Raw genomic sequence first — 261,924 nt, forward strand, 5'->3', positions numbered from 1 at the left:
CTGGGCGAGGTGGCGGGCGCCTGTAGTCCCAGCTACTCAGGAGGCTGAGGCAGGAGAATGGCATAAACCCGGGAGGCAGAGCTTGCAGTGAGCTGAGATCCGGCCACTGCACTCCAACCCGGGCGACAGAGCGAGACTCCATCTCAAAAAAAAAAAAAAAAAAATATATATATATATATATATATATATGCATCTTTAACTTATCAATTTGACTTGAAGCTATAATATACCACTTCACATCTAGTGTTAGGATCTTACAGCAGTATATCTTCATTTTCTCCCTCCTAGCCTTTGTTGTCATACATTTTATTTCCGTTCATTACAAACCTCACAGTACATAAGGCAAAAATAATACACATTGTTTATTAAAAATTGGCTGGGTGTGGTGGCTCATGCCTGTAATCTTAGCACTTTGGGAGGCCGAGGTCGGTGGATTGCCTGAGCTCAAGAGTTCGAGACCAGCCTGAGCAACATGGTGAAACCCTATCTTTACTAAAAATACTGTAAAAAAAAATATTAGCAGGGCATGGTGGCCCACACCTGTAGTCCCAGCTACTCGGGAGGCCAAGGCACGAGAATCACTTGAATCCGGGAGGCAGAGGTTGTAGTGAGCCAACATCGCGCCACTGCACTCCAGCCTGAGCAACAGAGCGAGACTCTGTCTCAAAAATAAATAAATAAATACATAATGTCTTTTATGTTTACCCCCGTATTTACCATTTTCCATTTTCTTCATCCCTTTGTATATATCCTGATATCCATCTGGTACAATTTTCCTTCTATCTGAAGAACTTCCTTTAACAATTTTGGTAATACTGGCATTCTGCTTATGAATCCTTTTAGCTTTTGTATGTCTTTAAAAATCTCGGCCAAGTATGATGGTTCACACCTGTAATTCCAGCACTTCGGGAGGCCAAGGTTGGAGGATCACTTGAGCCCAGGAGTTCAAGACCAGTCTGGGCAATATAATGAGAACTTGTTTCTACAAATTGTTTTTAAAAAAATCAGCTAGGTGTAGTAACAGTACTTGGAAGGCTGAGGTGGGAGGATCAATTGAGCCCGGGAGGCAGAGGTTGCAGTGGGTCAAGATTGCACCACTGCACTCCAGCCTGGGCTGTGGAGCAAGAAAGATCCTGTCTCAAAAATAAATAAATAAATAAATTAAATTAAATAAAAAATAAAGCAAAAACTAAAAATATTTCCCATAGCTCACTGGTGCTCTGTCCAATTTTTTTGGTCTTTTTCTCTGTGTGTTTCATTCTGGATACTATGCCTTCAAATTCACCTCCAGATGTTTTTCTTCTTCAGGGCATAATTTGCAGTAATCCCATTTAGTGTATTTTTTATCTTAAATATGGTATTTTTCCATTTCCAGAAGTTTGATTTGAGTCTTTTTAATATTTTCCATGTTTCTAATTAATATTCTCATACTTTCTTCTACCATTTTGAACATATAGAGTATATGATAGCTGTTTCAATGTCCTTGTTTAATATTATAATTCTCTTGTTTGTTCAATTTATGGATTTATATTGGTTTATTTTTCTCTTCAGTATTGGTTATATTTTCCTTCTTCTTTTAATAGTCGATTGGATGTCAGACATTTTAAATTTTACCTTATTGAATGCTGGATTTTTTTTTTTGTATTTCGATACTCCTTTAAGTATTTTTTAGCTTTGTTTTTGTTTTGGTACACACCTTTCTTCAAATCTTCAGCTTTCTCTCTCTTCCTCCGGCTCTCTCCCCAGGGCTCGGCTCTATAAGTTCCAGATGCCTTACTTTTTTCAAATTCTCAGTTCTGGCTCCTTAACTCAGGGAGACCTTGGGGCTTCGAGACTCTGCTGGGGTTCTCTGCTCTGTGCTGCTACCTGGAAACTCCAGACAGTAAGACAACTGTGAGGCTCATCTCTTTTGTTCCCTTTCAGGGACCACTGTCCCCTGCTCCTGTTGTCCAATGTCTGAAATTGTTGTTTCAGATATTTCTTTCAGTTTAAAATTTTTTTTTTTTTTTTTTGAGACCTAGTCTCTCTCACCCTGTCGTCCAGGCTGGAGTGCAGTGGCGCGATCTCGGCTCACTGCAAGCTCTGCCTCCCGGGTTCACGCCATTCTCCTGCCTCAGCCTCCTGAGTAGCTGGGACTACAGGCGCCTGCCACCTCGCCTGGCTAATTTTTTGTATTTTTAGTAGAGACGGGGTTTCACCTTGTTAGCCAGGATGGTCTCGATCTCCTGACCTCATGATCCTCCCACCTCGGCCTCCCAAAGTGCTGGGATTACAGGCGTGAGCCATCACACCTGGCCCAGTCTAAAAAATTTAAAGGCAAGATAGCAAATTTTTCTTTTCTTCTTCTTCTTTTTCTTTTTCTTTTCTTTTTTTTTTTTTTTTTGAGATGGAGTCTTGCTCTATTGCCCAGGCTGGAGTGCAGTGGTACAATCTTGGCTCCCTGCAACCTCCACCTCACGGGTTCAAGTGATTCTCCCACCTCAGCTGCCCTAGTAGCTGGGATTATAGGCGCCCACTACCATGCCCGGCTAATTTGTGTATGGTTAGTAGAGACGGGTTTTGCCATGTTGACCAGGCTGGTCTCAAACTCCTGACCTCAGGTGATTGGCCCACCTTGGCCAAAGTGTTAGGATTACAGGTGTGAGACACCGCACCCAGCCAAGATGGCAAATTTCATTTCTCTTGCTCCCTTGTGGCAGAAAGCAGAAGTCCCAGGAGCCATATTCCAGTTACCAGATATGTTACTTTTTCCCTGAGCAAGTCAGTTAATCTCTCAGACCTTACTTCCTCAAATGATTTTAAATTATATTTATACATGTGTAATACATATGTTAGCTTCATAGAGGTTCCCAAGTCCTTTGGAACTCAAATAACATTTGGTTCAAATACCCGTCCCATTTTCTCAGAGGATACTCTGGGGTTTAGTTTCCTCTGGGCATTCTCTGTTTCTGAAATCTTGCTTCCAGCAATGCTAGAGCTCCGGTGCTCCGTGTCTCTCCTCTCTTTTCCTCACCTTGTCCTCTCACTGGCACTGGAGACTGCCTCAATCTCTTCTCTGTGAAGCACCACTTATCCAGACTATATTATTATTGAAGGAAGAGAGCCTCAGAAGGGGATGACATTCTGGGGCAGGCTGACCTAATTTGGATTTTAACATTTCTTAACTTAAAAATTCCTGGTCCATTCCCATTTATGGAGAAATCATTCTGTGTCTCTTCCATTCAGGCTGTAGCCTCTAGGCATCGTGCTGGGTCTCTCTTAGGGTCACTACTGGTCTTTATAGTGCCTTTGTGCACATTTAGAAAAAGGCACCCTAGGCCGGGCACTATGACTCATGCCTGTAATCCCAGTACTTTAGGAGGCCGAGTCGAACGGATCACCTGAGGTCAGGAGTTCGAGACCAGCCTGGGCAACATGGCGAAACAGTCTCTACTAAAAATGCAAATATTAGTCTGGCGTGGTGGCAGGCGCCTGTAATCTCAGCTACTGGAGGCAGGAGAATTGCTTGAACCCGGGAGGCGGAGGTTGCAGTGGCTGGGCGACAGAGCAAGGTTCTGTCACAAAAGAAAAAAAAAATGGGCACTACATTTGGGAGGCCTCACAACACATGGCCGGATTGCAGCCCCAGTGCCTCCTCACCTGGCTAACTTACTTGTCTCAATCCCTCAGATTCTAATTTATTTCTTATAGAGTAGCTTAGCTCTTTCTTTACTTGCCCTGAGCCATCAAACTTATTCCCAAAGAGCCTCATTTTTATAATTAATTTTTAAAATGTGCTCCTAAACGAAAATAGTTCTAACTAGCACGGGGATCAGTTTTGATTTTTTTCTTCCCCTGCTAAGTGTACACCATGATGATGGCAGTGGTGAGGAAGACAATGACAACAATCCTTAAGCTAATATGTTTAAGTTATTACATGAAGAGAAAAAATACCCCTTTCCAGGAAAATAAATGGTATTTTCTTTGACATGTAAGAGATTTCTTGTTATACCCCTATTCACTACAGAATAGAAACTAGAGTTTCTTTTTTTTTTTTTTTTTTGAGACGGAGTCTCGCTCTGTCGCCCAGGCTGGAGTGCAGTGGCGCGATCTCAGCTCACTGCAAGCTCCGCCTCCCGGGTTCACGCCATTCTCCCGCCTCAGCCTCCGAGTAGCTGGGACTACAGGCGCCCGCCACCACGCCCGGCTAGTTTTTTGTATTTTTAGTAGAGACGGGGTTTCACCATGTTAGCCAGGATGGTCTCAATCTCCTGACCTCGTGATCCACCCGCCTCGGCCTCCCAAAGTGCTGGGATTACAGGCTTGAGCCACCGCGCCCGGCCTAGAGTTTCTAAAGTACTTTAAGCTCTCAAAAATAAAAATGCTTAACTCTGCAGATGCATTTGATAAATGTATCTGTATGGCAGCAAGCCAGCAAGTTCCTGAATGACAACAGGATGTAAGCCCAGCTTTATGAAGCATATTTATTGTCAGAGTCATCATATTCTCTAACAGACCATGGGGAAGTAAGAGACATGGGCCACAATTTTGACATCACATGTTTCTGCAATTTAAAAATGCATCAACAGCATTTGGGAGAAACAAAAAAGGCAGGATGTTAAATGTTCACACCAACCATAAGTTACATACTCATTTCAGAATTTTAAAATGAGAACAATAAAAGCATATCACGGAAGCAGAGAGTGTGTCTACTTTTTGTTTAGGTCCTCTACAGCACATTTCTCTGTATCTTGAAGAAAAAGTCATTTTGCTAATATTGTTGCTAAATAACTGCACAGTAGTCTTTAAAATAGAAATGACATTGAGCCACTGCACTCCAGCCTGGGCAACAGAGCAAGACTCTGTCTCAAAAAAATAAATAAAATAAAAAATTTAAAAATCAAAGCCTTCATTTTAGAGATGAGAAAAATGAGGCCCTGGGGTAAACTACTGATCTGGAATTCAAACTGAAATCTCCCAGTTTCAAACCCCCGTCCTCTCTTTGTTGCATTGTGTTGTTTCTCTTTAACTCTGTGAAGATTTATTTGGTTTACTTTTGTAATCCCAGCACTTTGGGAGGCCAAGGCAGGCGGATCACCTGAGGTCAGGAGTTCAAGACCAGCCTAGTCAACATGGCGAAACCCCATCTCTACTAAAAATACAAAAAAATTAGGTGGGTGTGGTAGTGGGTGCCTGTAATCCCAGCTACTCAGGAGGCTGACGCAAGAGAATCACTTGAACCAGGAGATGGAGGTTGCAGTGAGCTGAGATCATGCCACCGCACTCCAGCCTGAGCAAAAGAGCAAAACTCCATCTGTCTTAAAAAAAATTTTTTTTTAATTAATTAAAAAATAAATTTCAGTTTAGTAAATCAATTGTCTCTTTAGAATCAGATTATGAGCTGGAGCAGTGGCTCACACCTGTAATCCCTAGCACTTTGGGAGGCCAAGGCAGGAGGATAACTTTAGGCCAGAATCAAGATCAGCCTGGGCGACATAGCAAGATCCTGTCTCTGTATGAAAAAATATATAATAAAGAAATAAATAAATAAGTAAAATCAGTCAATGTTGCCAATGTCTTATATATACATATATATGTATATATATACATATATATATACACACACACTTTTATATAAGACACTTTTTTTTTTTTTTTGAGGCGGAGTCTCGCTCTGTCGCCCAGACTGGAGTGCAGTGGCGCAATCTCGGCTCACTGCAAGCTCCGCCTCCCGGGTTCACGCCATTCTCCTGCCTCAGCCTCCCGAGTAGCTGGGACTACAGGCGCTCGCCACTGCGCCCGGCTAATTTTTTTCTATTTTTAGTAGAGACGGGGTTTCACCATGGTCTCGATCTCCTGACCTTGTGATCCGCCCGCCTCGGCCTCCCAAAGTGCTGGGATTACAGGCGTGAGCCACCGCGCCCGGCACTTTTTTTTTTTTTTTTTTTTTTTGAGACAGAGTCTCGCTCTGTCACCCCAGCTGGAGTGTAGTGGCACGATCTTGGCACACTGCAAGCTCTGCCTCCCGGGTTCACGCCATTCTACTGCCTCAGCCTCCCCAGCAGCTGGGACTACAGGCGCCCGCCACCACGCCCGGCTAATTTTTTTGTATTTTTAGTAGAGACAGGGTTTCACCGTGTTAGCCAGGATGGTCTCAATCTCCTGATCTCATGATCCGCCCACCTTGGCCTCCCAAAGTGCTAGGATTACAGGCATGAGCCACCGTGCCCGGCCATATATATATACTTTTATATATATATACTTTTTTTTTGTTTTGAGATGGGAGTCTTGCTCTGTCACTCAGGCTGGAGTACAGTGATTTGATCTTGGCTCACTGCGACCTCTACCTCCTGGGTTCAAGCAATTCTCCTGCCTCAGCCTCCTGAGTAGCTGGGACTACAGGTATGAACAACCACGCGCAGCTAATTTTTGTGTTTTCAGTAGAAACAGAGTTTTACCACGCTGGCCAGGCTGGTCTTGAACTCCCAACCTCAAGTGATCCTCTCGCTTCATCCTCCCAGAGTGCTGGGATTACAGGCGTGAGCCATCATGCCTGGCCTCGGGTAGAGTTGTTTCTAAATGCAGGTCTATGGCTGGTTGCAGTGTCTCACGTCTGTAATCCCAGCACTTTGGGAGGCCATGGCAGGAGGATCACTGGAGCCCAGGAGGTCGAGACCAGCCCTGGCAACATAACAAGATTCCATCTCTACAAAAAATTAAAAATTAGCTGAGGGTAGTTGTGTGCACCTGTGCTTTCAGCTACTTGAGAGGCAGACGTGGCAGAATCACCTGAGCCCAGGAAGTCAAGGTTGCAGTGAGCCATAATTGCACCACTGCACTCCAGCCTGGGCGACAGGAGTGAGACCCTGTCAAAAAAATAATAATAATAATAAATAAAATAAGCAATTAAAAAAACCCAAAAACAAAACAAAACAAAAATTTCTTGAATGAGTCACATCACTCATTCCCATGTCCCATGAGCTGTGAGACATGTGTATGTGTGTGTGTGTGTGTGTGTGTTTAATTTTTTAGAGATGGGGGTCTTGCTATATTGCCCAGGCTGACCTTGAACTAGCTTCAAGCAATCCTCCTGCCTTGGCCTCCCAAGTAGCTGAGATTACAGGGGCAAGCCACTGTGCCTGGCTAATGTGTGCATGTACTAGTCTGTTTTCACACTGCTATAAAGATAGTACCCAAGGCTGGGTAATTTATAAAGGAAGGAAGTTTAATTTACTCAGAGTTCTGCATGGCTGGGGAAGCCTCGAGAAACTTATAAGCATGGCAGAAGGTGAAGGGGAAATAAGATACCTTCTTCAAAATGTGGCAGGAGAGAGAAGGAAGAGGAACTTCCAAACACTTAGAAAATCATCAGGTCTCTTGAGAACTCACTATCACAAGAAGAGCATGGGGGAAACCGCCCCTTTGATCCAATCCCCTCCCTTCCTCGACACATGGAGATTACACATGGGGATAAGATTTGGGTGAGGACACAGAGCCAAACCGGTTAATTTTTAAATTTTTAGTAGACACGAGGTATCACTATGTTGCCCAGGCTGGTCTTGGACTCCTGGGCTCAAGCGATCCTCCTACCTCTGCCTTCCAAAGCACTGGGATTACAGGTGTGAGCCACCATGCCTGGGCTAGGCTACTTTAATTTATTCTTCTAAAATGCTAATTACTTTAGATTTTGGGAACCAACAGACATATTTATCACATTTCAAATGGTATCTGGCCAGGCACAGTGGCTCACACCTGTATTCCCAGGATTTTGGGAGGGTTAGGTGGGAGGATACCTTTAGTCCAGGAGATGGAGGCTGTAGTGAGCTATGATTGCACCACTGCATACCATCCTGGGCAACAAAGCAAGTCTCTGTCTCTAAAAAGTAAATAAAATAAAATAAGATAAAATGTATCTTAGACACACTTAAAAAAATTCTACACATGCTGCAGATGTAGCAGACACACTTTTCTTTCTTTTTCTTTTTCCACAGGCTGGTGGGGTGGAATAAGACACACTTCTGACTAAGGAATCAAGTTGTAACTAAAGAATAGTCATTTTTCGGCCGGGCGCGGTGGCTCACGCCTGTAATCCCAGCACTTTGGGAGGCCGAGACAGGCGGATCACGAGGTCAGGCGATCGAGACCATCCTGGCTAACACGGTGAAACCCCGTCTCTACTAAAATACAAGTAAATAAATAAATAAATAAATAAATAAATAAATAAATAAATAAAATAAAAAAATTAGCCGGGCATGGTTGCGGGCGCCTGTAGTCCCAGCTACTCGGGAGGCTGAGGCAGGAGAATGGCGTGAACCTGGGAGGTGGAGCTTGCAGTGAGCCGAGATCGCGCCACTGCACTCCAGTCTGTGCGACAGAGCGAGACTCCGTCTCAAAACAAAAACAAACAAACAAAAAAGAATAGTCATTTTTCTCTCTTTGAGATAAGCCTTCAGAAGGTCACTTGATAAAGAAATCACAGGAGATTAAGGGTTATTATTTATGATGTTATTTCAAAAATAAATGAGTTGAAACCATCGACTGCCTGGTTTTCAGAAGGTAACCAGCAGAGGGCACTCTAGGCTTTATAGACTGCAGAAAATGCAAGTTGATCCCTCCAGAAGTCGGGGGTCAGTGCCTGAATCTTTATCTCCAGAAAGGTACTTTCAGCTTCTGCTTCTTCTTCTTTCTTCTTCTTCTTTCTTCTTCTTCCTTCTTCTTCTTCCTTCTTTTTCTTCTTCTTCCTCCTCCTCCTCCTCCTCCTCCTCCTCCTCCTCCTCCTCCTCCTTCTTCTTCTTCTTCTTCTTCTTCTTCTTCTTCTTCTCCTTCCTCTTCTTCTCCTTCCTCTTCTTCTCCTTCCTCCTCTTCTTCTTCTTCTTCTTCTTCCTCCTCCTCCTCCTCCTCCTCCTCCTCCTCCTCCTCCTCCTCCTCCTCCTCCTCTTCTTCTTCTTCTTCTTCTTCTTCTTCTTCTTCTTCTTCTTCTTCTTCTTCTTCTTCTTCTTCTTCTTCTTCTTCTTCTTCTTCTTCTTCTTCTTCCTTCTTTCTTCTTCTTCTTCTTCTTCTTATTAGACTGAGTCTCGCTCTGTCGCCCAGGCTGGAGTGCCACCTCCGCCTCCCAGGTTCAAGCAATTCTCCTGCCTCAGCCTCCCGAGCAGCTGGCATTACCGGCGCCCGCCCCCACGCCCAGCTAATTTTTGTATTCTTAGTAGAGACCGGGTTTATCCATGTTGGCCAGGCTGGTTTCGGACTCCTGACCTCAAGTGATCCACCCGCCTCGGCCTCCCAAAGTGCGGGGATTAACAGGTGTAAGCCACCCTGCCCGGCCGATACTTTCAGCTTATTATGAGCTCACCTGTTGAATGACTGTAGAACATTTTCTTGGTAATGAAAACTGAGGCTTCTGAACTCCCCAATAGCCATGTTAATCAACATTTACAAATTATTTTAAAATAATTTCAAGAGAATGAGAAGATGAGCCACAGACTGGGAAAAAAATATTTGCAAAAGACTTATCTAATAAATGACTGTTATTCAAAATATATAAAGACCTCTTAAAACACAAGAATAGGCCGGGCGCGGTGGCTCACGCCTGTAATCCCAGCACTTTGGGAGGCCGAGACGGGCGGATCACGAGGTCAGGAGATCGAGACCATCCTGGCTAACACGGTGAAACCCCGTCTCTACTAAAAATACAAAAAACTAGCCGGGCGTGGTGGCGGCGCCTGTAGTCCCAGCTACTCGGGAGGCTGAGGCAGGAGAATGGCGTGAACCCGGGAGGCGGAGCTTGCAGTGAGCTGAGATCGCGCCACTGCACTCCAGCCTGGGCCACAGAGCGAGACTCCGTCTCAAAAACAAACAAACAAACAAACAAACAAAAAAAAACCAAAAAAAACACAAGAATAAGAAAAATAACCTGATTAAATAATGGGCAAAAGATCAGAACAAACTCACCAAAGAAAATATACAGATGGCAAATAAGCATATGAAAAGATTTTCATATATCACTAGGGATATGCAAATTAAAACAACAATGAGATAGGACCATATACCTATTAGAATGACAAAAATTCACAACACTGACAACACCAAATGCTGGTGAGGATGTGGAACAACAGGAACTCTCATTCATTGCTGTTGGGAATGCCAAGTGATACAGTCCCTTTGGAAAACAGTTTGGCTGTTTCTTACAAAACTAAACATCTTACCACAAGATACAGCAATTGTGTTTTTAGGTATTTACCAAATAAGTTGAACACTTATGTCTCCACAAAAACCTGCACATCAATGTTTATAGCAGCTTTGTCCATAATGATCAAAACATGGAAGCAATATGAAAATGTCCTCAGTAGGTGAATGGATAAACTGTGGTACATCCAGATAATGGAATACTATTCAGCGCTGAAAATAAATGAGTTATCAAGCCATGAAAAGACATGGAGGCACCTTAAATACATATTACTAAGTGAAAGAAGCCAATCTGAAAAGGCTACCTATTGTATGTTTCCAATTATATGACATTCTAGAAAAGGCGGCCAGGCATAGTAGTGTGTGCCTATAGTCCCAGCTACTTGGTAGGCTGAGGCAGGATGATCACTTAGGCCCAGGAGTTTGAGATCAGCCTGGGCAACCTAGTGAGACTGTCTCTAAAAAAAACAAAAGAAAGAAAGAAAGAAAAAAAAATTTTTTTTTTTTTTCAGATGGAGTTTCACTCTTGTTGCCCAGGCTGGAGTGCAATGGCACGGTCTCAGCTCACTGCAACCTCCGCCTCCCGGGTTCAAGGGATTCTCTTGCCTCAGACTCCCAAGTAGCTGGGATTACAGGTGCCAGAGACCATGCCTGGCTAATGTTTCTAATTTTGTATTCTTAGTAGAGACAGTGTTTCACCATGTTGGTCAGGCTGGTCTTGAACTCCTGACCTCAGGTGATCCACCCATCTCAGCCTCCCAAAGTGTTGTGATTATAGGCGTGAGCCACTGCGCCCGGCCGAAAATGTTTCAATACTAAAAATAAATAAAAATTAAAAAAAAAAATTAAAAAGACAAAAGGAAAAACCAGACATACAGGGGTTGGGGAAAAATAAGGGATGAAGAGTCAGAGCCTAGAGGGTTTTAGGGCAGTGAAACTACACTGTATGATACTATGATGATGAATACATGAATACATGTCATTATACATTTGTTAAAACCTATAGAATGTACAAAACTAAGAGTTAATTTTTTTTTTTTTTTTGAGACAGAGTCTTGCTCTGTCACCCAGGCTGGAGCGCAGTGGTGCGATCTCGGCTCATTGCAACCTCCACCTCCCAGGTTCAAGTGATTCTCCTAGTGATACGCAAGTTAAAACAACATTGAGATAGGACCACATACCTATTACCTCTTAGTCTCCCAAGTACTTGGGATTACAGGCACCTGCCACCACAATGGGCTAATTTATTTATTTATTTATTTATTTATTTTAGTAGAGACAGGGTTTCACCATGTTGGCCAGGCTGGTCTCAAACTCCTGACCTCAGGTGATCCACCCCCATCCGCCTACCAAAGTGCTGGAATTACAGGCATGAACCACTGTACCTGGCCTAAATCCTAATGTAAACTATGCACTTTCATAGTTTATGATAATGACTTGTCAATATAGGTTCATCAATTGTAACAAAGGTACTGCTTTGGTGCAGGATGTTGCTAGTGGGGAGGGCTATGCATGTATGTCTAGGAAAGGAGTATATGGGTTATCTCTGTAGTTCTTTGTGTGTGTGTGTGACAGGGTCTCACTTTGTTGTCCAGGCTGGGGTGCAATGGCACAATCTCAGCTCACTGCAACTTCCACATCCTGGGTTCAACTGATTCTCCTGCTTCAGCCTCCTGAGTAGCTGGGATTACAGGCGTGAACCACCACAGCTGGCTAATTTTTGTATTTTTAGTAGAGATGGGGTTTCACTGTGTTGGCCAGACTGGTCTCGAACTCCTGACCTTAAGTGATCTACCAGCCGAGGCATGAGCCACCTCACCTGGCCATCTCTATACTTTCAACTTAATATTGCTATGAACCTAGAACTGCTCCAGACAATAGTCTATTAATGGTAGCTCACATCTGTAATCCCAGAACTTTGGGAGGACAAGGCAGGCAGATTTGCTTTGAGTTCAGGAGTTAGGAATCAGCCTGGGTAACACAGCAAAACCCTGTCCTTACTAAAAAAATATACAAAAATTAGCCAAGCATGGTGTCTTGTGCCTGTAGTCCGAGCTACTCAGGAGGGTGAGGCTGGAAGATCACTTGAGCCCAGGAGGCAGAGGTTGCAGCGAGTCAAGATCGTGCCACTGCATGCCAGTCTGGGTGATAGAGTGAAACTCTGCCTCAGAAAAAAAGAAAAACGAAAAGAAAAGAAAATAGTTTATTAAAAGCAATAATCCATGCTCACTTTAACAGCATGTATACTAAAAATTGGAACAATACAGAGATTAGCACTGACCCTGCCCAGGCTGACATGCACATTTGTGAAATGTTCCGTATTTAAAATAATAATGAGAATCTGATGTTCTTGTATCAGTGTTCCCCATTATTATATTTGTTCTTTTAATGAGTCACCTAGTGATACAGGTTTCTGGGAGATAATATACCCATGATTATCAGGATTTCTTTCTTTCTTTCTTTTTTTTTTTTTTTTAGTTTTCTCTGTTGCCCAGGCTGGAGTGCAGTGGTGTGATCTTGGCTCACTGCAGCTTCTGCCTCCCAAGTCAAGCGCTTCTCCTGCCTCAGCCTCCCGAATAGCTGGGACTACAAGCGCATGCCACCACACCCAGCTGATTTTTGTATTTTTAGTAGAGACAGGGTTTCACCATATTAGCCAGGCTGGTCTTGAACTCCTGACCTCAGGTGGTCTGCCCACTTTGGCCTCCCAAAGTGCTGGGATTACAGGTATGAGCCACGGTGCCTGGCCAGGATTTCTTTTATTAATTTTTATTTTTGAGACAGGGCCTTGCTCTGTTACCCAGGTTCGAGTGCAGTGGCACAATAATAGCTCACTGCAACCCCAGGCAATCCTCCCACCTCAGCCTCCTGAGTAGCTGGGAATACAGGTGCACGCTAGCGCACCTGGCTAATTTTTTTAAAAATTGTAGACTGGGCAGGGGAGTGGTTTCCCTATGTTACCCAGGCTGGTCTTGAACTCCTGGGCTCAAGCGATCCACCCACCTTGGCTTCCCAAAGCATGGGATTACAGGCGTGAGCTACCACATCTGGCCTACCAGGATTTCTTTTCTTTTCTTTTCTTTTTTTTTTTTGAGGTGGAGTCTCACTTTGTTGCCCAGGCTGGAGTGCAGTGGCGTGATCTCAGCTCACTGCAAGCTCCGCCTCCCAGGTTCACGTCATTCTCCTGCCTCAGCCTCCCGAGTAGCTGGAACTTCAGGCGCCCACCACTGCACCCGGATAATTTTTAGTATTTTTAGTGGAGACGTGGTTTCACTGTGTTAGCCAGGATGGTCTAGATCTCCTGACCTCGTGATCCTCCCACCTCGGCCTCCCAAAGTGCAGGGATTACAGGCGTGAGCCACTGCGCCCGGCCACCAGGATTTCTTAATCCTCAACACTCTTGTCTGAATCCACATTCATTGCCTGAACTCAAATGCAGTGGAGACCTATTTTCACATCAGCCTTTAATTAACCCTGCAAAACACTGACATGCTCTGTGCAGTCTGGCAGGACAGCAAACCATGCTCTTTTTCACCTTTTATAACCAGTATACAAAATAGGATTATCATTTCCCCACAAACATCCAGAAATAACTAGAACTTTACCAGGAATAAACTGTTAGGTGCCTTACATGCAGCAAAGTTCTTCTGAGGTCAGGAAAAGTAATATTTGCTGAAGACCTAGTATTCAGGCATTTGACAGGTGTTTTGCACACACAATCTCATTTCATGCCTCTGTGACCATGTCTACCTTATGGCTAGGGAAACTAAAGTTGCCCAAGGATACTTGGCTAGCTAGTGGCAGAGGCAGAAAGAAGCAAACCCAGATATTTTTGGCTCCACGTGCCTTTTCTTCAGAGGAGCTACCTCGACCTGCATTCAAACACTGCCACAATTTTCCCTGGCACTTGCCTGGGGTATGCTCCACAGTGGGGTCCATTTGCAGTGATTTCTGATTTTCCATATTTTAGAATTTTCCTGTTACTTGCAATATGTCTTCTGTTCTTATGAAACTGCCCAAAACCACGGCAATGGAGGTTTTATTTTCTTGAAAAAAGGATCTTTTTTGTAGGGCCTGGATGGTGGGGGTGGAGGTTGGGTGAAGGCAATGAAGGGAGACTGGTTTTTTATTCTGCGTACTTCCATAATGTTTTATTATTTTATGGTTAGAATGTATTCATGCATTACTTTTTTTTTGAAAAACAGAGAAGGGGCCAGGTGCGGTGGCCGACGCCTATAATCCCAGCACTTTGGAAGGCCGAGGCGGGTGGATCACAAGGTCAGGAGTTCAAGACCAGCCTGATCAACGTGGGGAAACCCCGTCTCTATTAAAAATCCAAAAATTAGTCGGGCATGGTGGCGCGCACCTATAATCCCAGCTACTCAGCAGGCTGAGGCAGGAGAATTTCTTGAACCCAGGAGGCGGAGGTTGCAGTGAGCCTAGATCACACCACTACACTCCAGCCTGGGCAACAGAGCAAGAGAGACTCCGTCTCAAAAAAAATTAATTAAAAAAAAAAAAAAAAGAGAGAGAGAGAAGGAAAAAAAGCAGCTTTCTAGGCAAATACATGAAAACAATGTAGAAAGAGCCACAAAGGAGTATATATTCCATTTTTACGTTATATTTATAGTAATTTGAAGATAAAGACCTCTATTGAGAGGAAAAAAAGAGGACCAGAGTTTCATTATATGAATATTTGCTTCTCTTTGTCCCTCACACCCTACACACAGAAACACAAACAAAAGCCTCTCATTGTTTCCCCTGACGGAACAACGATGACTAAGTGGCTGCATAAATCATCCATAGTTACCAAAACTTCATTCCCAGTCATTTGACACCATTTAGGGAGGACTGTGTTGGAAATGTGCAGCTGTTAAAGTCCCCACAATTCCCACTTAAGAATTAGGAGGCGTAAGAACAGGAAAGTGGTCAATGCTACAGTTTCTAAGTGGAATATGGGTGTTTCATTTAAACAGTTATTCCATCAGTTTGAGGATGAAAATACACTTCTCCCTTCCTTTGTCATAACTCGGGAACAGACTGTTTTCAAACTAAATTCAAGGCAAAAACATTGAAAATTGTAGAGTTTGACTTGCAAATTAGAACCCGATGAATTTATTCACAATCCTGTAAACAACTCTACAGTAAGCTTTGTACTGGTAAACTGCAGTGCTGTGGGGTTAATTTCACAGAGATGAAGAAGGGGTTAATAATCTCACCCTGATTATTCAGTATCTACTGAGAAGAGTTTACCACAGAGACACGAGACAATAGAGACCGCATGCCACGTCCCCCACTGCTATGACGTACTCACACTGCTTTCAAACCACATTAATACCATGTATTGTGAATGCACTACTCATTCTAGTTATTCGGGCAAAAAATATCTTGTTAGTTGGCAAGAGCACCTCAAACCTCTTTTCAACCATCAGCAGTTAGTACTCTACTTTCCCTTGCTCACACCACCTGAATAATCAGGAATGCCTCCGTATTCATCCTTCATGGGGCAAATTGTGTATACTATACATATACACATACATATATACACACATATGCCCATATATGTGTATATACATATATAGAGCTATATACTTATATGTGCATGTGTGTGTGCGTGCGTGCACGTGTGTGTGCGTGTGTGTGTGTGTGTGTGCGCGCGCATATAGTGGCATGCACCATATAACAACATTTCCGTGAACCACAAACCACATATACAACAGTGGTCCCATAAGATTATAACACCATAGGCTGGGCGCAGTGCCTCACGCCTGTAATCCCAGCACTTTGGGAGGCCGAGGTGGGCGGATCACCTGAGGTCAGAAGTTTGAGACCAGCCTGGCCAACATGGTGAAACCCCATCTCTACTAAAAATACAAAAATTAGCTTGGTGTGGTGGCGCACGCCTATAATCCCAGCTACTCGGGAGGTTGAGGCAGGAGAATCGCTTGAACCTGGGAGGCGGAGGTTGCAGTGAGCCGAGATTACGCCACTGCACTCCAGCCTGGGCAGCAGAGTGAGACTCCGTCTCAAAAATAAATAAATAAATAGATTATAACACCATATTTTTACTGCACTTTTTCTGTTTTTAGATATGTTTAGATATGCAAATACCATTGTGTGACCACTGCCTACAGTATTTAGTACAGTAACATGGTGCACAGGTTTGCGGCCTAGGAGCAATCAGCTGCACCATATACCCTAGGTGTGTAGTAGCCATACCATCTAGGTTTGTGGTAAGTACACTTGATGATGCACACACAATGATGAAATTGCCTAATGCTTTACTCGGAACGTATTCTCCATGGTTAAGTAATACATGACTGTGTGTGTGTGTGTGTGTGTGTATATATATATATATTCATGTATCTTAAGAAACTGAGAGTTATATACATTTTCTCTCTTTTTTTTGAGATAGTCTTGCTCTGTTGCCCAGGCTGGAGTGCAGTGGTAGGATCTCAGCTCACTGCAACCTCCGCCTCCAGGTTCAAGTGATTCTCCTGCGTCAACCTCCCAAGTAGCTGGTAGTACAGACACCTGCCACCATGCCTGGCTTATTTTTGTGTTTTTAGTAGAGACAGGGTTTCACCATGTTGGCCAATCTGGTCTCGAACTCCTGATCTCAGGTGATCTGCCTGCCTTGGCTTCCCAAAGTGTTGGGATTACAGACGTGAGCCACTGTGCCCAGCCAGATTTTCCTTTTGCCTGCCTTTCTGTTTTTTTATCTGATCTTTTAAAAATCAAATTATTCCGTGACAGCCTTGTTCTTTATAAACATTTAAATCTAATTATACGTTTAAGATCTGCTCAACAAGTTGAGTAGATTTGCTATAATTATTGTAACTACATTATGTTTACCTATTTGATATTTTTACTTCATTTTCTTGGCTCTTAAGACTTTTTTTTAAAAACTGTGCTTTTTAGGGAGTTTCTTAATTTATTGATTTAGTTTGCCTTTTTTTAAACAATACAGAAATTTATTATTTTACATAACAAGAAGTAGTACAGCAGTGGGGCGGCTTTGCAGTTGGTTAACTCAGTGGTTCAGTGTTGTCAAGGACACAAATTCTTTCCATTTGTTCCCTGGTCATCCCAACCGAATTGGCTTTTGTCCTCCAGTTTGTCCCTTCATGTGCTCCTCGGCAACTTCTCTTCCTGACAATTAGGCTTGGGTTTCTCCCTCTCCGCAGTTCCCAGTGCCTACTCCTGTTTGCTTACCTAAAGGAGTCTTGCCTCAGGAGATCTGAGGTCTGGGGCTTGGAGCTTCTGGCCTGGCCTCCACCCTGCCTCTCCAGAAGGTTATCTGATCTGACTCCAGCTGGCATAGCTCTGGGCCCCAATGCCCCTCTCCTGGCCTCGTCTTGAGAATTAATTCACATCTTTTTTTTCTTTCTTTCTTTCTTTTTTTTGGTCAGAGTTTCGCTCTTGTTGCCCAGGCTGGAGTGCAGTGGTACAATCTTGGCTCACTGGCTCATTGCAACCTCCGTCTCCTGGGTTCAAGCAATTCTCCTACATGAGCCTCCCAAGTAGCTGAGATTACAGGCATATACCATGGGGTTTCACCATGTTGGCCAGGCTGGTCTTGAACTCCTGACCTCATGTGATCCACCCACCTCAGCCTCCCAAAGTGTTGGGATTACAGGCGTGAGCCATGGCACCTGACCTAATTCACATCTTGAATTAAAAACCATAAGCAGCTCAGGGATGAAATTCATTGTCTATTCCTCATTATCTGTGCACTCCATTCCTTCCTTGCCTCTGAGGACACCCCACTCCCCTGGTTTTTCTGGATCTCCAGCATACCCTGCTGCTTCTCTTCTGGCCTGGAAGTCTCCCAACATTCAGACGGGTTCTCGCAAAATACTCTCTCCCCTGGGAAAAGTTACCCTTTTGTGGCTTCTCCTCTCACTCTTTGTAGATCCTTCTTTACCTTACCTAGGGATTGATTCAGGCCTCATCTCCAACCACAGTTTGTCACCTGAATATTCAGTCATTACTGTGAGTTGAATGTGCCCTTAGCTGAATGCCCCCAGCTTCCCTGCCCAGATCTGTCATTGTGCACATGCTGTTAACATTACAATTCTATTCAAATATTGTTTAAAGCTAAGAACTGAGAAATGGTGGGATTATATTCAATACAAGTCACTTTTTTTAAGTACATGGATCAAAAGTGAAGAAGTAAAATTACTGGGGCTTGCATTTAGTTATAAGACCCACTGAAGTGGATAAAATTAATGGGAAAACAACAGCTCTAGCTCCAAAAAGGAAAGGGCTGAATTTCAGAGATCGACTGGATAAGACATGACAATTAAATGAAATGTGTGATTTTTTTTTCCTTTTTTCTTCTGGATCCTGTATATTAAAAACCTACAAAGGGTATTATTGGAATAACTGGGAAATTCTGAATATGAACTGTGTTTTCAATACTACTATTGTATTAATGTAAAATTTCCTGAGTGAGATACTTATTTTATAGTTACATAGGATGAATATTTTTATTCTTAGGAGATACATGCCAAAGTATTTTTGGATGAAGTGTCACAGTGTCTATAGTTAACTCTTTTTTTTTTTTTTTTTTTTTTGAGACGGAGTCTCGTTCTGTCGCCCAGGCTGGAGTGCAGTGGCCGGATCTCAGCTCACTGCAAGCTCCGCCTCCCGGGTTCACGCCATTCTCCTGCCTCAGCCTCCCGAGTAGCTGGGACTACAGGCGCCCGCCACATCGCCCGGCTAGTTTTTTGTATTTTTTTTTGTAGAGACAGGGTTTCACCGTGTTAGCCAGGATGGTCTCGATCTCCTGACCTCGTGATCCGCCCGTCTCGGCCTCCCAAAGTGCTGGGATTACAGGCTTGAGCCACCGCGCCCGGCCTATAGTTAACTCTTAAATGGTTCAGCAAACGATTTTTAAAAAATAGAACGTAAATGCAGTAAAATTTAATTCATAAATCTGAGTGAACATCTGGTGACATATGGTGTCCATTGTACTACTTACAGCTTTTCTATCTTTGAAATTTTTCAAAATAAAAAGTTGTGAAAAAGCCGTGACAGGTGGACAGTCACCACTCTGACATAAGGACTGTGTGTGTGTGTATGTAGGGGGTATCATAGTTTAAGTTTATATTTAGAAACTTTAGCAGTATAATCATTCAAGAAAGAAGATCACATCATTTTCTATTTAAAACCTCCATTAACAGTCTAGTGGGTGAAAGGGCTGGTGAGTGATGCTGCTTCCTGAAGGCAGAGGCTGCCTCTATCCCCTCTCTGAAGCCTCCACCACTTGCACAGAACCTTGTTTGCAGGGTACAGGCCCGACAGATGAAGTTGGTCATGACTCTCACTGCCGTAACTGCTCAGGTACAGGCACAGTTCAGTTGCCTGTATCTCTTGGGTTGGGTCATCCTAGGAGGTGGGGAGTAACATGTCAGTCCTGCCAGTTGTCAGGCTCTGGTCTAGACTCTCACATATGTTATCACATTCCATCTGCACAGCCTCCTGGTGAGGGAGGAATTATCATCCCCATCTACAAATGAGAAAACGAAGCCCAGGAGTGGTTTTCAGCCAAAGTCACAAAGCTGGTAAGTGGTGGAGCTGGGATTCCAGTGGAATCTTTCCACCAGAGAAAACCTAACAAATACAGTAACAAAGCTGGTCTGTCTCACTCCACATGTCCTAATTGGAACACGACATGTCAATTCCAGATAATTTACAAAGTCATCAACTGGGTTTCAGAACAAATTTGCCCGTTTGCTATGGAGAAGCTGAAGTCCTCTAAGCCTGTGTTCATCAACTAGAGGGTTGTCCAGATCCCACTGCTGCCCACTGTGTTTTTGACACAAGTCAAATCAGTTTGGCTACATTGTTTGCTGCTCGCTATCACCGTATTGAAGATTTGTGAGGGGCTCTGCTATTGCAGCTGTACTTTAGGGTATGAATCCATTCAGTGTTTGCTTTCTCACCTCTCTCTAGGTTGGCAATGCTAGGTGTTCATTGTGGTGGTTGTTTGGGTTTATTTTTAGAAAGTGACTCAGGAATTAATTTTCTGAATTTCAATTACCTTGCTTCTTACAGTTGGTCCTTCAGGTCCAGTAATTTCAACATTCTGGATATTTTTTCTTTGTGAAAATGTAACTGAAACTAGATACGAACTTTATTTTCATTTTTTTTCTTTCTCAAAGAAAGGCTATTTTAAAAATTTAAAGTAATACATTTATTTATTTGTTTTATTTAGTTAGTTTATTATTGTTATTATTTTTTGAGATGGACTCTCGCTCTGTGGCCCAGCCTGCAGTGCAGTGCAGTGGCGCAATCTCGGCTCATTGCAATCTCCGCCTCCTGAGTTCAAGCAATTCTCCTGCCTCAGCCTCCCAAGTAAATGAGATTACAGGCACCCGCCACAACGCCTAGCTAATTTTTGTATTTTCAGTAGAGATGGGGTTTCACCATGTTGGCCAGGCTGGTCTCGAACTCCTGACCTCAAGTGATCCACCCACCTTGGCTTCCCAAAGTGCTGGGATTATAGGCGTGAGCCACTGCACCCGGCCTATTTATTTGTTTTAATTTTGATTGATTGATTTTTTTTTTAGATTGACTGCTCCTTGTGGAGCAGGGCTAACCCATAGGCAGTGAGCCCAGAGTTGCCTAAAAGTAACATTATTTTAAGGCCGGGCGCGGTGGCTCAAGCCTGTAATCCCAGCACTTTGGGAGGCCGAGACGGGCGGATCACAAGGTCAGGAGATCGAGACCATCCTGGCTAACATGGTGAAACCCCGTCTCTACTAAAAATACAAAAAACTAGCCGGGCGAGGTGGCGGGCGCCTGTAGTCCCAGCTACTCGGGAGGCTGAGGCAGGAGAATGGCGTAAACCCGGGAGGCGGAGCTTGCAGTGAGCTGAGATCCGGCCACTGCACTCCAGCCTGGGCAACAGAGCGAGACTCCGTCTCAAAAAAAAAAAAACAAAACATTATTTTAATCAGATCAAAATCTATAATAAGAGCTACTACTAATGATATGCCAGAAATTGTGCTAAGTGATTTCTATGTATTATGTCATTTGCTTCTTGCAACAACCTTGTGGGTAGGTATTCCTCTGAGCCTTAGGGGAGGTTAAGTAACTTGCCCAGGTCAGTCAGCTAATACACAGCTGAGGTAGAGCTGAGACTGGAATTCAAATCTAGCTAACACCAAAGTGTAAGTTCTTAATCATAGCTGTCTCCTAATTATAAAAACATATGTGCTCATTGTAAAAATATTTGGAAAATATGGAAAGTCTGAAGAAGAAATAAAATTCCTCTGAAATCCTATCTACCAAAAGCAATCACCAGTAACATTGTCGTTCAACCTTTTTCTCTGCACATATATCTTTTGCCTATATATGATATACATTTTTGCATATAATGTTCAGTCAAAAGCAGGAAACAAGACAACACTGAATAATCCTGCTTCTTAAAAATATGTGGAAATGATATATAAATAAGAATTTTACTCCACATTAATATTTATTTATTTATTTATTTGAGATGGAGTCTCACTCTGTCACCCAGGCTGGAGTGCAGTGGCGTGATCTTGGCTCACTGCAACCTCTACCTCTTGGGTTCAAGTGATTCTCCTGCCTCAGCCTCCTGAGTAGCTGGGATTACAGGTGCCCACCACCACACCCAGCTATTTTTTATATTTCTAGTAGAGATAGGGTTTCACCATCTTGGCCAGGCTGGTCTGGAACTCCTGACCTCAAGTGATCTGCCTGTTTTGGCCTCCCAAAGTGCTGGGCTTACAGGCATGAGCTATCACACCCGGCCCTTCATCATGTTTTTTAAACTTAACATTTAACATAACATTTAAATTATATATATAATATATTAATTTATTTTTATATATATATATATAGAGAGAGAGAGCGCTCCTACTACATGCCAGCTGAAGTGCTAGGCACAAGGAGAGTGGTGAGCAAAAGAGGCACAGTCGCATCCTTCAGTGGGTGAGCAATCTAGTGGGGGAGATAAGCATTAATCCACTGATCACAAAAAATTTAATCCATACTGTGATTAGAAGGGAAGACACATCATGCTGACAGCACACACCACTGGAGAGACCTGTCCTGGTCTGAGGGATTAAGGACAATATCTCTGAGAAAATGATTCTGGGTTTGAGAGCTGAGTGAAATGTAGAAGCTAGCTGAGCAAAGAGGCTGCATAAGAGCATTGGCAGCAGTGGGAACAATGAGTGCAAAGGTCCTGTGCCAGGAAAGAGCACAAGGCATTTGAGGAACAGTCAGTGTTGCTATAGCAGCTGTAGCACAGAAAGCAAGAGGGTATAGGAGCTGGGAGGCAGGAGTTCTGGATTAGCCCCTGCAGACTTCATTGAAGATCTTGATCTTTATGCTAAAATGCAAAGCAATTGAAGGATTGTACACAGGATGAGCTCTGAGCTTGGCAAAGATTTCTCTGCCTACAATGTGGAGAACAAGCAGGAGGTGGGCAAGACTATAAGAACTGTAATAACCCTGGTGAGAGATGACAGCAGCCCGGACCAAGGAGATAAAAAAAGTGAACAAGTCTGATATGCTAGAGGATAAAATTTTGAGGACTGGTGATCAATTGGCTAAGGAAGGGTGAGAGTGAAGAAGAAGGAGGTGGCAGGATGCTGCCTGGTTTCTGGCTTGCAGGACTAGAGATCCAGTCTCTGCATCAGGAATACTGGTGGAGAAGCAAGTTTGGAGGAAAGAGTCCAATCATAAAGCTGGGCTAGAAAATCTTTTTTTTTTTTTTTTTTTAGACAGTCTTGCTCTGTTGCCCAGGTGGGAGTGCAGTGGTGCGATCTCCACTTACTGCAACCTCTGCCTACTGAGTTCAAGTGATTCTAATGCCTCAGCCTCTCAAGTAGCTGGGATTACAGGCATGTGCTAACATGCCTGGCTAATTTTTAGTAGAGACAGGGTTTTGCCATGTTGGCCAGGCTGGTCTCAAACTCCTGGCCTTAAGCCTTCCCAAAGTACTGGGATTACAAGTGTGAGCCACCATGCCTCGTCCAATTTTTACAATCTTGTTTATTTGTCTGTTTGTTTTGAAATGGAGTCTTGCTCTGTCCCCCAGGCTAGAGTGCAGTGGTGCAATCTTGGGTCATTGTAACCTCTGCCTCCCAAGTTCAAGTGTTTCTCCTGCCTCAGCCTCCTGAGTAGCTAGGACTACAGGCATGTGCCATGTGCCACTACACCCAGCTAATTTTTGTATTTTTAGTAGAGATGGAGTTTTATCATGTTGGTCAGGCTGGTCCTGAACTCCTGACCTCAGGTGATTCACCCACCTTGGCCTCCCAAAATGCTGGAATTACAGGTGTGAGCCACTGCGCCTGGCCTCAATCTTGGCTTAATTAAAAATTAGAAATGTAGGAGTTAGGCCAGGAGCGGAGGCTCACGCCTGTAATCCCAGCACTTTGGGAGGCTGAGGCAGGTGGATCACCTGAGGTCAGGAGTTCGAGGCCAGCCTGGCCAACATGGTGAAACTCGGTTTCTACTAAAACTAACAGAATTAGCCGGGTGTGGTGGCGGGAGCTTGTAGTCCCAGCTACTCGGGAGGTTGAGGCAGGAGAATCTCTTGAATCCAGGAGGCGGAGGTTGCGGTGAGCCGAGATTGCGCCATTGCACTCCAGCCTGGTCAACAAGAGCAAAACGCCGTCTAAAAAAAAAAAAAGTAGGAGTTAATTTCCAAATATTTGTGAATTTCCTAAATTTCATTCTATTACTCTAATTTCACTCCAGTCAATCAGAGAACATTGTATGATTTCAATCTACTGATTCAAACCAGAAAAGAAAAGAAAATTATTTATTTAGTTAGTTTTCCCTTTTATCTTCCAGGTTGTAAGCATGGCACATGGTGGTGGTAAATAAAAGGACCAAAGGGCAGTCCACAGATTAATTTACTGGTCAAAGAGGGAAACACAACTTTGTAATGGGAGACATCAGACTGTGACCATTTGACTGCACTGATCAATCTTGGCCTCACCATCAGTGGAGCAACCAGATATTTTGTGCACCTGATGTAATTCAGTAAGAAGGATACAGCATAACCTATAAAATTTCTTACCAAAATTGTGTAACCTGAATCTAAGCAACTGTTTAGATCCAACTACCAGCTTACAGGAAATACAAGAAATAGAGGAACAGGGGCAGGTCATCACAAGGAAACCATCAGACAAATCCAGAATGTAGGACATTCTACAGGACAAACTGACTTAGTTTCTTCATCAAGTCAATGGCATTAAGAAAAAGTAGAGGGGCTGGGGGTATTTAAAATTGTTCTAGATTTATATAAGAGACTTAAGAATAAAAAACAAACAGTGCGTGGACTTTGTTGGACTCTAGTTTGAACATAGAAGCTGTAAAATCACATTATGGACACAATTGGGAAAATCTGAATACAGATTAGGTATTAGATTATATTAAGAAATTGTTAATTTGGGCCGGGCGCGGTGGCTCACGCCTGTAATCCCAGCACTTTGGGAGGCCGAGACGGGCGGATCACGAGGTCAGGAGATCGAGACCATCCTGGCTAACACGGTGAAACCCCGTCTCTACTAAAAAGTACAAAAAACTAGCCGGGCGAGGTGGCGAGCGCCTGTAGTCCCAGCTACTCGGGAGGCTGAGGCGGGAGAATGGCGTAAACCCGGGAGGCGGAGCTTGCAGTGAGCCGAGATCCGGCCACTGCACTCCAGCCTGGGCGACAGAGCGAGACTCCGTCTCAAAAAAAAAAAAAAAAAAAGAAATTGTTAATTTAGCTAGAAGTGATAATGGTCTCTCTCGATGCACAGCCAGGGTTCAGAATCTCTGGACTGAATCTAGTAGGACTCAGGCAGCAGAACTGGGTGTTTGCAAGACCAAAAGTATTCATAATCTCGCTAGATTGATCTCAGCAATGGGGAGAAAAACTCCGCTACAGGAATATCTCTGGATAAGAAGTGGCTGCTAGCCGGGCGCGGTGGCTCACGCCTGTAATTCCAGCACTTTGGGAGGCTGAGGCGGGCAGATCACGAGGTCAGGAGATCGAGACCATCCTGGCTAACCTGGCGAAACCTTGTCTCGACTAAAAATACAAAAACAATTAGCTGGGTGTGGTGGCAGGCGCCTGTAGTCCCAGCTACTCGGGAGGCTGAGGCAGGAGAATGGCGTGAACCTGGGAGGTGGAGCTAGCAGTGAGCTGAGATGGCGCCACTGCACTCCAGCCTGGGTGACAGAGTGAGACTCCGTCTCAAAAAAAAAAAGAGGTGGCTGCTGAAGTTAATGATGCCTGAAAATTAGGATTGGCAAGTTTGGAATTCATAAAATTTCCAGTAAGCCCAACAGCTTCTTGTAAGCATGTGGATTTCATGGCAGTGAAAGTTGTTCTGGGGACCCCAAGGATCTAAAGTTACGGTTCTTTTAAAAAATCAGTGAATGAGCTGCCATACTTTTCACCTGCTCAATATCACTGTCCAGAAAGAAACTGACCCTTTCTGTTGGTGTTTTGGTAAAACTTCAGCACTGGTCAGTTCACTTATACAGTTCCTTCCTTATGTCCAGGCACTCAGTGGGAGGAATGTGAAAAAGTCTGCATTAGTACATGAGGTTTTAAATTTTGCTTTAGAATAGGTGTGTTTGTATATGTGTGAGCTGAAGTTCCTGCCACCTTGAAATAAAACACAGTTGTGATGGTTTGGACTCCTTTTTCTTTCCCCTGCTAATTTAACTATTCATAAAATATATTTTGCCCTTCCTAATTATCTCACCCTAGTAAAATCAACCAGCAATTGAACTGCTGGATCATCACAGTTTGGATGGCCACTTTCCTAGTTCCACTGACCTTGGTCCAGGAACACTGCGGACAGTGAGGTTAATGAATCTAATTCAGTTTTCACTTCTCTTATCTTGATGTAGAGCTTGCAGCCCCAGATCCTACATTTCTAAGTATTGAGGAAAGGAGAGGAGGGAATTTATATTATTGAGTAGCCATTATTGGTCAAGCATTATACTATTTTACCTATGTTCACTCATTTAATTGGGGACAAATGTAATTCAGTAGTTAAGAGTACTGGCTCTAAAAAATGAAATCAGAGAGAGAAATGGGGATGTGAATCTGGAAAAATGTCAATAATTATTGACTTTAAATGGAGAGATACAGGTACTGTGTACCATTCTTTCAACTTTTGAAAATTTTCATAATAAACATAATGTCCTCAAACAGTTAAACCAGCCAGGCATGGTGGCTCACACCTGTAATCCCAGCACTTGGGGAGGTCAAGGATTCCCCAAGGTGGGAATCTGCAGGGAGCTATGACTGTACCTTTGCACTCCAGTCTGGGTGACACAGCAAGACCCTGTCTCTTAAAAAAAAAAAGTTAAACATAATTGTCATATTACTAGCATATGACAACTAGGAACATATATTTTTAAGAAAAATGAAAACATACAACCACACATACAAACTTGTACACAAAGATTCATAACAGCATTGTTTATGTATTTATTTATTTATTTTGAGACGGACTCTCCTTACCTTGTGATCTGCCCTCCTCGGCCTCCCAAAGTGCTGGGATTACAGGTGTAATCGTGCCACTGCGCCCAGCCGTATTTATTTTTTAACATTTAAAAGAGACAACAGGTTGGGTGCAGTGGCTCATGCCTGTAATGCCAGCATTTTGGGAGGCTGAGGTGGGTGGATCACCTGAGGTCAGGAGTTTGAGACCAGCCTGGCCAACATGGTGAAACCCCATCTTTACTAAAAATACTAAAATTAGCCGGGCATGGTGGGGCACACCTGTAGTCCCAGCTACTTGGGAGGCTGAGGCATGGAGAATTGCTTGAACCCCAGAGGCAGAGGTTGCAGTGAGCCGACATCATGCCACTGCACTCCAGCTTGGGCAACAGAGCGAGAATTCATCTCCAAAAACAAAAAACAAAACAAAACAAAACAAAAAACCAAAAAAACAGTTGATCAAAACAAACAAACAAACAAACAAAAAACAGTGGCACCATCTCAGCTCACTACAGCCTCAACCTCCTGGCCTCAAGCAATCCTCCCACCTCAGCCTCTCCAAGTAGCTTGGACGACAGGTGCATGCCACCATCCCCAGCTAACTTTTTAACTTTTTGTAGAGATGGGGTCTCTCTATGTTCCCCAGACTGGTCTCCAACTCCTGGGATCAAGTGATCCTCTAGAGTCCGCCTCTTGAATTGCTGGGATTACAGGTGTAAGCCATGATACTCAGCCAATGTGTCAATTTTTTTAAAAAGTTAGCTATTATTGATTATCCAACAACCCTAGAGGTAGTACTATTTCTGTTTTCAGATGAGGACTCTGACACCCAGAAAAGTTGACACTTTGTCCAAGGTCATGAACCTAGTACAAAGCAGGAGCAAGCATTTTTTTTTTTAATTTTTTAGACGGAGTCTGACTCTGTTGCCCAGGCTAGAGTGCAGTGGCGTGATCTCAGCTCACTGCAAGCTCCACCTCCCGGGTTGACACCATTCTCCTGCCTCAGCCTCCTGAGTAGCTGGGACTACAGGCGCCCAACACCATGCCCAGCTAATTTTTTTTTGCATTTTTAGTAGAGACGGGGTTTCACGGTGTTAGCCAGAATGGTCTTGATCTCCTGACCTTGTGATCCGCCCGTTTCAGCTTCCCAAAGTGCTGGGATTACAGGCGTGAGCCACCACACCCGGCCAAGCAGGAGCAAGCATTCTAATAACATATCTAACTGCAAAAGCCAGGCTTCTCTACCATGTGATTTTGCCTGCTGGTGTAGACATGTCTTTTGTGGTATAATAAGCCTTCATAGAAGGTGCTCTAAGAATTAAGTAACTGCATGCAAAAAATCAATATGCTACAAAAATACACTTCTAATGTGACATAGCCTTTTATGCCAAAGTGATATTTATTTAATATTCCCCCAGTTTCTCTAGCTTGATCATTTGCTACAAAGGGGATCAATAAGATCCCAATTTGTCTTTGTGAAAAATAAGTGAAGTGGACTTTCCCTCTATTCATGTGGTATTTCTAAATGGCCTTGAGCTATTTATAGTCAAGTTAATGGAATTAATACTATACCGTCAAAAACATATAGCATATTATCTAAAGTGCAGCACAAACACTTTCCTCTTTGTGTTACAGTCATTGACATATACAGATGCTGCTCCATTTACGATGGTGTTATGTTCGGATAAACCCATCATATTGAAAATATCATAAGTCAAAAACTTTCAATTTATGATGGATTTATCTGAATGCAATACTATCATAAATCTAGAAAGGTTCTGAATGCATGTCACTTTCATCATCGTAAAAGTTGAAAAATCCACTTTGGGAGGCCGAGGCAGGCAGATCACAAGGTCAGGAGATCGAGACCATCCTGGTTAACACGGTGAAACCCCGTCTCTACTAAAAAAAATACAAAGAATTAGCCGGGCGTGGTGGCGGGCACCTGTAGTCCCAGCTACTCGGGAGGCTGAGGCAGGAGAATGGCATGAACCGGGGAGGCAGAGCTTGCAGTGAGCTGAGATCGTGCCACTGCACCTCCAGCCTGGGCGGCAGAGCGAGACTCCGTCTCAAAAAAGAAAAAAAAAAAAGGTTGAAAAATTGTTTAGTCAAACCAGGTTAAATTGGGACCATCTGCATTTCTTTTCTTTTCTGAAAGCTCTTTTAGGGCAGTTGAGGATGCTACACAGAGAATGTATTCACCAAATTGTTTTTAAATGAATGGACAAATACATGCACACCACACACTTCAACAATCATCACCTCTAATATGGCAATACATTTTTCTACAGATTAAGTACTTTGTTTTTTTCCTTCCGAGAAGGAGTCTTGCTCTGTCACCCAGGCTAGAGTGCAGTGGCGCAATCTCAGCTCACTGCAATCTCCGCCTCCCAGGTTTAAGAGATTCTCCTGCCTTAGCCTCCGAAGTAGCTGGGATTACAGGCGTGCACCACCATGCCCGGATATTTTTTGTATTTTTAGTAGAGACTGGGTTTCGCCATGTTGGCCAGGCTGGTCTCGAACTCCTGACCTCATGATCTGCCTGCCTCAGCCTCCCAAAGTACTGGGGTTACAGGCGTGAGCCACTGTGCAGGGCCCAGAGTAAGTACTTTATGCTAAGGACCAGATGCAGAGTAAGGGTTGAGGTCTTCCTTACCCCAAAACAGGGCAAAAAAGCCAAAATAACCCTTATTGATTAAGCCATAAATTCAACCACCAGTTATTTCCAAAAGGTATGAAAGCATTTAATCACCTTCCCCCACCCCTTTCCCAAACCAGACACACACACACACACACACACACACACACACACATATCCCGCTGGGATTTTCCTGTTTTCCTGCTTCTTCTTTAAACCTGTTAAACAATGTCTGTTTAAGGTTCACAATCTACTATAGGATGTGCTTTAGCTATGTAAGTGGTGCATGCTGCAAAAAGTCTTCCAGTTGCTTTGGTTGAAAAAGTCCCTCTGAACACTTAAACACAGAAACCAGTCCTGGCACATCTGACTGGATTTGAGTTTTATGTGTCCCTGGAGGGAAACTACACACTTGGGAGTCAGTGCCGTGTTTGGTACATACTAAGTATTCAACAAATGTTTGCCGAATCAATGACTGAAATTGCCCACTTTTCTTTGACTCTTGATCATGTTGCCCACACTGTATGTATGTATGTATGTATTTACTTGAGACAGGGTCTCACTCTGTTGGCCCAATTTTCATATTTATTGTAGAGGTGGAGTTTCACCATGATGCCCAGGCTGGTTTCGAACTTGAGCTCAAGAGATCCACCGCTTCAGCCTCCCAAAGTGCTAGGATTGCAGGCATGAACCACCACGTCCAGCCATTGCTCACATTTTATATTACCATTCTCATTTTTTCCAGGGACAGATTTGAGTTCCACTGTTTGGGCTAGGGGCAATGCTTTAGATGAGAAAAGAAGAGGTATGTTTGAAAATCAGTCCAGTTAGAGAAAGAAGAAAGTGAAGAGATTTATGAACCACTAGAGTCTTTTTATGCTAAAGTATTATCTGAAGGTTTGAGCTCTATGGCGGTCAATTCTCTTTCTTCTGTGGTTACAGTGATATGGAAGGGGAGTGCTGGGAAGGGAAGAGCATGGTCCCTTTAAATGACACAGAAGAAGGGAAGGGAAGTGCTGCGGGGGAGGAGGGCGTGGTCCCTGGCTAGGGCTCCACCCCCAGGGACCTAGGTGAGGACAGGCATTTCCTGCCCAAATGTTGCATTTCTTAAGACCACCCAGGCCTGCCACGCCCCCATTCTGTGCCTGTAAAAACCCGAGACCCTAGCAAGGCAGAGACAGAAGCAGCTGGACCTGGAGAAGAGTACCTCAGTGGAGAAATACACAGGCAGCTGGACATCTAGAGGAAGGCACGACAGGCACCAGCATGGGGGCAGGACACTGGCCAGCAAAATAAGGTGGAGTTTGGCTGGAGTAGTAGGAGGAGCATGCGCCAGACTCCAGGGGAAAACCATCTCCCTTCTGGCTCCCCCATCTGCTGAGAGCTACTTCCACTCAATAAAACCTTGCACTCATTCTCCAGGCCCACTTGTGATCCGATTCTTCCCGTACACCAAGGCAAGAACCTGGGATACAGAAAGTCCTCTGTCCTTGCGACAAAGTAGAGGGTCTAATTGAGCTGGTTAACACAAGCTGCCTAGAGATAGCAAAACTAAAAGAGCATCCTGTAACACACGCCCACTAGGGCTTCAGGAGCTGTAAATATTCATCTCTAGACACTGCTGTGGGATCGGAGCCCCACAGCTTGCCCGTTTGTATGCTCCCCGAGAAGTCTGAGCATGGGGGCACTGAAGAAGCGAGTCACACCCCCATTGCACGCCCTGCGAGGGGGACAAGGGAACTTTTCCCGTTTCAATGGCCTGGTCCCAAACTGATAGTCCTTTGTTAATGTATGCCCTTGAAGAGGGAAAGGAAGGTAAACCAAGAGGCAAATTCATTACCAGTTTTGAAAGAAAATCCTCAAAGTACAGTTCCTATTGAGCAAAGGTCAGTGATATAATTTTTGAAAACAGGAACCTTTTCACAAGATGGCGCCGAAAGCGAAGAAGGAAGCGCCTGCCCCTCCTAAAGCTGAAGCCAAAGCGAAGGCTTTAAAGGCCAAGAAGACAGTGTTGAAAGGTGTTCACATCCACACAAAAAAAGAAGACTCGCACGTCACCCACCTTCCAGAGGCCCAAGACACTGTGACTCTGGAGGCAGCCCAAATATCCCCGGAAGAGCGCCCCCAGGAGAAACAAGCTTGACCACCATGCCATCATCAAGTTTCTGCAGACCACTGAGTCCGCCGTAAAGAAGATAGAAGACAACACCACACTTGTGTTCACGGTGGATGTTAAAGCCAACAAGCACCAGATCAAACAGGCTGTGAAGAAGGTCTGTGACATTGGTGTGGCCAACGTCAACACCCTGATTCGGCCTGATGGAGAGAAGAAGGCATATGTTTGACTGGCTCCTGATTACAATGTTTTGGATGTTGCCAAAAAATTGGGATCATCTAAATTGAGTCCAGCTGGCTAATTCTAAAATATATGTATATCTTTTCACCCTAAAAACAATTTTTTTTTTTAAACAGAGGGGAACACTTTAATGCACTCAAAGACTGTGAAAAAATGATGGGCCTCCCAGATGATTTCTCCCTGAGAAATCTCTGCCTAGAGGCAAAATACAGAGGCTAAGTGAGGCAGGATTATCTACTGTAAAATCTAGAAACACAGGACCTCTTCCTCCATAGTTCACATGAAACTTCACTCATTTCTTCAAAAACCTTTTAATTTGAATACCTTCTATTTACCAAAAACTATTTTAGGTGCTGGAGATCCAAATTAAGGGTTGAAAAGGATGCAAAGCATGAAGAACATCAGGAGATACTCAGAGAAAGTAGCCACCTGGCGTGGTGGCTCATGTCTGTAATCCCAGCACTTTGGAAGGCCGAGGTGGGAGAATCACCTGAGGTCAGGAGTTCGAGACCAGCCTGGCCAACATGGTGAAACCCCCATCTCAAGGCTGGGTGCAGTGGCTCATGCCTGTAATCACAGAACTTTGAGAGGCTGAGGCGGGTGGATCACCTGAAGTCAGGAGTTCAAGACCAGCCTTGCCAACATGGTGAAACAGCATCTCAAGGCTGGGCACAGTGGCTCATGCCTGTAATCCCAACACTTTGAGAGGCCAAGGTGGGTGGATCGCCTGAGGTCAGGAGTTCGAGACCAGCCTGGCCAACATGGTGAAAACCCATCTCTACTGAAAATACAAAAATTCTTCAGGAGGCCAAGGCAGGCGGATCACCTGAGGTCAGGAGTTCGAGACCAGCCTGACCAACATGGAGAAACCCGTCTCTACTAAAAATACAAAATTAGTCGCGTGTGGTGGCGTGTGCCTGTAATCCCAGCTACCCAGGAGGCTGAGGCAGGAGAATCGCTTGAACCCAGGAGGTAGAGGTTGCAGTGAGCTGAGATTGCACCACTGCACTCCAGTCTGGGTGACAGCGAGACTCCCTCTCAAAACAAAACAAAAAAACCCCCACCAGATAAACTTCTTAAAATAAAACCTCTGCTACTGTACAGAGTTGACAATAAGCATTTAGAAAGTTTTACAGCCATTTGACATGGCCATAACATCCAAACCTGAAACCAGTGGACTTGTCAGGTTGAACAGACTATAGACCAATTTGGTTGTTGCCCAGCTCTAGGGATACGTTGCATCTGGTGCAAGCTGCATACTAGTCATGAACAGTAGGACCCTGTTGTCAATCTATGACAGATTGAAAATTAAAGATGTGCTTCATCATAGACATTTGGAAAGCACTGGTCTATACCACACTGTTCTGCTTCATCTCTTATTCAGTCTTCAAGTCATTTCAATCTGGTATCTGCCCTTCACCTGCTGAAAATACCACAGGAAAGGTCACTGACCTTCGTAGGGCTAAATTCAGTGTATTATTTTTTTGTCCCCATTGTATATGACATCTCTGCAGCATTTGGCACCCTCTGCTTTATAACATCACAGAAGGTATGTTCTCCTCCTACCTCTTTGACAATTCTTTCTTTTTTCTAGGCTTCTCTTCCTTTGCCCACTATTGGACTGTTTCTTTTCTTCTATGATACAGATTTTTTCTGGGTCTTATTCATGCTCCACGGTTTTAACTATATACTGTTGATTTCCAGTCTCTATTTCCAGGGTTATAAACTTGATGGTACACTAATGTGCTTAAGACATTTACAAAAGAAATCAGTTTAAAGGTGTTTTTTTTTTGTTTGTTTGTTTTTGCAAGATAAGCAGAGAATCAGGTTGTTGTTGTTTTTTTTTTTTCATTTATCTTTTTAAAAAGTGCTTACTTATTTTTTAAGAGAAGGGGTCTCACTCTGTCACCAAGGCTGCAGAATAGTGATGCAATACTAGCTCACTGCCGCCTCTGACTCCTGGGCTCAAGTGATCCTCCCACCTCAGCCTTCCAAGTAGCTAGGACTACAGCTGGATGTGACCACATTGGCTAATTTTTTAGTGTTTGTGGAAACAGGGACTCATTATGTTGCCCAGGTTGGTCTTGAGGAGGATTACCTGAGCCCAGGAATATAATCCTCCCACCTCAGCCTCCCAAAGTGTTGGGATTATAGGCATGAGCCACTGATCCTGGCCTATGATTGTTTTCAAAATTATACATTATTTAGATCCAGAAATCATTTTTATTCCAAATAAAATCATATATTGAATTCTATATATTAAATGTAATAAAAGCAATTTTTAAAAACTGGAGTGGATTTGAGAGGTCCTGAGCTCTATCCACTCAGTCTTTTACTTTCTGGGGCTTCTCAGGTAATTGCTAAGTCACAGATATTCTTAACTTAGGGTCTCTGGACCACCAAGGAATCCATGGAAATAATTACATCAAAAACTCCATCTTGCTGGGCATGGTGGCTCATGCCTGTAATCCCAACACTTTAGGAAGCCAAGGCAGGAGGATTGCTGAAGCCCAGCAGTTTGAGACCAGCCTGGGCAACAGTGAGACCCCTGTCTCTACACATAATTTAAAAAATTAGACAGGCGTGGCACCGCACTCCAGCCTGGGTGACAGAATGAGACCCTGTCTCAAACAGACAAAAAACCCCACAAAAATTCCATCTTTATTTTAATTACTGGCCAAAACCTAGCTTTCCTTAAATTATGTGTATAGACAATAAGCCACAGCTATCAGTAGTACCTATGGTTCCCTCATGGATAGAAATCCCTGACACAGGCCAGGTGCAGTGGCTCACACCTGTAATGCTAGCACTTTGGGAGGCTGAGGTGGGTGAACTGCTTGAGCCTAGGAGTTCAAAACCAGCCTAGGCAACATAGTGAAACCCCATCTCCACCAAAATAATAAAATAAAATAAAATAAAATAAAAATAAAAATTAGCTAGGTGTGGTAGCGCACACCTGCAGTCCTAGCTACTCGGGAGGCTGAGGTGGCAAGATCACTTGAGCCCAGGAGGTGGAGGCTGCAGTGGGCTATGATTATGCCACTATACTCCAGCCTGGGTGACAGGCAAGATCCTATCTCAAACAAAAAAAGAAAAAAATGAAATCTCTGACATATTCATGTCATGTTGTTGCAAAGTATCTCCAAGTATCATTTATGTTCATCCACATATTAATGGTAGTTATCAGACTGCCACTAAATATTATGTAATTTGTTAAAGAAACATACGTATTGTGGTATCACAAGTTTTATACATTAATATAAAAATGTATATTATTCAAAAACATTATTCTGAAGAGGAGTTCATAGTCTTTATCAGATGGCCAAAGGATCTTTGGAAAAAGGTTAGGAAGGCTTGTAGAAACTCATGCCTCCTTGACAATACCCATGTGGAACACAGAGCTCCCAATTGGTTTTTACTGTGGCCCTAGGCCTTCTCCCAAATGATTCAATGGAAGTGGTGGTAAAAAGGTCCTTTTTGTTCTTGATATAAGGAGATTCTTAGTGAAGAAAGCCTGTTGGAACATTTCAAATAATTCTAGGCTGGGCTCAGTGGCTCATGCCTATAATTCCAGCACTTTGGGAGGCCAAGGTGGGTGGATCACTTGAGGCCAGGAGTTCGAGACCAGCCTGGCCAACATGGCAAAACTTTGTCTCTACTAAAAATACAAAAATCAGCTGGGCATGGCGGTGCTCACCTGTGGTCCCAGCTATTTGGGACGGTGAGGCGTGAGAATCGCTTGAACCTGGGGGGCGGAGTTTGCAATGAACCAAGATGTAGCCACTGCACTCCAGCCTGGGGGACAGAGTGAGACTCTGTCTCAATAAATAAATAAGTAAATAAATAAATATTTGATATTTGAAGGGAAATGTCATTTATTTCCTCTAAGTGCTGTTTAACACTAACTTCTAGGCTGGGTGCGGTGGCTCAAGCCTATAATCCCAGCACTTTGGGAGGCTGAGGTAGGAGGATTGCTTGAGCCCAGGAGTTCAAGACCAGCCTGGGCAACAAAGTGAGACCCCATCTCTTTTTTTTTTTTTTTTTTTTGAGACGGAGTCTCGCTCTGTCGCCCAGGCTGGAGTGCAGTGGCCGGATCTCAGCTCACTGCAAGCTCCGCCTCCTGGGTTCACGCCATTCTCCCGCCTCAGCCTCCCAAGTAGCTGGGACCACAGGCGCCCGCCACGTCGCCCGGCTAATTTTTTGTATTTTTTAGTAGAGACGGGGTTTCACCGTGTTAGCCAGCATGGGTGAGACCCCATCTCTAAAAAAATTAAATATAAAATTAGCCAGGCATAGTGGTGGACTTATAGTCCCAGCTACTCAGGAGGCTGAGGTGGGAGGATCGCTTGAGCCCAGTTTTAGGTTGCAGTGAGCTGTGATGGCACAATCACACTTTAGCCTGAGTGATAGAGCAAGACCCTGTTTCAAAAAATTAAAAAAAATTAATACAATAAAACTCACTTCTAGAAAATCATTTCTCTTTTGGATCCTTCTTTTTTTTTTCTTGCATTCCATTGCTGCTTATTCAATTGCTTATCACGGTATACTTATTAGTTTACAGGTCTATTTTGTCTCTGGAACTGGATTATAAAACTGCCCTTGAGAAGTTTATTTCTCAGGATGACCAGGACAGTGTTCTACAAATAGACACTCAATAAATGCTTCCTGATGAGTGCAAGGCCTCTCAGAAAAGTGAACTTATTTATCATAAAAGCAAGATGAAAAAACAATAAGGTTAATTACAAGGAGGTAAAAAAGAGGAACCTTTGATTCTGGATGGTACTTGTGAAAGGAATTGTGTATTTATAAACATTGTGTTTATAAATAGCTTCTATTTACTAGTGAGGATTAAAAATCTTCTTTAATAGAAAGTGATCTTTTAAATGACCTGAAAATTCCATTTTCTGTCACCGAGCAGATTGTATGATGAAAGAACATTGCTAAATTCAGTTCTTTCTAAAATATTTGATACAGGGGCTGGGCGCGGTGGCTCGTGCCTGTAATCCCAGCACTTTGGGAGGCCAAGGCGGGTGGATTACTTGAGGTCAGAGTTCGAGACCAGCCTGGTCAATATGGTGAAACACTGTCTCTACTAAAAATACAAAAATTAGCTGGGCATCGTGGTGGGTGCCTGTAATCCTACCTACTTGGAAGGTTGAGGGAGGAGAACCACTTGCATCTGGGAGATGGAGGTTGCAGTGAGCCGATAGCAGGCCACTGCACTCCAGCCTGGGTGACAGAGCGAGTCGTCTCAAAAAAAAAAAAAAAAAAAAAATCAAGTTTCTGAAAATTTCACCAGATGGGGAAATGCTGACAATATGCTAGTTAAATTTAGTATTCATCTCAATGTAAAATCTGTATTAATCTCCATGATGTTAAAAATGCATAAAAAAATTTGATAGAGGAATTCGGCCATGGCTTATATGTGGGCAGACAAATTTTACAGTAAAAGCAAAAGCACAGAATAACAGAAAATATAACCATGACTTTTTAAACTATAGGATATTCCATTTCAAAGATGCTATAGCTATGGTAGTTTTAAAAATTTCTTATCTATTGAAACCATTGTTACATGTTGCTGCAAAGCAGGCTTACCAATCTCCAATCTAAATTCAGATACAACACATGATTTTCCTAGTCAGTGATTTATTTCATGCTATCAAAATGTTATCTTCATTAAAAATGTTTTTAGGCCGGGCGCGGTGGCTCACGCCTGTAATCCCAGCACTTTGGGAGGCTGAGACGGGCGGATCATGAGGTCAGGAGATCGAGACCATCCTGGCTAACACGGTGAAATCCCATCTCTACTAAAAATACAAAAATTAGCCGGGCGCGGTGGCGGGCGCCTGTAGTCCCAGCTACACGGGAGGCTGAGGCAGGAGAATGGCGTGAACCCGGGAGATGGAGCTTGCAGTGAGTGGAGATCACGCCACTGCACTCCAGCCTGGGCGACAGAGCCAAACCCTGTCTCAAAAAAAAAAAAAAAAGTTTTTAATACATTTTTCTTTCACATTTATAAATTTCCTGAGCCAATTCTGAAGCTTAATTGATCCTAAATGTCAACAATACTAAAAATATAGTCAATATTTTCCAAATAATTATTAAAGCTCTGCATCGTTTCATTTAATTATGAAATTAATCAAGTCCTATCATTTCTCCTACATACCTCTCAAATCCACCTACCCCAAATGTATTTGCCACTGCCTTGATTCGGGCTTCTTAATCGCCTCCAATTTCTTTCTCCTTACATGTATTCTTATCATGATCATAAAACAATCAGGTTTGTATTTCAGAAAGATCATACCACTCCTTTGCTTATAACCCTGCACCAGCTCTTTAGCCCACAATTTTACATGGTATCCATGGCCCTCAATGATCCAACTCATACCCACCTCTCCTGCACTTCTGTCATCACGGTGCCTCACGCTTGACTCAGCAGCTGTAATGAAACATTTGCAAGGCATCTGTGGTTTTTTTTTCTCTAGGACAATCCTTTCATACTGATTTCTGGTGAACTCTATCATCCTTTTCAACCCAGCTCAAACATTACTTCTGGAAGGCCTTCTCCAAGCCCATCTCAACTCCACAGTTAAGCACTCCCTCTTCTAAATCTAGTAGGAATATATGGTTGTACTTATCACATTGTATTATATCATAATTATTTGTTTATATGCTTACTTGCCTTCCCTATATCATGGAAAGCTTTTTGAGACCAAGAAAGGTGCTTCATGTTTGTTGAACTGAACTGAATCTGATCTAATGATCTGAGCTGAGTAACTGGGAAACAGATGGGATGTTTCCAGAGTGATTCATAGTAGCCAGGATGATCATGTTTCTCCACAGCAAACATAAACCATGTTTCCTTAATCACAAGGATTACCAGACTTTGTTGGAATAGCACACAACACGCAAACTCTCTCTTAGTTAAATGAAGACTGAATATCCACGAGCCAATTAGTCAATGTACGATCTGCATAATTTGAGCCAAATTAGTAAATATCACTTTTTCATCAAATATAGATTGAGTGCTTCTGGCTTAGTGCAAAATATATACATTTTATCTTACATTTTTATATGAAAGGGCAAAGTAGATTAGAGGATGGATTATTTACACTGTGCACCAGGAACTAGCAACTATTAAACTTTATCATACAAATACAAGTGAAAAAGTAGAAACCTGATATATTGGAAACTATTTATTTTGTAAAATAATTCCTTTGGGAAACAGTAAAAATAATGTATATTATCAATTCCCAATGTAACAAAAGCAGGTGGCACAAGAAACAGAAGAAAATTTTGTGGTTTCAGATATTAATGGTAGATGGCACTAAGTCATGCATCGAGCATTCAGGTAGATGCAATGCATAATTTTCAAGATTCAAATCTGTTGTGACTAGAGCCACAACAGTTCTTTCTGGGATGAAAAACACTAAGGAATCTGCACAAAGAATATTTGAGTAAAGTTTCTCTCTTACCAGCATATACTGATAACTTAAAACCAGTTTTAATTACAGGAATCTTCCTATTAGTCATAATAGCTTAACACAAGTAATTTATAGTGTTTAAAGCTAACTTATGATTTAGCTTTCTTATTTGTTCTTTTCTATATTTTGCAGAGGTTCCCTACCAAACATGTTATTTTTGAAATAAAAATAAATACAATTTTCTGAGAGTTAGTCAGAAGAATATCATTCATATTACTTAATGATAGTAATCATATCAATCAGCCCATTTTTAGGATGTTATGAGAATGTCATTAGGCTGTGTTTTTAACTCAAGGGTCATTTTCTTTTTTTTTCTTTTTTTGAGACGGAGGTCTCGCTTTGTCGCCCAGGCTGGAGTGCAATGACGCAGGATCTCGGCTCACTGCAACCTCTGCCTCCTGGGTTCAAGCGATTCTTCCACCTCAGCCTCCTGAGTAGCTGGAATTACAGGCATTCACCACCATGCCTGGCTAATTTTTGTATTTTTAGTAGAGATGGGGTTTCACCATGTTGGCCAGGCTGGTCTCAAACTCCTGGCCTCAGGTGATCTGCCTGCCTTGGCCTTCCAAAGTGCTGGGATTACAGGCGTGAGACACCACGCCCGGCCCATTTTCTAGAATTCTATTTACTTATTTCATATATTGCAAAGAGGAAATCAGAAAGAAATAAAACATCCAGCTCAGAACAGGAAGCTGTTTTGTTTGTAGTGGCAATGATACTGAATGACACTTGAATTAACTCCAAAACATTTTCTTACAACCAGAGCACAAGACACCTATCTAAATCAGTCACATGGTATTTCTTAAGAACTGCTATACTGTGATAAATATAAAACATTTTCCTTTAGCAGGTAGATTAAAACAAGTATTTAAATGCTTTCAAAATAAAAATAAACAGAATCTGTGTTGAAGTTAAAAAAATAAGGAGAGGGCCAAGCGCCGTGGCTCATGCCTGTAATCCCAGCATTTTGGGAGGCCGAGGTTGGCGAATCACTTGAGGTCAGGAGTTTGAGACCAGCCTGGCCAACATAGTGAAACCCTGTCTCTACTAAAAAATACAAAAAATTAGCTGGGCATGGTGGTGCGCACCTGTAATCCCAGCTACTCAGGAAGGCTGAGGCAGGAGAATTGCTTGAACCTGGGAGATGGAGGTTGCAGTGAGCTGAGATCATGCGACTGCACTCCAGCAAGGCTCCATCTCAAAATGATAATAATAATAATAATAATGAGATGGCCGGGTGTGGTGGATCATGCCTGTAATCCCAGCACTTTGGGAGCCCCAGGTGGGTGGATCACTTGAGGTCAGGAGTTCAAGACCAGCCTGGCCAACATGGTGAAACCCTGTCTCTACCAAAAAACACAAAAAGTAGGCAGGCATGGTGGCGTGTGCCTGTAGTCCCACCTACTCGGGAAGCTGAAGTGGGAGAATCTTCTGGCCCTTGGAAGCGAAGGTTGCAGTGAGCTGAGATCACACCATTTTACTCCAGCAGCCTGGATCACAGGGTCACAGAGTAAGACTCTGTCTCAGAAAAAAAAAAAAAAAGAAGGCTGGGCACAGTGGTTCATGCCTGTAATCCCAGCACTTTGGGAGGCTGAGGCAGGCAAATCATGAGGTCAGGAGTTCGAGACAAGCCTGGTCAACATGGTGAAACCCCATCTCTACTAAAAATACAAAAAAATAGCTGGGCGTAGTGGTGGGCTCCTGTAATCCCAGCTACTCGGGAGGCTGAGGCAGCAGAATTGCTGAAACCCAGAAGGCAGAGGTTGCAGTGAGCCAAGATGATGCCACTGTACTCCAGCCAGGGGGACAGAGTTAGACTCCGTCTAAAATAATAATAATAATAATAATAATAATAATAATAATGAGAGAAGTATTGCAGTCAACTTCGTAATAATAAATAATTCTACTATGGCAAATATTGAAAGTAGACACATTACTCAATACGTGATAGTATTTTTTAAAATTATTAATCAACAATTTTGTTTTCCTTTTCTTTTAAGCCAAAAAAAAAGGAAACCCACGTACTTTTTTTGCTTTTTAATTTTTTTTTTCTTTTTTAAGACAATCTCACTCTGTTGCCCAGGCTGGAGTGCAGTGGGGCCAACTCAGCTCATGACAACCTCCGCCTCCTGGGTTCCAGTGATTCTTGTGCCTCAGTCTCCCGAGTAGCTAGGATTACAGGTGAGCACCACCGTGCCTAGCTAATTTTTGTATTTTTAGTAGAGATGGAGTTTCGCCATGTTGGTCAGGCTGGTCTCAAACTCCTGGCCTCAAGTGATCTGCCTGCCTTGGCCTCCCAAAATGCTGGGATTACAGGCGTGAGCCACCGCGCCTGGTCCCCAGGTACATTTTTAAACCTTTTTTTTTTTTTTTTTTGAGACGGAGTCTCACTCTATTGCCCAGGCTGGAGTGCAGTGGCATGATCTCAGGTAACTGCAACCTCCGCCGCCTGGTTTCAAGGGAGTCTCATGCCTCAGCCTCCCGAGTAGCTACGATTACAGGCATGTGCCACCATACCCAGCTAATTTTTGTATTTTCAGTAGAGATGGTGTTTCACCATGTTGGCCAGGCTGGTCTTGAACTCCTGACCTCATGTGATCCGCCCACCTAGGCCTCCCAAAGTGCTGGGATTGCAGGCCTGAGCCACTGTACCCGGCCACATTTTAAAATCTAAATATAACCAGGCACGGTGGCTCATGCCTATAATCCCAGCACTTTGGGAGGCCTAGGCGGGTGTGTTGCTTGAGCTCGGGAGTATAAGACCAGCCTAGGCAGTATGGTGAAACCCTATCTCTATTAAAAAACAAAAAAAACAAAAATAATAAAATCTGAATATATTTCAAATTAGGAAAATTGTTAACACCAGTTTTGTTAGTTTATTATTCCTTTCCCTCTCACGTGTCTTTATATTCCTTCATAACACAATTGTCATCAATAAGCAGCCATGAATAAAGGGAATCTCACTTTTTCTCTCCATGTTTGATCTATTACTATTTTACACATAAAAGGTTAAAACATTAATCTTCACATAAAACTCTATTCCACTTATTTCATGAGTCAGGACATAAAACACCTTTCATATCTTCTTATTTCTTGTGTGGTATAGTAAAGTTTTATGATTTCTGGAACAAAATACTCTGTTGCCATTTCTACCTTTTATATTTATTTATTTTATTTATTTATTTATTTTGAGATGGAATCTCACTCTGTGGCCCAGGCTGGAGTGCAGTGGTGCGATCTTGGCTCCCTGCAACCTCCACCTCCCAGGTTTAAGCTATTCTCCTGCCTCAGCCTCCCGAGTAGCTGGGATTACAGGCACAGGACACCACACCCAGCTAATTTTTGTATTTTTAGTAGAGACAGGGTTTTGCCATGTTCCCCAGGCTGGTCTCAAACTTCTGACCTCAGGAGATCCACCCGTCTCCTGAGTAGCTGGAATTACAGGCATGAGCCACCATGCCTGGCCCATTTCTACCTTTTGTAAAACTAGGTCTAGGCCGGGCATGGTGGCTCACGCCTGTAACCCCAGCACTTTGGGAGGCCAAGGCAGGCGGATCACCTGAGGTCAGGAGTGGTGGCGTGCACCTGTCATCCCAGCTACTCGGGAGGCTGAGGCAGAAGAATCGCTTGAACCCAGGAGGCAGAGGTTGCAGTGAGCCGAGATCGAGCCATTGCACTCTAACTTGGGTGACCAACAAGAGCGAAACTCCGTCTCAAATAAATAAATAAAAATTAAAAAAATAAAAATTAGAACTAAAACTAGGTCTAATTATGCCAATTTGAGAACTGCCTTTCTCTTTGCCTGGTGATTTAGTTTGCAGTTTAAAAAAAATAAAGTCCCCATCAGCTCACAGGAACACATATTAAGGAGGCTTTGGGTTACATGCCCAAGATTTTTGTAATTCACTCTGTAACTATCAAGTTTCCAAGGGAAATATTTGAAATTCTACTATTAAGAACACATAAAATGAGAGAAAATGTGCCCCAATAATATACCATTAACATAAGTGCTTTTTTGTATGTAAGGGAAAAATGGCTACTCATTTGAATGAAAATCTATTTCAAATTTTTCTGTAATGCCAGATAAACTACTAAATTGCTCTGTATGCATAATCAAATTAGCTGTCAGAAGTCAAGAGTAAATGAAAAATGTCTAGATAAAGGGTAATCAAAACTACTTCCTGGTGAACACGTCCAGAGTACATGTAAGAAAATCTAGGCCTGGTGAGGTGGTTAATGCCTGTAATCCCAGCACTTTGGGAGGCTGAGGTGGGTGGATCACTTGAGGTCAGGAGTTTGAGACCAGCTTGGCCAACATGGTGAAACCCCGTCTCTACTAAAAATACAAAAATTAGCTGGGCGTGTTGGCGGGTTCCTGTAATCCCAGCGACCTGGGAGGCTGAGGCAGAAGAATTGCTTGAACCTGGGAGGTGGAGATTGCAGTGAGCCGAGATCGCGCCACTGCACTCCAGCCTGGACAATAGAGCGAGACTCAGTCTCAAAATAAATAAATAAAATTAATAAATAAAAATACAAAAATTGGCCAGGCACGATGGCTCACGCCTGTAATCCCAGCACTTTGGGAGGCCCAGGCGGGTGGATCACAAGGTCAGGAGATTGAGACCATCCTAGCTAACATGATGAAACCCCATCTCTACTAAAAATATAAAAAATTAGCTGGGCATGGTGGTGGGCACCTGTAGTCCCAGCTACTCAGGAGGCTGAGGAAGGAGAATGGCGTGAACCCAGGAGTTGGAGCTTGCAGTGAGCAGAGATCATGCCACTGCACTCCAGCCTGGGCAACACAGCGAGACTCTGTCTAAAAAAAAAAAAAAAAAAAAATTAACCAGGCGTGGTGGCGCAGGCTTGTAATCCCAGCTACTCCAGAGGCTGAGGCATGAGAGATGCTTCAACCCAGAGGCGGAGGTTGCAGTGGGCCGAGATCACACCACTGCACTCCAGCCTGGGCAACATGGCGAGACTCTGTCTCAAAAAAAAGAAAAGAAAATCTAATAAACTAAACTAAAAAAATAAGTCAACTGGCTTTTTTTTTTTTTTTTTTCTGAAACAGGGTCTCGCTCTGTCGCCCAGGCTAGAGTGCAGTGGCACAATCTGGCTCCCCTGGGCTCAAGTGATCCTCCTGGCTTAGCCTCCCAAGTAGCTGGGACCATAAGTGTGTGCCACCTCACCCAGCTAATTTCTGTATTTTTTGTAGAGATGGGGTTTTGCCATGTTGCCTATGCTGTTCTTGAACTCCTGAACTCAAGCAATCCACCCACCTCGGCTTCCCAAAGTGCTGGGATTACAGTTGTTAGCCATCGTGCCCAGCTGGCATTTAATTGTTTTTAGAGTACTTTGCCTATCAAATTCTTGTTCTTACAACTTATTACTTGTTTCAATAATGTAAAAAAAATAGTTTGGGAGGCCGAGGCGGGCAGATTACAAGGTCAGGAGATCGAGACCATCCTGGCTAACACAGTGAAACCCCATCTCTACTAGAAATACAAAAATATTAGCCGGGCGTGGTGGTGGGCACCTGTAGTCCCAGCTACTCGGGAGGCTGAGGCAGGAAAATGTCATGAACCTGGGAGGCGGAGCTTGCAGTGACCCGAGATTGTGCCACTGCACTCCAGCCTGGGAGACAGAGTGAGACTCCGTCTCAAAAAAAAAAAAAAAAAAAAAAAATTAGCTGGGTGTGGTGGTGGGTACCTGTAATCCCAGCTACTCAGCTACTCACGAGGCTGAGGCAGGAGAATCGCTTGAACTCGGGAGGTGGAGGTTGCATGAGGTGAGATCACACCACTGCACTCCAGTCTGGGTGACACAGCGAGACTTCCATCTCAAAAAAAAAAAAGGAACAAATTTCTTTGTGAGCCTTTAATGATACAGGTACTGTCAATGGCAAGTATGATTTCCTTAAATATTAATAATACTGCAGACACCTCCCTGAGATACAGTAATGCCTAGTTACAGTTCAGCTCTTTTACATACCTTTTATTTAAAACAAAAACAAAAACCAAATCCTGAAAGTACACCACAAAGTTATTTAAACAGCCCCAAAAAATAAGGTTCATGTGTTCAGGCATTTTGCTCTCAAGCTTTCACTCTGGGCCTATTTATTTGCTTATGCACAATTATAACAAACCTCGTTTTCCAAATCCACATGAGACGAAAAGCAACTATTAGCAGAAGCTGCTATAGACAAAGCATACTGATAGTAGCAAAATATAATATCTGACAGTTTACAATTATGAAAGTCAAAAGGAGGCTCACGCCTGTAATCCCAGCACTCTGGGAAGCCAAGGCGGGCGGATCATGAGGTCAGGAGATCGAGATCATCCTGGCTAACACGGTGAAACCCTATCTCTACTAAAAATACAAAAAATTATCCGGGCATGGTGGCGGGCACCTGTATAGTCCCAGCTACTCGAGAGACTGAGGCAGGAGAATGGTGTGAACCCAGGAGGTGGAGCTTGCAGTGAGCCGAGATTGCGCCACTGCACTCCAGCCTGGGCGACAGAGCGAGACTCCATCTCAAAAAAAAAAAAAAAAAAAAAAAAGTCAAAAGGAAAACTATTAAAAAGGCTTAAAAAGCCAAATTCAATCTTTCTGAGGTTTACTTAAGACCTCATATACTGGCCGGGCGCGGTGGCTCAAGCCTGTAATCCCAGCACTTTGGGAGGCCGAGGCGGGTGGATCACGAGGTCAGGAGATCGAGATCATCCTGGCTAACATGGTGAAACCCCGTCTCTACTAAAAATACAAAAAACTAGCCGGGCGTGGTGGCGGGCGCCTGTAGTCCCAGCTACTCGGAGGCTGAGGCGGGAGAATGGCCTGAACCCGGGAGGTGGAGCTTGCAGTGAGCCGAGATCATGCCACTGCACTCCAGCCTGGGCGACACAGTGAGACTCCGTCTCAAAAAAAAAAAAAAAAAAAAAAAAAAAAAAAAAAAAAAAAAAAAGACCTCATATACTTCGTGAGATCCTCAAGTCAGTATGCTAATACATTATATAATTAAAATTAATAAATGATCTTTAGTCTTTAATATAATTCATTCTATTTAAGTATTACATTTTAATATTAGCCTATACTTCTAGATGACACTCCTGGTTTACTTGGGATTGGCCTATCTCAAGCCTGTTGTCTTGGCATAATTAATAGCTCCCCCTTTCGTTTTCAAAAAGTGTTCTGGTTTGGACTGTAAATCTTAGGATCATCCTACTGAGCCCTTATTATGTGCTAGGAACTATTCCAAGTGCTTTCAGTTATGCTCACAATCTTATGAGATGTAGTACAATTATCCCCATTTTATAGATGTAGTAACTAAGCTTCCAAGAGGTTATATGATTTGTCAAATCTATCCAATTACTAAGTGTTAAAGGGCTCTATGTAAACAACCAGGCAATCGAATACCAAAGTCCTAGGACTTAACCACTATAACATAAAGTACTATGTCTTCTTAGAAAGATGGGTGGGGGAGGGAGATATCCAAGTTTCTGGAAAAGGATTAAGAGACACCAGATTTCTGTGTCTATACAATCCTTGTTTCCCACAGATTCCATAAGTTTACAATACTGAAACATTTCAGAACATCTTTGAAATAAAAAACTTTTTAGATTTTTATGAGCATAAGCTTTTTTAGAAAACAATCTTAGGATTATTTTTCAAATATTCTTGAAAGATGCTACTTTTAAAATATACTAAATGGGGCTGGTACAGTGGCTCAAGCCTGTAATTCCAGCACTTTGGGAGGCCAAGGTGGGCAGATCTCCTGAGGTCAGGAGTTCAAGACCAGCCTGGCCAACATGGTGAAACTCCATCTCTATATATACACTAAATAGGCTCTGCTCAGTGGTTCACACCTATAATCCCAGTGCTTTGGGAGGTTGAGATGGGTGGATTGCTTAAGGCCAGGAATTCAAGACCAATCTAGACAACACAGTGAGGCTCCATCTCAATAAATTAAAAAAAAGAAAATTAGTTGGGCAGGCCGGGCATGGTGGCTCATGCCTGTAATCGCAGCACTTTGGGAGGCTAAGGCAGGCAGATCACCTGAGGTCAGGAGTTTGAGACCAGCCTGGCCAACATGGTGGAACCCTATCTTTACTAAAAATACAAAAATTAGCTAGGTGTGGTGGCATATGCCTGTAGTCCCAGCTATTTGGGAGGCTGAGGCAGAATTGCTTGAACCCAGGAGGCAGAGGTTGCAGTGAGCCGAGATCATACCACTGCACTCCAGCCTGAGTGATAGAGTGAGACTCTGTCTCAAAAAAAAAAAAAAAAAAAAAAATTAGCTGGGCATAGTGGTGCATGTCTATAATCCCAGCTGCTCAGGAGGTTGAGGTGGGAGGATCACTTGAGCCCAGGAGTTCAAGGTTATAGTGAGCTATGATTGTGCCACTGCACAGCAGCCTGGGCAATAGAGTGAAATCCTGTCCAAAAAAAGAAAAAAAAATGTGTGTGTATATATATGTATATATGTGTGTGTGTGTGCATATATATGTACACACACAGAAGTTATAAAAATAGAGTTCAATGATTTATAATACATCTTACTTTTAACGAAAACATTTAATATCTACTTACATAGTTATTAACAATGAATAAACATTACATTTACATGGCATTTTCCTGTTTTCAAAAACCATTTCCATATTTAGTGCTCAGGAAACATATGGTAAACAGATATTATCGTTCCCATACTGTGGGTTAAAAAACTGAGGCTTAGAGATTTAATCTGCCCAATTGCATTATGAGAGGAAAATTAAGTGGAGAGATGAGTCCTCTAATTCTACATGGAAATAAAGCAATTAGTTGGATGCTCCAGAGCAAAAGAAAAGCCTCAGACTTCTTTATGGGCTAAGAGGAGACAGAACATCCATAAACTCATGCTGTCTTCAAAAGCAGTATTTGAGCAGGGCGTGGGAGCTCACGCATGCAATCCCAGCACTTTTGGGAGGCGGAGATCAGAGGACAGCTTGAGCCCAGGAGTTGGAGATCAGCCTGGGCAACATGGTGAAACTCAGTCTCTACAAAAGAGATACCAAAAAAAAAAAAAAAAAATTAGGCCTGGTGGTGCATGCCTGTAGTCCCAGCTACTTGCGAGGCTGAGGTGGGAGGATTATCTGAGCCGAGAAGGTTGAGTTTGAAGTGAGTTGAAATTTTGCCACTGCACTCCAGCCTGGGCAATAGAGTGAGACCCTGTCTCAAAAAAAAAAGGGCAACATTTACTGGGACCTGCCTGCACATCTCTAGTAGCTTTAATACTATTCATAGAAAAATGAACATTCACTTTGTTTTGCATCTCCACTTACTATTAAATTTGCAAGCAAAAACAGGAACTATGAAGAGCAAAATGAGATTGTTTTTTCTGAGTGGCAAACCTAATGGAGTGTTCTTAACCTCTTGATGATTTACCATTGTTGAGATTATTCCTTAACAAGAAAATACTTTTAAAAGAATTTCCTCTCAAAGCTTATTTGCCAGATTCCATAAATTAGCTGCTACAAATGTTCTGTATCAAAGAAACTCAAACCCAGTAAGAGGCTTCTCTTCCAATGTACGAAAAAGGCACATTTCAATACACAATGCTGGCCACACTATTTTAGATAATGATGGAAAATGACAGCTGATAGCCAGTTTGGGACACATGCCAACTGTTCCCATTTGTCTGAAAATGCTAAAATTAATTGCTGTAATACTCAGTTTTTAAAGAAAATTGGTATTGATGAGAAATTATCAACTAAAATCCTTAAAAACAGAATATAGATGATGCCTCTTTGATCTGAAACACCAGTTTTTAAACTTTTAATGTTCTGAAGTGTAAGTAAACACATCTCAACAGCTTTAAATATTTTCATATATTTTATTTTTTAAACTCTTCATATATTTTATTTTTTAAACTCTCATAACTTTGCAAGCTAGCAGTAAAATATTGCCTTCAATATTTTACTAATTAGCACCGTATACCTTTTAAAGCTAACTGGAACATTGATTCATTATAAATGATTGTAAAATAAAATGATCATTTCAAATGCCAAATTAATCTCAAACAACAAGGGAACTATTATTAATTTTATCTTTTTTTTTGGCTCTACGCACAAAGATGTATTTCAAAGATGAACTTAACTATATTAGTATCAGTTTTGCCAATCTAGCAAATCAAAGTATCACAGTTTAAAGCAATAGTTAATCTCTGAAATTACTAAAGAGGCATACAAGAAAGATAAGGAATCAGCTACAAAAACAAAAGATACTACGTAACTGATTTATAGTCCCTTATTTTTTGAAAGAATGAGGAAATAACTCAATGAAAAATTCCATTGTGCAAGTATCAGTTACAGATATGGTTAAGTATACATCAGTATTCTCTGTTTTGCTTATTAGAGTTTGGCCTTACCAAAAACCATCGAAATGTCCAGGATAACTCACAGGGACAACTGGAAGCCTGAAATAAAATTGCTCAGTGCAAAAAGATCCCAAACCATTCATATAATTTTAAATGAAAGCCTATTTTTAATGTTCACATCTGAAAAATCTTTCAAAAATATGGGAAAAAATCTTATTATACTAAAATTACTTCCACACATTCAAAAAAGCTTTTTAAGGGACATTTTCTTTCCTGTTTTCTGATAAAAGCATTCCTCTGAGCTATGGCGTTAAGTTCTGAGCCACGACTGACTGCTTACTAGCATGCCTGTTTTGCATACCAGTAGAATCAAGTCCAGTTTTGCCATTTGTGGATAACTATGACAAGATACAAAAGCATGTGTTTGCCATAAATAGCCCTGGCTAACAGCAAACCGCTCACACTGAGCAGATCAAATTCTCTATAAGGAGCACAGTCTGGATCATAGCCAAATCCCACTACTAATGTTTAAGACTGCTATATCAATTCCTATTCCAATTCAATTTGCAAAATATATTCAGAAATAGTAGGTGAAATGACTGTTCCGAAACATCAGAAGTATCATTAAACTTTTAAAGGAATTTTACAAATTATTTTCATTATGATCAAATAAGCAATAAGAGCTTCCTGCTTCTACTACACAACTACTTAGAAATGTAAATGTGAATAAAAAAATAACTATGCTAATTTATCCAGAGAACAAATCAGATATTGAAAAGTATTTATGCCAAAGTGCAAAAAATAATTTCTGATCTTCATATTAACTCATAGGAAATAAATAATGTTTATAAAAGTACCATTCTTTAACAATGGTATTTTATATTAGTTGGCTTTAAGACAGAATATTTTTTAAACCAAATAAATCCAACAAATCTGGAAAATATCACACATGAATGTTGTACAAAGAAAATTCTCAAATGACCAGTGCAGAGATTAATAATATTACCCTAGAAGTTGTGTCACATAACATTTTGCAAAATTTCCAAGGAAAACAAGGCAACGTTCTCTAATATGCCACAATTTTTATTGCAACGTGGCCATGTTTGTAAGGGTGGGGAGTTTGATCTCAAAACAATGTTCCATTTAAGGCTCTTTTATACAGAAATTGCCATCATGACTGATATTCAAAATATCTTTAGTGTTGCAGGACTCACATGGTAAACATAAAAAGTCCTACACTTATTCAGTAGTGTACACTCAATGGAAAACAAAAAGGCATTAATAACAGCTCTTTCTTTTAAGAAGGTATGCAGGTAACAGGAATGAACACTGAGGTACTAGGATAAGTTGATGACACAGTTAACAAAACTTAATTGGCATTCCTTTTAGGATATTAAACTTGTTACAAAAAGTGCTTTTAATGCATAGTGTTATATCCGTGCTGCCATGTCACAAAAATAGGCTTGCCAAGGCAGGTGAGGTGTATGAATGCTCAAGCCTCACAGAACTGCAATCAAGTGCAACTATAAATAATACTGAAAAAAGTTGACCATCTGACCAGTGGATAATACTTTCAAGGCATTCAATTAGCTTATCCTTTGCAGTATTCTAAGCTATTCACATTGACGATCACATACATTGTAGTGCTTGCTGCAAGGGAGGCATATAACCAGTTGTTTTGGCTAAAATATGACAGGAAGGCATTCCTTGGGTTCTACATAAAAGTAACAGTATTAAACAGTCTAATGGCAATCACTGATAGGCTGCTTAAATAAATGATATTTCCTTCATTCATTGTGTTGGAAGGGCCCAGTGGAAAGGGGGAAAAAAAACAAAAAAACAAAACCTAATACTATTCCAATGGACTGAGCTGGAGAAATGCAAGCTCCTTAAGATCCAGATGGCACTTGACTGTCATTTTATAATGGTTTTCCTTCAAGTGAAACTACTACATTGCCTCCCAATTTCTCTCCAAGTGTCGAACGGTCCTTAATATCATCCAAGCCATTTACTTGCCACTCATGTTTAATACCTAAAAAGAAAAAACATTACGCTATTACTTTATTATAATGAATAAATAATAATTTCTCTGCACAAAATAATCAAGATTGTACCTGTAAATTTCTTTTTAATGGCATCTTTAGAGCTAGCATAAATCATCTTGCTTTTTAAAGGTGCACTTTCAGGAGCCCTACAGAAAAAAAAAAAAAATTACTGAATCCCATTTATAAGAAAAACAAAGGTAAGACTGACTATGATAACAACAATCCTTGCATTTTAAAAGTACTTTTTTCTTTTGTTTTTACACACCAGAATATAAATACTAGGTCTTCTTTCTTAGACTCTTTTGTTTCGTATGTGGCATCGTACAAAGCATATCGGCAATCATTCAGAGGTAGCAACTTCACAAAAGATGTGTAGGGGTCCTCTACAGTATCACCAATGTCACCCACCAAGATCTGCTTTGCTTCCTCTACAATTATTTGTCTTTTGTCATCGCTTAAACAGAAGAGAACTGCTTTCTTTCTCTTTTTGATCTCCTCTTGTGTAGAAGATTTCCTTACTTTCATATCATTAAAAACTTTTATGACTTCATCATTCACTGTAACTCCAGAAGCCTGAAAATAAACACAGAACAGTAATTCAGAACACGTATTTTGGTTTTAACCAAAATTACTGTTTGCCTAGAGAAGACTCACTTTAGTCTGGACATCAAAAATTGCACCGTACCATGTAAGTCGTCCAATCAGATTTGTCACATTTTAAGAATCAGTAGACGATACAGCGAAGGAGTCTAACTCATCCTGCCCATTCATCCTTCTTAAAGGGGTCTGGATGTGGAAGCGAAAGGGACAAATACAAGTTGTCCCATCCCTGAAATGTTTCCTATTTCACTGGGTGATGTCAGAGCTTCAGGAGCGGCAGCAAAAATACCTTCTGTATTGTGTCAACTCGGCTGGCCTTAAAAAAACACTTTTGGATTTCAGTTAATGCTTCTACTATTTTTTTCTTTAAAGTCATCCTAGCCACTGACGTTTCCTCATAAGGAAAGAGAATCAAGTGTAAACTCCAAACCGCCCACGGCCCACAGCTCACATGCAGACACTCCAAAACTAACGGAACGAGTGTAAAAGCATTTACGGAGAGAAAGCATTTTAAAAAGTGTTTTCCCTCTTCCTTAATCTCCCGTAAGGGTTTCATTACAGGCCATCCAGACCCTGACCCACACAGCGTTCGCAGCACGTACCAATTTTAAAGCCTCGCGTGTTAAGTAAAATTAGGAAGCGAAGGGCAAAGGCGGCGCGAGCGGCTGCAGTCCGCAGACCCTCTCGCGCCCCAGCCCGCCCGGCCCCGACCCCGACCCCGACCCCCAACCTGCGCCGGCGCCCGGGCCCTCCCCGCTCCCCAAAATCCAAAGAGCAGCAGGGCAGGGCCTGACGGCCGGAGGGCAGGCCGGTCGGTTGGAGAGCAGCGGAGCCGCAGAGCAGAAGCGCCCACCTTGGAGGCCAAAATCAGGTTAAAATGGCGGCCTCACTCCCGGGGCCGTGCGGGGCCGCGCGGGGGGCTTTTCTCGCCACGCCGCGGCCTCCCGGCCAGCGCGCTCGTCTTACCATAGTGCCCTCGGCTGTGGCTGCGGCGGCAGCTCGGGCTCCGGCTGTGTGGCACTGGGAGGAGAAGGAGGGGCGGGCGAGCGGGTGGGCAGCGGAGAGTGCGGGGCACGCCGGGAGCTGCAGCCCGAGGGAGGCGGCGGGGCTCGGCGGGCCGCAGGCGGCGGGCGGGGCGGTCACGTGGGCAAGCCGGGTCCCTAGCCGGCGCCGCGCGCTCGCAGGCGGGCCCTCTGTCCCGGCCCCCCGGCTGCCCGCGTCCTCAGCCTGACCCCAGAGCGCGAGCTCTGCAGGCCCGGGGGGCGGCGCGGCGGTAGCGGAGCCCGGGAGCCTGGCAGAGTCGCCTCCAGCCCCCGGGCACCACCCGTCAGTCGGCGGGAGAAAGTGCTGGGCTCCCAGAGGGGCGTTTCCACCGCCTCCACAGGGCCCTGCGCCAGGGGTGGGTGCGTGTGAGGGGAACTCCTGCGAAGGTGTCTTTCCTTAGTGACCTGTGGTTTCCCCGAAGGAGGCTGGATTTCGACATTTTGAGTCTTTTTGGAAAACCCCCAGTTATTTAGAGATAAATTACTACGCGGGATTGCCCCAGTTGATAGTACTTAGCAAAAACAAAATGATACGCAGTGTTGGTAAATCACTTTTCAAAACTCTAGTTGAAATAATAATGATGGTAAAAAAAAAAAAATTAGGTGGTAGCATTCCTTAGTAATATCCTTTTACATTTTAGACTTCATAGGAAATGGATTGTACTCTCTCTTAATAGACATTTCATGAAGCTCCAGCTGTGACAGCTGACATCAAATAAGCCGACGCAGTCTCTTCTAGCAAAGTCCGTATAACTGCGCCAAGGCAGTTTCTCTCTCTCTCTCTCTTTTTTTTTAAATCTTAACTCCTCCATACCTCAGGGTTCTTCGTCTGTAAAACAAACTGTTATTAAATTATCGTTAAGGCCATTTCTAGCTTTAGATTTCAGTTTCTGAGTATATCAATGTTCAGTAGGAAATGGTGTGTTTGTGGTGGTCTCAGGATTGAGGTTAGGCAGGAAAATCATGACATGGTGTTTGCCCTAGATTGTGTGATAAGTGCTTTCAGCCAAAATTTACTGTATTTTGAATGGAACATGCTAGGCATTGAAACCTAGACCTACTTTTCTGTCTATATCTTGGGTTTGTTTTCTCAGTTGGAAGATAGACTTCGTTTAGCGACAAAAATTGAGAAGGAATTTCCCAATGTCTAAGCATGAATCCCAAGCAAGTGGATAATACTTTATATCTAGCTGGTACATTACAATTTATGGAACCTTTCACTTTATCTGTTGAACTTCCAAGAAGTCATGGAGAATGTCTCTCCAGAGCTCTGATCATCTGCTATGTGTAGGTATTAGCAAATTCCTGTTCGCTTCATCCTGGGGTCACCTTCCCTTCCCAACCTCAGAGATTTGCTGCAGCCTCAGCAGAGACCAGGTCTGATGACACTGGGACCTACAGTGGGTGTCAGAACCTTACCCACTAAAGCTGGGGATTCCAAAGATATTAGTCACCCCCTAGCTCGGACTTCAACCCCTTTCCAAGCCTCTCATTCCCTCCTACCCTCCCCAGAGGGAGATGGTAATTCCCATGTTCTGGGATTCTTTTCCTGAAGTTATTTTTGTCTTGCATATATTTTGTTACCTTATAATAACTTGTTTATGTCTTCTGCCACCCTACTGTGCTGTAAGCTCCTTAAGGATCTGAGTCCTAGTTACCTTTGAATTTCTGAAACCTGACACATAGTAGGTGCTTAATAGATGCTGAAATAATAAATTTAAGATGCTTTAGTGCTGTATAGAGAGAATGAAAAGGAAGCTTCTGAAGGTTGTGAAGGCTTTCTGCATGCCTTTGTGAGGATGGCTCTGAGAATGTCAGGGTCAGTAGCAGCTTCCTGCCTTCACCCCTGTGAGTTATAACCAGAACTTACCACCACTTGGTAAAGGGGCAGCATTGCTAATCATCGCTGCATGAATTTTGGTCACTGTGTAGTGGAGGGATCTGAGTGTCAGATACGACGTGTATTAGTGTTCAATTGTTGCTATAACAAATTACCACAAAATTACTTGCTTAAAACAACAAAAATTTATTATTTATTGTCTTACAGAGTCAGAGAAATAAGTCTCTCTCTATATATACATATGTTTTTAAGAGATAGTCTCTGGTTCTGTTGCCCACCCAGGCTGCTGGAGTGCAGGGTGTGATCATAGGTCACTGCAGCCTCAAACTCCTGGCCTCAAGTGAGCCTCCCACCTCAGCCTCCTGAGTTGTTGGGATTACAGGCATGAGCCACCACAACTGGCAGAAATAAGCCTGATGGGGCTAAAGCCCAGAGACTGTAGCGGGATACTCCCTTGCCTTTTCCAACGTCTAGAGGCTGCCGATCAATTTTTTTTTTTTTGAGATGGAGTCTCACTCTGTCACCCAGGCTGGAGTGCAGTGGCGCGATCTCGGCTCACTGCAAGCTCTGCCTCCAGGGTTCACGCCATTCCCCTGCCTCAGCCTCCTGAGTAGCTGGGACTACAGGCATCTACTACCATGCCTGGCTAATATTTTGTATTTTTAGTAGAGATGGGGTTTCACTGTGTTAGCCAGGATGGTCTCGATCTCCTGACCTTGTGATCCACCTACCTCGGCCTCCCAAAGTGCTGGCATTACAGGTGTGAGCCACCATGCTCCACCTGCCCATCATCTTTGGTCTGTGGCCCCAGGCAGCAATTGCATCACTCTGACCTCTGCTTCAGTCACCACATTTCCTCTGATTCTGTCTCTCCTGCCTCCATCTTTCACTTATAAGGACCATTATGGTTACCTTGTACCCCACTTGGTAGTTTAGGATAATTCCCCCTCTCAAGATCCTTAACTTAATCACATCTGCGGAGTCCCTTTTGTCATATAAGTTAACATTCAAAGACTTTGGAGGTTAGGATAGGAACATCTTGGTGAGGAGGGGTTGCATTATTCTGCCTACCATACAACTATTCTGAGCAATTTCAAGCTCAAGCAAACAATTAACAGGTGTGACAGAAGGACACCAAACAATCTGGTACTAGGTACTTTTGTGCTGTAAACAACTAAGCTATAATTATCCACTTACCAGACCACACATGGATGGCAGTAACAACTATTAGGAACTTCGTGAGAGCAACCTCTGAATGCAATCTCAGCTCAGACACTAGTAGCGGTGCAGTTTCAGGCCATTGATTTAGCTGCTGTAAGGCTCAGTTTCCAAATCATGTGTAAAATAGGGATTCTATGACCTCTTCCCTCTCAGGATTATGGGGAGGATCAAGAGAGATAATGCATGTAAAGCCCTTGTCCAGCACAGAAATAGGAACCCTGGAGCTATTATTACCACCAGTGCAGAGTGAAGATGAAAGCAGTGATTTTATCAACTCATAGGCAATAGTCATGAAGTTGTCCCAAACCTCATTGATTCTGAAGGCTCAGCTAAAGTTTGTTTACTCAAGATTCTTTAAAAAATTGGAAAGGTGATCATTCCTTAATATATATAATATATTCCTCCAAAAACAATCTATTTTTATTACATATGTATTTATTTACTTACTTATAGAGATGGGGGTCTTACTATGTTGCCCAACCTGGCCTCAACTCCTGGGCTCAATCCTCCCGCCTCGGCCTCCTAAAGTGCAGTAATTACAGGCGTGAGCCACCACACCTGAGAAACAATGTGGATGGAGTTTCTGTAGTGTGTAAAAGTTTGAAAGAACTATCTAAAACAATGAATCTGGAAGATTATGCAGACAAATTCTGTGTAAGCCCTACTCCCTGTCAAGAGACATCACATTCTCAGCTTCCACAGCCACTTCCTGACAAAGACAAATGTAAGCATAAAGACACTACCACTTCAAAATGTACCTTTCTACTGACATGCCTTCCTAACTCTGACATATCCTTCCTAACCCACGCCTGAGCTAAAAGACTGATGAGGAGTCAAGTCCTGTATTTTTCTAAATCCAAGTTTGAATTTAGACCTAGAAAATAAACACAGTGGGAGGTGTTTTTTGGAGTCCAATCACTGTGACTCACTCTCTGATCCACAAACTCACTTTGGGTCTTACATGTCCCGTCTCTGGTTCTTTCTAATTTAGGGGAATGACCTCACAATAAAGGAATTTATCAGTAATCTGTGTCACATGAAGTGGTAATGAAAAGGTAGCAGTATTGAAATGCAATAATTAGTGAAATATAGTTCAAAATGGTCTCAAACTATAATTACCGACTTCAATGGTATAATACATACCAGCTTCAACTTATTAACTCAGACACAATTTATCAGATTCACCCACCAGTTATTTGTAAAACCTCAATCACAATGTTAATTAATAATGCATTGATAGTAATTGAATTGTGATAGTAAATAGCAACTGGTTACCTAAATTATACAATCCATATAAAACATCATCTGATAAAAGAAACTTGCTAATAATTTATTAAACACTCCTTTGTTTAACTTACTTTTTTACAAAAGCAGTAGATTTTGGCTGGATGTGATGGCTCCTGCCTGTTATCCTAGCACTTTGGGAGACCAAGGTGGGCGGATTGCTTGAGTTGGAGACCAGCCTGGGCAACATGGTGAGACCTTCATCTCTACAAAAAAAAAAATATATATTAACTGGGTGTAGTGGTGCGTGCCTATAGTTCCAGCTGCTTGGGAGGGCTGAGGCAGGAGGATGGCTTGAACCCAGGAGGTCGAGGCTGCAGTGAGCTGAGATTGAGCCACTGCACTCCAGCTGGAGTGAGACTCTCTAAAAAAAAAAAAAAAAAAAGTAGATTTTATTTTTGTTTTTATTTTTTAAATTTATTTATTTATTTATTTGAGACGGGGTCTTACCATCACCCAGGCTGGAGTGCAGTGGCGCAATCATGGCTTACTGCAGGCTTGAGCTCCCTGGGCTCAGGTGATGCTCCCACCTCAGTCTCCTGAGTAGCTGGGACTACAAGCGTGTGTTACCACGCCCAGCTAATTTTCGTATTTTTTGTAGAGATGGAGTCTCCCTCTGTTGCCTAGGCTTGTCTTGAACTCCTGGGCTCAACGGATCCTCCTGCCTCAGCCTCCCAAAATACTGGGATTACAGGCATGAGCCGTGACACCTAGCCAAAAGCTGTAGATTTTAAAACCATAGGCTAATCATACAGACATGAAAAATGTAACATATAAAAACTATATGTTAAGAGACATGAGTAAGAGTTGGAGAGAGATCATAAAATGAATACACGCATGAAGAGTTTATTCATTCCATCCATTAATTCCTTTATTTCATTTATTGAGCACCTCTGCTGGGTGTTGGGAATGCAAAGATAAACATAACATAGTCCCTGCCTTGAAGCAAGTCAGTCCTGTGGGAGCACAGCAAGGAAGCTGACATTTATGAAACAGTCCCATGCATGCTACAATGGCATATGCACAGAATGTCTTGTGAGCACTAAAGAGGGCCACCAGTGCAGTGTGGAGTGAGTTCGGTCTTAAGGGACAAGTGGGCATTTACTAGGCAGATGAAGGAAGGGTACTCAAAGCAAAGAGAACCAAATGTACAAAGCTACAGTGCACGAGTGAAGCAGAAGAAACCCCAAGTAGTTTGTTGGAGCCTCTGGGTTTGGAGGGAATAAAGAAGGAATGGTAGGAAGTATCAGATCTTATGAGCCTTATAGACAATCTTACAGTCAGAACTTTATTCTGCAGATCATGAAGGAGACATGATTTTTCAAATGTTTTTAAAATAATAAGTATATTGAGATACTCACAGACCAAGAAATTTGCCTTTTTAAGTGTACCATTCCATGTTTTTTAGTATTGTGCAATCCCATCGCAACTATCTAATTTTGAATCTTTTTATCACCCCCAAAAAGAAAACCCCATACCTATTAGCAGTCACTTTACATTCTGTCTTCCTCTGAGCTCCTGGCAACCATTAGTCTACTATCTTTGCAGATTTCCCTGTTCTGGACATTTTATATGAGTGGAATTTTATAATATGTGATCTTTGTGACTGGCTTCTCTGACTTAGCCTGTTTTCAAGGTTCGTCTAAGTTGTAGCATGTATCACTACTTCATTTTTTATAATCAAATCATATTCTGTTGCATAGAAATACCACACTTCCTTTATTCATCAGTTGATGGACATTTCAGTTGTTTGTACTTTTTGGCTATTATGAATAATGCTGCCATGAACATTCATGTAAAAATTTTTGTGTGAACAGATATTTTCATTTCTTTGGGTATATACCTGTCAGTAGAATTACTGGGTCATATGGTAACTTTATATTTTAACATTTTGGAGAGGTCTCAAACTGTTTTCCAAAGTGGCTGCCCCATTTTATAATCCCATTCATACATTTTATAATCCCATTCATACATTTTATAAACCCAGTGTATGAGGATTTCAATTTCTCCACATCCTTGTCAACATTTGTTATTGTCTGTCTTTTTTATTTTAGCCATCCTAATGGCTGTGAAGTGGTATCTCATGGTGGTTTTGATTTGCATTTCCCTAATGTCTAATGATACTGAGCATCTTTTCATGTGCTTCTTGTATCTTCTTTGGAGAAATTCCTATCTTTGCTCCATTTTTAAATTGAGTTATTTGTCTTTTTATTCATTTGTAAAAGTTCGTCATATATGCTGGATACAAGTCCCTTACTGGATATATAATTTGCAAAAAATTTTTCCATTTTGTGGGCTGTCTTTTCACTTTCTTAATGATGTGCTTTGAAACTAAAAAGTTTTGAATTTTGATGGAGTTTATCTAATTTTTCTTCTGTTGCTTGTGCTTTTGGTGTTACATCAAATAAATCATTGCCTAATCTAAGGTTATAAAAATTTACTCACATATTAAGGGTTTTAGAGTTTTAGTGCTTATATTTAAGTCTACAGTCTATTTTGCATTAATTTTTTAATATGGTCAGGTAGTGGGCCAACTTCATTCTTTTGCATATGGATATCCAGTTGTTCTAGCACCATTTATTGAAAAGACTAATTTTTATTTTTATTTTTGGAGAAGGAGTCTCACTCTGTTGCCCAGGGTGGAGTGCAGTGGCGGCATCTCGGCTCACTGCAACCTCTCCCTCCTGGGCTCAAGTGATTCTCCTGCCTCAGCCTCCCGAGTAGCTGGGACTACAGGCACGTGCCACCACATCTGGGTAATTTTTATATTTTTAGTATTTTTAGTTGAGATGGGGTTTCACCATGTTGGCCAGGTTGGTCTCAAACTCCTGGCCTCAGGTGATCCACGCACCTCGGTCTCCTAAAGTGCCGGGATTACAGGCGTGAGTCACTGCGCCTGTCCTCTAATTTGTTTTTTAAAATGTCATTGTAAGTATGCTGGCAATCACATTCTAAGATGCCATGAATTTTTAGATTTATAATTGCTTATTGATGAACTGAACTGCTAACAAGAAAGGAATTTCTCTTGTATTTCACTTGGATTACTTATGCATCTGGAGATTAAGTTATTAATGAATGTCAATGGAAACATATATTTTAATTAATTAATTAATTAATTAATTATTTTTGAGATGGAGTCTCGCTCTGTTGCCCAGGCTGGAGTGCAGCGGTGTGATCTTGGCTCACTGCAACCTCTGTCTCCTGGGTTCAAGCAATTCTCCTGCCACAGCCTCCCAAGAAGCTGGGATTACAGGTGCATACCACCACGCCCAGCTAATATTTTGGATTTTTAGTAGAGACGGAGTTTCACTGTGTTGGCCAGGCTGGTCTCAAACTCTGGACCTCAGGCGATCCACCCGCCTCGGACTCCCAAAGTGCTAGGATTACAGGCGTGAGCCACTGCGCCTGGCCAGAAACATATGTTTTTAAACCACTTGAGTTTCTACTATGTGCCAGGAACTGTGCTAGACACTGAGTGAAAGATGGTCTAGAAAACAGACATGGTCCCTGCTTTTGTGGAGCCTGTAGGCTAGTGAGAGACTAACAGGGGTCCCTGATATAAACTAGAAGAAGTAAAGAAAGCTTTTCCAGTTGAAAAGTCCTCCAAATGAAGGCAAAGCATGAAAAAAGACTAAGAAGGAGCTTGGCTCTTTTGGGAAAATAAAAGGCCAGTAGAACTGGAGTGTAGTGAACAAGGAGAACAGTGGCAGATAAGGCTGAAGAAATGGTCAGGGGCCAGTTAATGCAAGGCCTTATAAACCATGTCCCAAACTGTGTTTTGAGGCTCCCTGGGGTGCCCCAGCAAACTTACCAGGATGCCTTGGATATTTTTTAAATTTGAGGGAAACACAGCGACATCTGTCGAACATCACAGGAACGACTACCTCGAGCTAGTTTCCACTTTAAATCCAGTTACGTTCCTTTGGATGTGTTTTTCCCTCCTTGCTGTGATAAAAAGCAAGACTTAAGGGAAAATCGATGTGGAGCAAAAGATGAGGATGTCTGTGTCCAATACAGTTCTAAGGTTTGAAAAGTTATGCAGTGCCCAGTAGATGCTAAGTTGTTAGGACATGAATATTTATTGTTTGGATCTAACTACTTAATAGACCAAAATGTTAGTTATTTCTTTTGGCCTGAGTGGGCCTTGAAAAAAACTGCTGAGACACTATGAGCACCTTGAGCCAAGAAAATGTGGGAGTCTTTACTGTTAAGGATTTTGGGGTTTTGTTCCAAGGGTTACAGGATGTTCTGGAAAGGTATATATGTATGTATGTTTTATTTATTTGAAACGGTCTCACTCTGTCACCCAGGCTGGAGTGCAGTGGTGTGATCTTGGCTCACTGCATGCAACCTCTTCCTCCTGGGCTCAAGCCATCCTCCTGCCTCAGCCTCCTGAGTAGCTGAAATTACAGATAAGTGCCACCATGCCCGACTACTTTTTGTATTTTTAGTAGAAACAGAGTTTCGCTATGTTGCCTAGGCTGGTCTTCAGACTCAGTGATCTGCCTGCCTCGCTTCCCAGAGTACTGGGATTACAGGCGTAAGCCACCATGCCATGCCTGGCCTGGAAAGGTTTTGAAAAGAGGAGAGTGCTGTGGAGGCTTTAATATTTTCCAGTAAAACAATATTTTAAAAATCTGGACATTTTACCTAAAGTGATTTTTTCTTTCACGTATTTGTTCAATTATCACAATGTCTTACTTAGGCTTGAATTTCAATACTCTCCTTAACAGATAATTTTGCCCCACAGCTAGTTAGAGACCAATCAAGAATGGAAGCAGAGTCGACTTAACTGGCTTTTAAATTATTTCTTCTTCCACAAACTGCCTACAAAAGGGTGAGGGGGATGTGGGAAGGACTCACTACTTTTCTGATGTCCCTGGGGTCACTTAAAGTTGGAAAGGATGGAACAGATTTCCTAGGCCTACAAAGCTGTCTCCTTTCCAAGGTGCTTGAAATTTTTATCCTCTCAAATGGTTTTTGTTTTTTAAAGGCAGCGTCTTCCTCTGTTGCCCAGGCTGGAATGCAGTGGTGTGATTATACCTCACTGCAGCCTTGCTCTCCTGGGCTCAAGTAATCCTCCCACATCAGCCTCCCCAGTAGCTGGGACTACAGGTACATGCCATCACGCCTGGCTAATTTTTAATTTTTTGTAGAGACGGGGTCTCACTGTGTTGCCCTAGCTGGTCTCAAATTCCTAGTCTCAAGCAATCCTCCCACCTCAGCTCCCAAGGTGCTGAGATTGCAGGCATGAGCCAGTTTGCCCAGCCTTTCTCACATGGATTTGAAACATTATAGCAGAGATTGCCGGGGCCACCAATGTCCATTCTTCCCTTGCACTTTAGTAAAAGAATGTCAGTCCCCACTTTATTTGGAGCTTATGTCCCCAGCTAAAAGATTGAATTTTTCCTCCTCTCTAACAAGAGATATGGCTATGTGACTAATTCTACCAATATCAAGTCAACTTCCCAGGAGGCTGCTTTAAAAGGAGCTGACTCAGGCCAGGTGCTGTGGCTCCCCCTTGTAATCCCAGCACTTCGAGAGGCCAAGGTGGGTGGATCACGAGGTCAGGAGATCGAGACCATTCTGGCTAACACGGTGAAACGTCGTCTCTACTAAACATACAAAAAAAATTAGCCGGGCATGGTGGCGGGTGCCCGTAGTCCCAGCTACTTGGGAGGCTGAGGCAGGAGAATGGCGTGAACCCTGGAGGCGGAGCTTGCAGTGAGCTGAGATCACACCACTACACTCCAGCCTTGGCGACAGAGTGAGACTCTGTCTCTTAAAAAAAAAAAAAAAAAAAAAGAGCTGACTCAGCTGGCAGGTGTGTTCTCTCTTGCCTTTCTGTCGTTCCTTCTTTTGGCTTGTGTCACAGATGGTTAGAGGGCTACCAGCCCTCTTGGACCATGAGATGATCTTGAGAATCAGTGTCAGTTGTTAGGATGATGGAGCAGAAAGAGAGAGGGGACCCTAGATCTCAGATGATTATGGAGCCACCATGCCAGTCCTGGACAGCCTTCCTGTGGACTTTAATGTGATAGGGAAATTTCTTTCTTTTTTTATTTTTTTTTGGCGGGTGGGGAGGGGAGGACAAAGTTTCGCTCTTGTTGCCCAGGCTGGAGTGCAGTGGCGCAATCTCAGCTCACTGCAACCTTCGCCTCCCGGGTTCAAGCAATTCTCCTGTCTCAGTCTCCCAAGTAGCTGGGATTACAGGCATGTGCCACTGCACCTGGCTAATTTTTTGTATTTAGTGGAGATGGGATTTCACCATGTTGGCCAGGCTGGTCTTGAACTCCTGACCTCAGGTGATCTGCCTGCCTCGGCCTCCCAAAGCGCTGGGATTACAGGCATGAGCCACTGCACCCAGCCAGGAAATTTTTTAATTTTCATTTTTTTCGCTCCTTGCAGAACTTCCAGTGTATAAAAGATAAATTTCTGTCTCATTCAAGACACTGTTACTTGGCTTGAATTACTCTTTGTTTTATGTAAGCAGCTCTATCTTAATAGTTGTGATATATGATTACCTGAAATAAGGTTCTAGCCATTGAGCCCTCTGTCCAGGGTGGGGACTGACACCTGAACAGATGATTTATTTTGTATTAAAGGATAATTTTTTCTTTGGGCACAATTTCAGCCCCAAATTTATTCTCAACATTTTTAGCCAGGACCCTTCTTTGGCATCACTTAGGCAGTTTAGCAGAGTAAATTATTTTTCCTCTCTCTTCCCTACCCCCATTTATATATATCCTGGCCATAAAAATAATTTCTCAATTTATAGATTTTATAATCCACATCCAATAACAATAATTCTATAGCCCTCTTGAACCAGAAATGGAATTATAAATTGTCATGGATAGGAAAGGTGGATAGAGAGAGATGTATATTTATCAGTATCATGTGGAAAGTGCAAAAGGAAAAACAAGTAAAGAACAGCTAAGGTGATCTCAAAGTGAGCACATTCAATCCTAACAAGGTAAATATTATTATTTCCATTTTTACAGATGAAGAAACAGGCTCAGGCAGTTAAGTAACTTGTCCATAAGATAAATGTCCATAAAAATCTTAAACTCAAGACTTGTTGATTCTAAAACCTATAAACTTTTTTTTTTTTTTTGAGACGGAGTCTTGCTCTGTTGCCCAGGCTGGAGTGCAGTGGCGAGATCTCGGCTCACTGCAAGCTCCGCCTCCCAGGTTCACGCCATTCTCCTGCCTCAGCCTCCGGAGTAGCTGGGACTACAAGCGCCCACCACCACGCCTGGCTAATTTTTTTGTATTTTTAGTAGAGACGGGGTTTCACCGTGTTAGCCAGGATGGTCTCCATCTCCTGACCTTGTGAGCCGCCCGTCTCGGCCTCCCAGAGTGCTGGGATTACAAGTGTGAGCCATCACTCCCGGTCTAAAACCTATGAACTTTTTAATGTGTTAGTCATGTGTTTATAAAAATATATTGAAAGATTTTGTGATTAATTTCGACCCCACTGTAGAGGGCTATAGAGATTATTCATGAGAATAAGGTGTTAATTCACTCAGTTGGTGGATTGGTACACTCCCTAAATCTCATCCTGACAGGCCCACCAGGAGATGGGAAGTGATAGCTCCTGAGGCTGGAGGGGATCAAAGACAGGAAAGAGCGTATTTTATGTGGTACTGAGTGAAATCAGTTCTGTTTTATCATAATCCACCCAAATTTAGAATGTGTCATGGGTAAGGTCTTTCAATAGGAGTGCTGATAATGAAGCCTCTGTAGGAATGACATTTTAAGAACATTTGTGTGTGAGGTGTGAGACAAAAGGAGAAATCTATTCCCTCCCCTAAAACATGCCAAAATGGCAATTTGTCTGTTCTCACGCTGCTAATAAAGACATAGCTGAGACTGGGTAATTTATAAAGGAAAGAAGTTTAATTAACTCAGAGTTCCACATGGCTGGGGAGACCTCACAATTGTGGCTGAAGGCAAATAAGGAGCCAAGTGATGTCTTACATGGCGCCAGGCAAGAGAGCTTGTACGGGGGAACTCCTACTTATAAAACCATCGGATTTGGTGAGACGTATTCACTACCAAGAGAACAGTATGGGGGAAACCACCCCCCCATGATTCAGTTATCTCCACTTGTCCCAGCCCTTGACACGTGGGCATTATTACAATTCAAGATGAGATTTGGGTGGGGACACATCCAAACCATGGCAGCAATCAAGTGTTGGTCTAATGTTTACTACGGAAAACAGACATTTGCTCTGAATCATGGAGTACTTGATATTGTATTTATTATATTCCCTCAGAAAGCAGGTATCTTTTCCCATAAGGCATTTTTATCTCTGAAAGAATAGTTTCAGTCCTAGAGATAGTTTTCACCTGAGACAGGCCACAGTTGAAATTCTGAGGTCTTTATATTACATCCAGGTTTACTGACTGTAGTATAAATATTCAATATAAAACAGGGTCTTGCTATTTTGCCCATGCTGGATTCAAACTCCTGGGTTTAAGTGATCCTTTTGTCTCAGCTTCCCGAGTAGCTGAGACTAGAGCCAAGCGTCACTGCACTCAGCTTCAATATTATTATTGTTGTTGTTTTAATGAAGAACATCCTATTATCTTCTAGTCTGTGGCAGTTCATATTATTTAAACATTTCTGGCGAGGCACAGTGGCTCACGCCTGTAATCCCAGCACTTTGGGAAGCCGAGGTGGGTAGATCACTTGAAGTCAGGAGTTCAAGACCAGCCTGGCCAACATGACAAAACCCCGTTTCTACTGAAAATACAAAAATTAGCCAAGCATGGTGGCACATGCCTGTAATCTCAGCTACTCGGGAGGCTGAGGCAGGAGAACAGCTTGAACTCAGGAGGTAGTGGTTGCAGTGAGCTGAGATTGTCCCACTGCACTCCAGCCCAGGCAACAGAGATTTCATCTCAAAAAAAAAAAAAAATTTCTGACTAAACGTTTGAATCTTTTAAAATTAGAAAATAAACTTATAATACTCTTATGAGATTAATATAATCCATATCATTAAACCATATTCTTCCAGTCTAGCTGAAACTTTGTACCCTTTGATCATCATCTCCTTTATCCCCATTCCCTTCACCCACCCACCCCACCTCTGGTAATCATTTTTTTAGTTTGTTTTTATGAGATCAACTTTTTTAGATTCCACATATAAATAAGATCATACAATATTTGTCTTTCTGTGTCTGGCTTATTTCACTTAACATAATGCCCTCCAGGTTCATCTATATTGTTGCAAATGACACAATTTCCTTCTCTTTTGAGGTTAAATAGTATTCTTTTGTGTATATATGCACCACATTTTATTTAGCCACTCATTTGTTGATGGACACTTAGGTTGGCTTCTGTGTCTTGGCTGTTGTGAATAATGCTGAAATGAACATGGAAGTGCAGATATGTCTTCAACATACTGCTTTCAATTCCATTGGATATATACCCAGAAGTGGGATTACTGGATAATAAGGTAAATCTATTTTTATTGTTTTGAGGAACCTCAATGTAGCCCTTCTGACAGGTGTGAGGTGATATCTCATGATTTTATTTGCATTTCCCTATGCTTAGAGATGTTGAGCATTTTTTTCAAACATCTATTGGCCATTTTTCTATCTTCTTTTGATTCACATCTCTTCAGGTCCTTTGCCCATTTATTAATTGGGTTATTTGTTATCTTGGTATTGAATTGAGTTCCTTATATATTTTGGATATTAGACCCTTTTCTTTTTCTTCTTCTTCTTCTTTTTTTTTTCTTTTTTGAGACGAAGTCTCACTCTGTCACCTAGGTTTGAGCGCAGTTGCTCACTGCAATCTTCGCCTCCTGGGTTCAAGTGATTCTCCTGCCTCAGCCTCCCGTGTAACTGGGATTACAGATGTGCACCGCTATGCCTGGCTAATGTTTGTAATTTTAGTAGAGACAGGGTTTCACCATGTTGGCCAGGCTGGTCTCAAACTCCTGCCCTCAAGTTGTGTGCCTACCTCACCCTTCCAAAGTGCTGGGATTAGAGGTGTGAGCCACTGGGCCTGGCCTAGCCCCTTTATAAATGTATGGTTTGAAAATATTTTTTCCCAATCCTTGGGTTGTCTCTGCACTCTGTTAAAAGTTTCCTTTGCTGTGCAGAAGCTTTTTAGTTTGATATGAGCCATTTTGTCTATTTTTGCTTTTGTTGCTTATACTTTTGAAGGCCTATTCAAGAAATCATTGCCCAGACCAATATGCTGGAGCTTTTCTTCTATGTTTTTTTTCTAGTAGTTTTACAGTTTCAGGTCTTATGTTTAAGTCTTTAATCCATCTTGAGTTTTATTATTATTATTATTTTTTTGAGACAGGGTTTCACTGTTGTCCAGGCTGGAGTACAGTGGTAGAATCACAGCTCACTGCATCCTCAACCTCCCGGGTTCAAGCAGTCCTCCTGCCTCATCCCCACAAATAGCTGGGATTACAGGTGCACACCACCACACCCTGCTAATTTTTTTATTTTTTGTAGAGATGGTTTTGCCATGTTGCCTGGGCTGGTCTCAAATTCCTGCGCTCAAGAGATCTGCCCACCTCGGCCTCCTAAAGTGCTAGGATTACAGGTGTGAGCCGCTGCACCTGGCTTTGAGTTGATTTTTGTATGTGGTGTGAGATAAGGGTCCAGTTGCAGTTTTCTGCATGTGGATATCCAATTTACCAAAATTTATAAAGAAACTGTCCTTTCCCCATTGTGTGTTCTTGGTACCTTTGTAAAATATCAATTAACCATAAATAGTTGAGTTTATTTCTGTGCTCCTGTTCCAGTGTGAGTGTTTTTATGCCAGTACCATGCTGTTACAACAACTTTATAACATGTTTTGAACTCAGGGAATATAATGCCTCCAGCGATTTTTTTTTTTTTTTTTTTTTTTGGCTCAAGATTGCTTTGGCTGTTTGGGGTCTTTTGTGGTTCCACTTGAATTTTAGAATTTTTTTCTTCTATTTCTGTGAAAACTGGCATTGGAACTTGAGATTACACAGAATCTGTAGCTTTCTTGGGTAGTGTAGACATTTTAACAATATTCTTCTAATCCATGAACATAGGATATCATTCCATTTATTTTTATCTTCAATTTCTTTATCAATCTTTTATTGTCCTCAGTATACAGGTCTTTCATCTCTTTGGTTAAATTTACTCCTGACTTTTTTTTTTTTTGGTGGTATTGTAAATGGGATTGTTTTCCTATTAATTTCTCTTTCAGATAGTTTTTAGTGTACAGAAATGCTACTGATATTTGTATGTTGTTTTTGTTTTTGTTTTTTTTTTTTTTTTGAGACAGAGTCTTGCTCTGTTGCCCGGGTTGGAGTACAGTGGTATGATCGTGGCTCACTGCAACCTCCACCTCCTGGGTTCAAGTGATTCTCCTGCCTCAGCCTCCCGAGCAGCTAGGACTACAGGCGTGCACCACCACACCTGGCTAATTTTTGTATTTTTAGTAGAGATGGGGTTTCACCATGTTGGCTAGGCTGGTCTCGAACCCCTGACCTCAAGTGATCTGCCTGCCTCGGCCTCCCAAAGTGCCCTCCTTGGCCTCCCATGCCAGGCCTTATACCTAACATTTAAAGAAGAAGTAATATCAACCCTTCTCAAACTCTTCCTGAAAATTGAAGAGGAGAGAATACTTCCAAACTCATTTTACAAGGCCAGCACTGCCCTTATGCCAAAGGCAAACAAGGGCACTATAAGAAACCTACAAGCCAGGCTGGGTGTGGTGGCTCACGCCTGTAATCCCAGCACTTTGAGAAGCCAAGGCGGGTGGATCACCTGAGGTCAGGAGTTCGAGACCAGCCTGGCCAACATGGTGAAACCCCATCTCTACTAAAAATACAAAAATTAGCCAGGTGTGGTGGTGCATGCTTGTGGTCCCAGCTACTCAGGAGGCTGAGGCAGGAGAATCACTTGAACCTGGGAGGCAGAGGTTTCAGTGAGCCTCAGTCGTGCCACTGCACTCTAGCCTGGGTGATAGAGTGAGATTCTGTCTCAAAACAAACAAGCAGAAATCCTCGACCAAACATTAGCAAACCAAATTCAACAGCACTTTAAAAAGTTTTTTCACCATGTTCAAGCATGATTTATCCCTGTGATACAAGAATGGTTCAACATACATAAATCAATAAGTGTGATACACCATATTGACAAAATGAAGGACAAAAACCACATGATCATCTCAGTAGTTGCAGAAAAAGCATTTAACAAAATTCAGTATTCTCTTGTGATTAAAAACTCTCAACAATTAGGCATAAAAGGAATGTACCTCAACACAATAAAAGCCATATATGAAAAGCCCACAGATAACATCATACTTTTTTTTTTTTTGAGATGGAGTCTTGCTCTGTCATCCAGGCTGGATTGCAGTGGTGTGATCTCAGCTCATTGCAATCTCTGCTTCCTGGGTTCAAGTGATTCTTCTGCCTCCACCTCCCAAGTAGGTGGGACTATAGGCATGCGCCACCACACCCCAGCTAATTTTTCTATATTTAGTGGAGACGAGGTTTCACCGTGTTGGCCAGGCTGGTCTTGAACTCCTGGCCTCAAGTGATCTGCCTGCATCTGCCTCCCAAAGTGCTGGAATTATAGGTGGGAGCCACCACATTGGGCTGCTGTTTTTTTTTTTTTTTTTTTAAAACGTGGGCATTTGTTGCTGTAGACTTCCCTCTTTTCACGACTGCTTTTGCTGCATCCCTTAAGTTTTGATATGTTGCGTTTCCATTTTTGTCTGTCTCAAGACATTTTAAATTTTCCTTTTAATTTCTTCTTTGACCCATTAGTTGTTCAGGAGCGTGTTGTTTAATTTCCATATATTTGTGAATTTTCCATGTTTCCTCCTATTATTGATTTCTAGTTTCATACCATGTGGTCAGAAGGGACACTTGATATGATTCAGTCTTCTTAAATTTGGTAAGACTTGTTTTGTGGACTAACATGTGGTCTATCCTGGAGAATGTTTCATGTATAATTGAGAAGAATTTATATTCTGTTTGCTACTAGAATCTTCTTTATGTCTAGGATTAGAAGCAATTTATTAGGCTGATGGAACTATAGGGTTTTTGTTTAAGTTTTTAAACTTTTTATGATACAAAATGGGAGAAAAAAGCTAGGTTTTTTATAGTATTAAATGATGCACAGAGATTGTGCATTTACATTTAGAACTCTTTTAAGAATTTCAGAGCGTAAGCATGAATGAGGCTTGTTAAAAGAAAAACCTTAGACAAATTAAATTTAACAGTTTAATTGAACAAAGAACTGTTTGTGAATTCGGCAGCCCCCTGAACTAGAATAGGTTAAGAGAGACTCTGGAGCTAATGCATGGTTGAAGATTGATGGACAGGAAAAGGGAAGTGACATACAGAAAATGGAAATGAGGTACAGAAACAGCAGGATTAGTTATAGCTCGGTGTTTGTCTTATTTGAACACAATTTGAACAGTTGACCTCCTGTGATTGACTAAGACTTGGTGATTGGCACAAGAGTAGGTTGTGGTCTGTTTACACATCTAGTTAGGTTACAGTTCACTGTGTATGGAGCAACCTTTAGCCCAAACTTAGGATATGGAAGGAGGTAGCTTTAGGCTAAACCTAATTTAACATGCTCTACTGATGTCATGAGATTAAAAAAAAAAGAGCCATGTTCCCTGTGTTCTTTTCTCATGAATATAGTTTAATATAGACTATTAGACCATTCATTCAAAGATACTGGCTTCCTATGTGTATTGTACTTATTTTTCCAAAGGGCTCGCAATGGGTACTCATTTTTGGCAGCCTCCCTCGTTACAGGACATCCCTTCAAAGTTACCCATTGACCAAATTCCATTTTGTAATCTGCAGTTATAAACTGGTCTTACTAGTGTAAGGATAAACTGCATTCCAAGAAACTGAGTCACAGTAATAAAGGAATCCACAGCTGTTTCCCCAGATTTGTAAATTTTCTTGGATTTTGGTGAACTCATAAATAGGATCTTTAGTTCTCCAGCAAAAAAGATTATGAAAACTATTTGTTGGCTTTAGTACCTGGGAGAGTGTGTTAGAGAGTTCAATGTGGAGTGAATATTATCAACTCTTGCAAAAAGAGTTATGTTGTGGCCGGGCGCGGTGGCTCAAGCCTGTAATTCCAGCACTTTGGGAGGCCGAGACGGGCGGATCACGAGGTCAGGAGATCGAGACCATCCTGGCTAACACAGTGAAACCCCGTCTCTACTAAAAATACAAAAAATTAGCCGGGCGTGGTGGCGGCGCCTGTAGTCCCAGCTACTCGGGAGGCTGAGGCAGGAGAATGGCGTAAACCCGGGAGGCGGAGCTTGCAGTGAGCCGAGATCGCGCCACTGCACTCCAGCCTGGGCGACAGAGCGAGACTCCGCCTCAAAAAAAAAAAAAAAAAAAAAAAAAAAAAAGAGTTATGTTGTTAATTATGGCATGAGCTTAATATCCATTTAATTTTATATCAAAATGCATTTTCCTGGCCCTGAGAGTTTTTCTGCACTGAATTCGGAATTGAAGTACAGTTGACCCTTGAACAACATGGGGATTAGGGGTATCAACCATCAGCCCTCCACACATTCAGAAATCCACATAATACTTTTGACTCCCCAAAAGCTTAACTGCTAATAGCCTACTGTGGACCAGAAGCTGTACTGGCAACATAAACTATCACTTTTTTTTTTATATGTGATATGTATTATATACTGTATTCTTACAATAAAGTCAGCTGGGGAATAGAAAATGTTATTAAGAAAATCATCTGGGGCACAGTGGCTTACGCCTATAATCCCAGCTCTTTGGGAGGCCAAGGCAGGCAGATCACCTGAGGTCAGGAGTTTGAGACCAGCCTGGTCAATATGGCGAAACTCTGTCTCTAATAAAAACACAAAAATTAGCTGGCGTGGTGGTGCGTACCTGTAATCCCAGCTACATGGGAGGCTGAGGCGGGAGAATTGCTTGAACCCAGAAGGTGGAGGTTGCAGTGAGCCAAGATCGCACCACTGCACTGCAGCCTGGTCAACAGAGGGAGACTCCATCTCAAAAAACAGAACAAAAAAGAAAATGTTATTAAGAAAATCATAAGGAAGATAAAAATATATTTACTATGTATTAAGTGGAAGTGGATCATTATAAAGCTGTTTATCCTCCTCATCTTCATGTTGAATAGGCTCCTGAAGAGAAAGAGGAGGTGTTGGTCTTGCTGTCTGTCTCGGGTGGCAGAGGCAGAAGAAAATCCATGTCTGATAGACCCACGCGGTTCAAACCCATGTTGTTCAAAGGCCAGCTGTATATTCTTCCTATGAGTATTTTAATTAAGAAATTTGTTTTTAAACTGACTTACTTATGTTTTACAAATTTGCTTGCTAGAAATTTCAGCTAATAAAAACTCCACACCATACCTGCCATTATTTATTCCAAATCGTTAGCCTGTTTGGTCTGTTGAATTTCTCTGATTTTGATTTTTAATTTCTGGGCAAATGGCTTTCCCACAGTTGGCAACACACACACACACACACATATTTATATATGTGTGTATATATACATATATTTATGTATTAAATGTATATATATATTTTATATGTGTGTGTATATATACACACATACATAAATATACACACATGTGTACTTTTATGTATCTTTTCCTGCTGCTTGAATCAGCATACAACGTACATTTTTTTTAATGAAATATTGCACATACAGGGAAATAGGATAGCACATAGTATTCTCCTATTTTTCCATATTTGCATGGGAAATGGAGAGGGGTACAGTTGCACTTTCCATATTTCCTTTTTGTCATATTTGTGTGAGCTTTCTTTTTAACTACAGATACAGTTGAAGTCCACTTTGTACCTCCTCTAATCACAGAGGCAAATATATAATCTTCTTGTCCTTGATTTTATACTTTTACTACAAATGTATTTTGTCCCTAAACGTTTATTACATACGCATTTTGTCCCTAAACATTTATTACATATGCATTTTGCCCCTAAACAGTATGTAAAACTAGCCATTCATGGTGACTCACGCCTGTAATCCTAGAACTTTGGAAGACCAAGGTGGGAGGATCACTTGAGCCCAGGAGTTCGAGACCAGCCTGGGCAATATGGCGAGACCTCGTCCCTATAAAAAATCCAAAAATTAGCCTGACGTGGTGTGTGCCTGTAGTCCCAGCTACCTGGGAGGCTGAGGTGGGAGGATCTCGTGGGCCCAGGATGTCCAAGCCACAGTGAACTGAGATCCCACCACGCGCCACTGCACTCCAGCCTGGGCAACAGAGCAAGACACCGTTTCCCTACCACCATCCCCCTCACCAGCCCCCTACCCCCCAGCGCCAACAAAGAAAATACTACAGTTGTTTGGTGTAGTTAAAGATTCTACATACATATATATTACCTGCAACCCACTTTTTCCATTCAATATTAAGTCCTTAAGAGTCACCTACATTTACTTTTTTTTTTTTTTTGAGATGGAGTTTTGCTTGTTGCCCAAGCTGGAGTGCAGTGGCATGATCTCGGCTCACTGCACCCTCCACCTCCTGGGTTCGAGCAATCCTCCTGCCTGAGCCTCCCGAGTAGCTGGGATTACAGGCATGCACCACCATGCCTGGCTATACCTTTTTTTTTTTTAAAAGACAGGGTCTTGGGATGGGCACTGTGGCTCATACCTGTAATCCCAGCACTTTGGGAGGCCCAGACAGGCAGATCACCTGAGGTCAGGAGTTTAGACTAGCCTGGCCAACATGGTGAAATCCTGTCTCTATGAAAAACACAAAATTAGCTGGGCATGGTGGTGCGCACCTGTAATCCCAGCTACTTGGGAGGCTGAGGCAGGAGAATCGCTTGAACCCAGGAGGCTGAGGTTGCAGTGAGCTGCAATCTCGCCGTTGCACTCCAACCTGGGCAACAAGAGCGAAACTCCGTCTCAAAAAAAAAAAAAAAAAAAAGAAAAGAAAAAAAGAGACAGGGTCTTAGTCCATTGATTAGGCTGGCCTTGAACTCCTAGGCTCAAGCCATCCTCCTGCCTCAGCCTATCGAGTAGCTGGGACTACAGGCATGCACCACTGTGCCTGGCACACATTCACTTTTGTAAATATAATGTATGAATTAGCATTTCACTGTGTGAAATTACCACCATTTGTTCATTGTCTATTTATGGACATTTGGTACGAGTCCCCATTTATCACATTATTTCAGTGCTTCTTAATATTTGACCGTGATTTTTGCCAGTTTGCCTGTGTGGACCAGCATTTCACCATGATTTAAATTTTTGCTTCCCTGATTACAATGGTGAGGTTGACCGTTCTTTTTCTTTTTTTTTTTTCGAGACAGAGTCTCACCCTATTGCCCAGGCTGGACTGTAGTGGCGCAATCTTGGCTCACTGCAACCTCCGCCTCCCAGGTCCAAGCAATTCCTCTACGTCAGCCTCCCAGGTAGCTAGGAGTACAGGTGTGTACTACCATGTGCAGCTGACATTTGTATTTTTTTTTTTTTTTGAGATGGAGTCTCACTCTGTCGCCCAGGCTGGAGTGCAGTGGTGCTATCTGGGCTTACTGCAACCTCCACCTCCCAGACTCAAGTGATTCTCCAGTCTCAGCCTCCAGAGTAACTGGGATTACAGGTGCATGCCACCATGCACGGCTAATTTTTTGTATTTTAGTAGAGACAGGGTTTCACTGTGTTGCTCAGGCTGGTCACAGACTCCTGAGCTCAGGCAATCCACCTGCCTCGACCTCCCAAAGTGCTAGGATTACAGGCCTGAGCCACCAAACCTGGCCTAACTTTTGTATATTTTTAGTAGAGATGGGGTTTCACCAAGTTGCCCAGGCTAGTCTCGAACTCCTTACCTCAAGTGATCTGCCCACCTTGGCCTCCCTAAGCGCTGGGATTACAGGTGTAAGCCACTGCACCCAGCCCTGTATACACATTTCAATACATCATGTAATATATACATATAATTTGTATTAGTCAATTAAAAAAATAAGAAAATCAAAAGAACCACTGCAAAAAAGGAAAAAGATTATGGCTTTTGAATTTCTCCCTTCAAAGCGACATACACATTTAGAGAGACTAAGAGCTTCTTCTGAATTTGGGAGGTGGAGTGACATACTTTTATTTTTATTATACTTTAAGTTCTGGGGTATGTGTGCAGAACGTGCAGGTTTGTTACATAGGTATACACGTGCCATGGTGGTTTGCTGCACCCATCAGCCCGTCATCTACGCTAGGTATTTCTCCTAATGCTATCCCTCCCCTAGCCCCCCACCCCACAACAGGCTCCGGTGTGTGATGTTCCCCTCCCTGTGTTCATGTGTTCTTATTGTTCAACTTCCACTTCTGAGTGAGAACATGCAGTATTTGGTTTTCTGCTCTTGCGTTAGTTTGCTGAGAATGATGGTTTCCAGATTCATCCATGTCCCTGCAAAGGACATGAACTCATCCTTTTTTATGACTGCATAGTATTCCATGGTGTGTATGTGCCACATTTTCTTTATCCAGTCTATAATTGATGGGCATTTGGGTTGATTCCAATCTTTGCTATTGTGAATAGTGCTGCAATAAACATATGTGTGCATGTGACTTTATACTGGAATGATTTATAATCCTTTGGGTATATACCCAGTAATGGGATCGCTGGGTCAAATGGTATTTCTTGTTCTAGATCCTTGAGGAATCGCCACACCATCTTCCACAATGGTTGAACCAATTTACACTCCCACCAACATAGTAAAAGTGTTCGTTATTTCTCCACATCCTCTCCAGCATCTGTTGTTTCCTGACTTTTTAATGATTGCCATTCTAACTGGCGTGAGATGGTATCACATTGTGGTTTTGATTTGCATTTCTCTAATGACCAGTGATGAGGAACTTTTTTTCATGTTTGTTGACTGCATACATGTCTTCTTTTGAGAAGTGTCTGTCCGTATCCTTTGCCCACTTTTTGATGGGGTTGTTTGATTTTTTTTCTTGTAAATTTGGCTAACTTCTTCATAGAGTCTGAATATTAACCCTTTGTCAGATGGATAGATTGCAAAAATTTTCTTCCATTCTGTAGGTTGCCTGTTCACTCTGATGATAGTTTCTTTTGCTGTGTGGAAGCCCTTTAGTTTAATTAGATTCCATTTGTCAATTTTGGCTTTTGTTGCCATTGCTTTTGGTGTTTTAGTCATGAAGTCTTTGCCCATTCCTGTGTCCTGAATGCTATTGCCTAGGTTTTTTTACTAGGGTTTTTATGCTTTTAGGTCTTTTTTTTTTTTTTTTTTTTGAGATGGAGTCTTGTTCTGTCGCCCAGGCTGGAGTGCAGTGGCATGATCTTGGCTTACTGCAACCTCCACCTCCCAGATTCACGCGATTCTCCTGCCTCAGCCTCCTGAGTAGCTGGGATTACAGGTGCACACCACCACACCCGGCTAATTTTTTGTGTATTTTTAGTAGAGACAGGGTTTCACTGTGTTGGCCAGACTGGTCTCTAACTCCTGACCTCGTGATCCACCCGCCTCAGCCTCCCAAAGTGCTGCGATTACAGGTGTGAGCCACCGTGCCTTTAGGTCTTACGTTTAAGACTTTAATCCATCTTGAGTTAATTTTTGTATAAGGTGTAAGGAAGGGGTCCAGTTTCAGTTTTCTGCATATGGCTAGCCAGTTTTCCCAGCACCATTTATTAAGTAGGGAATCCTTTCCCCAGTGCTGTTTTTGTCAGGTTTGTCAAAGATCAGATGGTTGTAGATGTGTGGTGTTATTTCTGAGGCCTCTGTTCTGTTCCCTTGGTCTATATATCTGTTTTGGTACCAGTACCATGCTATTTGGGTTACTGTAGTCTTGTAATATAGTTTGAAGTCAGGTAGCGTGATGCCTCTAGCTTTGTTCTTTTTGCTTAGGATTGTCATGGCTATGCAGTCTCTTTTTTTCGGTTCCATATGAGATTTAAAGTAGTTTTTTCTAATTCTGTGAAGAAAGTCAGTGGTAGCTTGATGGGGATAGCATTGAATCTATAAATTACTTGTGGCAGTATGGCCATTTTCACAACATCAATTCTTCCTATCCATGAGCATGAAATGTTTTTCCATTTGTTTGTGTCCTCTCTTATTTCCTTGAGTAGTGGTTTGTAGTTCTCCCCCTTGTAAGTTGTATTCCTGGGTATTTTTTTCTCTTTGTAGCAATTGTGAATGAGAGTTCACTCATGATTTGGCTCTCTGTTTATTATTGGTGTATAGGAATGCTTGTGATTTTTGCACATTGATTTTGTATCCTGAGACTGCTGAAGTTGCCTTACATCCCAGGGATGATGCCACCTTGATCATGCTGGATAAGCTTTTTGATGTGCTGCTGGATTCGGCTTGCCAGGATTTTATTGAGGATTTTCACATCGATGTTCATCAGGGATATTGGCATGAAATTTTCTTTTTTTATTGTGTCTGTGCCAGGCTTTGGTATCAGGATGATGCTGGCCTCATAAAATGAGTTAGAGAGGATTCCCTCTTTTTCTATTGTTTGGAATAGTTTCAGAAGGAATGGTACCAGCTCCTCTTTGTACCTCTGGTAGAATTCGGCTGTGAATCCATCTGGCCCTGGACTTTTTTTGGTTGGTACACTATTAGCTACTGCCTCAATTTCAGAACTTGTTGTTGGTCTATTCAGGGATTCAACAACTTCTTTGTTTAGACTTGGGAGGGTGTATGTGTCCAGGAATTTATCCATTTCTTCTAGATTTTCTAGTTTATTCACGTAGAGGTGTTTATAGTATTCTCTGATGGTAGTTTGTATTTCTGTGGGATCAGTGGTGATATCCCCTTTATCATTTTTTATTGCATCTATTTGATTATTCTCTCTTTTCTTCTTTATTAGTCTGGCTAGCGGTCTATCTATTTTGTTGATCTGTTCAAAAAATCAGCTCCTGGATTCATTGATTTTTTTGGAGGGTTTTTCATGTCTCTATCTCTTTCAGTTCTGCTCTGATCTTAGTTATTTCTTTTTTTTTTTTTTTTTTTTTTTTTTTTGAGCCGGAGTCTTGCTCTGTCACCCAGGCTAGAGTGCAGTGGCCAGATCTCAGCTCACTGCAAGCTCCGCCTCCCGGGTTCACGCCATTCTCCTGCCTCAGCCTCCGGAGTAGCTGGGACTACAGGCGCCCGCCACCTCGCCCGGCTAGTTTTTTGTATTTTTTAGTAGAGACGGGGTTTCACCGTGTTAGCCAGGATGGTCTCGATCTCCTGACCTCGTGATCCGCCCGTCTCGGCCTCCCAAAGTGCTGGGATTACAGGCTTGAGCCACCGCGCCCGGCCTGATCTTAGTTATTTCTTGTCTTCTGCTAGCTTTTCTAGCTTTTGAATTTGTTTGCTCTTGCTTCTCTAGTTCTTTTTTTTTCACCAGTTGTCAAATGATCCTTTGTTGAAGTATTTTCCTTTGTGCTTAACTGGCTGCGCATTCCATAGCACCACTGTTGATGTCATCTATGATGTCATGAGGGTGGCGGCCATCAGCATTACAGCCCACGGACTGGGCAGTCCCCAGGATCTCTTTAATGGTTCCAGAGAGTTCTCTGGCTAAGGATCGGTGCCACATCTGTCGAGCAATGTTGACAGTCTCATCATAAGTGATATTACCACTGTGTTTAATGTTCTTCTGTTTCTTTCTGTCTCTTGGTTGTTCATTGAGAGCTTTGATGATCAGGGCAGAGGCAGAAGGCACCACTTCAATCTGGGACTGTCTGTTCTGAATGGTCAGTTTCACTGTAATCCTTAGGCCCTTCCAGTCACCCGTTGCCTTGGCAATGTCATCACCATCCTTTTTTGGAGACAGACCCAGAGGGCCGATCTTGGGGGCCAGGGCAGAAGTGGCACTGACTTCGCCTCTGGTGCACCTCAGGTATACGACTTTGATCTCACTGGGGTCGAACTTCGGCGGCATGGTGGAGGCAGCTGGTGTCGGATGAACGCGGATTCGGGACGACCGAAGAAAGTTGCACCTTGGCCTCCTCTGAGCCAAAAGCTGAGAGCTGTCTAGTTCTTTTAATTGTGATGTTAGGGTGTCGATTTCAGATCTTTCCTGCTTTCTCTTGTGGGCATTTAATGCTATAAATTTCCCTGTAAACATTGCTTTAGATGTGTCCCAGAGATTCTGGTACATTGTGTCTTTGTTCTCATTGGTTTCAAAGAACTTATTTATTTCTGCCTTAATTTAGTTGTTTACGCAGTAGTCATTCAGGAGCAAGTTGTTCAGTTTCCATGTAGTTGTACAGTTTTGAGTGAGTTTCTTAAGGAGATTGCTGGCAAGATGGCCAAATAGGAACAGCTGCGGTCTGCAGCTCCCAGCGAGATCGTTGCGGAAGATGGGTGATTTCTGCATTTCCACCTGAGGTATCTGATTCATCTCACTGGGACTGGTTGGACAGTGGGTGCAGCCCCCAGAGGGCGAGCCAAAGCAGAGTAGGGTGTCGCCTTACCCTGGAAGCACAAGGAGTCAGGGAACTCCCTCCCCTAGCCAAGGGAAGCACTAAGGGACTGTGCCGTGAGGAACACTGCACTCCAGCATAGATACTGCGCCTTTCCCATGGTCTTCACTTTTTTTTTTTTTTTTTTTTTAAAGACAGGGTCTTGCTCTGTCACCCAGGTTGGAGTACAGTGGCGCGATCTCGACTCCCTGCAACCTCCGCCTCCCGGGTTCAAGCAATTCTCCTGTCTCAGCCTCCTGGGATTACAGGTGCGTACCACCATGCCCAGCTAATTTTTGTATTTTTAGTAGAGACGGGTTTCACCATGTTGGCCAGGCTGGTCTCGAACTCCTGACCTCGTGATCCTCCCGCCTCAGCTTCCCAAAGTACTGGAGTTACAGGCGTGAGCCACCATGCCTGGCCGAGTGACATACATTTTTAGCTCTATTAAGAAAGAGTTCAAACTAAGAGTCTTTGATCTGCTAGGATTTCTAACATGTGAACTCTACGTGCTTTCTGTAATTCTACCAGATGTAGCCAAATTGTTCATAGTGAATCCATCAATTTCTAACTAGCTTTAGTTACAGATCTCTTGCCTCCTATTATTATACAGGATGGATTTTCAGATGCAGGTGTTCTTTTGATTTGTGGTTTGCCCATTTCCCTCCAAGAAGTTGTCAAAAATGGCCTGAACTGGTGGAACCTTTACCATAGTTTATGCTGAGATAGTATTATTATGCCAGTCAGTAAGTTAAACAAATGCAAGACTTTGAAGACTCTGACCTAGTTAGTTTAGACTTTAGAGTGAAAAAAGCTGAAATGAAATAGAGGAAGAGTATTAAGGAAGAAGCGTATAGCTTGGGGAAAAAGATATTTATTTTTTCATTCTGTTTATTGTATTCTTTTTTTCTCTCTCTCTCTCTTTTTTTTTTTTTATCTCCTCTTTGACCCACATATTATCCAAAAGTATTTTGTTTAGTTTGGCGATTATCCTGCTATGTTTCCATTATTGATTTCTAGTTTGATTTCATTGTGGCCATAGATTACATTTTACAAAATTTCAGTTCTTTTAAATTTAAGGTTTGTTTTTATGGCCCAGGATATGATCTATCTTGGTGTATGTTCTGTGGGAACTTGAAAAGAAATTGTGTTCTGTTGTTGGGTGGAAGTGTTTCTAAACCTAAATGTTACTGGTTGATGTTATTGTTTAGTTCTTTTATATCATTGCTGATTTTCTGCCTAGTTGTTCTAGTCATTGTTAAGAGGGAAGTGTTGAAGTCTCCATCTGTAATTGTAGGTTTGTCTATTTCTCCTTTCAGTTCTATCAGCTTTTGCTTCATATGTTTTGTGGCCCTAAATGCATGCACACCTCAGATTAACATTCTTGGCTGAGTGCCATCATTGCTTACGCCTATAATTCTAGCACTTTGGGAGGCCGAGGGGGGTGGGTCGCTTGAGCTGGGGATTTTGAGACTAGCCTGGGTAACATGGTGAAACCCCATCTCTACCAAAAATACAAAAACTAGCCAGACATGGTGCTGTGTGCCTGTGGTCCTAGCTACGCAGGAGACTGAGGTGGGAGGGTCACTTAAATTTGGGGAGGTTGAGGCTGCAGCGAGCTGAGATTGTGCCACTGCATTCCAGCCTGGTGACAGAGTGAGACCCTGTATTAAAAAAAAAAAAAAAAAAAAAAATCCTCTGCACTCTATTTATTCAGCCCTCCCTACCCACAACTCATAGTTCTTGGCCAATTTCTTTTTTTTTTTTTTGAGACAGGGTCTCTGTCTAGTGTCCAGGTTGGAGTGCAATGACTAGATCTCAGCTTATTGCAACCACTACTTCCTGGGTTCAAGTGATACTTCTGCTTCAGCCTCCCAAGTAGCTGGGGCCACAGGCGTAAGCCACCACTCCTGGCTAATTTTTGTATTTTTTGTAGAGACAGTGTTTCACCATATTGCCCAGGCTGATCTCGAACTCCCGAGCTCAAATGATCCTCCTACCTCAGCCTCCTAAAGTGCTGAGATTAGAGGTGTGAGCCACTCCACCCAGCCTAGATAACTTCTTTTTTAAATTTATTTTTGGAGGCCGGGCGCGGTGGCTCAAGCCTGTAATCCCAGCACTTTGGGAGGCCGAGACGGGCGGATCACGAGGTCAGGAGATCGAGACCATCCTGGCTAACACGGTGAAACCCCGTCTCTACTAAAAAAAATACAAAAAACTAGCCGGGCGCGGTGGCGGGCGCCTGTAGTCCCAACTACTCGGGAGGCTGAGGCAGGAGAATGGCGTGAACCCGGGAGGCGGAGCTTGCAGTGAGCTGAGATCCGGCCACTGCACTCCAGCCTGGGCGGCAGAGCGAGACTCCGTCTCAAAAAAAAAAAAAAATAAAATAAAAAAATAAATAAATAAATAAATTTATTTTTGTTTTTTGAGACAGTCTCGCTCTGTGGCCCGGGTTGGAGTGCAGTGGCATGATCTCGGCTCACTGCAACCTCCGCTTCCCGGGTTCACGCCATTTTCCTGCCTCAGCCTCCCGAATAGCTGGGACTAGAGGTGCCCGCCACCACTCCCGGCTAATTTTTGTATTTTTAGTAGAGACAGGTTTTCACCATGTTAGCCAGGATGGTCTCGATCTCCTGACCTTGTGATCCGCTCACTTCGGCCTCCCAAAGTGCTGGGATTACAGGCGGGAACCCCCGCGCCTGGCCTTTTTTTTTTCTTTTCTTTTTGGAGAAAGAGTCTCACTCTTGTTGCCCAGGCTGGAGTGCAATAGTGTAATCTCGGCTCACTGCAACCTCTGCCTCTGCGTTCAAGTGATTCTCCTGTCTCAGCCTCCTGAGTAGCTGGGATTACAGGTGCATGCCACCATGCTCGGCTAATTTTTGTAGTTTGAGTAGAGATGGGGTTTCACCATGTTGGCCAGGCTGGTCTTGAACTCCTGACCTCAAGTGATCCACCCGCCTCGGTCTCCTAAAGTGCTGGGATTACAGGCATGAGCCACCGCACCTGGCCGACAGTTTTGTTCTTGAACAAAACTTGAACAGTTTGTTCCTGAAAAATACTGTGTCATTTCTTTCTCCCACCATTTTCTACTGTGTTCTGATTGATTTCCTCTTATAGGTAGAATGTCACTTATTTTATGCTGGCTATTTTCAAGATTTTTTTGTCTTTAGTTTTCAGAAAATTAATTATAATGTCTTGGCATGGATTTCTTTGGGTTTATCCTTTTCAGAGTTTGCTCAGCTTCTTGAATCTGTGGGTTGTCTCTTGGGGAATTTTGAGTCATTTCTTTGAGGGCTTTTTTAGTCCCACCTTTTTTCTCCTCTCCTTCGGCAGCTCTGATGACATGAATGTTAGTTTTCTTTGTTATAGTTCCCTAAGGTCCTGTTCAATTTTGTACAATTTGTTTGTTCTGTTGCTCAGATTGGGTAATATGTATTGTTCCACTTTCTAGTTTACTGCTTCTTTCCTCTCTCTCCTCCATTCTCCTGTTGAGTCCATCCACTGAGTTGTTTTTTTTTTTTTTTTGGTTATTGTGCCCTAAATTTTCCATTTGGTTCTTCTTCATATCTTCTGTATTCTGAGACTTTGCATTTCTTTGCTGAGTGCGGTAGGCAGAATGGCCCTCCAAAGATGTCCATGTCATAATCCCTGGAACTGCGAATATGTTACTCTGTGTGGCAAAAGAAACTTTAAAAATGTGCTTGAGGATTTGAACAGGGAGATTAGCTTGGATTGCCTGGTGGGTGCAATCTAATTACATGGGTCCTTAAAATAGAGAACCTTTCCTGCTTGTGGTTAGAGGAAGATGCGACAGAAAGGCACAGAGATGTAATGTTGCTGGCTTTGAAGATGGAGGAAGAGGGCCACATGCCAAGGAACGTGGGTAGGAGCTGGAAGGAGTGAGGAAATAGATTCTCCCTTAGGGTCTCTAGAAAGTAACAGCCTTGTGGACAAACTGATTTAGCCCAGTTAGGACCCATGTCAGACTTCTGACCTACAGCTAACAAATCTGCATTAAGCTGGTGAATTTGTGGTGATTTGTCATGGCAGCAATAGGAAACTAGTACACTGAAGCTACTTTATTTGTTTCAGGGATGTTCATAATTGCTCATTGAAACATTTTCATCATGGCTGCTTTAAAATCTTTGTCAAATTATTCTAACATGTCATTTTGGTGTTGGCATTTTTTTTTCATTCAGTTCTTGGTATGAATGATTTTTTTTTTTTGAGACAGAGTCTTGCTCTGTCACCCAGGCTGGAGTGCAGTGGCCGGATCTCAGCTCACTGCAAGCTCCGCCTCCCGGGTTTATGCCAGGTATGAATGATTTTTTATTGAAATGCAGACATTTTTATATTGTTATGAGCCTTTTATTTTTTGTTGCAAAAACATAAAAATAGTCTATAACAACATGAAAAATATGAAAATGTCTGGGTCTCAATCTGTCATTCAGGCTGGAGTGCAGTGGCTTGCTCTTGGCTCACTGCAACCCCCACCTCCCATGCTCAAGCGATTCTCCTACCTCAGCCTCCCGAGTAGCTGGGATCACAGGCGTGTGCCAGCATGCCCAGCTAATTTTTGTATTTTTTGTAGAGACAGGGTTTTACCATATTGCCCAGGCTGGTCTCGAACTCCTGGGTTTGGCCCACTTTGGCCTCCCAAAGTGCTGGGATTACACTCATGAGCCACCATGCCCAGCCCATGATGAGACTATATCTTATTTAAACCTAGTTTTACCTGGCTTGCTCTGACAGCATTCTGGCAAAGAAAGCCGGGTTGCTTCCTTGTGACTGCCAGATACAAGTAGAAGTCCAAGTTCTCCTGTCAGCCTCCTTGACACCAGAAAGGGGGTGATCCTTGCTGTTGGTGGGCAGTTGTGAGAATCAGCCCTCCAGACGGTCTGTACTGACACTGGGAGGGATTGGGAGTGTCTCATTTCTGCCAGCAGGGATGAAAGGCCTGGTTCCTTACTTGGCCTTTCTTGTTCCTTCTCTGATACCACCCCAGTGGGTGCACTGTACTGCCTCATTTTATGCTTCTGAGGATGGAAGTGGTAGACTCCCTGCTTGTTCTTTGTTGGTGTGGATATGGGTAGGGCCAGTTTTTTTTTTTTTTTTTTTTTTTTTTGTGGTGTGTGGCTGGGATAGTGGTTTTTGTCTAGGTTTTCTGTCTTCTTAGGCTGCCCCTGTCCTAGGTCTTTGGCTAGCGAGGCTTTTGTTGTGGCTTTACACTTTGTCTGTGCCACTTGGCTTTTTTAAGTTGCCCCTTCTTTAGCATCAAGTCTGATATATGAGTCAAAAAGAAAACTTAGGGAACTTACCACTGTCTTTCCTCTGGTCCCAAGGTCCTTTAGTCAGTTTGACTTATTGTCACCTTTCAGTCTTATTTTTGTTTTATATAGAACGTCCAGGGTTTTTAGTTATACTGAGTGGGAGGAATAGGAGAGAAGATGCCTACTTTGTCTTACCAGAAGTGGAAGTCTGTCTAAAGACCACTTACTTAAATTTTTTTTTGAGATGGAGTCTTGCTCTGTCACCCAGGCTGGAGTGGCGTGGTGTGATTTCGGCTCACTGCAACCTCTGCCTCCTGGGTTCAAGTAGCTGGGATTACACAGGCATGTGCCACCACACCTGGCTAATTCTGTATAATAAGAGATGGGGTTTCGCCATGTTGGCCAGGCTGGTCTTGAACTCCTGACCTCAGGTGATCTGCCTGCCTTGGCCTCCTAGTGCTGGGATTACAGGCGTGAGCCACCGCACCCTGACCTGGGACCACGTTTTTTTTTTTTTTTTTATTTGCAGTGAGCCCAGAGTAGCCAGGACCACTTTTTAAAGCAGATTTTCTCCTAGGTTTTTGGACTACATATTGGCAGATTTTTTTCCAGCACACATTTTCAATAAAGGTATACTCCTACGTGGGTTCCAGTTTTATGTGGGTTTTCAGTTCAATCCTGGTATGAGTGAGTCCCAGGGCCTATCTCCTGTCTCCACACAGGTTTTAAAACCTAAGTCCCTGGAATGTTGAGACTATCGAACTCCCCTTAATGGGGTGTGGCACCTGCCACTCCACAACCAGGAGAGCATCGGCTTCAGCTCATGTGACTACTAGAATAGTTTGTCTCTCAAGTGCACTTAGCTATGAATTTAATCAGATAAGATGCTTGTAGTATTTTACTTAGCATTTCTAGGTATTTAAACAATTTAGGCTGGGCACGGTGACTCATGCCTGTAACCCCAGCACTTTGTGGGGCTGAGGCGGGCAGATCAGCTGAGGTCAGGAGTTTGAGACCAGCCTGGCCAACATGGTGAAATCATGTGTCTACTAAAAATACAAAAATTAGCTGGGCATGGTGGCGGGCGCCTGTAATCCCAGCTACTTGGGAGGCTGAGGCAAGAACTGCTTGAACCTGGGAGGCGGAGGTTGCAGTGAGCCGAGACCGCGCCATTGCACTCCAGCCTGGGGGACAAGAACGAAACTTTGTCTCAATTAAAAAAAAAAAAATTTAATTTAGGCTGGGTATGGTGATTCGTGCCTATACTCCCAGAACTTTGGAAGACTGAGGTGGGAGGACAGCTTGAAGGCAGGAGTTCAAGAGCAGTCTGGGCAACATAGCAAGATTTCATCTCTACAAAAAATTTTAAAATTAGCTGGGCATGGTGGCATGCACTTTAGTCCTAGTTACTGGGGAGACTGAGGCAGGAAGATTGTTTGAGCTCAGGAGTTTTGAGGCTGTAGTGAGCTATAATTGAGCCACTGCACTCCAGCCTGGGCAACAGAGTAAGACCCTGTTTCATAAATAAATCAATACATTTACCACTGTAATTATCTTTTTTAAAATTTTTTTTGAGATAGGGTCTTGCTCTGTTGCCCAGGCTGGGGTACAGTGGCACTATCACGGCTCACTGTAGCTTCAGCCTCCCAGGCTCAAGCAATTCTCCCACCTCTGCCTCCTGCATAGCTGGGACCACAGGTGTGCACCACACTGGGCTAATTTTTTGCAGAGACAGGGTTTTGCCATATAGCCCAGGCTGATCTCAAACTCCTGGGCTGAAGCGATTTGCCTGCCTCAGCCTCCCAAAGTGCTGGGATTACAGGTGTGATTTAATCATCTTAAAGTGTACAATTCGTTGGCATTAAGTATACATTGTTGTGCAGCTATCATCACTATCCATTTCCAGGACTGTTCATCATCTCAAACAGAAACTCTCTTCTGGGTGTTTTTAACAGGTTTTTTTTTTTTTTTTTTTTTTTTTTTTGAGAGGGAGTCTGGCTCTGTCGCCCAGCCTGGAGTGCAGTGGCCGGATCTCGGCTCACTGCAAGCTCCGCCTCCCGGGTTTACGCCATTCTCCTGCCTCAGCCTCCCGAGTAGCTGGGACTACAGACGCCCGCCACCTCGCTCGGCTATTTTTTTTTTTTTGTATTTTTTTACTAGAGACGGGGTTTCACCGGGTTAGCCAGGATGGTCTCGATCTCCTGACCTCGTGATCCGCCCGTCTCGGCCTCCCAAAGTGCTGGGATTACAGGCTTGAGCCACCGTGCCCGGCCAACAGGTTTTTAGGTTATTTGCTTCCTCCTGGTGAAGTGGAGGTAGAAAGACATTTCACGCAGAAAGCACAGCAAGTCAGAGGGCATAGTCTTACAAGAGTCCCAATATCCAGAAACAATAGAGTCCAGTGTGCAGGAACTAATACATAGGTGATATGGTGCAAGGTGATAGATGAGGCCTGCAGAACAGTGTCAGATCATGCAGGACAAGATAAATCCCATTGTAGGTGATGGGGAAAAGAATTTTACAAATAAGTTGAGACGAGGTGCAGTGGCTCATGCCTCTAATCCAGCACTTTGGGAGGCCGAGGCCGGTGGATCACTTGAGGTCAGGAGTTCGAGATCAGCCTGGTCAATATGGTGAAACCCTGTCTCTACTAAAAATACAAAAAATTAGCTGGATGTGGTGGCACATGGCTGTAATCCCAGCCACTCGGGAGGCTGAGGCAGGAGAATCACTTGAACCCAGGAGGTGGAGGTTGCAGTGAGCCAAGATCATGCCACTGCACTCCAGCCTGGGCAACGCAGCCAAGACCCCATCTCAAAGAAAAAAAAAAACAAAAGAAAGAAAAAAAAAGAAAAAATTAAGGTAATGTCTTATTTTAACTCAGTCTGAGAAATGGTAAATAAATTGTAAATTTTATGACTGACTTGCAGATTGAATAATTTCATAGTTGGTCAGAAATAGTTCCTTAGTGTTAATTGTGTAGAAGAAAAGCTAACATAAAAATTGCTTGTTATTAACATTAAAAAATGAAGAATACTGACCGGGCACAGTGGCTCACACCTGTAAATCCCAGCACTTTGGGAGTTCAAGGCAGGCAGATCACTTTGAGCTCAGGAGTTCAAGACTAGTCTGGGCAACACAGCAAGACCTTGTCTCTATTCTAAAAAAATTAAAATTTTATTTAAAAAAAATGAAGATTAAGTAATCAGATAATTTACTATTAAAATGTAATTGTATTTTCAGAATTGTCTTGATATTTAAATGCTATTAAGTAAACTTTTCTAAGAAATTTAATTATGGCATATAAAATTATACAAATATACCAAAAGTTACAGTTGTAGATATATTCATGTGAAGAATCTAGAAAACTGATAATCTCAAACTACATGAGAAAGATGGATACACTTCCACGTAAATTAATTAAATAATAATGCAGTATCTTCAGGATTTTAAGGAAACAGAGGGAAGGTTCTCTCTCCCGCCTACCAAAAAGTCCTAGAGAATAGGGAAGACACCTGCCTTTTGCATCCTCAAAAGGAAAAGTAGGCTACAAAACTGAAGCCCCCTGTATGTCTTCCATACCTAAGAAATATCTCCTTTTATGTGTATATATGCATAAAAACTTCAGTTTCCAGAGTGTTTCTCAACTACTTAAGTGTATTCCAAACTTTCTCTCCTCCTCTTTTTAATGAGAATCCATGCACATCATGTTACTGTTTTTGATGAGCTGGATCTGACTCCTCAAGGGTTTGGGCAGAAAAAGCAGCAAATTACTGCTATAGAGACTCAGGTACAACAAAACGTTGGTTCCTATGGTCTGTTTGTATCACGTGCAAAAGTCCGAATCTGATTGTAAAGATTACAGAATTCCAGATTTCTTGAAAAAATGTTATTTTATTTGTACAGTTAAAAAGTTGTACATAGAAACTTATAATACAGTTCTGTAAAGCTGAAAGAACTGTCAGGGAAAAGGGAGGGTGTTACTTTTTTTGATTGATCATCAAGGAAGTTAGAGGAATAAAAACACAGTAAAAGGTTTAAAACATTAAGGAACATTTTCCAGGTACAAATTTTATAAATACAAAACAAATTCACAAATTACTTTCAATACTAAATAAATATCTCGTTAACAAACTTGGACTTAATACCTGCAGCCAGCACTGGTACAGCACTTCAAGGATATGAGATTGGATTCATTCATGTATAGTGTTGAAAGAATGTACTCATTAAACAATTAAGACATAAACACCTTTTCTAAACTGTGCTATAGCAGAAGACTCATCCATGTAGATAACTCTCCCTTAATACCACAACTTTACAAAAAATCATCAATAACAAAATAAGTCATGGGTGAAAAAATATTTTCCAAGATCTCTGGACACATGAATGATCTCAAAAATGTACAACAACCTCTGTAAACCAGTACTGTATCCAATACATCTATCAAACTTACTAGATACTGAACAAAACTGTAGCAAAGGACATCTTTCCTACATTCTCCTGAGTGCTTAATATTAAAACTGAGAATACAGTGCAGGCCACACTTTCATGTGGTCGATCAGCTGTTATTGCTTTATACATATATGTCTGCTTTAGAGCATGATTTAATGTTCCATTTTCATGAACAATTTGTTTTTCTTCAAATATATCCTTTAGAAGGACAAACTTAGATTCGTGACTTTTTCGCAGCCGGTGGTGTGCTAACTTGGTCCACATTACTGGGTGTGATGTGGAGTCCAAGCTTTTGAGCCTGAATATGAAAAAATGCTTGAAGTCTAGTTCCAGCTTTTGCCTCACTTGTGTTACGAGGGTTGTATTCAAAGCAGTTCGAAAACATTAACTCAATATCATCAATAAACTCAGCTAGAAAGGGAAAGAGAGCAAAAAAGATTAGAATGAAACTACATAAATTGCAATAAATATAATTATTGTATCATATCTGGAAATCTTAATAAAATGGAAGCCCACTTTTTTCTTTAGAAAGAGAAGACTCTGGCTAGGCATGGTGGCTCACATCTGTAATCCCAGCACTTGGGAGGCTGAGGCAGGAGGATCACTTGAGCTCAGGAGTTCAAGACCATCCTGGGCAATATAGCAAAACCCCATCTCTACAAAAAACAGAAAAATTAGCCAGTTGTGGTGGTTCAAGCCTGTAATCCCAGGACTTTGGGAGGCCGAGGCGGGAGGATCATTTGAGGTCAGGAGTTCGAGACCAGCCTGGGCAAGACAGTGAAACTGCATCTCTACAAAAAATTAGCCAGGCATGCCAGGCACAGTGGCTCATGCCTGTAATCCCAGCACTTTGGGAGGCCGAGGCAGACAGATCACCTGAGGTCCAGGAGTTCGACAACAGCCTGGCCAACATGGTAAAACCCCATCTCTACTAAAAATACAAAAATAGCCAGGCGTGGTGGCAGGCATCTGTAATCCCAGCTACTCGGGAGACTGAGGCAGAAGAATCACTTGAACCTGGGAGGCAGAGGTTGCAGTGAGCCTAGACTGCGCCACTGCACTCCAGCCTGGGCCACAGAGCAAGACTCCATCTCAAAAAAAAAAAAAAGGAGAGGCATGGTGGCCTGCACCTGAGGTCCCAGCTACTTGGGAAGCTGAGGTGGGAGGACAGCTTGAGTCTGTGGGCTCAAGGCTGCAGTGAACCAAAATTTTGCCTCTGCACTCCAGCCTGGGCAACAGAGTGAGACCTGTCTCAAAAAAAAAAAAAAAAAAAAAAAGAAGAAAAGAAAAAAGATTCTGAAACAAGGTAGCAGAACTGAGGCTTAAAACTGTTTAACTGTAAATACTTAAAAATTGTTTTATTGAAACTATCCAATTATGTGATCATATACATTATGTGATTATAAAGAACTTCTTTGAGTAAGATCAGATCTATAAAATATCTTTAACTTACTTGATCCTAATCCACCTTTCATCCCCACATACACTAATAAGTACTTGTGGAACCTCATGGGATGCCATCTACACAACTGCATCAAGACACATCCTTTTAATAAGAGAAAAACAGCCTCTACCTCTTTAAACAAAAATAAGTATCAAAGATGCTATAACAGAATGCCTTAGAAAAATAAATATCAAAGAAAAACAAATTACTTACATGCTATTTTATATTCACATTTATTCACTTTTTCACGAATTATATTTAAGGCAATGGGCTTTTTGATGATGTCATAGTAGTCTGGGACCTGTAAAATAATTCAAATATCTCTCTCCACACAGAAAACTTAACTGGAAAGAAGTGTTCAAATAACTAAAAAAGCAACTCAATATTAACCTCTGAATACTAGTGGTCTGCTAAAATCACGTAATATATTTTCAATAAATACCATATTGTAGAAGCCTATGTGATATCATTAAAAATGTTAACAATTTATTGTGAAATGAAAAAATGATCTTGCTCATGGCTCTCTCCCTTCTATGTAGATATATAGATATATATACACACACATGTCTATATAAGTATGTCTATAGATCTCTTTCTATATATCTGTGTGTGTGTATGTATATATATATACATACACACACACACACACACCATTGTCGCCTGTGACCAAAAGAAAAAAAAATTTTTCAATGCGCATTACTGCATTTAAGTAATTTAGGACAAAAATTACCCAGGCAAAATGAGTCAAACTAAGATTTAATTTTTTTATGCTATTCAATAGTAATTAATCCTTCTCATTCTTGCTCTAGAAATCTCAAAGTAGAATTCTGATGATGTCACTTCTTCATTCAGAAACCTTTACCTCACACTGGTGAGTGAGGCCCTTTATAATACATTTGTGTGTCTGAGACTTTCTAACCCAGCCTCATTCAAACCATCCACCATTCACCATATTCTCATTTCTGGGTGTCTACCGTATAATATATTCCTTTTTCCCTGAAACATCCTTACTCCATTTCTTACTGTTGAAATTCTATCTTTCTTCAATGACCCGTTCCAAATAGTTCTCCTTAAAAAGCGTTCTAATTATTATTTTGTCCCTCTGAAATACTCAAATCAATCTCTGTCCTCTCTACTTCTGTAATACCATGGTAACTTCTATTACAGGACCATAACACTGTTCTATCTTTGCTATATAACAGATCACATTCTGCCATATATATATAACCTAACTACAACACCATCTCATATCCTTCAGTTTGATTACGCCATCACTGTTACCTAAGAATACCTATCTTTTTTATTTTTCCTTTGGAGACAGGGTCTTGCCCTGTCACCCAGGCTGGAGTGTGGTGGTGGTATCTTGGCTCATTGCAACCTCCACCTTCCAAGCTCAAGTGATCCTCCTGCCTCAGATTCCCAAGTAGCTGAGACTAAAGTCATGCACCACCACACACAGCTAATTTTGTGTGTGTGTGTGTGTGTTTTTTGTAGAGTCAAGGTTTGACCATGTTGGCTAGGCTGGTCTCAAACTCCTGGGCTCAAGCGATCCACCTGCCTCAGCCTCCTAAACTGGTTTTTTTTTTTTTGAGACGGAGTCTCACTCTTGTCACCCAGGCTGGAGCGCAGTGGCACAATCTTGGGTCACTGCAAGCTCCGCCTCCCGGGTTCATGACATTCTCCTGCCTCAGCCTCCCAAGTAGCTGGACTATAGGTGCCCGCCACCACACCTGGCTACTTTTTTGTTTTTTTAGTAGAGATGGGGAGTTTCACCATGTTAGCCAGGATGGTCTCTATCTCTTGGCCTCGTGATCCACCCGCCTCAGCCTCCCAAAGTGCTGGGATTATAGGTGTGAGCCATTGCGCCCAGCCCCAAACTATTGAGATTACAGGTGTGACACATGCACCCAGACAGAATACCTATTTTTTTTTTTTTTTGAGACAGAGTCTTGCCCAGGCTGGGGTGCAATGGTGTGATCTTGACTCACTGCAACTTCTGCCTCCTGGGTTCAAGCGATTCTGCCTCAGCCTCCTGAGTAGCTGCGATTACAGGCATGCACCACCATGCTCAGCTAATTTTTGCATTTTTAGTAGAGATGGGGTTTCGCTATGTTGGCAAGGCTGGCTCCTGACCTTAGATGATCTACCCCCTTGGCCTCCCAAATTGTTGGGATTACAGGCGTGAGCCACTACACCTGGCCCAGAATACCTTTTATATCAGTGTTTCTCAAAATGTGCTCTCTGGACCAGGACCATCAGCATCATCTGGGGACTTGCCAGAAATCCAAGTGTCAGACATCATTCCAGACCTAATGAATCAAAAACTCTGGGGCTCAGGAATCTATGTTTTAGCAAGCCCTCCAAATGATTCTGATGCATGCAGTAGTTTGAGAACCACTGCTTTACATAAGAAAAATATGATTAATGGTACTCAATTAACTCTATTCATATTCATTACATAGAACAAAAACATTGAGGTCATTGTAACACACCATCATTATTTATAAAGAATCAGTCATGGCTGACTTATTACATGGTGGCTCACGCCTGTAATCCCAGCACTTTGGGAGGCTGAGACGCATGGATTACCTGAGGGTAGGAGTTCGAGACCAGCCTGGCCAACATGGTGAAACCTATCTCTACTAAAAATACAAAAATTAGCCAGGTGTGGTGGCAGGTGCCTGTAATTCCAGCTACTCGGGAGGCTGAGGCAGGAGAATTGCTTGAACCCAGAAGGCGGAGGTTGTAGTGAGCCGAGACCACGCCATTGCACTCCAACTGGACAACAAGAGCAAGACTCCATCTCAAAAAAAAAAAAAAAAAAAAAAAGGCTGGGTGCGCTGGCTCATGCCTGTAACCTCAGCACTTTGGGAGGCCGAGACGGGCAGACCACCTGAGGTCAGGAGTTCGAGAACAGCCTGGCCAACATGGTGAAACCCCGTCTCTAATAAAAATACAAAAATTAGCTGGGTGTGGTGGCAGGCCCCTGTAATCCCAGCTACTCGGGAGGCTGAGGCAAGAGAATCGCTTGAACCCGGGAAGCGGAGGTTGCATTGAGCCGAGATCACGCCATTGCACTCCAGCCAGGGGACAAAAGCAAGACTTCATCTCCAAAAAAAAAAAAAAAAAAAAAGAATCAGTCACAAAATTAGAAGGGACTGAGCTAACTCTATTGTTTTCTTTTCTTTTCTTTTTTTTTTTTTGAGATGGAGTTTCACTATTGTTGCCCAGGCTGGAGTGTGGAGTGCAATGGCACTATCTTGGCTCACTGCAACCCCTGCCTCCCGGGTTCAAGTAATTCTCCTGCCTCAGCCTCCTGAGTAGCTGGGACTACAGGCGCCTGCCACCACACCCGGCTAATTTTTTTGTATTTTTAGTAAAGATGGGGTTTCACTGTGGTAGCCAGTATGGTCTCAATCTCCTGACCTTGTGATTTGCCCACGTCGGCCTCCCAAAGTGCTGGGATTACAGGCATGAGTCACAGCGCCCAGCCAACTCTATTGTTTTCAATATAGGAACTGACATTCAAGACCAGTCTGGCAATGAAGTGAGACCCTGTCTCTTAAAAAAAAAAAACAGGGCTGGGCGCGGTGGCTCACGCCTGTAATCCCAGCACTTTGGGAGGCTGAGGCGGGCGGATCATGAGGTCAGGAGACCAAGACCATCCTGGCCAACATGATGAAACCCCGTCTCTACCAAAAATACAAAAAATTAGTTGGACGTGGTGGCACGCGCCTGTAGTCCCAGCTACTTGGGAGGCTGAGGCAGCAGAATTGCTTGAACCCAGGAGGCGGAGGTTGCAGTGAGCTGAGATCACGCCACTGCACTCTATGCACTCTAACCTGGGCAACAGAGCGAGACTTCGCCTCAAAGGGAAAAAAAAAAAAAAAAAAAAAAAAGCTGGACCTGGTGGCATGTGCCTGTAGTACCAACTACCCAAGTGGCTAAGTTGGAGGATCACTTGAGCTCAGGAGATTGAGGCTACAGCGAATCAAAGTATGCCACTGAACTCCGGCCTGGGTGACAGAAACCCTGCCTCTAAAAACACCTAAGAAATAGACATGGTCAGGTGCAGTGGCTCACGCCTGTAATCCCACCACCTTGGGAGGCCAAGGTGGGCAGATCACGAGGTCAGGAGTTCGAGACCAGACTGACCAACATGGTGAAACCCTGTCTCTACTAAAAATACAAATATTAGCCAGGTGTGGTGGTGTGCACCTGTAATCTCAGCTACTCAGGAGGCTGAGGCAGTAGAATCGCTTGAACCCGGGAGACAGAGCTTGCAGTGAGCCGAGATCACGCCACTGCCCTCAGCCTAGGCGACAGAGCGAGACTCCTTCTCAGAAAAACAACAACAACAAAAAAAACTAGACAGTGAGTAACAGGTGTTTTGACTACTTCAAAGTTGTCACATGGACTAAATCAGATAATATACATGAATACATTTTATCAAGTCTAGTAATTACCTGGATTTTAGAAACAAGTTTCAAAAAAGGCCAGCTGTCATCATGTCGTACCAATTCTACAACAAGTTGTTCAAAAGCAGATAATTCATGAACTCCTCCCTGTCGGCCAGAACTCCTTCGACCCAGTGTCACAGGCGATGACTCTGAGTAAAAAATTACAACATTTTAGGTGATAACAAAGCAAAATATTTGTTCACTACAAGCCAAACGGGATATATAAATACCAAATTCCAACAGAAAACAGACGCTCCATACACTGAGATGTTAACTATTTTCTGGGAGACACGAAAATCTGACCAAAATCAGACCAAATATTTATTATTTCCTTTTTGATCTTAAAAATGTCCAATTGCATTACACATTCATTGGGAACAGATTTTCAGAGTGTAATGCAAAAGAAAAATCTAGAACACAAAGTTTTTGGATGATTTTTACTCAATTTTATTAAAAATACTTTTCAGCTACAGTTAACTGAAACTAAGCAATTCTCTAGTATTTCCTAAAGCATATCCTTCAGAAAGTAACCTCTTCAGATCTAGAAACTAGGCTTACATATAAATTACCTTGCATAACGGAAAAGCAATTTTCACCGGTAAAGTAAAAGATTATTCTTATAGATCTTAATTTTATTTATTTATTTATTTATTTTATTTTATTTTATTTTTGAGACGGAGTCTTGCTTTGTTGCCCAGGCTGGAGTGCAGTGGCATGATCTTGGCTCACTGCAACCTCTGCCTCCTGGGTTCAAGCGATTCTCCTGCCTCAGCCTCTCGAGTAGCTGGGATTACAGGTGCCTGCTGCCACACCCAGCTAATTTTTGTATTTTTAGTAGAGACGGGGTTTCACCATGTTGGCCAGGCTGGTCTCGAACTCTTGACCTCAAGTTATCCGCCCACCTCGGCCTCCCAAAGTGCTGGGATTATAGGTATGAGCCACTGTGCTCAGCCACAGATCTTAATTTTAATGTCTAGATAATGTTCTAAAAGCAAAATGCTTTCTCACAGACCTAAGACAGGTATAGTATAATGAAATCTAAAGTATATGCATTGGTAGAAAGGGTAGTATAGTCCATATATATATTCAGATGTATAAATTCTCTCCTTGCGGTGTAGATCCACACATTTCCCCTTTATTTCTCTTTAGTACTAGGCTTAGCCATTTCACAAATCAATGAAAACAAAAAAATTTTCTTCCTAGTTTTTTCAGTAAAAATGTTTCAAGTATATTATTTCTCCAAATAGCTTGGAGAATTGGGGAAAAGCAAAAGAGATAAGGGGATAGGAAAAGCTAAATTAGATCCTGACTGGTGCAAAATTATGACACTTCCCCTAAAAAACTTGACAATCTGGTGACTGCATTAACAGATTACGTGCCATTCTTTCACCAATGAATTCCTTAATCCTGCTACATATCTGAATAATGCAATATAACGTTATCTAAAATTCTTTGAAGAACAGTGGCTTTTTTTTTTTTGAGAAACAGTGGCATTTTTTGTGTTTAACTTCATTTAAAAAACAACAACAAAAAAAATAGGGCCGGGCTGGGTGCGGTGGCACACACCTATAATCCCCACATTTGGGAGGCCAAGGCAGGCAGATAACTTTGAGCTCAGGAGTGCAAGACCAGCCTGGGCAACTTGGCAAGACCCCGTCTCTACAAAGAATACAAAAGCCAGGCTTGGTGGTGCATTCTTGTAGTCCCAGCTACTTGGGAGGCTGGGGCTGGAGGATTGCTTGAGCCGGGGAAGCAGAGGTTGCAGTGAGCTCAGATTGCACCACTGTACAGCAGCCTGAGTGACTGGTATAATTAACAATAAAATTAAAAAATCAAAATTTTATTACCACTTACGTTAAAAACAAGGGAAAGGAAGAGATTATGAATCTCTTTATGAATAAAGAGATTAGTTTATGAATAATGATTACTATAAACAAAAATGAGAATTAAAAAGACAGCTGAGGCCGGGTGCAGTGGCTCACACCTATAATCCCAGCACTTTCGGATGCCGAGGCGGGTGGATCACCTGAGGTCAGGAGTTCAAGACCAGCCTGGCCAACATGGCGAAACCAACCGTCTCTACTAAAAATACAAAAATTAGCCGGGTGTGATGGCGCATACCTGTAATCCTGCTACTTGGGAGGCTGAGGCAGGAGAATCGCTTGAACCCAGGAGGCAGAGGTTGCAGTGAGCCGAAATCACACCACTGCACTCCAGCCTGGGAAACAGAGCTAGACTCTGTCAATCAATCAAATAAAAAATAAAAAGACAGCTGGTCATCACTTCCTAAAAATATTACTGCTTCCAACTCTCCCTTTCCCCCAAATTCAGTATTTGAGATGGGAACCTTACCAAATCATCTGATGTAGCTTGTCTAGGTGATGCTGAGTTTGTGTGTTTTGAAGGAGGAAAAGGTAGGAGAGAGTGAAATGTGTTACAATGTAGTATCCTGACACTGGTGAAATATTGGCCAAATATCTCCATTAAAAACAGAACGTCATTTGCAAGTTTATTACCCTGCTTCACTAGTAGAAACACTAGTAATATAATTTACCTTTATTCATTAAATAGTTGCCCCTTCAATGACTATTATGCTTCAGGTCAGATTGTTCCCTAATAACTTTGTGTATCTTAGTGACAGACTTTAAAAAATGATCCAAAGTATCTCAACATTCAATATTTCCAAATTACTCAATCTTTCTAGGGAAGGAAGAGTTTAGATTTCTTCATACCTGGAGATTGTCTTTTTCTGCATCTTCTTGTGGATTCACTCTCTTGGAGAGAAAGTTTTGAAGCAACATTTAAAGATCTTGACTGCTCACTTGACTTTGTGGCAATGACTCTGAAGTTAGGGAAGTTGGGACTATTTTCTGGTGTATTATTAGCACTTTTCCTGCCTCTGCGTTTTCTACGAGGACTAAGCAATTCCACAAATACATCTGCTTGCAGTGGGCCATGACTGTGGCGAGTAGAACGACTGGCAATTCTTAAAGATTTTGTTTCTGTAGGAGGAGCAGAGCTTATCTTTCTTAGGCTTCTACCAGTTTTAGAAGAAACAGTTGTTTTGGGTGTGCTCTGCTGACTCCTTGAAGGGTATCTTCCAGGTTCTTGTCGCTGGCCACGACTTGAGAAAGAAGAGCTAAGTTTCCCTCTTGTTTTAACGGGCAATCTAACTTGTGGTCTTCCTCGTTTGGGTAGGCTATAAATATTGTTAGAAAACACAATTATTGTACAGAGCAATGATGAACACATGATTAGCTTTATTCTCCTTGTTGTATTTAGCCAATGAGTTTATATAAATTTTCTATATAAACTGAGACTTATCCTAGACTCAATTCCTTGAAGAGTCAATAAGTTTTAAGTTTTCAAGGGAATCTAAAATGTGCTTTCATGTATTTCTTTGAAATGTGAAGAGAATTATCTGCAAAGAGAATATTTTATAGTTTCTTTTCTTTTCTTTTTTTTTTTTGAGACAGAGTATCACTATCACACAGGCTGGCGTGCAGTAGCACGATCACGGCTCACTGCAGCCTGACCTCCCTGTGATCAGGTGCTCCTCCCATCTCAGACTCCTGAGTAGCTAGGTGTGCCCCACCATGCCTGGCTAATTTTTGTAGTTTTTTGTAGAGATGGGGTTTTGCTATGTTGCCCAGGCTGGTCTCAAACTCCTGGACTCAGGCGATCTGCCTGCCTCGGCCTCCCAAAGTGCTGGGATTAGAGGCATGAGCCACCATGCCCAGTTGATATCTTCTTGGTAACTTCAGGACATCATTATGAAAATTAAGTCCTAAATTCTGATAAATTGTAATAAAATGCTCAGGAGAACCAACAAATAGACTTAGTCAATCATATTGGAAAACTTAAAGAGTAATGAAGTAATCTTAAAATGAAATTCTTTTGTTTCTTTTTGCTACAGGAGACTACCACTTTTCATTATCATTGATACTGAGGTAACCTACAGTTTTAGCCAATGGCTGTCAATGAAGTGGGCCTTGAACCTGTGGTTCCTGAATACCACGCCAAGAACCTCTCTGTTGTCTTCTGATTCTGACTATAAAACTATATTTAATCTTTTAACTGTCCTTAATTAAAATAATGCAACACCTCCATTAACTCATTATCCCTCTCCCCATATACCTGGACTTCCAGTTTATCCCATGTACTTGCAAGAATTTTCCACATTCTTTATTATCTTTATGCCTAACATAATATTGCCTTCACAAGCTACAGGAAAGATGGCTCTTCTAGCTGGTATTTCTTAAAACCTTGTTTAAAACAGATGTGGTGGCTCTATCTTAACTTCTCCAACTGTGGTCCTTTTGTACTTTGACAGTTCTAGGTTGCCTTGCTTCATACTCATTTTCCTGCTTCCACAAGAATGGGGTTCAAATGTTTAAAAAACAACAAGCCGGGGGGAGGGGGATGATAGAACAAGGAGCACAATGACTTCCCTTATGTGACTGGCTATGGTCAGGCCTGCTGACAGAAAACCCCTAGTAGATCTGTCTAGCTTATAGCTACCGGTTAGACATAGGCACACCTCATTATATATAGTGCTTTGGGCTTCACTACATGCTACAATTATAAAGTTTTTTTTTTTTTTTTTTTTATTAAACAAACTGAAGGTTTGTGGCAATTCTGCCTCAAGCAAGTTTATTGGCATAATTTTTCCAACAGCATGAGCTCACTTTTTGTGTCTCTGTCAGATGACTGTTAGCATATTTTAGCAATACATTATTTTTAAATTAAGGTATAGAAATGTAAGACATAGTGCTACTGCACACTTAGGAGACTATAGTGTAATGTAAACATAATTTTTATATGCCCTGGGAAACCAAAAAAAATTTGTAACTTGCTTTATTGCTGTGGTCTGCAACTGAAACGGCAATATCTTTGAGGTACGCCTGTAAATCTACCTTGTGGATATAAATATCCCTTCATTTCAGCCCTCAACCAGAGGTTCAAGTAAGGGGAGACTGCCCCAGTGTTGCCACAGAAGGAATATCCAGGCTCCACACTCATTCACTAGGCCTGAATGACACAGCATGCTAAGCTGCAGAATACTTAGTTATATGGTAATATAGAAGCTGTTTCCAGGTGCTAAGGTGGCAGAAGTATAAAAATACAGTGTGCTTCTTGGCATTTATCACTCTGAGATTCCCCAAATTATCAATACTCCCTTGGGAATATTTTTGAATGTTTATAATACATAAAAAGCAAGGGTAACTTCAGGCCACTATACGTTAGTTTTTTCGTTTGTTTGTTTTGAGATGGAGTCTCGCTCTTGTCACCCAGACTGGAGTGCAATGGCGTGATCCGTTAGCTCACTGCAACCTCCGCCTCCTGGGTTCAAGCAGTTCTCCTACCTCAGCCTCCCGAGTAGCTGGGATTACAGGTGCCCACCAACACCCTGGCTAATTTTTCTATTTTTAGTAGAGACGGGGTTTCACCATGTTGGCCAGGCTGGTCTCAAACTCTTGACCTTAGGTGATCTGCCTGCCTCGGCCTCCTAAAGTGCTGGGATTACAGGCATGAGCCACCGTGCCCAGCCTATGTATTAGTTTTAAACTAAGTTACAGACCCTAACTATTCCATTTGTATTTGAATAGTGGAGAAATTGTCTAACTAAGACCTACTGACTCATTTTATTACATGTTAGGACTTACCTGACTTCTTCCTCTTCTTGAGAGTCATCTTCATCTTGTTCTACCTCATACTCTTCCTCCTCACTTTGACCTTCTTCTTCATCACCATCAACTTCATCATCCTCACCTCCCATACTGTCTTCCACATCTTCATCACTTTCCAAGGATGGTCTCTGTCTAGAGGAGAGTCTTCTAGGACGTTGCTTTGGTCGACATTCTGGACAAAACCAATCTCCTTCAGGCACAGTCTGAACAAATCACATAAATGATCATTAATCATCTATTGCTCAAAATCTTAATGTCTCATTTCTAATCTGATAAGAAGAAAAAAATACCTTGAGCTTTGGTCGAACACAGTAGGTATGATGACCCCTATCACAGCCATCACAAAGAACCATGTTTTCAGCATCACCTTTCTTTCTACATATCTTGCAGCGCGCATTCAGTATAGATTTAGACCAAATCACACTACGATCCAAGGTGGATAGGTGAAGAAAAACCTGGGACAGACTAGCAGAAGAAAGGAGAGACTCTCTCCAACGGTCCAGAATTGTTTTATAAGAACGCCCACTGTCACTGGCATCTTAAATGAAAAGGGAAAGTGATTACAATTTTTAGGCAAACCTAGTAATCCTCCTAGAAATAGTTGGTAAACACAGGTTAGATTTTACATTTCTTTTCTTCTGATACTTAACAAAAAGACCATGCTGATATTAAAAACAAAAATCTCATGGAAAATATTTGCTGAGCCACATCTCGTTTATGACATAAGGAATTACTTAAATTCATAAATCAAATGCTAAGGGATTTTAATAGCTAAAGAGAAAAATAATTCAGACAATGTGTTCTCAATCTAGTCTTTGTATCAAATCTTGATCTAATTTTAAAAACTGGTTACATATGTTTCCAAGTCTAAGTTACTATTCACTTGAATGAAGTATGTTAATTCCTCATCTCATAAAAGATGGACTGTTCTCCAAATTAAATATCTTCTATCTCTAAGAAAATAGTTTTAAAATTGTGGTAAGTAAAAACAATGTGAATACTACCAAAAAGGATTTTTCAGCACTAATATTTATATAGAAACATTTGAAACCTTCTGTCAGTCAACATCACCATTTATCTTCTGGGCTAAAAAATTTAATCATCTGATTAAATGCTATCAATCAATAGTCATTTTATGCTGGTGTGTGATTTCCATTTCAATCTTCAATATTGTTACCACCTTACTGTTCCTAAAACATGCAAGGTATATAAGACTCCACACATAATCTTGTTCTATAATACCATTATTTCCTACTATTATCCTCAAATAAAACCTCTTGGGCAGTAGCATAATGGTTAAGAAAATGCAGGCTTTGGAATCAGTCTGCTCTGGGGTGAGTACTGGCTCCCCCATATGAACTTGGGCAAGTTAACCCATCTGTCTCTCAGGTTCCTCAACTGTAATACATGGAGAGTATCTGCCTCTAAGAGTTGTTGGAAACATTAAATGAGATAATACGCATAAGGCATATGAAGTGTCTGTCAGAGTAAATGCTAATATTACTATCGTTACTTGTGCACGGTATAGCTCCCCCTATGTGCAGCACTTTAGAAAATATGAAACTAGTCTATTCTATGGTCCCTATACTTCAAGGAATGTTTAGTACAGCTGGAAAAGTGAAGAAATACACGATGAGTTAAAGCCAAGAGACCTGTCAAGTACCAATGGACCTCGAGCTCCTGTTTGCCTGTTGGGCAGGGTGAGATTGACAGGACATGAAAACTAGGGCCCATCTAGGTGGTCAGTCCCTCTCTAAAAAGCTAGGACCCCAGAAGGCTACCCCCTTCAAGTGTCAGGGTGGAAACAGGTGCTACATAAAAAAATGGAGAGCAAGAAAATTGATTCACCTGGATTTTGGTGTTGGGTAGAAAGGGAACATAATCTCCCTGAGGATCAAGCAAAGCCTTGAACAGGTTTAAAACCGAAAAAACATAGGCTAAGATTTTAAAGTAGTCTAGGGTTGCTAGTGACCTCAAGTGAATGGCTGAAACAAGTACAATTTTTTGCAAATTCTCTCTGAAGACATTTTCAGATCAAATCTGAGGAATGAGAGTTAATCAAAACCACAAGGCACATGTGGAAACAAGACACTAAGTGAAAGCCAGCAGAATCAAACTCATAAAGACTTCAGATACTAGAATTAGAAACAGAATATAAAATAACTGTTTAATATGTTTTAAGAAGTTTAAAATATGAATAACCAGGCAGTTTGAAAAAGAACCAGTTAGAACTTTTCAAAATGATTGAGACTAAAAACTGAGGCAAAAACACGATGGATGAGTCAAATGGCTCTTCAAAGCTGAGATGTTAATGAAGTTGGGAAAATACAAATATATTACTTAGAATGCAGCATCAATATTTTTCTGTCTTTACGTTGTTTTGTTTTAGGTGTGTGTTTTGTAGACAGTATATAAAACCAGCTAGATTTTATGTTAATACAGTCTTTTCTTCTATTTTCTTCACTTTCCTTGTCAACTATCCAAAACTGTATCTAACTTTTAATTGGAACCAGATGTGGTAGCTCTCACCTGTAATTCCAGCACTTTGGGAGGCTGAGGCGGGTGGATCACATGAGGCCAGGAGTTTGAGACCAGCCTGGCCAACGCGGTGAAACCCCATCTGTACTAAAAATATAAAAATTAGCCAGGTGTAGTTGCAGATGCCTGTAATCTCAGCTACTTTGGAGGCCGAGGCAGGAGAATGGCTTGAACCTGGAAGGCAGAGATTGCAGATTGTGCCACTGCACTCCAGCCTAGGTGACAAGAACAAGACTCGGTCTCAAAAAATATGTATATATAATAATTGGAGAGTACAGTCCACTTAAATGCATTTGATTTATTTCTCCCCTCTCATTGTGAGCGTTTTAGTTATCTTAGTTTTTAAAATGTAAGCCTTCTTGAAAAGTTCTGGCCTGAGCAGGGCCTCCAAGGAATGAGGTAGCAAGAATAGCTAGTTCAAAGATCATGATCTTCCTGGGTAAATCAGAGAATATTCTCATTGGTAATGGCAAGGAATAAGGTTGCAGAGGTCAATGTGAAGGAATGGGAACAAAGACAAATTATAAGAACTTTTAGAATCTTGGAAATTAGTTTGAATGATTTTTTAATGAAAAGGTTGGTGAAATGCTATGGGATTTGATTAACGAGATGGTTTAAGAAAATTAAACCAGCAGTAGCTCAAGGCCCAATTCTTATTCTAGTCCATAATGAATGTGCCTGTTTTTCTGTGTTTGCATAGTACTGATACAAGGATAGAAAACAGTATATACAATTGATTCCATTTTTCTGTTGTTTCCTTATCTTAAACCTTGCTTTTCCCCCAGATTACACAACCATAAAGGGCAGAAAATGTCTTGTTTATCTTTTATTTTCCATTATGCTAGCACAGATAAATTCCTCAATAAATTATTAAAAGGATCTTACTAATATAAAATATTGGCAGTCACGTGATCAAATATTATAGTAGGAGACTTCATACTGTTCAATGGCCACTATACAGTAATCCATGTGACCAGGACAGGCTTCTCTAGGGGACAAAACATAATAACTCTTGTCCTATGTCTCTTCAAGCTAGTAAAAGAAAAGAAATGCTGTGAATAAATACTTTATGTGAAACAGGTAAACATAAGTTCCATAGCCGTTCATTCTTTTCACTGATAGCTAAGTATACAAAGATTCACCAGTGTCAGCTTTCTGTATGCCAATTTAGAAGAGTGATTAGCTGAGGTGTGAAACATAGAAAGGGAAACGCTAGGAAGATATTATTTTAAGCTTACCCCCAAGTCCATTCCCTTCCAAAAAAATCAAATCCAAGGTTTTCCTTCAAAAGCTAAATATGCAAATGAGTACTCAGCCACAGAGAAAGTAAAATCATAATTCTTTAAAAAGACAAAACATACATTTCTTTAAAAAGTTAAAAATTTACCATCTCTCACACTAGATTGATCTTCCTCTCTCTTTTTCTTGTCCTTTTTTTTTCTATCTCCCTTTTGATCCTTATTAATTTCTCTGTTACCTAATTTCAAATTGATATAGTTAGTTGAGGATTTTTTTTTTTATAGCTTAAGGGTTTAACCATAAGTATGACTTTAAAAATAACGGAATTATCAATCTTAAAAAACATCCTCATGTATCTTACCTAAAACATTTAAAACATTTTATCTTCCCCAAATGAAAAGTCTACTTTTATCAGTATGATTAATCTCTAGAATAAAAGGGACATTTTAGAGAAGGTAGAACATAAGTAGAATTTTTATTTCTTACATGCTTCCTCAAGAAACTGAAATGATTTCTGAAGCTAAATTGGGAAAATGCTTGCTATGATTAATTTGCTATCCTGAAATATTATCAGGTGAATGGAGAATTTCAATATATATTCCATCTCAAATATTCATAAAGTAAAACCTGCTTTTCTCTCCCCAATTAATGATATTCTTGATTACTTTATTTCAGATAGCCTATCTCCATCTCCTGCTGTCCTGTGCAAAACAGACCTTTCAAAGGCTTAAGTTATTCTAATAACTTTTTATGGAGCATCAACAGTAGACACCCATATTATAAATGACCAACATTTGACTTCAACCAATATTTAACTTTGACACTACCAAAGTAACCAACTTTTCTTACTTCACTTATTTCTTAAGATCTTGAATTACAATTTTCCATCTTTTGGGATGAAATTAATGTTTGAAAACCACTGTATACAAACCAGCATAAGGAACAGTCTCGCTCATATAACCTACTAGACAAGTTGTAACAACTCTCAGTATTAACCTGTTTGTCTAAATATTTAATAAGTTGTGCAGATGAAAATACAGACATACTAAACAATTAATTTGATATTCCCCCCTTTGACTTATAAAAAACTTTAATGAAAATTTCAGAAGTGGGAAAATAAGCAGTATTGTGTCTTATCCTTTTACTGTTTTGGAATCGCAGTGTTAGTAGTAACAGTATCTTACATTTATAAAAGCTGAATGATTTACAAATAATTTTAAATTGAAATTTTAATTTAGGTAATTGTGTATTAATATGGGGTTGTAATAAATACAGAGTGATCCCTTGTACATAAAGGATCAGAAAGAAAATAAGAAATGCTGAAGACTGGGAAATAAAAGTGACATAGCAAATACCAACTCTGCTGTCTTTGGGAGCTGTGATTATACATATTTTATTTCTTACAATTGCTACTTTCAATGTGGCCAGTGGGTTATTAAGCTTATGGTAGGATTATCAGTTTACAAAAGTGTGAATAGACTTAATGAGATACTGGCCACAAACTCTTCAATTTAAAAAGTTTACAAATATATTCACATTTCAAAACTGCTCTGATTGCATTGTCTATGAATACTTTGTTCTAATACTCAATGAGATATCAAAAAATTATTATTTTTATATTTTTATTTTTTTGAGACAGTTTCTCTCTTGTTGCCCAGGCTGGAGTGCAATGGTGTAGTCTCAGCTCACTGCAACCTCTGCCTCCCAGGTTCAAGCGATTCTCCTGCCTCAGCGTCCCAAGTAGCTGGGATTACAGGCACGTACCACCACACCCACCTAATTTTGTATTTTTAGTAGAGATGGGGTTTCACCATGTTGGTTAGGCTGGTCTCAAACTCCTGACCTCAGGTGATCCACCTGCCTCGGCCTCCCAAAGTGCTGGGATTACAGGCGTGAGCCACCACTCTCAGCTAAAACAATTATTTAAGGATTTTAGTCAATTCAAGTAGTTCTTTCAATATGAGACCAAAAAGATATGGTTTAAGAAAGTTATTTCTTCCATGATCCCATTACAAGAATATAAATATCTCAACATGATGAGTTATAAATTAAACATCTCAAAAAGGCAACAGGGAATTAGAGACAGTTATTATATAAACATTGATTTAGAATTCTGAAACAGGTATTTTCCCAAAAACATAATAATTAGGTTCCTAGATTAGTCCCTAAAAACCCACTAATTTCATAATTTGTGAAAAAATGATACAGATAGTATTATTCCTCACTATAAATTATAGAGCATTTCCTCACCCGTGTTCCGTTTAACACTTAGTATTTCTGATTTAGCATGTGGGTCAGTGACTCTTATCATCAAATTATGCCCCAAATGGTAAACTTTTAAGTCACTTACTTCGGGTTCTCTTTCAAATAACAGGAAAAAAAAAGTTACACATAATCTTTGATTATTCAAGGTCTGACTAGTTATAGGTTTTGGTGATCTTTTTTTTCTTTTAAAGAGACAGGGTCTTACTCTGTCACCTAGGCTACAGTGCAGTGGTGTGGTCACAGCTCATTGTAACCTCAAATTCCTGGGTTCATGGGATCCTCCCACCCCAGCCTCCGGACTACAGGTGCACGCCATGATGCCCAGCTAATTTTTTAAAAAAATTTTGTAGAGATGGGGTTCTTGCTATATGATGCCCAGGCTGGTCTCAAACTCTTGGGCTCAAGCGATTCCGCCTCAGCCTCCCAAAGTGTTTAGATTACCGGCATGAGCCACTGTGCCTAGCTGGTAAGCTTTCTTTTGGTGAAACTCTTCACAAAAGACTGTATTACTCTAAAATTAAATCTCACCTTAAAAGAACTCATTTAAAAATGAAAACATCTCGAGTTTTTAAGACTAGTTTATCAGTTTCATTATGTCAGACAATAAAATTCTATTAAAGGCCAACTCAAAATTACTTATAACACAACTAATATTTTGAAATAAAAACAGATACTTACCAAGTGGAGCTTTCAGAAAACGCCGCTCAATGCCCTGCTCTATTTGAAAGAGTGCCATTGCCAGATAATGAACCACACTGCTCACTGACTGTGGTGTACTTGCATTCGTTGATACAGTACTTGGAGTTTCTGTTTTTATCCCCAAAAGTCTACAATTAAAACAATTCAGAGTTTATGGTACTTAAAAACACTATTAGGTAAAACTTGAGTCCATTCATTGGTTCAAATGCTTATTTATACCATTGTAAAAAAATCATTTCCTCAGTCTCAAGGAGTTGCAGTGAACAGTAGGGAAGGGAGATTCATTTAGAAGGACTAAGGGTAAATATTTGAAGGAGAGAGAGAAGAGGGAAGGCTTATAGGAAAGGTTTTAGAGAGGTGACATTGTGATGGGCCTTAAAGCCTAAGTATTTCAGGCAGCTTATCTCTATTTCTCGTTTTGCTTTTTTTTTTTTTTTTTTTTTGAGACAGAGTCTCACACTGTTGCCCAGGCTGGAGTGCAGTGGCATGATCTCAGCTCACTGCAAGCTCTGCCTCCCAGGTTCACACCATTCTCCTGCCTCAGTCTCCTGAGTAGCTGGGATTACAGTTGCCCGCCACCATGCCCGGCAAATTTTTTGTATTTTTAGTAGAGACAGGGTTTCACTATGTTGGCCAGGCTGGTCTCGAATGCCTGACCTCATGATTCACCCGCCTTGGCCTCCCATAATGCTGGGATTACAGGTGTGAGCCACTGCACCTGGTCGAAAATGATCATTTTAAAGTGCAAACTCATTCACTCAAAGCCTTTGTACATGGTTTTTCTTCCCAGTGTCCTATTTTTCTCAACTTTAGGGCTCAGCTTTGCAGTCACTTCCTCTTGCACTTCCTTTACTGTCTCCCATGTCCCACTAACACAAGTAGCCCGCCCATTTACTTCATTTGCACTGGGTATAACCTTCTGTCAGAACACCGTTCTAGTAAATATAATGCTAGCCTCATGTTTCTCCATTGTTCCCTTCTAGATGACAAATTGCTTAAAGGCATATAATATCCAAAATAATCTTGAAAAAAATAAAAGTATCTACAGATATAAGGTATAGATTCTGATTAGTAATAATATTTAATACATATATTAGAGATGAGGTCTCATTGTTGCTCAGGCTGGAGTGCAGTGGCACAATCATTATTAGCTCACTGCAGCTTTGAAGTCCTGGGGTACAACAATGGAATAGATGGGACTACAAGTGCATGCTGATCAGGCGTGGTGGCTCAGGCCTATAATCCCAGCACTTCGGGAGGCTGAGGCAGGTGGATCATGAGGTCAGGAGATCAAGATCATCCTGGCCAATGTGGTGAAACCCTGTCTCTACTAAAAATACAAAAATTAGCTGGGCATGGTGGCACATGCCTGTAATTCCAGCTACTTGGGAGGCTGAGGCAGGAGAATTGCTTGAACCAAGAAGTAGGAGGTTGCAGTGAGCCGAGATTATGCTACTTTACTCCAGCCTGGCAACAGAGCAAGACTCCGTCTCAAAAAACAACAACAACAACAAAAACCAAATGCATGCCACCATGCCCAGCTAATTAAAAAAAAAAGAGACAGGGTCTCACTATGTTGCCCAGGCTGGTCTCCAACTCCTGGCCTCAAGTGATCCTCCTGCTTCAGCCTCCCGTGTAGCTGAGACTACAGGCCCCAGCCATCTTGCCTAGCTCAAATAATACTCAAGTCTACCAGAATTTACTAAGTTTTCCTATAGAAAAGAAGAATGATAGTATAATTACTTTCCGAAATTAATAAAACCTTAAGTTCAAAGATTAAAAAAAAAAACTTTTGAGAAATAATCATTATTTAAATGAATTGTCTTTTGGTTGCAATAGTACAGAGTGGAGTAACAGAGATCCTGAGGTTTAGAAAATGATCATTCCAGTGGTTACAAATATCAAGGTCCTCATGACAAGTTTTTAAAATAAGAAAAAGCAACATATTTACTTAAAAAAATAAACAAACAAACAAAAAACCCTTAAAATGGCAAGGAAAAGTAATGGTTACTTTAGAAAAACCCTTTTGTACCTGTCTTTTACTATGACCTTTGTTTGTTCATCAATTTCCATCTCTTCTACGTCTTCATTCACAGTTTTAATTATCCCATTTTCCTTGTTTTCCTCACTTAATAGCTCATACCGTCCACTTTCTAATGCTGATCTCCAGATATATCGATCTGTAACCTGTAACAAAATTCAAACTTACTAACCATGAAAAATGGAATATACTGTTTCTAAGAGGTATGAAGTTCAATATGCATATAAAATCAATTCATGGATATTTTAGAAATGATTATGAATCAAAAAGGTATCTAAAAATAAGGTTACTAAGTGGCCAAACTGGAATTCATATTCTTCATAGATGAAAACCATACTACCTTACTTTCTGTATAAATAAATCATAAACAGTTCTAAGATTGGTCACTTGATAGCAGCAAAAAAGTGATAGATGATGGCCAAGGCATGAACAGAATACATTATAAGCCATGAATTACAGATTTTTAAAAGGTAACAAAGAAACGAACCAATCAACCAGACTCAGCGGAGAAGGCAGGGGCTAGTCAAGGAAGAAGAAAATATCCTTACACATTTCAACATCTGATGAAAATATCAGAAAAAATATTTTGATGCAGGGGAATAAACAAGTTTTCATAAAAAGTTTATCATTCTCTGGTGTTTATTCAAAACACATATGCCTTGTCTATGCCGTATAATTAACAAATATGACCAAAATTCTGGACCAAGTAGGTTAGACAAACTAAAAATGGGAACAAGTACAAACCTTAATTGCTCCTAATGTTCCTTGGTAGATTCTATCTTCAATATCTAAAAGAAAATCTCTCAGCCTTAGTTCAAGTTGCTTTTCTGCACACATTTGAGATGGATCATATGCATTGGAAGATCTTCCCCGACTGTATGTTGGTTTGCTATCAGGCTGAGGTTTGTCTGAAACAGTAAATACTTTTATTATGATTTTCTTATTAAAAACTACAATTACTCCATGTGGCTGTTATGATCTTGAAATAATGGATATAAAAGTGCTTTGTAAATCCTCAAGTGCCACAAATGAATGAATATCATTTATCTTATAAAGCCCTTGTATGGCTACTCAGGAGGCTAAGGCAGGATTGCTTGAGCCCAGGAGTTTGAGTCTGCAGTGAACTATGATATGCCACTGCAATCCAGCCTGGGCAACAGAGCGAGACTCTGTCTCTAAATAAATAACTAAAGCCCTTGTATCCAGAATATATAAAGAACTCTTACAGCACAATAAAAAGACAACCCAATTTTAAAATGGGCAAAGGATCTGAATAGCTATTTAAGGAAGATATACAAATGGCCAATGAGCACATGTAAAAGATGCTCAACACTGGCCAGGTGCAGTGGCTCACGCCTGTAATCCCAGCACTTTGGGAGACCAAGGCGGGTGGATCACCTGTGAGGTCAGGAGTTCGAGACCAGCCTGGCCAACATGGTGAAACCCCATCTCTACTAAAAATACAAAAAATTAGCTGGGCGTGGTGGCAGGCGTCTGTTATCCCAGCTACTTGGGAGGCTGAGACAGGAGAACACACTTGAACCCAGCAGGCAGAGACTGCAGTGAGCCCAACATCCTGGGCAACAAAAACGAAATTCTGTCTCAAAACAAACAAACAAACAAAACACCCCAAGAATTGTGATCTACAGTTTTTAATCCTGAAAAAAACTGAAGTGGTCATGGTAACATGCCCCTAAATTTAAGCAATTGTTTTTTAAATTTTGATTTAATTTAAAATGTTTTTAGCTCTATTTTCTCCCCCACAGGAAACAAGTAAGCAATTCTTTACCTAGAGAATCTCATTTATTAATATAAAAACTCACATCTAAAAATGCCTTACTGCTTTTTCTTATTTGTCATCAGTGGACAAACCATCAAGCAGGAAATGCTGCTATCCGACCTGCCCTTGCAGCCAACCTCCAAAGAAGTGACCATTAGTGGAACTTCTCCCTGGACTCTCAGCCAAAACCCTTAATGAGTAACCTCACTCACCATAATCTGTCCAAAACTGATGGAGTCTATTCTTGGATTTCAGAGTCTACTGACCAAGGAATAAGGAGATCAAGGAGAATATGTATTTTGTTATACCATAGATGTGTTCCTCATAATTCAAATAGAACCCAGTGGAATTTAGATAATCTTGTTTCTATAAAGAAATACATTCCCAAACTCTAACTTGCAAACTAAAAGGATAGCCTAAATCAAAGATAAGGTGCTGTAAATGTATATCTAATAGCTTGAAAAAATGCTTAATCCTGAATGACCAGAGATTAGGGGGAAGAAAAAAAAGTAAAAACAATTTTCATTGAAAATTTACCTGAAAAATGAAATTTCTCTTCAGAAAAACGGGCTAGCTGTGCACATATTCTGCTTTTCTCTTGTAACAAAGTTTCTTTTAAGGCACTTTCTCTATGTCCTCTAGAATTAAGAGCTTCAATAAGCTGGTCTAGCTGTTCACAAGAACTGTAAAAGCACCACCGATTTGGCTTATGCACTGGTTTTGGCAGCTGCACAGAATGGTCACGTGGACCTTGCTCAATGTTGGAGGTAGATTCAGACATCAAAGGCTCTCCAGTTTTAGTGGATACCTGAGGATCTTGAGACTGTACATTATTCTGAAATGATGAAGGTCTAGGCAACAGCATGTCTTCAGTAAGACCAGAATAATCCTCTTCAATAAAGAGTCCAGGAATAGAAGGGAAAATCCAGTATCGTCTATACATGCGGTCACGACCCAGGGGAAAGATATTGGTACAGGCTATGGCACTTTGGATTTTTTCTAAGAGCTCTTTCTCTTTTCGTTGGTGTTCCTGTTTTAATGCTTCATCCTCTTCAGCAGTAAGAGGCTCTCTTGTCACACAGTTGATCTCTTCTTGCCTTGTAAATTCTTTAAATCCATTTTGTCCTCTTTTCCCTGTAGTTAAAATAAAATGTTTCATCATCATCATCATCATATTTCAAGTTTCCATTAGAAAAATATGAGATACAAAGTTACCCCAAGTTATTAGGTGTTATAGACTAAACTGTGTCCCCTCTCCACAACCCAAGTTCATATGTTGAAGCCCTAACCTCCAATGTGACTGTATTTGGACACAGAACTTTTAAGGAAGTAATTAAGATCATAAAGGTGGGGCCCTAATCCAACATGATTGATGTTCTTAAAAGAACAAGAGACACGAGAGATCTTGTTCTCTGACATGCACAGAGAAAAAGCCATGTAAGGATATAGCAAGAAGGCACTGTCTGCAAGCCAAGAAAAAGCCTCTTCAGACACTAACCCTGCTTGATCTTGGACTTCCAGACTCCAGAACTGTGAGAAAACAAATTTCTGAAATTTCTGTTGTTTAAGGCACCCCAGTCTGTGGTATTTTGTTATGGCAGCCCAAGCAGACTAATACTCTATGTTATTAAGAAATCAATATACTTAAATCTAAAGGGGCACAAAAAATCTGTAATTTCCATACTGCAGAGTGCAGTAGAGTATGTTAGTTATCCTCCAGTAGTCATCCCAGTCCTTCCTCTAAGGGAGGAATAACAGCAAACTACTTCTGGAGAAGACCAGCTTATAAATATTTGTCTTTGTGGATCTTTTGGTCTTCACAGCTATTCAATTCCACTGTTGTGGCCCAAAAGCAATCACAGGCAACATGTAGACAATCAGCATGGCTGTGGTTCAATATAACTATTTATGGACAGTGAAATCTGAATTTCATATAATTTTCACTTATCACAAAGTATCATTCTTCTTTTTTCCAGTCATTTAAATTGTAAAAATCCAGCCGGCGCAGTGGCTCACGCCTGTAAATCCCAGAACTTTGGGAGGCCAAGGTGGGCGGATCACCTGACGTCAGGAGTTCTTGACCAGCCTGGCCAACATGGTGAAATCCCATCTCTACTAAAAATACAGAAATTAGCTGGGCGTGGTAGCAAGCACTTGTAATCCCAGCTACTCAGGAGGCGGAGGCATGAGAATCGCTTGAACCCAGGAGGTGGAGGTTGCAGTGAGCCAAGATCATGCCACTATACTCCAGCCTGAGGGATAGAGTGAGACTCTGTCTCCAAAAAAGGGGGAAAAGCCTTTTTAGCTTATGAGTTATACAAAAACAGGGCAGGGCAGGGCCGGGTCGGGCACAGTGGCTCACATCTGTAATCCCAACACTTTGGGAGGCCGAGGTGGCTGGATCACTTGAGGGCAGGAGTTTGAAACCAGCCTGGCCAACATGACAAAACACATCACTACTAAAAATACAAAAATCAACCAGGTGTGGTGACATGCACCTATAATCCCAGCTACTCGGGAGGCTGAGGCAGAAGAATCGCTTGAACCCAGAAGGTGGAGATTGCAGTGAGCCGAGATGGCACCACTGCACCCCAGCCTGGGTGACAGAGCGAGACTCCACCTCAAAAAACAACAACAACAAAAATGAGGTCGGCCAGATTTGGCATACAAACTGTTATTTACTAACCACTGGTTGAAGGTAACAGAACCACTAGTTTTCAGCTGGGCACTTAGCAACCCAAAAGAAGGACAACATTTCCCAGAGTAGGCACAACCAAACAAAAAACTTTTGTTCAAAGAGATGGGATCAGAAGCATTGTGTGTACCCTCTGGACTGTGCTTCCCTTTCCTCCTTCCCACTTCCAACTAGCTAGAATGCAGACATGGTGATAAATCATTTTGGAACATGAGAATGGCAGCAAAACCCTAAGGATGGCAGTACCAACAAGACAGAAAGAGCTTGGACCCCTGATAATCTGCCTTGACTACGACAATATGTTGGAATTAAATTTCTCTGTTGTTTCAGTTGCTGTCAAATTGCTTTGATAGTTGGGAAGTATTTTTTCATTCTATTTCTTTTGCTTGAAAGAGTTTGTGTAAGACTGGAATTATCTGGTTTTTTAAAAATTTGGCAGAATTCACCTATAAAGTTGTCTAGGACTGATGTTTTCTCTGCAGAAAGATTTTAGTACTGATTCAAGTTCTTTAATCGTTTAAGACCATCTACATTGGCCGGGCGCTGTGGCTCAAGCCTGTAATCCCAGCACTTTGGGAGGCCGAGATGGGCGGATCACGAGGTCAGGAGATCGAGACCATCCTGGCTAACACGGTGAAACCCCATCTCTACTAAGAAATACAAAAAATAGCCGGGCGAGGTGGCAGCGCCTGTAGTCCCAGCTACTCGGGAGGCTGAGGCCGGAGAATGGCGTGAACCCGGGAGGCGGAGCTTGCAGTGAGCTGAGATCCGGCCACTGCACTCCAGCCTGGGTGACAGCGCGAGACTCCATCTCAAAAAAAAAAAAAAAAAAAAAAGACCATCTACATTAACAAATTTATTCATAAATCCATTTTGATAATTTGTATTTTTCTAGGATTTTATTTTTGCTATATTTTCAAATGCATCAAAAAATTGTGTATTATCTCCTTATCTTTAAGTTTCTACTCTATCCATAGTTAATGTTGCTCCCTTTCAGTCCTAACTTTATTATGATCGCCATCTTTATAAAAATCAGTTTCAACAAAGGTTTGTCTCGTTTGTCTTTCTCAGAAGAACACGCTTTTAGATTTGTTATTGTTCTTTACTACATTTTTATTTTTTTAAGAAAGGGTCTTCCTCTGTTGCCCAGGCTGGAGTGCAGTGGCACAATCAGGGCTCACTGCAGCCTTGATCTCCCAGGCTCAAGCGACCCTCCCACCTTAGCCTACTGAGTAGCTGGGACTACAGGTGCATGCCACCATGCCCAGCTTGCTTTTTGGGTACTTTTTGTAGTGATGGGGTTTCACCATGTTGCCAAGGCCGATTTTGAACTCCTGGGCTTAAGCAATCCACCTATCTTGGCCTCCCAGAGTGCTGGGATTACAGGTGTGAGCCACTGCACCTGGCCCTACTATATTTTCATTTTCTATTAATTTCTACTCTGATGTATTATTTCCTTCAGACTTAGGGGGATTATTCTTTTTCTCCCACCATCTTCTTAAATAAATGTCTAGCTGAGTTTGTGTTTCTTCTTTTCTAATATGTATTAAAGGTATACATTTTCCCCTAAGTAGAGGGACTGTATTCAACAAGTGTTAATATTCAGTAATCTTTAGTTTGATTCATTTTAAATATTTTTTAGTTTCCATTATAGTTTATCTTTTGACCCAATATTTAGAAGTCTGTTTTAAAACTCTAATCATATTAGGTTTGCTTTAGATTTTGAAATCAATTGCATTGTAATCAGACAATACAGCTTCCATGATAAAGGAAATTTTCCATCTACTTAGAGTAACCATTTAGAAAAAAATACAGAAAAAAGATCCCATCCAAATTACAGGCACAGAATTAACTTAAGGATTTCTTTTGATAGTCATTAAATAAGGTTGGTTAAGGATCCTCAAAAGAAATTTGTATTAACAGCTTTTAAAAGATGTATTCGCTTTGATCTAGCAATTTATGAAATAATTTTAAGGTAGGAGAGAGTTCTACTTTCATCAATATGATACAAATTATGAGCATTATTGATCTTTATATCTCTAGTATATAGGAGGCATCCAATGCATGCTGAATGAGTACATTATAGAATGCAAATTTCTATTTGGCCCAAATAAAGTAGTAAATGTAAAAATTCAATGCAACTTGCTGACTAACCAAAAGTTAAAGTTATCAGAAACTGTCCTATTAAAGACATAGGAATATTATATCTTTTTTTCTTAAGTATAGATGATGTGTAAATAATGACCCAATCATAAATGTACTAATAGGACTTCATAACACATTTTACAACTCATCACAGCTATGAGGTGTGCATTTAAAAAAAAAAAAAAACACAGCCTGGAATCACGAACGAAAGCAATCAATATATTTCAGAGGAGCTGAATTAATAAAGTGCTTTATCAGTTAAAAACAAACAAACAAGAATGCTCTTAAGGAATTTCAGTATTACCCCTTCTGCCTCTTTTATGTGATCCTGGGTCATCTTCATCTTCCGTGACCATATCTTGATCTAATTCCTTTTGCTCTGTGTCTTTGCTCTCAGTGCTAGTATCAAAATCTTCCCTTTCTTCCTCCCTTAAGGATAAAAACAAGGATGACATTTACTAATGAATATATAATTCCATTTATGAAATATTTATTGCTTGCTTACGAAGTCCCGGGCATAGGCTTAGGAGGTAGTGAACAACATGACACAGTTTATGGTCTTGCAGAGAAAACAGATAATTACACAAATCATTTAAAAAATATGTAATAAGTACTAAAACAAGAGCAGTTCAAGGTATTATGAAAACATTTCAAGGAGAATGAAACTGACTCTTAGGGATCAAAAAGGCTGGCTTGAAGAAGTGACATTTTACAATTTGAGACCAGGGAGATGGGGAGGAGTGTGTGCTACAGAGGAATAACATACACAATGGAACAGAACTCAAGAGAAACAGGAGGAGCTTATAATTTTGAGAAAAGTGTAACGGAGAAAGCAGTAATCCAAGAGGCAGATGAGAGAAAAAGGCAGGGTGAGATTAGGCTAGGCCTTGTAAGGCCTTATCCAAAAAACAATAGGAAAAAACCAGAAGAATTTAGAAAGGGAAATGGTATTAGAAAGTACTGTAGCCACTGTGTGAAAAATTACCTGGGAAAGAAAGTAGATGAGGGGCCAGTAATAATAGTAACAGATCAGTAGTGGTCTAGGTGGCTGGCTAGGCGGTGACGGTGGCTTAGAGTAGGAAGGAGAGAAGATGACAAATAGTGGAAGAGAGAAATTCAGAAATAGTAAACAGGCAGAATGAACACAACACAGCTGTTTAATTCATTATGTTATCCAAATTAAAACTAAAATTATATGAACCTTGAAATAAATTACACCATTATGTTCTAAATCCAAAGTTGGGTTTTGCAAGCTCTAATGTAAGGAGAGCCAGGGATAATGTAAATGAGTGGGGCTGAATGAATATTTAAAAAATATGAAGATGTGAAAGCCATACAATGTTACTTTTCTTATATACTGAGCTTATATACCATAACAATCACCATTTTAAAGTGTATAATTTAGTGGTCTTTAGTGTATTCACAAGGTTACACAATCATTACCACTGTCAATTCCAGAATACTGTCATCATACCAAAAGGAAACGCCATATCCATTAGTAGTCATTTCCCATTTCCTCTTTCTTGCTGCCCCTGGCAACCATACATCTACTCTCTACTGATTTGCTTATTCTGGACATTTCGTGTAAATGGAGTCATATAACATATGGTCTTTTGTCACTAGCTGCTTTGAGACAGAATCTCACTCTGCTGCCCAGGCTGGAGCACAATCTCGGCTCACTGCAACCTCCGCCTCCAGGGCTCAAGCAATTCTCCTGCCTGTACAGGTGTGTGCCACCATGCCTGGCTAATTTTTTGTATTTTTAGTAGAGACAGGGTTTCACCATGTTGGCCAGGTTGGTCTCAAACTCCTGACATCAGGTGATCCGCCCGCCTCAGCCTCCCAAAGTGCTGGGATTACAGGCGTGAGCCAGTGCGCCCGGCTGTAACTAGATTCTTTAGCATACATTTTCAAAGTTCATCCACATTATAGCCTGCATTAGAACTCCATTCCTTTTTATTGTTGAATAATATTCTCCTGTATGGACACACCATGGAAGAGATATACCATTTGTTTATGCATTCATCAACTGGTGGACATTTGGGTTGTTATCACTCTGGCTATTAAGAATAATGCTGCTATGAACACTTGTGTATACATTTTTGGGTGAAGGTATGCTTTTAATTCTCTCAGGAATATATCTAGGAGTGCAATTGCTGGGTCATACAGTAACAAATGGTTTAATTGTTTGAAGAACTGTCAAACTGTTTTCCAAAGTAACTGGATCATTTACATTCCCACAAGCAATGTATGAGAGTCTTGATTTCTCAACTCCTTATCAAAACTTGTTATTATTTGTCAATTTGATTATAACCAGCCTACTGGGTGTGAAGTGTTATCTTACTGTGGTTTTGATGTACATTTCCCTGATGATTAATGATGTTGAGCATCTTCTCACGTACTTATTGCATATCTTCTTTGGAGAAATGTCTATTCAAATCCATTGCTCACTTTTAAATTGGGTTGTTTTAAAAAATTGTTTTTTCTTTTTATTATTTCTTCTTTATTTTTTGACATTTAAAAAATTAACTCCCTATTCTGAATCTTTCAATTTTTTATTGATGAGTTGTAAGAATTCTTTTATATTCTGGATACAAATCCCTTATCAGATATACGATTTGCAAATATTTTCTTCTATTGCGAGTTTATGACCTAAGATCTTAAGGCTTATTAATGGGTATTTTTACACACAAGTATTAAAAAGTCAAAGTCAATATACTAATTTTGGAATACTGAGTTTCTTCAGAACTTTCCTTTGTAGATTTCATTAAAAGAGAAAAAAGATGATTTCTGTCAAATTCCTACTTGTTTTCATAGACAGTCCTATCTCAAATATTCTAAAATGCAATAAAATACTTTGGTATCTCTAAATTATTTAAGGTGCAGTCATCCTCTCCCTATATCATCTACCAAAAAACATCCAATCTCAACCCTGTTCTTCTATATGGTGCAGAATAACTATGAAATACAGTATACACCTGTGATACTGGTGGAAGGGAGAGAGAAATATATTATTGGTTAAAAATAGCCTATTGAGTGTTTTTCTGGGAAGTTATCATGTACCTATAATAAAAGACAACTTTTCTAAAAATCTGAGAGCATTTTTAGAGTTTAACGTGTCTGGTTTTTATTCTTTATGTATGGTAAAGCAGATGAACAGTGTGATTCACACCATACCCAATAGATGTATCTGCCGTTGAATTTCTTTGCTCATCTTCTTTCAGTTTTTCTTGTTTCTCTTTCAGTTTTTGTTCTTGCTCCTTAAGTTTTTCTTCCTTCCTTTTACGAATTCTAAAAGTTAAAATGAAATATGGTAGGCTATCTGATGCACATATACTTTTCACTTTTAGCATCTTGTCTTTAATCAAATCATGGAAAGTACTCCAAACATTATTATAAAACTATAATGTAGTAATCATTCATAAGCTTTTTTTTTTCTTTTTTTTTTTTTTTGAGACGGAGTCTCGCTCTGTCACCCAGGCTGGAGTGCAGTGGCCAGATCTCAGCTCACTGCAAACTCCGCCTCCCAGGTTTACGCCATTCTCCTGCCTCAGCCTCCCAAGTAGCTAGGACTACAGGCACCCGCCACCTCACCCGGCTAGTTTTTGTATTTTTTTAGTAGAGACGGGGGTTTCACTGTGTTAGCCAGGATGGTCTCGATCTCCTGACCTCGTGATCCGCCCGTCTCGGCCTCCCAAGGTGCTGGGATTACAGGCTTGAGCCACCGCGCCCGGCCTTCTTTTTTTTTTCCTTTGAGACAGAGTTTCACTCTGCTGCCCAGGCTGATCCTGCTTCCCAGGATCAAGTGATTCTCGTGCCTCAACCTCCCGAGTAGCTGGAATTACAGGCATGCGCCACCACACCGGTTAATTTTTGTATTTTTAGTAGAGACGGGGTTTGGCCATGTTGGCCAGGCTAGTCTCGAACTCCTGACCTCCCAAATCCGCCCTCCCAAAGTGCTGGGATTGCAAGCGTGAGCCACCATGCCTGGCCTCATTCACAAGCTCTTAGTAAAGCCATCAAACATCAGTATAATCAATTCCACATTATAGCACCATGTGAAATATGGTTTTAAATGCAAAGAAATAAACAGCTTTCATTAACACAACTATTACAATTATTTCTTACCTGGCAGCTGCTTCTTCCCTCTCTTTTCGATGTTGTTCTGCTTTTAATTCCCGGAACTCCTGCTTTGCCTGTCGTAATATATCAACATAATCTTCAATAAAATCCCTAGTTGAAACTAGGGTCAGTAGCTTTCCACAGAGAGCATGGAGTATCTTCATTTTTTCTCCTGTCAAAAATTGGTAAATACTTCTGTATTATCAATCACAACAAATGAATTGTGTTTGAACTTTTTAAATTTGTGGCTCAATATGAAAATGCCTAATAAAGAATAGGGAGTAGTCTCTCAAACATGTCAATGACATGTCTTCAGAAAAAAGCAACTATGGGCCAGTCGCAGTGGCTTACACCTGTAATCCCAGCACTTTGGGAGGCTGAGGCAGGCAGATCACCTGAGGTCAGGAGTTCGAGACCAGCCTGGCCAACATGGTGAAACCCCATCTCTACTAAAAATACAAAAATAGCTGCATGCGGTGGCATGTGCCTGTAGTTCCAGCTACTTGGGAGGCTGAGGCTGGAGAATCGCTTGAATCTGGGAGGCGGAGGTTGCGGTGAGCCAAGATCGCGCCACTGCACTCCAGCCTGGGTGACTGAGACTCTGTCTCAAAAAACAAACAAATAAACAAAAAAGGCAACTTTGAATCCAGTTTAACAGCTATTGATATATGAGGCATTTCAAATGTCTATCTTGTATACTAGTAGTTAAATAAACATGAGAAATTTTGTAATTACAAAGAATTGTTTTTCAAGTTTTATTTTACTTATTTGAGACGGAGTCTTGCTCTGTCGCCCAGGCTGGAGTACGGTGGCACCATCTGGGCTCACAGCAACCTCTGCCTCCTGGGTTCAAGCGATTCTCCTGCCTCTGCCTCCGAGTAGCTGGGACTACAGGCACACAGCACCACGCCTAGCTAATTTTTGTGTTTTTAGTAAAGATGGTGTTTCACCATGTTGGCTGGGCTGGTCTCGAACTCCTGACCTCAGGTGATCTGCCCACCTTGGCCTCCCAAGGTGCTGGGATTACAGGAATGAGCCACTGTGCCCGGCCCTCAAGTTTTAATTTTTTGGCTGAGTAACTGAACGTCAATCAATACTAAACTGTAATCACATGAATTAAAAAAAAAGACCATGGTAAATTACTATTTCTAAAAGACTGCACAAAAAAACCACCATAAATTATAAAGACTGCAAATGTTAGGAAGTAAGGTATTCTACTTTATTGTATGTTCTCTAAAGTATACTAAATTAAACTCTTTACTTGTACATGCAATTCTTTAAAAAAAGGAAGTGAAAAATAGCTTCATCTTAACCTTATATACTGTTTCTCATACCTCAAACACTTATTCAAGTGAATGGCAGGATTTAGCAGCCATTTAAACTTCTGATACACTAATGAATACAAGAGAAAGCTAATTTTCTAGCTAATTCTCACCCTTTTAAACTCAGTAGATGTAGCAGACTAATCATACATTTAAAAATATTAGAAAATCCAAATAAAAAAGACAATCATAAATAAAGTTAGTATGAATAACAACAATAGTCTGCTTTATCTTTTTCTCTTTTAATACTGATTTATCATAAAATTTCTCATCAGCTCTTTAGTTTTCTGAGAATAAGAGGGTAGGAAGTGGGCAGGTACAAATTCCAACTTGCAAAGCTTACCTGGTGTCAAATCATACACTGAGGTGCTTGACAGTTTCTTCACTAGACTGGGATTGCTCAAACGAAGCTCCATACAAGCATCATCTGTAGCATCAAATCCTCCTCGTTTTTGATATCTATACTTTGCATTTGCCGATGTTACATCAGCACCTGAAGCTAAGATGTGCAGTCTGAGGATTTCTGAAAGAGTGCAGCTATCAAGATCCAAACTTTTCAAACTGCAGCCTATAGTTGTTAAAAATGAAATAGTCATTTAGAATATAAACAATAAATACTCAGCAATGTAAATGTACCTTTATAAAATTAAAAATAAAAAGCCAAACAAACAAAAAAACAAAACCCACACATACCCTGGTGTAACTGTGGCCATGCAGCTGCCAAAGATGCAACTGCAGACAGTGCAGATTTTGTGGGGTCTGCATCTTCATCCAAAGCCTCTGTTAAATCTTCAAGGAGATAAATACTTTATTCTAGTGCAAATCAAAGCTTGAATATTTGGGAATAATGCCCGTTTTAAATGATGAAAAAAACAGCAAACACCTTAACATTCAGAACCTCAAAAGAACAAACACTAGGTACAAGCATTATTCACATTCTGCTTCATCACCACCTACAGCTATAAATCCTAAACCATGCACTACACACACATTTTCATAACTTAACAGAAAAGACAATTTCCAAATTACCAATGAGACGCACATAAACATTCCCCCCAAAAGATAAAATGCACTTTAGAATTAAAAACAAATCTCCTCACTCAATATAACCTTAGAAAAGTCTACCTTGAAAATTGGAATCCATTTAAAGATACCCTAATCTTTTATTTTTATTTATTTATTTTTTTTTGAGACGTAGTCTTCCTCTGTCACCCAGGCTGGAGTTCAGTGGCACGATCTCGACTCACTGCAACCTCCACCTCCCGGGTTCAAGCAATTCTCCTTTCTCAGTCTCCTGAGCAGCTGGGACTACAGGCACCTGCCACCATGCCCGGCTAATTTTTATATTTTTAGTAGAGACGAGGTTTCACCTTGTTGGTCAAGCTGGTCTTGAACTCCTGACCTCAGGTGATTTACCCACCTTGGCCTCCCAAAGTGCTGGGATTACAAGCATGAGCCACGGTGCCCAGCCCTTTTATGAATATTTTAAGATTAAGTCATAACAAAGTATAGGTTATAGTCATCACAAAATCATCACAGAAAATGAGCTAAAAGAAGTAAAAGATGGCACTACTGTAATTTAACTATTGAAATATCTTCATTAAAATTTCACATTTTTATTTTGCAAAATTTTACAGACCAAGTGCGGTGGCTGATGCCTGTAATCTCAGCACTTTGGGAGGCTGAGGTGGGCGGATCACAAGGTCAAGAGATCCAGACCATCCTGGCCAACATGGTGAAACCCTGTCTCTACCAAAAATACAAAAATTAGCTGGGCGTGGTGGTGCGTGCCTGTACTCCCAGCTACTCGGGAGGCTGAGGCAGGAGAGTCATTTGAACCTGGGAGGCAGAAGGTCCAGTAAGCCAAGATTGTGCCACTGCACTGCAGTCTGGTGACAGAGCGAGCCTCTCTCAAAAAAAAAAAAAAAAAAAAAAAGAAAAGAAAAATTTCCAATCCAAAAACCAACAGGGGCCGGGCGCAGTGGCTCATACCTGTAATCCCAGCACTTTGGGAAGCTGAGGCAGGCGGATCACCTGAGGTCAGGAGTTTGAGACCAACGTGGCCAACATGGTGAAACCCCGTCTCTTCTAAAATACAAAAATTAGCTGGGTGTGGTGGCACATGTCTGTAACCCCAGCTACTTGGGAGGCTGAGGCATGAGAATTGCTTGAAATTGGGAGGCATAGGTTGCAGTGAGCCGAGATGGTGCCACTGCACTCCAGCCTGGGTGACAGAGTTAGACTCCGTCTCAAAAACAAAACAGAACAAAACAAAACAACAGGAAGATTTCCCTGAATTTTCTAAATAAATTGCTTTAGCTTTAAAATGGTGCTTAGCTTACAAATAGAACTAAACAACAAATCTACTGGTATAAATGTATGTAAAGCATTGGTATATCCAGTTATTCCTAATTATAATACATAGATTGATCAGTGTCAAGCTATGAAAAACCCTTCTGTTATATCATAGTACAATGTACACAGATTCAGACTAAGAGTCAGATAATGTATATTCTAGTATCAGCTATGCTAGTGCCTTGTAATGTGCCCTTGAGACAAGTCACTTAATCTGGGGTTCATTTTTATTTTTTTTGAAGATGGAGTCTCACTCTGTCACCAGGCTGGAGTGCAGTGGCGTGATCTTGGCTCGCCGCAACCTCTGCCTCCCAGGTTTAAGCAATTCTCTGGTAATTTTTGTATTTTTAGTAGAGACAGGGTTTCACCATCTTGGCCAGGCTGGTCTTGAACTCCTGACCTTGTAATCCACCGTGCTCAGCCTCATTTTTCTTTTTCTTTTTGAGACAGGGTTTGAATCTGTCGCCCAGGCTGGAGTGCAGTGCTGCGATCTCACCTCACTACAACCTCTGCCTTCTGGGCTCAAGCCATCCTCCCACCTCGGCCTCCCCAGTAGCTGGGACTACAGGTGCATGCCACCATGCCCACCTAGTTTTTATATTTTTTGCAGAGGCTGGGTTTTGCCACATTGCCCAGGCTGGTCTCACATTACTGAGCTCAACTAATCCGCCTGCCCTGGCTTCCCAAAGTGCTGGGATTACAGGTATGAGCCACCATGCCTGGCCCATCTTTCTTAAAGGAATGAGTCTGGATCAGCCATTTTCAAATTCTTCCAAAAAAAAAAAATTTTTTTTTTTCTTGAAAACTCAATATAAAAGATGCTCTTGTTAAAGTGAGATATGGAGATGAGAATTCTGCCTTTTCATCTTTCCAACTCTCCTGCAGTGGCACTGATGAATTGCCTTGGATTCGAGTTTGAAAATCACTAGGCTAATCTTCCGTGGTTCTTTAGCCTTCTACTATATGACTCTCCTACCAAAGTCCAAAGCCTGACAAAATTAACCTTAGAAAACAGTCCCTTACTAAAGGAAAAAGGCAGCTCTGGGATCGTATCTAATTACAATCATTGACAATTTCATGGCATTTCAAGCATACATAGGGCCACACAGGAGAAGCTATCTATAAAATTTGCATATATGCCAAAAGTCATTCCTACCAGACCTAATCTAGCCCAAACGACAGAAATCATATTCTTCTGTAGCAGAAAAATACTATATCTAAAATTTCCTCAATGTTCATTTTACATATAAAGCCAAACAAATTTAATTAATGAGCACTCCAAAATTAACAACAGTCCTAGATACAAACTGTAAAAGTGTGTTGGCTCTCATCCTGCAGCAATCACCACATTCAACCTATACCATCTATAGAAAGTTATAATTTCCTAAGACAAAGGCTATAAAAAGGCCTTTAGGAAATGAAAAACCAATGAAATGCATTTTTAATTGTGTTAAATAAAGTAATATGCTAAAATATATTCTTTAACTCTTTATCTATCATATGGCATTCTTAAGAAACTGTAAATATCATTCTAGGATCTGCTTAGTGATAGTCACTTGGGTACATCACACCACGAGAATATAGCCAAATTATATCCAGTATTTTATGACTAACTGCAACAGATATATTTATTGTCATCATAATCTAGAATTAGGTGCATACAATTCTAACACTAGACAATGATCCAACAAATACACAAAACTATTCTATATAAAGAGGATGCTCTTGTTCCCATACTTTGAAGGGCTTTTTAGTTCATAAGACTAAAGAGAGGAAGTGATGTATTAAATATAAGATTTTTTAAATTGGTAGTCAAAATCTCTCAGGTTTGATATAAAAACAGGGAGACCAAGGGCCAAAGAAATTAGATCTTCTCAAAGACAGATAATTTTACAGGCAATGCCAGAGGAAACACATATTCAAAATTTCAACTTCTTTACCATATTATGAAGCAACATAGCACAGTTGTAATGAGTCTCTAGATCAGACTGCTTGAGCTTGTATCCCATCAATTCCTTATTAGCCATGTTTCTTCAAACTAAGCCTCAGTTTCTTTATATGTAAAATGCAGAAAATAGTATCTACCTCAAAAGAGTAGTATGAGAATTAAATGAAACAATGTGTAGTCTCTTACATCACTTATTTTACATCACGTAAAATGTGGTCAATCATAAATAATAGGGAAGTGAGAAAACAGTGAAAAATGCCAGACTTATTTTTTTCCCTCCCTAACATTTAAATATATATACATATATATATATATGTGTGTGTGTATATATATATATTTTTTTTCCTTTGAAACAGGGTCTCACTCTGTCCCAGGATGGCGTGCAGTGGCATGATCACAGGTCACTGCAGCCTCAAACTCCCAGGATCAAACAATCCTCCCACCTCAGCCTCCCAAGTAGCTGGGGCTATAGGCATGCACCACTACACCTGGCTAATTTTAATTAAATTTATTTATTTGAGACAGAGTCTCTCTCTATTGCCTAGGCTGGTGTCGCGATCTCGGATCACTGCAACCTCTGCCTCCTGGGTTCAAGGGATTATTGTGCCTCAGCCTATATGGGATTACAGGCATGCGCCACCATGCCTGGCTAATTTTTGCATTTTTAGTAGAGATGGGGTTTCACCATCCATGTTGGTCAGGCTGGTCTTGAACTTCTGACTTTAAGTGATCCGCCCACCTCAGCTTCCCAAAATGCTGGGATTACAGGCATGAGCCACTGTGCCTAGCCTTGTTTTATTTTTTGTAGAGACAAGGGTCTCACTATGTCACCCAGGCTAAATATTTTCAAAGACAGCATTAAAACTTTTATTTAGTGGCCAATATTATTTAGAGAGATACACCTTATATTTATACACAGTCCTATATAGGCAATAGTTATTTTAAAAACTCACAGATCAATCATGAAAGTGTAATGGCAGCTGGGCACAGTGGCTCAAGCCTGTAATCCCAGCACTTTGGGAGGCCAAGGCAGGTGGATCACCTGAGGTCAGGAGTTCAAGACCAGCCTGACCAACATGGAGAAATCCTGTCTCTACTAAAAATACAATATTAGCCGGGTGTGGTGGTGCATACCTGTAATCCCAGCTACTCAGGAGGCTGAGACGGGAGAATCGCTTGAACCCGGGAGGCGGAGGTTACAGTGAGCCAAGATTGCGCCATTGCACTCCAGCCTGGGCATCAAGAGCAAAACTCCGTCTCAAAAAAGAAAAGAGAAGAGAAGAGAGTGTAATGGCAATTCAAACACCAACCATTGCTTATATATATTTTTCCTTTATAATACTAATTTTCCCATACCATTTCCTTTTTACCGCACTTTTATTTTCCACCATGACTTCCAAAACTACACAATTCAAATCTGGAATTAAATACAGTTTTATGTCTTGTATTGTTAGAATTTGATCAATAACTCTATAATGTTGGCCATTAATAAATATAATAGCTAAAAGAATATCATTTAATTGACTAAATTATCTGAGATGACAATAGGGGTCATATTGCTTAAAATGGTCTTAATAAGGGACCTATGGTGGTTAGCACTCAAGTTAGATATAAATATATTTTTGCTTGAACTCAGGCTGTAAAATCAAAAGGCAACAAACATCAGTGCATACTCATCAATATCCTGTTGCTTCAGAGACCAGGCAAAAAGGAAGATGACCTTGAATTATCTAAGGTCAACAAAACTATCTGACTGGAGGAATGTCCCATCTTTCTGTACCAATATTCTGATATCAAGATGTCTCCTAACAGTTCTTTCTTACTGTGAATTTTTATGTAACACACTCAAGTATTGTTTAATCAAGTTTCTGGTCCTAAATCTCATATATGGTAAAGTTCAGGGTATTATTCAGGAGGCCAAATCAATCTCTTATTAGAAATGCTTAACATTTCCTCTGACTGAGGTGAATCCTAAACAAAATAGTGAACATACTGTTTTAAAAATATGTAAGGGTTTGCCCCAAGAATTATTCCTGCATTAACATGTAGCATACAACTGACTCTAGATATTTAAGCGTACAGAACTTAAAGGGCAAATTACCTAGTTCAAACTATTAAGTAAAATTTTACTTAACTCTGATGTAAAAACTGTCAGATCTAAAATGAAATCAGCAGTAGTATTTTCATTTTAAAATATTAATTACAATTAAAGTATTTCCTGGCCAGGCGCAGTGGCTCACGCCTGTAATCCCAGCACTTTGGGAGGCCAAGGCGGGTGGATCACCTGAGGTCAGAAGTTCGAGACCGGCCTGGCCAACACAGTGAAACCCCGTCTCTATTAAAAACAATACAAAAATTAGCTGGGTGCGGTGGTGGGTGTCTGTAATCCCAGCTACTTGGGAGGCTGAGGCAGGAGAATCGCTTGAACCTGGGAGGCAGAGGTTGTGGTGAGCCAAGATCATGCCAATGCACTCCAGCCTGGCAACAGAGTGAAACTCCATCTCAAAAAAAAAAAAAAAAAAAAAGTATTTCCTTAGTTAGGGACAAAAAAAACCCCAAAAAACAAAGAAACAGTGCTACAGTGCTAGTTAGCAGAATCTCTTGGAATTACAGATACTGGTCAATGAAATCTATAATGCTCCTAAATCATAGGGAAAGTCTAAAGGAATAAAAGCAAGATAGATTGAGGGAAAATATCTTTAAGGTTGTCAGACACAGGTTATATCAAAACAAAATTTTTATAACATAATCCATATGTTGTTAGCATATGATTCAATATCAGGTAACCTGAACAACTATATTTTATAAGCATAAAAGCCAATTTAATTTAAAATTAGCCTTCAAAAATTAGTTTCACTACAAAACTACTATGGTTCAATCAGCAATAATGTTGAACTCTGACCTTTGGTGTCAGCATCAGTTAATTGCTCTTTGGCTACTTCCTCTTCTTCTTCAGCTATTGCCTGGAAGATTGCAGTCAGGAAGAAAAAAAGCAATTCACACAGTGGGCCTTCACTGTCATTTCCTACAAGAGCTTCCTCTAATACTTCTGTGAATAAAATGTTTAAAATGAATTTAAAGTTCTGTTCATGTACTGAAAAAACAACTCCACTGGAATAAACATGTAATCAACAATAGTATGTGCACCTATTTTCTTAAGCATCAATTTATGAAAGTATAACCAAGTATTATCCAAGCCAAAATAAGAAACAATTTATAATGATTACAATAAAATACAATAAAATCATAAGCCAAAGTCACCTCATTCAAGTAGGTCAAAATAGCCTCAATAGATCAACATATTTCGTTTAAATTTAAGGCACGAATTAAGGCACATTTTAAAAATTATAGTTTTATTCTAATCTGAACAATGCAAATATTTGTTATTGTGCCACTGTTCTTGAGGGCTATATATGTGCAAATAGTGAATAGGAGAGGTCATTATCCGCATTAGGTTTTAATCCTAATATTGTGTCTAAGTCATAAATAAATGTTTCTTATCTAATTCATCTCACCTAAACCAGCACTATTTAGACCTCCTTGATCTATAAGGCACAGTGATTCTTGCCTCATCCGGCTCATAAGGAGAAATAAAAGAATTTGAAAGCCCCCCTAAAGAATACGCTTTTATTAAAATAAGAGTGGCATTATAGGCTGGGCACAATGGCTCACGCCTATAATGAGCCGAGGCTGAGGCAGGCGGATCACGAGGTCAGGAGATTGAGACCATCCTGGCTAACACAGTGAAACCTCATCTCTACTAAAAATACAAAAAAATTGGGCCGGGCGCAGTGGTTCACGCCTGTAATCCCAGCGCTTTGGGAGGCCAAGGTGGGCAGATCACAAGGTCAGGAGTTCAAGACTAGCCTGGCCAAAATGGTGAAACCCTTTGGCCTCTACTAAAAATACAAAAATTAGCTGGGCATGGTGGCGGGTGCCTGTAATTCCACCTACTCGGGAGGCTGAGGCAGAGAATTGCTTGAACCTAGGAGGTGAAGGTTGCAGTGAGCCAAGATTACGCACTACACTCCAACCTGGGTGATAGAGCGAGACTCTGTCTCAAAAAATAAATAAATAAATAAATAAATAAATAAATAAATAAATAAATAAAAACAAAAGAAAAAGAAAAAAATTAGCCAGGCCCGGTGGCAGGCGCCTGTAGTCCCAGCTACTTGGGAGGCTGAGGCAGAAGAATCGCTTGAACCCTGGAGGTGGAGCTTGCAGTGAGCTGAGATCTCACCACTGCACTCTAGCCTAGGCGACAGAGCAAGACTCTGTCTCAAGAAAAAAAAAAAAAGAGTGGCATTATAATTCTCTATTTCAAAGTCTCTACACAGATTTTAAGAAAATTATTTTTCCATGTGACAGCCAAAAATTCAAAATCTGATCCAAATCTCTCCTTATACTAAACGCATTATAAATGTTTATACAAAGTAAAAGTATATAAGTACACAGGCCAAAGAGAATTACAAATTAAAGGTAGGCAATAGCCTGTCTGCAAACACCCATATACCACTCCCTGCTCAAGAAGTGGAGTCTATTCCACCATCCTGTTGAATCCCAAGGTGGCCTCTCACTGCTCTGACCAATGGAATGTGGCAGAAGTAAGGCTGTGCCAATTCCAGGCCTAGGCTTTAAGAGGGCTAGCAGTTTCTGCTTCCTGCTTCTTAGAGTCCCCAGGTGCCACATAATAAGTATGAGATACTCTGATGAGATGAAAGGCCACATGAAGAGGACCAAGGCACCAGAACCTGTGTGAGAAGAAGCCATTTTGAACATCTAGCTAGACCAGAGAGATCCCAACTCCAGTGCCCCCACAGAACTTTACGAGATGGCTTGTGTTTTTAAAGGCACTAAGTTTAGGATGAACTATAATGTAGCAATAGATAACTAGAGCACTTGCCTAGGGTTACTCCATCAGGAAACTCATCTTGAAGATCAAAAAGTTCCCCAAATGCATTAAGGAACTCCAAAACCATCAGAGCATCACCAAAGATTTCAGGAGGTAGTCTAGTTTTCACTGGTGTTGGTTCTGGAAGTTCCTGAAAGATTAAACAATTTATATAACTATGTAAACCAAGAAAAGGAAAACTTAAAAGGTAGAGATGACATACTTTTTACCTAACTATTAAGCATTATTCTTTGTAAGCTACTGGTTCTCAACCCTGGCTGTTTATCACAATCACCTTTGAAACTTCTAAAATTATAGATGTCCTGAACTTGTTCCAACTTTACTAAATCACAGTTCCTGAGAAGGGACTGGGAGAAAGGAACATTTTCCTTCCTTTTACTAAGAACATAACTTTAGGCTGAGTGTATTTCTGACTATATTTCCTGGTAAGAGTCTCTTAACCCACATTTTGAAGTCAAATCAGCTGTGAAATACTACCTTCAATGTACTATCTCCTTATGATTTGGAACATAATTAATCTACCATCCACTGATTTAGAAATTGTTCTTTATAAGCCAAGTTGAATGAGTTTGATTTGGACACTTTGGCCATTTCTGGAAACAGGCAGAATCCTTACCTAGCAATCAAGCTAAATGCATGCCTGGCTACAGTGGTTTTTGGATTATTAAGGATTACACAAACTGACCTATTATTTCTACAGAATAAGATCCATTATCAAAGCTGATTATAAAACACTAACAATACTACCTTGGAATTCTAAGTGTGAACATTTGCTTAACTAGCTATTTTCTCTCGGTTAAATATAAAGAAAAGAGGCTGCTATTAAATAAAAGAATGATTTCATCAGCAAAGCCACATAAGGCATGTAAAACCTATGTGTGCCAAACATCACATAACATGTTTATACCTTAAGGTCATCACATTCCATATCTTCTCTAGGTTTACTCCACTGTTTTAAGTATTCCACATATTTTCGCTTTTCTTCACGTAACTTCTCTCTTTCCTAAAAATTTTTAAAAGTTAGTAACAATTCATGTAAGAAATTTACATGGCAACATTGGCATCTCCTGAGAACTTGTTAGAAATGCAAATAGTTGGACCTTACCCCACACCTACTGAAGCAGTAACTCTGAGGTTAGAACTTAGCAATTGGTGTTCTAGCAAGCCCTCCTGGTGGTTTTTAATACATGCTAAAGTTTTAGAACCACTGATCAAAATAATACCTATCAAAATAATGCTATAAAGACTGAAAATGGGCCGAGTGCAGTGGCTCACACATGTAATTCCAGCACTTTGGGAGTCAGAGTCAGGTGGATCACTTGAGGTCAGAAGTTCGAGACCAGCCTGGCCAAAATGGCGAAACTCCATCTCTACTAAAAATACAAATATATATATATATTTTTATATGATACAAATATATTTATATAAAAATATATTTTAAAAAATACAAATACATTTTTTTAAATTTTTTAAAAATAAGTCTATAATATAGACTTATTTTATATATGTATATAAAAATAAGCTGGGCATGGTAGCACGTGCCTGTCATTCCAGCTACTCGGGAGGCTGAGGCAGAAGAAGCACTTGTACCTGGGAGGAGAGGGTTGCAGTGAGCTGAGATCACACCACTGCACTCCAGCCTGGGCAGCTCTTGAATAAATATTAATTTAATCTGACTTGATCTATAGCTTTCCCTCTACTTCCTATCAATAAGATCCTAGCAAAATAAATTATTAGACTGCCTAAAATGAAACTTCCCCTTATATTTGTAATACATTTGTTATTTTCAAGATTCATTTGAATCTGATAACAGCCTAGAGACACAAAGAGGGAACAATAATTAAAAGCAACAATATTAGAATAGATGGACTTCTTTCTTGTAATTTAGGCTATTTCTCTTACTCACTTGGTCTTTTGAAACTCTTACTTTTTGATTCTGGTGTTTGAAATTGCAAGATAAATATTAACTGCTAAATGTCTCTAATAAAGCAGTGTAAATAAAATATTTTACTATTTTTTCCAGTAAGTATATTTAATATGTTATTATATTATTCTCTTCTTTGAAATTTAGGAACAACAGAGGTAAACAGATGTACACATCAAATTTTCAACGTAAAATGGCCTAGATAGTTACGGAACTTGCTGTAACTTGAATAGTCTGCTTAAATAAATTATCCACCCCCAACCTCAGAAATAATTCTTATAGGATCAAATAAGGTTAGCATTCTAATTCATTGTTGTGAACAGTGTAAATAAGCACATGCTTGGGAAATACTTAGTGATGTATATGTATAGAAAGTTTTGAAAATATTCTTACCCTTTGATTTATTCTACTTCTACAAATTTATCCTGGGACATAGTCCAAAAAAAAGAAGACTTTATTCAGAAATTTGAACACAGCAGTATTATTTAAAGCACTTGGACTATTTAATGAGTTATACAGTCATTAAAAATTCCACTTAAGATTATTTAATAACATGAAAGAATGTTTATGATCATGTTAGATTAAAAAAAGCATATAAAACTTTAAATGGTGAGTGATCTGTTTTTTTAAGGCACAGGATAAAGACTAGAAATAAACAAATCAAAGTGTTAATTCTATCTCTGGCCAGGTGCGGTGGCTCATGCCTATAATCCTAGCACTTTGGGAGGTTGAGGTGGGCAGATCACTTGAGGTCAGGAGTTTCAGACCAGCCCGGCCAACATGGTGAAACCCCATCCCTAGTAAAAATACAAAAATTAGCCAGGCATGGTGGTGGGCACTTCTAATCCCAGCCACTCGGGAAGCTGAGGCAGGAGAACTGCTTGAATCTGGGAGGCAGAGGTTGCAGTGAGCCCAGATCAAACCACTGAACTTCAGCCTGAGCAAGAGAGTAACACTCAGTCTCCAAAAAAAAAAAAAGTGTTAATTCTATCTCTAAATGCTACCATCAGATTTCTGGTGATTTTTCTGTTCTCTATGTCTTCTGGCGTAAACTTATATTAGATCTTCTACACCAACTCAATGGTCTATTTGACAAACATTTGGTTTCCATTCCAAGATGGCCGAACAGGAACAGCTCCGGTCTGCAGCTCCCAGTGTGATCGACGCAGAAGATGGTGATTTCTGCATTTCCAACTGAGTTACCTGGTTCATCTCATTGGGACTGGTTGGACAGTGGGTGCAGCCCATGGAGGGCAAGCTGAAGCAGGGTGGGGCATCGCCTCACCCGGGAAGCGCAAGGGGTTAGGGGATTTCCCTTTCCTAGCCAAGGCACGCCGTGACAGACTGCACCTGGAAAACTGGGACACTCCTGCCCAAATACTGCGCTTTTCCAACGGTCTTAGCAAACAGCACACCAGGAGATTATATCCTGCGCCTGGCTCAGCGGGTCCCACACCCACAGAGCCTTGCTCACTGCTAGCGCAGCAGTCTGAGATTGACTTGCAAGGCAGTAGCCTGGCTAAGGGGAGGGATGTCCCCCATTGCTGAGGCTTGAGTAGGTAAACAAAGCGGCTGGGGAAGCTCAAACTGGGCAGAGTCCACTGCAGCTCTGCAAAGCCTGCTGCCTCTGGGGGCAGGGCATAGCTGAACAAAAGGCAGGAGAAACTGCTACAGACTTAAACGTCCCTGCCTGGCAGCTCTGAAGAGAGCAGTGTTTCTCCCAGCACGGTTTTTGAGCTCTGAGAACAGACAGACTGTCTCCTCAAGTGGGTCCCTGACCCCTGTGTAGCCTAAATGACACCTCATACAGGTAGGTGCCCCTCTGGGATGAAGCTTCCAGAGGAAGGATCAGGTAGCAATATTTGCTGTTCTGCAGGCTCCGCTGGTGATACCCAGGCAAGCAGGGTCTGGGGTGGACCTCCAGCAAACTCCAACAGACCTGCAGCTGAGGGACCTCATTCTCAGAAGGAAAACTAACGAACAGAAAGGAATAGCATCAACATCAACAAAAAGGACATCCACACCAAAACCCCACCTGTAGGTCACCAGCATCAAAGACCAAAGGTAGATAAAGACCACAAAAATAGGGAGAAACCAGAGCAGAGAAGCTGAAAATTCTAGAAACCGGAGTGCCTCCTCTTCTCCAAAGGATCACAGCTCCTTGCCAGCAACAAAACAAAGAGGGATGGAGAATGACTTTGACGAGCTGACAGAAGTAGGCTTCAAAAGGTCAGTAATAACAAACTTCTCCAAGCTAAAGGAGGATGTTCAAACCCATCACCAAGGAAGCTTAAAAACCTTGAAAAAAGACTAGACGAATGGCTAACTAGAATAAACAGTGTAGAGAAGACCTTAAATGACCTGATGGAGCTGAAAACCATGGCACGAGAACTATGTGACACATACACAAGCTTCAATAGACAATTCAATCAAGTGGAAGAAAGGGTATCAGTGATTGAAGATCAAATTAATGAAATAAAGCAAGAGGAGAAGTTTAGAGAAAAAAGAGTAAAAAGAAATAAACAAAGTCTCCAAGAAATATGGGACTATGTGAAAAGACCAAATCTCTGTCTGATTGGTGTACCTGAAAGTGATGGGGAGAATGGAACCAAGTTGGAAAACACTCTTCAGGATATTATCCAGGAGAACTTCCCCAGCCTAGCAAGGCAGGCCAACATTCAAATGCAGGAAATACAGAGAACACCACAAAGACACTCCTCGAGAAGAGCAACCCCAAGACACATAAATGTCAGATTCGCCAAGGCTGAAATGAAGGAAAAAATATTAAGGGCAGCCAGAGAGAAAGGTCGGGTTACCCACAAAGGGAAGCCCATAAGACTAACAGCGGATCTCTCAGCAGAAATGCTACAAGCCAGAAGAGAGTGGGGGCCAATATTCAACATTCTTAAAGAAAAGAATTTCAACCCAGAATTTCATATCCAGCCAAACTAAGCTTCATAAGTGAAGGAGAAATAAAATCCTTTCCAGACAAGCAAATGCTGAGAGATTTTGTCACCACCAGGCCCACCTTACAAAAGCTCCTGAAGGAAGCACTAAACATGGAAAGGAACAACTGGTACCAGCCACTGCAAAAACATGCCAAATTGTAAAGACTATTGATGCTAGGAAGAAACTGCATCAACTAACGGGCAAAATAACCAGCTAACATCATAACGACAGGATCAAATTCACACATAACAATATTAACCTTAAATGTAAATGGGCTAAATGCCCCAAGTAAAAGACACAGACTGGCAAATTGGATAAAGAGTCAAGACCCATCAGTGTGCTATATTCAGGAGACCCATCTCACATGCAGAGACACATATACGCTCAAAATAAACGGATGGAGGAAGATCTACCAAGCAAATTGAAAGCAAAATAAAGCGGGGGTTACAACCCTAGTCTATGATAAAACAGACTTTAAACCAACAAAGACCAAAAGAGACAAAGAAAGCCATTACATAATGGTAAAGGGATCAATTCAAAAAGAAGAGCTAATTATCCCAAATATATATGCACCTAATACAGGAGCACCCAGATTCATAAAGCAAGTCCTTAGAGACTTACAAAGAGACTTAGACTCCCACACAATAACAATGGGAGACTTTAACTCCTACTGTCAATATTAGACAGATCGACGAGACAGAAGGTTAACAAGGATATCCAGGACTTGAACTCAGCTCTGCACCAAGCGGATCTAACAGATATCTACAGAACTCTCCACCCCAAATCAACAGAATATACATTCTTCTCAGCACCACATCACACTTATTCCAAAACTGACCACATAGTTGGAAGTAAAGCACTCCTCAGCAAATGTAAAAGAACAGAAATCACAACAAACTGTCTTTCAGACCACAGTGCAATCAAATTAGAACTCAGGATTAAGAAACTCATTCCAAACTGCACAACTACATGGAAACTGAACAACCTGCTCCTGAATGACTACTGGGTACATAACGAAATGAAGGCAGAAATAGAGATGTTCTTTGAAACCAATGAGAACAAAGACACAATGTACCGGAATCTCTGGGACACATTTAAAGCAGTGTGTAGAGGGAAATTTATAGCACTAAATGCCCACAAGAGAAAGAAGGAAAGTTCTAAAATTGACACCCTAACATCACAATTAAAAGAACTAGAGAAGCAAGAGGAAACAAATTCAAAAGCTAGCAGAAGGCAAGAAACAACTAAGATCAGAGCAGAACTGAAGGGGATAGAGACACAAAAAACCCTTTAAAAAAAATCAGTGAATCCGGGAGCTGGTTTTTTTGAAAAGATCAACAAAATTGATAGACCGCTAGCAAGACAAAGAAGAAAAGAGAGAAGAATCAAATAGACATAATAAAAAACAACAAAGGGGATATCACCACCGATCCCACAGAAATACAAAGTACCATCAGAGAATACTATAAACACCTCTACACAAATAAACTAGAAAATCTAGAAGAAATGGATAAATTCCTGGACACATACACCCTCCCAAGGAAGAAGTTGAATCTCTGAATAGACCAATAACAGGTTCTGAAATTGAGGCAATAATTAATAGCCTACAAACCAAAAAAAGTCCAGGACCAGACGGATTCACAGCCGAATTCTATCAGAGGTACAAAGAGGAGCTGGTACCATTCCTTCTGAAACTATTCCAATCAACAGAAAAAGAGGGACTCCTCTCTAACTCATTTTATGAGGCCAGCATCATCCTGATACCAAAGCCCGGCAGAGACACAACAAAAAAAGAGAATTTTAGACCAATATCCCTGAGGAACATCGATGTGAAAATCCTCAATAAAATACTCACAAACCGAATCCAGCAGCACATCAAAAAGCTTATCCACCATGATCAAGTGGGTTTCATCCCTGGGATGCAAGGCTGGTTCAACATATGCAAATCAATAAACGTAATCCATCACATAAACAGAATCAATGACAAAAACCACATGATTATCTCAATACATGCAGAAAAGACCTTCAACAAAATTCAACATCCCTTCATGCTAAAAATGCTCAATAAACTAGGTACTGATGGAACGTATCTTAAAATAATTAGAGCTATTTATGACAAACCCACAGCCAATATCATACTGAATGGGCAAAAACTGGAAGGATTCCTTTTGAAAACCAGCACAAAACAAGGATGCCCTCTCTCACCACTCCTATTCAACATAGTATTGGAAGTTCTGGCCAGTGCAATCAGGCAAGATAAAGAAATAAAAGGTATTCAGTTAGGAAATGAGGAAGTCAAATTGTCTCTGTTTGCAGATGACATGATTGTATATTTAGAAAACCCTATCATCTCAGCCCAAAATCTCCTTAAGCTGATAAGCAACTTCAGCAAAGTCTCAGGATACAAAATCAATGTGCAAAAATCACAGTCATTCCTATACACCATTAACAGAAAAACAGAGAGCCAAATCATGAGCAAACTCCCATTCACAATTGCTTCAAAGAGAATAAAATACCTATGAATCCAACTTACAAGGGATGTGAAGGACCTCTTCAAGGAGAACTACAAACCACTGCTCAACGAAATAAAAGAGGACACAAACAAATGGAAGAACATTCCATGCTCATGGATAGGAAGAATCAATATCGTGAAAAATGGCCATATTGCCCAAGTTATTTATAGATTCAATGCCATCCCCATCAAGCTACCAATGACTTTCTTCACAGAATTGGAAAAAACTACTTTAAAGTTCATATGGAACCAAAAAAGAGCCCGTATTGCCAAGACAATCCTAAGTAAAAAAAAGAAAGCTGGAGGCATCATGCTACCTGACTTCAAACTATACTACAAGGCTACAGTAACCAAAACAGCATTGTACTAGTACCAAAACAGATATATAGACCAAAGGAACAGGACAGAGGCCTCAGAAATAACACCACGCATCTACAACAATCTGATCTTTGACAAACCTGACAAAAACAAGAAATGGGGAAAGGATTCCCTATTTAATAAATGGTGCTGGGAAAGCTGGCTAGCCATATGTAAGATAGCTGAAACTGGATCCCTTCCGTGTACCTTATACAAAAATTAATTCAAGACGGATTAGAGACTTAAATATTAGACCTAAAACCATAAAAACCCTAGAAGAAAACCCAGGCAATACCATTCAGGACATAGGTATGGGCAAAGACTTCATGACTAAAACACCAAAAGCAATGGCAACAAAAGCCAAAATTGACAAATGGGATCTAATTAAACTAAAGAGCTTCTGCACAGCAAAAGAAACTACCATCAGAGTGAACAGGCAACCTACAGAATGGGAGAAAATTTTTGCAGACTACCCATCTGACAAAGGGCTAATATCCAGAATCTACAAAGAACTTAAATTTACAAGAAAACAACATAACAACCCCATCAAAAAGTGGGCAAAGAATATGAACAGACACTTCTCAAAAGAAGACATTTATGCAGTCAACAGACACATGAAAAAATGCTCATCATCACTGGCCATCAGAGAAATGCAAATCAAAATCACAATGAGATACCATCTCACACCAGTTAGAATGGCAATCATTAAAAAGTCAGGAAACAACAGATGCTGGAGAGGATGTGGAGAAATAGGAATGCTTTTACACTGTCGGTGGGACTGTAAACTAGTTCAATCATTGTGGAAGACAGTGTGGCGATTCCTCAAGGATCTAGAACCAGAAATACCATTTGACCCAGCCATCCCATTACTAGGTACACACCCAAAGGATTATAAATCATGCTGCTATAAAGACACATGCACATGTATGTTTATTGCTGCACTATTCACAATAGCAAAGACTAGGAACCAACCCAAATGTCCATCAATGATAGACTGGATTAAGAAAATGTGGCACATATGCACCATGGAATACTATGCAGCCATAAAAAAGGATGAGTTCATGTCCTTTGCAGGGACATGGATGAAGCTGGAAACCATCATTCTGAGCAAACTATCACAAGAACAGAATAACCAAACACCGCATGTTCTCACTCATAGGTGGGAACTGAACAATGAGAACACTTGGGCACAGGGTGGGGAACATCACACACAGGGGCCTGTTGTGGGGTGGGCAGCAGGAGGAGGGATAGCATTAGGAAAAATACCTAATGTCAATGACAAGTTAATGGGTACAGCGAACCAACATGGCACATGTATACGTATGTAACAAACCTGCACATTGTGCACATGTACCCTAGACATTTAAAAAAAAAAAAATTCAAGGGAGACTACAGACAACTAAAATGAGCACGGAGCATGTAACATGATCCTCTAAGGCTACTTGTGAATATCCCGAGAAATCTCTGAAAATGACTGACTTTGGAGGAAACCAGCTATAGAATTCTCTAAGGAATATGTACCACTCAAGACCACAATCAAAGATTTGATGAAACACTATTATTACACCTTATTTTTCAAATAGGATAAGAACACAGTACTACATTCTTTTTTTTTTTTTTTTTTGAGACAGAGTCTTGTTCTGTCACCCAGGCTGGTGTGCAGTGGCATGATCTTGGCTCACTGTAACCTCCACCCATGTTCAAGCAATTCTCCTGCCTCAGTCTCCTTAGTAGTTGGGATTACAGGTGCGTACTACCATGCCCAGCTAATTTTTGTATTTTTAGTAGAGATGGGGTTTCACCATGCTGGCCAGGCTGGTCTCGAACTCTTGACCTCATGATCTGCCTGCCTTGGCCTCCCAAAGTGCTGGGATTACAGGTGTGAGCCACTGCGCCCGGCCTATTTTATTTTTCAAACTGTGTATTTTACCTCTTAAAGTTTTACATATAAACTTTTACATATATAATCTTCCCTAAATTTGGAAGTCTAAACAATGAAATCATTTAGAACTGCATTCTAAAAGAGGTTTTAAGTGATGTGTAAAGTCATGTTAAATTTTCCAAAGCAAAAGGGAGATAAAACAATCAGCTTTCTATGCACATTCATAAATGTGAAAGAAAGTAGTAAAAGCATTTGAAAATCAACCATGGAGGTAGATATGTAAAGTAGCAGTACTATATGTAGAGAGTATAGCTAATATACTCAAATGAATACCTTCTCTCTTTCTACTTTAAGCCTCTCTTTTTCTTCTTTTTTCTTTAGTCTCTCCTCTTCAACAATTTTTTTCAGTTCTTCCCTCTTTTTCTCTTTATCTTCTTTTTCTTTTTTCTTCGCTTCTAGGGCATCTGCTTTTTCTCTTTTTAATTTAGCCTTTTCAAAAGCTGTGGAGAAAAATCAAACTTAGAACTATATATAGACAAAAAATAACACTTGGCAATTTTTTTTGATATAACGACAGAATCCTTGAAATAAATGAGATTAGTAGAGACTCTCAAAATTCCTAGAGGGAACCAGCAGGTGATTAAAATAGGAAAAGCAAATTGGCTAAGTTTATGACAAACTACAGTATTGGGACAAACATATATGTGCCTTTGGAAGCCCTAATACCCAAAGTGTTATCTGAAGACCAGCAGCAAAGTTATCATCACCTTGTTAAAAAATGCAGAATCTCATTCCCCAACCAGACCTACTAATTTAGAATCTTCATTTTAACAAGATCCCCAAGTGATTCATATGTATATTCAAGTTTGGGAAGCAATGTTTTTTTTTTTTTTTTTTTTTTTTTTTTTTGAGACGGAGTCTCGCTCTGTCGCCCAGGCTGGAGTGCAGTGGCGCGATCTGGGCTCACTGCAAGCTCCGCCTCCCGGGTTCACGCCATTCTCCTGCCTCAGCCTCCCGAGTAGCTGGGACTACAGGCGCCCACAACCGCGCCCGGCTAATTTTTTTGTATTTTTAGTAGAGACGGGGTTTCACCGTGGTCTAGATCTCGTGAGCTTGTGATCCGCCCGCCTCGGCCTCCCAAAGTGCTGGGATTACAGGCGTGAGCCACCGCGCCCGGCCCGGGGAAGCAATGTTTTAAAAGGCTCTGTGAATCAAACAAAATAGCCCCAGTTTGTAAGCCCCGGAAACTCAAACTTCTGCTTAATCTAGCACTAAGCAATTTAATAGGGCATATGCAAGACCATGAAATTTTAAGAGATGAAGTGGTCTTATATAAAACAAACAAACAGGCCGGGCGCGGTGGCTCAAGCCTGTAATCCCAGCACTTTGGGAGGCCGAGACGGGCGGATCACGAGGTCAGGAGATCGAGACCATCCTGGCCGACACGGTGAAACCCCGCCTCTACTAGAAAATACAGAAAACTAGCCGGGCGAGGTGGCGGGCGCCTGTAGTCCCAGCTACTCGGGAGGCTGAGGCAGGAGAATGGCGTGAACCCGGGAGGCGGAGCTTGCAGTGAGCTGAGATCCGGCCACTGCACTCCAGCCTGGGCGGCACAGTGAGACTCCGTCTCAAAAAAAAAAAAAAAAACAAAAAACAAACATATAAAGAATAGTTATCTGATAGAAAAAATAACTGCACTTCAAAACAATTAACCAGAAACATGCCATTTCAGAAATATCCCCCACTCAGGCACAGAGAAATATTATTTCTTATTCCTAATCAGCTTTTGGAAAGAATGTTAAAACTCACCCAGTGACTTCATTTCTTCTTGTTTCAAAAGTTTATCTCTTTCTTTAGTAGCTTTGTTCCTATAACTTGCAAGAGTCTGTTTATTAGCAACATTGTCCTCCTAAAAAAACAAACCACACCAGTATGCCTGGTTCTTATAGTAAGAATAAAAAACAAAAAAATTAAAACTTTCACCAATTACACTTTCTTTATACTAAAATGATTTCTTTTCTTTTCTTTTCTTTTTTTTTGAGACAAAGTCTTGCTCTATCCCTCAGGCTGGAGTGCAGTGGTGTGATCTCGGCTCACTGCAACCTCTGCTTCCTGGGCTCAAGTGATTCTTCTCCCTCAGCCTCCTGAGTAGCTAGGATTACAGGCATGTGCCACCACACCCGGCTACGTTTTTTTTGTATTTTTAGTAGATATGGGGTTCTGCCATATTGGCCAGGCTGGTCTTGAACTCCTGACCTCGAGTGGGCTACTCACCTCTGCCTCCCAAAGTGCTGGGATTACAGGTGTGAGCCACCATGCCCAGTCTAAAATGAGTTTTTATTCTAAAGTATAATTGGGCCGGGCACAGTGGCTCATGCCTGTAATCGTAGCATTTTGGGAAGGCAAGGCAGATAGAATACTTGAGGTCAGGCATTCGAGAGCAGCCTGGCCAACATGATGAAACCCCATCTCTACTAAAAATGCAAAAATTAGCTGGGAGTGGTGACATGCACTTGCAGCCCCAGCTACTCAGGAGGCTGAGGGAGGAGAACTGCTTGAACCCAGGAGGTGGAGGTTGCAGTGAGCCAAGATTGTGCCACGGTACTCCAGTATGGGTGACAGAGTGAGACTCCATCTCAAAAAAAAAAAAAAAAAAAAAAAAAGTGCAACTGAATTGTTAATAACTCTAATCTTAGTAATACACAGAACATGAGTTAACTCTGTAGCTCTATAAATTATTACAAGAATATCTCAGGAAAAATTGGTAATACATAGAAAGAGCCTTAAAAATGCTTTATAAACTTTCAGCTTACTTTATAAACTAGATGGTGTAAATATCAAATATGAAAGATGCAGAAAAAAGACATACCAGAAACATTCTTGTGGCCAATGTCAAATTTTATTTTTATTTTATTTCTTCTAAGAATAATGTCTCTAACCTAATTAACTTGTGTAGGTTTTTTTTGTTTTGTTTTTTAAGACAGAGTCTTGGCTTTGTTGTCCAGGCTAAAGTGCAATGTGGCATAATCTCGGCTCACAGCAACCTCGGCCTCTGTCTGCCTTCCCGGTTTGAGCAATTCTCGTGCCTCAGGCTCCTGTATTTTTAGTAGAGACAGAGTTTTGCCATGTTGGCCAGGCTAGTCTAGAACTCCTGGACTCAAATGTCTACCCACCTCAGCCTCCCAAAGTACTGGGATTACAGGCAAGAGCCACTGTGCCTGGCTGCATTATTGCTTTTTAAAAACCCCCTATAACTTCCTCCTGTCAGAATTTATTCCTATTTTACACTTCAATCCCATAGTTTACTCCCTGCTTTACATTTCAGTAATTGCTTATGTGCTTGCTTCCACTTTGGTATAAAATCCTTGTGGTATGAAAGTCATATCTAATTCACACCTGAAACTTCTACAAGCCTCATTGCTGAGCAGTTATCAACATATAGTACATACTCACATATTTTTTGGTGAGGTAATGAGTTTCTTCCTCTAGGCTATGGATGTGAGGGGAGACAAACATACTTCTTGATTCTGAATACTGTTTTACTAACAGTGAAAATGTAGTTTTAATCAATTCTCTACTTACCTGACTAATAGGTATTCGTTTGGGAGGTCTCCCTCTTCGTCTGTTAGCAGGACTGAAGATAAATGTGGGCGGATCATCAGGAAAGAAATAAGAAAAATCTTGTTCTGCTATTTTATACGTTGAAAGAGATGATGCCTTAACACAAAGACATAGGGTACAGTAATAACACATTAGTAAACAATATACAGATATGCCCTAACATGTCATATGGCCACTATTAATGCTGTTAAAAGACCAGGATAGGCTGGGCACAGTGGCTCACACCTGTAATCCCAGCACTTTGGGAGGCCAAGGCGGGCAGATCATGATGTCAAGAGATCGAGACCATCCTGCCCAACATGATGAAACCCCATCTCTACTAAAAATACGAAAATTAGCTGGGCGTGGTGGTGCATGTCTGTAGTCCCAGGTACTTGGGAGGCTGAGGCAGGAGAACTGCTTAAACCTGGGAGGTGGAGGTTGCAGTCAGCAGAGATCACGCCACTGCACTCCAGCCTGGACCCCATCTCAAAAAAAAAGAAGAAAAAAAAAATAAGGATAAAAACATTAGAATTTTATGCATTATTGTGTAGTAAAATACGTTTTAATTGGTTTAACCAATCCTTTTTCCACTATATAATTAATTAGCCTTACCAGAAAGAAAACCACAATTCAAAGATTACATTACAATAAAATACCTCAAGAATGGTTGTACAGTTTCTTGTATTTCAAAATTATATATTATACAATACTTTATTTTGCTTTGACAAATTTTGTGAGATTTTCTATGTAAATGAATAATCAATCCATATATTTAACATTAAAAATTCACTGTATTAACCCGATAAATTTTTTGTAACCGTTTGCCAACTGCTGAACATTTATTCAGATTTTCCTCCCAGGGTAGAGTAATAATTTAAATACTTAATGTATCAAATTTCCCATTACATCCCTCTAGTCCTGATAAAAGCAGAAATACTTGCAAATTCCTATAAAGTTTAAACAAAGAATTTAAGTTCAGAAGTCAACCTTATTCTTGCCAGAAATGGTGTGGTTCTAGAATAATTACTAAATCCAAGAGTTTATCTCCTTTTACCTTGTATCTAGAATTTGTTTGCCTTTTAAAGTATTTTATTTTAATTTTATTTATCTATTTATTTATTTTGAGACAGAATCTTGCTCTGTCACCCAGGCTGGAGTGTAGTGACGTGATCTCGGCTCACTGCAACCTCTGCCTCCTAGGTTCAAGTGATTCTCCTGCCTCAGTCTCCCGAGTAGCTGAGATTACAGGTGTGTGCCACCACATCCGACTAATTTTTGTATTTTTAGTAGAGACAGTGTCTCACCATGTTGGCCAGGCTGGTCTTGAACTCCTGACCTCAAGTGATCTGCCCGCCTTGGCCTCCCAAAGTGCTGGGATTACAGGCATAAGCCACTGTGCCCAGTCTTGCTTACCTTTATCCATGTGCAACCCTAGACTTTTTGTTATTTTTGACCTAATGGCCAAGATCATCATTCTTCCTCTCAAGCAAATGAAAACAAGTGCCATTTACAGAAATACCTTTCAGGAAATGTGTGAGAAAATGATGACACAAAATACAAAAAGTTAACAAAACAGAAAAGGGTATTTTGTGTATAATTATTTTTGTGGGTAGAGCACAGCTTTAAACACCTAGAATTCAACCAGTTCTGGCCATGTAATAAATCAAGAATCTATCAAAATTTCACATTAAAGAAGATTTCATTAAAATGATCATATTCCATCCCACATAATCTCTGAATTATGTGGGATAACAGGATTATCTATGGAATAGAATTATGTAATTGTCTACAGAATTGCACCTTAAATATGAATATAAAGCATATGGGTGGTTGCGTCTCAAATATATATACACTCATAAAGGCCAAAATACGTTTTAGTACATTAATTGCCAAAGTTCCTTATTCATACACACAATACACAAGACCCACATTTTTGTGTACTTGTAGGTACTCCTAACAGCAGTCTATGCTCACCAAAACTGGTTATCAAACTTTGTGTGCTTGCTCACAAAGTGCTGTGCTGATATAATTTGGCTCTGTGTCCCCACCCAGATCTCATGTGGAATTGTACTCCCCAGTGTTAAAGAACAGGCCTGGTAGGAGGTGACTGAATCATGGAGTGGAATTCCCCCTTGCTGTTCATGAGATCTGGTTGTTTGAAAGTACGTAGCACCTCCCACTTCACGCTCTCTCCTGCCAGCCATGTGAAGATGTGCTTGCTTTCCCTTTGCTTTCTGCCAAGATTGTAGGCTTCCAAAGGCGTCCCCAGAAGCAGAAGCATGTACAGCCCACAAAACTATGAGCTGATTAAACCTCATTTCTTTATAAATTACTCAGTCTCAGGTATGTCTTTATAGCAGTGTGAGAATGGATTAATACACCAGCATATCCATTAATAATCTTCTATTACACTCTAAGTGAAAAATGTTTATTGTGACCTTAATTCCCATTTATTTGAGTAAAGTTGATCTTCTTTCCATGTTCATTGACTTTTTCCTTGGTGAAATATTTGCTGATTTCTTTTATCACCATTTTCCAATTGGGTCATCTTTGCTCACTGATGTGTAAGAAATCTTTATAAATTAGAGAAATTGGCCAACTGGTGTTTACAATACACATATACAACTATCCACATATATCGATTGCCTACCAAGTGTCAGGCACTGTTCTAACCATTTATTGGTTAGATCATTAAAACTTTTTGTAAGTTTTAATCATTAAAAAAGTTTTAAATCATTAAACTTTTTGTAAGCATCATTTAATATGGCTACCTGATAATGCTATAGATAGAGCATAATTGAATCTTATCAAGACAGATACATAAATATGCTCACATTTTTAAAAAATTATTTTTCAGATGACGCTATCTTACGTTTTCAAGTTTTTATATTTCTTCCACTGTGAATTTTAATCATATCTATTTGACCATTTTCCTACTGGGGTGCATATGTTTTTCTAGTTAATTTGCGTTCTTCATTGTATTTACTCAAGGTATTTTTCCCCCAGTGCTTGCCCTTGAAATCTACGCATGACTTTTTTTTTTTTTTTTTTTTTGCCTGACACGGAGTCTCCTGTTGCTCAGGCTGGAGTGCAGTGGCGCGATCTTGGCTCACTTATGCATGACATTTTAAAACTTATGTTTATGCTCAATCTCATCCTTGGTATTTTTTTTCTATTTCTCCTAAGTACCTCGTCATATTTAACATTAAAATTTGTTTCATTTCTTTTGAGTTAGATTTAACTTTATTATTCCAATAGTTAACCAAGTGTCCATTTTTTAAATCAATCTTGTCTCTAGAGACCTGAAATGTTAACTTTTCGCATAAACTCATTCTTTTTTTAAAGTTTCTCTTCTTTTTAAACATGTATATATAGTGAAATGCACAAATCTTACACATGCAGGAGATGATTTGTGACAAATGCATACATCTCTCTAACCCATTCTACTGCCTTTTTAAACTTTTAAGTTCAGGGGTGCATTTACAGGTTTGTTACATAGGTAACATGTGTCATGGGGGTTTTGTTGTGCAGATTACTTTATCACCCAGGTTTTAAGCAAGTACCAATTAGTTATTTTTCCCCATCCTCTCCCTCCTCCCACCTTCTGACAGGCCCCAGGTACATGCTGTTTCTGCTTTTTTTTTTTTTTTTTAAGAGACAGGGTCTTGCTACATTCCCCAGGCTGGACTTGAAATCCCAGCCTCACATGATCTTCCCACCTCAGCTTTAGGAGTAGCTGGGACTACAGGCATGAGGCTCCATTCTATTGCTTTTTTTACTTGGTGTGTCTTTATCCCAATAAAAGTTGAATATTTTGTATTTTAAAAAATTACTTTAAGTTTTACCATTTAACTTTTTACTTGGTGTGCAATGTGAAATCTCTGAAACTTGACTTTTTCCTCTCTAAATGGTTATTAACAAAATATAATCTGTCTGCTTAGTATTAGCATGATACATTATTATTATTATTATTATTTATTATTATTATTATTATTTTGAGACAGGGTCTCACTCTGTTGTCCACGCTGGAGTGCAGTGGCTCACAGCAGCCTTGGTGATCCTTTTACTTCAGCTTCCTAAGTAGCTGGGACTACAGTTACCACCACCACACCCAGGTAATTTTTGTAATTTCTGTAGATACAGGGTTCACCATGTTTCCCAGGCTGGTCTCCTGGGCTCAAGCAATATGTACACTTTGGCCTCCTAAAGTGCAAGGATTACAGGAGTAAGCCACGGTGCCCAGCCAATGCTCTTTTTATTATACATTGTTCTTTCATCTAGTAGGCTCTGTTTAGCATTGTTCTTTGAATCTGTCTATTCTTCATAAGCTAGAACCACACTACAGGTATTAGGAAGCTATAGCTGCCCCACTTGATAACTTTTCTTTTTTCAAATTTTCTATTTTCACCTGTCCTTGTTGATCTTTTTTATAAGTGGTAGTAACTGAACCACCTAGCAATTCTAGCAATTTTAAAAATAGTAATTAATCTAATAAATATTTTTCAGAAGTACTAAAAATTGGCTCCAGATTTAAAAAGAGCAATCTTTAATCATCTTTGAAATAACATTTCAGCAATGTTGTAACTTTATAACACTACCCATTTTGTTTTCTGTCTTCCAACAAATAATTTCATTATTTGATTACCTTTATTTTAATGATTCCATCTTGTGGTTCACAGTGTTGCTTCAGAAAAAGCTTTAGTTTATCACGAGAAAATAGGTGTTTTCTCCGGCTACAGGAAGGAAGGAAGTCAAAGAGGGTAGTGTTAGCATCAAAGAGTTCAACCCAAACTCCGTAATTTCTGTAAATTTATAACCTGAATTTCAAGCCTAGGAATCAAAGGATACTTCATCTTCTAACAGTATTTATGTAGAAGTTACAAGAAACTTTTAGAGGTATTTATGTAGGAAGTTATAAGATCTACATGAGTGAATCTATTATAAAAAGTCTATTACAAAAACAGCATATGCATTTGTTGTTTAGGGGCCACTGGGAAAACAAACTTCAAGAGCCAGACGCGGTGGCTCACGTCTGTAATTCCAGCACTTTGGGAGGCCGAGGTGGGTGGATCACGAGGTCAGGAGATTGAGACCATCCTGGCTAACATGGTGAAACCCTGCCTCTACTAAAACTACAAAAAATTAGTGGTGGTGGTGGGCGCCTGTAGTCCCAACTACTCGGGAGGCTGAGGCAGGAGAATGGCATGAATCTAGGAGGCAGTAAGCCGAGATCACACCACTGCACTCCAGCCTGGGCAACAGAGCAAGACTCCGTCTCAAAATAAAAGAAAAAAGTAAACAAAAAAGAAAACAAACTTTAAGGAAAATATGCTATAGAGAGTAAATCAAATTTTATAACATTAGATTATTACCCCTACAAGTATAATCATTAAAATTCTCTTAAAAATTAAAATCAGGTCAGGCACAGTGGCTCACGCCTGTAATCCCAGCACTTTGGGAGACTGAGGAGGGTGGATCACTTGAGGTCAGGAGTTCGAGACCAGCCTGGCCAACATGGTGAAACCCCATCTCTACTAAAAATACAACAAGAATTAGCTGGGCGGTAGTGGCACATGCCTGCAATCCCAGCTACTCGGGAGGCTTAGGCTGGAGAATCGCTTGAGCCTGGGAGGCAGAGGGTGCAGTGAGCTGAGATTGCACTGCTGCACTCTAGTCTGGGAGACAGAGTGAGACCCTGTCTCAAAAAAACAAAGCAAAACAAAACAAAACAAAAAAATTAAAATCAGTAGACTCCCAGAAATCATATTAAGTGCTGCAAATCAACATTCAAGTGGATATTGTAAACAAAGTTGAACATAGCTTATATCAAATTTTAAAACATTTTGTATTTAAATCTCATGACAACCAACAAATTAGTGGGATGAAAATTAAAAGAGGCTTAAAATTAATATTCTAAAACAGACTGTTTTTTATTCTCCCTTGCCCCCCAATTAAAAACAACCACAAGAGTAACAACCACCACCACAAACAAAACAAAACCAATAGAAAAGAAATAGAAGTATTTTTGGAAAAAAGTAAATGTTTTGAGTTCAATGTATTCCTTTCAAGAAAAAGCCAAGTTAAAAGCTCCAGTAAGTGAATAAACAATATATGATTTTTAAGTAGTGGCCTTCCCAAAAATGTATAGTTAGCCCTCCATATCTGTAGATCAAAAGTATTTGGAGAAAATAAAAACTGCATCTGTACTAAACATGTACAGACTTTTTTTGTTGGTCAGTATTCCCTAAACAATACAGTATAACAATGAATTATACTTCATTTATATTGTATTAGGTATTATACATAATCTGGAGATAATTTAAAGCATATGGTATACTACACCATTTTATGAAATTTGAACATCCAAAGATTTCCCTCCCACACAGATAAACAAGGATAACCATATTCTTTTCCTAGATTTAAAGCTCCATGAGAACAAGGACTCCGCTATATCTCTGCACCATACAGTAGCTGGTAAAGAGAAGGTAATTACTCGTTCACTGCTGAAGAAACTAGTCCTCAAGGACTACATTAGTTTACATGGTAGCTACTAGCCACATATTGTTTATTTATAAATAAAATTTAAAACTCAGTTCCCTCATTCTTTCTAGCTACATTTCAAATACTCAATAGCGACACATGGCTGTTGGATAGCATACATATAACATTTCCATTATAAAAGAAAGTTCTGCTGGGCGCGGTGGCTCACGCCAGCACTTTGGGATGCCGAGGCGGGTGGATCACGAGGTCAGGAGATCGAGACCATCCTGGCTAACATGGTGATATCCTGTCTCTACTAAAAAAAAAATACAAAAAATTAGCCGGGCATGGTGGCGGGCGCCTGTAGTTCCAGCTTCTTGGGAGGCTGAGGCAGGAGAATGGTGTGAATCCGGGAACCAGAGCTTGCAGTGAGCAGAGAATGCTCCACGGCACTCCAGCCTGGGCAACAGAGCAAGACTCCATCTCAAAAAAAAAAAAAAAAAAAAAAAGGAAAGTTCTACATGTCAATGCTACTCTAGCATATCAAGTCTTCTTCTTTATTAGAGGAATATTACCATCTCTTTATTAAAAAAATAGCATCATACTATTTTTTGATGCTAACAAAGACCTATAAGTCATTTAAGTCTTTTATTATGAAGTATAACTTTCTCACCTTGTAATTCTTTGGCTTACAAATTAGGAAAAAAATGAGCTAACCAAGACTGTAACCATGGTCTAGCAGAATAATTAAAGTATAAGTCAAAAAGTAAATAGAAAAATGAAAAATATTAAATAAGGAATTACATTATATAAATAACATCCTGAACTAAATGCAAAAGAAAAAAACTCAACTGTGAATAAGGAAAATATCTGTAGTCTCAACAGTGCTACTCATGAGCCCATAAACTAAACAAATTTTTAAAAGTTTGAATAATCAAACATTAGTTTTGGAATATTATTTTTGAATATACAGTAAAATGTAGAATGCTCTAGAGATCTTAAACTAATGACGAGCCCCCCAAAACCAACAAAGCAACAAACTACACATACCTCAATACAGCCACAGAAAGTGATATATCTATCTCAGGATTCTCTTAATACTTATATTATTACCACTTTTGTTTGGACACATGAATATATATGGAACAAAAGGGATGAGAACACAAGCAAAAATTATTTTACATTAAATGAAATACAAGACTGACTCCTAGGTGGCAGGTTGATAGTTGGCTGATATCACCTTACTTTCAGATGACTAAGAGTCTAAACCCAACAGGCAACAATAGGGATTTTCCTAAAATATAGCTGTATAACCTAAAGCCAGTTATTTTATGTATTAACTACTCACTAAAGCAACTTCTTATATTAACTTCTGTCTCCTCTGATTAGGCCTCAAACAGGAACTTTTTAAAGATACTCATTTTTTATGATTTAGCTTTCTTAATGAATAGGAAAAAACTGATCAAATGTTTGTCTAATGAATACTACAAACGTTAACGTTTATAAGTACCTTCATTAATATTAAAAATTGAGTTATCTCATGAAAAGTACTTCATAAATAGGACCCTTTTAAATTCTTTAGATAGAAGACTATTTGGGGTTAGTCATCTAAACAAAGGGCTCCATCAGTCCATTAGGATTTTTTTTTTTAAATAGAGACAGGGTCTTGCCACATAGTCCAGGCTGGTCTTGAACTCCTGGCCTCAAGCGATCCTCCTGGCTTGGCCTGTCAAAGTGCTAGGATTACAGACGTGAGCTACTGCACCTGGCCTTCATCAAGATTCTTAGGATTTATTTTAATCAGTCTATGAACATATAAATGTACATTTATTTTTTAAAAGGAAAGCAATCACAGTACTTCCTATTTCTTCTATATCAGACCTTCTTAATCTTACATAATTATTCTACTTTAAACTACTATTGAGAAGATAGTGAGTTTTACCTGATTTGTGTTGCTTTAACAATAGCAGACTCATATAATTCTTTTTTAGTGGGTTGCACTTTATACTTGAATAGTAAGGGATCAACTGCATCTTTTTTCTTCCTAAAAAGAGGAGGGAAAAGACAAATCAGTTAATAATTTGGAAAATGAAATTTTAAATGGAAACCTAGTAAGAATACACTATAACAAAATCACATATTTCAAACATTTTGTTTGTTTTTGAGATGGAGTCTTGCTCTTGTTGCTCAGGCTGGAGTGCAATGGCACATCTTGGCTCACTGCAACCTCCACCTCTTGGGTTCAAACTATTCTCCTGCCTCAGCCTCTTAAGTAGCTGGGATACAGGCATACACCACCAGTTAATTCTGTATTTTTGGCAGAGGCAGGGTTTCACCATTGGTCAGGCTGGTCTCGAACTCCTGACCTCAGGTGATCCTCCCACCTCGGCCTCCCAAAGTGCAGGGATTACAGGCATGAGACACTGTGCTTGGCCACATATATCAAAATTTAAAATTTTTATTGTCTTTTAGAGACAGCGTCTCGCCTTGTCACCCAGGCTGGAGTGCAATGGCATCATCAAAGCTGAGTGCAGCCTCAAACTCCTGGCCCCCAGAGATCCTCCTACCTTGGCCTCCCAAAGTGTTGGCATTATAGGCATGAGCCACTGTATGTGGCCGTGCATTTTTACTTTAACTAAGGTTTTATAAGTTACTGATCCCTGCCTCCACCATTCTATTAGCCAAAACAGAAAAAAGCACTATTTTATTTTAGGTAGGTATTTTAGCTACTCATTCAATACATTTTCCTTGGGTGAAGAAAGTAACTAGAGATGAAGCATAGAGTACCCAGTTTAAAGAGTAAAAAATTAAAAAAAAAAAAAAGTTCTTGGATTTGCTTTTAAACTTTCTTTACAGCTATATAATCCAAGAATAAAAATGGAGACAATGTAGTTTAAATTGGCCAAGAGACTACACATTTAATCCCTACCCCCCACCAACTTCACATCTTTTCTTCCCTTTGAGGGTGTATTCATTCATTTATTCAATAGTTACGAGCCTGCAATGTGCCAGAAACTACTCCAAACAGTGAAGATTCAGTAGTCAACAAAATAGAAACAGTGAGGAGATACAAGCAAACGAAAACATATACAACAGGAGAAGTGATAAGTTCTATGACGAGAACAGAGTACAGGGTGGGGGAGCCACTGTTTTATAGAGTGATCTCTGATAAGTTGACCGAGTATGCCTTCAAAGAGGTTGATATTTAAGCAGAGATCTGGAGGGGGGAAAAAGGGGGAAAAAAAAAAAAAACGACCAAGAGAGCAACTCATGAAAAATCTTGGGGAAATGAATTTCTAAAAAAAGAGAAAAGAAGTAAAAACCCTGAGGTGGGAGGAGGCATGCACAATTTACACAAGTAGCAAAATGAATTAGGAAAATGAAAAAAGATTCAGAGATGTAGCAGCAGTGCCAGATTACAAGGCTTTGGATATTAACTCTGAGTAAAGTCACTAGAGGATTTTTAATAATAAGGTGATAATAACTTACACTTCAGAAGGATCACTCTGGCTGCTACGTGGAAAAGACAATCTGGGGCAAGAGTGTAAACAGGAATACCAGTTGGAAAGCTACTGAGAACTGATTGCAGCATGGACTTAAATGGAAGTAGCAGCAATAGAGAGAAGAGGTAGGATTCTGAAAATGCCACCTCTGTGAATGTAAAGAGGATGTAAGAGGGGGTTATAGAGAAGAGCAGAAAATGATATGGTAAGATGATTAAGAAAAGCACTGACAATAAGAATCAGATTTAAAGTTACATAAATATAGCACACACAAAGCAGGGGAAGTGTTTAACACAAAAGGGATATGACACAATTAAATAAGTAAAACTATTTACCTACAATAGCATTACATTCTAAGTTGGAAGGCCAAGTATCTTTACACTAAGACTCAGTATATACATAAATCAGTAGATGTATTTAAATATATCTAGTATTTTCTATTCTATTAAAGTTCATTACCAAGTTAATTTCACAACCTACATGGGGCCATAACAACCTGTGGTATGAAAAGCACTGTTCCAAGAGAACAGATCAAAGAAAGAATTCTAAATGTAAAGAAAGAAGCACTGCTGGCCGGGTGTGATGGCTCACACCTGTAATCGCAGCACTTTGTGAGGCCAAGGCTGGTGGATCACTTGAGCTGAGGAGTTTGAGACCAACCTGGGCAACATGAGGAAACCTACAAAACACACACACACACACACACACACACAAAACTGAGTTGGATATGGTGGCATGCGTATGTGGTCCCAGCTACTTTGGAGGCTGAGATGGGAGGACCACTTGAGCCTGACTGGAGGCTTCAGTGAGTTGTGACTGTGCCACTGTACTCCAGCCTGGGTGACAGAGCAAGACCCTGTCTCAAAAAACAAACAGGCTGGACGCAGTGGCTCACGCCTGTAATCCCAGCATTTTGGGAGTCTGAGGCAGGTGGATCACCTGAGGTCAGGAGTTGGAGACCAGCCTGGCTAACACGGTGAAACTCCATTTCTACTAAAAATACAAAAAATTAGCCAGGTGTGGTGGTGTGTGCCTGTAATCCAAGTTACTCAGGAGGCTGAGGCAGGAGAATCGCTTGAACCAGGAGGCAGAGATTGCAGTAAGCCGAGATCATGCCATTGCATTCCAGTTTGGGCAACAAGAGCGAAACTCCATCTTCAAAATAAAAATAATAATAATATAAAATAAAAAACAAATGAAGCAATGAGAGGAGTTCTCAATAAGAAAATTTCAGCCAGGTGTGGTGGCTCACACCTGCAATCCCAGCACTTTGGGAGGCCGAGGCAGGCAGATCATGAGGTCATTAGTTTGCAACTAGCCTGGCCAATATGGTGAAACCTTGTCTCTACTGAAAATACAAAAATTAGCTGGCCTTGGTGGCCTGTGCCTGTAGCCCCAGCTACTTAGGAGGCTGAGGCAGGAGAATTGCTTGAACCTGGAAGGCAGAGGTTGCAGTGAGCTGAGATTGCACCACTGCACCCCAGCCTGGGCAACAGAGCAAGACTCCGTCTCAAAAAAAAAAAAAAAAAAAAGAGAGAGAGAAAATTTCTTGAAATAAAGGAAAAACAAATGAGTTTTAATGACTTAGTAGCAGTTTAAGAACAAGAGAATTAAGTTATCGTAATACTTTTTGAATAGATATCAACTTAGCAACTAACCACCACTATTTTATACATAAGAGATTGATCAAGTATATTAAGTTGCACTTAAAATTATTACCAGTGGCAATATCTAATTACAAATGTTGTAAATATATATTTTACTATGCATTAAATATATATGAACATATTTTATATAACCAATACACAAAAAATATTAGTTCCCCCACATTTTAGTAAATTATAAAATAATTAATATACTAACAGGAGAGAAAACCAAGATGTGAGCAGTAATTCCTAAAAATTTAGATTCTAACTAAGTATTCAGATATTGGTATAGAGTCTAGAAAACTTATATATGGACCTTTTTGGGGGAGACAGGGTCTCACTCAGTTGTCCAGGCTGGAATACAATTGCGCGATCATGGCTCACTGCTGCCTCAACCTCCCAGGCTCAAGTGATCCTCCTATCTCAATCTCCTGGGTAGCTGGGACTGCAGGCATGTGCCACCCATGCCCGGCTAATTTTTTGTATTTTTTGTAGAGACAGGGTTTCTCCACATTGCCCAGGCTGATGTATAACTCCAGGGCTCAAGCAATGGCCCCACCTCAGCCTCCCAAAGTGCTGGGATTACAGGTGTGAGCCACCGTACCAGAGCTTATCTTTTTTTCTTTTTGAGACAGAGTTTTGTTCTTGTTGCCCAGGATGCAGTGCAATGGCACAAATCTCGGCTCACTGCAACCTCTGCTTCCCGGGTTCAAGCGATTCTCCTGCCTCAGCCTCCCGAGTAGCTGGGATTACAGGTGCCCGCCACCATGCCCAGCTAATTTTTGGTATTTTTAGTAGAGACAGGGTTTCACCATGTTGGCCAGGCTGGTCTCGAACTCCTGACCTCAGGCAATCCACTCACCTCGGCCTCCCAAAGTGCTGGGATTACAGGCATAAGCCACTGCACCTGGCCCCAGACTATATCTTCATGGATTTAAGGCTGTAAAATGTGCAAGTTTATATGTGCAAAGAATGATTTTTTACTGTTCTTGCTGTACCATGAAATTCATTTGTGAAGATAAATAGAACATTTTTTCTAATCAGTGAAAATATTCTTACTGGGGCTTTGCTATCTATAATACTTATGCAAAATTCTACATAAAATAAAATCCTAATTGCATTCTTCCCAAAGAAGCACAATTACTGGAGACCAAGAAAAAACTGCTTCTTATAATATGAATTCACCTACAAGATAGAAACTACAAGGATAATATTAAAAAGAACTTACATTTTAATCTTTTTTCTTGCTACCCAAAGCCTTGGCCTAAATGGTTGAATCAAGTTGAATTTAGTGATCTCAATCATGATGGTGACTCACCATTTTATTACCAACAAGTGTAGACCTGTGTTTAGTTCTACAACAAGCAAACATCAAATATTGTACTTATAAAATCAGAACACCATTCCTATTATTTATTTACAACAAAATTTCACAAATGTTTATTTCAATATGCCTAGTTATATATGTAAATTTTAATTCTACTTTGATTTTACCATAATAGAAGTTGTTTTTCCTAATATATTATGAACATTTGACAATAAAGTTATAAAAAATTAAATAATTTTCTATATCAGCTCAACAGAAATGACCAAAAAAACTCCTATACTTTCAACATAAAGGTTTCTTTTAAGAGAAATCATCAAATTGTATTCATAATTATTCTACAATGACAACCCACTAACTGATTAGGCACCAGTGGTTACTTATGGTGAGAGATATATAATTTTTATATATATATATAAATATATATATTTAAAATGCTAAGGTTATTTCTCACACATTAAGTTTCCATCCATGGAACTACAAATAGCAAAACAATTAGGTCTGCTTCTTTAAAAATAACACTCAGATTCCATTATCTTACTAACAATTAGTCAAGTTATAATGATAGCTAGACTATATTGCATGGAAGTACATATAATATTTTGAAGCTAGATACATATTATTCCAGATTTTTGTTGTTGTTGTTGAGACAATGTCTCGCTCTGTCGCCCAGGCTGGAGTGCAGTGGCGCAATCTTGGCTCACTGCAACCTTCAACTCCTGGGTTCAAGCAACTCTCCTGCCTCAGCCTCCCAAGTAGCTGGGACTACAGGTACGTGCCACCACACCTGGCTAATTTTTTGTATTTTTTGTATTTTTTTTTTTTTTGAGACGGAGTCTCGCTCTGTCGCCCAGGCTGGAGTGCAGTGGCATGATCTCTGCTCACTGCAAGCTCTGCCTCCTGGGTTCATGCCATTCTCCTGCCTCAGCCTCCCAAGTAGCTGGGACTACAGGCGCCCGCTACCACACCTGGCTAATTTTTTGTATTTTTAGTAGAGACGGGGTTTCACCATGTTAGACAGGATAGGCTCCATCTCCTGACCTCATGATCCACCCGCCTCGGCCTCCCAAAGTGTTAAGATTACAGGCGTGAGCCATCACGCTCAGCCCCAGACGTTTCTAAAACAGTTTGCCCTTGTGCTCCCGCAAATCACCACTAGGACAGGATAGGTAACCAAAAGCGTACTCATGTATTCATGTACTATTTTCAGGTCAGGCTAAAGGATTTTTTATAATGTACTTCAACTTTTGGTATGTGTTTAGAGATGGTTCCATAAAACTTGATCCATTGTAAAAAATAGGCAGCAGCCTGATAGCTTTAAATCACAATAACAGACTATATTATTAGAAAGCATCATTCACATACTAATCTGAGCTGCTACAAATACCATATTTGGTTTCTTTTACAAATTCTAAAAGCAACTACACAAACTCACCTATACCTGGCACATCTGGCTACTGAAATCAGATGGTAAACTAGTGACTGGGTCAGGACTGTCTATCAATTTAGTTCAGATTCCAGAGAATTTGTGATTGCAGATGAACTTCATTATTTGGCTGTTAACAGGGGAAACCTGTATCAAGTAATTACACACAGTGTGGTCTCACCAAGTTGTAAGGATATTCACATGTAAATTTTATTTAAAAATCTATTAGTAATTTTTGAGTGAAAGGAACAATAGCAGACAATATAACATTAGTGGGCCAATTCTTGAACAGCAAACATTAAGAGTAAAAAAAAATTATTGAAAGCAGACACAATACATATGTAAAATTTCAGAGAGAAATACTAGGAGATAAAACCCTAATCCTCTTTACCTCAATCTTATATAACAAAATATTGTTTCTAAAATGCAGTCCAAACTCTCATCTAGTCCTATTAAATAATAGCCAAGAAGTCAATTTTTAAATAAAATTTACTTTTACTTTTAAATATAAATATAAATATGCACCCCCAAATATATAAAGATATTTTTAAAACTCTGGTAGTTAGAATATATTATTTAAAAACTCTGTAACTTAGGCTGGGCACAGTGGCTCACGTCTATAATCTCAGCACTTTGAGAGGCTGAGGTGGGCAGATTACTTGAGGCAGGCGATTACTTGGGACCAGGAGTTCGAAACCAGCCTGGCCAACATGGCAAAACTCCATCTCTACTAAAAATACAAAAATTAGCTGAGGGTGTTGGCGCACACCTGTAATCCCAGCTACTCAGGAGGCTGAGGCATAACAATCTCTTGTGCCTGGGAGGCGGAGGGTGCAGTGAGCCGAGATTGTGCCGTTGCATTACAGCATGGCAACAGAGGCAAGAGTCTGTCTCAACACAAAACAAAACAACAACAAAAAAACACAACTCTATAACTCAACAACAAAAAGACAAACAACCCAATTTAAAAACAGGCAAAGAACTTGAATGGGTATTTCTCCAAAAAATATACAAATGACCAATAAGCACATGAAATGATACTCAACATCATTAGTCATCAGGGAAATGTAAATCAAAACTATGAGATACCATTTTACACCCGATAGGATGACTATAATTTTTAAAAACCACAGTATAACAACTCATGGCAAATGTATGGTGAAATTGGAACCCTCTGATAATGCAAATGAGAATGTAAAGTGGCACAGCTGCTGGGAACAGCAGTTTGGCAGTTCCTCAAAAAGTTAAGCATAGATTACTATACAACCCAGCAATCCACTCCTAGGCATATATCCGCATGAATTTCAAACAAGGACTCAAGCAGATCCTAGATGCCAATATTCAATGCAGCATTATTTACAGTAACCAAAAGGTGGAAACAATCCAAATACCTATCAATAGATGAATGGATAAACAAAATGTGATATACACATACAATGGATTATTCAGCCATAAAAAGGAATGAAGTTCCTAATTGTGCTACAACATGGATGAACCCTGAAAACATGCTAAGTGAAATGAGCCAGATGCAAAAGGGATGAGCCGGATGCAAAAGGGCAAACATAACCTATCTATCTATACAAAATATCTAAAATAGGAAAATTCAAAGAGACAAAGTAGATCAGAGGTTCCTAGGGGCTGGGAGGAGGGAGAAAAAGTTATAGCTTGATGGATAAAAAATTTCTATTTCAAAGTAAACAGTGGTGATAGCTGTACAACACTGTGAATGTAACTGATGCCCTTTTAACCATTTTTAAATTTAATTTTTAAAAATTAAAATTTAAAAATAGTCAAAGGGCATTAAATATACATTTTTTTAAATTACTAAACTTTATTGATACATAACTATCACCCAAAGTCGACAGTTTACATTAGTGTTCACTCTCAGTGTTACACATTCTATGAGTTTTCACAAATGTAGATAATGACAGGTATCCTCTTGTGGTTTGAAAACATTAAAGAAAAAAATTCCAGAAATAAATAATTCATAAGTTTTAAACTGCATGCTGTCCTGCCCCATCCCACCCAGGACACGAATCTTCCATTTGTCCTACATATCCACACTGTATACACTGTGTATATACCAAAGAGAAGCCATAAAGTGCTTCCTTTAAGTGAAAAGGTAAAATTTCTGGACTTAATAAGGAATAAAAAATCGTATGCTAAGCTTCCTAAGTTAATCTATGATACGAATGAATCTTCTATTCATGAAATTGTGAAGAAGAAAACTGAAATTTGTGCATAGTGTATATAGTTTGGTACTATCTGTGGTTTCAAGAATCCACTGAATGTCTTGGAACATATCCCCCATGGATATGGGAGCACTACTGTATTGTACACAATAGTCTCAATGCCCCAGAAACCCTCTGTGCTCTGACTATTCATCCCTCCCTTCTGAAAACCCCTGGCAACCACTTATTCTTTTACTGTCTCTATAGCTTTGCCTTTTCCAGAATGTCCCAGTTGGAATCATACAGCATGTAGCCTTTTCGGACTGTATAATGTATATAGGCATACACCCACATGAGTTTAAATATATAGTACATTTCTTTCAGTTAGTACATATGCATTTAAATTTCAGTTAGTACATATGCATTTAAATTTCCTCTGTGTTTTTTCATGGTTTAATAGCTAATTTCTTTTTAGTGCTGAGTAATATTCCATTGTCTTTATGTACCACAGTTTATCCACTCACCTACTGAAGGACATCTTAGTTGCTTCAATGTTTTGGAGGTTCCAGATAACACTACTATAAACATCCATGTGCAGGTTTTTGTGTGAATGTAAGTTTCCAGTTCATTTGAGTAAATACCAAAGCATGCAATTGCTACATCATATAAAAGTATGTTTGGTAGTATAAGAAACTGCCAAACTGAGCTCCTAAGTGGCTATGCCATTTTTCATTTCCACCAGCAATAAATGGAGTTCCTGGTGCTCCACACGCTCACTAGCATTTGGTGTTGTCAGTGTTCTGGATTTCGGTCATTCTAGTAAGTACACAGTCATATCTCATTGTTGTTTTAATTTACAATTCCCTAATGATATATGATGTTGAACATCTTTTCATATGCTTACTTGCCATCTATATGGCTTCTTTGGTGAGGTACCTGTTCAGATCTTTTGCCATTTTTTAATTGGGTTGCTCGTTTTTTTGTGTTTTTTGAGACAGGGTCTGGCTCTGTCACCCAGGCTGGAGGGCAGTGGCTCAATCAGCTCACTGCAACCTCCACCTCCTGTGTTCAAGCCATCCTCCCACCTCAGCCTCCTGAGTAGCCGGGACCACAGGCACACACCACAATGCCCGGCTAATTTTTGTGTGTGTGTTTTTTTTTTTTTTTTGTAGAGATGGGGGTTTCACTATGCTGCCCAGGCTGGTCTCGAACTCCTGAGCTCAAGGAGTCCACCCCCGTTGGCCTCCCAAAGTGTTGGGATTACAGGCATGAGCCATGGTCCCCAGCCCTCATTTTCTTAATATTGAGATTTAAGAGTTATTTGTATATTTTGGATAACAATCCTTCATCAGATTATCTTTTGCAAAACACTCTGTGGCTTGACTTCTCATTCTCTTGACAATGTCTTTTGCAGAGTAAAAGTGTTCATAATTTTAATGAAGTCCAGTTTATCAATTACTTCTTTCATGGGTTATGCCTTTTGTGTCATATCTAAAAAATTATCACCATATCCAAGGTCATCTGGGTTTTCTTCTGTGTTTTCTAGGAGTTTTACATTTAGGTCTACAATCCATTTTGAGTTAATTTTTGTAAAAAGTGTAAAGTCTATGTCTAGATTTTTTTTTTACATGTGTATATCCAGGTTTTTCTAGCATTATTGATTGAAAAGACTATTTTTTCTACTGTTTTGCCTTTGTTGCTTTGTCAAAGGTCACTTGATTACATTTATGTGGGTCTATTTCAGAAGCGTTTATTCTGATTCATTGATCGATCTGTCTATACTTTCACCAATACCACACTTTATGGATTACTGTAGTTTCACAGTAAGTCTTGAAGCTGGGTGGTGTCAGTTCTCTGACTTAGTTTTTCAATACTGTGTTGGCTATTCTAGGTCTCCCGTCTTTCCATATAAACTTTATAATCAGTTTACTGATATCCACAAAATAACTTGCTGGGATTTTGATTGGGAATGCATTGAACCTACATATTAAGTAGGGATAAGCCTACAGATCAAGATGGGAAGAACTGACATCTTGACAACACTGCGTATATCTTGTAGACATAATGAGCTATGTGATGCTGGGCAAATTTCCTAACTCTGAACTTCCATTTCTACTAAGTGATAGAGGATACGTCCATCTACCATTACAGAATGATTCTAAGAAACAAAACAATTTATGTGTTGTTATAAGCCTAAATGAAAAAATGTTAATGAATAAATGAATAAAAATAAATGAATAAGTACTTGTTCCCTTCCCTTTTCTTTGAACAACCTACAGAAACATGAGAAAATCCACATTATGTTTTGATGGCAGGGAAAATTACCTGGAAGTCAATTACTCAAATTAGAGAATTTTTAAAAATTAGGGAATTAATTTAGAAATAATAAGGTCCAAAGACAGCTATGTTTCACCCTTCCTGTGGTATGTGATGATGTCTACATAGAGCAGTAGCAATCCACAAACAAACAGGTATTTTATGATATTGATGTATAGTGAAGGCTGAGATTCTTTAACATAGACAAATTAGTTAAAAATAACTGTGAGCCAGGCGGGGTAGCTCACGCCTGTAATCCCAGAACTTTGGGAAGCCAAGGCGGGAGGATCACCTGAGGTTGGGAGTTCGCGACCAGCCTGACCAACATGGAGAAACCCTGTTTCTACTAAAAATACAAGATCAGCCAGGTGTGGTGGCACATCCCTGTAATCCCAGCTACTCGGGAGGCTGAGGCAGGAGAATCACTTAAACCCGGGAGGCAGAGGTTGTGGTTAGCCGAGATTGCACCATTGCACTCCAGCCTGCCCAACAAGAGCAAGACTCCATTTCAAAACAAAAATAAATAAAAATAAAAATAAAAATACCTGTGAATAGGCCAGGTGTGGTGGCTCACATTCTGTAATCCCAGCACTTTGGGAGGCCAAGGCAGGTGGATCACCTGAGGTCAGGAGTTTGAGACCAGCCTGGCCAACATGGCAAAATCCCATCTCTACTAAAAATACAAAAGTTAGCTGGGTGTGGTGGCATGCACCTGTAATCCCAGCTACTTGGGAGGCTGAGGTGGGAGAATCACTTGAACCAGGGAGATGGAGTCTGCAGTGAGCTGAGATTGCACCACTGCACTCCAGCCTGGGCGACAGAGTGAGACTCTGTCTCAAAAAACAAAACAAAACAAAAAAATCCTGTGAATAAATAACTGATTAGGCCAGGCGTGTGGGCTCACGCCTGTAATCCCAACACTTTAGGAGGTTGAGGTGGGTGAATTGCTTGATCTTAGGAATACCAGACCAGCCTGAGCAACATGATGAAACGCCATCTCTACAAAAAATACAAAAAATTAGCTGGGCATGGGTGGTGTGCACCTGTAGTCCCAGTTACTAGGAAAGCTGGCTTGAACCCAAGAGGTCAAGGTTGCAGTGAGCTGAGATCACGCCATTGCACACTCCAGCCTGGGTGACAGGGTGAGATCCTGTCTCAAAAACAAAATCAAAAAAACAAAAAATAATTGATCAGCTTATTCACTTTTCTCATATCAAGGGTCTATTCCAAGTTAACTGTATACAAGGGATATGGCACAGTCTATTTAGTCAGGAAATTATGACTGATCGCTCCTATGGCCAAATTCAATCATACTTTGTAGTAAACTTCCTACAAATGTCACAAGTAGGATTCATCAATGGAAGTCTTCTTCAAAATGCTACGTTATAACAGGCAAAATATTTACTAATTGAAATTTTGAATTAATGTGCTTTGTATTCAAAGTTACAAATTAGCCAGAAAATATGCAGGTAGCTCATGTTCAAATCTGAAAAAGGGACATTCATGAGCTGAATAACAGCATGCTGACCCCCAGAATCTACATAGTCCTCATCTCAAATCACCTCACAGCACCTAAAAGAATTTAAAAAGTATAGGAAAAGTTACTACATGGGGCCGGGCATGGTGGCTCACGCCTATAATCCCAGCACTTTGGGAGGCCGATATAGGCAGATTAACTGAGGTTAGGAGTTCAAGACCAGCCTGGCCAACATGGTGAAACCCAGTCTCCACTAAAAAATACAAAATCTAGCCAGGCGTGGTGGCACGCGCCTGTAGTCCCAGCTACTCAGGAGGCTAAGGCAGGAGATTACTTGAATCCAGGAAGGTTGCAGTGGGCCAAGACTGTGCCACTGTACTCCAGCCTGGGCGATAGACTGAGACTGCATCTCAAAAAAAAAAAAAACATGGGTCGGGTGCAGCGGTTCACATCCGTAATCCCAGCACTTTGGGAGGCCGAGGTGGGCAGATCACTTGAGGTCAGGAGTTTGAGACCAGCCTGGCCAAACTGGAGAAACCCCGTCTCTATTAAAAACACTAAAATTACCTGGGAGTGGTGGCACATGCCTTTAATCCCAGCTACTAGAGGGGCTGAAGCAGGAGAATCACTTGAACCCGAGAGACAGGGGGTTCCAGTGAGCCAAGATCGTGCCACTGCACTCCAGCCTGGGCAACAAGAACGAAACTGTCTCGAAAAAAAATTCAGATAAATAAATGCTTACCATATTTAAACATGAATTTTAAAAATACCTTGCATATACAAAAATCTGTGTTTAATCCTTTAAGACTGGGCTTAGTTTTTATACCTTGAATTAAAATTTTCAAGAGGCATTCCAAAAAATTAGAGACTTTATTTGTACTTATTGTTAATGAATACTTACATGTTTACTTATATTTGTACCTATGCATATACTCATCTGATTTATAACTAACTCCATTTAAAGGTTACAATCTTTGACATAGTCCAAACAAAACACATGAAAACATGCTCAAGGACATACATTTACTACTATAATTCCCACAAATTTTGCATCCCAAACCCTATACTTAACGGAAGACATGAACAAGTAATATAGTAATTTATTTTTCTGGTTAATAGTAGCAAGTTGGCCAGGAACAGTGGCTCCTGTCTGTAATCCCAGCACTTCAAGAGACTGAAGTGGGAGGAGCGCTTGAAGCCAGGAGTTTGACACCAGCATAAGCAATATAGCAAGATCCTGTCTCTACTTAAAAAAAAAAAAAAAAAATTTTTAAATTAAAAATTAGGGCATGGTAGCATGCGCCTGTAGTCCTAGGTACTCGGGAGGATGAAGCTGGAAGACTGCTTGAACCCAGGAGTTTGAAGCTACAGTGAGCTACGATCTCACCACTGCACTCCAGCCTAGGCAACAGAACAAGATTCCATCTCTTTAAAAAAAAAAAAAAAAAAAGTGAGAGATGTATCAAAAGACTTATACAGGAGCATGTCATGCTTCATTCACTCACTTAAAAATTACTCTGTCAGACAATGTGCTAGTTAGATGACCTTGTACAAAGCCAATTAACCTTCCTGAGTCTCAGGCTTTTCCTTGTTAAATTAGAATTACAACACTCTTCCAGAACTGACCAAAATGCATATAAAGCACTTAGCACAGTGCCTGATCATAGTCAATTCTCAAATGCTAGTTATAGCTATAATAGTTAATGTCAGGTAAAATGAGAACTTGAACAAAAAGTTTCTGAAAGAACTTATCGACACTGGTGTTTCAGGAGCAAAGTAAAAGAAGTAGGTAAGAGTGATCTCAGATTTCTTTTTTTAACATTATGGTACTGTTCACTAAAAATAGGAAACCAAGGAAGACACAAGACAGGCGGGAGAAAGCATTTTGAAGTCTGAGATGCCTAAAAGGGACCAGAATGGAGAAATAATGATTTAGAATAGTCATTGTGGAGAACAGAAGAGGCTGCTGAGCTAAAACATGTAAAAGAACTTTTAATCGGTTGCAGACTCAGCTGAGATTTTAAATTCCTAGCTACATGTTTGTGTGATTTTTCTCCAACAGCACCCAGCTGACACAGATCATCAACTGTCTGAATTTTAGGTGGTTACAGAGTTTCTTTATTGTGTGTGCCAAAGGGAATGACTGTTAAAGTACAGAATGGATTTTTCCAAGTAAACAAAAGTAGGGACCAGATGCGGTGGCTCACGCCTGTAATCCCAACACTTTGGGAGGCTGAGACGGGTCGATCACCTGAGGTCAGGAGTTCGAGACCATGGTGAAACCCCATCACTACTAAAAATACAAAATTAGCCGGGCGTGGTGGCGCATGCCTGTAATCCCAGCTACTTGGGAGGCTGAGGCAGGAGAATCACTTGAACCTGGGAGACTTCAGTGAGCTGAGATCGCACCATTGCACTGCAGCCTGGGCAACAAGAGGGAAACTTCGTCTCAAAAAAAAAAAAAAAAAAAAGAGGCAGGGGGCGGGGGGGGATGTATAAATGACTGAATGAGAGTTAGCATCCATTGCTCTTCAGCAGCTGCATAGTGTTAACTAGGTAAATTTCAGTTTTGAAAATTCTAACATCATTGTTGAACTAGATTGTTTAGATGAGTACTATACCACAGTATGACTAGAAGGAAAAAAGGATGAAAGAAAAGTTATTTCAGCCAGGCGTGGTGGCTCATGCCTGTAATTCCAGCACTTTGAGGGGCTAGGGCAGGCAGATCACCTGAGGTCAGGAGTTCAAGACCAGCCTGGCCAACATGGTGAAACCCTGTCTCTACCAAAGACATAAAAATTAGCTAGGCATGGTGGTGGGCGCCTGTAATCCCAGCTACTCAGGAGGCTGAGGCAGGAGAATCGCTTGAACATGGGAGGTGGAGGTTGCAGTGAGCTGAGATCGAGCCACTGAACTCCAGCCTGGGCGAGAGAGCGAAACTCCATCTCAAAAAAAAAAAAAAAAAGTTGTTTCAATGGAATATCAGTGGGCAATTTGCCAAATAATTTAAAAATTAATAAAAATCACTTACCCATTTTGAAAAGAACAGCTTTGTGTTTCCGAATCATCACTATCACTGATGATAATAGTTTCTCCATCCACACTGTTAACATGTCCATTAGCAAAACCATTTTGATGTGATGGAGGGAGGACTTCCAAAATCCTACACTGCAACCTGAAATAAAATGATACATTTAAAAATGCAAATCATTTGATATTTTACAGCCAAACATTTCAGAGCAACCGATTTGTTTTGAACCAGTTATTTTGTTTTGCAGAGTCTATTAGCTGAGTGATTTAAACAATTTAATTGAAAATCTGTGGGGCCAGGCTCGGTGGCTCATGCCTGTAATCCAGCACTTTGGGAGGCTGAGGCGGGCGGATCACGAGGTCAAGAGATCGAGACCATCCTGGCTAACACGTTGAAACCCCTTCTCTACTAAAAAGACAAAAAATTAGCCAGGCGTTGTGGCGGGCACCTGTAATCCCAGTTACTTGGGAGGCTGAGGCAGGAAAATGGTGTGAACCCGGTAGGCGGGGCCTGCAGTGAGCCGAGATCACGCCACTGCACTCCAGTCTGGAAGACAGAGCGAGACTCCATCTCAAAAAAAAAAAAAAAAGAAAGAAAATCTGTAACATTTAATTTAAGCAAATATTAGACATAATTTAAAGCTGTAAAACTATTTTAAAACACAATTTATCAAGATTATACAAAATTATCTGATTTCCTTCCTTCTGCTAGCTCTGGATTGTTTGTTCTTCTTCTAGTTCCTTAGGTTGTAAAGTTAGGTTGCTGATGTGAGATCTTTCTTGTATTTTAATATAAGGATTTACAGCTAAAAACTCCCCCCTTAGCACTGCTTTTGCTGTATCCCATAAATTTTGGTATATTTTTGTTTTCATTCATCTCTAAGTTATTTTCTAATTTTCCTTAGGATTTCTTCTTTGCTCCACTGGTTGTTCAAGAGCATGTTTTAAATTTTCATAAATTTGTGAATTTTCCAGTTTTCTTTTGTTAATGATTGCTACGTTCATGTTGTTGTGGTCAGAGAAGATACTTTGCATGAGCTTGTGATGCTTAATTTTAGGTGTCAACTTGACTGCAAAAGCAGATAGTCGCTAAAGTATTATTGCTGAGTGTGTCTATGAGGGCGTTTCCAGAGAACAGTGGTGTGTGAGTCAGTGGACTGAGTCGGGGAAGATTCTCCCTCAATGTGAGCAGGCACCATCCAATGAACCGGGGGCCCAGACAGAACAAAAAGGCAGAGAAAAGACAAGTTCATTCTGATTCCTGGAGCTGGGACATCTCTCTTCTCCTGCCTTTGGACATCAGCAACTCCAGGTCCTCCAGCCTTTGGATTTTGGGACTTGTACCAGTGTCCCCTCCTCCATACTCTCTCCCCATCCCTTCTCCTATCTCTCTCTCTCGATATGTATCTCCTGTTGGTTCTGTCTCTCTGGAAAACTCTGTCTAACACAGATACATACCTTCTAAAATCCAACGAGACTAAATTTGTGACCTAGCATAAGGTTTATCCTGGAGAATATGCCATGTGCACTTGAGAAGAATGCGTATTGTTGTTGGGTTGAGTGTTCTGTTTATGTCTGTTACATCTAGTTGATTTATTGCATTGTTCAGATCCTCTATTTCTTAACTTCTGCCAGGTTGTTCCATCCATTATGGAAGGTGGAGTACTGAAGTCTCTAGCTATTATTGTGAAAATGTCTGTTTCTCTTAGCAGTTATATTCCTAACTAAAGTTAACTGTTTAGAAAGTCATATATTGGCACAGTATCTTATTTTACAGATTTGGGGCCTTATAATTTTTGAAAGTATCCAATATTTTAAATTCTAAAATTCTTCAGACTATAACCTTTTTATTCTCACGAATTTTGTTGTGACTTCTGATCTCTGGAAAGCTTCCTATTCACTAACTCTATCACCCCTATTCTGGCTTCCTTTACTCTGCATACTATATCTGGATTTTATGGGCCATGATTTTAGACTCATTCAACCACAATTAAAATATTCCTTAATCCCATCTCTATTGTGCCAATTTTCAATGCTAGAAAAGACAGCACCTGTTTTCTCTCCACACTCACTCTTGTTTCAAATTCTTTACTTCCTGCCTTGAAATCATGAGTCTCCTATGAATTCAAGGTTAGGATCTCACTGTTATGGTTGAGATAACTTTTGTTCGTTCTCAAAACAGATTTCCAAAACTTTCTCCTTTCCTCAAGTCCCAGTCTCGGTGCTTTAACATTAGAAAATGAAAGAAGAGATCTTGACTTAGGCTCTTTGACTTCCTTCTCAACATCAAATGTCCATATCCTTTATAACTGTTCCAGCCTGTAACCTCTTCTCTTATCCCGCTGCATTGTTTCTCCTCCTGTGTATCTTCAGTTTTCCTCTGCTAAGAAACATACTCTTCAATATCCCAGAAAGTTTACATCTCTAGCTTTCTAGAGACTCCAGGGTATGGTCTCTTCTCACTCCCTAGAGGGACCTGGCATTGCTGAAGCCCAAGTAGATTCCAAGAACAAAAACAATCCAATTTTTATAAATATCCCCTTATATGGAAGCATAGTGATTGCCAAAGCAAGGGGAAGGCCAAGCAAAGATAATCTGCATCTGTACCTGTTCTGTAGACATTTTGCTTCTTGTAAAGACCATTTACACGCCTGTAATCCCAGCACTTGGAGACGGTGAGAAAGGCAGATCAATTGCTTGAGGCCAGGATTTCAAGACCAGCTTGGCCAACATGGCAAAACCCCGTCCTCTACTAAAAATACAAAAATTAGCTGGGTGTGGTGGCACGCACCTGTAATCCCATCTACTTGGGAGGCTGAGGCACAAGAAGTGCTTGAACCCGGGAGGCAGAGGTTGCAGTGAGCCGAGATCATGCCACTGCACTCCAGCCTGGGCAACAGAGTGAGACTCTGTCTTAAAAAAATTTTTAAAAAGCCAGGCGTGGTGGTGCTGCACACCGGTAATACCGGCTATTCAGATCCTGCAACTGCATGCACCCCAGCTTGGGTGACAGAGGGAGACTATCAAAAAAACAAAACAAAACAAAACAAAAAACAAAAAAAACCCATTTCATTGGCTAAAAAATAAATTAATAGCAACTTCCTATCAATTTATAATCTGCTCTTTAATGTACCCTCTTCTCCCAGCACTTATTCACCCATCAGTGAAGCCTTCTCTCCTTCCATTTACTGTCATGTGGTTCAAAAGTGTGACTTAGATTGTCTCTCCACTTCCCTACCCTTCTTACAATTTTGGTCATCATGTAAAAAACTTATCCCAAGAAAGTCACAGTAATCTAACTATTGGTCAACAAATCCAAAGTCTTGTCTTAGTTGTCTTAATCTTCTGTAAACCATTATCCACCCCCTTACTAAAAAATTCCACCTCTATTTTTATGGTACAAAATCTTCCCTATTCATCATCTAACCTACCTCCCTGACTATATTTTTTTCTGTCTTTGCCTGCTTCTTTATCTCCTCATACTACCAAAATATACACTGATTTCCCCAAAGTGCTACTGCGTATCTCTTGGTTGGTATATACTTTCCCTTGGTGATTCATCTCAGCTCTAGATAACTGATTGTCTGACTCTCAACTTCTAGAAATGTGGTCAAAAAAATCCATTTCTTCTCCAGAGGGAGTTTATGTAACCAATGAGGTTTCATCTCTATTAAGAGAGTCACAATAATAGTGTTGGTGAGGATGTAGAACCACCTTGAAAAACAGTATGACGGCCGGGCGCAGTGGCTCAAGCCTGTAATCCCAGCACTTTGGGAGGCCGAGACGGGCGGATCACGAGGTCAGGAGATCGAGACCATCCTGGCTGACACGGTGAAACCCCGTCTCTACTAAAAAAATACAAAAAAAACTAGCCGGGCGAGGTGGCGGGCGCCTGTAGTCCCAGCTACTCGGGAGGCTGAGGCAGGAGAATGGCGTGAACCCGGGAGGCGGAGCTTGCAGTGAGCTGAGATCCGGCCACTGCACTCCAGCCTGGGCGACAGAGCGAGACTCCGTCTCAAAAAAAAAAAAAAAAAAAAAAAAGAAAAACAGTATGACAGCTCCTCAAAGATTTACCATATGACCCTGTAATTCCACTTTTAGCTATATACCTGAGAGACATGAAACACATGTCCACACAAACTTGAACATAAATGTTCAAAACAGCATTACTCCTAAGAGCCAAAAATTATAAACAATCCAAATATCCATCAACTGATCATTAAAATGTGTTATATACCATACAATAAAATACTATCCAGCAAAAAAATAAACAGGAATGAAGTACTGATACATGGTACAATATTTATGAATCTTGAAAACATTATGCTAATGAAAGGGGCCAGACACAAAAGACCACCTATCGTAGGAATCCATTTATATGAAATATCCAGAAAGGCAAATCTCTAGAGAGAAGATAGACAAAGTAGGTACCAGAAACTTGGTGGCAGGGGGTGGGGCGGGCAGTGTAAGGGGACAGGAGGGCCATAGGCAGTGACTGCTAATGGGCAAAGCTTTCTTTCTGAGATTTTGAAAATGTTTGAAAATTAAAACTACATTTTAAATGGGTGAATTTTATAGTATGTGAAATATATCTCAATGAAGTCATTAAAAAATAGTTGCAAAATATAGTAGGGAGTAAATATAAACGAGAGAGAGCATTGCTGGGATTATATTTATGGTATCTCTAAACTCCTTTTTTTTTTGAGTCTCTCTCTGTCCCCCAGGCAACGTGCAATCTCAGCTCACTGCAACCGCTGCCTCCAGGGTTCAACTGATTCTCCCACCTCAGCATCCCAAGTAGCTGGGACTACAGGCACGCGCCACCATGCCCAGCTAATATTTTGTATTTTTAGTAGAGATGGGGTTTCTCCATGTTGGCCAGGCTGGAGCTGCTATAACTCTTATGTAATCCTGGGGAAGGTTTTATTAACTACAAATATTCTAAGCACATAAATACCTACCGTTGGGCTAAATCTCTATTCTCTGAGAAAAAGTGGTTCAAGATTAGATACTCTGCTGTCTGTATCATTCATTTGGTTATCCCATACCATTAACAAATTTTGATATACTGTGGGCATCCTGTCTCATTTACCAACTCTATTCTCCTAGGAACTTTATTCTTCCCATGTTCTACCCTCTTCCAAATGGCTAATAGAGCTGCCATGTTCTCCCAAACTAGTGGCCAGAGTTAGTTGATACAGGGTAGGCTCTACTTTGCTGAGCTCGTATATCTTTTCTAAGATTTTTAAACTTGGAATCTAGAAGGTAAAAATCAGTCCTTGTCTCCCATCATGAAAGTTGTAAGACAAAATTCTGGTGCTGTCGGCAGTCATATATCATGGAGGAGACAGTGTGCAGTGAGAGGTGGTAAAATCTATAAGACAGAAGAGATGGCAAGGGTACTACAGGCAATTAGTTCTTTTATTCCTGTTCTTCCTCAGATTTAGCTGCACCTTGCCCATTCCAGGCTTAGCTGTTTAATCTTTCCTTCCATTTAACAAACGAATAATTCTACACTCAAACAAAAGAAAACATAATTGGTTCCATGGCACCCTAAAGCTTAAGAATCAACAAAATGTATACTATATGGGTCAACCCAAAGTCCTCAAAGCATCTGACCTTCTACCTTCTACTCATTTGCCCTCACTGAGATTTATGTAAGTTCAATTAAATTTAAACATCCTAGTCTTAGTCCTTTTCAAGCTGCTCTTTTTAAAAAATTGAAAAAAAAAAAAAAGACTCACTAAAATCAGAAGTGAAAGTAAGAATATTATTGCTGATTTTACAGAAATAAAAAAGGTTATAAGAGAACACTGGCTGGGTGGGATAGCTCACACCTAATCCCAGCACTTTGGCAGGCTGAGGAGGGGAGATGGCTTGAGCCCACGAGTTCAAGATCAGCTTGGGTAACATGGAGAAACCCTGCCTCTACAAAAATACAAAAATTAGCCAGGCATAGTGGTATGCACTTGCAGTCCCAGCTACCCGGGAGGCTGAGGTTGGAGGATCATTGAGTCCAGGAGGTAGAGGCTGTCTCAGAAAATATATATATGTATGTATGTATGTATACATATACATATGTATATATGTAGGTATGTATATTTCCTAACAAAGAAAAGCCCAAGAACAGATGGCTTCACTGGGGAATTCTATTCAACACTTACAGAAGCATTAACATACATTATCTCAAAATCTCCAAAAAACTAAAGAAGAGGGAATACTTCCTAATTCATTCTATAAGGCCAGCATTACCCTGATACCCAGGCAGACAAAGAGGTGGCAGAATATATGAAGAACTCTTACAACTCCAAAAAAAAAAAAAAAAAAAAAACCAACCCCAAACCACTCAATTCAAAGATGGGCAAAAGACTTGAATAGACATTTCTCCAAGAAGATACAAACAGCAATAAGCACATGAAAGACGCTCAGCATCATTTGTCATAAGGAAAATACAAAATCAAAACCACAATGAGATACCACTTCACACTAAGATGGTTATGTATTTTTTCTTTTTTTAAAACACAGAAATTAACAAGTGTTAATGAGAATGTAAAGAAATTGGAACCCCAGTGCATTGCTGGTGGCAATATAAAATGGTACAACTGCTGTAGAGAACAGTTTGCAAATTCCTCAAAAAGTTAAACATATAATTACTATATAGCCCAGCAATTCCACTTCCAGGTATATATCCAAAAGAATTGAAAACAAGAACTCAGATACTCATACACCAATGCTCATAGCAGTATTATTCACAATAGCTAAAAGGTGGAATCAACCCAAGTGTCCATCAACAGATGAATGGATAAGCAAAATGTGGTACATACATATAATGGAACATTCAGAAATAAAAAGGAATAAAATTCTGATACATGCTACAATGTGGATGAACCTTGAAAACATGTTCATAGGCTGGGCAATAGAGTGAGACCCCCAACTCTACAAAAAAAAAATTTAAAAATTAGCCAGGTGACCGGACGCAGTGGCTCATCATGCCTGTAATCCCAGCACTTTGGGAGGCCGAGGCGGGCCGATCACAAGGTCAGGAGATCAACACCATCCTGGCTAACACGGTAAAACCCCATCTCTAATAAAAAATACAAAAAATTAGCCGGACATGGTGGCGGGCGCCTGTAGTCCCAGCTACTTGGGAGGCTGAGGCAGGAGAATGGCGTGAACCCAGGAGCCAGAGCTTGCAGTGAGCCAAGATTGCGCCACTGCACTCCAGCCTGTGTGACACAGCGAGACTCCATCTCAAAAAAAAATAAATAAATAAAAGTAAAAATAAAAATTAGCCAGGTGTGGTGTTGCACACCAGTGGTCCCACTAGGGAGGCTGTGGTGGGAAGATCGCTTGAGCCTGGGAAGTTGAGGATGCAGTGAGCTGTGATTACACCACTACACTTCAGCCTGGGCAACAGTGTGAGATGCTGTCTCAAAAAAAACCCCAAGCTTGGCCAGGCATGGTGGCTCAGGCCTGTAATCCCGGCACTCTGGGAGGCTGAGGTGGGCGGATCGTGAGGTCAGGAGTTTGAGACCAGCCTGACCAAACATAGTGAAACCTCGTCTCTACTAAAAATACAAAAATTAGCTGGACGTGGTGGTGCGCGCCTAAAATCCCAGCTACTTGGGAGGCTGAGACAGGAGAATCACTTGAACCTGGGAGGCGGAGGTTGCAGTGAGCAGACATTGCGCCACTGCACTCTAGCCTGGGTGACAGAATGAGACTCCATCTCAAAAAACAAAGCAATACAAAACTCCCAAGCAAACAAAAAAGTAAACATTCTGTTTAGTGAAATAAGCCCCAAAAGGACAAATATATGATTCCACTTATATGAAGTATCTGGAATAGGCAAATTCATAGAGAAAGAACATAGAATAAAGGTTACCAGAAGCTGGGGGAAGGATACAATGGGGAGTTATTGCTTAATAGGTGCAGAGTTTCTGTTTGGGATGATGAAAAAGTTCTGGAAATAGTGGTGATATTTACACAATACTGTGTACAACATTAAGTACACTGTGAATGTACTTAATGCCACTGAACTGCACACTTAAAATGACTAAAATAATAAAATTTTTATGTTTATTTTACTAAAATGAAAAAAAACAACTTTTTTTATTCTAAGAGAAAAGCTTGAGAAGAGGCTCAATTACCAATCCTACATTGGTAGCAAACGGAAATGATGTCTACAGAACTACAGGCTGACTTTCACCACTGACTGACAGAAATAAACCAGTGTTTCTCAAGAGGAACAACTACAGGAAATCATATCAAAACCTGTTAGGTAATTATGTAGCCTATTGATAAGGTTCTGTACTTTTGTAACATGAGCTGTACAAAAATATGAAAGATATCAAATGGATCTGCCTTTGAAGGGCTTAGATATCAGATCTATCAGGGCTCATAATATTACTAAGGCTTCTGGGAAGTAATGAAGGAAGCTTTTCAGGGACCCTATGACAAGGTTTCTCAAGTTAGAAACAGAGATGATCTTTGCTGGCAGAGCCCCGATGAATGCCCCTTAAGTGGTAACAGTAGTGGTGGTCATGAGGCAAATACAGGGTAAATGAGTCCACTTGGAACCCAAGTACAGTTGATGTGAGGCCTGACAGTCATCAGTGGGAACAACTGACCACAGTAGGTCCCACAGGGCTACAATAATTTGAGGACTAATATATTTAAAACCAACAGAAAGAAATGCAATTCCCTGACACTGGAATTACGGAGAAGGAAACCAGTGCAACACAGGGACATTGCCCAGAAGTAAATTATATAAATTGCAATAGTTATTGTCAATGCTACTATTAACTTTGTAGCACACCCAAACCACTGGTAGCATTCCTTGCCAATCTAATCAAGGCTAGCCCTTCCCATAGGTACTTAGGTAAACTTACGTTACCTAAAGATGTCAAGTCAACATCTAATAGATTTCCAGAGACTTAGTCTATGTCTTTCATAGCTACTTGTTACCATTTATTGATTCTAGGGAGTCCAAACAAGTTTATAGGAGTGTATGTAAAAAACAGAGAATTATGAATTAAGACCCAGCTAGAGGATCTTCAAGAGCATAGAAACTATTTGAATTAAAGTTATGCTCCATTATTTGAAAATACAGTGGAAGAATGATTAAGAGTCCTTATTATTAGCATTCATGTGCGCCAGATTAAATACGTAATCTACATATATGTCTCTCCTCATATATCAGTCAACTCCATAAATTATACATTTTCTAGAAGATGAAATTTCGGCTCAGATTTTTTTTTCTTTTTTTTTTCTTTTTTCTTTTTTTTTTTTTGAGATGGAGTCTCGCTCTGTTGCCCAGGCTGGAGTGCGGTAGCACCATCTCAGCTCACTGCAACCTCCACCTCCTGAGTTCATGCCATTCTCCTGCCTCAGCCTCCCCAGTAGCTGGGATTACAGGCATGCACCACCATGCCCAGCTAATTGTTGTATTTTTAGTAAAGACAGGGTTTCACGGTGTTAGCCAGGATGGTCTCGATCTCCTGACCTTGTGATCCACCTGCCTTTGCTTCCCAAAGTGCTAGGATTACAGACATGAGCCACTGCGTCCTGCCCAGGGTCAGCTTTAAATAATTTGATCTCAGTCACACAACCAGTAATGGTACAGCCAAAACTTTAACCGTGTGACTCTCAAGCCCATACACTTTCTAATTTTCCACTCTACTACTAGAGTTGAAGGGAATGGAAGGATTATGTTGACCCAAGGGTATTTCACAACTTTAAGCCCAGGCAATGTGAGGCTCCTTAAAGTGCTAACAACTTAAAACATTTCAGAGTGAAAGCAAGACTGTGGAATGGGAGTAAGTACAGTATAAGGGCACAACATTAATTAGTCATAAATCTGTAATAAGCTGAACGTGGAAATAGCTTTTTTTTTTCTTTGAGATGGAGTTTCACTCCTGTTGCCAGCCTGGGATGCAATGGCGCGATCTCAGCTGACTGCAACCTCTGCCTCTTGGGTTCAAGCAATTCTCCTGCCTCAGCTTCCCAAGTAGCTGGGATTACCAGCATGTGCCACCATGCCCAGCTAATTTTGTATGTTTAGTAGAGATGGGGTTTCTCCATGTTGGTCAGGCTGGTCTCAAACTCCCGACCTCAGGTGATCTGCCCACCTCAGCCTCCCAAAGTGTTGGGATTACAGGCGTGAGCCACTGCGCCCAGCTGGAAATAGCTTTTTATGAGGATAGTCTGGAATGTATATACCTTCCTGTAAAAAGCTATTTTTAGTAGCAATTTAAATTTATATCTCAAAAATTCAATGAAACAAAAGCAAATTATAAAACTTTCTATAACTGAGACATATGCAGAATTTCTACAAGGTATTTGAGGTAGAAGGTAAATAGTTAACAGCAAAGGGAAAGGAGATCTAGAAGCCTGGGAAGACCTACTTGAAATAAGACACTGACCCTCTGTTTGGGTCTCCAAAAATGGAATACGCTGAATCTATAGCATACTTCACATCTGCTCCCCATTCTGCCTCATTAACCTTTATTTTCCAGTAATACAGGTGCAAGAATATTTATAAAAAATACTATGCTTGGACAATTAAGTCGATATTTTCTAACAGTGAACTGATTAATTTGAAGTTTAGAGTTAAAAAACGAAAACCTTAAATTAAGGTTATGTGACACCTCATTTTAAGTGGAAGAAACCACAGCATTCAAGCGAGTTAGCTACTCACACACACAGACTATGAATTATGTTGATTACTTGTCAATGAGAAAAAAGAAGTCAGGAAAAGATTGCTTTGTTTATAATTCCTCACTTTTTTAGAGAAATACATCAATGTAGCTCAAAGAATGTTTCTTTTTAAAAATTTATTATTTTTAGTAGACACAGGGTCTTGCTATGTTGCCCAGGCTGGCCTCAAACTCCTGGGTTCAAGCAATCCTTCCACCTCGGCCTCCCAAAGTGCTAGGATTACAGGCATGAGCAACCATGCCTGGCCTAAAAGAATGTTTCATTTTTAACTGTTCTGAGACCCTTTATGGACTACAGAACCAGACCTTATTATTTCTCCAACTGGCATGACCTATTATAAGTCTAAATATCACGAGATAATAATCACTAGATTCTTACTGAAGACTAAATCCATTATTAAAGATATATTTAATACAAATAAGTCTTTTTTTTTTCTTTTTGAGACAGGGTCTTTGTTGCTCAGGCTGGAGTGCAGTGGTGTGATCTTGGTTCACTGCCATTTCTGCCTCCCAGTCTCAAGCAATCCTCTAACCTCAGCCTCCTAAGTAGCTGAGACTACAGGTGAATACCACCATCCCCAGCTAATTTTTTTTTTTTTTTTTTTTGTAGAGATGGGTTTTTGCCATGTTGCTCGGGCTTGTTTTGAACTCCTGGCCTCAAACAATCCTCCTGCCTCAGTCTCTCCAAGTGCTGGGATTACAGGCATGAGCCACTAAGCCCAGTCACAAAAATCTTTAGAAAGAAAATTCTACACACAAAATCCATGGATTAAACCCTACATATTTCTAATTAGTTTCCAAATATCTGGATCTTATTAATATGCTGCTTAACCTCCTTAGTATTCAAAAGTATCTTATTAAAGCCTTATTAATTAGTGTGGCTACAGAATCAACCCAATTAATTAAAACTACCAAAAACTTTAAAATTCCAACTAGTATATTCGAATAAATAGGTATTCAATTGTTTGTGGACTCAGCTTTATGTCAGCCAGCACATTGGCACAAACATGTAAGACAGTCTTGCCTCCTTACAGCAAGGTTAACATTTTATGATCAGAGACAACACCACATTAAATATGAAAAGCCACCACAGATTTGACAAGTGATCTTTTGTTTCAACACAGTAACAGTATTTTCAAACTAACTGGCCTCAGTGTGAAAAAGGCATAGGAAAAGGCTTCTTGTCTTTCCTCTATTTTGAGCCATCCTGAACACTGAAAACGACTGCTATAACATCAGGATGATGAAGCAGAAAACAAGTAAAACCCTGAGTTCCTGACAACTCTGTGGACCTATCACACCAGCCCTACACTACACACTTCTGGACTCATTTTACACAAGAGAAAAACTCCTATTTTGTTTATGCCATTAAACACTTCAATTATATGCATCCAAAGCAAATCCCACTGATAAGGAAAGGCAATCTACTATTAGGTGTGTCAGATATTTATTAAACACTGATCACTTTATAAACATTTGTGTATGTTAAATTCACTTCATGAATCACAGAACCTGAATAAGGTTTTTAAATTTGAAAGTCACTGGCAATACAGATTTCAAGTCATATGTGTTTCAGAAAATTGAAAATCTGAAGAGAAACAGCAATGTGAGGGAGCCCTGCAGTGACAGAAATGTTCTGTATTATAACTATATCAATGTCAATATTCTGGTTGTGGTACTGTACTATAATTTTGCAAGATAACATCATGGGGGAAACTATTTTTTTCTTTTTTTTTGAGACAGAGTCTCCCTGCTATCCAGGCTGGAGTTCAGTGGCAAGATCTTGGCTCACTGCAATCTCCTCCACCTCCCAGGTTTAAGTGATTCTCCTGCCTCAGACTCCCAAGTAGCTGGAATTACAGGCACCCACCACCATGCCTGGCTAATTTTTGTATTTTTAGTAAAGACAGGGTTTCACCATGTTAACCAAGCTGGTCTCGAACTCCTGATCTCAGATGATCCACCCACCTCGGCCTCCCAAAGTGCTGGGATTACAGGCATGAGCCACCATTCCCCGCCAGGAAACAATTATTTTACAACTACATGTGAGCCTACAGTAGTCGCAAAAAAAAGTTTAATTTTAAAATATTAATGATAAACATTAACAAAATATTAACTCAAATTAAAAATATTCATTCCATAAGAGAAATAAATACATGATGAAAGTAATAAATACTACATAAAGCTATAGTAATGATGACACTGTAGTATTGGTGAAAGGATTGCCAAATAGATCAATGGAAGAGAATCAAGTCCAGAAATAGTCTATAATTCCATTTATATTTTATTTTGGAAAAGGCAAAATTTTGAGGACAGAAAACAGATCAGTGGTTTGTCAAAGGCTAGAAGGTGAAGCAAGGGTTGACTACAAAGGGGGCACAAATGAATTTTGTGGAGGTTCATAGAAAAGCTCTATGTCCTGACTGTGGTGAATTATACGACTGTGTCAAATTTCAGAACTTGGCTGGGCGTGGTGGCGCACGCCTCTAATCCTAGCACTTTGGGAGGCTGAGGCAGGTGGATCGCTTGAGGATCAGGAGTTTGAGATCAGCAACATGGTGAGACTCTATGTCTACAAAAAATACAGAATTTAGCCAGCGTGGTAGTGTGCGCCTGTAGTCCCAGTTACTTAGGAGGCTGAGGCGAGAGGATGACTTTAGCCCAGAAGGTTGAAGTAAGCTGAGATCACACCACCACACTCCAGCCTGGACGACTGAGCCAGAACCTATCTTTAAAAAAAAAAAAAAAAAAAAAAAAGGCCGGGTGCGGTGGCTCACGCCTGTAATCCCAGCACTTTGGGAGGCCGAGGCGGGCAGATCACGAGGTCAGGAGATCAAGACTATCCTTGCTAACACGGTGAAACCCCGTCTCTACTAAAAATACGAAAAATTAGCCGGGCGTGGTGGTAGGTGCCTGTAGTCCCAGCTATTCGGGAGGCTGAGGCAGGAGGATGGCGTGAACCTGGGAGGCGGAGCTTGCAGTGAGCCGAGATTGCACCACTGCACTCCAGCCTGAGTGACACAGCGAGACTCCATCTCAAAAAAAAAAAAAAAAAAAGTAAAAATGAACATTTCCTAGTTTTAAAATTAATTTTTTAAAAAAGGAACAATTAAAAAAATGTTTTTAAGTCAGAACTCTATTGAAAAGGGTGAATTTTAGCTTAGGCAAATTCTATAAATCTGATTTTTAAAATAAGACTGAAAGTAATACATTTAGCAGAGTTTTATTAGTTTAGACTACTTAGAATAAAAGCTTATCTGAATACAAGTTATTATTTGATTTAAATTATTCTTTAACTTAAAAGAAAAACAATTACTGCTTTTCTAAAAACATAGCTAACTGAGGTAGGTCTACTTGTTAGATCTCATTGAAGTATACACTGGTACTGCCTATTCTTATCAGAAGAAAAGCCAGAGAGTTGTGTGTAATGCAGAAAATATGCAAAGTGAGTCCTAAAGCTTGTCTCCATCTCAACCATAAGCATATAAAAATCAATCTTAAAAATCCCTATTTTTTCAGAAAGAAGCACACTGGTGTGCTTCTCTCTTAAAGAACACACTGGTGTGTTCTCTCTTAAAACCTGAGTTAGTCAAATCAAAGTCAGGTGATTTACATATATCAAAATAAAGTACATAAAAACAACTGAAAGAATTTACAATGAAATTATTATATATACAACTACTTAAGATAATAAAATTAGGCTGGGCGAAGTGGCTCCCACCTGTTATCCCAGCACTTTGGGAGGCCAGGGCGGGTGGATCACCTGAGGTCAGAAATTCATGACTAGCCTGACCAACACAGTGAAACCTCGTTTCTACTAAAAATACAAAAATTAGTTGGGCATGGTGGTGGGCCCCTGTAATCCCAGCTACTCGGCAGGCTGCGGCTGGAGAATTGCTTGAACCTGGGAGGCAGAGGTTGTGGTGAGCCAAGATCACACCACTGCACTCCAGCCTGGACGACAAAGTGAGACTCTGTGTCCAAAAAAAAAAAACACACAAAACAAAAAATTATTACTCCCTTCTCAAATTCTTCTAGCTGGTATTTTCTAGCTAGACCACCTACTTGTAGATCCCTTTTGGGGAGCTCAAACATAATAACCTTTTTTCTTTGTTTAACCATCATTAGGGTACATTTATAACAACAAAATCAGTATTTTTTTTTTTTTGAGATGGAGTTTCGCTCTTGTTGCCCAGACTGGAGTGCAATGGCACAATCTTGGTTCACTGCAACCTCTGCCTCCTGAGTTCAAGCGATTCTCCTGCCTCAGCCTCCCAAGTAAGTGGGATTATAGGCACCCACCATCATGCCCTGCTAATTTTGTGTTTTGGGTAGAGATGGGGTTTCACCAAGATAGTCAGGCTGGTCTCAAACTCCTCAAAATCAATATTGTTAACTGACTCACTGACTGGAAGGAGATGAAGAAAATTGCAAGCATATCTTTGGAGAGAAAACTAAAATGTAAATATCAGCCCATTCTAGTTGCCAATCATGGCAAATTGTTAATGCAGGGCTAAATTATTTGGCACTACAGTGCCCTTTATTCATTCTATTTGAATAGTGGTGACATAATCACTAGCCAAATAAGACTTACCTATGTTTTTTTTTTTTTTGAGACAGAGTCTCGTTCTGTTGCCCAGGCTGGAGTGCAATGGTACAATCTCGGCTCACTGCAACCTCTGCCTCCTGGGTTCAAGCGATTCTCCCACCTCAGCCTCTCAAGTAGCTGGGATTACAGGCATGTGCCAACATGCCCAGCTAATTTTTTCTATTTTTAGAGACAAGGTTTCACCATGTTGGCCAAGCTGGTCTCAAACTCCTGACCTCAACACACCTGCCTTGCAAAGTGCTGGGATTACAGGCGGTGAGCCACCAAGCCCAGGCTTATTTACGTTTCCTTAATGCATTTACCTTATTCAGTCCTATATTAGTTATTCACATGTATTTCACTTATCCTTGCCTTGCAAACTCTATCCCTACTACAAATATAAACATCAATATAATGTCTGAGAACAATTAAGTACTAATCATTTACTCATATTTAATTATCCTATTGCATCTAGCACCACGGTTTTCAAAGAAGATACTTAAATGGCTGAAATAAAAAAAAAATGATTCAAGACTCCATCCTATCAAGTTTTATTTTTTTTTAAATTTTATGTTTTTTTAACTTTTTAATCATTTGTCTGGCATGCAAAGTTTTATTTTGTTTATATACCAATAAATTAGCCTTTTGTGTTTATGTCCCTTGCACTAGAATCTAAGTCATAAGTCCTTGTCTTATTCATAACCCTTTTCCCAATGCCTACCACAGCAGCCAGCACACAATACTTACCGAATGGATTATATAAAATTTGCCTGTGTGTACTTTAAAGTACTAACTCAGAATACTCCCTACTACCTTCAAAGAAAAAAAAAGGCACAAACAATTGCATTTTTCATCCCTGGAAATTCAAGTCAAAAGATAGAATGACAACAAATAAATGAAATATGTTTCCCCCATGCTTGCTGTCACCTTTTGTTGCCACCAGATAGCATTCTTTTAACCTGAATCATTCTTAAGAGTGAATGACCAAAAGCTTAATCTGACCACACTTTTGACAAAAATTATAAAATAGGTAAATAAAGTGAAAACTAAATCGTGGGTGTTCAATAAATGCATTTAACTGTAATATCTTTTAATCCTGCTTAATTGCTATCCTTTAGTATGCTGTCATACGCACTTATTCCTCCCAAACAAGCACATAACAAGGCTCTGGTTCTGATACTGCCTGTGCTTAAAAACGTCATCACTCATGACCTTGGGCAAATTTTAATTAATTAACCTCTGTGTATGGGCTCTTCAAACTGTAAAATGACCAAATGAGCAACTATCACATGGCTATCCTGGGAATTAAATAATAGTACATGCATGCTCTCCCAAGGCACTAGGGCCCATTCACATTTGAGGGATACCCACTCACTGAATTTATGGGGGGAAAAAAAAGGATATATGTCAAAAACCTAGAATAGTTCCTGCACATGGTCAGCTCTCAAAGGTTTACTAGTATTGTCTTCATCTCCCTAAAATGACATATAGCAAGCTTTCAAGAACAGTGACTATAATGTAAGAAAACTAGGGACTGGCTAAAAAAAAAGATGAGTCATTACAGCTGGCAGATTCTTCACTTGTCTGACAAATAAAAGGAGGATCTAACATTTACTGAGTTCTTTAGGTGCTAAGCACTGTGGCAGACTGTTGCAATTACTGAACTGAATCACACCTTTCTGATTCCTTCCCACATTAACTCTGGATTTACTCATGTGACTTCCTTTGGCCAATGTAACAAAAATACAGCATGCTGAGGCTTGTACTTTCTTGCACTTTGGGGCTTGCTCTCTCTTACTGCTGGGATCTTTCTACCATCTTGTGAACAAGTTAGGTCTAGTCCCCTGTAGAATAATAGGTCACATGGAAATGGACTTTAGGCACCTCAGTCTGAGGCCCCAGACATGTAAGGCTATCCTAGATTCTAGGACCTAGACAATCTAGTCCTATCTAGGTCAGCCCAGACTCTAGAACATTCCAGCCAACCACAGAATTGTAAGAGTAATGTTTACTGATTTAGGCCACTAACTTTTAGGGGTGGTTTGTTATACAGCAAAGGTAACTACTACAACCACCATATAAATATAGCTATTTTTTTCCAGTTTTAAACAGATCAGGAAAGAGGATTCCTAAAATTAGCAAGTCAGTTTGGCCCCAAAGACTCTTTCTGCTATATCAAGCCATCTTTGCATGCCACACTCTGAGGTTTTAGGCTCTGGTGGTTTTACCCTACAACCCTTATTTAACCCTTTCCTTTGTACCAGGAGACAGTATACTATGGTCCAACTCATCACCTTTGTCACAACTACCCAACTCTGCTATTATAATGCAAAAGTAGTCATATATAATAGATAAATGAATGAGTGTGGCTGTATTCCAAAAATATTTTATTAAGGAACACTAAAATTTGTTTCATATTATTTTACATATCACAAAATAGTCTCCTGATTTTTATTTTGAACCATTTAAAATGTTTTAACCATAGGAATTTTAGGATTATGTTTCTATTTTTATGAAAAATAATGTTGGATTTTTTTTTTTTTTTTGGAGACAGGGTCACGCTCTGTTGCCCAGACTAGAGTGTAGTAGCTCTCTGTAACCTTGAACTTCTGGGCTCAGGTTATCCTCCCGAGTAGCTGGGACTGTAGGCACATGCCACCACACCTGCCTAATTAACTCATGGCCAAATCCAATTCATCACCTTTGCAAGCTAAGAATGGTTTAAACACTTATTATCTGAAAAAGATATCAAGAGAACAATAGCTATAAAAATATAAAATACTTAGGAATAAATTTAACCAAAGAGGTGAAAGACTTGTATACTGAAAACTATTAAAACATTGATGAAAGAAATTGAAGACAAATAAATAACTCGAAGAGTTAATATTGTTAAAATGTCCATCCTACCCAAAACAACTTACAGATTCAATGCAATCCCTATCAAAATTCCAACACTGGCTGGGCGCAGTGGCTCAAGCCTGTAATCTCAGCATTTTGGGAGGCTGAGACAGGAGGATCACGTGAGCCCAGGGGTTTGAGACCAGCCTGGGCAACATAGGAAGACTCTGTTTCTACAAAAAAAAATTTTTAATTAGGCAGGTGTGGTGGCATGTGCCTACAAGTCCCAGCTACTCGGGAGGATAACCTGAGCCCAGAAGTTCAAGGTTACAGAGAGCTACTACACTCTAGCCTGGGCAACAGAGTGTGACCCTGTCTCAAAAAAAAAAAAAAAAAAAAAAAATTCCAACATTATTTTTCATAAAAATAGAAACATAATCCTAAAATTCCTATGGTTAAAACATTTTAAATGGTTCAAAATAAAAATCAGGAGACTATTTTGTGATATGTAAAATAATATGAAACAAATTTTAGTGTTCCTTAATAAAATATTTTTGGAATACAGCCATACTCATTCATCTATTATATATGACTACTTTTGCATTATAATAGCAGAGTTGGGTAGTTGTGACAAAGACCATATGGACCACAAAGCCTATGATATTTACTATTTGAACCTTTGTGTTTTTAAAATGTGCCAGCTCCTGCTTGGAATTATTCACAGCATATGTTTTTAATTTTAAAAGGTTTTGCTCAGCCTTTAGTGATGAGTAGTTTTGTATTTTTTCATACTTTTACTACTCTCTTCATTTTATTTAAAATTATTTTACACATTATTTATTTTAATTATCCTTTAACTTTTTCTTTTTGGAGGGGAAGGGGGCTTTCCAGCAAAAACTGGAAAGCCTGCTACACAAATTCTAAAAGAGCTGTAACACTTCCCTCCTTTAACTTTTATCTTTGGATGACCTCTGAATTTGTCTAAGAAAGACAACCCCAATTTTAAAACTAGTTCAGACGCACAGGTCAAATGAATTCCACTTGCATGCAACAAATACTACAAGCCTCCCAGGCAGCATGGAAAACAAATGATAATTTTACCTTGTCCTCAAAATTATTTCAAGTTTATCTATGAGAAAAGTTTTTTGTTAAAAACTGTGATCTTGGCTGAGTACGGTGGCTCACGCCTATAATCCCAGCACTTTGGAAGGCCGAGGTGGATGGATCACGATGTCAAGAGATCGAGACCATCCTGGCTAACATGGTGAAACCCCATCTCTACTAAAAATAAAAAAATTAGCTGGGCGTGGTGGCAGGTGCCTGTAGTCCCAGCTACTTGGGAGGCTGAGGCAGGAGAATTCCTTGAACCCAGGAGACGGGGGTTGCAGTGAACCGAGATTGTGCCACTATACTCCAGCCTGGCGATAGAGCAAGACTCTGTCTCAAAAAAAAGAAAACTGTGATCTTATATGGGCCAACTGGAATGGATTATGATGGAGGCAGAAAAAGATGTGGAAGATATTATTTTATCCAGAAGAGCCTCTAATTCCTCAGATCTGAAACTGTAATAACCATGTAGATATGAAATCCCCAATGAGGATTTAAGGTCAGAATTAGCTATTCAGTCTCACCTCTTTGGTGTGATGAGCCTATTATAATATTTGCCTGCCACTGATAACTAAGAACTTCAGAACCACTACTATTCTACTTCACCACCCTGCTGCTAATCAATTCAGAAAGACATAAAATGAAGCCAACACTGAATATCCTTTCACATTAGAAAGGAGGTGAACCTCAATTTACTTGCCATTCCCCATTTTTATCATCTTTCTTACCATAAATAAGATCCCCACAGTAATGACCGTAAGTCCTGGTGGAGACTCAGCTGACTGCATGTGGCATCAGTGTAAAGAATAAAGAAATTGCCATAAAAACTAACCACTCTCACCCCAGCATTCACCAATGACTTTCTTATGAGGCATTACACAGATGCTCCTAATAGCCACTACAATTTGGAAGCCCTTAGAACACTGAAGAAATTTGTATGGTAAGTCTAAACTTGATTGAAATTTTTTTTTTTTTTGAGACGGAGTCTCGCTCTGTCGCCCAGGCTGGAGTGCAGTGGCGCAATTTTGGCTCACTGCAAGTTCCGCCTCCAGGGTTCACACCATTCTCCTGCCTCAGCCTCCTGAGTAGCTGGGACTACAGGCGCCCGCCACCAGGCCCAGCTAATTTTTTGTATTTTTAGTAGAGATGGGGTTTCACTGTGGTCTCGATCTCCCGACCTTGTGATCTGCCCGCCTCAGCCTCCCAAAGTGCTGGGATTACAGGCGTGAGCCACCGTGCCCGGCTTCATTGAAATATTTTGTGAAGCATAAAGCAGTTATGTCCATGCAAAAACACAACATAGCTTTATATGCTATTTGAATTAAATGTTTAGAAAGAGATTCATTTTCTATTTTCATTTTTTTTGTGACTATGTATGAATTTTTAGCGTATTAAAAAAAGGTTTCCCAGAAATGACTTCCCAATTTATACTATTATGCATAAGGGTTCTAAATGTTAACTGTAATTTGCAATGACAATCCAGGAGCCAACAGTTATCCCTACCTAGGTAACAAATCTGCACATCCTTCACATGTACCTCGGAACTTAAAAAAATAAATATATTTAAAAATAAAATAATTTTTAAAAAAAGAACAGTTATCCCAAATAACCCTTCTTTAAGAAATTAAAAATTGTATCATTGGCTGGGCATGGTGGCTCACACCTGTAATCCCAGCACTTTGGGAGGCCGAGGTGGGTGGATCACCTAAGGTCAGGAGTTCAAGACCAGCCTGGCCAACATGGTGAAATCCCGTCTCTACTAAAAATACAAAAATTGGCTGGATGCAGTGGCGCATGCCTGTAATCCCAGCTATTTTGGAGGCTGAGGCATGAGAATGCCTTGAACCCAGGAGTTAGAGGTTTGCAGTGAGCCGAGATCTAGACTGGGTGACAGAGCGAGACTCAGTCTCAAAAAAAAAAAAAACAAAAACATCATATTAACATATTAGGGTCATCAGAGTTTACTGAAAACAATGCTGAGATGTTGCTTAGGACTTTTTTGTCCTGGAACTAGCAATTTTGATCTTACAAATTCAGTAGTATATACAGAAGGAGCAGGATTGAGAAAAAAAAAAAGGCAGTGTAAGCTGACCAAATGAAAGCTTTCTTTCTGAAAAAGAACTACAATAAATTTAATGTGTTGCTAAAAATCTATACTATCTTTGAGCCTAAATAAGAAGTCTCCCTCCTGTAATCCTTTCAGCTAACCTGTATTTTTTTCTTCATATTTCTACTCAACCCTTTCTCAAAAACTTCTACTTGATTAATCCCACATGTACCCAATCACTGGCATCCAAGCATGCATATTTAAATCAAAATAACTATATTTGTTTTTCGCTTGAATCTTTTATGTTCATCTTACTGCATCAATATATTTAGCAGCTCTCTTTTGTCCTGAACATTAACGCATTTTATGATTCACTGACAGCATTTAGGCTAGCAATACAAAAGAACCCAAAGATAAAGTCAATTTTCTCATTTTTAATTCTAATATACCCTGCGTACTTAACACTCTGTATCACAGGTTTTTGTGCAAATTTTCTCTCTCTTTTTTGAGATAGCGTCTGGCTCTGTCACTCAGGCTGGAGTGCAGTGGCACAATCTTGGCTCACTGCAACCTCTGCTTCCTGGGCTCTAGCAATCTTCCCACCTCAGTCTCCCAAGTACCTGGCACTACAGGCACGCACTACCAAGCCCAGCTAATTTTTGTATTGTTTTTATAGAGACGGGGTTTTGCCATGTTGCTCAGACTGGTCTTGAACTCCTGAGCTCAAGCCATCCACCCACCTTGGCCTCCCAAAGTGCTAGGATTACAGGCGTGAGCCATTGCACCCAGCTAATTTTCTTTTACTTCATCTAAATTGCTTAAAGCAATCTACCAATGCAACACAGAAAGTCCACAGGGAATATACTTTAATGGTTGAATAGTTAAGAGCTCTAATTGGTTTATTACCACCTGATGTCTAAACTGATATCAGCTTATAATATTAAAAATAATTAAGGCCAGGTGTGGTGGCTCATGCCTGTAATCTCAGCACTTTGGGAGGTCAAGGCAGGAGGACCACCTGAGGTCAGGAATTCGAGACCAGCCTGACCAACATGGTGAAACCTCATCTGTACTAATACAAAAATTAGCTGGGCATGGTGGTGGACACCTGTAATCCCAGCTACTCAGGAGGCTGAGGCAGGAGAATCACTTCAACCCAGGAGGCGGAGTTTGCAGTGAGCCGAAATCGTGCCACTCCAGCCTGGGCAACAGAGCAGGACTCTGTCTCAAAAAAAAAAAATTATATAATTTTCATTTTACAAGGCAGTTCTAAAAACAGTACTGAATCATAGTCCTGTGCTCACTTCGGCAGCACATATACTGAACAATAGTCTCTTACGTTTCTTGACTTGATAACATTTTATAAATTTTAAATCCAAATACTACAGGGATATTTGGGGAAACCTAGCTATAAAGGAAACTCTGGTGCAAATCCAATACGGCCATTTTACTGATTTAACCTCTATCAGGGAAAAGGTCTGTTAGTCAAAGCTGAAAGAAAAGGCAGCTTATTATCTTCAAAGAGAGAACTCACACCAGGCTAGCAAAAGAAACTCTATCTGTCCTCAGAAAAAGGCAATATTACAAGTAAGCTTTTTAGGAACAGTTTAACCAGTTCATGTAAAACCAATCAGAAACAGTACATGTGGCTAGGTGTGGGGGCTCACACTTATAATTCCAGCACTTCAGGAGGCTGAGGCAGATCGCACAAGGCCAGTTGAAGACCAGCCTCAGAAACATAGGGAGACTATAAAAAATTTTAAAAATTAGCCAGGTGTGGTGGCACATGCCTATAGTCCCAGCTACTTGGGACGCTGAAGCAGAAGGATTGCTTGAGCCTAGAAGTTCAAAGCCGCAGCGAGCTATGATCGCTGCATTCCAGACTAGGTGACAGAGTGAGACTATCTCTCAAAAGTAGGGAAAAAGAAAAGAAAAAAAGGAACACATCTGTGTGTTCTGATATGAGAAGACATCCAAACCATTACTAAGTGAAAAAGCTGCTTGCTAATTTTTTATGTTAGTATAGTACAGAAAAAATGGTCGAGAAATATGCACTAAATTTCTGATAGTGGTTATCTCTGAAGGGAGTATTTGGAAAATGAACTCCAGGCTTTCATCTTTTGCATTTTTCTCTGATATATGAATCTTTTACTTTAATAGAAAAAAACCAGATTTTTAAAAATTTATAAACTTTACTTCTGATAAGTGGAGCAAATCACATTTGAAAGTTCTGGGTCACTCATTGATTATGAGGACTGAAATGAAAGCATCTAGCCCACTGCCTAGCATACAGGAAAAGTTCAATAAATATTAGTGTACTTCCAGTTCTGCAATGTCTTCTAATGCAACCAAGTTTTTTTTTTTTTTTTTTTTTTGAGACGGAGTCTCGCTCTGTCACCCAGGCTGGAGTGCAGTGGCTGGATCTCAGCTCACTGCAAGCTCCGCCTCCCGGGTTCACGCCATTCTCCTGCCTCAGCCTCCCGAGTAGCTGGGACTACAGGCGCCCGCCGCCACGCCCGGCTAAGTTTTTGTATTTTTAGTAGAGACGGGGTTTCACCGTGTTAGCCAGGATGGTCTCGATCTCCTGACCTCGTGATCCACCCGTCTCGGCCTCCCAAAGTGCTGGGATTAGAGGCTTGAGCCACCGTGCCCGGCCACAACCAAGTTTTATACTGACCCACCAGTATAGTTTTTTTTAACTGCTGCTTATTCCAGCTTCTCCTTTGCTATTAGGTCCCACTTCTTGCTGCTGTCAGGACACCCACCTTTAGAAGTACCTTCTACCACATATTGCTTCAAATCTGCCACAAAGTCTTTCAGCTTCCAGAATATCTTAACTGTGCCTCCTTTACAGCAACTTATTCTCTTTCAGTTATTCATAAACTTTCATTAGCTCCTTCAAACTTCGAGTGTCTACACAGAAAGAGACTTGTATTCATTTTTGTATCCCCCATCAGAGCCCTACTGTGGCAGTCACTCAAATATCTGTATGCACAAATAGACAAAAGCTATCCCTGTGACTAAAAAAAAAGTTTACGCCAGGCATAGTGGCTCACGCCTATAATCCCAGCACTTTGGGAGGTCGAGGCAGACAGATTGCTTTAGCCCAGTAGTTTGAGACCAGCCTGGGTGACATGGTGATACCCCACCTCTATAAAAGATACAAAAATTATCTAGGTGTGGTGGAATGGGCCTGTAGTTCCAGCTACTTGGGAGGCTGAGGTGGGAGAATTGCCTTAGCCCGGGAAATAGAAATTGCAGTGACCTGAGATCCCACCACTGCACTCCAGCCTGGGCAACAGGGCAAGACTCTGTCTCAAAAACAAACGAACAAAAAGTTCAAAGAGGATCCCAAAATAACTTGGGACAGTTTAACACCAATGTTTTAATTTTGGCTCTTGAATAGCTTTTATAGTCTAGTCAGAGGTAAAGCACATGGATGAACCCTGTGGCAGTTACTTTCCTACCCAGTTTTAGATTTTCAGCTTACTTGATGTCTGAAGTTGTATTCCAAAGAATTGGAACTATTAAGTAGTCTATACACTAGCTAAATAGAAGATTATGTACTACAATATTACAGAGGTTCCTTAAGGGTAGTGCTGACTCTCCAAGTAGGCAAAATTTTAGAATCTCTGCCACTTCTCTGTATCAAGTATCTTTTCTCTTGCACACACTCAACTTTCTCCCAAATGGAATTAGTAGAGCCATTCTGTGGTTGCAAAATGTAGACTTTCACAGACCCTGAAGATATCTGTTTTGACAGATATGTAGATTCCTTCCAGACCCAAAGAACAGTAGGTAGAACTGGTGAAGTAGAAGAGGTTAAAGGTGGAAATTATGCAGAAAAACAGCTACCTATCCAGAAATTAACTGTTTTCAGTATCTATTTCAAAGACTACATCAACATGCCAATTCTTATTTAAAAAGAGATGCTTGTAAAAAGGTTTGAAAATGGCTAGGTACAGTGGCTCACGCCTGTAAATCCCAGCACCTTGAGAGGCTGAGGCTGGTAGAAACTTGAGGCCAGGAGTTCAAGACCAGCCTGGCCAACATGGCAAAACCCCATCTCTACTAAAAATATAAAAATTAGCCGGGCGTGGTGGCAGGCACCTGTAGTCCCAGCTACTCGGGAAGCTGAGGCACAATAATTGCTTAAACCCAGGAGGTGGAGGTTGTGGTTGCGGTGAGGTATGATTATACCACCACAATCTACCCTGGGCAACAGAGTGGGACCCTATCTCAAAAAAAAAAAAAAAAAAAAAGTTTGAAAATGGGTTACCCAAAGCCCACTTTAATTTTAAAAATTACCAAATTTATGATTATATTTTGACTCAATTTTTCAGATTCTCTCAAACTCTAATTCTATCTTTGGACTGAATGATGACTACACAATAAGTCCAAAATGTTTCTTGGTTGTATGATTTCCACATCTTTTTTCCTGATTTAATTCTCTAGTTCCAGGGGAGGGGACAGAAGATAGGTGAATCACCCAAGTATTTGAGTTTCAGCTCACCATCCTTCCAACGTTTCATTAAACAATGATTGTGTTTGCTCCAAAAAAAAAAAAAAAAAAAAAAAAAAGACAGTGAGAACCAGGCACAGTGGCCCGTGCCTATACTCCAAGCTACTCAGGAGGCTAAGGTGGGAGGGAGGATCCCTTGAGCCCAAGAGGCCATCTGGGCAACACAGTGAAGTAAAAATAAATAAATAAATTTTAAAAATAAAAATAAAAATAAAGAAATAATACTTAGATGCCTTAAAGTCTGTTTGCATGGCATTCTTAGAAGACCACATAGGCCGGGCGCGGTGGCTCACGCCTGTAATCCCAGCACTTTGGGAGGCTGGGGCGGGCAGATCACAAGGTCAGGAGATCGAGACCATCCTGGCTAACATGGTGAAACCCTGTCTCTACTAAAAATACAAAAAATTAGTCAGGCGTGGTGGCGGGCGCCTGTAGTCCCAGCTATTCGGGAGGCTGAGGCAAGAGAATGGTGTGAACCCAGGAGGCAGAGATTGCAGTGAGCCAAGATTGTGCCACTGCACTCCAGCCTGGGTGACAGAGCAAAACCCCATCTCAAAGACAAAAGACAAACGGAGATAGTTAAAAGTAAATGAAACAATAAGAAAAGAATACTGAAGCAAGCAGATCTGAGTACCTATACCAACTAATTTAACAAAAGAATGGTCTCTATCTCATTTCTTTATAATTCTGCATGCCTTTTACTGGAAATCTAGGAGATAAGTGATGTTAAATAACTTGCCAAAAAGTTATACAGGTAGTAAGTATGTGGTGAAGGCACAATTCAAACCAAAGGAAATCTAGTCATTTTAGGCAAGTTTATATCTTAAAGTTATTTTAACTGAAATTTAAGTGAAAAGGATAGAGAGAGATAAGGATATACGATGAGGAACTCAGGATCTAAAGTTAAAATTGTGGCTGGGCGTGGTGGCTCACAACTGTAATCCCAGAACTTTGGGAGGCCAAGGCGGGTAGATCACTTGAGGTCGGGAGTTGGAGACCAGCCTGGCCAACACGGCAAATCCCTGTCTCTCTAAAAAATACAAAAATTAGCTGGTCGTGGTGGTAGGCGCCTGTAATCCCAGCTACTCAAGAGGCTAAGGCATGAAATTCGCTTGAACCTGGGAGGCAGAGGTTGCAGTGAGCCGAGGTCGCGCCACTGCACTCCAGCCTGGGTGACAGAGCGAGACTCCATCTCGAAATTAAAATAAAATAAAATAAAATAAAATAAAACAAAATAAAGTAAATAAAAAATAAAATAAAATAAAATAAAATAAAATGTTAAAATTACAAGTCATCTTTGAAGTTTAATTATAAAATTTAATTTTCAATAGAAAATTAGTCAAAAGAAAAAAAAATTAACTACCATATAAGCCTCAAGTCAACAGCAGTATTATTCCCCCAATAAAATGCTACCATATTCTACAGCAATTCAAAATGTGTACAATACACACATACATATATATACATTTTCATTTTAATCTCGCAATAACTCAAAAGGATATCATTTGTCCAACAAAGTCTAACTCCAAAGTCTGCCCTTCACTATCACTACCTGCCTCCCATAAAACTTTTCTCAAACTATAAACAAAAAGCAAAGATAAAGGTATCCTATTAAAACCAAGTATGGCTAGGCACAGTGGCTCATGCCTATAATCCCAGCACTTTGGGAGGCTGAGGTTGGCGGATCACCTTAGGTCAGGAGTTCGAGACTAGCCCTGCCAAGATGGCAAAACCCCATCTCTACTAATAATACAAAATTAGCCGGGCTTGGTGGTGTGGGCCTGTAATTGCAGCTACTCAAGAGGCTGCGGCACAAGTATCGCTCAAACCCAGTAGGTGGAGGTTGCAGTGAGCTGAGATTGCGCCACTGCACTCCAGCCTGGGCGACAAAGTGAAACTATGTCTCAAATAATAATAATAATAATAATAATAATACCAAGTGTTAAGTTTAGCCTAATGCTGCTTCCCTATATATTTTAAGTTCAGCCTAAAAGTTTCTCTGTATATGGTTAACTATAATCTAACTGGGTGTTTAAACAGACTATAACCTATAACCGACTCTTGTAACAAGTAGCTAAGTCACAGCAGCCATACTTCAACCACTCACAGGGAGCAAACTGTTCAAACTGTGTTCAAATAAGGCAAACAACAAGCTGCAACCAATTGCTATCTGGCTATTTCTGTACCTCACTTCCATTTTCTGTATGTCTCTTTCCTTTTTCTGTTCATAAATCCTCTTCAACCACACAGCAGCACCAGAGTCACTCTGAACCTATTTCTGGTTCAGGGTGCTGCCTGATTTGCAAATAGTTTTTTGGTCAATTAAGCTCTGTTAAATTTAATTTGTCTTAAGTTTTTAACACATGTGGAGAATGCATGGATGTTTATTGTATTTTTATTCTTTATTTCTTAATTATTTGTTACATATATTTAAAAGGTCTTAGGCCAGGCATAGTGGTTCACACCTGTAATCCCAACATTTTGGAAAACCAAGGCTAGCAGACTGCTTAAGCCCAGGAGTTCGAGACCAGCCTGGGCAACACAGCAAAACCCTATCTCTACAAAATACAGAAAAATAAAAAGGTAGCTGGGCGTGGTGGCACACATCTGTGGTCCCAGTTACTCAGGAGGCTAAGGTGGGAGGATCACCCAAGCCCAGGAGATCAACCGTGATCACACCACTGCACTCCAGCCTGAGTGATAGGAGTGAGAAACTATCTCAAAAAATAAATAAATAAATAAATAAAGGTTTTTTTTTTACCCTTATTGCACACTTAAGAAAAAGAACAAAAAATGAAACAGAAACATACTTTAGCAGTATAACAAAGAGCTTAATATGCCTAGTATTTAATATAAATCTCCCACAAATATACTGATAACAAACAAGCCAAAAGAAAAATGAGCAAAGGACTGGAACAAGCAAGCTAAACACTGAGATACCATCCAATGTGGCAAAGGTTAAAAGACTTATTCAGTGTTAGGTGAGTGTGGGGAAGCTAGGCCTAGCCTCAATGCCACACTGAATTTCGATGCTCTTGAGTTACCTTATTCATAACTTTAATATTTAGCAAGTCCGCATGTTTGTCTCTCTCCTAACTGAACTCAAGAGCATCTTTTTTTTTTTAATGTATTTATTTTTATTTTTATTTTTTTAGATACCAGATCTTACTGTCACCCAGGCTGCAGCACAGTGGCACAATCATAACTCGCTGCAGCCTAGAATTCCTGGGCTCAAGTGATCCTCCTGCTTCAGCCTCCTGCGTAGCTAGGACTATAGGCACATGCCACCATGCCTGGCTTTTTCTTTCTTTTTTTTTTTTTTTTAATTTTTGTAGAGACAGGGTCTCACTATGTTGCATAGGCTTCTTGGAGCATCTTAATTCTTTCCAAAACCCCGATATACCCAGCCCAGTATCTAGCCTGTAAGAGGCACTTATGAGGCCGGGCACGGTAATCCTGTAATCCCAGCACTGGGATGGGTGGATCACCTGAGGTCAGGAGTTCAAGACCAGCCTGGTCAATATAGTGAAACCCCGTCTCTACTAAAAAATACAAAAATTAGCTGGGTGTGGTGGCGGTCACCTGTAATCCCAGCTACTCGGGAGGCTGAGGCAGGAGAATCGCTTGAACTCCAGAGGCAGAGGTTGCAGGGAGCCGAGACTGCACCATTGCACTCTAGCCTGGGCAATGAGAACAAAACTCCGTCACAAAAAGAAAAAAAAAAAAAGTCACTTATGAGTAACATAAACATGTCCATGAAACACAAAATCAGAGTAATCAGAAAATAACGGGGCCTGATTTGAGTGCAAAGATGGCTAAACTGATACATTACTTCCTGAGGCTTCCGCATCTTTTTTTTTTTTTTTTTTTTTGAGACAGAGTCTCGCTCTGTTGCCCAGGCTGGAGTGCAGTGGCGTGATCTCAGCTCACAGCAAGCTCCACCTCCCGGGGTCACACCATTCTCCTGCCTCAGCCTCCTGAGTAGCTGGGGCTATAGGTGCCTGCCACTACGCCCGGCTAATTTTTTGTATTTTTAATAGAGATGGGGTTTCACCATGTTAGCCAGGATGGTCTCCATCTCCTAACCTTATGATCTGCCCGCTTCGGCCTCCCAAAGTGCTGGGATTACAGGCATGAGCCACCGTGCGCCTGGCCTTTTCTTCATTTTAGAGACAGGGTCTCGCTCTGTCACTCAAGCTGGAGTGTAGTTGGCATGATCATGTAGTTGGCTCACTGTAACCTTGCATTCCTGGGCTCAACTGATCCTCCTGACTCAGTCTCCCAAGTAGTTGAGACTATAGGCATGAGCTAAGTTTCTCCATTTTACCATCATCCACTAAAGGCAAAAAATTGAGATCATCCATGATTTCATCATCCATGATTTCTCCTTTCCCCACACATTCCCCTGCCCAACCCAGCATCCATCCCATCCATTAATAAAATGTGTTAGTTCTCCATCCAAAATATCCTGAATCCATCCAATTTTCTCCATTTGTACTGCTGCCATCTGATTCAAAGTTCTTATCTGCACTAGAAAGCCTGTTGTAGTAGCCTCCAAACTGGTTCCTGGATTTCCATGCTTGACCTCCTTTCAATCATTTCACCAAACAGCAGTCAGGGCATTATTTTAAATTATTTCCACTTCAGGCCTTTCCCTCTGTCTAGAGAGTTCTTCACATGTTTGGTTCCTTCTCCTTCATTCTGTTCTGAGTTAATGTCACTTCCTCCACAGCAACATTCTCTGACCACCCTAGCTCAAGTGCCAACCACTTCCTCCTCTCACTCTCTACCATACCACTGCCTTCAAAGCACTTCTATTTGAAATTTGTTTTGCATTATTTATACTTCAACAAATACCTGCTCTGCTCACATACTATATGCCATTTTAAGTGCTAGCAACACAGTGAACAAAAATTCCTGAGCTCATGGAGCTTACATTCTGCTGGAGGAAACCACCAACAAACAAAATAAAGAAAATATAGTGCCAAGGTGAACAAAAAACAAAGCAAGGAAGATAAATATAAAATGTTGGGGCGAGGACTAAACTGTATTCTTAAAAATGGTTAAGATGACTAATTTTATGTTAAGTGTATTTTTCCACAACTAAAAAAAAAAAAATTTTTTTTTTTGAGACAGACTCTCGCTTTGTTGCCCAGACTGCAGTGCAGTGGTGTGATCTCGGTTCACTGCAACCTCCACCTCCTGGGTTCAAGCAATTCTGCCTCAGCCTCCCGAGTAGCTGGAATTACAGGCGCATGCCTACAGTTGACCATTGACTACTCCCTTGTCAATAGTGCTCACGGCAAGTTACAGAGAAGACAAAACACCCAGCTAATTTTTATATTTTCTGTAGAGATGGGGTTTTGCCACGTTGGCCAGGCTGGTCTCGAACTCCTGACCTCGGGTGATCCACCTGCCTCAGCCTCCCAAAGTGCTGGGATTACAGGCTTGAGCCACTACAACTGGTCCACAATTTAAAAATTTTTTAATAAAAATGTTTTAAAAGTTGGAGCAAGGGTGGGGAGGCAAAAAATAAATAAATTTTAGAATAAAATAAATAAAAGTTGGGGCAAGAAAATGCTAAATTTCACATAGGACAGAAGGCTTCAATGAAAGTGACATGTAAGAAGACATGAAGTAAAAGAACTCACCATGTTGATATCTGGGGAAAAAAATTCCAGGCAAAGAGAAGAGTAACGCAAAGGCCCTGAGGCAGGATCATGCCTGGCATATTTGAGAAGCAGCAAGTATGTTTGGCTTTGTGAGTTGGGGAGCCATTAATCCGTAGCACCTAAATCAGTGTCTGGTATAAAAAAGGAACTCAAATATATGACTATCGTATAGCAGCAAGATTGGTATAGGTACATCCCTTTAAAAGGTAAATTATGTTGTTATTTCACACTTCATAGGACAGTGTAGTTGATTTATAAGACCCACAGAAAAGGCCAGGTACAGTGGCTCACATCTATAACCCTAGCACTTTGGGAAGCCAAGGTGGAATTACTGTTTGAGCTCAGGAGTTTGAGAGCAGCCTGAGCAACATAGCCAGACCTCATCTATACTAAAAGTTAAAAAAATAAATAAATCAGCCAGGTGTCATCGCACATGCCTATAGTCCCAGCTATTCAGGAGGCTGGGGCAGGATGATTGCCTGAGCCTGACAGATTGAGGCTGCAGTGAGTTCTGATTGTACCACTACACTCCAGTCTGGCCAACAGAGCCAGAACCTGTCAAAAAAAAAAAAAAAAAAAAAAAAAATCCACAGAAAAACAACAGTATAACTTAATCTTAAAAGGGAAAGAAGTTTTCAGTTATTTCTAAATACTTTTCCTGATGATTTCTTGCTATTGGTTGAAAAAATTTAATTACTTAGCTAAAAAACTTACTAGATTATCCACTGGCATCTTGAGTCCCCTTTTCTACTTAACTCTTAACTGAGCCTCCTTTAAATCATGATTTCCCTATAATTCATCATCCCCAATTAATCTCCTTTTTCATATGCCACCTCTTAGTATTTTGTTTTTACTATTCTTACCTTACCTATTACTCCCTTGTCAATAGTGCTCACAGCAAGTTACAGAGAAGACAAAATAGCTATGTAAAAGATGCCAACCTTAAGGATATATTAGTAAAATATACATATGAACTCTTAATTAGTGCTGTCTCTAGTCGTTTTTTTTTGAGACGGAGTCTCGCTCTGCTGCCCAGGCTGGAGTGCAGTGGCCGGATCTCAGCTCACTGCAAGCTCCGCCTCCCGGGTTTACGCCATTCTCCTGCCTCAGCCTCCCGAGTAGCTGGGACTACAGGCGCCCACCACGTCGCCCGGCTAGTGTTTTGGTTTTTTTAGTAGATACGGGGTTTCACCGTGTTAGCCAGGATGGTCTCGATCTCCCGACCCCGTGATCCTCCCGTCTCGGCCTCCCAAAGCGCTGGGATTACAGGCTTGAGCCACCGCGCCCGGCCCGCTGTCTCTAGTCTTTGGAGGAGTTGAGGAATTGGGGAGTCTCTAGTCTCAAGTTCCACAAACTCCACCCTCCCCAAAAGCCCCAACCTATGGTACTTATAATCTAAGTGATTATGGGAACAAAGGACCTAAGGAGTGGATCTAATAACTGTAACCATTCTTAGTTTTTAGATAAAAATAACTAAAGTACTGTTCTCTTGTTCTTACAAGCACATTTCAAATTAACCCAATTCTATGCTTAATTATTTAAATGTATTAGAACAAGAGTTCCATACTTTTTTTAAAAAAAAACAGAGTTGGCCGGGCGCGGTGGCTCAAGCCTGTAATCCCAGCACTTTGGGAGGCCGAGACGGGCGGATCACGAGGTCAGGAGATCGAGACCATCCTGGCTAACCCCGTGAAACCCCGTCTCTACTAAAAAATACAAAAAACTAGCCGGGCGAGGTGGCGGGCGCCTGCAGTCCCAGCTACTCGGGAGGCTGAGGCAGGAGAATGGCGTAAACCCGGGAGGCGGAGCTTGCAGTGAGCTGAGATTCGGCCACTGCACTCCAGCCTGGGTGACAGAGCGAGACTCCGTCTCAAAAAAAAAAAAAAAAAAAAAAACAGAGTACATTCATAATGTTGTACTTAAGGGAGGAAAACTTCAGGCACAATCGCCAATTACAAATGGCCAATATAGGTGAGGCTCAGTAGCTCAGCCTGTAATCCCAGCACTTTGGGAGGCCAAGGCAGGTGGATTACTTGAGTTCCTGAGTTTGAGAGCTGCTGGGGCAACACGGTGAAACCCCATCTCTACAAAAAATACAAAAATTAGTTGGACATGGTGGAATGCACCCATAGTCCCAGCTACTCAGGAGGCTGAAGTAGGAGGATGGCTTGAGCCTGGGAGGTAGAAGTTGTAGTGAGCTGAGATGGAGCCATGGCACTCTAGCCTGGGCAACAGAGCCAGACCTCATCTACACCAAAAGTTTAAAAACAACAACAACAACAACAACCACAGAGCCAGACCTTGTCTCAAACAACAACAAAAAGAATAGCCAATATATTAAGAAATTAAGCCTTAGGCCAGGCGCAATGGCTTACATCTGTAATCCCAGCACTTTGGGAGGCCGAGGCGGGTGGATCACCTGAGGTCAAGAGTTCAAGACCAGCCTGATAAAGTTCCGTCTCTACTAAAAATACAAAAATTAGCTGGGCGTGGTGGTAGGTGCCTGTAATCCCAGCTACTCAGGAGGCTGAGGCATGAGAATCACTTGAACCCGGGAGGCAGAGGTTACAGTGAACCGAGATCTTGCCATTGCACTCCAGCCTGGGCAACAAGAGCGAAACTCCGTCTCAAAAAAAAAAAAAAAGGACTTAATTACTTCCCAAAAATCAAACCCAAATAAGTTAGTTCTTAATATAAACACATTTGGTTGCTTGGCTTTGTAAGATTCAAGTAGGGTAGCACCTAACAATTAAAATGGATTATATTAATTTGTTAAGACATTAATTCTAACATTACATATAAACTTATAATGATTCTCCAAATAAGATAATAGTAACAACATAAATAACTTTTGGCTTCTAAAGTTTCAAATCCAGAAAAAAAAATTTGTATTCAGGGCATCCAAAACAGTTAATATCCTAAAAGTCAAGAGGCTACAAAAGGTTTTAATGCATATAAAGTTTATTATTATAAATGTCAGTGACTAGTCAATCACAAAGCTTAAGACTTCAGGAAAACACTGATAATTTTTAATTTATTGCCATAGATTATGTCATTTTCAATGTTCATATAAAAATCCACTTTATTTCTGAAGAGCTCGGTAAAAAGAAAAAGCACTAACACTGCATTTGTACACTATAGAAAGGAGAAGTGTATTGTATGTGAGTTATAGCTCAATAAAGCAGTGTGAGAAAGTATGAAAGAAAGATAACTTAGTGGGGTATATAAAACTCAATCCTGGTTTTGTTAAATAAGATACTAAAACCAATCAATAAATACTGGCATATTTAAACTATTAGGTGACATAATGAGGACACAGTAGATACCATTAGCTAAAGAGTTCTACTCTTAAAGATGGAACTTCCATATAATGGAACTTTATTATACAGTAAATTAAAGAGAAGGAAGGCGGCTTATGTAACAGTAGACTAACCTTCAAGATCTTTTTAGTGAAAAGGGATCTAGAGTATACATGTTCTTTTGCATTAAAAAGAGAAGGAATTTGTGCATACATATCTGTTACATAAGACATATTATATATATACATACAGACGTATGCATGTATATGTTTTTGGTGGCATATGTATAAATTAGCTTTGGAAAGATATACAAGAAACAGCTAATACCAGGGCTATCTGTGGGTTAACAGGATAGCTGGAGCATAGTAAAAGGGAAGATTTCTTAGGTTATCATTTTGTGTGTTTTGAATTTGAGCAACGTGAATATAAACTTACCAAGAGGAAAAATTAAAAGTACTTTACCTTGCACCATTGTTCCTAATGACTTCCACAGTTTCTTCAACAAAGTATCGATCCTTGACATATGCAAAGATATCATCACAAATTTCATGTAAGCGTGAACGATGGGTAAGGCTGGTCAAGTATAAAACTGGAATAATTAGTGGTTCTGGAAAACTCTGAAGATTCTGTCTTGCTTTTTTTTCTGACTCAAGTGCTTCCTGATACGTCAGTCCAGGTCTACCCGTCACAGCACAACTCCACACAAGGCTGTTGCACAGAATGGTTCGTTCAAAAAAGTCACTGATTAAAAAACAAAAACAAAAACCCATTACCTATCATTTCACAAATTTTACATTAAAAACTGATAGCATTATCAGGTTATTTTTGTGCCTTTAATGCAAAATTTTATGTAGACTCACAGAACTCAAGGGTTTGGTAACTGGTCAACTTATAACACTAATACAAACATAAGAAAAAGTATATTTAAACTAAATATGTATATTTTGCAATTTAAAGGCACATCAGTCAAAACTAGACTTTGAGTTCCATCTGTTTTTCAGTGAAAAACTGAAAACTTTAAGCAGCTAACAAGAGAAAAGCTAAACTAGTACTTCACATAATGAAAAATCAGTCATTAAAAAGTATAAAGTTCTTAATTAACATTTCCATTAATGTTAATAGAAAAATACCTATTTTCAGTTTTATCTATCCTGTATTTTCTTGAAACTATACGATGAGCTCATTTGTGTTTAAAAAAAAGAAAAAGAAAATAAAAGGTACCTACAGAAGCAGAGATTTCTGGAATGTCATACAAAACTCAAGGTAACAGGCAGGAGGGATAACTGGGGAACCATTCTATTCAGTGCTCTTCTATTCTGCTGGAATTCCTTAATATGTGCATTTACTTATTTTCAAAAATTCTATCCACTCTTTTTTTTTTTTTTTTGGAGACAGACTCTCACTCTGTCGCCCATGTTGGAGTACAGTGGCTGGATCTCAGCTCACTGCAACTTCCACCTTCCAGGTTCAAGCGATTCTCCTGCCTCAGCCTTCCGAGTAGCCCACCACACTTGGCTATTTTTTTTATTTTTTTATTTTTTATTTATTTTTTGAGACAGAGTTTCGCTCTTGCTGCCCAGGCTGGAGTGCAATGGCGCAATCTCGGCTCACCACAACCTCCGCCTCCCAGGTTCAAGAATTCTCCTGCCTCAGCCTCCCTAGTAGCTGGGATTACAGGCATGCGCCACCACACCCGGCTAATTTTGTATTTTTAGTAGAGACGGGGTTTCTCCATGTTGGGCAGGTCTTGAATTCCCGACCTCAGGTGATCTGCCCACCTCAGCCTCCCAAAGTGCTGGGATTACAGGCATAAGCCACCACGCCCGTCCATGTTCGGCTAATTTTTATATTCTTAATACAGATGGGTTTCCCCATGTTGGCCAGGCTGGTCTCAAACTCTTGACCTTGTGATCCACCCACCTCAGCCTCCCGAAGTGCTGGGATTACAGGTGTAAGCTACCACACCCAGCCCTATCCACTCTCTTTTAAAATGCAAGAGATCTATATTATAGAAAGATTCCTAAGGCATAATGGGTAGGAAAAACACAAATCAATGAATACACAATCCCATGTACATTAATTGTAATAATCACAAAAATGTATGTATTTATATACATACTGTAAAAAGATATTCCCTATGGAGAAAGGAGGGGTGACTGGGAAGGAAGGAAAACTTTTTTTGTGATTCTAAATAATTCTATATTGTTTGAATTTTTTTTTCTTTTTTGAGAGAGTCTCACTCTGTTGTCCAGACTAGAGGGCAGTGGTACAATCACCTAGGATCAAGCATTCTGTCTTGCCTCAGCCTCCTGAGTAGATGGGACTACAGATGCACACTAGGACAATCACCAATTTTTTTTGTGGGGGTAGAGATGGGGTCTCACTACATTGCCCAGGATGGTCTCAACCTCCTGGGCTCAACCGATCTTCCCACTCTGGCCTCCCAAAGTGTTAGGATTACAGGAATGAGCCACCATGCCCAGCCTGTTTGAATTTTTATTTTTATTTATATATTTACTTTCCTGAGACAGAATCTCACTCTGTTGCCCAGGCTGGCATGCAGTGGCATGATCTTTGCTCACTGCAACTTCTGCCTTCCTGGTTCCAGCAATTCTTGTGCCTCAGCCTCCCAGGTAGCTGGGACTACAGGCACATACCACTATGCCTGGCTAATTTTTGTATTTTTAGTAGAGATGGAGTTTCACCATGTTGGCCAAGCTGGTCTCGAACTCCTGGCCTCAAGCAATTCACCACCTCAGCCTCCCATAGTGCTGGGATTAGAGGCGTGAGCCGCCGCATTCAGCCCTGTTTAAATTTTTTAAATTAGCATTACTCATATATCATTTTGCAATAATTTTTTTTTATTTTTAGGTGGAGTCCCACTCTGTCACCCAGGCTGGAGTGCAGTGGCGCGATCTCAGCTCGCTGCAACCTCCACCTCCCAGGTTCAAGTGATTCTCCTGCTTCAGCCTCCTGAGTAGCTGGGATTACAGGTGTGCACCACCACACCCAGCTAATTTTTGTATTTTTAGTAGAGACAGGGTTTCACCATGTTGGTCAGGCTGGTCTCAAACTCCTGACCTCGTGATCCACCCACCTCAGCCTCCCAAAGTGCTGGGATTACAGGAGTGAGCCACGGCACCCAGTGCAATTTTTTTTTTTTTTTTTTTTTTAAGACAGAGTCTTACTCTGTCACCCAGGCTGGAGTGCAGTGGCACAATCTCGGCTCCCTGCAACCTCCGCCTCCCAGGTTCAAGGGATTCTCCTGCCTCAGCCTCCCAAGTAGCTGGGACTAAAGGCACATGCCACCGGCTAATTTTTTATTATTTTCAGTAGAGATGGGGTTTCACCATGTTAGCCAGGATGGTCTTGATCTCCTGACCTGGTGATCCGCCCACCTCAGCCTCCTAAAGTGCTAGGATTACAGGCGTGAGCCACCGTGCCTGGACAATATAATATTTTTAAAATGTAAAAAGTTAGCCCACTGTGGTGGCATGAGCCTGTAATTCGAGCTACTCTGGAGGCTGAGGCAGGAGAATCGCTTCAGTCCAGGAGTTGAAGGCTAGTGAGCCACAATCATGCCATTGCACTCCAGCCTAAGAGTGAAACTGTCTGGAAAAAAAATTTTTTTATATATATGCATACGGTTATACATATGCAAAAGGGTTAACAATGGCTGCCTCTAAGTGGTAAGATACAGGTAAAATTTTTTCCTGCTTTATACTTTGTTCTACTTTTCTGTAATTATATGTAACCATATAAATAATTATTCTTCAATTTTTTCTCCTTCCTGAAATCTTTACTTCTCCCATCATTCTAAAAGTACTTCAACTGTTATATGCCTATTTCCTGGTTAGTACATCTATCTGTGTAGGTTATCTCTATTAGCTTGCTCTCCAAAAAGTGGGGGCAATTCCATTTAGATTGTTTCCTTTGTACATGTCTATAGAACTACTTTTTAAAAAGGTATCTATGGAAATAAAGCAAGAGAAACTAATCATACCTTAACATAAATGAGATCTACAGAAATAACATGCATATGCCAAGTTATATGGCTCTTAATTCAGTACAAAGAAGATTCTTTTGAAGTATCATTTAGTTCAGGAAATAATGGGTGTATATCACCAAAAATACAAAGTAAAAAACAGTTATCCTTATAAGATAGAAGGCAGATATCCTAAGAATTCAGAGAAAGGGAAGGGAAGAATTCAGAGGGCAAAAAAAGATTTTTAAAACTACTATTAGAATTTTTTTGGGGGAAAGTGATGTTAAGAGGTAGGTCTTGGCCGGACACGATGGCTCATGCCTGTAATCCCAGCACTTCAGCAGGCTGAGGCAGGAGGATCACTTGAAGCCAGGAGTTCGAGACCAGACTGCACAACAAAGTAAGATCCTGTCTCCACCAAAAATTGAAGAAAAAAATTAGCCAGGGGGCGCACATCTATAGTCCTTGTTATTCAGGAGGCTGAACCCAGGAGTCCAAGGCTGCAGTGAGCTATGACTACACCACTGCACTCCAGACTGAGCGACAGAGCACAGCCCTGTTTCTTAAAAAAGTTCTAGTTCAGGCACAGTAGCTCACATCTGTAATCCCACTTTGGAAGATTGAGGCAGGAAAAATGCTTAAGCCCAGGAGCTCAAGAGCAGCCTGGATGACATGGCAAAACCCAGTCTCTACTAAAAATAGAAAAATCAGCCAGGTCCACGTGGTGACACATGCCTGTAATCCTAGCTACTCAGGAGGCTGAGGCAGGAGGAGCACTCCAGCCTGGGAGGCCGAGGTTGCAGTAAGCCAAGATCGCACCATTGCACTCTAGCCTGGGTGACAGAGTAAGACAATGTCTCAAAAAAAAAAAAAAAAAATTAAATTAAAAAAAAATAAGAAAAAGAAAAAAGTAAAGAAGAAAAATTCTAACTTTTTCCTACAGAAACAAACATATCTGTAAGATTTAGCTTCTCAAGCCAATACATAATTAGCACATAATGTACATAGGTATACTTTTTTCCTCTTTTTTAAATTGATATATAACAGTTGTACATATTAATACCTGTATACAATGTATAATTATCAAATCAGGGTAACTGGGATATCCATCACATGAAGTATACTTTTAATAACTTAAACAATACTAAGTACTGCTCAAGAAAATTATACTTCAAATCTAAATATCTTATACTTCAGTCTGTAAGCCAGTGCTAGTAGAAATAGAATGGTTAGTCACATGTATAATTTTAAATTTTCCAGTGGTCACATTTAAAATTTTAAAAATAAAAATAACTCAATATATCACAAAGTAATTTCATTTCAATATGTAATAAACATTTTAAAAATCAAGATACTTTACTTACATTCTTCTTTAAAAAAAAAAAAAATCCGCCAGGCATGGTGGCTCACGCCTGTAATCCCAGCACTTTGGGAGGCTGAGGCAGGCAGATCACAAGGTCAGGAGATCGAGCATATCCTGGCTAACACAGTGAAACTCCATCTCTACTAAAAATACAAAAAATTAGCTGGGCGTGGTGGCACATGCCGGTAGTCCCAGCTATTGGGGAGGCTGAGGCAGGAGAATCGCTTGAACCCGGGAGGCAGAGGTTGCAGTGAACTGAGACTGTGCCACTGCACTCCAGCCAGGGCAACAGAGCGAGACTCTGTCTCAAAAAAAAGAAAAAAAAAAATCCAATGTATATTTTACATTTACTGCCTATCTTAATTCGAACTAATCATATTTCAAGTGCTTAATAACCTATCTGGCCAAGTAATGGCTCCTGTTCTGGACAGCACAGCTCTAGCCACAGCAGCTAAGTGCCTGAGGTACTGAGTAGGAAATATCCCACGCATGGGATATTTCGTGCCATGGCAGGGGGACAGCTAAACGCAGTGAATTGCAACAAACACAATTTAGATTTAACACTGCCTAAAAATACCAAGGAGAACAATGGCACAAATGCCAAAACCAGTGATATATAGCTGCCCTTTTACACCCTAAGGTTTCTACTATCTCCTACAAAATGTTTGTGCCATTTGTTTCCTTTGTGTCTATTTACTCTACAAAGTTATTGTTACATTATAGCTTCACTGTGCACAAAGACCTACCCTAAGGAGGCAGGACACACTACCACAGTGGCCATTTTAAGGAAGAAAAGTCCAAAGGTCATCTCTCCCCTACTCAAAACCCATGAACGGCACAGCACCATCTCTAACATTACACACCTTCACTTTCTCCCACTTCTGTAATTCTACTCACACTTTACCCATTTATCATACACATTTAAATGTGTAGAATTTGTTAATACTGAATTCTAGGGGGTTGGTTACAATGACTCTTCAATTTCTACATTATAAGAATATAACTATTGAAACTTACAAAAAATACATTTTACTATTGTGAGCAAAAATAACAAAGTATTTTTATATGAATGTAAATCTAGGCTAATACAGGTTATTAATGTTAGATTTATGACTGCACTCTTTCAATCATCCTCTTCACTAAAGGTGGGCATCCTACTGGCACGGAGACCAAATCCTGCCCTCCACCTGCTTTTGTAGGTTTTTTTTTTTTTGGGAACACAACTATACCTACATTTTTAGGTGTTGTCAGTAACTGCTTTCTCACTACATTTGCAGAGTTGGATAAAGAGTTGGATAGGTACAAGAGATCCTATGGCCAAGCAAAGCCTAAAATACCGATTATCTGGCCCTTTGCAGAAAAAATTTGATGACCCCTCCTCTTTACCATTATTTCATAAGGAAAAATTGCTGAGTGACAAGGTACTTTCTTAAAAACACACCTGTAATATGAAGTCAACCAACACTCTGGTGCACAAACTGAGGAACAAAGTGCAACACACTATTAATTTGTTGGGTACTGGGAAAACTAAAAAACTAAAAACCTAGTAGGGGAAGATTAAATTGTGACAAAAAAATCAGAAACTAGGCCGGGCACAGGGGCTCACGCCTGTAATCCCAGCACTTTGGGAGACCGAGGCGGGTGGATCACGAGGTCAGGAGGTCAAGACCAGCGTGGCCAAGATGGTGAAACCCCGTCTCTACTAAAAATATAAAAATTAGCTGGGCACGGTGGCAGGAGCCTGTAATCCCAGCTACTCGGGAGGCTGAGGCAAGAGAATCGCTTGAACCAGGGTGGCAGAGGTTGCAGTGAGCCGAGATGGAGCCATTGCACTCCAGCCTGGGCAACAGAGTGAGGCTCTGTCTCAAAAAAAAAAAAAAAAAAAAAAATCAGAAACGAAGTACAATTCAGATAAAAAACAAAGTGTACTCTACTTAGGGACCAAAACACTCTCTCTCCATGTATGTATGCATGTGTATGTGTGTGTGTATGCATATATGCATATATATATGAAGGAGAGAGAAAAATGAATCCCAGCTTTACTCTCTGAATGCAACTGGATAAGTTACATAACCTCTCTAAATTTGGTTCCTCCATGAATGTTAATGTGAAAATCAGGCCAGGCGAGGTGGCTCACGGCTGTAATCCCAGAACTTTGGGAGGCCGAGGCGGGTGTATCACAAGGTCAGATTGAGATCATCCTGGCTAACACGGTGAAACCGTTTCTACTAAAAATACAAAAAAATTAGCCGGGCATGGTGGTGTATGCCTGTAGTCCCAGCTACAAGGGAGGCTGAGGCAGGAGAATGGCATGAACCCGGGAGGCAGAGCTTGCAGGGAGCTGAGATCACATGACTGCACTCTAGTCTGGGCGATAGGGCAAGACTCCATCTCAAAAAAAAAGAAAAGAAAAGAAAATGAGATAATTCTTAGCAAATGCCCCTAAAATGTAAGTGCACTCAATAGATATTATCAATTCTTACTGTTCAGGTACGACATGCGCAGAGAGATCCTAGAAGAATAACCAGTATGGTAGAGACACAATGTCAGAAAAACACATATGTTTTCAAGAGAGAAAGTTAGACATCTGGAAGGGGAGCAGAAAGAGACAGAACTATCTCAAACATCTGAAGATATTTCTTCTTGTCAGCTCCTGAGGGCAAGTATAGGAAACAACAGAAATTCTAGGGAGAAAGAGTTTTTGAATCATTATTATAGGTAGTACAGGGCAAACAACAAGGTATGTCCACAAGTTCTTAGGATGGTTTTCATTGTGTTTTGATGGATAACATATATTAGATTATCAGTGAGCACTCAAAATCCAATCAGATGACCCAACTATAAAATTCTAGCAACTGCTTGTGGTAGACTGTTTGCAAAGAGGGCTAAAGGTGTGCAGGCTCCTTTGAAATATGACATTCATGCTCTTCTCACCAAAAGCTGGAGTCTATTTCATGACCTCCTGAATCTGGGCTGACCTTGTAATCTGTTTTGACCAAAATAATAAAAAAAGTATATTCAGTGACTTCCATTCTCACCCTCTTGAAACTCTAAGACCACCATGTGAAACAGCCTGTTTCTGAGGTTGAAAGAGCACATGGTAACTAAAACCATCCCAGCTGAGTTCCCAGACCTGTGACTGAGGCTATCTCTTACTTCAACCAGCCTCAGCCTAGCCTCCAGCTGACTGCAGCTAAGTGAGTGAGCACAGAGTAAACCAGCAGAAAACAAACTGGCAATCCACAGAATAGGGAACAAATAAAATGGGTTGTTACTTAGAGCCACTAAGTTTTGGGGTAGGTTGTTACTACAACCTACAATATTGCAATAACTGATAAATGTATTCTGTCTGAAGAAAAAATGTATTTAAAACATCTGAAACTAAGTACATGTCTGCTAAGTAGACAAAAGATAAAATTCAAAAAGAAAAGCATTTAGGAATTTCTGCTATACCAACCAGGAAACAAGGACTCATGGATCCAAGTATCAGGACCATGTGGCAGGCTTATTCCTTAAAGAGGAGCTAAACATCTCATTTAAAGGCACTAGCTATGAAAAATTATCCAACTTCCTTTGAAAACCCCATGCTCACCAAACAGCCTGTGATTATAACTAGATTTCATACATAACTGACCATCAGTATAGGAATTGGTCAGTATGAAAGACATTCTTCCCTACTATAAATTGATGATGTTCTGATGTGTCCACTGAATACCTAGAGCTTAATCACTTGGGGTATAGTAAAAAACCAAATGTCTAAGAAGACAGTACACAGTGGTATCTACACAAAAATCTAGGCAGCCAGTTTAAATTCCAGGCAATGCCCCTAGTTTCTTAGTGCATACTTCAACAGATATTAGGAAGAATTTTCCATAATAGCACTATGTGATAGTAAACAGTAAAAAGAGCATAAATTCTAGAATAATTGATGTGAGTTAGATTCTAGCATTATCAGTTACTAGAAAAATAATTTTGGACTCTGTAATCTTGGATTTACTCCCCACCCAAAACTTCAGTTTCCTCATCTGTAAAAGGAGGCTGTTGAAGGGACTGACTTATTAACAAGAGAGAGCAGATGAACAATGAAAACAGGATGCCTTATAAGCTAGTCAAACCTCTTCCAATGAAAAGCCAGGGTGAAATATAATTTCAACCACCTGTTAGTGATGTTGTGGAAGAGAGTCATACATTTTGTATGGAAGGCTGGACTCACTCAAAGTTGGGAAATATATTCCAAGTGTCTACATGGCTAAAAAAAATAAGTTATTTTATTTATGAGATTAAGTCACCAGGTAATACAACAAATCATTTTCCTATCCCACAAGTCTAGAAATGCTGGTATTCAGACCTGACTGTTCCATTTTTTAACAATCCACAGCAAAAATAAACAAAATTGTTGTCAGCTCGCCAAAATTACAGAGTATTTTTATTTTTGTAGAAACAAGGTCTTACTATTTTGACCTGGCCGATCTCAAACTCCTGGCCTCAAGTGATCTTCCCACCTCAACCTCCCAAAATGTTTGGATTATAGGCATGAGCCACTGCACGCAGCCAGAATCAATCATATTTAAGAGACTAAATTGGCTGGGCGCGGTGGCTCACACCTGTAATCCCAGCACTTTGGTAGGCTGAGGCGGGCGGATCACCTGAGGTCGGGAGTTCGAGACTAGCTTGGTCAGCATGGTGAAACCCTGTCTCTACTAAAAATACAAAAATTAGCCAGGCGTGGTGGCACATGCCTGTAATCCCAGCTACTCGGGAAGCTGAGGCAGGAGAATCACTTGAACCTGGGAGGCAGAGGTTGCGGTGAGCAGAGATCACGCCATTGCACTCCAGCCTGGGCAACAAAGCAAGACTCCGTCTCAAAAAAAAAAAAAAAAAAAGACTAAATTATGCACCTTAGCTTATGCATTTGTCTATAGTTGATGTGCTATTGAGTCTTCTCTACCTATGAAAAAGCAGGTCAATCAAGAGTTAGCAATTAGTTAAGGAGAATGTAGTAAGGAGTCTGTGCTATTTAATCACTGAGGATGCATCCTGGTCAGTCACTGTCTCAAAGAGTTCAGGTTCCTGGAGAAGACAAAATGTGTGGCAACAGGCCAAGTGCAGAGGTTCACGCCTGTAATCCCAGCACTTTGGGAGGCCAAGGCGGGTGGATCACCCGAGGTCAGCAGATCCAGACCATTCTGGCCAACGTGATGAAACCTCGTCTCTACTAAAAATACAAAAATTAGCTGGGTGTGGTGGCAGGTACCTGTAATCCCAGCTATTCGGGAGGCTGAGGCAGAGAATGCCTGAACCCAGGAGGCAGAGGTTGCAGTGAGCTGAGATCGCACCACTGCACTCCAGCCTGGGCAACACGGCAAGACTCCGTCTCACCAAAAAAAAAAAAAAATTAGCCGGGTGTGGTGGCAGGCACCTGTAATCCCAGCTACTTGGGAGGCTGAGGCAGAGAACTGCTTGAACCCGGGAGGTGGAGGTTGCAGCAAGCCAAGATTGGGCCACTGTCTCCAGCCTGGGAGACAGTGTGACTTCATCTCAAAAAAATAAAAATATAAACAAAAATAAAATTAAAAAGGTGAGGCAACAAATATATTGCATGACAAGGCAATAACAGGAGATGCTGCACTAGATAAAATGGAGGGGGTGACCATTGCTGCTTAGAAGGACAAAGAGGAAGCAGGCTATAATATCAAGTAAGATAGAGACAGAAAACTAGCAATTAAAAGGTCACTGGCAAGCAGAAGTGGTGACTCACGCCTGTAATCCCAGCACTTTGGGGAGGCCAGGGCGGATGGATCACTTGAGGTTAGGAGTTCGAGACCAGCCTGCCCAACATGGTGAAACCCTGTCTCTACTAGAAATACAAAAAATTAGCCGGGCATGGTGGCAGGCGCCTGTAATCCAGGTACTCTGGAGGCTGAGGCAGGAGAATCTCTCGAATCTGGAAGGCGGAGGTTGCAGTGAGCCAAGATCATGCTAATGCACTCCAGCTTGGCAACAAGAGGGAAACTCCGTCTCAAACTAAATTAACATAAAATTAACATTAACATTAACATAAAATAAAACAAAATATTAAAAAAAAAGTCACTGGCAACCTCTACTAACCACATTTACAGGCAAAAGTTACTTTGTATTGTGTTGGAAAGTGAATAAGGCTAGGAGGTGTAGAAAATCTTTTTTAGACTGATTAGAGAAACTTATATTCAAAAAATAAAAAATGCAAGCAAATAAGCGAGCATAGTGGTCTTCAGGCAAATACAAAAGAAAAATATTCAAAATAATGCACTGAAAGGCTAGTCTTCAAACAAATTCACATAAACCAATTGGTGATTTAACAAGTGAAAACAGAGGTTTTGTTTTGTTTTGTTTTGTTTTGTTTTTAGGGCTACTCCATAAGCAGTGCTAAGAGTAGCCTGCAGCCCAGCCGGGCATGGTGGCTCATGCCTGTAATCCCAGCACTTTGGGAGGCAGAGGTGGGCGGATCACGAGGTCAGGAGTTCTAGACCAGCCTGGCCAACATGGTGAAAGCCAGTCTCTACTAAAGATACAGAAAAAAAAAATAACCCGGGCGTGGTGGGATGTGCCCGTAATCCCAGCTACTCTGGAGGCTGAGGCAGGAGAATCACTTGAACCCAGGAAGCAGAGGTTGCAGTGAGCCGAGATCACCCCATTGCACTCCAGACTGGCTGACAGGGTGAGACTCCGTCTCAAAAATAGAGCAGCCTGCAGAGGTTTCCTTCATAGTTTTTCCAGAGTTGTTCCAAAGGTCCTGTTACCATACTACAGACCACCATATACTACTTACCACAAAAGCATTTTTGGAAAGGTCTCTTTGTACTCATTTGTGAGAAACAGAAAGTAATTCAAAATTTAACATCATTAAAAGGCAGTCTTCTTCCAATTTTGTCAAAATTCTTTTCGTTCAGTCATAGAAACCTAAGAACATCAGCAATACTCCTTAATTCAGGGTAAATGGTCAAATACCTTTGCTCCCAAACCAATCATCTCTCTGGGACTGCTTGTAATTTCCAAAAGCCCAAACACTTCAGCACAAGGGGAAAAAAACCAAAAATTGAAAATAAAAATCTAGTTATTTAAAATGTTTAAATGCCCTAAGACTACAAAGAATACAGTTCCTTGATATTAATGGAAGATACGGCTGGGCATGGTGGTTCATGCCTGTAATTCTAGCACTTTGGGAGACCCAGGCAGGCAGATCACCTAACTCAGGAGTTCAAGACCAGCCTGGGCAACATGGCGAAATCCTGTCTCTACATAAAATACAAAAATTAGCCAAAGTGGTGGCATGCACCTGCAATCCCAGCCACTCAGGAGGATAAGGTAGTAAAGTGGGGGGGACTGTTTGAGCCCAGGAGGTCGAGGCTGCAGTGAGCCAAGATTGTGCCACTGCACTCCAGCCTGGGCGACAGAGCAAGAACCTGTCTCAAAATAAGTAAATAAATAAAAATAATGGAAGACAGATAGTTCTGGAATGCGAAAAATCTTCTGTATTTCAGCATTTCAGATTTCTCCAAGGTTAGAATAATTCGGCTCAAGAACCAAAGTGCATTAAGAATGTTTAATTCACAAAGGATAACAGCCATATTCATCCTACCCTCTAAGGTGAGAAAAGCCCCTTGCTTATATAGAAGGAGAAAACAATTTGAAATTTAAGCCTATTTACTATTTTGTTGGTACTCTCAATTTTCTTTTTAATCATAATTGTTACCAAGGCCTGTAGCTTTAAAATCCTTAAAAAAAAATCCTTATCCAATTACCTAATCCAAGTTCACTTAACTAGTTATGAGAACTCTATTTGAGTAACAAAACAAGTCTCTACAGGAGCAGAGCGAGACGTACACTCCTACTTAAAAGTACTGTCTGATGAAAAGCACTCTATTTACTTCTCTAGATATAACATGTTTAACGTGAAACCCTTTCTGTGGAACTGAAGAAAAACGTTTACTTAAAATAAATGCTCAAAGCAACTTTCCTAACCTCACTATTGATTTCTTAGGTGCAGTTTGCCCAAAACCCTCCCTCGGTCAAGCCCCCACTCAGAAAAGGTGCCTTACACGCGACGTTACTTGGTTGCTATTACACTTGGTTTCCAAGTCACAAAGGGATTCCTTTTCAGGGGAGAGAATAAAGCATAAGAAAAAGAGAGGATCACCCTCTTGGAGTGATTGATCAAGTCAGGTTCTCACTTAGAGATCCTGTTTAAACACAAGACGCTAAAACACACCATCTTGCTCCGTGTCACAGGACCAGATCTCTCGGGATAAATTAAGCGACGGGCTGAAAATGTAGGAGCTGAAACTACACCAGCAGCAGCTCCGCGTTCTTATCAAAACAATAGCGAGTGGCACATGTCAGGCAGCCCACATGCGCAGGGGGATAAAGCGGCGCCTGGCTGAGTCTGGAGTTGAACTTGTCTTAACCCCCTCCCCCAACACCCTCCAACGCGCTCCCGGCTACGCGAAAGTGAAAACGAGGGGCGCCTAAGGCCCTGCTTCTTCCCCCTTCCTCTTCCCCTTGCCCAGCCGCGACTTCTTCCTCACTGATCTCCCGGGGGCGGAGACGCTGAGTTCCCCGGAGACGAGAGTTAGTCACCAAGAATAGGCGGTGACAGAGAGCGCGGCTCCCGTCGCACTCCGAGGCCTAGCAGCGCCGGACGGGAGGCCGCCTGCGGAGGCTCTCGCGTCCCGCGTCCTCCACCCCTGGCCCGCAGGGACGCTCCCTCCTTCCCTTCTAGAACGAGTTTCAACTCCGCTCCTCTCCCCTACCCCAGACAGCTCCAACTTCAGACCCCACTCCCGACTGAGAAAACGAAGCCCAGCCCAGCCGTTTCCTGCCCACCGGGGCAGGAATTCCCTCCCCCGACCCATGGACTGCGGCCCCACGTCGCTGACCCTAGCGGGGATCCCCTCGGCCGCCGGGAGGGGATCCCGGAACTGGCCCCGGAGTGCGCGTGTGGCCGCGGCGGGGAGGGGCAAGGCGGGGAGTTTCCGCCGCCCCGCGGCCAGGAGGGCGGGAGGGCGACAGCAGAGGCTAAGAGCGGTCCCCGAGGCCGGCCGGGGACCCCAGCCTCCTCCGCCACGACCAACCCGCGTTCCCCACGCGCGCCGCCGCCAGTTGGCCCCGCGCGTTCTCCAAGTGGAGGCTAGGAGGCAGAGAACCGCGGGCCCGGGGCCACCCGTCACTTTCAAGTCGCCCCGCCAGAAGCCCAGGGCGAGGAAAAGGAGAAAGACAAAAGGGCGCTGGGGAGGGAGTCCCCACACCCCCCGCGGCCCCGCACCCTGCCCGGCTCTTACTCGTAGTGGCGGAAGATCTCGTTGGTGACTTTACAGTAGAAAACTTCCTCGTCGGGCCGTAGGTCCGCGGGCGGCTTCTGTCTCACAAACGGCTTTCGGTGTAGCAGCGGCATCTCCCGTCCGCCCGCGGGCTCGCCCAGACCCTCGGCCGCCCGCGCCGGCCCCGCTTCCCTATCAAAATTGGAGGGAAAGGAAAGCCGGTAAGGTGGGGAGCGCTCGGCGGCAGCGTGGGCCGGTCCGCGCGCCGGGAGAAGCTCGGCTGCCTTTTGTGTGACTGACGCGCCGCGGCCGCTACCGGAGCCGAGTTCGTTCCTGCCGCTGCCCGGGCGTCGAGCGAGCGGAGCCGCCGCCGCCCCTGCCCCCCGAGCGCGTCCTGCCTCCTCTCGCCCAGCCGCTGGCTCACAATGGGGCAGGACGCCCCGCCGCGGGGGGCAGTGCGGGAGCGGCGGCGGCGGCGGCCCCCTCCCCCAGCGCCGGCTCCACGCCCGCCGCCGCCGCCAGGCTCACAACGTGCTCGGCGCGCAGCCGGCCGGCCGGCCAGGGCGCTCGCCGCGGGCGGACCCCGGCGCCGCTCCGCTTTGTTCCCGGCTTGCCTCCACTTCCCGGCCGGCTCCCGAGCGACCCTCACCTGCGAGCACGCCGACTGCCACTTGTCCACCTTCTCCACTACAAAGGCAACGAGGGGAGACCCCGTCCTCCCAGGGGACCGCCTCTCTCCGGCCCCGCCGCGCCCCTGGCCGCCACTTCTCCCGCTGCCACTGCCCGACTCCGCGCGGGGAATTGCGTCCCACCGCCACTTCCCCGCCTCTCGGAGCTCCTGGGAAGTTTCTGATCTACTTTCGGCTCTGAAGGAGGAAGAGCTGTTGGGAGGAGCTTTTCACTCCTCGCTTCTACCTTTTTATTGGCTACTCGATGACTTTTACAGCCTGTCACTGATACAGGAAGAGACAGCGGAGAGCCTGGGAGAGCTACATTATTAATTAATGGAGCAACCCCTCGTGAAGATTCAGAAGCATCCTCCATGTTTGAGATTATCAGCCAAAAGATCTAGGGAAAGCGCTGGCGGTTCATAAACACATGGCTAACAAAGTAAATCCTTGAAGTCTGCCACCGACGCTTGACTACACGATGGGAAAAGGGATTCCAATTACGATTTAACTTGTATTTTAAAGATGAGAAAAGAAATGAATAAGAAAATTTGTTGCTATTTTTCTTCTTCCAAATTAGAATCCGTATCTCTAAAAATACTTTGCATGTTTAGTAAACATCCGTCTTGAACTAGAAGATACCTTGACATCAGTTCTATTTAATACTTATGGCAATTAAAAGGTTTAGAGAGCAGAGGAAAAGACCAAAAAAAAAAAAATGTGTTACAAAGTGTCACCATGCTTGTAGGACCCCAACATTCTTGAAACTAACACACCTTTAAAAAGTAATATTTACAATGCTGTAAATATTTGCAAAGTATCAATGTTTAATTCAATTAGAATTTTAAGGATTATGGATTTACTAGCGAAAATTCCCCTAAAGCAACTTTCCCATATCAGTAATTTTTATTTAGGGAAACAATTTTAATGTACATAATACATGTGACCTTGGAATTCAATACAATTTTCGAAACTAGAAGTGACTCAGAACGTTCACTGGATGTGTTTTAAAGTCTTTTTTGATACTGTCCTTAACATTTGCTTATTTGAAATTAATATGAAAGAATGAAGCTAAAAGTTAGTTTTAAAAATGGTTATTCGACAAAGTTAGTTTTAAGAACCGTTATTTGACAAAGACGTTATTCCTATTACCAATACTGCGAAATGATAATTACAGAAACAATGTGGGATCCGTTTTATAACTTCAAATTTAAGTTCATTTGTACTTTGGAGCAGAAAATGGAAGAAATCTAAATCAAGAGTTACTTTTTTATCTTTCAGGCTGGTTTTAATTGTTCATACACCTAACAAAATAAACATTTGTGAAAGGCGTTATTCTTTGGGTGTTTTAAAATTCATTAATACTATTAATGCACCTTACTATACAGAAGTCACAGAAGTTAGAAATGCTCTCACTAAGTAGTAAGTATATACTTTAGTATCGATAAACTCTTCAAATAAGAGTTTACAGCTTTGATTATTTTTCTTTTCTTTTCTATCTTTGGAGACAGTCTCACTCTGTGCCCTAGGCTGGAGTGCGATGGCGAGATCTCGTCTCACTGCAACCTCTGCCTCCTGAGTTCAAGCGATCCTCCTTCCTCAGCCTCCGGAGTAGCTGGGATTACAGGGGCACACCACCACGCCCAGCTAATTTTTGTATTTTTAATAGAAACGGGGTTTCGCCACGTTGGCCAGGGTGTTCTCAACCTTCTGATCTCAGGTGATCCGCCCGCCTCGGCCTCCCAAAGTGCTGAGATTACAGGCGTGAGCCACGGCGCCCGGCCAAGATTTGGGGTTTTAAACCTGTCTCCAACTAGTATACTGAGTGACAAGTTAGAATTCCCTGCCTAGAAAGTATTTATTAGGCCGGGCGCGCTGGCTCATGCCTGTAATCCCAACACTTTGGGAGGCCGAGGCGGGCAGATCATGAGGTTAGGAGGTCGAGACCATGCTGGCCAACGTGGTGAAACCCCGTCTCTACTAAAAGTACAAAAATTAGCTGGGCATGGCAGTGGGTGCCTGTAATCCCAGCTGCTCGGGAGGCTGAGGCAGGAGAATCGCTTGAACCCGGGAGGCGGAGGTTGCAGTTATCTGAGATGGCGCCACTGCACTCCCACCTGGGAGACAGAGACTCCGGCTCAAAAAAAAAAAAAGGAAGTATTTTTATTGCTCTATCAGGTGAAAAATTTAGAGCCCATAAAGGTAAACTCAAAAGGGGGACTGGGAGAATGGATAATTTTCAACCTATATTGAAGCATCACCCCACAACTCAAAATCCCAACTTAACAGTTAAGCTAAATAAAGACGAAATTCTTTCTGAATACTTCAGTATTTATATTTACTAGATCTTACTGTTCAATAAGTCATTCAAATCATGATCTAAAGTCGTTATTTTATTATTAAATACAAATATTTAAGTTGGATTTTTTCTTATACTAGCTTAAAATTTTATTCCATCAAAAGCTATCATACTCAGTTTTCTCACAATCATACTCAAATTTCAATACTGTCATAACTCATTTCTCTGAATTATATACATAGGGTTTATTTTAATGATTTGTGACATTTAATGAAATACGGTTGTTCATTGTTATTTCAGAACAATGTAAGTTTAGAAAATTATAATTAACATGTTCAAAAGTTTAGTTTTAATGTGTTTATAATAATCAAATGAATAGACTACCTAAACTACCTCATGAAATAACATTTAAAGTATTCTACGCCTTCACAACTAAAAGTTTACCTAATTTATGATCTACTTCTGCATTTTGGCATCATGATTTCTTCCCTGCTTTGCTAATTACTACTTCTTGGCTTTTGAGAATAAAAAGCTCATTGCTGTATTCAGAAAGTAGTTAAAGAATCCTGTCATAACATAGGACTTGGTGTAAAAAATTTTTTTGGAAATATTGTCAAGGAAACTGAAAGCTAAAGTGGCACAAAAAAAGAGAAAGCAATGATATTAAAATTATTTAATTTTTAACAGTTTAATGAAACATTTGTCAAGCTCCTTTTGTGTGCCAAGACACTGTACTAGCTCATGTAAAGGATACAATGTAAATAAATGTATCCTGGCTTCAAAAAATGTATAATCTTATAGGAAAGAGACAATGCAAATACAACCAATACAAGAATTATGTGAATCCTGATGATCATGAATAATATAATGCAAAAAGAGAAGTAGAAAAGATTAGAATAAAATGTAGAAGGAAAACCCTAGGATCAGTCCTAAATGAAGTCATCCACAGGGCATGATTTGAAGGGCAACAGAGAACTCATGCTCCAACATATCCTCACCAGTCTCAAGAGACAACCCCATCAATCTCCATTAGTCATCCTTCAGCATGAAGACATGTAAAATGTGAATATTCTAGTTAGGCAGGACATATATTAATATAATACTATCAAGACATAGTTTGATTAAAATATCAATTTGGAGACACATACTGCCTTAGAAGTAAAGACAAAATAAGACTATGGGCCAGGCCAAGTGGCTCACACCTGTAATGCCAGCACTTTGGGAGGCTGAGGCAGGTGGATCACTTGAGGTCAGGAGTTCAAGACAAGCCTGACCAACATGGTGAAACCTCGTCTCTACTAAAAATACAAAATTAGCTGGGCGTGGTGGCACACACCTGTAATCCCAGCTACTTGGGAGGCTGAAGTAGGAGAATCACTTGAACCCGGGAGGCAGAAGTTGCAGTGAGCCAACATCACGCCATTACACTCCAGCCTGAGCAACAAGAGCAAAACTCCATTAAAAAAGAAAAAAAAAAAAAGACTGGAATTTAAGTTTTATTTTTTATTTTTGAGACAGACTCTTGCTCTATCACCCAGGCTGGGGTGCAGTGGCACAATCTCAGCTCACACAACCTCCGCCTACTGCGTTCAAGTGATTCTCCTGACTCAGCCTCCTGAGTAGCTGGGATTACAGGCGCCTCCCACCACACCCAGCTAATTTTTGTATTTTAAGTAGAGACGGGGTTTCCCCATGTTGGCCAGGCTGCTCTCGAACTCCTGATCTCAGGTGATCCACTCACCTTGGCCTCCCAAAGTGCTGGGATTACAGGCATGAGCCACCGCATCTGGCCCGTAATATAAGTTTTTAAAGTTGGAGCTAGAACAATTTTCCTGCAGCTTCTATTAATATTGACTGATTAACATAAGAAAGCCTTTATACTTAGGTGGTTTAGTGAGACAGTAATCACTTACACCTGAAAGAAACCTTTGGGAACTCTGTTAATTCTTCCATTTTGCACCTGAGGAAATTGACGCTGAGGAACTGGAATCCAGGCCTCCTGAGTCTCCTTGTCCAGTCAGTCTCTTTAGACCACACTGCTCTTTCTTTGGATTCGATAATAGCTAATTTTCTTATATACCCTACTCCCACCCCATTAATGAGCTAAAATACCATTATACATCCTTCTTAAAGTGCTCATATAGGGATAAGCTATATTACTGATGATTAGAAATAATTATTTTTGTTGCAGCTGTGTCTTTAACATTAAAAAATAAAGAGTAAAGAAATAATTATTTTTGAGAATCATCCAGGAAAGCAATGGGGTAATAAAAATCATAGGCTGGGTGCGGCTACTCACGCCTGTAATCCCAGCACTTTGGAAGGCTGGGGCGGGCAGATCACCTGAGGTCAGGAGTTCAAGACAAGCCTGGCCAACATGGTGAAACCCCGTCTCTACTAAAAGTACAAAAATTAGCTGGGCGTGGTGGTATGCGCCTGTAATCCCAGCTACTCGGGAAGCTGAGGCAGGAGAATCGCATGAACCCGGAAGGTGAAGGTTGCAATGAGCTGAGATCGTGCCATTGCACTCCAGCCTGGGCGACAGAGTGAGACTCCGTCTCAAAAAAAAAAAAAAAAAAAAAAATCATAAATTTGTCTAATTAGACGGCTGACATGAGACCTATCACCATGCTTCCATTAACGCATCTAACAGATAGAAACTTTCATTTCCCTTACCTCTTAGCAATATTATAAAAGTACTTACAGTAGGGCTGCCCTAAGCTTTTCTGAGAAAGATGCCTTACAAATATACACAAGGAACATCTTTAGTTTTGTAATTCCTTTTCTCACGTATCTCTAACATTTGTCTCAAGTCTTCTATGTTCTTTTCAATGTCTTTCTAATGAATTCATGGCATTTTACCCATAAAAGATTTCTATATACAGTACTGTTATTTAGAAGCAATGAATGTATTTTCCTTTGTATCTGAAACCACTGGCCTAGTGTTAGAATAGTGGTTCTAGAACTTGGCTGCCCATTGGAATCACCTGAAGGGTTTTTGAAAAATACTGACGCTTGGGCCATATCCAGGCCCCAGGTCTCTGGGATAGAGACCCAGGCACTGGGAGTTTAAAAATCTACTCAGGTAATTTAATGGACTTCCAAGGTTGAGAATTACTGTGCTCGGACTGTTGATGTTGAAGTGGTAATGTGAGCACATTGGGAATACATCTTTTTATTCAACCCCTTCTGATTAGAGTCATGAATTATGGGATGGTAGTAAAAGTTGAGAGAGTAGTCTATGGTCATCATCTTTATCACAGTAATACTTTACATTTAATGAATGTTTTCAACTCGTCAAGGATTGTGCTAAGGGTTTTAAGGGAATCATCTCATCTCGTGCAATTTTCACCTCAAACTAAGACGTACTTATCACCATTTTACAGATGAAGCCAGTGAGGCTCTGAGAGGTTAATTAAGTAGCATGCCCCAAACCATACAGTTCAGAAACAGGAACACCTGAATTCAAGTCTTATCAACTCCGGAATCCAAGTTTCTTACTACTATTCTATATTTCCATAGGACTGACTTGCTAATCTAGCTCAGATATAAACTGAAACAGGGAACTCGATACTGTCCGCTGAACAATTTAGAACTTGTAATGATTAAGGTTTGTTAATCATAAAAGTACTAACGAAAACCATGGAAGATTAAAAAAAAAATTCTCTCAAAATAAGGAAAGTCTACTTATAAGAGAAAATACACAATATATAATTCTACAAAATAAAAACTTAGGCTGGGCTCAGTGACTCATGCCTACAATCCCAGTACTTTGGGAGGCTGAGGCAGGTGGATCACTTGAGCACAGGAGTTCAAGACCAGCCTGGGCAACATGATGAAATCCCATCTCTACTGAAACACAAAAATTAGCCAGGTATGGTGGCACATGCCTGTGGTCCCAGCTACTCAGGGGTCTGAGGTGGGAGGATCACTTGGGCCCAGGAGGTTGAGGCTGCAGTGAGCCAGGATCTCACCACTGCACTCCAGCCTGGGCAACAGAATGAGACCTTGTCTCAAAAATAAAATAAAAATAAAATAATAAAGTTCCGCATATAAAAGTTAACACAGGCCAGGCACAGTGGCTCACACCTGTAATCCCAGCACTTTGGGAGGCCAAGGTGGGTGGATCACCTGAGGTCAGGAGTTCAAAATCAGCCTAGCCAACATGGTAAAATGCTGTCTCTACTAAAAATACAAAAATTAGCCAGGCTTGGTGGTGGGCTCCTGTAATCCCAACTACTCAGGGAGACTGAGGCACGAGAATCACTTAAACCTGGGAGGCAGAAGTTGCAGTGAGCAGAGATCGTGTCACTGCACTTCAGCCTGGGCAACAGAGCAAGACTCTGCCTCAAAAAACAGCAACAACAACAACAAAAAGCTACCACAAAGTTGAAAGACAATAGCAAGTTGGGGAAAAAAACATTTGTAACTCACTGACAAAGGGCTAATTTCCCTAATATATAAAGAGCTCCCATAAATAATAATAATAAATCACAATAACCCAAGAGAAACAGAAAAGAAAGCACAAATGACTTTTCAAACATAAAAAACACTTTGGGAGGCTGAGGTGGACAGATCACTTGAGGTCTGGAGTTTGAGACCAGCCTGGCCAACATGTCGAAACCCTGTCTCTACTAAAAATACAAAAATTAACCAGGCGTGGTGGCGTATGCCTGTAGTACCAGCTACTTGGGAGGCTGAGGGTGGAAAAATCACTTGAACCCGGGAGGTGGAGGTTGCAGTGAGCTGAGATCACACCACTGCACTCCGGCCTGAGAGAGAGAATGAGACCCTGCCTTAACAATAAAAATAAAAAGATTTTTAGTAACAAGAAAAGTGTAAATTAAAACTACACTGAAAGGCCAGGTATGGTGGCTCACGCCTGCAATCCCAGCACTTTGGGAGGCTGAGGCAGGTGGATCATGAGGTCAGGAGTTTGAGATCAGCCTGGCCAGCATGGCGAAACACTATCTCTACCAAAAATACAAAAATGAGCTGGGCATGGTGGCGTGTGCCTGTAGTCCCAGCTACTCAGAAGGCTGAGGCAGGAGAATCACTTGACCCTAGGAGGTGGAGGTGGCAGTGAGCCAAGATTGCACCAATACACTCCAGCGTGGGCGACAGAGCAAGATTCTGTCTCAAAAAAAAGAAGGAAGAAAGAAAGAAAGAAGTAAAAAACACACACACACAAGGTACAGAAAAGTGTGTATGTTTTTTAAAAAATATAATATATATTTGCCTGATACATAAAATACATCTGGAAGGATATATAAGAAAATAACACACTGGTTGCCTCTGAGAAAGGGGTGGCTAGGAGACAAGGATGATAGAGAAACTTTTCACTGTTGACAGATGAATAAAAAATTTAAAGGTACAGAGGTTAGAAGGTAAAGAGGCAAGTCAGGACAGATAGCTGATGTAATAAAATATTTCATTTCACAATTAGAAATATAAAGTTTAGAACTGCAAATAGTAAAAAATGTCTGTGTTAAATATTTTACAGGGCCTACCATAGTGTCTTTCCCAAGACACTATATATCTGTTGGATGGATGAATGGTTACATGGATATATAAATTACAAATTTAATTTGATTATAGTGAGAGAAATAGAGTCAGATAGCTGCTTTCATCTTAACCTGAAATAGAATTTAGATTACACATTTCTGAAAAATTCTATCTAGATTATCTACGTTTATAGTTATTTACCAATTTACAAAACAAATCATACTATGTTCAACCAGATAGATTTATTATTGTTTTAAAAAATAAGACATATAAGGAATAATCAGACATAAAAACTCTTTTGACTCCAATAACTTACAATGTGCTTTACGAAGAAGAGTCCTCACGTTGCAATGCCTGTATCCACAGACTACCTGGCCATTATGGAAGGAGAGATAGAACTAAGATAGAATTCAGAACCCAGGTCTGAAAGTATTTTTGCTAAATTCTAACCTAAGAGTTCCTGGTAAAACGTGCTAATGCTACAGGTTCCTATAAAATAAAAACATTTAGGATTTTCTCCTTTTTTTGTTGCCATCATTATACCTGGAAGCCAGAAGTCATAATAACCGCTCTATTTTCTCTAATTCAAATGTTTGGCCTGGGTGTGGTGGTCCACGCCTATAATCCTAACATTTTGGGAGGCCAAGGTAAGAGGATCGCTTGAGGCCAGGAGTTCAAGGCCAGCTTGTGCCACAAAGCGAGACTCCATCACTAACTCAAAAAAAAAAAGAAAAAAAAAAGTTTGTGTTGAAACACCATCTCATTTCCTTACCACAACTGAAATTTTTTTTCAGCTGAAAAAAGATCATTTCATTTCAAGCTACCAGTAAACTGTTTCTCAATCACTTCTCAGCATGTAGACACCACATTCATGGCCCCTAGGAGCCAGTTTATCTACCAGAATAAGCGTCTTGCCCGATTCAAGTACAAAAACCAAATTTCTCTTTACTAAGCACCTTTCTTTTTCCCATTTCTTTTCTTTTCGTTTTCTTTCTTTCTTTTTTTTTTTTTTTGAGACAGAGTCTCATTCTGTTGCCCATTCTGTTGCCCAGGCAGTGGCATGATCTCGGCTCACTGCAACCTCTGCCTCCTGGGTTCAAGTGATTCTCCTGCCTCAGCCTCCTGAGCAGCTGGGATTACAGCTGTGTGCCACCACACCCGACTAATTTTTGTATTTTTAGTAGAGACAGGGTTTCATCATGTTGGTCAGGCTGGTCTCGAACTCCTGACCTCATGATCCGCCTGCCTTGGCATCCCAAAGTGCTGGGATTACAGGCATGAGCCACCACACCTGGCCCCTCTTTTACCCATTTCAAACTCTCCTCTTAAAATAAGGACTTCACACTCAGTTCCAGTGTAGCAGGCAGAATAACAGCCTTCAGAGATGTCCACATCCTAATACCCATAACCTGTGAATATGTTAACTTACATGGCAAAAGAAACTTGCAGATGTGATTAAGCTTAAGAACTTTAAGGCCGGGCACGGTGGCTCACACTTGTAATCCCAGCACTTTGGGAGGCCGAGGCGGGCAGATCATGAGGTCAGGAGATCAAGACCATCCTGGGCAACATGGTGAAACCCCATCTCTACTAAAAATACAAAGGCCGGGCATGGTGGCTCATGCCTGTAATCCCAGCACTTTGGGAGGCTGAGGCGGGTGGATCATGAGGTCAGGAGTTCGAGACCATCCTGGCCAACATGGTGAAACCCTGTCTCTACTAAAAATACAAAAATTAGCTGGGCGTGGTGGTGGGCGCCTGTAATCCCAGCTGCTTGGGAGGCTGAGGCAGGAGAATCGCTTGAACACGGGAGGCGGAGGTTGCAGTGAGCAGACATTAAGCCACTGCACTCTAGCCTGGGCGACAGAGTGAGACTCTGTCTCAAAAAATGAAATAAAATAAAATAAAATAAAAATACAAAAACTAGCTGGGCATGGTGGCACGTGCCTGTAATCTCACCTACTTGGGAGGCTGAGGCAGGAGAATCACTTGAACCAAGGAGTCAGAGGTTACAGTGAGCCGAGATCGTGCCACTGCACTCCAGCATGGCAACAGAGACAGACTCTGCCTCAAAAAAAAAAAAAAAAAGAAAAAAGAACTTTGAGATAGAGAGAGTAGCCTGTATTACCCAGGTGGACCCAATCTAATCACAAAAATCCTTGAAAGTGGAGAACATTTCCTGACTATGGTTAGAGAGAGATGGGATGGTTGAAGAAAAGTCAGAGATGTGACATTGCTCCTTCTGAAAAAGAAAGGGGGCCACACACCAAGTCTCTAGAAGGTCTTCCAGCTTCTAGAGCCCCCTTCAAGCTGCAAAAATTCATCTAGTCATTTCATAATACACTATTACCTTAGCCATATACAACCATAACATACATACAAAATTTGCATGTATATAGTAAGAAGATGATTATAAATGGACAAAGACTTTTTTCCTGATTGGATTCTATCTCCTCAGATCTCTTTAGGGATCTTGCTCCATCAGTCAGTTTTCCTCTAACTCATATCAACCTCTCCTTCACCTCTAAGATCTCTGCCCTTAGGCTGTAAACTAGTGTAGGCCTATTTAATTGCAATCCTCAGCACTGTTTCTGTTCTCAACCAACATTTTAAGAAGGAAATCTGTGTTCTTTATTTCTCCTTATTTTCCAACTCACTATAGCCTTTCTACTCCCTACATCCCCCTGAAGCTGCTCTTGATTCTGACACCCTAATTGACAAATCCAAAGAACTCTTCTCCAGGAAAGAGTCCACCTTAGTCACTCAATCTGCTCCTTGGCATCCTGTCCTACCTTGGTCTCTGTGATACAGATTGTCCTGATTCTCCTCCTACTCCCTGAACTGTGCTGAGTCTCCTTGGCATCACCTCTTCTCCCTCAATCTATTCCCTAAAGCCTGGTATTTCCCAGCTTCCTCTCATCTATTCTCTTCTCTTGTCATTCCTCAGGGAGGCCTTCCCTAAATCAACATCTCTTCCTCACAACATTAATTGCCTCCATTCTCATTGGAATATGAGCTCCTCTGGGGTCTTGTTCTTTCCTTGAGGACTCTGCCACAGTTCCTAGAAGATTTTTGAGATGATGAGTGACACCCCAAACTGACATTTTATAAAGATTAATCTGGGAGGGAGTGGTGTGTAAGATTGACTGGCCTGGGTAGTGCCTGGAGATAGGAAAACTTATTGAGAAGGCATAGAAGTACAAGCACGAAGTGAAAGGAAGCCTGAATTATTGCCTTGACAATGGAAGGAAGAAAAGTCAGGAGAAATATTTCAGAGGAAATATTTGGTGACATAATTTGATGATACACTAAGGAAGAGAGAGGAAAAGTCTGAGATGATTCAAAGGTTTCAGGCTTGGGAGACCAGAAAGATAATAACATCATGAACAGAAATGGGGTAACAAGATATTAAATTAGGTTCAGGAGGGAGATGAAGCATTCAGTTTTAGATATGAAGCATCAAATCAGACCTGCCCTGTAGGCAGCTGGAAGACAAGGCTCTGAAATCAAAAGAGAAATCAGGCCGGGCACAGTGGCTCTTGCCTGTAGTACTTTAGGAGGCCAAAGTGGGTGGATCGCCTGAGGTCAGGAGTTCGAGACCAGCCTGACCAACATGGCGAAACCCGCCTCTACTAAAAATACAAAAATTAGCCAGGTTTTGGTGGCACTCACCTGTATCGCAGCTACTTGGGAGGCTGAGGCAGGAGAATCACTTGAACCAGGGAGGTGGAGGTTGCAGTGAGCCGAGATTGTGTCACTGCACTCCAGACTGGGTGACAGAGCAAGACCCTGACTCAAACAACAACAAAAAACAAAACAAACAAACAAAAAACCAAAGAGAAATCAAAATTCAGTCTATAGATTAGGGGATTGTTTCCAGAAATGTGATAACAAAATCTACTAGAGTTGATGGATATACAGTAGGTAATTATTTGCTGAACAAATACATTTCTTTATACTCTTCCCTCTATTCAGGCACCCAGCTCAAGTACCAAGACACTCAAGACCCTCCTCGGCACTCAGAAGAATACCTCACTGAGCCACTGGGTAACCACCAGCATTTGTTTTCTCCATTCCTTCTTCTGGGTTGATCATTGTTAGATAGTACAACAATGTGCTCTCTAATCTTAGGGGCCTTTGCTGACACTCGAAACTCCTTTTACATCATCTCGTATTGACATTCTGTTGAACACCCTATAACAGGTTTTCCGAACTTCTTTTCATTTTTCTCAAGCCTCCAACCTAGTCTTCCTTTCTTAGCCTCACCTTTGCTCTCAGCAATCGATCACCTTGCCTTCTAATTTATTTACAAAATCTGAGCCATTCAATAGAACTTCTGTTCTCAACCCAATTTTTTTTTTCATCCTTTTTCCTTCCCTATTGTTTTCCTTCCCTATTTTCATCCCTTTTTCCTTCCCTATTGTTTTCCTTCCCTATTTTCATCCCTTTTTCCTTCCCTATTGTTTTCCTTCCCTATTTTCATCCCTTTTTCCTTCCCTATTGTTTTCTCCTCTCCAAGGCTATATCTATGCCTTTGATCGTACTTGTTTCAACCTCTAGGAGCTTATTCCTTGACTTCCTTAGTATCTCCTCCCTTTGGTTGCTCTTTTCTTTTGGCCTGCTAACATATTCAAGCTTCCCTGATCTTCCAAAAATGTTTTTCCTTCACTTTGATTCCCTCAGATGTATTATCTTATCACTCTCCTTTTTTTAATCACTAAATAATATAAACTTTACAACTATGTGTAGTTTTGTTTTTGTTTTTTGTTTTTTTTTTTTATTTAAAATTTTTTTTTTTTTTGAGACGGAGTCTCGCTGTGCTCCCAGGCTGGAGTGCAGTGGCGTGATCTTGGCTCACTGCAAGCTCCGCCTCCCGGGTTCATGCCATTCTCCCGCCTCAGCCTCCCAAGTAGCTGAGACTACAGGCGCCCGCCACCACGCCCGGCTAGTTTTTTGTGTTTTTAGTAGAGACGGGGTTTCACCATGTTAGCCAGGATAGTCTCGATCTCCTGACCTCGTGATCCACCCGCCTCGGCCTCCCAAAGTGCTGGGATTACAGGCTTGAGCCACCGCGCCCGGCCGTAGTTTTGATTAGTAGTTCGAATTCTTGCTATGACAGTTTTGTGTTGGTATGTTCTATATATTGTGTCAGAGTCTCCAGAATGTAAGTTTCTATAGGGCAGCAATCATTGGATAAATTAATCTTAAAATGTTTTCAGCTATGACTGATCAAATATTTGTACCATTTGGGATGCTGACTTTCAAGAAGCAACAAATAATCTAATACTACTTTGCCTTTATTTGTTTCCAAGGAGTTGAAATTGTAAATGCACTTAGAGTTATCATATGATTATCTCTTAGTCATAAGTCAGGATTTTTCGCTTTATAACAATAGTTATACTCATTTAAGGCTGTAAGCAAGAATCTTGCGCAATTCCTATGGCAAAAAACTTGGGTGTTAGTGTGAGAAGTGGGCAGTCAAGTTTTAATTTAGAAAGTGCCAATAAGAACACTGCATTTTTCCATTATTAATTTAAGTACAATCAATCTTACTTCACAAAATACATTTATGTTTTAGAACTTTCTAGCAGGAAACTTAGCAATGCCTTCCCCTCTGTCCTCTACACATATACCTACATTTCTCCTTCAATCACAAAAAGCTACCTCATTCCACCATAGCTACCATCTTAATGGTTGATAAAGTTAGAGAAAACACCAGAATGTGATGCCAGGTATTTGGATCTAAGAGCTAAATAATGAGATATTTAAAACTTAAATGCATCTTTATAACCAACTTTTAGCAAAACGTATTTTTGGCTGGGCGTGGTGGCTCACGACAATAATCCCAGCACTCTGGGAGGCCGTGGTGGGAGGATCATTTGAGGTCAGGAGTTTGAGACCAGCCTGGTCAACACAGCGAAAGCCTGTCTCTACTAAAAAGATAAAAATTAGCTGGGCTTGGTGACAGGCGCCTGTAGCCCCAGCTACTCCAGAGGCTCAGACATGAGAATCACTTGAACCCAGGAGGCAGAGATTGCAATGAGCCAAGATCATGCTACTGTATTCTAGCCTGGGTGACAGAGCGAGACTCCATCTAAAAAAAAATACGAAAAACAAAACAACAATAAAAAAACTTATTTTTGTGATTTTACAAAAACCAAATATGTATTATATCACAACAAATGAAGGTTCCACAACTAGAAAATTGCTGGAAATATTTAAAGATACTGTGATTTGTAGTAAAGCAAATGTATTCCTTACATATAAAAATTAAATGAAAAAAATTGCAGAGCAACCTTGCCAATCACTAAATTTAAGAACAAGAAAGTCATAATGACTCAGATTAAAAATCTGACAGGCCATAGTGGCTCATTCCTGTAATCCCAGTACCTTGGGAGGCCAAGGTGGGTGGAATGCTTGAGCCTAGAAGTTCAAGACCAGCCTAGGCAACATGGCGGAACCCCATCTCTACTGAAAATACAAAGATTAACTGGGCATGATGGCGAGCACCTGTAGGCCCAGCTACTTGGGAAGCTGAGGTGGAAAGATCACCTGAGCCTAGAAGCTCGAGGCTGCAGTGAGCCATGATCAAGCCACTGCACTCCAGTCTGGATGACAGACTGAGACCCTGTCTCAAAGAAAAAAAAAAAAAAAAAAAAAAAAAGTCTATGTCCCAAACATTCTGTGTTATTATTCTCATTTTATAGATAATAAGAGTAAGGCTTACACTCTTACTACAAAATACTAAGAGTAAGGCTTAGCAAGGGAAAAAAAAATGTCCAAGATTCCACAGTATGCAAGTGGAAGAACTGGGATTCAAATTCAGATTGATTATATGTCAAAGTCTATTCGTTCAACAAATATCTCAGTGTCTTCTATCTGCCAGACATGGTTCTAGGGACCTTGGGATATATCAGGGAAGAAAACAGAAGATCCCTGCACTCTGGGTGATTACATTCATTAGGTGACAATTTCTCTATATTCTCTCCTGCTACCCACATCCACAAATAAAGAAAAATTTACTTTCCCAAAATTAACTCTTCTACTTATGTTCTTGATTTTTATCAGCTCGAGTCTCCTTTAAAACATAGAATACTCAATTATTGCTTCTTCCACTGTTCCACTGGCCCCATCTAACTATATTAAATATACACAAGTATTATCTTTTTTTTTTTTTTTTTTTTTTTTTTGAGACAGTCTTGCTCTGTCACCCAGGCTGGAGTGCAGTGGCATGATCTTGGCTCACTGCACCCTCCGCCTTCCAGGTTCAAGCAATTCTCCTGCCTCAGCCTCCCGAGTAGCTGGGATTACAGGCGCCCACCACCACACCCGGCTAATTTTTATATTTTTAGTAGAGACAGGGTTTTGCCAAGTTGGCCAGGCTGGTCTCAAACTCCTGACCTCAGGTGATCCACCCACCTTGGCCTCCCAAAGTGCTGGGATTACAGTCATGAGCCACTGCACCCAGCCAAAAAAAATGAACTTTTAGAGTCCCTGGTAGGCCAGAACTTTATTGGACCCACCTAGGATGCTCTTTCCTAGGAACAATGGGACTTAAAAAAAAAAAAAAAAGTAAAGGTATATTAATTCATTGTCCTATCTAGAATGAAAGTTTTCCATTCTAAATTACCACAGCCATCACAAACTCCCTATATTTCTATCAGAGACAGACCACCACCACAATTTTCCCCTTTAGTGAATCAGTAAACTATTTTTTTTTTACTGGTTTGGTTCTCTTGTCTGGCAAGTAAACTCAGTTTGCCTTCAAACGGGGAGGGGAAATAGATAAATCAATGAAACAGAAGAGTCCAGAAATAGCCCAATATAGGTAAGAATTCAGGATACAAAAAGGTAGCATTTTGAAACAGGGAAAATGATTCAGTCAAAATGACAGTGAACCAACTGACCAACTGTTTGGGGGGAAATCAATTATATCTCTACCTATGTCTTACTTCAAAATAAGTTTCACATGGAATAAATATTATATGAAAAAGAAAACATAAGCATATAAAGCAGAGTTTCATTCTGATGGAAAAGTCTGCTATTCAGAGAAAATGTATGTGAGTATATAACCATGGTATGGAGAATGACTGCATAAGCATGATACAATGGGTGGAAATAAAATTGAATAGAGTAATAGATTTAACTATATTAAAATTAAAATTTTTCTAACTTCAAAATAAAATTAATGAGCAAATAGAAAACCTACCAAAATATTTGTAATAATTATGACAGGTAAAGGTTTAGGATCCTTAATATATAAAGAGCCCTTACAGGCAAAAAGAAAGAACTTAATAGAAAAATGAACGAAGGATCTGAAACCCATTAGTAAAAAAGAAACGATTCAAACATTTAGCAAAAATATATAAAATAAATATCTAAACAATCGACTACTATACTGCCATTAACAATGATGTACAAATGTATTTTATTCCCATGGAAAGTTTTTTTATTTTTGTTTTGAGACAGACAGCTCTGTTGCCCAGGCTGGAATGCAGTGGCACAATCTCAGCTCACTGCAACCTCCACCTCCCAGGTTCAAGTGATTTTCCTGCCTCAGTCTCCCAAGTAGCTGGGATTACAGACATGTGCCACCATACATGGCTAATTTTTGTATTTTTAGTAGAGACGGGCTTTCACTATGTTGGCCAGGCTGTTCTCAAATTCCTGGCCTCAAGTGATCTGCCCATCTTGGCCTCCCAAAGTGCTGGAATTACAGGCATAAGCCACCACACCCAGCCTCTCTAAAGATACAACAAATTTTTATTACTAGCCAGCAGTTATTTCTGGATTGATTGGTGTTTTTCATTTTTCATTTTTAGTTATTCTGATTTGATTTTTCTGTAATGAGCATATATTATTATTATTATTTATTTATTTATTTATTTATTTATTTATTTATTTTAGATGGAGTCTTGCCCTGTTGCCCAGGCTGGAGTGCAATGGTGTGATCTTGGCTCACTGCAACCTTCGCTTCCCGGGTTCAAAGAATTATCTTGCCTCAGCCTCCTGAGTAGCTGAGATTACAGGCACCTGCCACAACGCCCAGCTATTTTTTGTATTTTTATTAGAGACGGGGTTTCACCAATTTAGCCAGACTGGTCTCGAACTCCTGACCTCGTGATCTGCCTGCCTCGGCCTCCTAAAGTGCTGGGATTACAGGGGTGAGCCACTGCGCCCAGCTGAGCACATACTATTTTTAAGATAATAATAAAACAAGGGGCCGGGCGTGGTGGCTCACACCTGTAATCCCAGCACTTTGGAAGGCCAAGGCAGGCAGATCACCTGAGGTCAGGAGTTCAAGACAGCCTGACCAACATGGAGAAACCCTGTCTCTACTAAAAATATAAAAATTAGTCGGGCGTGGTGGCGCATGCCTGTAATCCCAGCTACTCAGGAGGCTGAGGCAGGAGAATCGCTTGAACACAGAGGGCAGAGGTTGCAGTAAACTGAGATCGCACCACTGCACTCCAGCCTGGGTGACAGAGGGAGACTCCCTCTCAAAAAATAAATATAAATAAAAATAAAAAATAAAACAAGGTTACCTGGGTTTTGTTTGTCTTAAACTGCCACAACTCATTAATTTTTATTACAATCAGAAGACATCATTAAAACTATGGTAGGTCTGGGGAAAAATGTTTACAATACATGATTAAATAGTTTCTCTTTGGCAATATAATTACATATGAAGAATATAAACTGCAAGCAAGGATGTCCCCAAAGCAATACCATCCCAGTCTTTAAAGTATGGCGCCTGCACCTGCCTCCATACTGTTCCTTTCAGTATCACCAACACAACTGAACATTACTTTTCTTTTTCATTTATAAGTCTTTCTTTCTATTAATGATAATGGTTATTTCATTTAGAAAAAATACAAGAAAAAGACTAAAAAATTACTGCTCTAGTAAATTAATTTGATCACTGGAAGTCTAGTGGCTAGCACAGGTCAAATGGCCCTAAGCATTGATAAGAAACTTCTCTAGTCTGCAAATTGTTTTTCAATGAGAAAGTTAATTGTTACCTTTCAGAGAAAGTGCCTAAGCACAGTGCCTGATCCATAACGGGCACTTAGTGTCCCCCATTCCCCTCAAGCAGTGTGTTCATGTTTATCCAGACCCTGAAGGGCCCAGCACGGTGACTCACACCAGTAATCCCAGCACTTTGGGAGGCCGAGGCGGGAGGATCACTTGTGCTCAAGAATTTGAGACCAGCCTGGGCAACCTAGCAAGACCTCATCTCTATATTTTTATTTATAAATAAATAAATAAAACCCTTCAAGAGTCTTTCTTTTTCTTTTTCTTTTTTTTTTTTTTTTTAAAGACAGAGTCTCATTCTGTCGCCCAGGCTGGAGTGCAGTGGCCTGATCTCGGCTCACTGACGTCTCTACCTCCCAGGTTCAAGTGATTCTTGTGCCTCAGCCTCCCAAGTAGCTGGGATTACAGGCATGCGCCGCCATGCCCAGCTAATTTTTTGTATTTTTAGTAAAGACAGGTTTTGCCGTGTTGGCCAGGATGGTCTTGAACTGCTGGGCTCAAGTGATCCTCCTGCCTCTACCTCCCAAAGTGCTGGGATTACAGGCGTGAGCCACTGCGCCCAGCCAGGAGTCTTTCTAAACAGCAGCAAAATCAAACTGGCCAATATTTTTATTTAGTCTTCTACCAACGAAGACTGATCATGCCTTATCTCTACAACCTGAGATAACTCTCTTGTACTTTCAGGCTTTGATGTTCTTTTCTTTTAAGAGACCAGGGTCGGCCGGGCGCGGTGGCTCAAGCCTGTAATCCCAGCACTTTGGGAGGCCGAGACGGGTGGATCACGAGGTCAGGAGATCGAGACCATCCTGGCTAGCACGGTGAAACCCCGTCTCTACTAAAAAATACAAAAAACTAGCCGGGCGAGGTGGCGGGCGCCTGTAGTCCCAGCTACTCGGGAGGCCGAGCCAGGAGAATGGCGTAAACCTGGGAGGTGGAGCTTGCAGTGAGCTGAGATCCAGCCACTGCACTCCAGCCTGGGCGACAGAGCGAGACTCCGTCTCAAAAAAAAAAAAAAAAAAAAAAAAAGAGACCAGGGTCTTACTATATTGTTGAGGCCAGTCTCGAACTCCTGGCCTCAAGCAATCCTCCAACCTCAGCCTCCCAAAGTGCTGGAAAAACAGGTGTGAGCCACCACATCTGGCTGATTTTCCTCTTTAAAAAGCTTGGGTGGGTGCCCAGTATAACAGCATCTAGGACCAAATCTCGATACATTATCTTGAACTTAGCCACTCAAAGTTATGGCACTACCCACACATTTAATCTCTATTCCTATGCTATTTGTTGTTTTGGTTCTTTACCAGAGCTCATGTAGGCCACCTGATCTCAATCTAACTCAGTAAAACATCCACTCTGATGTCTGTACGCTACAGCAATGGCAATACTCGAGGCTTCGTTTCAGTTCTCTAGGAAGGTCCCTGATTCATATGGTAGCTCTATCCCACTCACTTTAAAATTCTCGGCCGGGCGTGGTGGTTTGCACCTATAATCCCAGCACTTTGGGAGGCCAAGGGGGGCAGATCACGAGGTCAGGAGATCGAGACCATCCTGGCTGACACGGTGAAACCCCATCTCTACTAAAAATACAAAAAATTAGCTGGGTGTGGTGGCGGGCGCCTGAGGCAGGAGAATCACTTGAACTAGGGAGGCAGAGGTTGCAGTGAGCCAAGATGGCGCCCCTGCACTCCAGCCTGGGTGATAGAGCAAGACTCCATTTCAAAAAAACAAAACAAAACAAAACAAAAATTAAAGTAAAATTCTCTGGGATTTGCTGTCTATGGAGTCTGTATTCTCTGTCTTTCTTAGGATTTAGCTTCCCAAAAAGAAGTGCATTCTCCTTGTTCTAACAAAGTAGCAAGTTTTGTTTTAGCCTGAATATTTCTTCTCTGGCTTTTGAATGACTTCAGTCTCATAAATTATCTAGTAGGTAACACAATGCTTTTTATGTATATCCTCAAGGACAGCCTTCAAATTTTTATTTAGCTGTAATTTTGTTGTTCATAATAACGTGGTTACAGCTAAGTAGGGCTCCTGTATCTTCTGGAGTCCACTCCCTACTCCATGCTTCCACACTGGGAAGTATATTCAAATGTTAAAATTCCCAAGAAGCAATCAACAAAGAAGGTTCTCTGCAACTGGTACTTATCTATTTTTTGTATTATCTGTGTACAGTTTGAAGTTTGAAGCAAAGTAGCAGACCTAATAAAAAGCCAGTTTTGAACTGTAGCATTTTGTCTTTTCGTTTGTCTCTTAATTTGACAAACACATTCCAAAGCTGTTGCAACAGTCTGTGCAAGAACAGTGTGTTGTTCCTTAGTGTGTCTCAACGTTCACATAAAACATATATTGCATTATGTAGAGCTCAAATTTATAAAATAAGTAGGACCCAGAAAAACTTAAGGGGTCCCAAAGTTCTACATAATTTTAATTAGCCAGCATAAAAACTACTATTGTCCCTAAATTATATTTTGTACAAGTCAAATATCATTATGTGGACCATTGCTTTACAAATACAGATTAAGAATACATAGTAGACTAAACACATATTTTATTCTATAGGAAACACTTCACGCCTTCCCAGCCCCACAAACACCCATAACACTCATGGCTTCTTTCTTGGTACTCTTATTCCCCTATGTATCTCCTATAACACACTGTACCAATTTGTTTATGTGTCAATAATCCTGGGATGGGAATGGGCAAGGACAGTGTCTTCCTCCTCTAAAACAATACCTGACACTTTGTAGTTCTTTATATATTATGAATAAATGAGTGACTGCTTTGAAGAATCTAGATTGCGTTTTCTGCATCTTTTTTTTTTTTTTTTTTTTTTTTTGAGACTAGCTCTGTCATCCAGGCTGGAGTGCAGTGGCACAATTCCGATTCACTGCGACCTCCACCTCCCGGGTTCAAGCAATTCTCGTGCCTCACCCTCCTGAGTAGCTGGGATTACAGACATGCACCACCACGCCAGGCTAACTTTTGTATTTTTAGTAGAGACGGGGGTTTCACCGGTTTGGCCAGGCTAGTCTTGAACTCCTGGCCTCATGTGATCCACCCACTTAGGTCTCTCAAAGTGCTGGGATAACAGGTGTGAGCCACCGCACCCAGCCGGTGCTGACAATTCTTATGTATGATTGTGTAGCCACCTCTAGCACAGTGTCTGATACACAGTGTCTGACACACAGTGGGCCTCCAAAAATATTTTTTGAGGAATGAATTTTTAATATTCTAGGTTTATCTTACACTCATTCAAGCATAAAGTTTCACACATTTCTAAAGTAGGTCTATTTTTAAATGTAGAAGTTTTTTTCATGGTTACTTTAAACTCCTTTGTATTTCTCTGGGGCTTGTGCCATTATTACTGCTATTTAAAATTTTTATTTCATTTGAAATATGTAAAAGAGTATTAACTAAGAACTGATTCATAAATCAAGTGGGTAGATCACAGAGTTTAATTACCTATAAACTGTCAGGGGTGTTATGAACTTTAATACCCATAAAGGCTTCTACCACGCTGGGATGAAAGATGCTCACGAGTAATGAGTAATTATCAACAGTGCAGCCACAATTTGCAAATTTAAAAATACATCTGAAAAACCATTTCAGGCCGGGCATGGTGGCTCATGCCTGTAATCCCAGCACGTTAGGAGGCAGAGGCAGGCGGATCACTTGAGGTCAGGAGTTCGAGACCAGCCTAGCCAACATGGTGAAACTCTATCTCTACCAAAAAATATAAAAATTAGCTGGGCATGGTGGCGCTCACCTGTAATCCCAACTACTCAGGAGGCTGAGGCAGGAGAATTGCTTGAACCGGGAGGTGGAGGTTGCAGTGAGCTGAGATTGCACCACTGCACTCCAGCCTGGGCGACAGAGTGAGACTTCGTCTAGAAAAAAAAAAAAAAACAATAATAATAAAAAAATAAAAATAAAATAGGCCAGGTGCAGTGACTCACACTTATAATCCCAGCACTTTGGGAGGCCGAGGCGGGTGGATTACTTGAGGACAGGAGTTTAAGACCAGCCTGGCCAACATGGTGAAACCCCGTCTCTACTAAAAATACAAAAACTTAGCGTGGTGTGGTGGCAGGCACCTGTAATCCCAGCTACTCGGGAGGCTGAGGCAAGAGAATCACTTGAACCTGGGAGACAGAGGTTGCAGTGAGCCGAGACCTCGCCACTGTACTCCAGCTTGGGCAACAGAGCAAGACTCCATCTCAAAAAAATAAATAGATAAAAATAAAATAAAATAAAAAATAAAAATACAAAATTAGCTGGGCGTGTTGGCATATGCTTGTAATCCCAGCTACTTGAGAGGCTGAGGCAGGAGAATCACTTGAACCCAGGAGGCAGAGGTTGCAGTGAGCCCAGATCACGCCACTGCACCCCACCCTGGGTGACAGAGTGAACCCCTGTCTCAGAAACAAACAAACAAACACACAAACAAAAAACAACAACAAAAAAACTCTTTAACACAACCTTCAAAACATTGGCCATTCTGTCTGTCATCTACTCATTAGCTTCCTATACATTTCTTGGCTTCCTTCTCTAGCCTCTAGCCACACTCCCCACTCCTTTCCTTGCCCCCTGGCTTTTTTTTTTTTTTTTTTTTTTTTTTAGGCAGGGTCTTGCTCTGTGGCCCAAGCTGGAGGGCAGTGATGAGATCTTGGCTCACTGTAACCTCCGCCTCCCAGGTTCTCAGCCTCCTGAGTCGTTGGGACTACAGGCATGTGCCACCATGTCTTGCTGTGTTTTTTTTGTTGTTGTTCTGTTTTGTTTTGGTAGAGATGGGGATCTCACTATGTTGTCTAAGCTGGTCTTGAGTTTTTGGCCTGAAGCAATCCTTCTGTCTCAGCCTCCCTAAGCGCTGGGATTTCAGGAATGAGCCATCAAGCCTGGCCAACGATAACATTTTTACTAGAATATATCAATGTCACTTTAAACTGCTATTATAAAATCACAACAACAATAGCAGATAGCAATTATTGAATGCTTACTATGCGCTAGGCACTGTGTCAAGGGTAATACATACAATGCCTTATTTAATCTTCTGAGTATCCTTAGGTATTACTAAGCACATTTTACTCAGAAGAAAATGAAGGCTCAGAGAAGTTAAGATGTCATGCCCAAAGTCACATAATTATTAAGTGATAGAGACAGTACAGCCAATATTCAATCCAGGTCTATCTGACTCACTCCTGAATTCCCTCTCCATCCTTTCTTAACCACAAGTATCTGTATGCTAGGACTCACTAGGACATCATAAGTTATTTGAGATAATAGGCTGTTAGAGAAGGAGCACAGGCTTTGATGTTAGACCAGCTTTGAATTTGAGACCCAGCTCTGGCACAGACCAGCCATTTGATCTTAGACAAGTTACATAATCCTCTCCCTCCACTCCTACCCCAAAACCTTAGGCTCTATATCTATAAATGGAAATAGTATCCATCTTGAAAGATTGCCATAAAAATTAGGTATAATATATATAAAGTGCTTGACACAGCATATGTATTCAATAAATTACTTTTTATCATTGTCTTCTACAATGACTTTATTTTTTCAGTAATTTATATGTTTGGCAATATTGTGTTTTAGATTTTCCAGGATAGTCCATTCTGTGATTCAGAAACACTGTCACCAGAGATACATTTGTCAGAGTATGTATCCTTTTTGTTGTTGTTGTTTAGAAACTAAAATTATCTGGCCTGGCGTGGTGGCTCACGCCTGTAATCCAGCACTTTGGGAGGCCGAGGCAGGCGGATCATGAGGTCAAGAGATTGAGACCATCCTGGCTAACACGGTGAAACCCTGTCTCTACTAAAATTACAAAAACAAAATTAGCTGGGCGTGGTGGTGGGCACCTGTAATCCCAGTTACTTGGGAGGCTGGCACAAGAGAATGGCATGAACCCGGGAGGCGGAGCTTGCAGTGAGCCAAGATCACACCACTGCACTCCAGCCTGGGCAACAGAGTGAGACTCTGTCTGAAAAAAAAAAAAAAAAGAAGCTAAAGTTATACATTTATCTTAGCCAATAAAACATAGGTAAGTCTATAAAACATACCTAATAAATCCTTAATTAATAACTGAATGATTATCATACAGCATAAACAAATGCATGAAGAATCCACAGGTTATCAGAAAGATCTACTTTTTTTTTTTTTTTTTGGGATGGAGTTTCGCTCTTGTTGCCCAGGCTGGAGTGCAATGGCGTGATCTCGGTTCACTGCAACCTCTGCCTCCCGTGTTCAAGCGATTCTTCTGCCTCAGCCTCCCGACTAGCTGGGATTACAGGCATGTGCCACCATGCCCGCCTAATTTTGTATTTTTAGTAGAGATGGGGTTTCACCATGTTGGTCAAGCTGGTGTTGAACTCCCGACCTCAGGTGATCCACCTACCTTGGCCTCCCAAAGCGCTGGGATTACAGATGTGAGCCACCTTGCCCGGCCAGAAAAATCTACTTTATATGGATCAGAAAGAATAGGTAGAGTTCACCAAATTACTTGAGTTTTATCTCTGATTTATTAAGTTCCTGATACATAGGTATAATTTAATGTTCACAATTTAACCACATAAGGAAAAGTGAACATCACTGCACCCTTAAATGCATAGTTACTAGTCAAAAAGTTTCGATCACCATTTATATAAGTAAAATAAGTGAGCAAATATGTTTACTAAATGATGCACAATATATGTTCATATTCATGTGGAAATTTAAAAAATGTATTTAATTGAAAAGAATAGACCAGGTACGGTGGCTTACGCCTGTAATCTTAGCACTCCGGGAGGCCGTGACAGAGTGACAGACTTGAGGTCAGGAGTTTGAGACCAGCCTGGCCAACAGGGTCAGGCCGTCTCTACTAAAAATACAAAAAAAATTAGCCAGGTGTGGTGGTGCACGCCTGTAATCCCAGCTACTTGGGTGGCTGAGGCACAGAATCGCTTGAACCCAGGAAGTGGAAGTCACAGTGAGCTGAGATTGTGCCACTGCACTCCAGCCTGGGTGACAGAGTGAGACCCTGTCTCAAAAAAAAAAAGTATATATAGGATATCTAGCAGCAACAAAGCTAGTAAAAAAGATGAGCTTTTGAATCTGTGATTTTGGAACTAGTCTCCTAATGCTCACTTCAACTCTGAATTAAAAAGAAAAAATTTCCACATGGAAGACAAATCTAAACAATGAACTAAATAAAGAACTACTTTATGTTTAAGCAATATAATCTTTCTCACTGTACAGTATTTGTCAATTAATTCGATTAGCAACACTCTTGGAGATCAGCTAATTAAGCTGTTGCCCAGATGGGAATTTCAAAGTTGGAGGGAGAGGCCTTTCCCAAACCTTGTCTAAATCCCCTGGCAGCTGCCAGTCATTAATATGTAAATGTGAATCGGTTACCAACTTGTATAAGACTTGCAGGAAACAAGACATGGGAGGTCTGTGGGGAGAGGGAAAGAAAGGGCAGTTGCCAAGCTAGTAAGTCTGCAGTGGACAATAGGCAGTTTGGGGACTTGCAAAAGAACACAAGTGCCTCGAAGAATAGAAGAGGCAGGCCAGGCGCAGTGACCCATGCCTGTAATCCTAGCACTTTGGGAGGCCGAGGCAGGCAGATCACCTGAGGTTGGGAGTTCAAGACCAGCCTGACCAACATGAAGAAACCCCGTCTCTACTAAAAAAAAAACAAAATTAGCTGGGCGTGGTGGCGCATGCCTGTAATCCCAGCTACTCAGGAGGTTGAGGCAGAAGAATCGCTTGAAGCCGGGAGGCAGAGGTTGTGGTGAACTGAGATCGTGCCATTGCCCTCCAGCCTGGGCAACAAGAACAAAACTCAATCTCAAAAAAAAGAAAAAAAAAGAATGGAGGATGCAGAAAGCCACCCCAGAAAAGAGATAAAGGATTCATGGCGGGGGTGGGGGGCGGGGGGAAGCTTTGCCTATTTCACAATTTTTCAAAAAAATCTGGAGTCATTTATACAGTTGATTCCAAACAGTATTCAAATGAGATAGTCAGGTCTTAAATGCCAAATACAGTTACAGACAACAAAAGTTCTAAATAGCTAAGAAATACTTAAATAATTACCGTTTTTGGGCGGTGTTGGAAAGTTATAGGTTGAATTTCATATTGCTGTGAATATGTTCTATTTACTGGCTTTTTCCTTCCAGCAGTTAAAAACCAGTAACCTACAGGAAAACAGTAGTATAATCTCAACATTCTATTAAACTTGGTCATGGCCAGGCGTGGTGGCTCACATCTACAATCCCAGCACTTTGGGAGGCCGTGGTGGGCGGATCACCCGAGGTCAGGAGCTTGAGACCAGCCTGGCCAACATGGTAAAACCCTGTCTCTACTAAAAGTACAAAAATTAGCTGGGTGTGGTGGCACATGCCTGTAATCCCAGCTACTGGGGAGGCTGAGGCAGGAAAATCGCTTGAACCTGGGAGGCAGAGGTTGTGGTGAGCCGAAATTGCACCACTGCGCTAGTATTTGAGCCAATACTGAAGTGGTAAGGTCAGTTATTGTAATTTATAGTGAAGTAAAGGTGTATGTGTGTTTTGTAAATTTTTCTTCTTTTGAATAGAAATGGTGAGGGGGTCTCACTGTCTTGCCCAAGCTGGTCTTGAACTCTTGGGCTCAAGTGATCCTTGTGCCTCGGTCTCCCAATATCCTGAGATTACAGACCTGAGTCACCATGGCTGGCCAGGTGTGGCATGTTTTTAATCCCTTTTATTAGAGAAGATGAAATTACTGAATGTTTAAATAAATTATTAGAGAAAAAACATATTCTCCTTTCTATTATTCACTGTATGCAATTCTAGTAAATGGGCCACAATCAGGTATTGAGTTCAAAATCTGAAAATGTAATATAAGAGTACTTGGGGGAGGGTACATGTCCATATTTCTGTCTGTTTCAGATATATACAGGGATGCCAGGGACAGAAAAAAAAAGCATATATTCAAATAGGTCCTGGGGGGACAAATGAGTCCATAAACCTCTCCTCAAAGAGCAAAGGCCCCTCACTGTTTTTGGTTTTTATTTTCATATATCACTGACAGAAAAACATGGGGCTTTAGAAAACCACCACCACAGACACATGATAGGGATGAAATTGTTTAGTTAAGGGCTTCTGAGCATCATTTCAAGTCTGAATCTGGAATATCCTGTTGGCAATTTGAAGAAAGGTAGGAAGGTGAACTTTACCTAACAGTGTAGCAAAGAACGACAACAGATAAAAAGAGCAGTTTTTATAGTGGTCACTCATTTATCCCCTGAGATCAGGTAGGCTTGGATTTAAATTATATCTCTGGTACTTCATGGCTACAACTAAATAGTGTGTGTATATCACTTAACGTCCGTGCCTATTTCCTGATCCGTAAATGGAGTTAATAATAGTGCCTACCTCAGAGGGTTGTTTTGAGGATCAAATAAAATAGGTGCCTGGCATGAGCAAATTTTATTTATTTTATTTACTTTTTTGAGATGGAGTCTCACTGTGTTGCCCAGGTTAGAGTGCAGTGGCACAGTCTTGGGTCACTGCAATCTCCACCTTCCAGATTCAAGCAATTTTCTGCCTCAGCCTTCCGAGTAGCTGGGATTACAGGTGCCCACCACCATGCCCAGCTAATTTTTGTATTTTCAGTAGAGACGGGGTTTCACCATGTTGGCCAGGCTGGTCTTGAACTCCTGACCTTGTGATCTACCCACCTCGGCCTCCCAAACTGCTGGGATTACAGGCATGAGCCACTGCACCCAGCCCACAAATTTTATTATTAATTACTTTCCCTACCTCTGTTCTTAAGTTGGAAAAGGCAGATTTTAAGGCAGATCGTAAAATATGGTTTTGTTTTTTTTTTTTTTTTTGAGACAAAGTCTGGCTCTGTCGCCCAGGCTGGAGTGCAGTGGCATGATCTCGGCTCACTGCAACCTCCACCTCCTGGGTTCACACCATTCTCCTGCCTCAATCTCCTGAGTAGCTGGGACTACAGGTGCCCGCCACCACGCCCGGCTAATTTTTTGTATTTTTAGTAGAGACGGGGTTTCAGTGTGTTAACCAGGGTGGTCTCGATCTCCTGACCTTGTGATCCGCCCGCCTCAGCCTCCCAAAGTGCTGGGATTACAGGCTTGAGCCACCGCGCCCGGCCCGTAAAATATGTTACAGGTGACTTGTTGGTAGATATTTTTTTCTTTCTTTCTTTCTTTCTTTCTTTCTTTTTTTTTTTTGAGACAGAGTCTCACTCTGTCGCCCAGGCTGGAGTGCAGTGGCATGATCTCGGTTACTGCAACCTCCACCTCCCGGGTTCAGACGATTTTCCTGCCTCAGCCTCCTGAGTAGCTGGGATTATAGGCGCGCGCCACTGTGCCCGGCTAATTTTTGTATTTTTAGTAGAGACAGGGTTTCACCATGTTGCCCAGGCTGGTCTCAAACCCCTGGTCTCAGGCGATTCACCCGCCTCGGCTTCCCAAAGTGCTGGGATTACAGGCGTGAGCCACCGTGCCCGGCCAGGAGGGATCAAACTATATCAGATTCGTGAACAAGAATATTTAAGTATATGTAAGGCAGAAGAACAGGAACAGAGGCAGATACAAATCTGTGGCTCCTCATTAAAGTGAGTAGGCAAGTCAGAACATTTTACTGGATGTCAGAACGAACATGAAGAAGTGGTTATCAGGAAAGAAGAGTTGTCCATCAAGGAAACCAAACAAATGGCAAGGCAAAAAGCCAAGCCAGGCAGGTACAATAGCTAAAAAGTTCTGGGAATGCAAGTTGCATGGATAATGCTTTCACATCATTGTTGTTTTCTGATGATACCTCATCAGATGATAAAGGTCCTCTTCCTGGTTTTAAAGTAACAAGGACCCTGACAATGGCAAGCTGTAATTCTAGAGCACTGTTTCTCAACCATGGCTGCAATTAGGGGTTCGTAAATATACCAATGCCAAGGGTTTCAACCCCAGGCCAATTAAATCAACCTCTGGGGTTGCAACTTGGTCCTCAGTATTTTTTAAAAACTTCCCAGGTGAATTTAATGTAAGCGAAGGTGATGGATTATTATTCTAGAGATAAGTCTCTATAGTACACTGCTTTCAAACTTTGATGTGCATGCAAATTGCTTCGGGAGTCTTGTTAAATTGCAGGTTTTAAATTAGTAAGCTTGAGTTACTAATCTCAGGCCTGAGATTCAGGATTTATAATAACCAAGAAATATTGCAAGGCTGGACTACAGACCACATTTAGAGTAATAAGCATCTAGGAGAATGCTGCAAGACTCTCTTTCTAGCTATGTTTTGTTCGGAATCTTAGATTATATTAAGATCTACAGGTATGGTTATTAAATATGATTATGCAAAAGGAGAGATGGCAAAGTTTTATTTTAGAATTAAGATTCAAAAATATTTTCACAAGTTGAAATAAACAAGACAAAATATACTCTTTTTTTTTTCCTTTTAAAAAATCAATGTGATTCCAATTGTATTCCTTAAAACAAAACAAAACTGAGTCAGGGTCTCACTGTCACCAGGGCTAGAGTGCCGTGGTACAGTCATAGCTCACTGTAACCTCAAACTCCGTGGTTCAAGCAATCTTCCTGTCTTGGCCTCCTTAGGTACTAAGATTACAGGTGTGAACCACTATGCCTGGATCAAAATTTATTCCTTATTAGGGACAATTTAATATCTATCATATAAGCTAGTTCTGAAAAAAAGAAGATACTAAGATATGTTATAAAGCAATAATAATTTCACAGTGCGGTAATCGGTTATAAGTAGATTAATTACATTGAATAGTTAGAAGAGAAATACATATTAAAACAAGAGAATTTGTAATATGACAAAAGTGTTTAAATGAGGGAGGATTATTCAATTAATTGAATTGAAGCAAAAGAAAAAATATTCATCTGGGGGGAAAAGTGAGATCCATATTTCACACCTTACCCTAGGATAAATTCCACATGGATCAAGGATTTAAATGCAAAACAAAACCATGAAAGTGTTAGACGAAACCATGGAAGGGATTTTTTTTCTGTTATGTCTGAATGCGGAAACCCTTTCTAAACACGATACAAAGGCAAAGGGTCATAGAAGGCTGAAAAATTAACCAGAAAAAAATTTGCATGGCAAAAACCTTTATGTGAGAAGCTTAAAAATAAAGAACAAGCTGGGGAGAAAACATGTCTCACTCATAGCCTAAGATGAAGAACTAATTTTTCTAACATTAAAGAGCTCCTACAAAATAGTAATTTAAAAAAAGATCTACAAGCTCCTTGCCCACAAAAGATCAACAAAGTATATGACTAAATTGTTGATAGAAAATGACATAAAACACCTCTCATAATAATTCCTATGGCAGTGTTTATTCTACTAAGGCATGCTGATACCATCCACTTATTTGTGGGTATGCTTTGTATAATCTCTAAAGCAGGCATAATTCTTATGATGCCAGGTAATTGAGCAGAGTCACAGAAAAAGAGTATTTTAAAAGGAGGGAGTCCCAACCTGGCCAACATGGTGAAACCACATTTCTATAAAAAATATAAAAATTAGCCGGGTGTGGTGGTGCACATCTGTAATCCCAGCTCCTCAGACACAGAGGCAGGATTGCTTGAACCGGGGAGGCAGAGGTTGCAGTGAGCTGAGATCATGCCACTGCACTCCAGCCTGAATGACAAAGTGAGACTGTCTCAAAAAATAATAATAATAATAAATAAAAAGAGGGAGTGATCAACGGAGTCAAATGCTGATAAGGGGTCAAGCAAGGTAAGTATAGAAAGTGCCCACTGGACCCACAGATATAAGGCCAATTGATCTGCCACCAGGGTGCCAAGAGAATTCAATATGGTTTGAAGTCTTCCAACAAATGGTGCTGGGACAACTGTATGTCCACATGCAAAATAATACAGTTGGACCCATACCTCATACCATATGTAAAAATTTACTCAAAATGGATCAAAGAGTTAAAATTGCAAAAGCATTAGAGTAAAAAATAGGTATAAATCTCCATGCCTGGGTGAGCTGGCTCATGCCTATAATCCTAGCACTTCTGAGATAGGCAGATCACTTGAGCACAAGTGTTTGAGACCAACCTGGGGAACATGGCAAAACCTCATCTCTATTACAAATACAAAAAATTAGCTGGTGTGGTGGCACGCACCTGTAGTCCCAGTTACTCCAGAGGTTGAGGTGGGAGGATCACCTAAGCCCGGGAAGTGGAGGCTGCCATGAGCTGAGATTGCACCACTGCACTCCAGCCTGGGCGACAGGAGTGAGACCCCAACTCAAAAACAAACAACAACAACAACAACAACAAAACCTTTGTGACTTTGGATTAGGCAATAGTTTCTAAAATGTAATACTTAAAGCCTAAGCAACCATAGAAAAAATAGATAAATTGGACATCAGAAAAATTAAAAGCTTTTAGGCTGGGCGTGATGGCTCACTCCTGTAATTCTCAGCACTTTGAGAGGCAGAGGCGGGTGGAAAACCTGAGGTCAGGAGTTCGAGACCAGCCTGGCCAGTATGCGGAAACCCTGTCTCTACTGAAAAAGAAAAATACAAAAATTAGCTGGGCGTGGAGGTGTGCGCCTGTAGTCCCAGCTACTTGGGAGGCGGAGACAGAAGAATTGCTTGAACCCAGGAGGTGGAGGTTGCAGTGGGCCAAGATTGCCACTGCACTCCAGCCTAGATGACAGAGTAAGACTCCATCTCAAAAAATAAAAATACAGGCCGGGCACGGTGGCTCACGCCTGTAATCCCAGCACTTTGGGAGGCTGAGGCAGGCAGATTATCTGAGGTTGGGAGTTTGAGACCAGCCTGACCAACACGGTGAAATCCTGTCTCTACTAAAAAGTACAAAATATTAGCTGGGCGTGGTGGCGGGCACCTGTGGTCCCAGCTACTCAGGAGGCTGAGGCAGGAGAATCGCTTGAACCTGGAAGGTGGAGGTTGCAGTGGGCCGAGATTGTGCCATTATACTCTAGCCTAGGCGACAGAGTGAGACTCCATCTCAAAAAATTAAAATACAAAAATTAGCCGGGCGTGGTGGTGCGTGCCTGTAATCCAGGTACTCAGGAGGCTGAAGCAGGAGAACCACTTGAACTGGGGAGGCAGAGGTTGCAGTGAGCCAAGACTGCACCACTGCACTCCAGCCTGGGCAACAAGAGCAAAATTCCATCTCAAACAAACAAACAAAAAAAACAATTTAAAAATAGGCAAAGGACTTGAATAGACATTTCTCCTAAGATGATATACAAATGGCCAATAAGCACATAAAAAGATGTTCAACATTGTTAGTCATTAGAAAAATCCAACTTCAAAACCACAATTGGATACTACTTCACACCTGCTAGATCACCTGGGAAGAAAAACTCAGATAATAGCAAGTGTTGGTGAAATTAGAGCTATTGTATATTAACAGTGGAAATGTAAAATGGTGCAGGTGCTTTGGAAAACAGTTTGGCACTTTCTCAAAATTTAATCCTTTTCCAGTTTAGATTTAAAAAAAAAACACAGCTTGCTGCCAGCACTCATTTAATTTTACATAAACATGTTCTTTGAGGCTGAAGAAAATCTGACTGATTTTCATGTGAAAATAAAATACAAAAACTGTTCTTGGAGTTATTTCTAAACAGAACTAACATCAGAATTGTCTGAATCATCAAAATCTTCTATTTCAGAAAAATCAGATCCATCAAATGAATCTTCAGCCAGCAACTGTTTGAGAATGATGCTACATTTTTTAGGATTTGACATTTTCAGTGATCAAGAATTACTATATTTTGTAAATGGAAATACAACTAAAAATGGAATGCTATAAGTAGAATAATGTCTTTTGTTTCCAAAGTCAATATACTAGAGCAATGTGAAAATAATAAATATTAATATGCTTACTAAGATATTAATAATACAATAATATTTCGTGGCAAGGTTATCTTGGAGTAAACGCTGCAGCTGCAAGCACTGCCAGCGGGTATTCTTGGGGCAAAGGGGTTAAACAGAGTTATCATATGACTTCGTAATTCCACAATTCCACCTAAGAGCATTGAAAACATATGTCCACACAAAAATTTGTACCTGAATGTTCATAGCAACATTATTCGTTATAGCCAAAAAGTGGAAACCACCCAAATGTCCATCAACTAATGAATGGATAAACAAAATAGCGTAACCACTCTGAGGTATATCCACACAACAGAATATTATTGCACAATAAAAAGGAGTAAAGTGCTGACACATACTACAACATGGATGAGCCCCGAAAACATTATACTAAAAAAGAAATCCCATTTCAGTAGGTATAGATAAATAAATAAATAGATAAATAAATAAATAAAATATTATCTTTAATGAAAGAAGCCAGTCACAAAAGGTCACATGGTGTATGATTCAATTTATATTAAATGTCCAGAAAAGGAAAATCCATAGGCATGGAAAATAGATTAGTGGTTGTCAAGGGCTGTAGGGAGGGGGAATTGGTAGTGACTGCGAAAGGATACAGCAGTGATGAGAATGTTCTGAAATTAAATGGTAATAGTTGAATGAATTTATGAATATGCTAAAAAACACTGTATTGTACACTTTAAAAGATACATTGTACACTTTGAAAGGTGAGTCTTACGGGATTTTATGAGACTTTATGAGATGTGAATCATATCTCAATTTTTTTTAAAGTGTTGATTGGATTTCTGAGACTTGGATGTCGTTAGTGGCCTTGTAGAGGAATGTTAGTGGTCAAAGGCAGCTGGCAGTGGACCAAAGAATGAGTGGGAAGTGAAGAATAGTGAGTGCATACAGTTCTTTCAAGAAGGTTAGGTGAGAAGAACAGGGCAGTATCTGAGAGAGATAAAAGATCAAAGAATATTCTGGTTTTGTTTTTGGTTCTGATGGGAGAAGCTTAAGTAGGTTAAAATGCTAACGGAGGCTGGGCGTGGTAGCTCACTCCTATAATCCCAGCACTTTGAGAGGCCAAGGTGGTCAGATTGCTGGAGCTCAGTAGTTCGAGGTCAGCCTGGGCAACATGGTGAGACCCCTTCTCTACAAAATATACAAAAATTAGCTGAGTGTGCTGGTGCCTATTGTCCCCGCTACTTAGGGGGCTGAGGTGGGAGGATGGCTTGAGCTTGGGAGGTCAAGGCTGCAGTGAGCTGTAATCACGCCACTGCACTCCAATGGACCTGTCTCAAAAAAAAAAAAAAAAAAAAAAGATCTAATTGAGAAGAAGTATATTGGGGAGGAGAATGATAAATAATATAATAGAATAATTAAGAGAGCACAAGGTGGTTAAAAGGGATTAAGAACACAGGTAACTGTTAAATAGGAAGTAAGGTGCTGACTGGGGGAAGTGAAATTATATATATTGAAGTAGTTTAATTTGAGGAAGTTAAGACGCATTTTATCTGAGGACATCTGTTTTTAGGTGAGTTGATGAAAAGTAAGGAAGTGCAGGCGAAGGGTCAGAAGTGTGGGAAGACCAGAACATGTTGGATGTGCTGGCACTGTGTCTCACGCATGTAATCCCAGCACTTTGGGAGGCTGAGGCGGGTGGATCACTTGAGCCCAGGAGTTTGAGACCAGCCTGGGCCACATAGTAAGACCCCTTCTCTATTTAAAAAAAAAAAAATCTATCTATCTATCTATAGAAATTGACACTTCTGGTCTTAAAGCTTGAAATGTACATTTATTTTATCTGAGTTACTTCCTCAGGAAAGGACCCCCAGGCCTCTGGGAAAGTATCAAATAACTGAAACTCACTGGATCGTCTCATCCAAGGAGAGGCCAGGCCCCTCATTCATCATGATTACTTCCTTAACCGTCCCCGAGTTATTGTTTTCCTACACATTGTTATATTTCTTACCTGCTATATAAACCCCTAATTTTAGTTGGCAGGGGAGATAGATTTGAGACTGATCTCCCATCTCCTCCACTACAGCACCTGATCAAAGGGTTCTGCCTTGGCAATACCCATTGTCTCAGTCATTGGTTTTCTGTGTAGCGAGGAGCAGGACCTAGACTGAGCCATGGTGTTTTGGTAACAGTCTCAGTACAAAACCACAAACTTCTACTATCGGGACAATAGTAACTCAGTCTCTAGTCCCTGATGATTTGGGAGGTTCAGGGCATCTAATCTGGTCAGTTGTTATCTAATGTATCATCGGGTTGTACTTAAATTCCAGAAAAGCCCCAGGAAAGGATAATTCTAGTGAAACCAAAAACCCAGTTTGGTCCTGTTACTCCTTAAGCTTATGGCAGTTGGAATCCCCTGGTAGCACATACTGTCTGAAACTTAGCAGAACTCCTAGGAGAATCTATAATACATCTATCATTTTGGTGATAAGGAACACCCAACTCGCTTGAGTTGAGTCCCTTAGACCTGTGCTAATCCTACTCTACACCTATGGAACAACCCAGGATTCCAAAGATAGACTGGTAGTTTCTCATTAGTTTAATGAAACTGTGGTTTGGACTACATGTGTCAGCTAATGTCTGAGTAGGGCTAAGCCACAGGAAAATATTGTTTCAAGTATTCAAATAATATTTAAATAGTACAATTATAATTATTCTAGCCGGGCGTGGTGGTGTGTGCCTATTAGTTCCAGCTACTCAGGAGACTAAGGTGGGAGGATCACTCAGCCCAGGAGTTCGAGGCTGCAGAGAGCTATGATCATCATGTCACTGTCTTCCAGCCTGGGTGACACAGCGAAATCCAGTCTCTATTGTAAAAAAATAATAATAATAATTAGTCTAATAGGATAGAATAAAAATAATGAAAATTTCTTGATTAGTTTCCATCTTGCATTAGGCTTACATTTATATATATCATATATTACATACATATATATGATATATATATATAAGATATATAGATATGTATCTCTCGTTTTGTCTTTCTCCCTCTCCTTACCATGTTTTTTGTTTAAAACTATCTTTATTAACAACAATAATTATAAGTGTAGCATGCAATGCTTTCCAAAGCACTTACTCATCCATTATTTTACTCTATGTAAACTTCCATCTTAGCTAGGTTGGAGATGTATTATTACCTCCAGGTTGCTGATGAAGAAACAGTGGTTAAGCAGTGATTAGTGACTTGTTCAAGATCATATAATTTGTTGGTAGGTGAGTTGTTTTTAGACTTAAGATATCTTTTGTTACTTCCTAACATATACTTTCTATTCATTATAAGGTTGGTGAGAATTTTGATAAAGGCTTCCTTTTCTTTATTAAAAAATGTTTTGTAGTCTATGTCCTGCAGAAGATAAAGGTTTCCTAGTAAAACTATTCTAAACTTTTGTTTGTTTGTTTGTTTGTTTGCTAGAAAAAGGGTTTCAATAGACTTCTTCTTTTTTTTTTTTTTTTTTTTTTACGGAATCTCCCTCTGTCCCCCAGGCGGAGTGCAGTGGTGCAATCTCAGCTCACTGCAACCTCCACCTCCTGGGTTCAAGCGATTCTCCTGCCTCAGCCTCCTGAGTAGCTGGCATTACAGGTGTGTGCCACCATGACTGGCTAATTTTTGTATTTTTAGTAGAGATGGGGTTTCACCTGACTCATGATCCACCCGCTTCGGCTTCCCAAAGTACTGAGATTACAGGCGTGAGCCACCGTGCCCAGCCTAGACTTCTTTTTTTAAAAAACGTATGTTGAACATTCAACAAAGGAAAAATGACCATGATTCGTAAATTACTCATATTTAATACTTCTCAACTTTCCAAAACAATGATAGTGATGATATATTTTAATCACATAAGGGGCACTAGTTTTAATATGCCTTTACCACTTTATTTATTTATTTTTGAGACAGGGTCTCACACTCTGTTGCCCAGGCTGGAGTGCAGTGTTTCGATCAGGTCTCGCAGTAGCCTTGACCTCCCTGGGTTCAGGTGATTCTCCCACCTCAGCCTACCAAGTAGCTGGAACCACAGGCTCACACCACCACACTTGGCTAATTTTTAAATTTTTTGTAGAGACAAGGTTTTGTCATGTTTGCCCAGACTGATCTCAAACTTCTGAGCTCAAGCAGTTCTTCCTCCAAGGCTTCACAAAGTGCTGGGATTACAGGTGTGAGCCACTGTGCCCAGCTATTTTATTTTTCAGATAGGGTCTCACTCTGTCACCCAGACTGGAGTGCAGTGTCACCATCGCAGCTCACTGCAGCCTCAGCCTCCCCAGGCTCAGGTGATCCTCCCACTTCAGTCTTCCAAGTAGCTGCACTACCACATCTGGCTAATTTTTTGTATTTTTTGTAGAGATGGGGTTTCGCCATGTGGTGGTCTCAAACTCCTGGCCTCATGTGATCTGCCCACCTTGGCATACCAAAATGTTGGGATTACAGGTGTGAGCCACTGCGCCCGGCCACCACCTTATTTAGTGCTGACTCAACAAATTTCCCTTTGCCAAATGTGATAATAATTTCTTGTAGAATTACTGTTCAGGGTCAACGTTTTCTCTTTTTTCTTTTTTTTGTAGACGGAGTTTCGCTCTTGTTGCCCAGAATGGAGTACAATGGCACCATCTCGGCTCACTGCAATTTCTGCCTCCCGGGTTCAAGCAATTCTCTTGCCTCAGCCTCCCAAGTAGCTGGCACCCGCCACCACGCCCAGCTAATTTTTGTATATTTAGTAGAGATGGGGTTTTGCCACGTTGGCCAGGCTGGTCTCAAACTCCTGACCTCAGGTGATCCACCTGCCTTGGCTTCTCAAAGTGCTAGGATTACAGGCGTGAGCCACCACGCCTGGCCAGGGTCAATGTTCTGAAATAACCTTCAGCATTTGCCAGTACTCACGAAGATCAAATAATCAGCTTTGCTAATTTTTTGTTGTTGTTGTGTTTGAGATGGAGTCTCGCTCTGTTGCCCAGGCTGGAGTGCAATGGCGAGATCTCGGCTTACTGCAACCTCTGCCTCCCAGGTTCAAGTGATTCTTCCGTCTCAGCCTCCTGAGTAGCTGGGATTACAGGCACTCACCATCATGCCCGGCTAATTTTTGTATTTTTGCATATACGGGGTTTCACCATGTTGGCCAGGCTGGTCTTGAACTCTTGACTTCAGGTGATCTGCCTACCTCGGCCACCCAAAGTGCTGGCATTACAGGCGTGAACCACTGCGCCCGGCCCACTTTGCTAATTCTTTTTTTTTTTTCTTGAGATGGAGTCTCGCTCTGTTGCCCAGGCTGGAGTGCAGTGGCGCGATCTCGGCTCACTGCAACCTCTGCCTCCCAGGTTCACGCCATTCTCCTGCCTCAGCCTCCTGAGTAGCTGGGACTACAGGCGCCCGCCACCATGCCCGGCCAATTTTAAAAATATTTTTAGTAGAAACAGGGTTTCACCGTGTTAGCCAGGATGGTCTCGATCTCCTGACTTCGTGATCCACCCGCACTGGCCTCCCAAAGTGCTGGGATTACAGGTGTGAGCCACCGCACCTGGCCCCACTTTGCTAGTTCTTAAAACATTTAAAGCTAAACCTCAAGGAGTATGAAAAAGTGGTTAGGGTATCCATAAACGATCTGGTGCTGGGGCACTTCTGACCCTGGGGAGGAATTAAGTGACTCAGTCAGTGGTCATGTGGCTGAGAGGCACGGCCAGTAGGGACTCTGACAGTCACCTTTTTTCTTCCTTCAACCAATCTCCAGGTTAGAAGGTGAAGGAAGTTATTTGCAGCATCATTAGCAATTTCTTTTCCACCTCCACCTGTAACAGCCAAGGCACAAGATACTGAAGAAAAGAAGCAAAGAGGCCTGATGCTTCTGGTGAATCAGTCGGAAGAAGAATCATATCTAAGGTAGACAAGATATCTAAGACATCCACTGTCTACACACACACAAACACACAACTCTTTAACTAAATTCACATTTGTATCTGGTGTTTCCATGCTATAGTGGCTTACCTGGTAATTCTGTAACACAAACATGGAGGTCATAGAGGCTTTCAATAATAGAGCTAAGGACTCATATTTCCTATGCTTTTAAAATTATCTTTTTAGGCTGGGCACAGTGGCTTACGCCTGTAATCCCAGCACTTTCCAAGGCCAAGGTGAGCGGATTGCTTGAGTTCAGGAGTTTGAGACCAGCCTGGACAATATGGTGAAACCCCTTCTCTACAAAAAATACAAAAATTAGCCAGGCAAGGTGGTGCAGGCCTGTAGTTCCAGCTACTTGGGTCAGGGGGGTGGGGTCGGGTAAAAAGGCAGGAGGATCACTTAAACCCAGGAAGTTGAGGCTGCAGTGAGTCAAGATCATGCCATTGTACTCCAGCCTGGGTGACAAAATGAGACCCTGCTTTAAAAAAAAAAAAACACACACTTTGGGAGGCTGAGGCAGGTGGATCACTTGAGGTCAGGAGTTTGAGACCAGCCTGGCCAACATGGTAAACCCTGTCTCTACTAAAAATACAAAAATTAGCCAGGTGTGGTGGCTGTGCCTGTAATCCCAGATACTTGGGAGGCTGAGGCAGGAGAATTGCTTGAACCGGGAGGCAGAGGTGGCAGTGAACCAAGATTGCACCACTGCACTCCAGCCTGGGTGACAGAATGAGATTCTGTCTCAAAAAAAAAAAAAAAAAAAAAAATGCAAATAATATAATAAAATAATATATGCATAGTTTTAAAATTATCGGCATGGTGGCTTGCACCTGTAATCCCAGCACTTAGAGAGGCTAAGGCAGGAAGATCACCTGCACAGGAGTTCAAGATCAGCCTAGGCAACATAGAGAGACCTCCTCTCTACAAAAAATTTTCAAACATAGCTGGGCTTGGTGGCATGCGCCTATGGTCCCAGCTACTTGGGAGGCTCAAGTAGGAGGATCACTTGAGCCCAGGAGGCTATAGTGAGCCATGATTGTGCCACTGCACTCCAGCCTTGGGTAACGAAGAGACCCTGTTTCACTAAAAAAATTTTTTTTTCAATTTATTTTTAAAAATTGTGGTAAAATATATGTAACATTAAAATTTACCATATGCAACTGGGGTAGATATAAGTCATAAGCAGTACTGGAGAGTAGTCTGACAGTAATTGAAAATGAAAGAGCAGAAAAGAACCTCAAAAGATTATTATGCCTAAAAATCTGCTGCCAGATTGGTTAAAATTATGTAAGACATACGCGCTTCTTGAAGATTCCTAAAAATGAAGATTTACAAGCCTATCTAGTTAAGTTCTTCTACGCATTTAACTGTGTCCCATGTACTAGGTGAGGCAGCATGATGTCATGGGAAAAGTCCAGGACTTGGAATCAGGGCAAGTGTAATTGTGTCCTGGTTCTGCCTGTTTTTAAGTGGGTGAACATAGACAAGTTACCTAACCTTTCACACTCACTGTGTCTCCCCATGTTTTTTCTTTTTCTTTTTTTTGAGATGGAGTTTCGCTCTCGTTGCCCAGGCTAGAGTGAGTGCAATGGCGTGGTCTCAGCTCACTGCAACCTCTGCCTCCTGGGTTCAAGTGATTCTCCTGCCTCAGCCTCCTGGGTAGCTGGGATTACAGGCGCACGCCACCATGCCCAGCTAATTTTTGTGTTTTTAGTAGAGATGGGGTTTTGCCATGTTGGCCAGGCTGATCTCAAACTCCTGACCTCAGGTGATCTGCCCGCCTGGGCCTCCCAAAGTGCTGGGATTACACGAGTGAGCCACTGTGCCCGGCGGTAATTTCCTCATTTTAAAAATAGGAACAATAATAGCACCAACATTAGAATAGTGTTACAAGGAACAAATGAGGTAGAGTATAAGAAAAGTATATTGTGAAGTGCTATGTAAATGTTATTTTTTGACAAAGTTATAGTTTATATACATCTTCCACAGAAGGTTATCCCTTTTATGGCCATTTCTTTCTATAGTTTTTTTTTTTTTTTTTTCCATTTTTTATCTTTGTAATCAATATTGACACTTTTTCTTTTCTCAGCATACATTGTATTGGTCATTGGACACCACTTTTTTTTTTTTTTTTTTTTTGAGACAAGAGTCTCACTGTGTCACCTAGGCTGGAGTGCAGTGACACAGTTTCCGTTCACTGCAGCCTCTCCCTCCCAGGCACAAGCAATTCTCCTGCCTCAGCCTCCCAAGTAGCTGGGATTACAGGGGCCCACCACCACGCCTGGCTAATTTTTGTATTTTTAGTAGAGATGGGGTTTCACCATGTTGGCCAGGCAGATCTTGAATCCCTGGACTTCAGGTGATCTGCCCGTCTCAGCCTCCCAAAGTGTTAGGATTACAGGTGTGAGCCACCATATCCTGCCTAGACACCACTTTAAAATGGCTGTTTCATGTTACAGATTTAACTTGGGGGAGGCCAGCCTAATGAAAATTTATTATTTTCTGTGAGTCACTATATTTATAACTCAGGTCCTGGGTACCAAGTGAATGGTGGTGCCTGGTTTATGGTTTTGTGGGCTTACTGTCTAGTCTATTATCTGATTTGGGTAAGAGAATATAGATTTGCCCATAACTTAGCCAAATTTTAGAAAGCATACCTATTTATTAGAAAGAAAAAGTGTTAAAGTATGACCTATCAAGCTAGTAATGGCATATGTTTGTAACAAACTGTAGAAATGATCCCTGAAAGTACAGTCTTAATGGCATATTTTTGGGCATCATATTCAATAAGATTTAGAGAAGCACAAATACATATAAGGCCCCTCTTCCTTGCTCAATTTCAACACGTTTTTTGTTTTGATTTGTTTTGTTTTGTTTTGTTTTGTTTTTTTATTCACTAAAGGGGAAAATGGTGGGGTGGTCAGTCAGTGCCAGGAAGGTAGGTAGTTCATGATGGTTATGCTAATTTAGAATGAAAAACTTTCATTCTAGATAGGACAATGAATCCAATACTCTTTTTTTTTCCTCCCTAGAGACAGGGTCTCACTCTGTTGGAGTGCAATGGTGTGATCATAGCTCACTGCAGCCTTGAACTCCTGGGCTTAAGCAATCGCCTCACCTCACCTTCCTAAGGAGCGGGCATGGTGGCATGAGCATGGTGGCGTGCACCTGTATTTTTTGTAGAGAGGGGGTCTTCTTGTGTTGTCCAGCCTGGTCTTGAACTCCTAGCCTCAAGAGATCCTCCTAAAGTGCTGGGATTTCAGGCAAGAACATCCATGCCTGGCCTCAACACCTTTTAATAACAACTTGCTAGAACCACAGAAGTTCTTCTGGAACTTAAGTCAGAACTGGAACATTGCTCTGTTAGAATGAATGAGCAGTAAAGTCAATAGAGAGCTACCAGAGTGTGCATTCCTGAAAGTCCTGAAGAATAGGTGAGTCCAGTTGCCAACACAGAGAAGATAGGGTAGGAACCAAAAAGGGGTTGTGGTTTGCTGAGAATCAGTCACTGGAATGTCAGGAAGAACATTCACATCAAGTCAGGGCCAAGTGAGCCAGAAATTGAGACCAAAAAAGATGTCTTACCAGGTCAAAAATTAGAGACTAAGATGAGTCATGCTGCCACAGGGAAAAAAGTGTATCCTTGGGTAAAATAGTGTATACAAACAAATGCTTCCTGGAAACTAGACTCTCCCTTTGGGTTAATGATCAAGAGTTTTCCACAGTCATTGTCTTTTTAAAAAATCAGGTATTTATTGAGCATATGTTGTATGCCATCAGCATTTTAAGAACTGTACTTGGACGTGCACGCACCCTGTCCCTCAACCACCGCTGCTGCCTCCTTCTTCTGTCACTCCTGGTGCTGCACTGTGTGTTCGTTCAGTGAGGAGCTGGTACCTCTTTTGTGAAGCAGCAGCTGAGAAGACTCTGGTATTTGCCATGGCCGAGGAAAAGCCCAAAGCATTGTCAATGAGGCAGCTCAGATTCCCATTTGACAGTCAGCCAATCAATGAAACAGACACACCTGCACAGGTGGAAATGGAGGATGTAGATATAATTGATGTGTTCCACCAGCAGATAGGAGGTGTCTACTGAAAAGGGAAACTGCTTCTTTACTCCAGTTCCCATTTTTTTATTGTACATAAAGTAATTGGTATATGTGGATACACATATTGCATTTTTTTTTTTTTTTTGAGACGGAGTCTTGCTCTGTCACCCAGGTTGGAGTGCAGTGGCGTGATCTTGGCTCACTGCTCCCTCTGCCTACCAGGTTCAAGCAATTCTCCTGTCTCAGCCTCCTGAGTAGCTAGGACTATAGGCACCCACCACAACCGGCTAATTTTTGCATTTTTAGTAGAGACGGGGTTTCACCATATTGGTCAGGCTGGTCTCGAACTCCTGACCTCAGGTGATCCACCCACCTTGGCCTCCCAAAGTGCTGGGATTACAGGAGTGAGCCACCACGCCCGACCCATATTGCATTTTTTAAACTAAATAGCAATGGTATGTTTTGATTGACATCAAGTGGAAGTGGGATGGGAAAAAATACTGATTCTGTGAAAATACCCGCTTTCTCCATTAGTGGCATGCTCATTCAGCTCTTATCTTTATCTTCCAGTAAGTTATTTTGCTCTCACTGTTTTTTTTTTTTTTTTTTTTTTTTTGAGGCGGAGTCTCGCTCTGCCGCCCAGGCTGGAGTGCAGTGGCCGGATCTCAGCTCACTGCAAGCTCCGCCTCCCGGGTTCGCGCCATTCTCCTGCCTCAGCCTCCCGAGTAGCTGGGACTACAGGCGCCCGCCACTGCGCCCAGCTAGTTTTTTGTATTTTTTTTAGTAGAGACGGGGTTTCACCGTGTTAGCCAGGATGGTCTCGATCTCCTGACCTCGTGATCCGCCCGTCTCGGCCTCCCAAAGTGCTGGGATTACAGGCTTGAGCCACCGCGCCCGGCCTGCTCTCACTGTTTTAACAAAGCAACATAAAAATCCTTGCATACCTTGTTCAATTGGAGAATTTTAATGTTTTTCATTTATCCTTGTTAAACCAAGGACAATTTTATAACTTTTTTGTATGCACCTGTTACACATAGGGCAATCTGTCTTGAAGTAGGGATAAATTACTCTGAAAAAAAAAAAATCATAGTTTTCCCTTCAAGTGTTTTGTTTAAATAAACTTCTTGTTTAAAATGAAAAAAAAAAAAGATATTTACTTGTATTATCTTTTAATCTTTACAACAACCCTATGCAGTAGATATTTTATCTTCATTTTATTTTATTTTATTTTATTTTATTTTATTTTATTTTATTTTAT

The 261,924-nt window shown here is 41.0% G+C and overlaps 2 protein-coding genes, 2 non-coding genes and 2 pseudogenes across 8 annotated transcripts; 2 read left to right on the forward strand and 4 right to left on the reverse strand.

Annotated features, from left to right (window-relative positions):
• Window positions 1-12,383: 12,383 nt before the first annotated feature.
• On the forward strand, window positions 12,384-12,487 carry LOC112629518. The gene has a single exon (XR_003120625.1). It is a non-coding gene; the product is annotated as a U6 spliceosomal RNA (small nuclear RNA).
• An 18,734-nt stretch (window positions 12,488-31,221) lies between these two features.
• Window positions 31,222-31,711, forward strand: LOC112628983 (annotated as a pseudogene).
• Window positions 31,712-49,014: 17,303 nt separating this feature from the next.
• Window positions 49,015-53,426, reverse strand: CFL2 (cofilin 2). 3 transcript variants are annotated; one of them, XM_025392366.1, is made up of 4 exons: window positions 53,094-53,426; window positions 51,793-52,100; window positions 51,597-51,673; window positions 49,015-51,514 (listed from the first exon to the last, which is right to left on the reverse strand). In XM_025392366.1, the coding sequence occupies exons 1-4, from the start codon at window positions 53,094-53,096 to the stop codon at window positions 51,402-51,404; spliced, it is 501 nt and encodes a 166-aa protein (XP_025248151.1). In that variant the 5' UTR covers window positions 53,097-53,426; the 3' UTR covers window positions 49,015-51,401. The 3 variants fall into 3 exon arrangements, with proteins under 3 accessions (XP_025248151.1, XP_025248153.1, XP_025248152.1); XM_025392368.1 differs by having other exon boundaries at window positions 52,981-53,426; XM_025392367.1 differs by lacking the exon at window positions 53,094-53,426 and adding an exon at window positions 52,213-52,428.
• A 25,439-nt stretch (window positions 53,427-78,865) lies between these two features.
• On the reverse strand, window positions 78,866-79,484 carry LOC112629285 (annotated as a pseudogene). The gene has a single exon (XR_003120564.1). The product of XR_003120564.1 is annotated as a 60S ribosomal protein L12 pseudogene (transcript).
• A 9,589-nt stretch (window positions 79,485-89,073) lies between these two features.
• Window positions 89,074-218,496, reverse strand: BAZ1A (bromodomain adjacent to zinc finger domain 1A). 2 transcript variants are annotated; one of them, XM_025392485.1, is made up of 27 exons: window positions 217,987-218,496; window positions 217,359-217,529; window positions 203,156-203,434; window positions 167,904-168,047; window positions 152,952-153,053; window positions 149,175-149,262; window positions 144,509-144,643; window positions 142,736-142,835; window positions 141,260-141,426; window positions 132,210-132,305; window positions 131,294-131,432; window positions 129,293-129,439; window positions 122,781-122,876; window positions 122,431-122,655; window positions 120,772-120,937; window positions 119,821-119,934; window positions 116,948-117,072; window positions 112,341-112,937; window positions 110,768-110,931; window positions 110,015-110,169; window positions 107,962-108,110; window positions 101,532-101,779; window positions 101,218-101,444; window positions 98,284-98,750; window positions 95,558-95,700; window positions 91,305-91,392; window positions 89,074-90,058 (listed from the first exon to the last, which is right to left on the reverse strand). In XM_025392485.1, the coding sequence occupies exons 2-27, from the start codon at window positions 217,469-217,471 to the stop codon at window positions 89,862-89,864; spliced, it is 4,671 nt and encodes a 1,556-aa protein (XP_025248270.1). In that variant the 5' UTR covers window positions 217,472-217,529; window positions 217,987-218,496; the 3' UTR covers window positions 89,074-89,861. The 2 variants fall into 2 exon arrangements, with proteins under 2 accessions (XP_025248270.1, XP_025248271.1); XM_025392486.1 differs by lacking the exon at window positions 122,781-122,876.
• Window positions 186,925-186,986, reverse strand: LOC112629527. The gene has a single exon (XR_003120631.1). It is a non-coding gene; the product is annotated as a U7 small nuclear RNA (small nuclear RNA).
• Window positions 218,497-261,924: the final 43,428 nt, after the last annotated feature.

The sequence above is a fragment of the Theropithecus gelada genome, chromosome 7b (assembly GCF_003255815.1).
Source record: "Theropithecus gelada isolate Dixy chromosome 7b, Tgel_1.0, whole genome shotgun sequence".
Lineage (NCBI taxonomy): Eukaryota > Metazoa > Chordata > Mammalia > Primates > Cercopithecidae > Theropithecus > Theropithecus gelada.

What these genes read in the sequence shown, in the direction of transcription:
- CFL2 (XM_025392366.1), bottom strand. An exon ending in GACCTAGTATTTATATTCTG is followed by an intron (nt 51,674 to 51,792) that starts GTGTGTAAAAAC and finishes TTTTTTCTGTAG; the next exon opens with GGCTCCTGAAAGTGCACCTT. An exon ending in CATTAAAAAGAAATTTACAG is followed by an intron (nt 51,515 to 51,596) that starts GTACAATCTTGA and finishes TTTTCTTTTTAG; the next exon opens with GTATTAAACATGAGTGGCAA.
- BAZ1A (XM_025392485.1), bottom strand. Translation starts at nt 217,471, where the DNA reads ATGCCGCTGCTACACCGAAAGCCGTTTGTGAGACAGAAGCCGCCCGCG. An exon ending in AGAAGAAATGAAGTCACTGG is followed by an intron (nt 141,427 to 142,735) that starts GTGAGTTTTAAC and finishes TTTTCTCCACAG; the next exon opens with CTTTTGAAAAGGCTAAATTA. An exon ending in AACTGATGCTGACACCAAAG is followed by an intron (nt 122,877 to 129,292) that starts GTCAGAGTTCAA and finishes ATCTCCTTGAAG; the next exon opens with ATTTAACAGAGGCTTTGGAT.